At 48.6% G+C, this 283,166-nt stretch overlaps 6 protein-coding genes, 2 long non-coding RNA genes and 1 pseudogene across 24 annotated transcripts; 3 read left to right on the plus strand and 6 right to left on the minus strand.

The window, feature by feature from the left end:
* Window positions 1–2,738: 2,738 nt before the first annotated feature.
* Window positions 2,739–45,123, minus strand: C7H6orf89 (chromosome 7 C6orf89 homolog). Of its 9 annotated transcripts, none has more exons than XM_077904207.1 (10): window positions 44,964–45,027; window positions 37,953–38,048; window positions 36,855–36,956; window positions 32,426–32,633; window positions 31,540–31,753; window positions 16,130–16,284; window positions 15,672–15,811; window positions 14,184–14,313; window positions 11,276–11,399; window positions 6,990–8,172 (listed from the first exon to the last, which is right to left on the minus strand). In XM_077904207.1, exons 4-10 carry the CDS (start codon window positions 32,612–32,614, stop codon window positions 8,084–8,086), a joined length of 1,041 nt encoding a protein of 346 aa, XP_077760333.1. In that variant the 5' UTR covers window positions 32,615–32,633; window positions 36,855–36,956; window positions 37,953–38,048; window positions 44,964–45,027; the 3' UTR covers window positions 6,990–8,083. The 9 variants fall into 9 exon arrangements, with proteins under 9 accessions (XP_077760331.1, XP_077760333.1, XP_077760335.1 ...); XM_077904209.1 differs by lacking the exon at window positions 44,964–45,027 and adding an exon at window positions 44,658–44,888; XM_077904205.1 differs by lacking the exons at window positions 6,990–8,172; window positions 36,855–36,956 and adding an exon at window positions 2,739–6,858 and having other exon boundaries at window positions 44,964–45,118.
* On the plus strand, window positions 13,409–21,311 carry LOC144317601 (uncharacterized). Its single transcript, XR_013383611.1, has 2 exons — window positions 13,409–14,251; window positions 18,026–21,311. It is a non-coding gene; the product is annotated as an uncharacterized LOC144317601 (long non-coding RNA).
* Window positions 44,950–70,547, plus strand: PPIL1 (peptidylprolyl isomerase like 1). 3 transcript variants are annotated; one of them, XM_077904217.1, is made up of 6 exons: window positions 44,950–45,103; window positions 45,937–46,932; window positions 51,211–51,654; window positions 54,795–54,949; window positions 68,727–68,795; window positions 69,348–70,547. In XM_077904217.1, exons 3-6 carry the CDS (start codon window positions 51,599–51,601, stop codon window positions 69,566–69,568), a joined length of 501 nt encoding a protein of 166 aa, XP_077760343.1. In that variant the 5' UTR covers window positions 44,950–45,103; window positions 45,937–46,932; window positions 51,211–51,598; the 3' UTR covers window positions 69,569–70,547. The 3 variants fall into 3 exon arrangements, with proteins under 3 accessions (XP_077760343.1, XP_077760341.1, XP_077760342.1); XM_077904215.1 differs by lacking the exon at window positions 44,950–45,103 and adding an exon at window positions 45,192–45,464; XM_077904216.1 differs by lacking the exon at window positions 44,950–45,103 and adding an exon at window positions 45,192–45,464 and having other exon boundaries at window positions 51,407–51,654.
* A 10,583-nt stretch (window positions 70,548–81,130) lies between these two features.
* LOC144317959 (U4 spliceosomal RNA) lies at window positions 81,131–81,197 on the minus strand (annotated as a pseudogene).
* Window positions 81,198–84,336: 3,139 nt separating this feature from the next.
* Window positions 84,337–174,515, plus strand: CPNE5 (copine 5). 3 transcript variants are annotated; one of them, XM_077904219.1, is made up of 22 exons: window positions 84,337–84,782; window positions 99,731–99,771; window positions 100,554–100,600; window positions 121,650–121,753; window positions 123,164–123,203; window positions 123,392–123,468; window positions 125,709–125,768; window positions 127,795–127,845; window positions 128,141–128,204; window positions 139,659–139,762; window positions 144,392–144,496; window positions 152,058–152,099; window positions 154,121–154,196; window positions 159,561–159,614; window positions 163,548–163,609; window positions 167,651–167,697; window positions 169,173–169,354; window positions 169,797–169,924; window positions 170,154–170,256; window positions 170,865–170,922; window positions 171,322–171,395; window positions 172,820–174,515. In XM_077904219.1, exons 1-22 carry the CDS (start codon window positions 84,688–84,690, stop codon window positions 173,036–173,038), a joined length of 1,833 nt encoding a protein of 610 aa, XP_077760345.1. In that variant the 5' UTR covers window positions 84,337–84,687; the 3' UTR covers window positions 173,039–174,515. The 3 variants fall into 3 exon arrangements, with proteins under 3 accessions (XP_077760345.1, XP_077760346.1, XP_077760347.1); XM_077904220.1 differs by lacking the exon at window positions 127,795–127,845 and having other exon boundaries at window positions 84,338–84,782; XM_077904221.1 differs by lacking the exons at window positions 84,337–84,782; window positions 99,731–99,771; window positions 100,554–100,600; ... (5 more) ...; window positions 128,141–128,204; window positions 139,659–139,762 and adding an exon at window positions 140,618–140,637.
* Window positions 174,516–177,668: 3,153 nt separating this feature from the next.
* LOC144316731 (galanin receptor type 1-like) lies at window positions 177,669–178,709 on the minus strand. Its single transcript, XM_077902616.1, has one exon. It carries the CDS (start codon window positions 178,707–178,709, stop codon window positions 177,669–177,671), a length of 1,041 nt encoding a protein of 346 aa, XP_077758742.1.
* Window positions 178,710–182,030: 3,321 nt separating this feature from the next.
* On the minus strand, window positions 182,031–217,936 carry RAB44 (RAB44, member RAS oncogene family). 4 transcript variants are annotated; one of them, XM_077904224.1, is made up of 14 exons: window positions 217,793–217,936; window positions 214,255–214,472; window positions 200,653–200,764; window positions 199,468–199,642; window positions 197,111–197,257; window positions 196,599–196,689; window positions 196,173–196,268; window positions 193,839–194,026; window positions 191,921–193,323; window positions 188,482–188,563; window positions 187,296–187,410; window positions 186,071–186,172; window positions 184,274–184,350; window positions 182,031–182,562 (listed from the first exon to the last, which is right to left on the minus strand). In XM_077904224.1, the coding sequence occupies exons 2-14, from the start codon at window positions 214,459–214,461 to the stop codon at window positions 182,472–182,474; spliced, it is 2,886 nt and encodes a 961-aa protein (XP_077760350.1). In that variant the 5' UTR covers window positions 214,462–214,472; window positions 217,793–217,936; the 3' UTR covers window positions 182,031–182,471. The 4 variants fall into 4 exon arrangements, with proteins under 4 accessions (XP_077760350.1, XP_077760348.1, XP_077760349.1 ...); XM_077904222.1 differs by having other exon boundaries at window positions 193,812–194,026; XM_077904223.1 differs by lacking the exon at window positions 217,793–217,936 and adding an exon at window positions 215,149–215,983 and having other exon boundaries at window positions 193,812–194,026.
* Window positions 217,937–231,845: 13,909 nt separating this feature from the next.
* Window positions 231,846–240,130, minus strand: CDKN1A (cyclin dependent kinase inhibitor 1A). Of its 2 annotated transcripts, none has more exons than XM_077904227.1 (3): window positions 239,973–240,130; window positions 234,776–235,231; window positions 231,846–233,355 (listed from the first exon to the last, which is right to left on the minus strand). In XM_077904227.1, exons 2-3 carry the CDS (start codon window positions 235,218–235,220, stop codon window positions 233,306–233,308), a joined length of 495 nt encoding a protein of 164 aa, XP_077760353.1. In that variant the 5' UTR covers window positions 235,221–235,231; window positions 239,973–240,130; the 3' UTR covers window positions 231,846–233,305. The 2 variants fall into 2 exon arrangements, with proteins under 2 accessions (XP_077760353.1, XP_077760352.1); XM_077904226.1 differs by having other exon boundaries at window positions 234,776–235,225; window positions 239,973–240,060.
* A 6,842-nt stretch (window positions 240,131–246,972) lies between these two features.
* Window positions 246,973–249,793, minus strand: LOC144316900 (uncharacterized). Its single transcript, XR_013382730.1, has 3 exons — window positions 249,695–249,793; window positions 249,046–249,260; window positions 246,973–247,268 (listed from the first exon to the last, which is right to left on the minus strand). It is a non-coding gene; the product is annotated as an uncharacterized LOC144316900 (long non-coding RNA).
* Between the last annotated feature and the right edge of the window lie 33,373 nt (window positions 249,794–283,166).

Here is a 283,166-nt window from a genome sequence, read left to right on the forward strand (position 1 = left end):
TTACTCTTACCATATGATCTATCAATCATGCTTCTTTGGGTATTTATCCAACAGCACTGAAAACTGTGCCCATGTGAAAAGACACACACAGATGTTTACAGCAGTTTTATTCATAATTGCCAAATCTTGGAAGCAACCAAGGTATTCTTCAGAAGGTGAATGGATAAATAAACTGTGGTATATTCAAACAATGGATAATCATTCAGCACTATAAAGAAGTGAGCTATTGCGCCATGAAAAGACACAGAGAAACCTTAAATGCATATTACTAAGTGAAAGAAGCCAATTTGAAAAGGCTAACATACTCTATGAATCCAACTATCTGACATCCTGGAAAAAACTATGGAGACAGCAAAAAGATCAGTGATTGCCAGGGGTTAGCGGGGAGGGCAAAGCACAGGGGGTCTTTAGGGCAGTGAAACTATTCTGTATGATACTACAGTGGTGGATACATGTCATTATACATTTGTCCAAATCCATAAAATGTACACCAAGAGAACCCTAACGTAAACTATGGACTTTGGGTGATAATGACATGCCGATGCAGGTTCATTGATTCTAACAAATGTACCACTCTTTGACCAGTAGTGGGGAGACTGTGTTGGTGGGGTAAGGGTGAGGGGACAGAGGGTATATAGGAACTCTTTCTGCTCAATTTTGCTATGAATGTAAAAGTGCCCTAAAAAATAGTTTTTGGAAAGAAAGAAAGAGAAAAAGAAAGAAAGAAAGAAAAAAAGAAAGAAAAGCAAGAAAAGAAAGAAAGAAAGAAAGAAAGAAAGAAAGAAAGAAAGAAAGAAAGAAAGAAGGAAAGAAAGAAAGAAAGAAAGAAAAGAAAAGAAAGACCAGCCTAGATGTTTCCAAGAATTAGAGATGGTTCAGAAGAGGTAAGGCACCGTAAATGAGTGGAATGAGGCTGAAGCGGATGGCCAGGATTTATCCTGTGGGTAACGGAGAGTCACTGAGGAGTGCTGAGCAGGAAGGAGGCATGTGCTTTAGCAAGGGCACTGTTGGCCGCTCTGTGGATGGTGAATGGAGAGGGTGGAGTGTGAGAGAAATAGGCAACCACCGGCAGGGTCTAGGTAGGAGTGGAACAGCAAGGTTCTAGGGGCGTCTTGGTGGCTCAGTGGGTTAAACATTTGCCCTCAGCTCAGGTCACAATCCCAGGGTTCTGGGATCAAGCCCCACATCAGGTTCCCTACTCAGTGGGGAGCCTGCCTCTCTCTCCCTCTGCCTGCCACTCTCTCTGCTTGTGCTGTCAAAGAGGTGAGTAAAATCTTAAAAAAAAAAAAAAAATGCTACAAAGCAGACAGAAGTGAAAAAGAGAAGATTCAGGAAGTAGTGATTCTCACAGAAGCCAAAGGAGGGAGATGCTGGCCCCCTCCCCTCCCCGCCCCAGTCGGTGTCAAGTGCTATAGAGAAAGAAGGGGATGGAAAACTGGTGACTTTGTCATCTTTTCACATGGAATCAAGACCCTCCCCCTTTTTTCTTGTTGAAGTCCAGCTATCAAGCAGGTAAATGAATAGCACTGTGGAATGAGATGATTTCTAAATTTTTGAAGGATATATATTAGCTGAAACAAAGAAGGATGAATATACATTTTGTCAAAACAAGTATTTTTAAAACTAACTCTGGACTTCTTGATTTATAATCCAAATAATCATTGAGCAGGATGTGACTTAGCTTCAATCAGAGAACAGTGGAATAAATGATGGCATATCCACACCCTGGAGTATCAGTCATTAAAAAGAAAGGAGTAGAGCTATGTCAGTGGACTTGAAGAAAACTCTGGAAGGTACTGAGTAGACAAAGCAACAAATTAGTGCCTCTGTTATGATTGCACTTCTGATAAAGCAATGACAAAAAACTTGATTTATGATCATGATTAGAGAGCACAGAAGAAACCTCAGAAAGATACACAGGAAGGCAGCAAGGATTGTGGGGAAGACAGAGGTCTACAAAAAGCAACGAAGGAAAGTAAGATAGGACATTAAGCAGTATGTTAGAAACAGGTTGCTGTTGTTTTTTTTAAAGATTTATTTTAGAGAGAGAGAGAGTATGATCCAGAGGGAGAGAATCTCCAGCAGGCTCTACTCTGAGCACAGAGCCTGATGCGAGGCTCCACCCAGAGATCAAACCTGAGCTGAAAAAGAGTCGGACACTCAACCGACTGAACCACCCAGGCACCCCCAAAACCACCCAGGCATCCCAAAGGGAAGAGACTGAGTGTTAGTTCTCTTTATGCATTTATATAAAACTTGTGTGTAGATTAAAAAAAAAGAAATTACAAAAAAAAATATGAACACACCAAAATGACTTAACTCAAACCTGTACTCAGCTAACTGAATGCCAAGAGTGGCCCTGATCAGTGGCAAGCTGGCTCCCATGGGCCAGCAAGGGACCTGGCTGTCCTACTGCAAGAACAGAGGACATCTAAAGGTCAGGTGACACTGTGATGGCATCTGGACCATGTGCAGCTAGCTGGGGAGACAGAAAAAGGCATTGAGGGTCTCATTTAAATTCTGGGCAAAAGGCAGGGAGGAGGGAAAAGAGGAGTCTGGGAGAGACTGGAAGCTGGGAGAGAATGTTAGAGAGGACCATGGCCAGCAGGGACAGGTGACCGGGAGGCGCCCAGAAGGCCCCTTGGGGCTGGCTCACGAGTAGGATGTGGCCAGGGATCTCCTGAGTTATGGAAGAAGAGAAATCAGGCAATTTAAAAATGACACGGAGTATAGGAAAGTTCTTATCAACCAACATACACTTTTAATTGCAAAAGTAAAAACTTTCATTACATAAAACTTTAATTTACATACATTCTTTACATGGTGAAAGTCTTTACGAGTTTGCAGTACATTAAGTTACCATCAACATTCTGCACCGAACACATAATAGTGCACGCCATTTGGTGCATGCGCAGTTGGGACAGGTGTCTCCCTCTGCCTACTGGGACCTTCCCTGGTTCCCTGAAGATGCACAGCAGCTGTCCTGGGTCCTGTCCCTGACGAAGGCAGGGAAGAGGCCGCGTGTTAGTTCCTTGTCTACATCTGCCCCTCCAGTCTCCACTCCCCACAGGAGGGAAGGAGACTACAGCCAGCAGGTTTCTGGCAAAGTCTGGAGGAAAGTGCCAATTGCAAGACTAGGGTTCTTGGGAATACCATGTGTCTGTCTGATTCTGTCACCAATTCTTGTGGATAAGTGAGTCTGTTCCTCAAAGGGCCAAAATTGCTCTGAGGGGTTGGGGCTTGGAGGTTGGGACACTGCTGATCTTTGAGTAGAGGTGGCTTTACAAGATGACCACTCCTACTCCCTACCCCACAGAGCTGTTGTGAGGAAAGGATGTAAATGAGGCTTGGTACACAGCTGATGGCCTGACTTTCCAGTTTCTGTTTGAAACTCTAGACTGGTTTCCCTTCTCTGCTCAGGTGCCTGCAGCTGGGGCTCACTCTTGGATTTACGGCAGCCGAATGACAGACACACAAAGTGCAGGAGGAATGGTCTCTGGGTTGTCCCCAGCCCCTCCATGTCTGAACGGTTCTGGGCCTCCACGAGCAGTTACATAACATTTCTTCTCTCCACTATTCTGAAAAGCTCTGGGCATTTCCCAGTCTCCAGAGAGGAAAATGACAGATGTATTTAGCTCTAATGCTTAAATTATGCAGGGCAGGGAAACCAGACTCTAAGGGACCCAGACAACAGACAAGCTGGCTGGACGGTGTCTCGCCAAGGCCAGCATATAAAACCATACTGCGTCCAAGGGTGGACCAACTTGGGTATGATGCACAGCAGCGACAGCACCTGTCCATCTTCTTAGAGATACATTTGTGGAAGAAGCCACTAGATATCAGGAGGCTGGGGGTGAGAAGGCCGGGAGATGTATGCTGATGGCAATATTAGTGTACTCCCAGAGCCTCTCATTTCTCATGTGCTATATAAGGCTATCCCTATAAGCACCAGCACCTTCCTAGCCTCCCTCCCCCAACAACCATCAGCACTGTGCACAACAGGCGCAGCTCCAAACAGAGAATCTCAATCTAAAATGCCATCTAAACCAATTTTGCACTGTATGGCAACTAAAATTTAAATTTTAAAAAAGGAAAAATGCCATTTAAAGCACATCTCACATGGCATTCCTTTGACCAATTTTAGTGGGTAGATGGGCCACCCTCAAAGTTAATGAGTGTGAACTTAAGAACTCAGGAGAGTTTCTCTTCCATCACTAGGGAGAGCTCAAAAGCGTAAAAGACCCCTCTGATTAGTAACTGATTCTCAAAAGGTGGCCCGTATTGCCTCTCTCCATGCAATCAGCAGGCAGTTTTGGCTCTTCCCCCTACAACGTGGCCGCTTCCTGCAGGCAAGGATTAGGTGAGAAGTGAACATCTGCTTTCGGTTTTTGGATGTTCATTATGGAAGCCACTGGTTAAGGAGCAAATTCTCATCCCAGAGTGAGGATATTAAAATGAGTGAGGCTATCACCTGCAGCTAAAGACACTGAGAGTTTAAAAAAAAACAAATTGCTCCTACACAGAGGTCTATACTGGATTTGGGAAGAAGGGACAAGAAGACAGAGAGCTGAAAAACAAGTGAGGTAAACTCTAAGGGGAGTCACGACTGGAACTGGGCAGAGTCCCTCTTCTGGTCACACATCTGGAAACATGTGTGATGGGAAAATGGCTGGACACATAGTCGTGTTCCAGCTACACTCACTCTTCAAGAGTTTTCAAATGGGGAGGGAAAAAAGTGAAAGGATTTTTATAAAAGTCATCTGGTTAGATTCTCTCCTCTTCCATCTCTGTCCAAAACAATCTTGAAAACAAACCCTGAAGAGTTCCTGGCTTGCTGACCCTCTCCCGAGGTCCTCCTGTCCCAGTGGGGGCACGCCCCAGGTAATGAAACCCACAGCCTCGTCCATCCTGGGGCACCACGCTGTGCTGAAGCAGGGAAATGATATGCGGTAAAACCAACTACCTACTGACCAACAGTTAACTGCCCTAAGCCCGAGTTTCATGTAAAATGAGGATCTAACACCTACTTGACAGTACTGAGGAAAGATGAAAGGAGATTACGTCTATCAAGGCCCTCTTAGAAAGGACTGGACAAACATTACTATTCTTTCTCTCAGAAAATGACGCCAATTCTGGCCATTTTGTTTTTCACCAAATAAGTAGGGTTTTTTGTTTTGTTTTGTTTTTTAAGATTTTAAGTAATCTCTTCACCCAACATGGGGCTCGAACTTCCAACTGGAGATGAAGAGTGGCATGCTCCACTGGCTGAGCCAGCCAGGCACCCCTAGATTCTGTTTTCATAAACCATATTATTTTACTCCCTCCCTTCCCTAAAAAAATTGAGTCAGGAGAGGTTAAGTTCTGCCTCTTTTTATTTTTTTTTTCTGCCTCTTTTTATAAGCCTGAACAGGTGTAATGTCTTGTCAATACTTGACCCCTACAGATGTCAGGACACCTGGACATAAATGCTTTGACTGGTGCCAAAGCAGCCTTTCTCCCCAGAGAGCTGATCAGGGGATATAAGTCACTACCCTGGGCACCTACAAGAAAGTGGACCTAATCCATGTGTGGAGGTCACCACCATGTCACCTCTTAGTAAACACTCAACACATTTGTGAGCATTTTGTTCTTGTGTTGCAGCTTGGGGGTTGGTTAGGTAGTCCCACTATGCCCCCCCTCCCCTTCTTGATAACCCTCTTTTGCTGCCTGGGTCATGTGGAGGGACTTCTGCTGCTTCCACAGAGGAGCAGAGAGCTGGGTGAGCAGCACCCTCATACAAAGCCTCAGGCTGGCAATCGAGGTCATTCCTGAGGGAAGCCATTCCTGTATTCCACTTATCAGAATTGCCTTGAGAAGAAGGCAAATTACTTCTACATCTCCAGTAATTAAGAGTGGGAAACTCTCTTTGGAAAATTTCTTCCTTCACAGAAATCTACCCTCAATTCTGAATGGGACATATTTTAAGTTTAGAGTAGGAAATGCACGTAAGTCTCGCCTCATCTGCTGCCACGTCATTTTCTGTTGAACTGTAGACAGCTCAGGGGCTTAGGGCACTTTCCAGGGGATGCCCCAGGATGGCAACACATGCGAGGGTTTCTTAGTTATCAAAGTTTTGAGCTGAAGTGGATATTTTATGAACGTTTAAGATGTGAAGGGCAGGAGTGAAATGGGGAACTAATCCAGGGTAACTCGAAGACAAAACAGAAATCTCAATCATCCAGTTTTTCTTCTAAGAAACCCTCTCTTTTGTTAACTCAAAGGACCTAATTTAAGAAAACTCTAAAGAACTTGTTTACATATAATCCTTCTCCATGCACAGCAGGGGTAAGGACACTGCAAAGGCTCTAAAAGCTTGCGCAAAGCTGGCCTCGAAATGATCCCTCTGATTTAGAACCTCTTAAATCATAACTGCTTAGCAGCGTGACTTTTATATGTACAAAAATTTTTGTTTTTCCTGTATTAAGCCACACAAGGCACAGACTGGTTTAAGGAAAAATTCCCTCTGGTACCATTTATCCTAGTTTTATTCACGTCTGCAGAGGCTGAATATTTCCACCTTAAGTTCTGTGAACCATTCTTGTCCCGTACAAGTATACAAACAAGCCCTCCAGTGTCTTGATGATCCCCAGTGCTGCTTAGGAGATGTGCTAAGAGAGGGCCCAGGGATAAGGTACAAGGGTGCCTTCATGGATGAAAAGCACCCTGCAAGGACTCATAGGTCCCTCTCTCACCACTGTCCGCCTCTGGTCCATTAAATCTGCCATGGGTACCTGTACTCATCTGATTTCTGTAGTTCAGAACCAGGTGCGATGGTGGGTTGTCTTCAGCTTGGTGATGGCATGACTAAAGGCCAAGTATCTAGCAGCATCAATAAACGAATAAAGGAAAAAAAAAAGAGGAAGAAAAGTATGCCCTATTTATACCGTTTGATTGATACATATTAAAAGCACTTGGGGAAAACAATAAGCATAGTGAATCAGTCACCCAACTGAAAGAACATAGCTTTATGTCATTACAAATGATAAAAATACCTCACCTTGTTTCCTGATACAAAGAGAGAAATAATTTTAAGACAGAGGATCCCACAGTCGCACACCCAGTTGGCAAATATGTTGGGCCTGGAGCTCCTTCCCCAACCACATTACAACATCAGCCTGACACATCTGTAAAACATCTTCCCTGCTGAAAGTTGGACCTTAAAGATCAAACCCGGGGAGGCACACACTCCCCAGGCCAGCATTCTAACTTGTCTCCTCTGAAGACACTTGGTAAAAGCAACCCAGTTGACAGAAGCAGTGCTGCCTCAGCAGTAAGGGCTCTGGACCAGCCAGGGAAGGGGTCCAACTTCTGAGAAACCAGCCATAGTGGCAAGCAAGAAGGGAAGGGAGCTAAAGGTGGGGATCGGGTATGGTGCATAAGAACCTGATCAAATGGAAGAAAGTGCTACCCCTAGGAATTTGCGGTTCAATTATAATCAGACTCCAATCTGGCATCACTGAGACTCCCAAGAGTCAGGGACACTGGGAAAGCAGTGCATTTCTTGAGTGCAATGAGATTATTTAATCTTGTTTCACTGCTTCTAGATTCCACTCTGCTTGGGAAACTGCAAAGACTTCTTTAATCAGCCATGGCTTTCCAAAGTATAGGATGGTGTGACCAGTAGAGAGACAAGCAGGTCCACCTGGTAAGGGATGGCTCTGAAGTTGGGACCTGCTGTCTGCCCTCTCTGTGGCTAGGGAGCTAGCAGAGGGGATCATGCCATGCAAGTGAGGGAAGGCACCAATCTCGTTTCCTGCCTGAAGGGCAGCCTCAAGGCTGTGGCTCCAAAAGGTATAGAAGATAGAAGAGCCCAGTCTCTCATAGACAGGTACTGGCAAAGCCCTGGCCAGGCAGCTAGGCTGGAAGAGTCGGGAGGGCCAAGATCTGGCCAGTGCCTCCAGCATACAGCTGGCTCATTCACGCATGCATAGGGCAGGTAACTAAGTAACCTTGGCAAGTGGTTTCATCGTTTTTTGTTTTTATTTCTCCCGTTTCAATCTGGTCTTCAGCTCTCAAAGTTGTTCCTCTGTATAGTTCTTGTTTCCTATAGTTCTGAGAGGGTGGTTCCATCACAGATGACCAAAGGCTGGACCCCTCTGGCTATAACGTAGGCCTTCCTGGCACCGGCATAGCCTTGAAGGGAAACAGCAACAGGAAAGCAGGTGAATGTCAGGGATGAGGCACACCTGTGGGCACCAGCAAGGCAAGTCTGCCCAGCATAGCATTCCCAGTTATCAGTCCTCTCTGTAACCTGACATCCAACAGGAGCCACTGTGAACCAAAGTGCTTCATTCAGGAGGTTTACAAGGGCAGGATGTTCTAGATAAGGCTGGTGCCAGGCATCGATTCTCAGGCCCGCCTCATCTTTATCAGCAAGGAAGACAGGACGAATTCTGAAGGGGGAGCACAACACCCCCCTTCACCATCCAATTCTCCTAATGTAATCTGTAACACCATCTCATTATAGAACATCCAGATTAGCTCAAACCAGCATTCCCTAACTTGTGTTCTGCAAACAGCAGCATCCTGTAACATAGTCTAAGGAAAATGGGTTCCACTGTCAAGTAGGTTTAAGAAACATTAGGTTCCTCCAAGGCTTCTGGAGCCTTTTGTTTACTAATGTGCACTATGTATTGACAAGACAGACAAAACAAACAAACAAACAAACAAAAAAACCAAGATAGATAGTTCCCAGAATCCACTGACTCAAGAGCCTTACTTGCCAAGGGCCTTTCTAAGGGGTTCCTGTTCCCAATCCCAGGGTCATCAGTGATCTGACAAACTGTTTAGGAAACATTGACCTATATTATGAGTGGTGTAAACTTAAAAGCTTTAAAAACTTGAACACTTAAAAAAAAACTTGAATGCTTCAATAATCTCCCAATGGAAAATTTTCTAGAGTATGATGTACCTTACCTATCTTTAAGCTGAGAGCACTGAATAGAACTTAAGCTCTATTTGGTGACTCAAGAAAGGTCACTATGAGCAGTGACTCGTCAATCATGGCACCAGAGTGGGCTTACCCCTACATCATTCTTGAAAATGCCTCTCATCACAGGTTTCCTGGTGATCAGTGTCCCTGTCCTCTTCCTTCAAAAAACAATGCTTACTTTGTCAAAAACCACAGCGTCCAGGACACCTAGGTGGTTCAGCAGTTGAGTGTCTGCCTTTGGCTCAGGGCATGATCCCAGAGTCCCCAGATCAAGTCCCATATCAGGCTTCCTGCATGGAGCCTGCTTCTCCCTCTGCCTGTGTCTCTGCCTCTCTGTGTGTCTCATGAATAGATACATAAATTCTTAAAACAAAAACAAAAAACAAACCACAGAGCCCGCTTGTCACAGTGCCATTCTTAAGGATCCCGGGAGTGCTAGAGCTGCCATCTGTCCTATAAACAGCATTGAATTACTCCCCTTCGCTGTCAGGGTCTGTTTTTCCTGTCCTCATCTCTTTTATTTATGTGTTTATTTATTTTTAAAGGCTTTATTTTTATTTATTTATTTGAGAGAGTGTGTGTGTGTACGCGTGCACAAGCAGCGGGAGGGGCAGACATAGAGGGAGAAGCAGACTCCCCAATTGCTGACCAAGGAGCCGATGCAGGGCTCGATCCCAGGACCCTGAGATCATGACCTTACCTGAAGGCAGATGCTTAATCAACTGAGCCCCCCAGGAGTCCCTCTTATCCTTGTTTTTAACTGCGGCAGCCACAGCCATGGCTTCTATTACTGCCACTGCTTTAGAAGCCCACTATCTTCCCTATCACCCCCTACCCAGCTATTCTCTCAGACCTGCTTTCTTCCTCCTGTTCTAGTCAGCCCCCCATCCCTTCTCTATGTCCCTGGCCTGTGGCTGGCTATTCACGGACACTGCCGCCCACAGGGCTCCTCTCCTGGTCTGCAAACTGGCCAGTGACAGCACTGATAGGCTATCATGCTCGGGATCTGAAGTTTTTCTGCACTATTCCCACCAGACTTTGATGCTCAAAGCTTCTTTGATCACTGCCAGTCATCCATTTACTCCCCTTAATTCTATAATTAGCATTCTAGAGGTTTGTGGGATCCAGAAACCTAAAATTTGGATAACTGAGGTGTTTCTGTAGTTGTCTGAACTCTCAGACATTTGTAGAACATAAGACAGAAACTTTTTCAAGCATAACTACACATTCTCAACCCGAAATGCCACTCAACTTGTGTAATAGTCATGCCTCGTGGCAGGGTCACTTCACTACAGGAAAACAGCTTCAGAACCATTTCTACACAAAAATCCTCCTTTTTGCAGTAATTCCCAAGGGCCAGGCCAGCTGTGCTCCATTATCAGTTAATGCTTAATCTGTGCATTATTTTCATTTCTAAATTGAAATACATTATGTAACATGGATTAAAGCTAGTCACAGTCTGTAGTCTGTACCCTATTTCCAAATGAGGAAAAAGGTTTCCAGAGACTGGGGTCTTCTAAAAGATAAAATTAAAAGAAATCAGGTGGGAAAACCAGCCTGGGGTCTATTGGGGGCATTAGGCTTCCCCTGGGCTTCTTAAGGAAAAAACACAGAGGTGACACTTGGTATTTGCTTCTGCCAAGAAAACTTTACTGTCAGACTGATTGCTATGGACAGCAGTTGATTCAAGTCTGTTTCTTTGGACTAGGTTGTTAGAATATAATGCACAGAACAGGCCACAGTTGGGAAATCACAGAGCCAAGGGTGAGTCATGACTGTGAGGCTGGGCTTTGGCTGTGAGACCCACACAGAAGGTATTATTTCCCCATGGGCTGTTGCCCTTGCATACTGCTTGCATTGTCTTATTAGCAAAATAGGCACAGAAAGGGTTTCCTGGATCTAGAATTGTACCTCCCCTGGCCTGACTCTGTTGAAGGAGACACTTAAAGCTTTGCCTAGCTGATGGTGGGAACTTGAGATGGTCTGGGTCTCAATTTCCTCATCTGTAAAATAAAGGACTGCTATAAGTATTTTCCATAATGCCTTCTAACTTGAAATTTCTAAGATCGATGGACACATCATCCATTCTAAATGTATATACAAGGCATTTCTCTGTGCTACGTTTCCTCCTTAGCATATTGTTCTACTTAAGTATAAATATTAACTGTATCCGTAAAAGAATGCTAGTTTTGACTCTACCTAATTGAAACTTTGTGAAGACCACATTTAATTTTCACAATATTTTTTGAGTTAAAAACTACAAAGATCTTGTGACTGACCTTGCCCTCTGGGGGCTCCACCTACCAATATCCCCTGGCTCTAGTGGCATCGCCACAGACTGGCAATGTCTTCGGCACTGGACGGGAGGGATGAACTGCAACATGGCCTCACCGCTGCCAATGATAAACAGGTCATGCATCCTATGCATCTGGAGGAAAAAAAGGGAGAAGGAAAAGGAAACAAAATAAAACTCAGTGGCATGGGAGAGTAACATACAAAATTATATATATGTCTCTGACTTTTCTAGCAGCCTAAACAAAAAGGAAAACGGAACCAATGACACAATTCACAATTATGCCTGAATGACAAAAACAAAGTTTCTCCTAAGCCTGGCATCTCCTAGTACTGAGACAGGGTTAAAATCCCTTCTGTGTGTTCTCCTAAAGAGACACTGTGATTTAGTGGGAGACATCTTCAACACCAGCCCTAATACAGATCTAGCATGAGCTTCATAATTCATGGCTATTTCTAGCCACAGCTCCGAAGTAGGCCAAAGGCAAATTATCTAGGTACAATTTAACAGAAGTCTAGGAGAGGCCAACACATAGTGGTCTAAGTACACAATCTTCTGAGGGTCTGGTTGGATTCAGACTTTTCAGGGTCTGCATATCTTTGGGCATGTTCCATGGAATATTACTTCTTATTGCCAGGGTTTCGATGAGAATCGAACAGCAGGAAGTTCAGGTTCACACTTTCTGGCAAGACGTAGGTGAACAGAGATATCATACTGCTGATTAAAAACTAATGACGGTAAGACTGGGCTTAGATTTTGAGTATTAAGGAGGCAACCAGCCTGTGCACCTGCACAGGTTACCTACTGCACTTATGAGGGCAGACTACCACCACCATTGGGCATTAAGTGCAACCTGCACTTAATGTGTGGCCAGTATGGCTGCGAACCCTGGTGCCAGTAGACAGGGAGCAGGAACAAAGGGAGAGGCTAAAAACAAACAAACAAACAAACAAACAAACACAAACAAAGGGAGAGGCTAGGCTGGTCTTGCTCAGGCATTTCTTCCTACCTAGATAGTGAGAGAAAACCTCTAGGGCTTCCCCTCCCTAGGCCCTCCAGGAAGAGCCTTTCTATGTCCATATAATGAAAGGGTCTGAAGTCTGACTCCCCGGGCCACGTCCTGGTTTAGTACTGAGGCCTTCCAGAGCCTTGTTTTTGGCCCCATCTTCTCCTGTCCCCAAACCCCATTTTTCTTGCTCCTGCAGGCCCTGGCCAGGACTCCGTTTCCGTGGCAACACCAGAGCCATTCAACTGCCACTGTGGTGACAGCAGGAAGACTAAGGCAGGCTAGTGGCTTGCAATTGATGGGCAGAGGCCCTCAGTCTTAAGGAAATCCCAGGAGACCAAAACCAAATAAATGCAGTTCTTCATACAGGGCAGAGAGGGGGCAGGACCCTGTGCCTCTATACCCAGGATGGGAAGAACCAAATAACAGGATGGAGCAGGCCAACCCCCCAGGCAACACTGTGAACTGGGTGAAGTGGGCCTTGGAGCCCCTCACCTCTTATGATTGGATCCCCACTTCTTATCTTCTATCCCAAGGTTGACTCTGGGATCCGAGGCCCACAGACATATGACTTTACCAGGGTTGAGAGCTCAGGGATATGGACAACAGGGTGGAGTAACAAGGCTGTAGAGAAAGGAGAGCCTGGGCCAAGGCGGGGAGCAGATGCTCTAAGAAACAAGACTCTCAGGATTTTTGCCTATTTGGACCACTCCCCTTCCGAAAACATGCTTGAGTACCACAAGATGACTCTGATAGGCGTCTGAGTAACTTAGTATTTACCCTTTTGGCTGAGATTCTTGGTGTCCCTATTAAGCAGACTGGTGAAATTAACTTCAGATTCAAGTGGGAAAATCAAGATAAAGATAAAAGCTCTCGCCCAGAATTATGTCATAATTGTGAAGATGAAATCATACTAGGGCCCTGAGTTCTAGATGGGGACAGCAGAATAAACTTCTCTAAAATCTGAGGCAAGAGCCCAACACCTCCACCCTACTGCTGGCAGACAGAAGTTCTTACTTCTAGACAAAATGCTTGTTTTTATAGGCTTTGAAATTCCTTTAATACGATTCAGCAAGTTTGGAGCCAAAGAATAGTATTGGGAGGGTGAAAACACAACTCGGAGTTGGTAAGGGTCACAGTTTGGGAAATTTCATCCTTTTAATTCTTCCAAACCAACCTAAATTCAAAAACCTTCCTTGGGAATGAGATTTAACAAGAAAGCAATTCAGAGAAAAGTAAACAGACACAACACAGAACAGCTTTACCCAGTCCACCGGCCCCAGAGAGGTAAATGTGGGCTCTGGGTACTTGGCCATGGACTTGAGTAAGAAGTGTTGCTACCCAAACTGGTTGGCCTGCCTTGGGCATATCCTGTCAACCCTTTTATCCCCAAACCTCTCAAGCTTTTTGCTTTTCCCAGTTCTCCACTTGAGGTTTCTCATTTATTTCTGGGGAAAGTGAACCTGGGGATGGGGGCGGGGTAGAGCCTTCCTGTTAACTTGCTGTGTCCTTGGGCAAATCATTTACTTTCTCTGGGACTCAGTGTCCTTATCCACAAAATGAGTAAGTTGGGCTACTCATTTCCAGCTTGCCTGCTTTCTCCTTTGACGTAGGGAACTCAGACTAGCTACAGCTTGGGTCCCTTCAAATTTCAGGATTTTACTTCCTAATGTAGAAAAGCAGCTTGATCTTAGGTGTCAAGGGCAGGAAACAGATTTGCAAGGTAACCAGACTTTCGGTAAGCATGCCTTCATAAAAGGGTGGGCCACTGCAAGGGAGAGAACTTTAGATTATGTGGGTGTCCCTTTAATTCATCCTCTGGGTTGACATGCAAGGAAGGGAGGGATTATGACATCAGACCAGGTGCCAAAAGAGGAAAATTCTAGACCCAAGTCCTCTCAAAAATGTCCTACCTTACTACCCACAATAGGTTCCGGTTGAAGAAGGAAGCACTTTTTTAAGGAGGCATCTTTTGGAAATGGTAGGTAGGTGAAAACAGGAAAAAGCTCGCGTAAAATGTGTGATCTGTTTAGAGGTCTTCTCCTGTAAAAGTTTGAAAGAGACAAAAGTAATTCAGCTGGGCGAGCCAGCCTCTGTCTCCATGACTAACAGAGAGCTAAGCAAGGGTGGGAAAACTGTGGGTGGTAGGTAAACAGGGAAAAATATCAGGACAATATCTCAAGTATTAGGTTCGTGAAGAACAGTCATGCCAAATCAATTAATTGTGACACGCACACATACACACATAACTCCACAGCCCTAATTTGTACGTGTGGGTGGGGTGTTTATAAAATCCAGCTAAAACAACATATAGAGGAAGGAAAGAAATGGTCCATTCATTTCATCTTGGAAAAGAGACTGAAGTAAACTACACAGTAGGCCAGGCGGGAGAACAGGAGGGGGGAGTAGAAGGAGGACAAAAATCATGAACTTTCTTCTAAGGTGGTATGGCATGCAGTGGGATGCCTGACTAGCTTAACTAGAGTATTCGATCATGCATATAAATGGCAAATTTTTAAAAAGACAAGCACTGAGAAATTAGCTAACAAGAAGTCAAAAAAATCCAATTTTAATTCTCTCTTGGAAAGGTTCTAGATGGAAACTGGCTTTCCTCTTTTTTCTAGAGAGCAACTTTCACCCTAAGAAATGGACTAGGTTTTATTTCTTTTTTTTAGATTTTATTTTTTTTTTAGAGAGTGAGCACAAGCAGGGGGAGGGGCAGAGGGAGAGAAGTGGACTCTTCGCTGAGCAGGGAGCCTGATGGGAGGCTCAGTCTCAAAACCCTGAGATCATGACCTGAGCTGAAATCAAGAGTCGGACGCTTAACTGAGTCACCCAGGTGCCCCAACCATGTCTTCTACTGGACACAGAAAGGAAGAAGGAGACAGACCTGGATTTTAATCCTGGCTGGGTAACCTTAAGCAAGGTACTTAACTGATCTGAAAAATGACAATGATAATTCCTACTTCCTGGAGCTATTATGAGCATCATTAGTGAGGAACAGATACTAACGACTAAGGCACACAGCCTGGCACAAACAAGTGCCAGGAAATGAAGTTTCCCTTCTATTATTCATGCTTTCTCATTAGCCCTCAACACTCAGGAGCATTCTGTACAAACAAATGCTAAACATGTACTCAGAATAAAATTGTATTAGGCAAGCTCAATATCCACTCATGGTGACAGCCTTCTGGAGACACCTCTTTTGATTCATCCTCTTTATTCCTCATTGATGAGTTTTCAACAGTGAGCTCCTGAGTATCATTTGACTTGAAGAGTGTACTGGAGAGTGCTTACCTGGCACAAGGCATGGGAGCTCTCAGTGGTGGCTAGTACTGTTTTGATGTCTGGTCTGCCCCCTTTCTACCACATGTTGGCTAAGTGCCCTTTTCCACACTCACCATGGATAAGGAAATGGGAACCACCGTTCGGGAAAGCAGCGCCACCACTTGGTGAAAAACCCTTCATTGAAGCCTTCTGTTACTTCAGGATACCAGCACAGGAAATGCTGAAGCTCCTCTGATAACAAGAGCTGTCCGGTCTTGGCAAGGCAGAAAACAAAAGCAAGGAAAAAACAACACAGGATTACTTCTCAGCAATGTCAGAGCTTGATGCTTTCTAGCCATTTTAAACAGATAATCTTTTTTTAAGACTTTATTTATTCATGAGAGACACAGAGAGAGAGAGGCAGAGACACAGGGAGAGGGAGAAGCAGGCTCCCTGTTGGGAGCCCAATGAGCAACTCGATCCCAGGACCCAGGGATCACACCCTGAGCCGAAAGCAGACGCTCAATCACTGAGCCACTCAGGTCTCCATTAAACAGATATCTATCAGTGGACAATCAGGCTTCTTGCTCACCTTGATCACCAGAGGATGGAATCTCTCAAATTTCTTCGGGGTATCTTCCAGGAGCATTACCTTGAGGGGTAATTTCTGGGCACAGCCAGTGCAGTTGGCAGGGATGGGGTTGGACTCATTCTGCTCACAGCTGTTTGTCCACCAAGGGTCAAAGTCTAAGAGGAAGGGATATGGAGAAGCCAGATACAGAAAGAACACAGCAGGTAAATCTTCAGCCTCAGCAATTTAAGTAAAAAAGATGAAAATTTTTAAAAAATATTTTTAAATTTATTTTATTAATGAGAGACTCAGGGGGAGAGGCAGAGACACAGGCAGAGAGGGAGAAACAGGCTCCATGCAGGGAGCCTGACGCGGGACTCGATCCTGGGTGTCCAGGATCACGCCCTGGGCCCTGGGCCGAAGGCAGGCGCTAAACCGCTGAGCCACACAGGCATCCTGAATTTTTAAAAGCTAACAATGATGAGCACTGAATCACCTCTGAAAAGGTACATATGAAATAAGTAGCCTCAGGGCACCTGAGTGGCTCTGTTGGTTGAGCGTATGCCTTTGGCTCAGGTAATGATCCCAGGGTCCTGGGATCGAGCCCCAACATCAGGCTCCCAGCTCTGCGGAGAATCAGCTTCTCTCTCTCCATCTGCCTGCCACTACCTCTGCTTGTGCACTCTCTCTCTCTCTTAAATAAATCTTTTTTTTTTTTTTTTAAAGTAGCCTCTGAAGAGGGAGTAGAGGACATAGGGATGGGAGTGGGTGGAAGAGGTATGTTCTTCTGTATATTCTACATTTTGTCAAAAATATTTTTTAATATGTACATGTATCTCCTAAGTCCAATCAACAATGTCAGCCAGTTGGAGAAGATACTCAGTGACATGTGGCTGGAGATACAGCTCTCCCACTGTTTTCTTTTTTTTTTTTAAGATTTTATTTATTCATAGACACAGAGAGATAGGCAGAAACACAGGCAGAGGGAGAGGGAGAAGCAGGCTCCATACAGGGAGCCCGATGTGGGACTCGATCCCCGGTCTCCAGGATCACACCCCAGGCTGCAGGTGGTGCCAAACCGCTGCGCCACCAGAGCTGCCCATCTTCCACTGTTTTCTACCCAGTGACCCACATGTCTGAAAGTCTATAGCACATAAAGGCGGGGCAGGTAGAAAGGGTGGTCCCACCATCAGTGATGAGCCCCACTGCGTGTTTTCTTGAAGTGGAGGCCAGGATGACTCTGGGAAAGAATGAGAAAAGAGGGCAGAGAGAAAGGATGGAGAGGAAACAGGACTTCTCACAGGCCCATCTCTGGTGTAAAGTGAATTGCATGTGCCCATTAAGACAGTGCTCCGTGGGGCACCTGGGTGGCTCAGTCGGTTAAGCATGTGACTCTTGGTTTCAGCTCATAATCTCAGGGCCATGGGATCAGGCCTGGATGGGCTCTGTGTTCAGTGGGGAGTCTGCTTGAGATTCTTTCTCTGCTCCTGCCCCCCGCAAGCCCATTCTGCTCTCTCTCAAATAAATCTTAAAAAAAAAAAAAAAAAAAAAGACAGTGCTCTGTCCCAGCTCGGGTGTGGGTAGGGCCTACTGACCATGGTGTCTACTCCCAAGGACTAAGGGTTGGTGAGCAAGGGAAGAACGGCTCATCAGTCCTTGATGTGAGTGCTAGTTGCCTCTGTCTTCGTTCTCTGGCTGGTCCTCTGCTGAAGGAAGAGTTGGCTCGTCCTCTCCAGACAGCCCTTCTCAGTTTCCCTGTGTTCCTTCCTTCTGACTCTATTCTGTTTCTAATGTTATTGCATTATTTCTTGTTTGCTTTCTGTTCCACTCTGGGTTTCATCTGTGTTCTCTGAGATATGTGCTTATGATAAACTCTAATTTGGATCCAAAATTTTCACAAATGTTTTCTCATTAAAGCCCAATGGAAATCAAGTCAGGAGAAGGCCTGAATAAACGACACACAGACCACCAGATGTGGCTGAGATGAAGTCAATTCGCTGAACCAATAAACGCACTTGGAAACTGACTCTTAACCACAACACATTTGCTGTAGTCGACAGCAAGTGCTTTTTCCCTGTTTTCTTTTTTTTTTTTTTCTCCCTGTTTTCTTAAAGCAACAGTAGTGGGGTGGAGGAAATCCCCACCAGGGAAGGACTGCGTTTGTTCTCAGCTTGTCTCCTGAGCACACCCTCCAAACACCCTTCATCTCTTGCAGACAGAACCTGTGTTTCCTTGGGACAGCTGCCACCTCCCTTTCTCATGTGCCTCAGCTGTGGGCAGACTGCCACCCTTATCCTTCCAGGGGCCTCCTGGGACAGCCAGAAACCCTTCTGTGGCACCTGTTTCAGGTGGCACATCAAGGCTACAAAGTTACGCTTATTTTTTCCTTCCGGATTCTTTTTTTTTTTTTTTTTTTTTGAGAGAGAGAAAGATTGAAACGATGGGGCAGGAGCAGAGGGAGAGGGAGAGAAAGAACCTTAAGCAGGCTCTCTGCCCAGCACAGAACCTGACTCAGGCTCCATCTCACAACCCTGAGATCATGACCTGAGCCAAAACTGAGAGTTGCATGCTTAACTGACTCAGCTACCCAGGTGTACCTCTTCTGGAATATTTTCAAATGTCCTTCATTAGAGATCAAATATGAAGATTTCTTGCCCAAATATAAGCACTTTGGGTAATGGACATACAACGAGGCATAAATAATCCTAACAATATGTTATAATTGTACAGCATTTCAGTTTCCAAAGTCCTTGTGAGGGAGTTCAGAGGAAGGAAGGGGAAAGGAAATAGATGTGCTAAGTGTCAGGCCCTGTGCTGGTCATGTTCGCATGCTCTATCATTTATTTTTTACTGTATAACTATTGAGAAGGCATTGCTCTTCTCCCTTTACAGACGAGCAAGTGGAGACTGAGGGGCAATAGGAGTTATCAAGGCACCAGAGTGTGCTGGGAAGACCACAGAAGGGGTGAGGGCGAAAATGAAAAGTATCTGCCAAAGTAGCTGCTGAGGAAGGTTGAGAAGCCCCCTGCAGGGCATGAAGCAATTCTGACTCTGAGCAAAACAAGGAACCAGCAAAAGCCTTTGGGTAGGGGTTTCCAATGCTTTAGGAATGTTATTGTGGGCTGTGTATAAAGTGTTTGAGGAGAGAGAGGCTTGGAAGAGAAAGACCAGGTTGTACTTTGTTTTTGTCCTCTTGTTAGAGGGGTGGAAGTTATACTGTGATGAGAGGGGACATATAATGAGAGGTAAACTGAGGCAGCAACAGTACAATCTATAGATCTAAGCAGCGCTACAAGAATGCTTGTGTGCTGAGACTGCCCGAGCATACCTTGCCTAAGAGAGCCTGAATGCAGGACATGCTGGAGACCCACAGATTTATCATGCCATGTTCCTGCAGGCATGTGTCCTATTCCAACTAAATCAGTTAATTGCAGCGATTTTTCCAGGAGATGAGTCAAGTGTCAGGATAAAGGGGTATGTTCTCTTGGTTCACACAAAGGTGCTTCAAGGGCTGGCAGCATGTGGTTCTGAACCTAAGAGCATGGAGAGATTATTTTAACTATGACTTATTTATTTAATTTCAGTTTCATTCTGAGCTTTTCAGACACTCTTGGGATTTCTAGGTAGAAATGCCCTGAAAAGCAGGTGGAGGAAGAAAACTCTGGAAAAGAAAGATCAGGAAAGAAAAAGAAAGACTAGAGTACTACAAAGATGATTCAATAAGGTGTCAGAATGTGAGATATACACATCTAGACACACAAACATCAATTACTTCTTTCTCTCCTCACCACAGTCATTTCAAAACTGAAAAGGAAAATGGCCTCATTCCTAACTAGTAATCAGTTTCACAGGAAAGGTAAAACTATAGAATTTGACTGGAGGACATAAAATAAGACCTGAATAAATAAACATATCATACCATGATCCTGGGCAGGAAGACTAGGTATTATAGAGAGGCCAAGTTTCCCCAAATATATATTTAGTAGAACTTGGATAGCCTCCCATCAGAGTTTCTTACTGGTCAAGGTTGGGTGGAGGGTTGGGGCTGTGATAATCTCATTCTGAAGTTCATCTAGAAAAGTAAATGTGTGAGAACAGCAATGCAACAATCCATCCCCTGCCCAAATTAACTCCAGAAATAATTTCAGGGACAGAAGGCATCCTTGGTAATACAAATGACTTACAAAGTATGGTCCCTGCTTCAGAGCTATTGAGGACACCCCCCCTTGGGGACAGATACCATTAGAGAGTACAGTAAGAGCCCACGTATTAGACCCTGGGCAGATGGCAGACCTGAGGACCCTCACCCCTGACTACTCATAGGTCACTGGATGGCTCAAGCCTCTCTCCATGCTGGGCATGAAGAGGGCAGGCAGGAGGGAAAGGGCATTATTTTGCTTTCTCTCTATAGGTAAAACATTTTAAAAAAACAGATTTAGGGACGCCTGGGCGGCTCAGTGGTTGAGTGCCTGCCTTTGGTTCAGGGCGTGATCATGGAGTCCTGGGATCAGGTCCTGCATGGAGCCTGCTTCTCCATGTGGTCTCTGCCTCTCTTTGTGTCTCTCAGGAATAATAAATAATTAAAAAAAAAAAAAAACAGTTTTAGGGGCAGCCTGGGGGGCTCAGTGGTTTAGTGCCTGCCTTTGGCCCAGGGTGTGATCCTGGAGACCCAGGATCAAGTCCCATGTCGGGCTCCCCTCCCCGCATGGAGCCTGCTTCTCCCTCTGCCTGTGTCTCTGCCTCTCTCGTGAATAAATAAAATCTTTGAAAAAACAAACAAAAAAACCCCCAGTTTTATTGAGATTTAATTCCCAGACCATAAAATTAATTCACTTAAAGTACACAATTCAGCGGCACCTGAGTGGCTCAGTCAGTTAAGAGGCCAACTCTTGGCTTTAGCTCAGGTCATGATCTCAAGGTCCTGAGACTGAGCCCTAGAGTTGTGCTCTGCACTCAGTGGGGGGTATGCTTGAGATTCTCCCTCTGCCCCTCCCCCTGCTCACACTTTCAAATAAACAAATCTTAAAAAAAACAACATAAACCATATAGGGGCGCCTCAGTTGGTTAAGCATCTGCCTTCAGCTAGGGTCCTGGGATGGAGTCCCGCGTCAGGCTCCCAGCTCAGTGGGGAGCCCGCTTCTCCCTCTCCCTCTGCCCTTCTCCCCTCCTCATGCTCTCTCTTTCTCTCAAATGAATAAAGTTTTTTTTTTTTTAATTTTTTTTATTTATTTATGATAGTCACAGAGAGAGAGAGAAGCAGAGACATAGGCAGAGGGAGAAGCAGGCTCCATGCAGGGAGCCCGACGTGGGATTCGATCCCGGGTCTCCAGGATCACGCCCTGGGCCAAAGGCAGGCGCCAAACCGCTGTGCCACCCAGGGATCCCTCAAATGAATAAAGTTTAAAAAAAAAAAACTGTATAATTTAGTGGCTTTTAGTATATCCACAGAACTGTAATAACTATCACTATTACCTAATATTAAAACCATTACATAATATTAAAACATTTTCATCACCTTAAAAAGATATCCTATACCAGGATGCCTGGGTAGCTCAGCAGTTGAGCACCTGCCTTCAGCCCAGGGTGTGATCCTTAAGTCCCAGGATGGAGTCCCACATTGGGCTCCCTGCATGGAACCTGCTTCTCTCTCTGCCTATGTCTCTTCCTCTCTCCCTATGTCTCTCAAGAATTAAAAAAAAAAAAAAAAAAGAAAAAAAGATATCCTATACCTATTAAGACACTTTTCCCATTCTAACCCCTCTCCCGCCAGCCCTAAGCAACCATTAATCTTTTAGTCCCCAAGGATTTGCCTATTCTGGTATTTCAAATAAATGGAATCGTGCAATATATGGTCATTTGTGTCTGGCTTCTTTCGTTCAGCCTGTTTCCAAGGTTCATCCATCCTACGATGCATACTGGTTGCCCTTTTCTTTCTATTGCCAAGTAATATTCCATTACATGGATAAACTACATTTTTACCCTGGGGCTACTATGGACAACACTCCTGTGAATATTTGCATGCAAGTTTTTGTGGACATGTGTTTTCAATTCTTCTGTGTACATACCTAGGAGTGGAATGACTAGGTCATTTGGTAACTCTGTTTAATTTTCTGAGGAACTGCCAAACTGTTTTCCAAAGCAGCTGTACTATTTTACATTCCCATTATCTGCATATCCTTTTTGGAGAAATGTCTATTCAAATCTTTTGCCCATTTTTAATTGGGTTATTTCTCTTTCTACTATTGAACTTTAAGAAAATAAATTCTTGGAAAAGAAAAAAATAACAAGGAATTTGCTCTTCTAGATGTAAAAACAGCATTCTATAAAGCCACTGTAATTAAAAGAGTGTAGGCAAACTTCACTATTTACAGATTTCGATCTGTGAATTTGTCTATTCCCTGAAATTTATTTGTAATCCCAATCAATTCTTGTGGTGCTTTTGCAGGCATCCCCAGCCATGCAGGGCGGCAAATCTTAGCTGAGGTGGGTTAGCTGAAGTGGGTTTTCATTGCAACTCTCAAACTGTAAACAAGTGTCCTTTTTGCTATGTGCTGTTACATTCTTTGCATTTTTATTATGATTTTGCTGTTTAGAATGGTTCCCAAGGAGGCTATCATTTGTGAGGATACTGGCATATGGGAACTCCCTGTACTTTCTGCTTAATTTTGCTGTGAACCCAAAACTGCTCAACAAGTAGTTTGTTAATTAAAAAGGGGCCTCTGAGCATAGTGCAAATGAAAGTACTCTCTAGCATTCCCAAGTGTAAGCAAGCTATGTGATGTGCCTTACAGAGAAAATACACCTGTTAGATAAGCTTTTTTTAGGCATGAGTTATAGTGCTGTTGACCGTGAACTCTATGTTAATGAGCCAACAATCTATATTAAATAAAGTATCTTTAAACAAAAACATACATAAAACAAAAGTCAAGTATTCATCAATTGATGAAAATGTACCTAGACATTCTCAGGAACCTAACTCTGATTTCCCCTAAGGGCAATAAGTCAATATGCACTAATTCACTGTTTGCCAGGACTTTACAGAACATAACTACAGAAAATAATGAGAATCAACTGTATTATTTTATAAAGCAACAGACAAAAAGTTGGCAGGGACTTTATATAACATAACCATAGCAAATAATGAGAACTATGTTCTAATAAAGTAACAGACAAAAAGTTTAATAAAACCAAATGAAGATGGGATCCCTGGGTGGCTCAGCGGTTGAGTGCCTGCCTTCAGCCCAGGGCGTGATCCTGGAGACCTGGGATCGAGTCCCACATCGGGCTCTCTGCATGGAGCCTGCTTCTCCCTCTGCCTGTGTCTCTGCCTCTCTCTCTCTCTCTCTCACGAATGAATAAATAAAATCTTAAAAAAAAAAAAAAAAATGAAGAATGCAGTTAACAAATCCAGTATAGGGGTCCCTGGGTGGCTCAATGATTTAGCATCTGCCTTTGGCCCAGGGCATGATCCTGAGTCCCCGGATCAAGTCCCACATCCAGCTCCCTGCATGGAGCCTGCTTCTCCCTCTGCCTGTGTCTCTGCCTCTCTCTCTGTCTCTCATGAATAAATAAAATCTTTAAAAACAAAACAAAACATATCCAGTACACACACACACACACACACACACGAGAATATTTAATTTGTAATAAAGGTCAATTTTAATTCAGTGGAAAAAGAACAGATACAGTAAATGATGTTGGGACAAGTAGCCACCTATTTGGAAGAAAATAAAGTTTGATCCTTTTCACTATACACTGAAATAAATTCTAGATAAAGATTTAAATGGATAAAACAAATTTTTAAAAATAGAGCGAAGTATGAGATGATTCTTATAATTTTGGGAGAAATAAAGGCTTCCTAAGCAAGACACTAACAAGATGCCATGAAGAAAAAATGGGCAGATTGAGCCAATATTTGCAGATGAGGCAAAGAACATCTCTAATGTATAATGAACTATTTATTTAAATATTTTATTTATTTATTTGAGAGACAATAAGAGAGCCGGAGCAGAGGAGGGAAGCAGAAGTAAAAAGAGACTCCCTGCTGAGCAGGGGGCCCAATGTAGGGCTCCATTACAGGACTCTTGGATCACGATCCATGCTGAAGGCCGACACTTAACTGACTGAGCCACCCAGGTGCCCCAGAGCTCCTATTTAATAAAAAATATTAAAAGGGCAAAAGATATAAGTAATTCACAGAAAAACAAATATAAATGGCTTATAAAACACATGAAAAAGACACCCTACTCCAGAATAATCAAAGAAATGCAACTTAAAATAAGATATCATTCTTTAGTTTTCTAACTGGCAAAACAATGCCAATATCCAGTGCACATATGCTGTTAATGAAAGTACACATTAGTATAAGTTTATGAAGACAATTTAGGGTAGTATTTATTAAAATCTAAAATGTGCAAAAAAATTAAATAAATAAATAAAATGTGCATGCCCTTTGGCACAGTTGTTCTTTTTTTTTAACAATTTTTTTTATTTTTTTGAAATTTTTTTATTTATTTATGATAGTCACAGAGAGAGAGAGAGAGAGAGAGAGAGAGAGGCAGAGACACAGGCAGAGGGAGAAGCAGGCTCCATGCACCAGGAGCCTGATGTGGGATTCGATCCTGGGTCTCCAGGATCGCGCCCTGGGCCAAAGGCAGGCGCCAAACCGCTGCGCCACCCAGGGATCCCTGGCCCAGTTGTTCTAAGAATTTCTTACAGAAATAATAGTACAAGTATATAAAAATTATATATATGAATGTCCCAGGTGCATTTTTTTTATAATAGAAAAAAAAAAGGACAAAAAAAAACCTCTCTAGAAACTTAAATTATGGGATATTCACGAATAGAATATAAAATCCTGAAAAGTGTATATATTGCATTGAATAGATCTCCCAAAATTCAAGTCCTTCTGCAATGTCAGAATGTGACCACAATTGGAAATAGGATCTTTGCAGATGTAACTAATTAAGATGAAGTCATCCTGAAGTAAATCTAATTTAAATGGTATCCCTATAAAAAGATGAGAGGACACACAAAGACACACAGAGGAAAAAAGGCCACATAAAGATGGACACAGAGATGGGGTTATGTTACCACAGCTAGGGAACACCACAGATTACTGGCAACCACCAATAGCTGGAAGAGGCAAAAAAGAATCCTCCCTAGAGGGAGTATAGCCTTACTAACATCTTGATTTTGGACTTCACGCTTAACAGAAGTGTGAGAGAAGAATTTCTGTTGTATTAAGCCATCCAACCTGTGGTACTCACTGGAAGTATGAACATAAGTGCTTTTCCTATGTTGCATGTACCAAAATATCTTACATTTATATATGTTAAGTATACTTATCTATATAGCCATGGAAAAATTCAGGAGTATGTATATCAAATTATTACCAGCAGTTAGCTACATAAAGGAATTAGAGGGATCAAGAGGAATTTCCTTATTAAAAGTATATTTTTAAAAATAAAAATCTTAGGGGTGCCTGGATGGCTCAGTGGGTTAAGCATCTGCCTTTAGCTCAGGTCATGATCCCAGTCCTGGGATCAAACCCTGCATCAGGCTTTCTGCTCAGTGGGGAGTCTGCTGCTTCCCCTCTGATCTCTCTCACTCTTGCTCTCTCTCAAATAATAAAAAATCTTAAAAAAAAAACAATAAAAATCTTATACCTCTTCATTGTCTTTGTTTGTGTCCCATGTATTCTCCAAATAAAAATTTCTTTGAAGACCATGAAAACTTAAGCTGAGGATATCAACTACAAAATGTAGAGTTCAGTCATCTTAGAAGAAGGGAAGGCCTCTGAAGTGGTACCTGACAGGAGCAGAGACACTGGCCAAGCTGGTAGCCAGCAAAGGAAAAGGGGAAGTGATGAGGAAAAAGGATCACTGGAAGGGGGTAGCTTATGCCATCCATCTGAATTAGGGAAGCCAAACTTCACGGGGAAGAGCTACTTTTGATCTCTCTACAGCCTTGAGATCACCAAGGTAGATAAAGAATGTGCTTGTATTTTTGTGGGAAGGGATTGGGGAATGGCCAGGTAATAAATTGTCTGGGTATATGTGGGGGTGTACGGTTGGGGCTCCTTTTTCTCTTTCCCGTAAAATCCCCAACAACAAAAGGAAAAGTACCCACACTCCCAATCTGGCCTCCATCTATCTGAAAAGGCTTCATCTGATGCATTCTCTATACATCTGGCTGGAACCATCACACTGCAAAGTGAGCAAAATCTCTCCCTGGAAAATAGCCAACAGCACATAGCAGACCATCCCATGTCATTCCTGTACACAGGTCTTCTTCAGCCACCTTACATGCTGTATCTCTTCTTTCTAGTCCTCTCTTTCTACCTATTCCCTCTTTGAGTAGCACCAGACAGATAGGCCTGCAGAAGTTGGGATGGTCATCACCCAACTTTCAATGTCTAAGGTTTCTTTATTTCAAATAACTTTAAACTAGCTGTTTTATATTTTAAAAAGGTGTGACAGGGATCCCTGGGTGGCGCAGCGGTTTGGCGCCTGCCTTTGGCCCAGGGCGCGATCCTGGAGACCTGGGATCGAATCCCACGTCGGGCTCCCTGGTACATGGAGCCTGCTTCTTCCTCTGCCTCTCTCTCTCTCTGTGACTATCGTAAATAAACTAAAAAATAAAAAATAAATAAATAAATAAATAAATAAAAAGGTGTGACAGAGAAGTGAAATCCCACATATTACACACACACAGGAATATTACTCAATCATAAAAAGGATGAGAACTTGCCATTTGTGACAACACAGATGAACCTAGAGAGTAAATTATGCTAAGTGAAGTATTAAGTCAGGCAAAGACAAATACTCTAAGATTTCACTTACATGTGGAATCTAAAAAAAAAAACAAAAAAAGTAGCAACAGACCCATAAATACAGAGAACAAACTGATGGTTGCTAGAGGAAAGAGGAGTGAGGGGGGACAGGCAAAATGGGTGAAGGAGACTGGGAGACACAGACTCCCAGTTATGGAGTGAATAAGTCACGGGGATGAAAGGCACAGCTTAGGGAATCCAGTCAATGGTAATGTAACGGCACAGTATGGGGACAGATGGTAGCTACCCTTGTGGTGACCACAACATAACATACAGACTTGTTCAGTCACTGTGTTGTACACCTGAAACTAACATAATTATCATGTGTCAACTATATTTCTGTTTTTAAAAAATGGTCTCTAATTGTGAGACTTTGGTCAATCCTCTGGCACATCAGTCTCTTCATCTTTGAAAAAATGGTTAACTACTCTGTGATTGTTGTGACAACTGAGAAAATACATGGCCGCTGATATACAGTAGGTGCTTGACACAGTTGCTATTATCCCCTCAAATTTTATTTGCAAATAAACGAATAGGATATTCCCTGAGGTCTGACTTTTCATCTTCAGGCACTGGCCTAGACTCTGATTAGGTCCTTAGTTCTAAGTCCATGAATGATCTGCTATTCTCACAACTCCTTCATACTACAAGATCTACGTTCATGGATGCATGAAGTTCCAATGCAGTTCAGATACAGAGATACACTTTCTCACTGTATATGAGGTCTCCTCAGTATAAATGGGTGTCATAATTAAAAATTATAGATGCCTAGGGGTGCCTGGCTGGCCCAGTCGGCAGAGCATGTGACTCCTTATCTCAGAGTTATGGGTTTGAGCCCCATGTTAGATGTAGATATTACTTAAAAATAAAATCTTTTTCAAAAAAAATTACAGATGCCTGAAGTAAACAAAATAATTTGGGCCGAACATGCAGGAGCCTGGCTTGGCTGAGGGTGAGACAGCAGGCAGTATGGCATGATGGAAAGAATACTAGAGTTAAGAAACAAAGGTTCAAGTACCAGTTTGGTATTTTGAGTTGGGTAAGCAAGTTACCTCCCCTCTCCTGTCCTCCATTTGCTCTTTACAAAATGGGGTTATGCACTAGATCCATGCTAAAGTTCCTTTTTAGCTCTAAGACTCAGCGATTCCATGGTAGGGTGAAAAATCAAGAGGATGGCTGGTAAGATCAAAGTGGATATAAAAATATGAGCCAGAGGGGGGTAAAACAAGAACTGAGAATTTGACTGAGAAGGGAAAACTATGAGTTAATAAGATAAAGGTTTCAAACAACAAGTCAAATATTACCCATAAGGGTGCAGACCGGGAAGATGAGCTGGGTTGAATGCCTAGGAAAAGACTAGATTGGGAAAATTCTAAAGAGCCAAGAGTTTAGCTTATCTTTGGATCTGTAGTATCAGCCACAAAACCTTGTTCCAGGCACTAGGGAGCTGAAATAAAGCTTCTGGTGAGCTGAGACAGAGTGCAGAACTCCCAAATCAACCTTTTTTTCCCCCAAAATCAACCGTTTCCCCCCCCCCAAATAAAACTTAAAGCTAGATTCTTCAGGTATACTGTGTAGCTACACACTACCCCCAGCAGAAGCTAAGAGCTCAGACTCTGAGGATAGGATGCCAAATCATGGTTTCACGACTTACTAGCCTTGGGACTTTGGGCAAGTGACCTAATGTCACTGTACTTCGGTGTCTCCATCCTTAAAACGGGCATAAAACCAGAACTTACTTCACAGGGATATTGTAAAGATTAAATGAGGCAACATATGGAAAACCCTTTGAACAAGGTCTGGCATCCGGTCAATACTAAGTAAGTGTCAGCTTATTTATTTTCTGCTACAGAGTGGGAGGATGACATGAGTCACTACAGAGTCACTTCATTTTTCGCATCAAGAGGATTCAGAAGCAGGGTTTCCTATCCAAGGCTGGAACCGAGAAAAAGAACCTTACTTCTGTTGCCTTTAGTTCCCCAGGTGGAGTCAAGAGGAAAAAGTACCAGAGGTCAGGAGGAAAGCTAGTACCATTGGTGGGGGTGCCTCGGGTACATCAGCACTGCATTGCCCTCCATCATTCTCAAAAGGCCACTGCAAAAAGTGTCAGATGACCAGGGGGTGGGGGGGATGGACAGACGGACAGATGACAGGTTACACAGACAAGCCAGCCTGTAGGAAATAATATGCTTGGGGGCCTTCCTTCAGGGTGCTGGATCTGTCATGCCATTCTCTCTACATTTATTTCAAAGTTATCACTAAGCAATCTTGAATAAAAGGCAGTTGTTTTTTGGTACCAAGACATTAGGAATAATAACTTTATTTTTTTCCTTTTCTAGCCCTCTTGCAGGCCCAGTTCCTATTTCTTGTACCTAATTCTCCCCAATATGTTTCTATTTACTCCTTATAATATTATGCATTCTTTAGTTTCCTCCCAAATTATATGCAAAATACTATTAGTTTTACGTGGCCACAGCTTCCCAGAATGATTATATGCAGGAAAATATGGTGCATCAATATCCACATTTACAAGTAAAAGCAGCACTTTTAATAGAGTCAACAACATTAGAGCTAAAACCACACCCTTCCAATGCTTTCTCTTTACAACTGAGCTTCAAGGAGTCATTTTATTTCCATCTGCAAGGCAAAATATTCATTTGGAATAGACCCAACAGTTAGGCTTGCTGATGAGACGCTAAGGTTTCTTGAATTATTAGACTCTGATTTAGAGAATAAGGAATCATGGTCCAACAACTCTCACTTCTTAATTCAATAGCCTGTGGAAATTTCCCTTATAGGATGGGGAGAAAAGAAAGTAACTACCATCAGCTTGGTGCTAAACACCGCTGACTTCATCTCTGTGTGCCAAAGAGCAGAAGATACCTTGAGGGAGGCAGTGAGAGGAAGACTAGAAAGGAGGCTGATGCATGTGAGGAAGCACCATAGACTGGCCTGACAAGTTTCTCTGGATCTTTCCCTCACGTGCTCTGGACCTTCCTGATAAGGGTGTTGGAAACATCTTTTTTTTTTTAAGCTTTGTTGATGCCTTTTTTTTTTTTTTTTGGATGACATTTGAAAAACAACCCTAATTTATACCTGGAATTAAAAACTTTCTATATATGAGCTAATTAAGGAAAAAAAAAACCTCACGAGGCTTTTTGTCTTATGTTCCTTCCCTCTGATTTTAGTATAATTTTGGATATCTTTCCATAATTTCCTCCCTCGAGTATACAAAAATAGCTTTCAAAGAAGACTCAATCCAAGTGATCTTTATGACAGACTAGATCTTGGCTTAAAGAGTGGCATTATAGGGGGATCCCTGGGTGGCTCAGCGGTTTAGCGCCTGCCTTCAGCCCAGGGTGTGATCCTGGAGTCCTGGGATCGAGTCCCACATCAGGCTCCCTGCGCGGAGCCTCCTTCTCCCTCTGCCTGTGTCTCTGCCTCTCTCTCTCTCTCTCTCTCTCTGTGTCTCTCATGAATAAATAAATAAAATCTTTAAAAAAATAAATAAAATAAAGAGTGGTATTATAAAGCGTAACTTCCAATAGGAAATTTTGCTGGAAACAACACTGAAGAGGAAACATACTTCCTAAGCCTAAAGGTTTCAGAACACAGTTACACAAAAAGTTCTGAAATCCATCTGTGAAATTAATCTACATATTCCTTCATATAGGCAATAAGATTAACACAAACAAAATAATAAAATCCCCCCTTCTTTCTCAAAAAGTAAATTTCAAGTCTTATATTATGCTATTCTCAAAAGGAAAGTCTCAAATGGTGTGTCAGACTAGAAATTCCTGTGCTGCAACTGATGGCACCATTACTAAGTTTAAGTGCCTCTTAAGTCCAATTGATTGGCCAAAATGAACACTTCAGAGTATTAAATAAGCACACTGTGAAACAGAGAAAAGACTAAACTAAAAGACCATGACAAAATGGGACAAAAACCTAGTCCAACAGGCAAGGACTATTAGAGGACCTGGTTAAAAGTAAACTGGACTCAGATGCTTTCAGTAAATCAAGAGCTATTTATTAAAATGTCTATTACGGGGGATCCCTGGGTGGCGCAGTGGTTTGGCTGCCTGCCTTTGGCCCAGGGCGCGATCCTGGAGACCCGGGATCGAATCCCACGTCGGGCTCCCCGTGCATGGAGCCTGCTTCGGGCTCCCGGTGCATGGAGCCTGCTTCTCCCTCTGCCTCTCTCTCTCTCTGTGTGACTATCATAAATAAATAAAAATTAAAAAAAATATATCTATTACGGAGAGGGTACACAGGGGAGAAAAGGATGAATAAGACAGGTTCAGATCCTTCCTATAAACAAAAACACTCCTCTCTATCACATGTGCTTTGGAATCAGGGGGTTTGAATATGGCTCCCCCAGAAGTGTTTTTCTGGCAAGTTTCTTAATCTCTCTGAGCCTCAGTTTCTCAGTCTGCAAAACAGGGATAATAAAACCCATCCCACAGAGTTTTGGTGGGGACTGAATTAAATGAGACAAGATAGGGAAAGTGTCTTTCATTAGATGTCAATACATGATACTCCTTTCCCATTGTATACTGTCAAGAAAGCTGATAAGTAGTAAAATGCAGCATTCTACCTGGAAAGAGTCTGTCTTCATCACCCCCATGCAGAGGAACTCCCTTATTTTCTGGCATATACTTCTTGGTAATGGGCAAGGACATCAGCCGGATGTGATGGATGAGTGAGCGCCAGGTGTGAGCTCCAGCAAGCACCGGTTCAGGTGGTAATGGGCTGAAAGGTTGAATCACAAAGTAGGCAGTGAGCAAGATTAATCCCAGGGTTACAAGGACCTATAAGGAAAGACAGGGAAAGGATTAATGATTGTCTCCAGAAACAAAATACTTTAATGCCAAGGAAAAAACCGACCTCTTCTATTATTTCCAATGTGCCTTAGGAACTAATCCATTTTCATAAACAAGCTATTTACATTCACTTCTGAAAACATTTAAAGTTTGAGAACTATGAGGATTGCAAGGCTCCCCAAGCTTCTATCATATGACCTGGGGCTATGTCCACCATTAAAAACTACACACAAGGGATCCCTGGGTGGCGCAGCGGTTTGGCGCCTGCCTTTGGCCCAGGGCGCGATCCTGGAGACCCGGGATCGAATCCCACGTCAGGCTCCCGGTGCATGGAGCCTGCTTCTCCCTCTGCCTGTGTCTCTGCCTCTCTCTCTCTCTCTCTCTGTGACTATCATAAATAAATAAAATTAAAAAAAAAAAAAAAAAAAAAAAAAAAAAAAACTACACACAAATACAGTCTAACTATACATAGCTTTCATCTAGGATATTTAACAAAATAGTCAAGTTTCCTAGAAACACATGGTAACAAAGGCATTTGTTTATTTATTTATTCCCAGAACAATGAAGGTTCAGTGGTGGAATAGCCAACAGCAGTTTTGGGAGAGAAAGTTGAAGAGTTTGTGCTCTGTAAGGTATCTCCACATCGGAACACATTTTTACCTTATAAATCGCTATCAGAAGAGGATACTGGGGCGGCCCCCTCTGAGGTTCATTCTTTTCCAGCAGCTGTCGGATAAATTTTTCAATTGCCTTCTCTGACATGCCACACTGATGGCCTGTTTGTCTCACCAGATCAACAGTCTCTGAAAGTTTGTCATAAATGCTGAGCTCATTGGCAGCAAGATCCATGTCTTCCAATACAAAATCCCTGAGAGAAAGAAAATAAAATGTAAAAAGGAGGATGGTTTATTTCAAGTACTTCCTCCTCAAAGCTCCTTCCTTTAGAAAGGTGCTTCCTGACTACCTACGGAGCAGGACCAACTTTGTTTTTCCCAACCCACTGCAGGCCAATGATGTTTTGCTTTTTTTTTTTTTTTTTTAATATTTTATTTATTCATGAGAGACAGAGAGAAAGAGAGGCAGAGACACAGGCAGAGGGAGAAGCAGGCTCTATGCAGGGAGCCCAACGTGGGACTAGATGCCTGGTCCCCAGGATCACGCCCCAGGGTGAAGGCGGCGCTAAACCTTTGAGCCACCCGGGCTGCCCCAGGCCAATGCTTTTTAAGCATTCCTTAATTGTGAGCTAGTAACAGTTTTAAGGACCAGCACCAGTTGCCACACACTTTGAGCAGTACTAGTCTAGAGCACAATAAATCCCTAATAGCATTCTGAAACATTAGTGCCGTCCAAAATGACTGCTGAAACCAATCACAAGAGGTCCGCTACTGGTAATTTACTTGAATAAAAAGAAATGCAATATGGAGTGTTGTTGATTTTATTTCTTGGGCATTTACATAAGATATGCCTTTTAGCAACATAGAGGGAGGAACTAATCACTGAAAGCCAGATTTACTGTGGGGAACATGCTGATATGCTTTGTTACTGGCAGAGCAAGAATTCCAGGCAACACAAAAACCATGGCTCTGGGACTCTTCAGACCTTGCAGGTTGCAGTCCTCATGCTTTTCTGCAAATAGGGTTTTAGACAATAAAGAGCCTTTTATTTGTATTTCTATATACTTAAAAGACCTAAGATCTTTCATTTCAAAATTCAACTTGTTCTCATAGTTACTTCAGAGCAAAATTGTTTCACAGTGGCCATTGAGAATAAAAGGTAAAAATCAAAGTGGTAAAGTAGAATACTCACTTGTAACATCTGTAAAATGCAATTAAATAGTTCTTTTAAAAAAAGTGTTTCTTACAAAACAGTATTTTCCTTCATTTACAGAAGGAAAAATAGTACTTGGGGTTTATGCTCTCTTCTATTGGTCTTTTTCTCTCTTAAATGTAAAGGTCCTTTTATCTCACATACTTCAATCCCAAAGTACTTCTAACCCCAAACAGCACTGACATGGTACAATTCTATTTTTTTTTTAGTAAGGAGATGCTGCCCCCTGTAGAGCAGAGGACAACAGTCTTTGGAGCTCAGTGGAGAAAAGCAGGCCCGCAGTGCCACCAACCAGCAAGCCCTCAGCCTATCTCCCCCTCTGGCAGCGCCTCCTGGACTGTTTGGTTCTCTTTAGGACTATTAACTCTTTAGTTCACTAGTTTTCATTAGAATCACCTGGAGAGTTTTTTTTTTTTTTTTTTTTTTTTTTTTACCTGGAGAGTTTTTAATGAACGCTCATACCAGGGCCTCAACCCAAACCAATTAAATCAGAATCAGACTTCTAATGGTGAATTAACAGGCAGGGAATATCAACTTTGGGGAATTGGTTTGGGAGGGGAGAACACCCCACACCCAAAGAGGCTAAATCCCTTCTCCAAAGTCTTTGCTCTTGCTCAGTGTATGGTTTTTGTTTGTTTGTTTTTTAAGATTTCATTCATTGATTCATGAGACACACACACAGAGAGGCAGAGACACAGGCAGAGGGAGAAGCAGGCTCCATGCAAGGAGCCTGACGACGTGGGACTTGATCCCGGGTCTCCAGGATCACGCCCTGAGCGCCTAACCGCCAAGCCACCTGGGCTGCCCTGGTGTGTTTTTTATAGGCTTTCATTTCAAGGTTCGGATAAAAGGATGGTATAAACTCTTTTTAAAAATGTGTATTTTCAACAAATGGTGCTGAGACAACTAGTTATCTACATGCAAAAGAATGTGAAGTAGGACCCTTTCTTCTACCATACACAAAAAGTAACTCAAAATGGATCAAAGACATAAACTTAACTGAAACTATAAACTCTTAGAAGAAAACATAGGGGAAAATCTTCATGACATTGGATTAGGCAATGGTTTCTTAGGGCACCAAAAGCATAAGCAGCAAAAGAAAAAAATTACATTACATTAAATTAAATTAAAATTTAACAATTTTTGTACTGCAAATGATACCATTTAGGAAAGTGAAATGACAACCCAAAGAATGGGAGAACATATTTGCAAACCATATATCTGATAAGAGACTGGTATTCAAAGTACAAAAAGAATTATTACAACTCAATAATAGATGACCCAATTTTAAAATGGGCAAAGGAATGTGAATAGACATTTCTCGAAAGAAGATACACAAATGGCCAATAAATTCATGAAATGATGTTCAACATCATTAGCCATCAAGGAAATACAAATCAAAACCACAAAGACACCACTTCACAACCACTGGGATGGCTATAATCAAAAAGTCAGATAATAAGTTGGCAAAGATGTTGAGCACCCGGAACCCTTGTACGCTGCTGATGGGAATATGATATGGTACAGCTACTTTGGAAAACAGTTTGACAGTTTCTCAAAAATTTAAACACAAAGTTATCATATGATCCAGTAATTCCACTTGTATGAACCCAAGAGAACTTAAAACATATTTCCACATAAAAACTTGTACAAGAATATCATATCCAAGCAGCATTATTCATAATAGCTCAAAAATAAAAGCAATCTAAATATCCATGAACTACTAAATGGATGGATAAAATGTGGTATATCCATACAATGAAATACTATTGGACAATAAAAATGAATAAAGTATGGGATCCCTGGGTGGCTCAGTGGTTTAGCACCTGCTTTCGGCCCGGGGCGTGTTCCTGGGGTCCTGGGATAGAGTCACGAGTCGGGCTCCCTGCGTGGAGCCTGCTTCTCCCTCTGGCTGTGTCTCTGCCTCTCTCTCTCTCTCACATGAATGAATAAATAAAATCTTTTTAAAAAAATGAATAAAGTATTGATATATGCTACAACATAGGTGAACCTTGAAAATACTACGCTAAGTGGAAGACAGTCACAAAAGATCACATAATGCTACATCAATAAAATGCAAAAAAGTCAAGAACAGAGGCGATCTATAGAGACAGGAAGTAATAAGTGGTTATCCAGGGGAGAGACAGGAGAAGAATGGGGAGTGTTAGTAAATACAGGGTCTCTTTCTAGAGTGAGAAAAATGTTCTAAACTGAAATTGTGGTGATAGGGGCATCCCAGGTGGCTCAGCGGTTTAGCGCTGCCTTTAGCCCAGGGTGTGATCCTGGAGACCCGGGATCGAGTCCCACGTCGGGCTCCCTGCATGGAGCCTGCTTCTCCCTCTGCCTGTCTCTCTGTGTCTCTCATGAATGAATAAATAAAATCTTTAAATAAATAAATAAATAAATAAATAAATAAATAAATAAATAAATTGTGGTGGTAGTTGCACAACTGTGAGTATACTAAAAATATGCTAAAAATGTACACTGAATTATACATTTCAAATGGGTGAATTTTATGGCATATAAAGCTCCATAAAAACATTTAAAAAATGTGTATTTCTAGAATTTGAACCTAAGCTTGTTGTGGTATTTATTACACTACACTGCTATGATCTAAGTCACTTGGTCTATATCCTCATCTAAAAAATAAAAGGACTAAACTAAGGTTTTCAAAGTCTCCTCTGGCTCTAAAATTTTAAGAGTAAATGAAGACTTCAGGAAGTAGAAAAAATTCAATTCATTAGAAACTAAAGACTAGTGCTGAACTGCATTCCTATGTTACCACTTCCTGTTATGCCATCCTATATACCAGGCACAGTGAAAAATTATCTTAATAAATTATCACATCAATCCCAGAAGGTAGGTGTGATTTTTTTTAAGTTTTTAATTTTAATTCCAGTATAGTTAACATACAGTGTTCTATCAGTTTCAGGTGTACAATATGATTCAAGAATTGTATACATTACCCAGTGCTCATCATAGTTAAGTGTACTTTTAATCTCCTTCATCTTTTTACCCCACCCACCCCACCAACCTCCCCTCTGGCATGCCTCAGTTTGTTCTCTATAGTTAAGAGTCTGATTTTTGTTTTGTCTCTTTCTTTGCTTTCTTTGTTTTGCCAAAAGGTAGGTGTGATTAATCCCATTTCACAGATATTGAAACTAAGACTCAGAAAGGTTCCATAACTTGCTGGGATGTGAAGTCAGGTGTGCCTGACTTCAGGGCTGATGCTTTTAATCTTTATGTATGCTGCCTCCCTTACCAAGTATTTTCCTATTCTGAGCTGGTGCAGAAACCACACCGTGTCGCTCGATTATCAAAACTGAGTGGTTGAGAACTGGAAAAGTGACAACTACAATGATTCCTGGAAAAAGATTAAAGCAGCAACTTATTACAATATTTTCCATATCATGATTTTGTGACTAGTGATTCTAGAGACAGCATTTTTCTGTTGAAATTAACAAGGACATTCTAGGCAAGCAAGCAAAGATAATGTTCATTCAAACAAACTACAATTAATTACCCAACAATATCCAGTCAAAATCCATTAAAATTCAGTAAAAAAAGAAAAAAAAAAAACAGAAAAGAGAGCAGTGAGAATTCTAGAAAAAATTTCAGTAAAAAATTTTAAAATGTTGGAAGGTGGAGCAAATGTAGGTATCCCTCAGGCAGAAAAAAATATCATATTAGTGTGCCTTTAGGAGAACCGTGAAGGGAACAAAAGTGTAAGCGAGGAGAGCCAACTACCATCTTTTCTGATGACTATTTCACAACTTTCATAAATCTCCGCCTAATTTTAATATACATAAACATCTCACTAGACTCCCAGTCTGTATTGCAAAAACAATGGGATTTTTTTTTTTTTTGTAATTCAAGTATACAATGGCATTACGATACTGAATATATTTTTGCAAGCTGTACATCCTTCTTCCTTGACATTCTGACATATTTCCCAAGTTACTGGAAGGGGCATTACTAATAATTTCATAAAGTTTTTAAGAGCACATGGGGATCTTCATAAGAAGCCCTTCTTTCGGCTTTGGTTAGACCAGTGGTCCTCAACGGGGGTGATTCTGGACAGACGACATTTGGAAAGTCTGGAGACATTTTTGATGTTCACATTTGAGGGGTACTGGCATCTAGTAGATATGATGTTAATTAAATACACACAAATAATGTTTCTTTGGGTTGGGATTTCATACTAGCAAAGCAGCACCCTTGCTGTAATCTGAAAGTTGGCCCTCAACACAATGATTTATATTACAAAAAAAAAAAAAAAGTCAAACACCAAGTCATGACTAAGAAACAAGTATCAGGGGACTGACTGTAATCAGTTGAGCCTTGACGGCAATCCCTTTACCTCCAGAAAGAAAGAAGATCCAACTCTGGCAGGAATGAACTTTGCCACAGAGGGAAGTTCCAAAGAGTGAGCTTGACTCCCAACAGTGGCTTACACCTGCAAGGGCACAGGCAGGGTCACTAGCAGAATTATGACAATCAAGGTATCATGCACTACCCTAGACATAATGAATTGCCAGAACCTCTGAGAGTGGGACCCAGGTGCAGAAGTATTCAAGCTCTTCCCTGTTGATTAAAGGCACACCCTCAATTAGGAGACACTGCTTTAGAACAGCAGGTCTCAACTAGGGGTGATTTTATTCTCTGGGGGACATCTGGCAAAGTCTGAAGATATTTTAGATTGTCAAAACTGGAGGGGCACCCCTGGCATCTAGGCGGTAAAGACTAAACGTCCTACAGGGACAGGCCCCCATAACAAAGAACTGTCCCACTCAAACTGGTTAAGAGTGCTAAGGTTAAGAAATATTGCTTTCGGGATCCCTGGGTGGCGCTGCGGTTTAGCGCCTGCCTTTGGCCCAGGGCGCGATCCTGGAGACCCGGGATCGAATCCCACGTCGGGCTCCCGGTGCATGGAGCCTGCTTCTCCCTCTGCCTGTGTCTCTGCCTCTCTCTCTCTCTCTCTGTGTGACTATCATAAATAAATAAAAATTTAAAAAAAAAAAAAAAAAAAGAAATATTGCTTTCAAGGGAGGCCAGGGTGGAGATGAGGGGGGAGGTAAACTAGGAGGCTGTTCACTTCAGAAGGAGCATCTAAGGAATAGAAGGAAGCCACTGACAGCTCTGATGAGATGTTCTCCACAATTCCTTCTGGGTCTCAGTCTAGAAAAAAACAGGACAGAGGCACAGCTGATAGAATGACTCTGACAGAACTTACCAATAAAAATGATTTAAAGCAGAAAATAGATTAAGAGGTCAGACTGCTTTGTCCTGTTTAATACAGAATTCCTTTATAGTTATAAATACATCCTAAACACTGATTTGACATCACCCAGGAGGTTCTTAGTTTTCCAAACTAAACAGCTGTGCCAACTACGCAACTCTGAGACGCAATATTGATGTATCTAGCTAAAACATGAGAGGAGAAATGCTATAATTCAAAAAGAAAGTTTCAAAAGTCCATCTAAATAAGTCCTAATTAGGGGCGCCTGGGTGGCTCAGTTGGTTAAGCATCTACCTTCAGCTCAGGTCATGATCCTGGGGTCCTGGGATTGAGCCCTGCATCAGGTTCCCTGCTCCCTCTGCCCTACCCTTCCACTCCCCTCTGCTTGCTTTCTCTCTCTCAAATAAATAAAATCTTTAAAAAATATAAATATGTCCTAATCTTCAATAGTAGGGGCAATATCCAGAGTAATATTAAATTTTCTTTTCTAGTACTAGGTTCTTTAGTACTATGCTAGCTATGCAGTTTGATAATCCATTCCTCAGTTTTAGGAACAAATTCCATTCTATTTTATCCATTGATTCCCATCAATTGAAGATGTTCTACTAAAAGGAAAAACATGAGGCCTTTGGATTGTGATAAAAATCACTAAGAAAAAATAAACATCGGGATCCCTGGGTGGCGCAGCGGTTTAGCGCCTGCCTTTGGCCCAGGGCGCGATCCTGGAGACCCGGGATCGAGTCCCACGTCGGGCTCCCGGTGCATGGAGCCTGCTTCTCCCTCTGCCTGTGTCTCTGCCTCTCTCTCTCTCTGTGTGACTATCATAAATAATAAATAAAAATTAAAAAAGAAAGAAAAAAGAAACATCATATTAAAAGGAAAAATAGCTGATGAATATTAAAACAACAGGACTTAAAAGAGTAGGGATTTAAAAATGTAGAAAGTGCTTAAAATGTACAACTGAGGGAAATCTTTTTTGTAGTTTTATCATCACTTGACTCTTTCTGGACATCTCTGTCCAGTGAAACTTAGTGAGTCATACTTTCTTCACTCGCTGAAAATATGCCTCTTCCACTTTTTCCAATTGCTTATTTTGAAAAATTTCAAGACTCCAGAAAAGCTGAAATGGTACAATAAACACTTGTATATCCTTTACTTATTAGATTTGTCGATTGTTAACATATGACCACATTTGTTTTATCTGTCACTTCTCTTTCTGCTTTTGCCAAAACCACTTAAAAGTTAGTTGCAACACTTCATGGAATCACTTCTAAATATTTCAGCATGCATCTCCTCAGAGTAAGGACACTGTTGTACTTAATCATAAGCATAATTATCATACCTATTAAGACAACTCTCTAACATTACCTAATATCCACTCCACAGTCAAATTTCTGTTAAAAAAAAAAAAAAAAGCCATATAGTTTTTTAGAAACCCAGGATCCAATCAATTGTCATCCAATCACAACTAGCTATCATGTCTCTATGGTCTATTTAAATCTAAAACAGATCCTGGGTTTGTTTGTTGTTTTGCCCTTTATGATATGAACATATTTGAAGTAGTAACCCCCACATTTTAAAACTTATTTCTACCTGGTCCTATCCACACCTTTTCCAGTTTCTACCATTAAAACAACAACGACGACGACAACCCCTTCCTTCAGAGCCAACCTCCTTTACAAAAAAATTTAAAAAGACATAACTTCACCTTCTTCTTTCTCGGGTCTCCATTTGTTTATTAACCTCTTGAAATCATATTTTTGCCCCCCTCACACCACTGATACTACTCTCACTCAGGTCACCAGTGGTTCTCTACATGCCAAGTCCAAAGGATGTTTTCTCAACTATCACCTTACCTGACCTCTCTGCAGAAGCTGCTATTGCTATCTATGCTCTCCCTCAAGTGCTCTCAAACTCTGGCATAATTCTTTCTCTTTTCTGAAAGACTATACCCCTGAATGCTGGTATTCATCACAGTTGTCCTTGATCCTCTCACTTCCTCCATAACTTTTTTTTTTAAGATTTTATTTATTTGGGATCCCTGGGTGGTGCAGCGGTTTGGCGCCTGCCTTTGGCCCAGGGCGCGATCCTGGAGACCCGAGATCGAATCCCACGTCGGGCTCCCGGTGCATGGAGCCTGCTTCTCCCTCTGCCTGTGTCTCTGCGCCTCTCTCTCTCTGTGACTATCATAAATAAATAAAAATTTGAAAAAAAAAAAAGATTTTATTTATTTATTCATGAGAGACACAGAAAGAGGCAGAGCCATAGGCAGAGGGAGAGACGGGCTCTCCACAAAGAGCCCAACACAGGACTCAATCCCAGGACCCTGGGATCATGACCTGAGCCAAAGGGAGATGCTCAAATACTGAGACACCCAGGTTTCCCATCATTCCCTCCATGGCTTTAACCACCACCTATTACTGATTCCCAAATCTCTTCTCCAGTCTTAAACTCTCCAGAACTCCAGACCCATCCATCTATCTACCAGACACAATGGCCGAAATTTCCTGCTGTACCCCTCTATGTAATGTGTCCATAACTGACTTCTTATTGTCCCCCTGTAACTCATTTCTCCTACTATATTGTTTTGGAATTTATATCTGTTTTGGAACAGAAATACTAGTTCTCCAAATTTAAAACCCTCTTCCTTCTTCCTCACCACCAATGAACTGATCACTAAATCCTCAATTCCACCTCCTTTATGGTTCCCACATTCATCATCTCCTCTTTAGTCGTACATTAATGGCAGTGAAGGCCCTCAACATTCTCTCCATGGACCATCACAAAGATATACTTAATCTCTATACTATCCTCCTCTCCAATCCATCCTCTACTCTCCACAAATTGCTTTTCTGAAACACAAACTGGTTCATGTTACTTGTCTGTTTAAAGCAACTTCCCTGAGGGCGCCTGGGTGGCACAGCTGGTTAAGCATCTGACTTTTGATTTTGGCTTAGGTCAAGACCTCAGGTTTGTGAGATCAAGATCCAGATCAAGACCCAGCATAGAGTCTGTTTAAAATTCTCTCCAGGGACGCCTGAGCCTGAGTAGCTCAGGGGTTGAGCCTCTGTCTGCAGCACGGGGGGGGGGGGGGGGGGGGGGGGGGGAATCCCAGGTCCCAGGAATCAAGTCCCCATCTGACTCCCTGCAAGGGGCCTGCTTCTCCCTCTATTGTCTCTGTGTCTCTCATGAATAAATTAATGAAATCTTTAAAAAAAAAATCCTCTCTCTTCCTCTCTAAAAAATAAATAAAGCAACTTCCTTGAATCCCCATGCCCTGCTGCAGAACAATTTAGCACCATGGGTTAAGCAAGCAATGGAGTTGGGAAAAGCTGGATAATTCCTTGATCTTCCATCTCCTCTGTAGCCATGAGACACAACTTAATCTAACCTCAGAGTTTTCATTATTTTATGAAACGAGGATAACTCTGTTTCCAACACTGTCATTAATGGATTACAAGATGATAAATGTAAAGCATTTGTCCCGATACCCAAATTTAATATTTAATAATATAAGATGAAGTCCAGATTACTTAGCATGGCCCTTTCCAACCTGGTCACTGATTACCTGTTCAGTCTCATTTCCCATTCCTTCCACACACATTTCACTGCCATATCATTACACATCTTTTTGCTTTTGCACAAATAATTTCCTCTGCCTAAAAAGTCTAGCTCCCGTGCTTTTCCAATGAATGAACTCCTTATTTCAGCCGCGATGTTTGTCCTTGGAACCTTAAACACAACCCTTATCATTCGGTATTATACCTATTTCCATGTCTCCTCACACTAAATTGTTTCTTGTGTTAAAAAGAAAATCAAAGGCCCAAAATGGTGTCCCTTAGCTTCAGTCAGTTAACCAAGACTTACCTAACCTAACTGCACTTTCAAAATCCCCTAAAACTTTAACCAATCAACATGGAATTTCTGGTCAGCTCTAGAGAATTTACTGATAGAACTCCTCCCATTCAGAGTGACTTTGCCTTTTAAAAAAAAAAGGGTCTTGGGGATCCCTGGGTGGCTCAGCGGTTTCGCACCTGCCTTCAGCCCAGGGCCTGATCCTGGAGTCCTGGGATCGAGTCCCATGTTGGGCTCCCTGCATGGAGCCTGCTTCTCTCTCTCTCTCTCTCTATCATAAATAAATAAAAATAAATCTTAAAAAAAAAAGGGGGGTCTTTATTCTACACTCTTATTTTTTTTTAAGATTTTATTTGTTTTTAGAGAGAGAGAGTGAATGAGGGGAGGGGCAAAGGGAGAATCTCAACTGAGCACCTCCCACCCCCCACCCCCCCAACTAGGGCTCCATCTCACAACCAAGATCATGATCTAAGCTGGAATCAAGAGTTGGATGCTTAACCAATTGAGGTACTCAGGCACCCCTCCACTTTTTTTTTTTTTTTAAGATTTTATTTATTTGAGAAAGACAGAGAAAGAGAGATAGCAAGAATAGGGGGGAGAGGGAGAAGCAGGCTACCCTGACAGGAGGCTCAACCCCAGGACCCCAGGATAATAACCGTAGCTCAAGGCAGACACTTAACTAACTGAGCCACCCAAACGCCCCCCACCAACCTTTTAAAGATTGTATTCTTTATTTGAGAGAGACAGAGATAGCGATGGAGACCCTCTCTACTTTTAAAAACCTTTCCTTTCCTGTAGCCCTAGGAGCTCCCCTCTACTTGCTAGATGGAATGCTGCCGGATTCATGAATTGAATAAAGCCAACTGTATCTTTAAAACTTACTCATTTGAATTTTTGTTATTTAACACGTGAAAGCAAGAGATAAATGGAATACATAACAACAGAAAAAACTAAGAACAGACATGGAAATTCACCTCAGGGAAAGGAAACCTAATCAATGTCTACTAAACAAATGCATAGGAAGGCTCCAAAGCGATCGTTCATTCCCAAACTATTCATTTTACCTCTTATTGTTCTTATTCTTAAAAATACATCAGCCTAAGGAGGCTTTAGATGAAAACTAAATGGAAGGTTTAGGAACCTCCCATTTAGACAATCTCTATGCTGTTCTAGGGCAGCTGTAAGAGGAACAGGGATTCAAACCAGGTCTTGAAAACTGTTTTGGGGGATCCCTGGGTGGCTCAGTGGTTTGGCGCCTGCCTTCAGCCCAGGGTGTGATCCTGGAGACCCGGGGTTGACTCCCACGTCGGGCTCCCTGCATGGAGCCTGTTTGTCCCTCTGCCTGTGTCTCTGCCCCTCTCTCTGTCTCTCATGAATAAATAAATAAAATCTTTTAAGAAAAAAAAAAAAGAAAACTGTTTTGGTCAAAAGCAGAAAGGGCCTGACGGGCAACAAAGGTATGCAAGCTGGCCTATGTGAACTGCAGTCAAAACTTCGATGTAGAAAAATTGTATTTGGGTTGTTCTTTACAGAGAAATTGTGATAAACTCAAATGCACAATTTTATTAAGGGACAAATGCTCATAGAGCATTCCACCAAGGGAACAACCAAATGAGCAACCTTATTAAAAAGTCGGAGTAATATGTATCTGGAAGTAGTTCCTATTACAAAGTGATGACTGACTAATGTACTCGCAAATACCAAGGCTATGCAGGCTCTTAAGCAGGAGGTGTGCCAGCAGGGTTAATGATCTTAAAACACTATGGAACACTAGACAGGCGATTTTTCTGTACTAAAAGGTGATAACGAACCGCTCAACCGGCCAAACCAACTTTCTGGAATTCTAGATGCTACGCTATTATGTACCAAGTCCACACTTAAAATGTTTCCTCATAAAATAAAAAATAAAAGATAAATTTCCTCAATAGGAAAAGATATGGGGGGGGGGCGGGGAATCTATTCTCAGTATACCAAAAAAATTAGAGATCCGTCAGCAAGGCAGGGACACCGAGACTTGGCTGGCGCCAGTCGTGTTTCGGACACTGCTGTGACCGGCCCCGCCGAGCCAAGGAAAGCAAAGCCGTCTTGAAGGAGCCGACCCTGGCGGGGGGCTGGGGAGGAGTCGCCGGGGGGCCGTCAGTCTGCGAAACACCAGCGGCTCAGAAACGGGGCTTGCGCAGGGGCAAGCGGCTGCGCGAGGATGTCACAGACGGGCGCGGCGGTGAGGCTGTCACACGGCGGCCGCCCCCCTCCCGGCCTCGGGCCCCAGTCACTCACATGCGGGGCCCGCGCCCCCTCGGGCTCCTCCCGCCTCGGGGACTGCAGCCGCCGGGCGAGGAGGGTAAACCGACTTCCTGCTTCCGGGGGCGTAACCCGGAAGTAACTCCCGCGCCACAGCCGAGGCCGCGCGTCCTCGGGTAGGTCTTTCTTCGTGCCCCGCGCTGCCGTCCGCAGCAGAACCCGCGACAGCGGCCGGGCGAACTCCCGCGAGATCTGGAGGGCACGGGTTCTGGCTCCCCCTGGCGTCAGACTCTTCTGGTGGGGCGGGTCAGTCCGTGCCCGGCGGGGTGTGTCCTCTTCCCGTTGTGGGACGGGCGTCGCAGCCGCGCTGATGCGCTCAACAAGCGTGTGCTGAGCCCCGCACTACCTGCCGGGCCCGATGTTGGGCATTAAGGGGTGGGCGTGGGAGGGACGGTTAATGGAGGGCAGGCCCTTAAAGCCTCTGGGCGCTCTTAGTCTAACGGCAGCAAACTCAAAAGAACACACCACCGCCTACTCGTGAGTATTTATTGAGGCTTACTCTGTGCCAGATATCACCAAGCCCTTCATATTCGTGAAACCAATTCAACAACCTTATATAGAGTCCCTGTAGGGCCAAGGGCAGACCACCCCAAGATGGGGCACTTTAGCATGGGGATTATTTTGAACTAAAAGCAATCAAAACCCAGCAGTTGTAGGAAAACCTCTACCTCCCCTTCAACTGCCTGCCTGTACCAGCAAGAGAACTATTAACACAGATTACTTTTTACCTAAGAAATTTACAGGGCCACCTTTGTTTTCCAAACATCTCTCACCTTCTGCTAACAGAAGGGGGCCTTTCTCTTCTTTGTATGCCCAGACCCTGCCCCTCTGCTAGCTCAGGTTGTCTCAGATAAGCCTCCTGTTGGCTGTCTTTGGAATTGTGAGAGTGTGTGTGTGTTCCCTGTATGTATGAACCTAAATTTGATTTTCTCCTATTAATCTGTCGCAGGTCCATTTGATGCTTTGTCCAGCTGGAAGAATCTTGAAAGTGCAGAGGAAATCCTTCCTTCATACCCCACAACATTTATCTCATACCAGCCAAACTGAGGTTTATGGAAAGGTTGACTTGCTCAGGATTACACAGAGTGGTGGGGTCATGATTTGAACCCAGGCTCCTTATTTTGCCCTGTCTTTAGTGCCATGATCATAACTGCTTTTTACTAGAGATCAGCCATCAAAATGCTATGGGGTTTAGACCAACAAAGCTAACTACAAAGGCAGTGTGATACTGATGCAGGGATAAGCAAACTAATTAAGCAGAACAGAAAGACCAAAATGAGAACCACACATATATAGACACTTGCTTTATGACAAAGAGGTACAACAGAGGAGTGAGGAAAGGATAATACTTTCAATAAATAGTTCTGATAAATAAATAAAGGGTTTTGGGTCAGTTGTATATCCTTATAGGAAAAAATGAAACTTGACTCCAACTTCACACCATATACCAAAATAAATTCTATGTGCATTATTGCTCTACATGAGAAAAATAAAGTAATACAACTTTAGAGCAGCTCTTGTCCAATGCCATTGCCATGCAAGTGATTACTAAATACCTAAATGTGGCTAGTCAGAATTGAGACATTCTGTAAAAGATAAGATTGATACAGTGAACCACATTAAAATTAGCTACCACCTCTGATCACTAAAAGACACAATTAAGAGAACCAAGAAGACAACCTACAGATTGAGAGAAACCAACAAAGAGCTTGTGTCCAGGATACATAAAGAACTCTACCAATAAGAAAAGACGGACTAAACAGCCAAATAGAAGAATGGGCAGAGGATTTGAACACAAAGATAATACCACAAAAGAGCATACCTAAATGGCAAACACATGTAAAAGAGTGTTCAACTTCACTAATGATTAGTTGTTTGGGAAAGGACTACTGAGATCTTATACAGGTTCCAAAATTGCTTCAATGGAAAAGACTAGTGACACTAAGTAAGTGTGGATGAGGAAGTGGAGTAACAGCAACTCACACAGAGCTGGTAGGAAATGTAAACTGCTATAGCCATTTAGGAAAACAGTCTGGTTAACTATGAAATTATAATATACATATAACCTAATCTCATACCAGGCCCAGCAATTCTACTTCTACGAATATACTCCAAAAAATTCACCTACAAGTGCACCAAGATACAAAATATTCATAGCAGCACTATTTGTCATAGACACAATCTGGAAAAATTCCAAATGCCCATTAAGAATAGATTGTATAGGGGTGCCTGAGTGACTCAGTCCATTGACTATCTAACTCTTTTTTTTTTTTATAAATTTTTATTCATTTATGATAGTCACACACAGAGAGAGAGAGAGAGAGGCAGAGACACAGGCAGAGGGAGAAGCAGGCTCCATGCACCGGGAGCCCGACGTGGGATTCGATCTCGGGTCTCCAGGATCGCGCCCTGGGCCAAAGGCAGGCGCCAAACCGCTGCGCCACCCAGGGATCCCGACTATCTAACTCTTGATCTCATCCCAGGTGTTGATCTCAGGATCATGAATTCAGGCCCTGCATTGAGCTCCATGCTGGCATGGAGCCTCCTTTAAAAAGAAAAAAGAAAAGAAAGTCCTTGTAGTATATTCATGCAACAGAATACTACACGGCCACTGAATACAATACCATGGATATACCTTACAAACATAATGTTAAGCAAAAGAAGCCAGACGCACAAAAAGTACTATATGATTTCATTTATGTAAATTTCAAAAACAGAAGAACAATTAAGAAGTCATAAAGTGGTTTCTTTTGTGGGGAAAAGGGTCTGATTGGTAGGGAGAACTCTGGAGTTGGAAACATTTTTTTCTTGATTTAATGGTGGTTACACAGGTGGGTTTTTATTTTATAATAATTGAATTGTCATGGGATCTGTCCACCTTTCTGGATATATTCAAAATTTAAATTTTTACTTTAAAAAAGGTACTCTGGGGGTGCCTGGATGGCTGAGTTCGTTAAGCATTTGCCTTTGGCTCAGGTCATGATCCCAGGGTCCTGGGATCAAGTCCCACATTGGGATCTCTACTTAGTGGGGAGTCTGCTTCTCCCTCTACCCCTCCCCGCTGCTTGTGATCTCTCTTGTTCTCTCTCTCTCTCAAATAAATAACATCTTTAAAAAATAAGACTTGGATGAAATAGCAGGAAATCAGGCTCGAGAAATCATTGAGCCAATGGTGAAGGGCCTTCAAGCCCAGGCCAGGTGTCTGCGACTTTTTTTTTTTTAAGATTTTATTTATTTATTCATGAGAGACACGGGGGGGGGGGGGGGGCAGAGACACAGGCAGAGAGAGAAGCAGGCTCCATGCAGGGATCCCAATGGGGGACTCCATCCTGGGACTCCAGGGTGATGCCCTGGGCCAAAGGCAAGCTCTAAACGGCTAAGCCACCCAGGGATCCCAGTCTGGGACTTTAATAGGCAAAAGGAAACCATTTAACATTTCTTGGCAAAGAAATGACATACAACAAGCAACATACTATATCTCTTGAGGAAAGCTTTGGTTGCTATGTGTGCATAGGATGGATTAGTGGGGAAAAGCCAAAAGGCAGGGAACTCCACAAGAGAGTTTCTAAAATAATCCTGGTGTTAAAGGTCTGAAACAGCAGTGGAAATAGGAAGGAAAGGATACAATTTGGGTATCTTGGGGAAAAAAGAATTGACAGGTCTTGATGATGTATCACAGGGAGCAGAGAGCAAGAGGATGAACTTCAGTCCTCTAGCGCCAAAAATAAGGTTATAATTATATTCAGAAGACACATTAAACTTAACAGAATAGATGAAGTAAATACAAACTACTCTGATTAAATTAATGTGGACTATTAGTTTTAAGTTGGAAAAGAAATCTTTGTCAATTCCTCCCTGTAGTCACCCAATGTTCTCTCGGGGACAAAAGGCCAACAAACATCGAGTCTCTTGGGGAAGGACTTTGGGATGAGACAGCAAGACACTGACTTTTTCTTGTGTAAAATCCAAATGCATCCTCACTGTGCCCTAAGACTCCCCAAATATATAGTAAGGAACTACATAAGGTCCAGAGAAAGGCAATTCAAATAACAAAGCACAGAATTGGGACAACTAGGTGGCTCAGTGGTTGAGCATCTGCCTTTGGCTCAGATTGGCATTCTGGGATCTAGTCCTGCATCGGGCTCCCCACAGGGAGCCTGCTTCTAACCTCTGCCTATGTCTCTGTGTCTCTCATGAATAAATAAAATCTTTAAAAAACAAAACAAACACAGAATGGACCAATGATGACCACTTTCCTGACCAGCTCAACGGTCACAAAGAGGACATGAGCATGAGACTGCAAAAGGTGTAAAATGTATTACACCTTAACTTAGCACAGCACTCGTCAGTGTAAAATGTCACTTTCTGCCCATTTTTCATTAAACAAAACCTGAACACCCTGTTCTCAGTACTTTGAGAGGACACAGAGATGGAGGAGGAGGCCCAGCTTGCTCACTGTCTAATTTTATCTTCACAACATTGTATACCTTTATCCCTACCTGATAACTAAGGAATCTAGAATTAAGCCATGGTTAGGCACAGAGGCTCACAGCTGTGGTAAGTTACTTAATCTTTGGAAGGTTCAGTCTCCTTAAAGTAAAAAGAGAATACTAATATCTATGTCGTGGGGTTTGGAAGATGAAGCGTTGCCAAAGGTTCAGAAATAGCAGAAGCAAAACCGCTGCATCACCGACATAGCAATTAGTAAAAGTTCATGGGCAAAAAATAGTTTGCAAACTGGAAGCACTCCAACTGAACAGGGAATGTTAAATTCAGAGGTATATTGTCACGAAGCAGTTCATATGGTGAGGAGGCAGTGGCTTTTTACTCTTCAAATCGGTTATGATGTTAGTTTTCCTAGTGATAGGGATGGGGTAAAAGTAGTTACTTCATATCCATCTTGAGAACACTTTTAAGTTTCATTTTTGGTTTTCAGAGGCATTAATAAGAAACGGCCCAAGTTAAGTTTTGCTTATTTTACAGAACAAGCTAAATTCAGATTTGCTGATAGGATTAAACTGGTTTGCCTGCTCAGGAAATTTCTTTTTTTAAAGATTTTATCTATCTATCTATCTATCTATCTATCTATCTATCTATTTATGGGGGACAGAGAGAGGCAGAGACATAGGCAGAGGGAGAAGCCAACTCCCTGCGGGGAGCCTGATGCAGGGCTCCATCCCAGGACCCCAGGATCACCACCTGAGCCAAAGGCAGATGCTTAACCAAAGGCAGGTGCTCCCTGCTTAGGAAATTTTCAAGTCTGGTCTCCAACTGTGTTTGATTTTAACAATGTGAAAGTTATATAATAGTGCTTAGCTCCATGCCTGACATAAAGTAAGAATTCATTTAACCATGCTTATGAATCAGTGTGCAAAGTATCTATAACATATGTTTACTTACCCCATTTCCTTCTTATCCTCCCTCCAAACCTTTCAGGGCCTCTACTTTGCTTCTCTTTCACCCTGAACAAACCCCTCCTGACAACCTTCTATCCCATCTATCCCAGCCAGTCACTCTGAGCCTTGCTTTAACCCTCATCTCTTTGTTCTTCATTCTCCTCTCTCTTTCCTTCTTATTTTCTTCCTGGCCCTTCCCCTTCTTCTCTCTCCAGACCCTTCTCTCTTGGGAGTCTGGAGAATCGAGCTGGCTGTACTGCTTTGGACAAATGAACAAGTCACTTCACTGCTGGGTCTGTTTTCACAACTGAAAAATGGAAACAATAATACCTACTTCGCAGGACTGCTTTGTGGAGTGGATAAGAATAAAGTGTAGAGGGATGCTTGAGTGGCTCAGAGGTTGAGCATCTGCCTTTCGCTCAGGGCGTGATCCTGGGATCCAGGATGGAATCCCACATGGGCTCCAGGCATGGAGCCTGCTTCTCCTTCTGCCTATGTCTCTTGCTCTCTGTGTCTCTTGTGAATAAATAAATAAAATCTTTTTTTTTTTTTTTAATTTATGATAGTCACACACACACAGAGAGAGAGAGAGACACAGGCAGAAGGAGAAGCAGGCTCCATGCATCAGGAGCCCGACGTGGGATTCGATCCCGGGTTTCCAGGATCGCGCCCTGGGCCAAAGGCAGGCGCCAAACCGCTGCGCCACCCAGGGATCCCTAAATAAAATCTTTTTAAAAAATTATAAGAATAAAGTGTTGAGCTACGTAAACGGTACAGACCCTTACAAAGGTCAGGGACTGGCACTAACCACTTGCATTTCCTTTCAGGTCCTTGCCCTTTTGTGGGACTAAGAAATTCTTCTAATTGATAGTTAGGATGTTAACTCCAATCAGAGTGCAGCTTTGCTGGTTGTTCCCGCCTTCCACGCCTAAATGAGCCAATCAGAGCGTCCGGAGGGCGTCGCGGTCTCTCCCTGCCTGGGGACCCCGACAATGGAGCTTGCCCTTCTCTCCGCCCTTGCAGCTAGCTTGTTCTCGCCTCGCATCCCAGCTTCTCGGAGGTGGAAGGAGGGTCCTCCTCCTTCCTTGTCTCAGCCCGGCGGATCTTGGCATCGCGGAGGTTGAGCGACGAAAGCCGGAAGTGTGCGCCGCGGCGGCGGGTCCCCACGAACTGACACCGGAAGTAGCCGTGCTGCGGGATCCCGCCTGCTGCGCTATGGCGGCGATCCCCCCAGACTCCTGGCAGCCGCCCAACGTGTACTTGGAGACCAGGTGAGAGGGCTCGGGCCTCTGGGGCTGGGCTGGCGGAGGCGACGCGAAGTCCAAGCTGTGCCGCGGCTCTGGGCTCCCGGTGCGCTCCGCGCAGGGGCCCGGCCTCCTGGGGGAGAAGCCCGCCGCGGCGGCGGGGGGGGGGCCGCCTGAGGGTTGAGTGGGGAGCGCCGCCGCCCGCGTCCGAGCCCCGCATCCGCTCGCCCCGAGACCTCAGGTTCATGCCTCCGTTCCCTCAGCGAGCGTGTGTCGAGTCTACGAGCCGGCGGCGTCGGGCTGGAATCGGGCTGGAGGTGCAGAAGACGCGCACCGCCTTGCACTTAGGACCTTGCAGTGTAGTGAGGAGGGCAGGTCTGTAATACGAACGTTGTAGGTAGTTGAGTTGCATAAAATAGGATTACTGGGAAGGCACGGAAGATGCACATTTTCCCCGCTATCAGAGAGTGGTATCCTTGAGCGCCCACCAGCTAGTGCCATGCCCCTGACGTGTAGAGCATGTTATTGAGTTTGATCCACTTAGCAACTCAAATCACATAGGTATTAATACACCTTCTCTCCAGTCTTAGCGGGGGAAATGGCAGCGTTTACAGATTAAATGATTTGACCAAACCCATCTATCTAGCATGTAGGGGATCCTCATTTGGAGCCTGGACGGCCTGCCTCACGTGTGCTCTGTCCTTCAGCCCCATTCATTCCATTGCCTCTTTGGAAAAAGTCCAGATGGTCTTTCCAAATAGGACAGTAACCGTTAGGAACTTCTTACTGCTACAACAGTATCAAATGAAAACGTCACAGTCTGACATTCAAGATGGTTTTTCTCATCTAGGCCTTCTGCCTAGCTAGCTCTCCGGCTGCATCTTTTGCCATTCCCACATCAGAAGCCAAGGTCCAGTCCATGGTTTTCTGTCTCCCCAATGCTCTTGGCCATGTGTTTTTCCCCCAGAGCAGTTCTCAGACGCTGCTTTTGCTCTTTGGTCATCTTCTGTGTCTTATATTACAAAATTCTACTTCTTCAGGCCTCTGCTTGAAAGTAATTTCTGAATTCATCTATTAACATTTTTTTTAAGTTACAAAATAAAATGAAATCTAAATCTAAGCAGCATGGAAGTGTATAGACTAAATAAAAGCCGCCTCTTCCTGTAAAAACAGTTAATAGTTTGTTGGATGACTTACATCCTTGTCTGTGAACAGATAAACAAGTGTTTTTCTCTTTTATGTTCTGTTTCTTAAAAACAGGATTGTATGCTGTATGCTGTATGTTTTTTTTTCCCCCTGTAATTTGCTTTTCTTTCACTTGCTCATGTGGCTTCCCATAGTATTGATATTTTTTTGTATTTTAATCATTTCCTCTTTGAGGGGCACTTTTTTTTTTTTTTTTTTTAGAGGGGCACTTTTTTTTAATATATATATATGAGGGGCACTTAAATTGCCTCTCGATTTTTGTTAGGATAAATACTGGAATAAATATCCTTGCACATACTGTATCCACATTTGTAAGTTTTGCTGTAGAATACTTTGAAGTTGAAATTGCTGTCAACAGATATGCAGATTTGAAAATTATATGGGTATTTCCTGAATGCCATTCCAAAAAGTTATTCCCTGTATTTAAAAAACATGCACCAAAATACAAGCTCCACGAGGGGAAAAGCACCTAGAACCATGCCTTACACAGAGTAGGTGTTAATCCCCGTAGAATGTTAGTAGTACGAAAGATGATTTGCTGGTAGAAGGGCTTTTGGAAAGGTATGTTCTAGCACACACCATATATATATATATTTATAGAGTGCTTACACTGTGCTTGGCACTGGGTATCCAGGCTATACAGAGTTGCCTCATTTTTCACATTTTTGGAGCTTAAAATCTAGGTGAGTGATTGAATGTAGGGGAAGGCACCTGTCTAAGTCTTTTTCCTTTTCCTTAGCCATACTTCAGGGGAAGAAGTGCTCATCCTGTTTGGTAGGTATAGAGATTAGAAGTAGTTAGGTTTTTCACTTATTGCACCCCCTCCTAAATACACACAAACTGTACTTTTTTCCCCCATTAAAATGTTTATATTTCCATGGTTCAAAAATACAAAAGTTTAAAATAAGATTCTCATTGGGATGCCTGGGTGGCTCATCGGTTGAGCACCTGCCTTTGACTTGGGGCATGATCCCAGAGTCCCAGGATTGAGTCCCATGTCGGGCTCCCTGCATGGAGCTTGCTTCTCCCTCTGCCTGCGCCATTGCCTCTCTCTCTCTCTCTCTCTCTGTCTCATGAATCAATAAATAACATCTTTAAAAGGAAAAATAAGATTCTCGTTGAAAGCCTTGTTTCCCATTTACCCAGTTTCTACTCCCACCCAGAAACTTATGCATGTATAAATAAGTACAAATTCCTGATATGTTAATGTCCTCTTAAAAAAAATTAAGTGCAATTTTTTTCCTAGTTTAAGGGCTGATTATATTGGTTTCCCATGATCAGTGATTTTTAAAAAAAAAAATAAAGTTGGGCCACCTGGATGACCCAGCAGTTTAGCGCCACCTTCTGCCCAGAGTGTGATCCTGGAGACTCCAGATCGAGTCCCACGTCAGGCTCCCTGCATAGAGCCTGCTTCTCCCTCTGCCTGTGTCTCTGCCCCCCCCCCCCCCGTGTCTCTCATGAATAAATAAAAAATAATAAATATTTTTAAAGTAATAATTATAAAGTTCAGATTTTTAGTTGTCCAAAATTACCTCGTTTTTTATTTTTTTAAGATTTTATTTATTTATTCATGAGCAACACAGAGAGAGAGAGAGGGGCAGAGACACAGGCAGAGGGAGAAGCAGGCTCCATGCAGGGAGCCCAACGTGGGACTCCATCCTGGGTCTCCAGGATCACGCCCTGGGCGGAAGGCGGTGCTAAACCGCCAAACCACCTGGGTTGCTCAATTACTTTGTTTAAAAGCAGTATTTTAAGCTCCTGTATGTTTTACTCAAAATATGTATGTTTATGTTACTTTGTGAATGTGATGTTTTCCTTTGCCAAGCATGAAATCTGGTGTGTATTACAATTTCATTAACTATATAAGCTCGAAAATAAAGAGTCCCGGATGCGTCCCATAATATTCTTTCCTGCTGTGACCTTAATCTTGACTGGAGCTCTACTGTCCTCTCCCCATGCAGCATGGGGATCATTGTGCTGGAGTTATACTGGAAGCATGCTCCGAAGACCTGTAAGAATTTTGCTGAGTTGGCACGTCGAGGTTACTACAATGGCACCAAATTCCACAGGATCATCAAAGACTTCATGATCCAGGGAGGTGACCCAACAGGGACAGGTATAGTTAAGCCGACCTTAGCTGAATTCAGTAAAATAAGGCTGAGAGAGGAGCATGTGTGGAGGGGGGGAAATTTTTGTTGTTGGTTTTGGATATGTTGCATTTGAAATACTTGCCAGATCTTCAAATAGAGATGTTGAATAAGTAAAGGGATACTGAATGTGGAATTCATGGACAGACCTGGGATGGAAGTACAAATCTTGGAGTTACTATCATTTAGATGAAACTTATTAGTGAAATTGGTGGATGCCAGCATTAGTTTCAAGGCCCCTTTTAAGCCTGCGTTTTCTCCCTGCTGATTTCCTGCTCCTGCTTTTTTGCCTTTAAATAAGTTTGATATTCTTTGTGGCAGTCTTTTCTTAGTCCTGTTCCTCTTTGTCATTCTCAGTTGTTCTCTGTTTATCCTTTATGACCAGAGGCATTCCTTTTTTTTTAATGTATAAGGACACATGTGAAAGTACAGTATGGGGGCACCTGGGTGGCTCAGTTGGTTGAGTGTCCGAGTCTTTGATTTCAGCTCAGGTCATGATCTCGGGGTCATGAGATTGAGCCCCGAGTTGGGCTATGGGCTCCACATGGAGTCTGCTTGAGGTTCTCTCTCTCCTTTTGTCCCTCCTCTTGCTCGTGAACACATTCTCTGCCCCCTTCTCTCAAGATAAATAAAAATCTTTTAATTTTTTTTTTTTTTTTTTTTTGTTTTATGAAGTCACAGAGAGAGACAGGCAGAGAGAGAAGCAGGCTCCATGCACCGGGAGCCTGACGTGGGATTCGATCCCGGGTCTCCAGGATCGCTCCCTGGGCCAAAGGCAGGCGCTTAACCGCTGCGCCACCCAGGGATCCCAAGATAAATAAAAATCTTAAGAAAAAATACAGTATATACAGGAAACTACAAAAAAAGAACACTCTTTTTTTTTTTTTTTTTTAATTTATTTATGACAGTCACACAGAGAGAGAGAGAGAGGCAGAGACACAGGCAGAGGGAGAAGCAGGCTCCATGCACCGGGAACCCGATGTGGGATTCGATCCCGGGTCTCCAGGATCGCGCCCTGGGCCAAAGGCAGGCGCCAAACCGCTGCGCCACCCAGGGATCCCAAAAAGAACACTCTTAAGTATGCTTCCTAAAGATCTCTAACCACTATTAGTTATTAATTATTCCCACAATATTCCCAGTTCTTAGAAATGATTGATGTTAACTGTTGGTGGCCATTATTCTAGACATTTTTTTTTTAGATACCTAGTCAAAAGGATGGATGGATGGATAACTAGTTAAATGGAAATAACTGTAAGAGAATAGGCTATGTCATGCATGCTGTTGTTTTTTAAACCAAAAAAATATATTTAGTTTTTGTGTGTGTATACACACACACACACACTACAAATCTCTGACAAGTGGGTGTCTTACTATTTAACTCAGTTCCAACATCATCTAAACAGGATGTCATCAGACCCCGCAAGTTAAGGCCCAGTCCCACAAGATTGCCCCCTGCCCCCCTCGCCCTACTTCATTTGCAAGCCTAGGTTATCAGATGTTCCAGTAACCCACTTGGGTTCAATTAATTTGCCAAAGCAGCTCACAGAACTCATGGAAGTACATTTACCAGTTTATTAAAGGATATGGTAGGGACGCCTGGGTGGCTCAGTGGTTGAGTGTCTGCCTTTGGCACAGGGCATGAATGATGGGATTGAATCCTGCATCAGGTTCCCCGTGGGGAGCCTGCTTCTCTCTCTGCCTGTGTCTCTGCCTTTCTCTCTGTGTCTCTCATTAATAAATAAATAAAATATTTTAATCATGGCTTGGTCTTCAGGTGACAGTCCCCATCTAGGAGCCATCCAGGAACCCACCTACCTCTTTAGAACGAGATGATCCTGGTGCTTTTATCATTTAAGAATTTAAAAGGGTTTTAGAAGCTCCTGTTTCAGGGACAGGTCAGATACCAAAAATTAGAACAAGAGATGCTCCTAGTGTTGTTATCATCTAGGAAATTACAGGAGTTTTAGGAGCTCAGTGCCAGGAACTGGGGACAGATTATATGTAGATATATATAGTTATATCCTTATATCTTCTATTACCTCACACCTATACCCCCCTTCATCTCGCGCTGCCCCCCCCCCCCCCCCCCCCGCCCAACCTGGCTCTCAGTTTTTGTCATTAGTTGTATTTTTCCTCGTCAGAGCACATTTTGCACACCGTGCTTGATTCCCTCAGCTACAGTATGGGTTCTGCATTTCAGAGGGTTTGGTGCGCACCACTAGACTTTTCTGTTCACAAATGCTAGAAGGCAGAATTTCCTGCTGAGTGGTTTGTGCAAGGGCTGGAGGGTGTTATATTTTATAGCTCAGTCATGTTTGAGAATTTGGAAAAGACCATGACTGGGTCTACTGTTCTTGGACCACACTCATTCCCTCAGATCTTTTTAGGCAGTTCGGCTCTGTTGCTTTCTGGTTTGAAGTGTGGCTTTGGAGAACACTAAGGCCAGATTTACTCCTTCCTTCAGCTCAGGGAAAATGTGTTTGTTTGCTTTTTTTTTTGTTTTTTTTTTTTTTTTTTTGTTTTGTTTTTGTTTTTGTTTTTTTTTTGTTTGTTTGTTTGTTTGCTTTTTAAAGATTTTATTTATTTATTCATGAGAGACACAGAAAGGCAGAGACAGGCAAAGGGAGAAGCAAGCTCCTCACAGGGATCCAGATGGGGACTCAGTCCCCAGACCCGGGATCACGCCCTGAGCCAAAAACAGACGCTCAACTGCTAGCCACCTAGGCATCCTGAAAATATTTTGATTTGTATTTTTTTAATATTTTCTTGTTACTTGCTCTGATTTTATATTTCAGGAAGCCAGTTTTTCTTTGTTTCATGACCTCTGCCTTCCATATCTATAACATTTAAGTGTGTGAGAGGATGTTTTCCTATTTTTTTTTTTCTGTGTCCACTGAGATAATGTCAGACCTTTACTCTGTGCCTTACTCAACTTTTAGTTATGTCTATTCTGTTCTTTACTGCTCTAATTGGTTTATTAGCTCTGTATTGGTGTTATCAGACTCAATCTGTTTCCTTAGCTCTTCAATCTTTTCACCTTATTCTGTTGGTATATTATCTTGTTTTTGAGCTCTTGTTTTATTGGATTCTTATTTCTGTTGAAGCATCTATAGCTTAAGACAGCTGCGGATAAGCTCTTCTTGGACTGGCTTGTTTTCTCCCAGACTGAGTTCCTGAGGTGTGTTTTTGTTTTGTTTTGTTTTTTCTTACACCCTTTCTTTCTTTTTCTCCATTTGTTGTAATATGTCTGCATAGTTTCTGTGCCACTTCTTTTCATCTTTTCCATACTTGATGTCGGCACTGATGCTGTCTGTACCTTTTATTTGCTCAGATACAGTATAAGTGGATTCTCTTTGTCATTATTACCACCTTTGTGGGACCAGTTATCTTCATTCCAGATGCTAGATTACTTTGTTTCCATCTTATTCTATCTAGCCCGAAGAGGTGGGGTAGGAGAGCTAATCCTGAGTGCACCTTATGGGAGGGCTCAGCTCTGTTCTGTTTTCCAGCCTCCATTAAAGTCGTGTCCGTGGGTCACCTGCACCAATCAGTGATATCCATCTCCCCCACTCCAGGCTCTGGGTTGGCTCCTGAGAATAGCTGTACTGGAGGAGAAAGATCCTCCTACCCTTTGTCATTCATAGCTGGGTCTCTATAACAAGACAGATTAATGAGGGAAAAACATGCAAATATGTTTGCTGTAGGTGTGGATGACACCAGGCCTTGATAAAAGAAATGAAGATCCCGATTGCAGATTCCTCTTGGGGTCCTTCTGTCTTGGAGATGGGATATTCTTTTCCTCCAGGTATAGGGACAGCACGTCTCACATGAAGGTCTTGTCTTAGGACCTACTTCAAGGGAAAGTCAGAATGTCATTCTTGTACCTGACGTTTCTCAGATTCCTTCAACTTGAAATGTTCAATGTATCAAAGCGCTACATTTTGGGGTAGCTTGTCCTGAAATCCATCAGGGCCCCAGTGTTCCCCACAAGATGCCAGGTGCTGATGGGCACTGGTGGCCTGCTGCATTCCTCCTGTGATATGCACAGGCTTCTGCCTTTAGGGGCTTCTCTTTATCTTTTTCAGGACTGCTGGCCCATCCACCCACCCACCCTTCTATTGGTTTCTTGGAATTGGAGGGTATTTGTAAGAATCCTCTGGTTTATACTCTTTCTTTCCTGATTACTACCTATAGAGAGTACAGGCAGAGTCTAATCCTGCTTCACTCCACTTCTTTTTTTTTTTTTTAATTTATTTATTTTAGGAGGGAGAGAGAGCATGCGCATGGAGGGGGGCAGAAGGAGAGGGAGAGAAGCAGACCCCACGCTGAGCACAGAGCCCACAGGGCTCAATCCTACCACCGTGGGATCATGACCTGAGCTGAAATCAAGGGTCAGACACTTAACTAGCTGAAATCAAGGGTCAGACACCCAGGCACCCCTTCACTCCACTTCTTTATCTGAAAGTGTCCTGTAAACACCTTGATGTACTTCTTTCCTGTCTTCTTCCTCTTTCTTGTTATGAGATAAAATTTTAATTATAACACCAGTGAGCTGAGAGAGTCCATGATGAGTGTACAAGAATTGAGAGTGACTCCAATGTGAATTGCTTATGTCGGAGCTTCCCTATATTTCTATAATTGGTTTGCAGTCCTTCATAATGTCACATTTCCATGATGCAGTTTTAATGAGACTGAATCACTCAAAAAGGATTTTCAAGTAAATTGCACCCAGCCTCAAGTATAATGAATGATTAAGCTAGCAGGTCTGTGGTAGAAGGCAAACAAGAGTTAGACCCTCCTGGGTCATTAATGTGAACTGCTAGCTGATTAGAAACTTTTTTTTTTTTTTTTTTTTTTTTGCTAAATATCTCAGATGAGCAGCATGAGGCATCCTGGGCTCATCAGCAAGCCAGTGTACTATTTCTGTCCCCGACTGGCCCTCAGTCTGGCTACTGTGCAACCATTCTTTCCACGGTTTTTCTTAGACACCTTTGCCAGGTGTTTTTCTATTTGAATTCCCTTGACTTCCTGCTGGATTTTAAACTATCTTTCCTCATTTAAATTTCTCTTCTTTTAATGACTGTATGCTGGCTTTTTCTTTAGCTGTCTAAATATCTTTTTATCTTTTTCTACTAACTTCTTCCCTTTCTTCTTCCTATAAGACATGACATCCTGTGAAGCCCTTCCTTTTGCTCTTCATGCTCTGTACTTAGCCTCTCAGTGCTCACCAGCTGGTGTGATTGTAGTGATTAATTGCATGCTGATTATGCTGTGCATCACCCTCCCTCTGACTTCGTGTCTCCTCTTGGTAGCCCCAGGAACACCTGAAATTTAACGTGTTGAACAGCAAGCTCATCGTTAATTTTATTCATTTGATGAATATTTGGCAAGAGTCTGCTGGGTATCCTGTGCTATCCTAAGTCTTAGGTGGAGAGACTTAGGTGTTAGAAGCCAAGGCATTTTCTTTTCCTTGCAGTGTTCCTTCTCTCTCAGGAAGACAAGATAGTTCTTTTAAGAAACAACTAGGGAGTAATGATGACATAATGTGCACATTTACAGTGGTACGCTTTGGATCACATATAAGAGAGATTGGAAGAATTCATAATATGACAGTGAAGTGGGATTAGCATGGGATAGAGGCATATTTTGAGTGGGCCTTGAGGGAAAGATAGGATTTTAACTCTTGGGGGAACAGAGAAGGGCATTATAGATTTAGGAAGAAGAAAGAGTACAGAGCAGAGGCACAAATGACAGAGACACGTCAAGTGTGAAGGAGAGCCCAGCACCCCACATGTCGTGTCTCACGTGCCTGACCGGCTCTGTGACATAATCTAGCTACCTCTCCGTGTCCAGGACAAATGTGTATGATGTGATCCCTGAACTGCATAGTTAGGGGACAGTTAAGAAGCAACTGGGGACAGAGTGCACAGAGTTGTTAGAGATAGCACGATGCGTAAGATCAGACCAGTTTATGGAGACTCCCAGACAGGAATTCAGGTTTGATCTAACCTCTTCTGGAACCATTCTGGGCTCCAGAGTTTCTTGAGTCTGGGATAAGAAAAATATGTGAGGAAGTTTAATTCAGTGGTAGTATATGGCAGGGTCATGTAGCATGGGGTGAGCAGCCTGGGTTGTAGAGCCTGGTGGGTTTGGGGTTGAACCTTAGCTTCACATGAACACTTACTAAATGTAGGCAAGTTCTGTAAGCTCCCTGAGCCTTCTTACCTATAAATGCACAGTGTGGTTTGGTTGTATGCACCTCATGGAGTTGTGAGCAGTAAATGAGCTGATGTTTGTAAAATGGTGACTACAGGCTTGACACAAAATAGCATTTAAAAATGTCATTTATTATTTATTTTGGTGGTTAACTTATTTAACAAATGTCTTTTGGACTCCTGCCACATTCCAGACTTTGTTCTAAGAGCTAGTACGTAATATACTATGAGGCCATAGCAAATGATATGGAAAAAATACTCTATAAGCCAAAATGTTCAACCTTGGCACTATTGACATTTTGGGCTGGATGATTTTTTGTTGTAGAGGGCTAGCTAGCTGGACATTGTAGGATGTATAGCTGTTTCCCTGACCTTGCTGTGCTGGATGCCAGTAGAACTCCTCAATGTGACAACTACCAATGTCTCCATACATTGCCCAATGATCCTAAGGGGCAAAATCACCCCCACAAAATCACCACTGGGATGGATAGAGAGTGAGGGAGGTGCTATTTTGGATTGTGTGATTAGGGAAGACCTCTCTGATAAGGTGGCATTTGGGCAGACCTCTAAATAAAGTAAAGTAGTGAGCCTGAGAGTGTCCGAGGCAAGGACATTCCAGAGGGAATAGCAATCACAGGCCTTAGACCAGAGTGTGCTTGGCAAGAAATAGCACAGACTAGTGTCCCTGGAGCAGGTGAGTGAGGAGAAAAGGTGCATGAGGGCAAAAGTGTTAGGAGATAACTTTGGAGGGTAGCAGAGCACCAGGTCGTGGAGTCTCATAAGTTATGATGAAGACTTTGGATTTTGTCCTAAGCATGATAAAATACCACTGGAGGATTTTGAGCAGAGGACTGCCATGATGCTTGTTTTAAAAGGATCCTCCTGGCTTCCATGTGGAAAAATCAGGTGGTGTGGAAAGGAGAGACAAGGCTGGAAACAAGGAGACCAGTTGGAAGCTTGCACGGTTGTCAGAGCCAGAGCTTTTTGTATTTGGATTAGGGTGATATTGGTTCTGTTGGTTCTGGTCCTCTGGGAAACAGGTGGCAAGACAGAGTTAGACATTTAGGAGATTGATTGGAATAACACCTGTGAAAGTTAAAGGGGCAAGAAAGCAAGAGTTGGAAGGGGAGGTCTTCAGACATCAGTGTAGGTCTAACCTGTGAAAGGAGAGGGGGCAGAGAAGAAGGAGCCAGTATAGAAAAGGAGGAGCCACCAGTAAGGTGGGATTTCAAGAGGGGTGACATCAGCTGTCAGATGCTGCTCCTGGAGCAGGCAATGCTAGGCCCAAGGATTGACCATTGGATTTAATGATGTGTGGTCACTGATAACTTTGACAAGAGCCAGGTCATTGGAGTGATGAGGGCAAAAATCTAAATGGAGAGTGAACGTTCAGAGGCAGGAGAGGAAGCCAAGATATGAAGTGTTGACAGCATTTTTGAGGAGTTTTTCTGTGAGGGGATGCAGAAATGTAGGGGGATACTTGCAGATAGAGTTTTTGGTTTATTTTTTAAGACTGGAAATTTTTATTTTATTTTATTTTTATTTATTATTTTTTTTTAGGATTCCACCCATTTATTCATGAGAGACAGAGAGAAGCAGAAACATAGGCAGAGGGAGAAGCAGGCTTCCCATGGGGAACCTGATATGGGACTCTATCCCAGGATAGAGCCAAAGGCTCAATCACTAAGACACCCAGGTCCCCCAAGACAGGAAATATTAATACCATTTTTTTTTTTAATGCAGATAGGAATGATCCACTAGAAAGAAAAACTGATACAGGACAGGGAGGAATTGCAGTTGCAAAGTTCCTTAAAGGTGAATGGGATTAGATATGTGGTAGTGGGAAGGTCATATGAACAGTGTATTAATACAATGTATTAATAAGGGAAGAAGGAAGGTAAACAGGTGGATATGTAGAAAGGGAAGTGGATTTGGTGGTGAGAGCATGTGAAAGTTCTCTATGAAATTTTGTCAGTGAAATAAGCCAAAGTTAACACAGAGTGATGAGCAGAGTGTGCAGTGGTGCAGATTTGCCAAGAGAAGAATTGCAGTAAACCCAAGCAGGCTGGCCCCCAGGCTGAACTATTAATCTCTACCTACACTTTCCTCATGGAAAACGCCCAGGTTATCTCAGTGCCTGGAAACGAGTTGTGTAAACCATGAAGCAAACACAGTATTATCAATGATGATGAGTTCCCTTTAACTATCTCATGACAAGCCTGTGAGATAGAAGTACTACTACTACTATTCCTCTTTTCCAGACAAGGAAATTGAGGGGCTTAGAGAGGACAAGTACTTTGCTTAAGGCTACATTGCTGGTAAGTGATGGAGTTGGAACAAAAACCCAGATATCTCTCTGCCCCGCAGGCTGGTCAGGAAGAGAACACACCTAAGAACTGCAAAGCTGAGTTCTCAGAGAAAGGAAGCATACTTTCCCACCTTAGGTCTGGTATCTGGGCTTTGCCCTGGTAATCCATCCAGCAGCAGCTTCACTGACTCTGTTACTAACAAGCAATTGTATCAATTTGGGATGTTTTTTGCTACAAGTAACAAAATTCAAGAGCAGGAGCTTAAAGGAAGAGAGCTTTTGTTTTTCTCACTTAACAGAGTGTCTGAAGGTGTTCAGTTAGTTGCCCAGCAGAGCAGTCAGGGGCAGGGCTCACTATGTCTTTCCATTCCATTTGTTAGTGTGTTGGCTTTTTTTTTTTTTTTTTTTAAAGATTTTATTTATTTATTCATGAGAGACACAGAGAGAAAGGCAGAGGAAGAAGCAGGCTCCATGTAGGGAGCCCAATGTGGGACTTAATCCTGGGTCTCCAGGATGAGGTCCTGGGTTGAAGGTGGTGCTAAACCGCTGAGCCACCAGGGCTGCCCAGTGTGTTGGCTTTTGATCTCAAACTTGCCTTATGGTTGCAAGATGGCTGCTGCTGCTCCTGACATCACCTCTGCTTTCAAAGAAGGAAGACAGAAAAAGAGCTATGGTGAAAGACAAAAGGAGTATATTATGCCTTTTTATCAGGAAAGCTATAGCTTTCCCAGAAACTGCCCCCCACCCCCTCCGCCGACAACTGGGTTCTGTTTATATCAGGAAGTCAGAACTGGATCACCTGACCACCCCTAGCTGCAAAAGGAACTGGTTGGTACCTGCCTTTCTTGTCTCTGAAGTTGATGCAGGCCATGAAGAAGGGGTTTAGAAATGCTGGGAGGATAGCTATCCTGCAGTTAGATGCTCTCTTGCCAGAAGAAAGGTTTCAGTTGGTCAGTAGCCTTGTGGTGTCTGGTGCCCCCAGGCAGAGCTTTCACTTAGGCCTGCTAATGGGTCACTGGCCCACCTGTGGCTGTTTGGGGGCTGGATATGAATGGCATGGGAGCAGTGGGGATCAGTAGCACCAAGTATGGCCATCTTTGTGTGAGAGCATGCTACATGTCTGAGTTGCCACTCTAGTTCATTGTGAGAGGTTTCCACATTGTAAACAGGAAGAAGGGATACCAGAGGAGTCCTGGGGATAGGAAAAGATCTTAAAGCAGAAGCACCAATCATAAAAAATATTAAGGAATTTCAACTGTAAAACATTCTGTGCATCAGAAGACCCCATTAAATAATAGACTGGAAAAAAGGGGGGCACTTGATGTAATGAGCACTGGGTGTTATTTTGAACAGATGAATCATTAAACTCTACCTCTGAAACTAATAATACATTATTTGTTAATTAATTGAATTTAAACAAAGAGTGAAGAGAAGTCCACTGAGAAAAAGTATTCGCAAAAAGCATTTACTGACCAAGGATTAGTATCCAGAATACTAATCTTAATAATATGCCAAGTATGTATATATGTATGTAAAAAAAAGTAAGTGTCAAACCACTCAGTAGATAAGTGGCTGTTCCCAGAAGAGGAAAGCTAAATAGCCAGTAAACATGAAATTCTGCACACATCTTCAAGGAAATGCAGGTTAAAACACAAGAGATCTGACACCTTTCAGGCCGACGAATGTTAGAAAGTCTGGCTAAAGGACCTAGAGCAGTAAGAGTGAGCACTGTGGATGAGGGTGCACATTGGGGCCACTTCTGGCAAGATAAGTTGAGGACATCTAGTAATGAGGAAATACTCAAACCATAGCCCTGCCCATCCCCCATAATGTGTAGCCCCTGAGAGGTCCTGCACTTATGTCTCGGAGACTGTACAAGAATGGTTATTATTTGTGTGGTTTATAACAGCAAAAACATAGAATGGATGCTAAATATCCATCAGCTTGAGAAAAGAGAAGATTGGTGTTATAATCTGTAGTGGAATGAATAGCATAGAAAGCTGCATGGAACCAGATGATAAATATCACTTATAGTGGTAAACACAGAAAAGCTAATTGCCGAAGAATGCAGAGTATTCTTTCTTTCTTTCTTTTTTTAAAAAATATTTTATTTATTTATTCATGGGAGATACACACACAGATTGAGAGAGAGAGAGGGGCAGAGACACAGGCAGAGGGAGAAGCAGGCTCCATGCAGGGAGCCCGACGTGGGACTCGATCTGGGACTCCAGGATCATGCCCTGGGCCAAAGGCAAACACTCAACCACTGAGCCACCCAGGCGGCCAGCAGCCATACATGTTTTTTAAGGGATGCATACATAGGTGTAGAAAGGAAAAAATGCACGGAAGTGACAAACTAAGTGACAGACTCCTGGTCAGCATGGTGGTACCCCAAAGGCAAACTGTGATTCTTTGTTGCATTGTTAGGTAGGGAGTGCAGGGGGTACATACATGGGGGTCTCAGGCTGGATATGCTGCACTGTTTCCTGAGTTGAAGGTGCAATTCGTCATATTCTTTCTCTTTTATATGTCTGAAATATTAAGTACATTGAATAAACGTTGAAAACAAAGAGTAAAAGAACTTTCAGGGTGCAGAGTTTAGAAAGCAGATCAGTGCCTGTCGCCAATGTATGTACCCTGGACCCGGCATTCTGCAAAGTTCTGAGTGCGAAGCTTCCAAATTGTCAGCTTTGTAAGTGATCCTTGACATCTGTGTAGCCTGCTCTGTACCAGAAAACTGTTTGCTCACTTTGTCCCCCTCCCATCTCTCCCCTCTTCCACATGCCCAAAGGAATGTTTTGATTGGAATTATTTTTGTCTTTTCTGACATTTTGTTGCAAACCCTACTGGGTTGAATTAGGTTATGAAACCATAACATATTATGTATAAATGGTGCTGTAGAGAACCAGAACTAGTTGCGGCTGGCCAAACTCTGCCTAGTAAGTACAGAGGAGCCCTCCATGCTCTTCCCTCTCATCTCCTGATGACTTACAACCCCTAGCTTCATCTATGACTCTTGACTGGCCCATGCTTTAACCCACTTGTTTGCAGTGCCATTTACGTGATGGCTTTCGGTTTCTTTCTTTTTTTCAGTATTTTATTTCTTTCAGAGAGAGTGCGAACTGTGGGGAGGGACAGAGAGAGAGGGAGGAACAGACTCCACACTGAGCAGGAAACCAGTGCAGGCCAATCCCAGGACCCTGGGATCATGACCTGAGCTGAAGGCAGATGCCTAACTGAGCCACTCAGGTGTCCCAGCTTTCCATTTCTAGAGGGCAGGGGCCCTGAGGTTTCATCCTGGCAACCCCAAATTTGCAGGGATCACACTTCCAAGGCTCAGCCCACAATGGACAGCCCACTACTGAACTTCATCCTCCACTTGCTCACTCAGTCCCTTAAGATTGACCACAGTTTCCCCCCATGGCCTTCTCTTTTATTCAGCCCTAGCACTCCCACTTACCACCCCATTAGCCCCTAGCCTCAGGTGGGAACCTTGACTCGCTGGTCAGAGAAAATACAGTGGTCTTATAATTGCTGTTTAGAAGTATATTGGCAGGCTGGAATTTGGGAAATGAATTTTTACAAAATTTGGTAGTTGAGTACTTTTCCAGAAGCATAAGTAGCCTGGGTCAGACGGGAGACTTCCGTTAGTCAGGATTCACCCCTATTCCTTTTTGCATGAGAAGTGTTTTCTTCTAACTGAAACAGCCAGGCTCCCCTTAGAAGTGTTTTCTTCCAGGGGCACCTGGGTGTCTCTGTCGGTTAAGCATCTGCCTTCTGTTCAGGTCATGATCTCAGGGTCCTGGGATTCAGCCCTGTGTGGGGCTCCCTGCTCAGCGGGGAGGCTGCTTCTCCCTCTCCATCTGCCCCTCTCCCCTGCTCATGCTTTCTCTCACATGCACGTTCTCTCTCAAATAAATAAAATCTTAAAAAAGAAGTGTTTCTTTTTTAGAGCCAGGGGCTCTGACAGGCTCTCTGTGGTGGAACATCCTAAAAGGTAATGCAAGGGATTTCACTGTGGGAACACTTCAGCTGGTCCCAGGGGTCTGGGGAGGGTCTAGGGGGAAGGAGGATGTGGTGCTTTAATTTAACACCCTACTTTCATAGCAGGCTGGAGAAGGTGAGCTAGTCTGGGCTAATTTCTGGCTGCCAGGCAAACAGTAGGGTGTTAAACACAACATTCACTTGGTTCCAGGCTATTTTGTCTTAGCTGGCCAACTTGGAGAAACCAAAGTAGTTCAACAAGTCCTATTTATTTTAGTAAATAGTTGATCAGGAGAGTTGCCTCCTATTAGGACTTTTTTTTTTTTTTCCATTGGGAAAACCATATTTATTACATCACTTTCCTCTAAGAACAGAACCTGGGTTAACAGCACCATACTCTTGTGGACATAATATAAATAGCACGTGGTGGTTATGTTGCTGGCAAATCATTCCTAATCCCATGTTTCTTCACAGTATCCTTGTGATAGACTACCTCTCCTCTCAGTGGACTCTGCCTGCCGTACCTCTCCTCTCAGTGGACTCTGCCTGCTGTAATATTCCTTTCTGCCACATTGCCACTTTCCACTGTCTCTCTTCTCCTTAAGCTGGATATCTTTGACCGAAATAAATGCTGTTTTTCTTCATTGAGATCAAGGACAGCAAATAGGTTTTAATTCTTGTGCCAAATCTGATTCATTAAAAATGGCTGTCTAGAGTTCTAAGTTGGTAGGATGTAGATCAAAACTCAGCAGGGAGGAATGCTGATTGACTAGCAATATCTGATGGGCACAGTGTTAAGGCTTGGGGGCACTCCTGTCTAAAATACTCCTTTAAAAAGTTAAAAATTTAGAAATCTTTTTATGTCTCAAATTATAGATGGTAGTTATCTGTAGATGGTTAGATTCTAGGGGACTTTAATGTTCTTTTGATAATGTTCTATGCCTTCTGCATATTTGACAGCGAACGTGTATTACTTTAATACCCAAGACAAAAACACTCTTAGTGTCATTTTGAAAACAAACATCTTACCTGAATGAAACCAGTGGTTTGAATGTGCTGTGTCAGTGCTTGGTTCTGCTGCTGGACTATGGAGTTGGAATATGTTTAGCAGGGGCTAGGCATGCTTGCTGCTTTTTCCTTTCCCGTACTCTGAGAGATCTTTTGACCCTAAGCCATAATCCTTGCTGTGAAGTAGAGCAGGGGACTGACCGACTCGTTTCTTGTCTTCTAATCTGGCAGGTCGAGGTGGTGCATCTATCTATGGTAAGCAGTTCGAAGATGAACTTCATCCAGACTTGAAATTCACGGGTAAGTATATAATTTGGCTGCACTAGGTGGGAAGGGGGAGTGGATTTTAAAAGCTCACTCTTGGCTGGGATTCAGGGTGTGTGTCTGACACCATGGCGTGGTGCCACGTAACTGCCCAGCTGTGGCGCCACAGAGAGCCCTGGTGGATTAGAGAAAGTGATGCCTCTCTCTCCTGAGTAATTCAGACAGCTGATCTGAGTGTTCTAGACTCTAATTGTTGAATGTTGATGTTATAAACTATAGGAAAGCAAAAGCTTCCTCAAAGAAGCCAGATACCTTGCTGGGATTTTGAGGGGCATAAGGAACATGGTCCAGCAGTTAGTGGGGATTATCATGGTTAGAGAAGCTGGGGAGTAGGTGAAGACTAGGAAGGTGCAGTTGTTGGGGTAGGGCAGTGATGGTCTTTGTGTAAAAGCAGAGAGCCTGGCCTCAGAGGAAGAGTGTTCAGGTCACATCGTTGATGACAGAGACCAGAATAAAGTCTAGGATAGTGTAATGTGTGCCAGGCTGGAGCAACGGGAGTTATTCATACTCCTTTCTTTTTCCCACCAGGGGCTGGAATCCTCGCCATGGCCAATGCAGGGCCAGACACCAACGGCAGCCAGTTTTTTGTGACCCTAGCGCCCACCCAGTGGCTTGACGGCAAGCACACCATTTTCGGCCGCGTGTGCCAGGGTATAGGAATGGTGAATCGAGTAGGAATGGTGGAAACCAACTCTCAGGACCGCCCTGTGGACGATGTGAAGATCATTAAGGCATACCCTTCTGGGTAGGCTTGCTGCTGTCTTGGGCACACCCAGATCTTCTGAGATGGCCCAGTGAACTAGCTTCCAGATGACCTAGAAAGACACGTACTTAAACTTCATTTTGGCATTGCAAATCACAGAGCTAAAGAGACCTGGGGTCTTAAGTGAGTTAGAGATGGAAGTATATTTTAGGAGGATGCTTCTTTTCTCTTCCCGTGGTGCCTAGGTTGACAGAGCATTTGCAGACATGCTCATAAATGATCATTCACAGGGAACCGCTCATTGCAAATGAGCATACTGCTCCTCCTTGCGTGTGTCTGTTCTAATACACTTGGAACAAAATGAAGCCGACTCTGTCATTTCATAGTGCCTAACCAAACTTCTTTTCTGCAGAGATTTATATTCTACACTGCAAGTCTTCAGTGGCTGACGGCCACAGAATTCAAAACCAAGTAGTGTCTATCAGCCTTCTTAACTCTCTGCACACCCTATTTCAGTCTCCTATATTTGTTCTTCCAAGGAACGTATCCATCTCTATATATATTTTCCCTCTCAAAACCAGAACATCAACACTGCTGTTTCTGACACTTAGACATCCCACGCAAAGCCACATTGAATTTTTGCCAAATGAAAAATGCATCCAACAATCAAGTTTCTAAGAAGGTGTCAAGTGGGGAATGATAATGTGTAATAATCGAGAAAGGAGTTTATTAAAAGGAAGAAGCAGCATTGACCATTTTTTCCCCAGAAAGGAGCAGAAATCTGTAGTGAGCATAAGGACAGACTATGAACTCTCCTTAAAAAGCAGTATTGTCATAAAGGAGAGGCACCACTTAAGTTTTTTTAACCTAAGTCTAGAGAAACTAGATGAGAGATTTTATATGTTAAGTTTTTTAAGTGTTTCTGATCTTTTTTTTTTGGGGGGGGGGTGAACAGTAAGAGAAAGGAAGTTAACACCTATGTAATACATAGAAACTTCCAAATAAAATGCCACTGATGGTTGAAATTGCTGCTGTGGTCTGATTTATAAATAGAGTTGTTGTTGTTGTTGTTGTTGTTGTTCTTTAAAGATGTTATTTTTTTGAGAGAAAGAACACAAGTTAGGGGCAAAGAGAGAGGCAGAAGCAGTCTCCCCACTGAGCAGGGAGCCCAATGTGGGGCCTGATCCCAGGATCCTAGAATTATGACCTGAGCCAAAGGCAGATGCTTAATCAACTGAGCCACCCAGGCACCCCTACTGTGTGAAGTTTTAATAGCCATTTTAACCTATAAACCATCTCAAGTTGTGTTGCAGGGCTCAGCCTCAAGATTTCACATTTTAGGTTTGTGCATCTCCAGTGGACTTCTACTCAAGGACAAGTCTAACTTTAAAAAAAGTAAGTACCAGGGGTGCCAGGGTGGCACAGTCGGTTGAGCATCTGCTTTTGGTTCATGTCATGATCTCGGGGTCCTGGGATCGAGCCCCATGTTGAGCTCCTCATCCAGCAGGAAGTCTTCTCCCTCTGCCCCCTCTCTCTCTCTGCTCGTGCTCTCTCCCTCTCAAATAATAAAATCTTTATAAAAATTAAGAAAAAAGTAAAAAGGCAGTACCAAAGAGCTTAAGTGATATCAATTGGCATTTCTGAATGAGAGGGAATCATCTATACATTAGCCAGGTTGATGTGCTGAGAGACCTAAAGCATCTCTTGAATTTGTGGGAAATCTACATTTTTGTTGTTAGGGACCCAGAGGCAGTGCGTACTGTGCCTTCCTTAAATTGATAGCTCCTCGGGATCCCTGGGTGGCTCAGCAGTTGAGCATCTGCCTTTGGCTCGGGGCGTAATCCTGGAGTCCTGGTTTCGAGTCCCACATCGGGCTCCTGTGGGGAGCCTGCTTCTCCCTCTACCTATGTCTCTGCCTCTCTCTCTGTCTCTCATGAATAAATAAATAAAATCTTTAAAAAAAAATTGATAGGGATCCCTGGGTGGCGCAGTGGTTTAGTGCCTACCTTTGGCCCAGGGCGCGATCCTGGGGACCCGGGATCGAATCCCACATCGGGCTCCCAGTCATCCCAGTGCATGGAGCCTGCTTCTCCCTCTGCCTGTGTCTCTGCCTCTCTCTCTCTCTTTAATTTATTTAATTAATAAATAAATTTAAAAAAAATTGATAGCTCCTTGGTTGAAGGGATTATAGCTTTAATGTTCTGTATCAGTCTAAAATTTTGGAAATGATGATTTGCTTTATGGAATGGCCAAAAAGTTCTATTCCCCAAGCTTGCCCCATGTTCAGCCTCTTTCTCCATCCTTCTCTTCCTTTTCTCTCAACAACAAAAAAGCAAAACCTAACAACAAACTATATAAATGACTTTGTAACTTTTCAGAGGTAGTGTTGGGCAAAGTACTGTTCTAGACTCTGGGGGAAATAGAAACTTCTTCTGGCCTGGACTGGGCAGACATAATTGGATCCAACTCTAGGAGCAAAGAATAAGATGCCCATCCACTTTCTTCCCAGAGTTAAAGTCCTGAAAATGCCCAATTTCACCCAGGTCATGGAAGGGGTGGAAACGTGCCATCACTATTTTGAGAAGGACAGAAGGACCTGAGTCCAGTACTCTTGACCACACACAAGAATCACTGGGAGAGGGATCCCTGGGTGGCGCAGCGGTTTAGCGCCTGCCTTTGGCCCAGGGTGCGATCCTGGAGACCCGGGATTGAATCCCACATCAGGCTCCCAGTGCATGGAGCCTGCTTCTCCCTCTGCCTATGTCTCTGCCTCTCTCTCTCTCTGTGTGTGACTATCATAAATAAATAAATAAATAAATAAATAAATAAATAAATATCAATCAATCACTGGGAGAGCCTGCTGGAAAACAAATCAGGATTTGGCATCTGGCTAGAGATTCTGCATCTCTGTCCAGCTCCTAGGAAATGGTAACTTCTGATCCAGACACCACACTTTAGTGAGATCCCAGAGGTCGTGTTTGTTCAATATGACTTTGGAGGTGGGGGTAGGGGAGATTTTCCTCAGAGCATGGGGCAGTGAGCACCATAACTTGATCTGCCTTCCTGAGCAGTGGTGGTCTTGGAAGGATGAAGAGATTCAAAGTGCAGGGTGAGCTTCAACATTTTCTGGCTTTGGCTGCTGAGATTAAGCTTTTAGAAACAGTGTCCTAATGCCCCCCCCCCCCCGTTTTTAAATATTTTATTTATTTATTTATTTGAGAGAGAGCAAAAGCTTAAGCAGGGGTGTGGGTGGAGAGGGGAGTCATAGGGTGAGGGAGAAGCAGGTTCCCTGCTGAGCAGGGAGCCTGATGTGGGACAAGATCCCAGGACCCTGGGATCACAACCTGAGCCAAAAGCAGATGCTTGGGATGCCTGGGTGGCTCAGTGGTTGGGCGCCTGCCTTTGGCTCAGGTCGTGATCCCTGGATCCGGGATCGAGTCCCGCATCGGGCTTTACCCCATCTCCAGACCCAGGCTTTAGCTGGTGTGGCAGCAAAGCCTTTCCAACTAAGCCCTCTGGAAGTCCTCAGCTTGATTTATTTTTGGATTGTGTCTCCAGAATACGTCAAAATAGCTTTCCCCGCGGAAGGGAAATGATTCCTATTCCTACCTACAGATCCTCGAACCAATCTGAGCCATCACTGTGGCCCCTTCTGGCACCACATTCTTGCAGCTTGTGGAGGAGGAAACATTGAGAAGCACATTTGTTCGAGTGGCGGAGTTTACTGCCCACAAAGAGCTTCGTGGCCTCGGAGCCTTGTTGCCTACAGAGTAGGTTACTACTCCAGGTAAATGCCAAGATAGGGATTTTCCAGCAACATTCTTTTACAGATAAGAGAGAAGCAAAGTGCAGGGGAAGAAAACATGTTAGGGTCTCACTCTAAGGTTGGCTTGGTCTCATTTTAGAAATTGGATCCCCCTTTGTTCTTCAAAGTGGGTAAAATTCACAATTCCTTAACTGCAACTGAAACCAGAGATGGCCAGTTTGGGGCAAAGTTTGCAGACAGATGCGAGGCTTTTGTGTGAACTCTGGCAAAGCTTTCCCTCTGGAACTCGGTTTCCTCATTCGTCAAGCGAAGATTAGCACGAGGCTCCTGTTAGCCCTAAATTTCTGAATCTAGGTCATTCTGAGAAGATTCCTTCAGTCGCCAAGTTTCCACGGAGTATTTGCTGTTCTGGAAATGTGCCACTAGAGGCCGCTGTAAATATGGTTTAGCCCTGCAGCCGCTGTGGAAGGCCAGGCCTGCCATTCATTGCCATTCATGATGTTGCTAAGCCAGGCGGGCCACCCCTTAGATGTGAAAACCAGAACCTGTCCAGACTGCAAGGGGCTAGAATTGAGATGGCAGCCTCGCAGTAGATGCGTCTGTTGGTACATGCCGACCAGCCCTGTTTCCTGTCTAGATGGAGGAGAAAGCCCTCTGTGCGTGGCATGACAGGCAGAGGCCTTGGAACCGCAGGGCCTGGCTCTGTAGCATGCCCCGTTATCCAGGGCCAGTTCCCATTTAGCTGCTTAATATTCTGACTCACAGCTGAACTCACTCATTCAACAAGTACTCTTGGAGGCCCTATTTCACGCCCAGTAATAGCAAATATTTTTATAGAATCAGGCAACAGGAGGAAGCTTGAAAGGAAAAGTCATGGCCTTTATTCCATGCTCCATGGAAGCTTCTTATCTGTATTTTTCTCTTAATCCCCCAACTCAGTCTCTGAGGTGGGCATTTGTATGCCCATTTGCAGAGAAGCAAACTGGAAATCAAAGGTAAGGAGCATCAAACCTTGTACAGAGTGAATGAATGAATGAACAGAATATCCGCTCCACAGTTGTGTGGCTAGTACAAGGCTGGGCTAGGACTTGACCTTGGGAACTTCTGATCCCAATTTCAGACCTTTTATCTCCACTTCTGGCATATGGGAGAGGAAGAGGACATAGAGAAAAAGAGAATGATCTGGTGGCGGGCAGGGCTGAGAACCTGAGTCTCTTGCCTTGCAGGCTGGCCTGTCCAACCTGACTGCTGCATCCTGGAGTGCCCCCTGGCAGAGTTGGCTGGGGAGGCTCCAGACCTGGCTGTCTCTAAGCTCCTTCCCACCAGCCTGAACCAGGCCTGTGGAGGCACAGCAGGAGGGAAAGGGGGGAGGGAGCCCAAATGACCCTAATCAGTGTGTTTATTGGATCATAACTGTATTAGCCTCACAACTCAGTGAATCGCACAGAAATCACTTTCCTCTCCTTGAGGATCTTGCCGCAGCTCCATTAAAAGCTGCTGGCCCACGTGTACCTGTGAGGAAGCTCTGGTATAGCAGAAGCCGTGGGGGAGGAGGAAGAAGCAATATTTCTCCTTCCTCATTACACTGACAGGGAAAATGGCCATTTCACATTCACTGTATAAGAAAAGCCCCCAAAGGAAAGGGAATCCAAGGTTCACAATTGTCTTTTTGGCAACATTCAGCTCAGAGAAAATTCTCTTTGTGCCTCCCTTTTTGAAAGTGTTTGTGATGCTGTTTAAGATAAAACAAGAGTCGGGAAGGAACTTGCATTTGGGGAACATACCAGGTGCCAGATGCCTTGCACATATTATTCCACTGACTCTCTGAAGGCCCGTGAACAAGGCATTATGACATCTCATTCATAGATGCATCCACATCATGGGTGAAGATTCCACCCAGTTGGCAGGGCTAAGCTGGGAGATCTACTCTTTTCCCTCCACCATCCTTTAAACTCCCATGGGTTTGGTTTCTCCCTTTGCTCTCTTCTAACACTCAAAAAAAAAAAAACCCCAAAAAAACAGAAACTAGTATTCAAACCAGGTCACTGTGTGACCATGGCGGCTTCCGTCCCCAAGCCTCCATCTGTAGCCTGAAGACTAACCCCTCTCTTGTCTAAACTTCAGTGATTTTTCTTCCCTGGTGGCTCCCAGCACATCCTCAGCTAATTAGAATCTCACACCAACTCGGAGGGGAGAGCAGTATGGGTATTATTCCCATTTTTTAAGCTAGGGGAACTTGAGAAAGCAGAAATGCAATGAGGTGTTCAAGGTCACAGCATGAATGCAGAAGCAGGCATTCTGCCTCCGGCCCCCAAGCTTGCAGGCAGGCTGCCTCTGAGGCTGTCAGCAGCAGCTCTGGGAGCCTGACACCTGAGCCTCACCCTGGCTCCTGATAGAATTATCAGAGAACCAGGGAACACATACTTCCCGTAATCAGGGCAACTTTTCTTAGCCAGGGGTGGAGGAGGCAAGATGTGAAGTGTGTCTGATGAGCTCCTCTCCCAGTGCAGGGCCCCGAGTTAATAAAACCCAGGGAAATCATGGCAGACAGCTGGAGATGCAAGCAGGCGAGCTCCAGGGGCAGGGCCACTGGGACTTCAGCTTCTGCACAAAACCAATCTCATGGCATTTTGTGCATGTTTAAGTTTTCTCCAGCAGCCAGGCAAGCAAACACCAGGCAGCTTGGCATGAAAATTAATTTCGACCTTAAAAAAAAGTGTTTCATCCTCAGTGGCTCTTCAGGCCACCCCAGTACAGGTACAGCCAGAAGAAGTGCTAAGGAGCGATGGTGATAGAATCTGAGGGCTTCGGTGAAATGGTAGCCCTGCACCCATCAGCCTGAGGTAGGGAGGGGCAAAGAGTCCTGTGGCCAGGACACTCATGGCCACTGGGGCAGGGGAGAACTGAGAGGGGTTTCTGCAAATAGAATCAATCTAGGCCACTTGGGTACAAATAGAGCTGTTCTGTCCCTCACCCAGGCCTGCACATGCCACTCAGGAACGTGACAAGTGTGTCGGTGGAAGGCTGGGACTTCAGAGAGGGACACAATTTGTTTTGGAGCTTGTGAAGAAATGTGAGGACTCACTCTTCATTTCCCAAGATGCTCAAACAAGAGGAAATGGGCTTCCATCAAGTGGAGAAAGAGTTCAGGAGGCCCAGGAGCAGACTGGCTGACTGGCAGTAATGTATTCAAATGCAATTAAGTCCAGTGAAAAGAAAGGGAGGCTGAGGCCCTGGGGGAAAGGCCAGGCTGTGGAGGACCAAGGTCCAAGGCCTGCAGGGCACACTCCCTGCTAGTGGAGAGAGGAGGGGAAAAAATTACCTAAGAAGAGTTGTGAAAGGAGAAAGGTTAGGAAAATCCATTCTAACTTCTTGGAAATGGTAATACTTGAAAGATGGGGAGGATTTGGGCCTGGCAGAGAGGAAATGGCAGGAGGAAAGGCCAGTGGCACCCAGGTGCAGCTGACTCTGGTTGGGTGCAAAAGCCCAATGTGGGTGGTGGGGAGGTGGACAATCACCCTGGCTTTTCTTGTGGAAGGCCCAGAGACGGCATATTTGTGTTTATCGATCAACAGAAAGTCAAGGAGGCCCATCTCTTCTTGAAGAAGCCAAGGTGAGAGAAGATTCCCGAGACTGATTCTTTTTTTTTTTTTTTTTTTAATATTTTATTTGTTTATTCATGAGAGACACACAGGGAGAGAGAGGCAGAGATACAGGAAGAGGGAGAAGCAGGCTCCATGCAGGGAACCCGATGCGGGACTCGATCCCGGGCCTCCAGGATCAGGCCCTGGGCTGAAGGCGGCACTAAACCACTGAGCCACCCAGGCTGCCCGAGACTGATTCTAATCAGAGCTCCCATTCATTTTTATTTCTAGTTACTGCCTCTCAACAGAACAACCTTGGGCGAATTTCTTCTCCTCCCTAGGACTCACTTTCCAGGTCTGTAAAGTCTAGGCAAGTTGAATTATCTTTAAAGTCGGCAGTGCTGAGCTCTCTAAGATGGTAACTAACAATACTGAGCTGAATACTGGGTTACCTATTTGAGGGAAGGTGATGGACTGTGAGGTCTACACTGGACAAAGTGAGAAGTGTAAGGGTCATGGTCCTGAGCACAGATCAGATGGTGCAGACCAGTGAGGGGCTGGGAGCTAGAGACTCCTGGTCAGGCGCTGAAGGAGGACGGGAAAGAGGCCCGATGGTGTTGGGCCTTTGGACCCACACAGTCCTGGGTCTGCATCCTGTCATTGCTTACCTGTGTGTGCTTGGGCAGGTTAAGGTACTGAACAACTTTGGACCTCAGTTTCTTTATCTGTAAAGTGGAGCAGATAGTGCCCATTATTCTACAGATTTCTAGAACCAGTAATTCAAAGTAGGTGCTTTAACTCCACTGGACAGCTTCTGAGGAGACTGGGTCTCCCTCATTTCTACATCCCTGGTGATGAACTAGCACAGCTAGTTTGTACAGCTGGTTTGGCACAGGGGAGTATTTGCCAAATGGGACAGTAAGTAGCATCATGGGGTTAACGTGAGGATTAAATATGTGACATGTTAAATTCCCCCTGCTATGCCTAGTATATGGCAGCTTCTTGGTAAAAAAGAGATACATAAAAATCCCTCCTCTTCTCTGTGGTCCTGGCCTAGGGGCCCAGAGATTCGCCATCTGACAGTTGTCAAACTGAATTCATTATAGATGTTCACTAAATGTTTGCTGGACAGAAGGCTAGATGAGATGTGTGTGGTGGGGAAGACAGGCTCTGTTTGGGACCAGTAGGAGGAAGCCGAAGGTCCTCCTGAATGAGTTGATGTTTCAGAGGGAAAGGGTGGACTTTTATTTAGTCTTTAAAAAAAAAAAAAAGATTTTATTTATTTATTTATTTTTTTTATTTTTTTAAGATTTTATTTATTTATTTGAGAGAGTGAATGAGAGAGAGCACAAACTGGGGAGAGAGGCAGAGAGAGAGGGAGGAGACTCCCCACTGAGCAGGGAGCCTGAGGTGGGGCTCGATCTCAGGACCTTGGGATCATGACCTGAGCCAAAGGCAGATGCTTAATTGACTGAGCCACCCAGGTGCTCCTCATTTAGTCTTTTGACAAGCTGAGCACTCACAATGTACCGTGCACTGTCTCAGGGACGGGAGTGCACCACTGAACAAGACCAAGTCCTTGCCTGCATAAAACTTAAATCCTAGTGAGAAACTGACGAGATTAATGCTATAAGGGAAAATAAAGAAGGTCAGGGGATGAGAGTAATGAGGCACTGTGTTAGCTAGGATGGCCAGGAAAGCTTCCATGCAGAGGGGGCATCTGGACAGAGACCTGAGGGACTTGGCTGAGGGAACAGCAGGACACAAAGGTCCTGAGAAAGGAGTTACAGGGCCAACAAGGAGGTCAGTGTGGCTGGCACGCAGTCAGTGAGGTGAAGAGAAAGATGAGATGAAGTCAGAGAAATCACAGGGAAGGGAGGGGACAGAGCCCATAGCCCAGTAAGTCCTCTTACCACAGAGTAAAATGGGAGCCAGGGGAGGATCTCCAGCAGAGGAACATCACAACCTCACTTTGGTCTCACGGTCTAGACTTTGGTCTAGACTTTAGATGACTTTGGTCCATCTAAAGTGGATCCCATGCTGCTGTGAAGATTCCAGTAGCTAGACTGTACTGGGTGGGAGGTGCCCTTCACTTGGAAAAGCATGAGTGGGTGGAGGGAAGAAGAGAGCAAGAGACATGAGAGCAAGCTAGTGCCCACTGGGCTGCCATAGATGCCAGGGCAGGGTGGGTGGTGGGAGGGGTGGATCCTAGGGCAAGAAGGCTGCTGGGCTGGCAGAGAAGGGCCCTGGGGCTTCTCTTTGCCCCAGTGAATCATGGACCCAGTTAGCTGGCCCTATGATCTGGGGAGAAGTAGGAGGGAGGGCTAGTGTGCAGTTCAGGTTGGGATGGTAGGGCATCTGGCTGGAAGACCGCTGCCACCCTCTGGGAAGAATGGGTACTGGAGGTGTGGCGAGCTCTGTGGCTGGCTTTTGCTTCTTTCACCCTGACAGAACAGGGCTTCTCTCCACACCTCAGGCGGGTCCTCACTGTTTTGGGTCCCTGACCTTGCTGCTATTGGTGGAGTTTCTTATTGGGAGGAAAGAGTTCAGGCGAACTTGAGTGCATCATTCTCCCTCTCTAAGCTTCTTAGTCAATGAAGGGGTTTAGCTAGATGGTCTCCAAGCCCCTTCTAGCATTTCTATTAATGGATGGAATCAGACACTACATCTTTCCACCTCTGTACTGCCGTGGAGGTTTCAGGTTTCTGTTGTGCCCTCTATTTTTCCTTTTGTCTTCAGGGCTGCCATGTATGGAGGTGGAGGGTATTCACTGCACAAGGACACCCAACCAAGGGAGTAAGTGGAGGCTCAAAGCCAGCCCACACTCTGCTCAACAAGCCATGTGCCCTGTCTGGCCCAGAGTTTCATGTCCCTAGAGTAAAGAACACATTTTTCTAGTTTATTCTAAGGTGTGGTATGGGCAGCCCCCACTGCCCTGTCGCATGCATAGTCCTTCTGCTCTTCTGTGTCCCTTTTCTCCTACCATCACAAGTCTGAAACAGGGCAGATCTGAGGGCAGCATTTACACGAAGTGTCTTGAGAGGGTGGGCAGCAGCTGTCTTCGCTGTGAGGATCTCTGCCTCATATACCCCGCAGTGCTTTTCCTCTCCTTCTTATCAATGCTGCAAGTTGCCTCTCGAAATTGCTCTGCCATCATTAACACCGCAGATTAGGTCAGATGAGAGCGTGTTTGCAGTCTTGGATGGCAAAGGCAAAGCGCTGATGCTGATTATTCCAGATCTTCTGGGCATGGCCCATTCCGTGCTCACAGTTCCTAATCAGAGGGATGAGTACTGGTTACGTGGCCGGGTGGGCCAGGGCCGTGGTTGGTTCTGATCTGGCCACCAGGCCCAGACAACACGTCTGCAGCACCTGCTGGCCTATCGGCTGGCTTGCCTCAACATCGCAGGGGACCTCAGTAACTTGGCACTAGCGTAGCCCTCAAAGGAGAAATGACCCATCAGATGGCACATCTGCTGGCTGCTTTTGAACCACTGGCACTTCATTTAAGCAAGGACTGTGAGCATTTTGCCCTGGGCCTGATCAGCAAGCTTTGGATTCTGGGGCTCACTCTTGACCATGTAGCCGAGGAGTGTCTTGCAATCCTTCAGCGTTCCCTTCTGAAAAGCTCATGTGCCTGGAAGAGGCCAAGACCTGTGGCCTGGTGCCATGGCCCCTCACCTCTTGGCTTCCCGCTCTTACTGCTGCCACCTTTACCCGGCGGCCCAGCCACACCAAGCTCCCCCAACATGGCTCTCTGGCCCTTGGTCGTGCTGGCTGTCTGCCAGGAGCACCTGCTCAGCTTTGTGCTTCGGGCAGAGGTTCGTCACCTGTGGCGGCAGCTCTTCTGGCAATGCCCTCATCTTTACCACTTCAGTGCGCTCCAGCCCCGTAACCTGCTGGCAGCACTTGCATTCCTTTGCCCAAAGCTTTCTTGGCCTCTTGAACCTGCATTCGCCACTCTGTGCTGGCTAGGCCAGAGTGCCCAGGAGTTCCCCCTTGCCCCCACAAAACAGTGACCCTCAGCCCCTGAGCCAACCACCGACAAACGCTGGTGTATACACACCCTGCTCTCTCACCCTTCTACGGGGCTAAATTTGAGGCATGTTCTACATAATTTGCCCGAGCTCCTCTGTGGGAATGAGCCCTAGCTGCTCAGGGATAACTGGCCTGATAAACCCCCCGTAGGGCCTACTTATCTGTCTTACCCCCATCCTCCCCACATAGTGTTTCTTTAACTCCCAAATAAACTACTCACATTCAATTAGCAATAATCGCTCCTCCGATAAACCTCATTGGCTATGACACTGCCACTGTGCAAAGCTAACTATTCACATTCAAACCTTTCTCTCAGGGTCTGCTTCTGGGGGAACCAAACAGACATCATTTCCAATGTCCTTTTCAAGAGCACTTTTTTTTTTTTTTTTTGAGAGAAAGAGCACACACGTGCATGATCATGGAAGGAGGGAGGCAGAAGGAGAGGGAAAGAATGTTAAGTAGGCTCCATGCCCAGCACAAGGTCTGACGCAGGGCTCAATCTCATGCCCCGAAGATCGTGACTTGAGCTGAAATCAAGAGTTGGACGCAAATCAAGAGTTGGACGTGGAACCACCTAGGCACCCCCAGATCCTCTTTTTGCAGTTTCCCCTGATCATCCCTTCTTTCCACTCTTAAGGCAAAACTGTTGGCCACTCTTTTCTGTTCCCAGGGACTTTATACCTACCTCCAAGGCACTCCTCCTGCTGCATTGTGGCTTATCTGTCTGCATGTCCTGGGGCCCCTACTAGCCTGAGGACTCCTTGGGGACAACGTGTTATTTGTCTCTTTATTCTCGGAGCCTAGGATAGCATGTGGCACAGAACAGGTACCCAAAACAATTTTTTTTTTTTGCCAAAGACCCAGCAGTGGAAATGCAATGACTGAGAGGGAATGGAGAGAAATAGACAAGTAGAGAATCCTTCTAGAAAGGCCTGGGGGCTGCTAGCCCAGATGCTGTCACATAACAAAGTAATGGGGTAGAGTTTCAGTCTCACTATGCACCGGCTGAGCAACCTGCAATAGCTCCCTATGGTTGCCCTCCCCAACATGGCCTGATTTCATATATGGTTTTAAAGACCATCATCTGGCCCCATCCCAAGAGGCGGTCAAACTTGGGTCCCAAAGACTGGGGTTCAAATTCTTCTGTCAGTTCCCACCTGGCTGTTCAGGGACAAGTTCCTTAGCCTCTCTTGACACTAGCTTCCTTATTTATTAAATGTGGATAGTAATGCCTCACACTTATATTTTGAGAATTTAAAATCATACACAGCCCTTATGAGAGATTCTAAAACCACTGCGTTGTATACTTTAAATGGTGAATTTTATGCTATGGGAATAATATTTTTTTTAAGATTTTATTTATTTATTCACAGAGACACAGAGAGAGAGAGGCAGAGACACAGGCAGAGGGAGAAGCAGGCATCATACAGAGAGCCTGATGTGGGACTCGATCCTGAGTCTCCAGGATCACGCCTTGGGACCTGCACCACCAGGGCTGCCCCGGGAATAATATTTTTTAAAAAAGAATTAAGCATGGTTTCTAGCCTGCGGTAGGCTCTCTGAAAATAGAATGGTTGATTATCAAGAAGTTTCCCAAGTGGCCCTAGCAGTGGGCCAGACACACAGTAGGTACTCAGTAAATACCTGTGGAATGAATGGATAACATATTCCACAAGTATGTTTGGAACATTGTCAAGGACAGGTATGTGGGAGGTGGGAGGTGGGAGGGAGAGGAGGGCATAGAAATTCTGAGCCCAGTATTGGTTCCCTCAGGAAAGTTGGCCTGAATTATTCTCTTGGGAGATGGGGCCACATATCCAAACGGAGGTGGGCCTTCAGACCCAGGCGAGCCCCACTGCCATGCGAATCCCAGCCGCCTCTGCCCCTTTGGTGTGGGTCTCAGGTAGCAGAAGGAGTCCACCCTGAACCCGAGTAAAAGGAAAACACTTAACCTAGGTCAGGGAATGTGTTCTTATATTCATCTTTGACTCTGGCTGTTTCTAATGTTCTGGGAATTGACTTCAAACAATCTCAACAAGCCAGTTACCCAGCTGCCTGAGGCAGGGCCCAGAGGGCGTGGCTTTCCCCGGGTCCAGCCTCAGGCTCTAGGCCTCCCCGCACCCCCCCTCCGGGTCCCTTCCCTCCCCGGCGTCGGGCGGTGGGCGCGGAAAAGCGGGCTCCAGCTCAGCACAACTTGCACGGAGGCTGAGGAGGGGCTGCGGGGGATTTTCCGGAGCCAAGTCTATGCGTGCAGCCCCTGGGAGACGCCACAGCGTGGCGACCCCGAGTCTGGGAGGGCCAGGATGAGGCAGGGTGGGGCCGGTCGGGCCCTGAGGCCACGAAGGGCTTGGTTCTGGAGGGGGCCCCAGCTGAGGGGTGCCTCAACTGTCCCCTCGGTCCCAGGACAGGGATCAGAACCCGGCACACAGCAGCCTTCCACGCGGTGCTGGTTGGATGGGAGCCCAGGGGGCTCCAGCCACCCTCTCAGTCTGGTAGAGGAAGCTTCTAGACCCCAGGGGCTGGCTCAGCCACTAGTCACGACGGGCCGGAGATGGGGAGGGAGCTGGCGGGTGGCTTAGGTGGTTGACGCCAGGCCCGGAGGGCGCCCGAGGTGGATTGGGGGGCACCCATGCACAGGCCCTGCCTAGGCCTAACGGCCCTGCCTGGGAAACCGAGGAGGCCCCTCTGGGCCCTGGGGTGGCCCCCACACACCTGCCCAAGAGCTGGGATTCTGTTTCTAGACTCGCCCCGCCCCCCGCTCCGTGGGGCGCACCCGCAGCAAAGAGCCCCTCGAGCCTCGGGCGGGGGGCGGGGATGGTTCCTTTGCGCACGTCGCTGCCACCCCGCCCCGCGCAGGCCCTCCTCCAACACGCCCCGCGGTTCACGAGCCGCTCTCCCTCTGCCAGTAGGAAACCCCAGAGGGGGTTGGCGGTGGGCGCAGAGGGAGACGCGCGCGGCCGGGACCATCTCCGGCTGTCACCCCCCCCCCCAGGCTTCCAGCATCTGGAGCCGCGGCCCCACGCCCGCCACGCGCGCACACACGCGCACACACAGACTCACGCTCGCACCGACACCCTCACACCCGTGCGCAGACCCCGCCCGCGGCCCCGCCCCGGCCCCTGCGGGCGCCCCCTCCGGCGCTCGCGGACCCCGCACGCAGCCCGCCCCGGCTGGCGGGAGGCGGCGGCTTCGGGCACATTTGATTTTCCCGCAGCCCGGGCGCCCGGGAGCCCGCGCCCGAGCCGGGGAGGAGGCGGCGCCGCGGCCGGCTCCCCAGCCCCGCTGCCGCCCGCGCGCAGACCCCGCGAGAGGAGGCGCAGCCCCGGCGTCCCCGCTCCGCGCTGCCGGCGCCCGGCCACCCCCGCGCCCGCGCCCGCGCCCGCCCCGGCCCCCACGCCCCCTCCCGCGCCCGCACCCCCTCGTCCCCCCGAAGCTGCACGCCGCTCTCCACGACGCCGCGCGTCCCTCCCGGTGACCTCCCCCCGCGCCCCTCCGCCTCCCTCCGCCGCGCCCCGGCTCCCCCGCACCTGGCCCCCTGCGGGCCCCCGGCCTCCTCGCCGCGGCCCCCGCTCCCTCCCCTCGCCGCGGCCCCGCTCCCTCCCCTCCGCCCCCCTTCCCTCTCTCACTTCCCACGCCCCCTCTTCGCGCTCCTCTCTCCTCCCTTTGCCGCCCAGCGCCGGCTCCGGAGTTGGGGGAGAGCCCAGGGTTTCAGTCGCTTTGGAGGAGGCGTGAATCGCGCAGGGATTGACTAATCGGGGGTGGGGGGCGCGGTGGGCGATGGAGCAGCCCGAGGACATGGCGTCGCTGAGCGAGTTCGATTCCTTGGCGGGCAGCATCCCGGCCACCAAGGTGGAGATCACCGTGTCCTGCAGGTGAGCGCCCGCCGGCCGGTCCCCCCGCCCCGCCCCGCGCCGCGCCGCGCCCGGCCCTGGAGCCCCGCGGCCTCCGCCGCCCGGACCCCTCCCGTCGCGCCCCCTCCAGCTTCCAGGACCACCGCTGCCCGCCTGCGGCCGAGCCCTGCCCAGCCACGGGGGGGGGGGGGCGGCGGAATGGGAGGCCAGGCTCGGGGTCGCACCGCGGAAAGTTTGCACTCCAGGCTGTTGCCGGGAGGAGAAAGGCAGACCCGGGAGGAGGAGAGGGAGGTTGTGAAAGGCCATCCCAGGGTCTCAGCACAGGCGATTTCCGATCACCTCCTCCCCAAATGGAGAAGTGGGTGATTTGCCCCATCCTTCCCAGGCATACCCAGCCTCTGCCTTCCATGCCCTTCTCTCCTGCCGTCTCCCTGCTGCTTTGCCCCAACACCCTCCTCTCCTCTGCCCCCACCCACTGTCCCAGACCCCAGGATTTACAGCTTTTCTTCACCTCCAACAGCAAAACTGACTCGTGGAAAAGGATCAGATTGATTCATTCATACTGAGCTGTGGATAACTGATAACAACTTCTTCAAGTGGCGCCATTAAAAACAAAACAAAAACAAAAAAAACCAATAACTTAGGTACAAAAATCTTAAGCCAAAGGACTAGAACACTGAGGATGGAATTTTAGAGTCCAGCAGGGGAGGGGAGGTGTGTTTTTGTGGGCTACCACCCCCAAATCCTCAGTCATGGCACACGGAGTCTGGGGATAACTTCTCCATCTAAGAGCCAGGTCTCCTCCTGTTTCTCCTATCTGGGGAGAAGGCTGCCCCAAGCAGTAAAGGGGCGCCGGTGGAGGAGGAGGATTTTTCTCTAGTGCAGTGGTGGCTTAGGGCTGGCCTGGGGTCCCTGCGGGGCTGAGGCTGTGAGGGGTGCTATGGGCCAGGCGGAGACCACCTTTGACATAACCCCAGAGATGCCATTCCTCCTGCCCCAATGACCAACAGCATTTCCAGAGTCCTGGCTGTGCCCTTGTAACAAATCACCCACCCCATTTTTATCCAGGTCCCTCTCTGGTCAGAGCCTTCACTCGCCCTCATGGCCTCCCAACCTTCTTTTCCAAAGTTGTGGCACTGATGTTGGTGTGTGTGTGTGCGCGCGTGTGTAGACAGAGCCTGAGGAGCAACTGGGGATTTGAGGGCGAGTGGGAGCGAGGGCTAGTGCGGTGGAACACAGCCCCCTTCCCCCTGCCAGACCCTTCCTGGGTCTCCTGTGGTAGCTTCCACATGTCTCCGCCATGGTCGCACACATCACTATCAGAATTATGTCCTGACACCATTTGCATCTTGCCATGGCTCTGCTGGGAGATTCCTGATGGCCCATTAGCTCCCATCTCACCTCCTCAGCCATCAACAGTTGCCACAGCCTGCCTTCCCTCCCCTGTGGAGCACACATCCCTGCGCCTGATGCTCCCTCCCAGCTTGTCAGGCTTGTGTCAGAGCTGTCTCCAGATTCTTGTCACCGCTGAGCTCCGAGCAGCCAACTCCCCATCCTGATTTCACCCCTCCTTCATCTCTGCTGGCTCATGTCCCCCCATCCTGAAAAGTCCAGCCTCATGCCCCCCCCCCCCACCTCCAGCTGTCCTTCTCACCCATGAGACACCCAGCCAGCATCACACAGGCTTCTGTGTCCTCTAGGTCCTGAGTACTCAGCCAGGGCCAAGGGTTCACTCACACACTGAGCACTGAATCTCTGAAGACACCTCAGGTACGGAGACTTCATCCCTCTTCCCCCAAAGCAACCGTAGAAGCAGTGGAGGACAGGGATCCCCACCCTGGCTCTGACCCGTGACCCCTCTACTGCAGTGGAGTTGGAGGAGGCAGAGGGCATGTGGTCATGTAGCTTTGGAGTCCAACACCTTGAAATGGATTTTGCTCCACCCTTTGAGGCAAACTTTTAGCCTCCATTGCCCCTGTTTGTCAAATGCACACGATGAACCTGTATTTGAGAAATCTTTGCTGAGGTAGCTCACATGCTTCAAAAAGTGGTTGGCATGAAGTGGGATATTCAACAAATATTGTTGGAAGAACTAACTTAAGGAACAGAGGATCATGAAGCCCCCAGCACACTACTTTGCACTTGCTGGGCATGTAACAGATGCTCCGTGAGTAGCCATGATGATTACCGTAAGGCAGTAGTATTTGGCCCCTCCTGTTTGCTCTCTGAAAGTGGAGGTGTCCAAAGGACTCAAACCTTTTGCCTAAGAAGTACCTTGGGGTGCACCCGAGTTCCTGAGGAATGTAGTTTGGGATCAACCCTCCCAAAGGATAGGTATCTCTTCCCTCTCAAAGGACATGATCCATCAGACTGAGGAAGGCCTGACTCAGGCCCTGCTCCTGGTTTCCTGAAAGCTAGAGTGTGGAAAGTGGAAGGGTTTTGGTAGGAAGAATGAGGAGGCAGGAGGCCCCTGGAACAGAGGAGGCCAGAAAACAGTCCAGATGGGCTTGAAATTGTAAATCCATCTCTTTGCCTCAGCCAGGTCCAACTGTTTAGGTTCTACAAGAGACAGAATGAGAGAGAGAGAGAGAGAGAGAGAGAGAGAGAGAAGGCAAAGGGGGAGGGGTTTAAGAAGAAGCTTAGGGAGGAGGGAGAGCTGCACAGATTGGCTTTCTCCAGCATATCTTACATTCCGTGGTCATAAGTCTTCCTCCACTATATCCCATGGTCAGCACTGACTGGGTCCCAGGAGAAGAGGCCTAGGGATGCCCTGCTCTGAGTCTCCCAAGTGACCCCTTCTGGTAGGCATGGAGCAGTAAGCAGGCAGGGGGGTTGGGGGGGTGAGAACTCCAGTGGGCTTTAGAATAGGCAGCTGGGGTTGAGGAGGCCATATTTCAGGGAACTGGAAACCAGCCTTTCTCAGTGCCAGTTACCTTCCCTCTCTGCTCTGCTCCTCAGAAAGATCCCTGCTACCCCCTGCACCCCCAGGAACTCTCTGCAGTTGCCTAGGAGAAGACCCAGCCCCTTGCCATGCCTATCCTAGGAAACTCCTAGTTGAGAAAAGCTGCCTGGTAAAGGTGCATGTCTGAGCCCCAGCACAGAACCACCTGGAGGCCTAGCCACACCTCCCCTAAAGCCACCTGACAGTGTGGGATGGACATATTTGGGTCCCTGCTTTGGGTAGAGTGGCTCTTGGGCTAATCTAAAGTCCACCCCCAAACAGTTGTTTTTGCCAACTTTGGTGAATTCAAGGTTGAATATTGTAAAGCTTCTGGTTGTTTGGCTCAGTGGTTAGGAACATGAGCTGTGGGGTATATCTACCTGGGTTCAAATCCCAGCCCTGTCCTCATGATACTGCATAAACTACTTAATCTGTGCCTCAGTTTCCTTATCTGTAAGAGATGTGTAGTAATTCTTATCACAGCTCTGAGGATAAAATAGATTAATCCATGAGTAGTAATTTATTTGCCTTTATTTGATACCTGGGAGTAAATAAAAATCTTTCTAGTTGGGTCCCGGGGTTTGTGTGGGTCCTGGAGATCTGAACCATCTAGAGATTCTTTTTCACTTCTCTTCCCCTCAGCTTTATTGAGATATATTTGACATACTGTATACATTTAAATATTCTGAGGGGTTGTTTTGGGGGTGAGTAGGGTAGATGGGTTTGTGGAACCAGATACCAGCAGACATTGTAGAAAATGTGAGCCACAAGCTTCTCTTTCCTCTGATGGTCTTGTTCGACCTTTCCTAACTATTAGCCTCCCTGCAGACCAGGTCAAAACTCAGCTATCCAGTGTTCCATTCCCCAAAGTCCTCACTATTTTTCAGGTCTCTCCATGCAGGGATCCAGATTGGCAGCGTGTTGCTTAGAAAGAGTGATTTGCATTTTTTATGTAACAGGAAACCTTTGCACTTCCAGAGGATCTGCTGGAAGAAGGGATGCACGGTTTCACATGGTGGGGCTCCTGAGACCCATCTGGAAGACGAGGAGGGGAGAGTCCAGAGGCAGGGAGTTTCTTGGCCGTGCTGGAATCTCTCAAGCAGCTGCCCTGTCCTTGCCAGCGGGCGGGGCTGGTAGGCAGCCGTTGCCTCTGCCCCCAAGATATTTTCTGCTTGTCTGTTCAGGTTGGCGGTTTGCTGCCCTGGGGCCTGAGAGGCAGCCTAGCTCAGGAGCTGTGCCCTGGGCCTCTCAGGAGTGTGAATGGGCTCTGAATGCTTTCTTCTGACAGGCATGGGGAGGGCAGCTTTGGGGAAGGAGGAGCCTGGGGACAGTGTGGCAGCTGTCAAAGCCAGAGCTAGGAGAAAGAGGTCCATCCAGCCACCAGAATACTCCAGGGCACTTGTTAGTGGAGCCAGGGGAATGAGAACAGTGGGATTTACTGAGTGCTCACTACATGCTAGGCGCTTTACATCAGTATGAGGCTCAACCATATGCAGTTGCCTATATTCAATGGTTTTTGACCTACTGGAGTAGCAATTTGATTCAAATTGAGATTATGGATTATGATGTTCATTTTCAATTGCCTAGTAACAAATTGCCCCAAAGCTAGCGGTTTCTCATCTTACAGTTTCTGTAGGTCAGAAGCATGGGCACAGCATATTTGGCGTCTCTGCTACCGCCTCCCCAGGCTGACATCAAGGCGTCTGCAGGGGTTCTGATCCTCATCTGAGGCTCCTGGCCCAGGCCACGCCCATTTAGATGGTTGGGAGGATTTGATTCCTCGCAGCAGCGATGAGATTGAAGTCCTGTTTTCCTGCTGGCTGTTGGATTGGGATGGTTCCCAGCTCCTAGAGGCCACCCTCAAGGCCTAGGCATGTGGGCATGGCAGCTTCCTCCTTCCCAGTCTGCCATGACGGAGTGCTATATAAGTAACAGTAATCACAGGAGTGAGTATCCATCACATTCCCAGGTCTCACCCACACTCAAGGGGAGGGGATCATGCAGGCTTGTACACGGAGGTGAGGGGGGTTAGGACTCTTGGGGACCATCTTAGATTGCTGCCTTCCACAGTGACTATATCTTTTTAACCTTTCAATAGTCCTATAAAGTAGGGAGTAGTATTTTCCCTTTTTTTTTTAAATTTTTATTTACTTTATGATAGTCACAGAGAGAGAGAGAGAGAGAGGCAGAGACACAGGAGGAGGGAGAAGCAGGCTCCATGCACCGGGAGCCCGATGTGGGATTCGATCCCGGGTCTCCAGGATCACGCCCTGGGCCAAAGGCAGGCGCCAAACCGCTGCGCCACCCAGGGATCCCTAGTATTTTCCCTTTTTGATTAGGAAACCAGAGCTCAGAGAGATTAAGGGACCTACCCGAGGTTACAGTTAGCACATTTTGGAGAAGGGGCTCCAAATCCAGTTTCCTCAGACTTCAAAGCCTTGAGGCCTTCTTGAGGTTGGGGGTTGAGTTCTCCATGAGGGTCATGGTAGGGGCCTGGGTACCAGTGATAGTAGATGGTACCAAGGAGCTGCTGCACTCTCTCTAGGGATGGAAGAGGCCTTCCTTACTCAGAGATGCCTCTGGCTCTGGGAGGCAAACCCAGAACTGGAGAAATCTCTAGGAAGCAGAGGCCAGAGAGTCAAGGGATGGCAGCCAGCTTTCCATGGCATCCAGATCTCATGGTGGTAGCTTACCATCCCTCCTCTCTCAGCTCACAGTTCTCCCTGCTTCAACCCAAGGGCATTGCTGGAGATGCCCTACCACTTGGAGGAGAAGGTAGGAAGGAGGTAAGGGGAATAAGGTTGGAAAGCTTGGGGGCACTGAGTATCAGGTTCAGCTAGAAATGCTTTGTCTATGGATAACAGAAAATCTGTTAGTGGCTCAAACACAAAATATATTTATTTTTCTCAGATCACAGTGAGTCTGGAGGTAGGTTATCCCAGTGTGGGTTTATCAGCTCACTTTACTATCGAAGACCCAGCAATCTTTCTCCTCTTCCATCACCCAAATGGTGGGCCTCATTGTTGCAAAATGGCAGCCTCTGTTCCAGGCATCACAACCACATCCAAAGATAGGAAGCAAGGCATAGGGCCAAAGGCTTCTCTTTGACAAGTTCTTTTTATCTGAAAAGCGCAGTCCCTCCCAAAACCTCTCACCAGACTTCCCCTTCTATTTTAATGGGTAAAGCCAGGTCTCATGTCCACCCCTAGACTAACATGTTAATTAGCATGGGCTGCAGTAACCAAATACCATAGACTGGGTGGCTTAAACAATAGAAATTTATTTTCTACTGTTCTTGAGGATGGGAGTCTGAGATCAAGGGGTCAGCATAGTTGGGTTTTAGGGAGGACCCTCTTCCTGGCTTCAGATAGCCACCTTCTCACTGTGTTCTCATATGACAGAGAAAGAGAGATCAAGCTCTCTGGGGTCTTATACAGGCACTAATCTCATCATGGGCCTCACCCTCATGACCTCAGATAACCCTAATTGCCTTCCAAAGGCCATGTCTCCAAATACTGTCACATTGGGATTAGTGTTTCTTTCAATATATAAATTTTAGGAGGTACACAATTCAGTTAATAGCAACAAGGGACAGGAACGTGCCTTCTAAGACTTTGGATGTTTCCATCAGATACCTGAACCAATGTGGGTTCTGTTAGCAGGAAGAGAGTGAGGAATGCTTGCTAGGTGGACAGCCATGGACTCTGCCACACGAGGCTTTCCAAGTGATCCATAGCAACCCGAGCTCCCTGGGGGTGCCAGGGGCCTAGAGTTTGGCATCTCTGAGGACTAGCTCCTCAGATTTTCCTGCAGTCAGTAGACAGCCTGTGTTAGGTGACTGGGGACTGATTTTCCAAGCACGGCTTGGCCAGATCCCTGACTACCTCTCTTCTTGTTTTCTGCACAAGGCGAAAAAACCCAAAACAGTATGATAAATTGACAAACATTCCTGACAAAACACAAGGCAAGGTGCCTCTGTCCTCTCTTATCACCTGCCTCCGATGGGCTAGGGTAGTGCCTGAAGGTCGCTATGGGAGAGCTGTATGCCTTTAGACCTTGAAGAATCCTCGGCAGGACACTGAAAGTCAAGGTGATTCCCAGCTTACCCTCTCCAAAATCTTGGCAGGTTGTTCAAGTTCTCCATCAAGTTTCTCAGTCTCTCCATCTGTAAAATAGGGGGAAATATTGGTCCTGTCCACATTCTATAAGGTTGCTATGAAGACAAAAGAGGTTGTATTTTATGAGGTTCTATGTAAACTGGAATGTGCTAAATAAAATTAATGGTGCTAATAGGCACCAGTAACTGATCACTACTGATACATTCATTCCTTCGATAATTGATACTGATCCTCATTTGCTATTGAGCCTTTACAGTTTGAAGTGCCGAGGATACAGTGGTGAACAAGAATGACTGTCCCATAGAACTCACGATGGTGTGTGTGTAGGGGATATAACAAATGTGTTCATTTTTTTTATTAAGCCAATAATGTCTGTTAAGATAGGTGCTCTGCAGGTAAGTTTGGTGTCGTAGGGGACACTTTATTTTTTAAGATTTTATTTATTTATTCATGAGAGACAGACAGAGAGGCCGAGATACAGGCAGAGGGAGAAGCAGGCTCCCTGCGGGGAGCCCGATGCAGGACTCGATCCCAGGACCCCAGGATCATGACCTGAGCCAAAAGCAAACGTTCAACCACTGAACCATCCAGGTGCCCTGGTTGGGGCACTTTAGACAGGATAAGCAGGTGACTTTGAGGTGAGATCCAAAGGATGAGAAAGCCAGCTGGGGGAGGATCTGGGGAAGGTAATTCAGTTAGGGAGAACAGGAAGTGTAAAGGCCCTGTGGCAGGAAAGACTTAGGTATGCTTGCAAAACTGCAGGGAGGCTGGTGTGGCTGGAGCAGTGTGAGGTAGAGAGTGAAGGGGGAATGAGGTTCGAGAGGAGATGGGGGACGTGGGGGTGGAGGGAGTGTGCGAGTCATGGCCTTGTGACCCACGCTAAGGAGTTTGGTACTCTAAGAGCATTTGGAAGTTTAAGGTGGTTAAACAGGAGTAATATGATCTGATGCGTTTTTTTTTTTTTTTCCTTTTAAAGGTTTATTTATTTATTTTAGAAAGAGAGAGTGGTGAGGAGGGGCAGAGGGAGAGGGAGAGAGAGAGTCCCAAGCAGACTCCATGCTGAGCACAGAGCCAACATGGAGCTCGATCCCAGGACCCCGAGATCATGACCTGAGCTGAAACCAAGAGTTGGATGCCTAACTGACTGTACCACCCAGGTGCCCTGATCTGATTTGTTTTCTAAAAAAACTTTGGTTACTGTGAAGAGAAGGGGCTGGGGCAGAGTGGGGTAGGACAGGGGGAGTGGGGTAGGACGGGGAGAGGCAGGAGTTGAAGTACGTTGCCAGGCAGGAGGCTACTGCAGCACCCAGGGGAGACAGTGGTGACAGTGGTGTGGGGAAGAGCAGACAGATTTGGAATGTGTTTTTGAAGGAGAAGCCTTTAAGACTTGATGAATAGGACGAGAGGGGGCATAAAGGAGAAAGTAATCGAACATGTTTCCTGCATTTCTGTTTTTAAGCTATTGGTTTCGTGATGGCAGAGGGCAGGGACATGACTCCATAAGACAGATGAAGAAACTGAGGTTAAGTAGCTTGTCCAGGGTCACAGCACTACCCAGTGGCCATGTGGGGATCCCAGTGTGGATGCACATGAGGCCAGAGCTCTTGCTGTCTTCCTTCGGCCATGTAGCATGGGAGAGATAATTATTCCAATAAATAATAATAATAATAATAATGCAAAAAAGCCTCAGGAAGGAGAGCTCTTTAAGCCATGTGCAAATTACTTTTTAGACCTTGATGAGGTGGCTTGGCAGGGAGACAATGCTTCCGGGTGAGGAGCGGGATCTGAAAGGGGAGATGGGTGAGTGCCAGGGGCTGGGGCTGGGTGCCAATGTCCCTTTCCTCCTCAGCTCCTTCCTCTTCCTTTCGAGGATTGCTTCTGTGAGGATTGCTTCTGCGTGTTTGGGCAGAGAGCAGGGCAGAAGGAGACGGACAAGCCCCCCAGTTCTTCTCTTCAGCCCTGATGAGGCCAGGGGCAGGAGAGGGGAGAGTGAGAATGGGAGGAGGCACTGCTGGCCAGGATGGGGTTTGGGGAGACCCTGGGTCTGGAAATGCAGACACTCTCCATGGGCACCTCTAGATGGGTTTGGGCTTCAGAGGTCAAACTTGGTGTGTTCCCTGGGAATTTGGGTGACATGGGGCACACCTTTCAGCCCCAGCTCCCTAGCCTCTAGAATGAGGGATGTCTACCTCCTGGCATTGATGCATAGGGTGGTGGGGTGTCAGATTAACTACCCAACAAAGGACGTGGTGCAGACTGTATCTGTGATTAACTTCCCCTCTCTCCTGCATTCTCTGCCTGCCTGGGGTGTTGGCCAGATGAGCTTGAATTGCTCCATGGAAAAAGGAGGTGTTATTGGCAGGCTCTCTGGGTCCGGGGATCTCTGTGGGCCTGCTCGAAATTCCTGTTTCTGCCCAATGGTGGCTCACCTGTCCCCAGTCTGCTCTCTTTAAGGAAGGCTGGACAGCCATGGTGGCCAGTGGTGGGTATGCAGCTGCTTAAGGTCCTGCTCCAGCCCATTTAGGGGGCAGGGAGGGGAGAACATGGGCATCCCTAGAGACCCTACTTCATTCTCCACAGGCCATCAGTGAGTGCTGGATTGCAGCTTACTACATGCTCGACACTTTTCTGTTTTGCCCCTGTGAGCTCTATCAATTCTCAGAAAACCCCTAGGAGAGAGGGATTTTATTATCCCCACTTTACAGATGGAGATACTGAGGCACAGAGAGGTTAAGTGAGGTCATTCACCTGGGCAAGAGCAGAGCTGACTTTTTGACTGAGCATGAGTCTCCAAATCTGCATTCAGTGCCCCCCACCTTTTGCCAGATGTTGAAGGGATGCTTAGGGAGGGTTGTTGGGAAAAAGATGAACCATCTTTCCTTAACTTTTTAACCTCACAAACCTCTTTGGGAATCTGATGACCAGCTCTCCAAAAAGAATGCATCCGTATGTACCCATATGCCACATTTTGCTTACAGTTCCAGGGAGTCCGTGGGGGGACCCCTGACCCAGGGAAAGCTGAGGGTGAGTGCTCTGAATGTGTTTCCTCCTATGCTGAGCTGGAGTCATTGCTCAGAGCTGCTGTGCAGCATTTATGGACTTTGCTTCGAGACAACCAGAGATGTGTGATGGTCAGTTTATCCAGCAGCTCAGCTCAAGAGTGAGCATATCTTGGCCTCAGACTGGGGCTCCCTGAGGGCAGGGCCATATCTCCTCCTCTCTCTGACTAGAGAGTCCCCGCCTCTACTTCCCACTCATTTAAGCCTCCCAGATGGGAGAGTGAGACCCTCAGGCTCCCTCCTTTAGCACCAGCAAAGGGGTCTTATTGTAACCTTTCCAGTGCTTTCTTCCTTTGCTGGGGGCCTGAGGACTTCTGACCTCACCAGCCAGTGCATGGTCATTTTCTTGCTGCCACTGAATTGAAAATGATTCCTTGGGGGAAAGCAGGATGGAAGGGAGCCCTGGGTTCTGTTACTGGGCCTTGGTTTAAGGAACAAAAGAAGCCAAGCTCCAGGCTGCTGAGCGGACAGCTGAAGGGTTTTATGTTCTTTTGGGGAAAAAATACATTTGCCTGTTGGAAAAAAAATTCTCTTTGAGCTCTCCAAAGACAGAAAAATGGAGAAAAAGCACTTACGGTCTGGTGTGTCAGTGCCTTCCTGGTTGGGGCCCTGCTTTGGGGCAGAAGACCTGGTTTCCCCCCTCAGCTTCTGGCTGGCTGTGTGCCTGTGGACAAGTCACTCACTGTCTGTCAGCCCGGGGAGTCCTCAGTGCTTTGGGGTGAGGGTCACAGAGGAGCTTTCAAGTGCTGCGTGGGGGTACTTTGTTCCAGTGGGGAAAGCTGAGGCCCCAGTGTCCTAACACAGAGTATTAGGATCACAGCCATCAGAAACATGATGACGGCGTGGGTGTGGGTGTGTGTAGGTGGGTGTGTATGGTGGGGAAGTTAATTGAAAGATGACTTCAAGGGCCTCATCCAGACCTGCAAAACTGGGCTCTGGGCAGGGGGCCCAGGAATCTGCCTTTTTACAAGGTGGACCCGGGCAAGTCCCAGGAAGTGAGAGGCCCATTGCTCCTGGCGGTGAAGCCATCATCTCAAGGCTATGAGAGTAGGCTCAGTGGGTCCTGAGGCTTCTGCTTGGGGTGAGACACATAGAGGGCCAAGTGTGGATGGAGTAAGGGACCAGAGAGGGTATAGGGTGCAGGGACTTAGGCAAAGGGGCAGAAGCCTCAGAGCTGAATTGGGGGAAGGACAGGGGGCCAAGGAGGAGCCTGAGGCTGGGGTGGGCGGAGCATACTCACAGTGGGGTGCTGGGAGTGTATGTGTTGGAGGTGGACTTCTTCGGACAGGCGAAGGTGGAGGTAGCTTGTGTTGCCCATCCTGTGTGTCCTTTTTCACCCAGTAGACCTGAGCACCCACCAGGAAGGTGACTGCTCTGCTCAGCAGCGGGCCAATGATGACTAACCCTCTGACCAGCCTCACTATGACCTAAAGCTCCAGAGCGGTTCCGATGGAGGATATGTGTTAGCCCTACTTTCCAGATGGGGAAACTGAGGCCTAAGGAAGACAAATAATTTGTCCAGAGCTGGGATGTGAACCCATGGACTTAACCCTGAGACTATACAGCTAAGGGAAAGTATAGGAGCCGGCCCTGAACATGACCAGACACCATGCAGGCGGAGAGACAAGAGCCTCACTCAGCCATGTGGCCATTCGTTTTGGTCTTCCTTCATCCATCTGATGTGCCAGCCCCCTGCTCTGAGTCAGGTGCTGGGCTGGCCTGCTGCAGAGGTGGGGTCCCTAGCATAGAGGGGCACACAGCCGGTGAGAGATAGATGCGCCCCTCCTTTTGCAGCCCAGGGTGTTCTGAGTGTGGACCTGGGGTCCTACAAGAAAGAGTTGCACACTGTAGACCAAAGGAGCTCAGGGGAGGGGGAGAAGAAATGGGTTGTTGATCAGAGCCTATTAGGGAATGCAGAATCCAAGAGGATAGATAGGAATGTGTCTGGAAGGGTGACAAGGACAATCTCAGCAGGGCAGAGGGAAGCCCCAGGACTCAGAGTCCAGAGGTCACTGGGCAGGGAGCTGCTGAAGCTAGACGGCTGGTTCTACTTCCTGGTGCAGGGTTGTGTCTCTGCCCGGGGAGGGTGGTGGAGCCAGGACAATCTGCTTCTCCCTGCCTGCTTCTCTTTGAAAACAAGACCCACCCCATCCCTCCCTCTGTCTCTCCTGTTTCTCCTCTCTCTCTCTCTCTCTCTCTCTCTCACACACACACACACACACACACACACACACACATACACACATTGAAATCCAGGGTCTCACTAGCCTAGACATGATGAAACCTGAATTCTAGAACACAGACCTTGGAGAGGTCAGATGCCCTCTCTCTGAGTCGCATCTTCCTGATTTGTAAAAGAATTGGAAAACGTGACCTCTGAGGTCCCTTCCAGCTTGAATGTTCTAAGGTTTTGTGCAATTACAGAATTTCATTATAGAATTCAAAGATAAACCCCAGCACTCTCTTTAATAAAGTCTTGTCCTTGGGGCCCCCTCCCCACTTCTTTATTACTTCCAGCAGCTCACCGTGCCTCAGGTTCCACCATCACAGTCTCATCTTGGTATGAAGGCATTTTGTCCTTTATTGAAATTAAGATAGACACCTCTGCCTCCAAACCTAGGATGCTGCAGGACGAGGTGGCCAACCCAGGTACCAGTCCGCCCACTTTGGGGTGGGTGAGCATACATAAAAGTGGTATCTTACCTGTCCCCTCCCTGGGGGTTCCTGCCCCCTTCAGAGCCACCTTGCATGTCATTTCATCTGTTGCTCACTGCAGTGGGCTGGGAGGTTTATCAGATGGTCTCCAAAGTGACAGCTGGCCTGGAACAGGTCTGGTGCAGGAGTGTGGAGACCAGCAGAGGGGGTGTGGGTCTTGGGGCCATGGAGGACTAACTGGGGTGGCTGCCTTCTGGGAAGAGGGCCCTGAGTGAAGAGAGTGGAACGAGGGTGGGGACCTGGGGATCCCCTTCTTGGAGACATCTCTGGGAATCTTGGGGACCAGAGCTGGGGTGACTCGTGAACACAATCTGGCACCTCCCCGGCAGCAGGGGATGCCACGTGCCGGCACCCCCACCAGGTTGCTATGGATCTGACTACCTGTGTCAGCTGGACTTTGGCCCCCTCCTCAGGATGGTGAGCACTGACTGTAGGGTCAAATTGCCCCTACAGGCTGCACTCCTGATGGCTTTGGTGGCAGTGATCCAGGATAAGGCCTCCCTATAGATCTTCCTGGCTTTACCACTGCTTGTTCCATGCCACTCCCTGAGCTTCAGTCTCCCCCCTCCTCTGGGAGAAGATGGAACAGATGATCCAGAGGGTTCCATCCAGCTCTGACAGCTGGAGTTGGCTGTCAGGAAGCCACACAGACGAGTGTGGATCACCTCTCTGTTCTGGCTCTTGTGGAGTGGAGGGAGGTGGGAGGAGGGGGAAGACCCCTGGGGACATCTGGAAGGGTGGTGGGACAAGGCTGAGATGGCTGGCAAGGGCAGAGCTTCCTTTAGGGCAATGTAGGAAGGAGCCAGTAGCTCACACAGCTGGAGGGCTCACAGGAAGTCCTTCAGGGCTGGGGTGTTTGTGGTCCTTGCACGAGTCAACAAGGGTCTTTGATGAGCAGGTCTCTCACTGGGCCTCTGGGTCTCAGTCCTTCTAGAAGACTGCCTGGGAGCTGCCAGGGTTGGGGTTGGGAAAAGGGTTGAAGAACTGGATTTTTATCCCCCAAATCCTGCTCATCATTGGTTGAAGGCTGCCCTGAGGAGCATAAACATCCTGGTATTTGCAGCTGGCTTGCCAGAGAAAGCCCCCTGGAGAGAAGCAGGCACCGGAGGAAACCCTGGCTGCATAAGGGAACTAGAAGGGCTGACAAGAGAGGGTAGGGCATCAACAATCTTCAGGGCTGGCTCTGCTGTCTCCATTGTACAGATAAAGAAACAGGCTCGAAGTTGTGTCATTTTCCAGCTAGACACTGAGTTTCCAGTGGCTGTGTTGCTTCGTGACAGCAGCAGGTCACGTGGAATGGTGAACACCAGAGGCACAGGCCCTCCCCTTGTCTGATCCCTCTATGCCCCCCTTCCACATCTGTAAGATGGGGTGATGCCTGCCCAGTACTGACCTTGCGGGGCAGGGTGAGAATTGGGAGTTAATATTTGTAGAACACTTAGCTCAGTGCCTGACCCGTCCGTGGGGTTCAAGAGTGAATGGAAGCGGGGAGGAGCGGCTTGCCCCCCGTTCTAGACCTCTCCATCCTCAGACGTGTCCATTATCCTGCTACAGTGCCTTCCAGTCTGATGATCAGGGTCACGTGTTAGCTTCTGGCCTTGACCACAGAAGGACCCTGTAAAAAATGAGTCTGCATCCTGTGGGAGGTGTCACTGGTTAATCTCTCAGCATAGATGAGCTGACCCAATAAACTGGCTATGACTCAGTTTCCCACTCAGAGAATGGGACCCTAGGTGGCTGAGTTTTGTTTGGTTGATTTTACTTTATTATTATTGTTATTTTTTCTTGAGAGGTAGAGATGTGATAAGAGGAGAATTTCTAGAACAGGCTAAGCCATTGGGCTGATGGAGATTTGACTCGAGAGTGAGCTCCTTCGGGCTGCTGGGTACCCAGGGCATGTTTGGCACTGGTAGGGGTGGGAGGTGGGTAGTCACATTCCTCCGGAAGCAGAGCCCAGGGCCCTCCCTGGGCTGGCTTTAATGAGCATTTAATAGATGTCTCCCCCAGGAGCCTCCTCTTCATGTTTTGCCTGCGGCAAGGCCTGAAGCAGTCTCCGGGTCTCACCTCAGGCTTGACTCCCTTGAGACCATCCTTTCCTCTGGCTGTGCTGACTCTTCCTCTCTCCCCCTCTTTCAGGAACCTTTTGGACAAAGACATGTTTTCCAAGTCCGATCCACGTAAGTCCTGCTCTGACACTAATAAGAACAACAGCAATGACGTTATGACCCACTGCAGTGACACACTTGAGCCCTTCCTGAGCGCCAACTATGTGCCAGGCCCCATTCCGGGTGCATTCGGGCTGTGACTGTTTTACTGATACTGTCTGGAGAAGGAGGGCTGGCGTGTCTGACCCTCCCCAGCCCCCAGGAACTTGTGAAGGACTCAACCCAACCAAGGGGGTTGGCAGGGTCAGGGTGTCTGGGACCGGAAGTTCCTAATCCCAGGGAAACCAGTACATTTCAGAGCCAGCCCCAACTGGCTGTGGTCCTGGGGGGATGAGCACTGATTTTCAAGTCCAGGGATCTAGGCCTGAGCAATGCCATTCAACTCTATCACCTTAGGCAGGTCATTGGCCTCTTGACCTCAGTTGGCTTATCAGTGGAGTGCAACTGATGCTAGTAATAGGCCTCATGAGACTGCCTTGGGCTCTAAAAGGATGACTGAATCAGGTGTCAGATGCTCTCTCCTGCCACATATCTGCAACTCAGTGCTCCACATGCCCTCTATCATGTTCTGGCCTAGATGCGAACAGCCCCTGACCCCCTCCACAAGGAGCCTCTCCCAGACATGCTTATGTTCTAGGCCCCCTTCTCCAAGCAGACCCTGCTCACTCCAGACCCAACAGTGCTACCAGGCCAAAGTCTCCTGAGGGGCCTCCCCATCCAGAGCCCTCCCCATCTGGGGCCCCCACTTTCCTTTTGGCCTGGGTCTTAACCCTGTCTTTCTCTTCTCTCCACAGTATGTGTCATGTATACTCAAGGGATGGAGAACAAGCAGTGGCGGGAGGTAGGTGGCCCCTCCCCCCCGAAACATCATCGGCCCCTCACTATCTGTCTCTTTGTCTGACTCTGGAGACATCCCACCTGATATGTTTTGAAGTGTAGCATCTAAACCCCTAGGGAAAAAAAAAAAAAATAAACCCCTAGGGAGGATAATAAGGAGTTTTGTCCCTGTTGTCGGAGGAAGAACCATAGTGAAGAGGAAACTTCCTGCCCTCTAGAAGGCAGTCGGAGGGAGAGATATGCCATGGTCTCAGGGAGCCTAAGTCTGAGGGGAGACACAGCCCTGCCCTCAGGGAGTCCCAGTCTGAGGGGAGACACAACCCCGGCCTCAGGGAGCCCCAGTCTGCACCTCAGGGAGCAGGAGACAAAGGGAGCCTAGACCCAACAAAAGGGATCTCCTTGTCTGGTGACCTAAGACATGGATATAGCAGCTAGCGCCATGTCTCCTCTAGAACAGCCTTCCCTTGTTTCTGACCAACCTGAGCAGTCAGCTAGGTGATTCCCTCCCCAGGAAACCTTCAGTGACTCCTCTCTGCTTTGGATCAAGTCCTAACTCTTTAGTCTGGCTTCCTAGCTCTGCCAAGAGCCTGGGGAGATCCCCCCCCCTCCATGACGCGACAAGAATGAGAAAGCTTCGGTAACTTAGACTTTATTAACAAACCTCCTCTTCCTTGTTGGCAGATTGGTCTGAGCATCACCTGCCCTGCTCCCCACCTCTTGTCCCTAGATGTGGCAGGAGGAAGTGGCTGAAAGGGGTGAATTTTATCCATAAAATGTATGGGAAATATTTCCATAGGGGCTGGGCTAAAGTTTACTTTTTCGCTCTCTCCAAGACTCTAAGCCAATTAAAGTGGGAATCAGATTGCTGGGGAAATGTTTAGCCTACTTAAGTGAACTAATTACTTTTGAGGCCTTTTGGCCAAGCTTCATAGACAGCACCAATGTGCTAATGTTGTGGTGATTCATTCAGGCAAGTCTGGAAGGGCTTCTTCAGAAGACACTGCTGGTCTCGCCATCAATGACCTTCAGTAATTGAGATTTGTCTCCATTTGGGTCAGGGGCCCCGACTTGCCACGTGGCATCATTACCACCCACGCCCTCAGGGTGGAGCAAGCAAAAGGCGGGAGGAGTTGGTGTCAGTTAACACTTGTGCTTCACTGCTGGCTCCAGCCCTTCTGGAAGTGGGATCTGGAGCAAGTTCCTTACCCTCTCTGTGCCTCAGTTTCTGCATATGTAATATGAGGCTAAGACCTCCCTGGTAGGCCCGTGGCGAAGGGAAAACAAGTGATGATTGTAGGGTTGCTGGTGTGTAGTCATTGCTCGGTAAATACCATTGCATAGCATCATTTAGAATGTTCAGAGCCTCCCGGTCACTCCCCCATTGTCAATATTGGCAAGAATAAGCATTGTGGTGTCCCATGCAACATCCCAGGTGCAGTGGGGAAAGAGGGAGACAGCCAAAAGAACAGTTTCACCAAAAGCATGAGCTGGATTGGAGTTTGCCGTCTGGAAGGGGAGATTCACAATCCTAACAGGAAACGGGGAGCAGAAGAGTATCAGTGAGAATAAAATGGGAATTCAGAGGAGAGAAAGTTCCGGCCAGCATGCCATGTTTAGCCAAAGCACTTTGATAGCTCATTGGACTTTTAAAAATCAAACATGACGAGACACAAGGCAGCTGGCTACGGGGTGCATGAAGTGGAGCCGTGGAGAATGTGGGTCACAAGGAACTGCAGGGATCGTTGGGCCCCACCTCCCATTCTATAGAGAGAGGCCAGAACAGGGCTCAGGTGGTGGAAGCAGGGCCCTAGACCCCCGTGCAGTGAGGGCATCCAGTTGGAGGAGCTGGGTCTCAGTGAAGCTGGGGGCCATGGCACAAGGGCCCAGCCACACAGGTGGCGACAGAAGCGAAGGCATGGGGGAGGCCAAAATGAGCAAGTCAGTCCAGGTCCGGAGTAGCTGGGCAAAGTTATAATAATAAAGGGCTATTTATAAAGGAGTGCTCGGGGTTTAGATAAAACAATGAGGGGTATGAATCACCTGGCTGGCAGGAGTAGGAAGTCATTACTACTCCAGGCCTGAGAAGGCCAGGGAGGCAGGAGGTTCCCAGAACCCCAGCAGGACTTCCCAAGAGGAGCAGGGGCCCCAGGCGATGTCACTCTCTTTCCACCCTCTACTCTCCTGTCGGTGGCCCCCCCTGGTGTAACCCCACTGGAAGCCCTGGGGTGGAGGACTGTTGATGCAGTCTACATGGGGTTGCCTCCCCCGCACTGGGCAGGGTGGACTGGGGAATGGATCCAGAGGGGCATAGAGAGACAGTCCAGGGTGGACAGTAGGCAATGAGTGAGGCAGGGCAAAATACAGCAAGAGGCCACTAAGGGAGCTCATGGCTGAGGACGGCTGGGGTCGTGTCCCTAGAGATGGAAGGGCCTGCCCTGTGGATAGTCAACACCACATGCAGCTTTCAGGGGTGACGGTGGTAGAGCTCAGCCTCATGGGTACCCCTAGGACACAGGCTTCGAGCTGTTTCTGGAGACGGGAAGACACCTTCCCTATTCCTTTGAGGCCTTATTTTTTTGCCTGATTTCTCTATGACCCACAGAGGACATTTAAAGAAAAATCCAGATCTGCCTCTGGAACTGCCTCTGGGATGGAAGAAGGCTTTTGCTCGTAAACAGGAATCAGTTCCCACCTGTTAGTTCATTGCCAAACATCTGTTAGCAGAACCTTGGCCGGGAGGGGATCATCCTGTTACTAGGAGGCGTGAAGTGCAGGCACAGCAGTTTCTCCAGGCAAGGGCCGGGTCCCGGGTTTGCACAAGGCTGTGGAGGGACGAGAGCTGTTCTCTCAGCCCCTGGCTGCCGGGTTTCAGCTGATTTTAACTGTTTGGGTCATTTTAAATGCCTTCTGAGAAAGCTCTGTCTTCCAGCACCTAAATCTGTCAATGCATTTTATGAAAATTGACTCAAGATGTAATTTTAGCCTAGCAAATTGAGCACTATTTGCATCAAGGGTTGCCTGCCTTTCTGCATGTCCCAGGGAAGGCAGGATGGCCCGGTAGGCAGGGTCCCAGAAATATTCTCACCAGGAGCACCTCTCCATTCCCCATTTGCAAAGTGTGTGGGCGGGTAATCCCTGTTCCTCGCTTGCCAGGCAGATGTCCTGGCCCAGGGCCCCTTGGAAAGGAGGAGATGGGTGTTACGGAATTGTAGGGCGTCCGAGTGCTGGACCCACACCTCCTGCAGGGCATTGGCCCCCGCGACCACACCCACACAGCCCTGCCAGGGTGCTATTTTTGAGCAGCCTCAGTTCCTAGAACATTTAACACCAGCTGGGAATGCCAGTTCATCTCTAAATGTCAACAAGAACGTGTGGATACCTACTGTGTGCCAGGGTCCTCCCGCAAAAGGGGACCAGACACTGTTTACAACCAGAGGAACTCCCTCTGGCCTCAAGAAGGTAACGATAATGACAACAGCAGTGAGAATGCTAAAAGCAGGGGTGTCTGGCTTCGGCTCAGGTCATGATCGCAGGGTCCTGGGATGGAGGCCCTGGTCAAACCCTTGTTTGTTGGCCCTTCCTCAGTAGGAAGCCTGCTTCTTCCTCTCCTTCTGTCCCCTCATCCCCCATGTTCTCTCTATCAAATAAATAAATAAATAAATAAATAAATAAATAAATAAAATCTTAAAAATTAAAAAGGAATGCTAATAGCTGACACTTCTGAAACAGTGATGTGCCGAGCACGGTTCTAAGTATTTACATGTAGTAACTAATTTAATCCTCACAACCACTCCATGCAGAAGATATTATTATTATTATTGGCCCCGTTTCACAGAGGAGGAAATCGAAGTACAGAGAAGTCAAATGTGAAAGCCACATCTGGAACATGATGTCATAAGAACGATAGTTATATATAAAGGGCAAAATTCCACTCATCCCAAATTCGACCCTCCTTAGACACACAGGACAAGTTGATTTTCTCTTCCAAATACTCTTTTCCTCAATATCTGAGGACAGCTCACACTCCTGTTATTCCACTTTGGGGCAGATTTTTTTTTTTTTTTTTAAGGATTTTATTTATTTGACAGAGAGTCAGTGGGTGAGAGAGAGCATGAGCAGGGAGCGGGGGCAGAGGGAGAAGGAGAAATAGGTTCCCTCCTGAGCAGGGAACCTGACACCAGGCTCCACCCCAGGACCCTGGGATCAGGACCTGAACTGACTGAGCCACCCAGGTGCCCCTACTTTTGGGCAGATTGAGAACATGACCATTTCTGTCAGTGCTTCCTCTATATCACGGTCTCTTGTCCCTTTACCAATCCGGTCACTCCCCGCTGGAACACCAGTCCACACAGAAGTGTTCGCCCCCCCAGAGTGAGTGTCCTGCACCGCCCACTTATTTGTCTACCATAGGTTGGCCCCCTCTGCACAGGGGCTTGAACCAGATGATCCTGCTCCTGCCTCGGGTCTCTGATTCTGTGTGTTTCTGAGGGTCGTATATCGGTTGTACTCTCTAGTATTCCCCTGGCCTTCCTGGCAAGCGTCTCTGACTTATTTCATCTTGAATGTGGGGCTTCTGGGTCTTTCTTGCACGAACTGCTATCCAAACAGGATTCCCGCAGCTCAGACTTTGCGATTGAATTTTTGGCCTTCAGTGGGAGATTTTACATTTATCTTTGTTATTTAGTAGATTTGTCATTTGGTAGATTGAGCCTGTTTGGCCGTGAAGATCATGTTGAATTATGATCGTGCATTTGGCATCTGAGTTCTGCCTCCTGGTCCTGCGTTAGCAACAGTCACTGTCTACAAGAATGATAAGGGGTTTGGAGCGACTTGGGTGGCTCAGTAGGTTAAGCATCTGCCTTCCAGGCAGGTCGTGGTCCCAGGGTCCTGGGATTGAGGCCCGAATCTGGCTCCCTGCTCAGTGGGGAGCCTGCTTCTCCCTCTCCCTAATGCTACTCCCCCTGCTTGTGCTCTCTTTCTCTCTGCCAAATAAATAAATAAAATCTTTTTTTTAAAAAAAGAGAGGTTGAACAGGATGGAGTGTTATGGTCCCGCACTGGAGATCTTTTCCCAGGTTGACCTAATTTCTCTAGTTGGTCTTTGAGGTATGCCATTCAGCCACCAAGGAGCTACATAATCTGGTTATAATCCATCCCATGTTTCTTGATCTGTTCTCCAAGTGCTTCATGAATAACCATCCTTTGCCTTGTCACATGAAGCCCTGAACTTGACATCTAGCCCTGCATTCCCAACCAGCTCTGAGATTTACTGACAACGGGACGTGGGCAAAGTCTTCTCTGAGTCTTAATTTACTCATCAATAAAATGGAGCTAGGAGTCCTTCTTAGGAGGACCAGCTAAGATAACACTGGTGGAAATGCCTGGAAATACCACTGCGATGTGCTCTTGCCCAGCTTGAGTACCCGGGTGCTCTGTCACAGTGGGAGCAGCCATACTTGGACCAAACCAAACCTGAGTTCCATTCTCTGCTTAGGACTCCAGGGTCCAATTGGCTCTAAGGAATGAGGGCTTCCAGGAGAAAGGCTTAAAGGGAAACATCTCAGCCTTGTGTGGAAGGGTCCTTCATCAGGAGGGGCTCTTCTAGGAAAATACTGGACCCAGAGGTGCCTTTATCATCATGCTGTGCCCAAACAGCATTGCAGTGTAGCACACTGGCACAGCGTGGGACCCCTACTCCCTGCCCCTCTGGTGACTCTGTTCCACCCTGCTGTTTGTCCTGGGGTATCTCCTCAGCATGCCCCCAAAACCCTGCTTCTCTGAGTGGTGGCCTATCTGGCTCCTGCCCCCTTCCAAACCCTGATCATCCTCCCTGGCTCTGACCTTGAAGTTCACTCCCATGCTCACCCCCAGCAGCCAGTGTTTTTTTTCTTCCCTTTAGCTCCTCCTGACCAGAAGAGGGCCTTTTCCTGGTTCCAGTGGCTCTCAAAATCACACCTCAGGAATTCACCTGTTTCCTGAGCCTCTGAGAGAAACCATCAACTTCTTAGCCTGGTCTTTGAGCCTCTCCCACTTGGACTGCCCTAAAATTGGCTCTGAGGGAGGAACTGGCCCTGAGTGAGCCCCTGCAGGTGCTCTGGGGCTCATCCCTAATGTTGCAGCCACCTGTGAAGAAAGATGAAGTGGTTTGTCCAAGGCCTCACTGTTAGTTGACAAAGGATTGGCATTCAAATCTGTTAGGAAGCCACCTAACCCTGGATGGCTGTCCAGAGCTGTCAGGCCTTTGGGGCAGATGCCAACAGCCTCCTACAGAAGTGGGTGTGGGCACAGCTCTGCTTCCACTGAACCTCGACACCAGAGCCTATGTGACCAGGAAAGCAGGACTTGGGCCAATTTCTGCCACACGCATCAGCACGCTAAGCTGAACCATATGGATTTGCAGTTTGCAAATTTGAAAAAAGTAGCCATTTAACATAGTCTAATGGTTAGGTTAGACTCTAATCTCATATTAGCAGTTGTCCCTAGTTACCTGCTTGTCCTTACCAGTTCAGTGAGGTCCCAGGGTCTTGCCTAAAGCTCCCTGGAAGTAGGCCGCAACAGATGATGTTCCAGCACACATGAGAATAGCGCAGCCTCCGCTGGCAGGAGAGCCCAGGGGTATCAGAAACCCAGGCCCCCTCCCAAGGCATGAGGTCTCTGCAGGTTCTCACTCCCTGCTCGAGCAAGTGCTTGAGCGCTTGTGTGGCCCTGCCAGCCATACGCGTGTCTCTCCACACCTTCCTGTTGGCTGTGAAAATCATTGCCAACCTCCCTCTGTTAAAAGGGTTCTCCAGTGCCTGCAAGATAATGTATCTGAGGTAGCGTCTCCTAGTTAGGGTTTTTCTTTTTTTTTTTTTTTATTTTTTATTTATGATAGTCACACAGTGAGAGAGAGAGAGGCAGAGACACAGGCAGAGGGAGAAGCAGGCTCCATGCACCGCGAGCCCGACGTAGGATTCGATCCTGGGTCTCCAGGATCGCGCCCTGGGCCAAAGGCAGGCGCCAAACTGCTGCGCCACCCAGGGATCCCCTAGTTAGGGTTTTTCAAATGTAACATCCACCCCTAGGGTGGATGAAACTCACTTACAAAACAATTTTAAAGATCTTATTTATTTATATTATTTATATTTATATTTTTATTTATTTATTTGACAGAGAGAGAAAGAGTGCAAGCAAGAGAGCACAAGCAGGGGGCATGGCGGGCAAAGGAAGAGGGAGAAGCAGGCTCCCCCACTGAGGAGAGAGCCTGACACAGGGCTCAATCCCAGGGCCCTGGGATCAGGACCTGAGCCAGAGGCAGATGCTTAACCAACTGAGTCACCCAGGAGCCAGTGGATCATTATTATTGCTAAACCTCGAAGCAGGAGACAAGCCTCTCTAGGAGATAGACACCAAGGCAAGCATGGGGTTGGCTTTTTAGACTGTTTTTTGCAGAGAAGAGTCCACCTCTTCAAGGCTTTCCCAAAGACCTTTGTCTCACTTGAGTCTCAGGGCCCGTGGACAGCCTCTGGTGGCCTTTGCTCTTGTCATGCAGCCGAATTTTCAGGGCCCTCATTTGCCATCAGCAGGAGCAGGCAGTCTGGGACGGACACCTGCCTTTGGGGATCAGGTAGGTCATGGGTGCCTGCTCACAGTCTTAGGGTTAGGGCTTTATCTTTTTTTTAAGATTTTGTTTATTTATCCATGAGAGACACAGAGAGAGAGTGAGAGAGAGAGAGAGAGAAAGAGGCAGAGACACAGGCAGAAGGAGAAGCAGGCTCCATGCAGAAAGCCCGATGTGGGACTCAATCCCAGGTCTCCAGGATCAGGCCCTGAGCTGAAGGCAGACGCTCAACCACTGAGCCACCCAGGTGTCCCTGGGTTAGGGCTTTAGAACCTGCTTTGGTACCTCTGACAGTGAGGTACTGTCAGAGTCCCCTGAAATTCTGACTCTGTCCCTTCCCTTCAACTCTCTGAGCTTTAGTTTTTTCCCTCAGTGGATGGGATCCTGATGTCTGCTCACTGGGCTGTGGTGGGGACTTTATGACAGAGTTGCTCAGCACAGTGCCTGGCTGTGCTCAACACTTGTCGATATTATTATGCAGTCGTGTCAGATGAAGCTGTGAAGAGGCTCTGTCCCTGCCCTACTGTTCCCTCAGGAGGAGGCTGCATGGCATTCCTGTTGCAGGTGTGGCTCCTCGTTAGCCGTTAGCCACACCTCATTACCCCCATTGGCCCTCAGCACACCCCAGATGAGGAAGCAGAGGCACAGAGAGGTCCCTGTTTCCCCAAGAGCCTCAGCTAGAGAGTGTGGAGCTGGGGCATGATATGGTCTCCTGAGTCCTCCCATCTGGCCAGGCTGCTAGCTCCAGGGTTTGATGTGGTGTCAAGGGCCAACTGTGAACTTGTGTGTGGCTTCTGCCTCCCCTTCCCCCACTCAGCCAGAGACGTTTTGTTAGTCCTGTGTCATACATTCAGCAGGAGCCTGAGATATCTCTGAAGAGAGGAGTTTGCTTTTCTGCGAAAAGCCAAGGTTCTGGTCTAGGTCGTTTGGCGGCTCATATGTACATCTCTTTACTCTTCAGTGTTAGAGTCCAGGTGCACTTCACGGTTGTGGCTGAGCTGTGGAAAGCATGGGCTCCAGAGTCAAGGTGACTGGGTCCTAACCTGGGCCACCACCTTCCCAGCTGGAGCTCTTGGGCAAGCGCCGTGGCTCCCAGGCCCGCTGTGAGGGGTGAAGGCGCTAATTCAGGGAAAGCGCTTGGCAAGAGAAAATAAAATGCTCAACAGTGACTCCTTGGAAGAAGCCCCAAAGTGAGAAACCAGAGCTTCACCTGGAGGAAACCACCGTGGGTGGTGTTACTTCAGACACCCTGATGCCACTTGGCAGGAGCTTTGGGCATTTTGGGGTGCTCTGGAGAACAGGTGCCTGTAGGGCAGGACTTGCTCAGGGCCCTCCCCACGCAGGCTGCGCCAGACCCAAGGCTCAGCCTCCTGGCAAGATCAGGGCCTGTCTGGTGCAGAGTGTTTGGCCAGGGACTTGGCAGCGAGGCTTATTGGTAAAACGGCCATTCCCCCAGGAGCTGGGACTTTTTAACAGATTATCTGCAACAATGGCTAATTGGGAACCAAGCCTTTTGTCAGGAAGTCTTTCATTATAAACTTGGCCCTTGCTGCTGCTCTCTGGGGCCAGGGAGGGAAAATTCTCCATCCAGGCCTGAGCAGGGGGGAAGGCCTTCGGAGCCTCCATTCTCCTCACTCACCTCTGCCCTTCCTCACCTAGAGGCCTTAACACAACAGGAAATGGTCTGGAAAGTACCAGGCCACAGAAGTCATGGTTCACCCTGCTGGGCTTAGCCCCTTCCTCTCTCTGGGCCTGGCTTTCCTCACTCTCTGAGGAGGAGAGGGTGGCAGCAGAATCCTGGACCCCTCCAGTGAGGGAAGCGCAGAGAACTTCCCAGACCAAGACAGTGCGGCTCTGGTACGGAACCAGGTCCTCTGTGCTCCCCCTCGAAACCTAGGCCCTAGTGCCCAGACCTCGGGCCATTCTCCAGCCTCGGGCACCTGCTGGACCCCTGTTCCCAGCACCAAGCACACCGCCTTTTCCAATTTCTATTTGAGTCAGATAGCTTTCTGGCCTCCTCTAATTTTAATCCCGGTGAACATGATTCATGAGGGGCCAGGGCTGGGCTCTGCAGCAGGGCTTTTAGAATCACCAATTAAGGAGCCTTCAATTATATATGAAAATTATAGGGGAGCTTGGGCTGGGGAAGGGGGGCAGCTTCGACGTGGAGAGCAGTCTGTCAGCTCCGGCCTCCTTCTGTCCCAGGCAGCACAGCCACTGGGGGTTTGCAGCTGGAGGGAGGTCTCTGGAGCTTCATCCAGCTGTAATTTGTAAAAAGGCCAGAGCTACTTAAATCTGGGGCCGTGAACATTGTTCAGGCTTGCAGAGCCACCCACTCATTATTGAGGCAGGGGACTGTGGTGAACACCATTGGACGCGGTGGCTCCGTCACTCCTGGAAGCCCTGGTCCTCCCTCCCCACTGCTGGGTGCCTCCGGGAGGTCCTTCTGGCCTCCCCAAGCTCCATTCTCTCATCCCATAAAATGGGAGAACAATAATAACGTCTCCAGGGGTCATTGAGGGCATTAAATGAGATCATGGATGTCGAAGTGTTTTGAAGATGGGAGTCACTATACTAAGCAGAAGAAGAAAGAGAATTTGATGGAAGGAAGACCTGAGAGAAACCTGACAGAGGGGGTGACAGGCTTTTAGGAGAACAAGGGTGCTGCTCAGGGCTAGGGCTGACCTGGCCTGGGTTCCCATCACAGCCCTTTTCCTAATGAGCTGTGTGACCGGTGTCACAGCATGAACCCTTCTTCTCTGACTCTCTTTTCTCATTGGTTGAGAGGATTTTGTTCTTTCCAGCTCCAGAATCTTTAGGTTCTAGGTCAAGTTGTTAATCAACAAATGTTTATGGAAATCACAGGAGGGGCCAGGAGGGTATGCGTGTGTGTGTATGTGTGTGTGTGTGTGTGTGTGTGGCGGGGGGGGGGGTCTGTAGGGATTGGAAGTGTTGGTGGGGGGCACCTGGGTGGCTCAGTGGTTGAGTGTCTGCCTTTGGCTCAGGTCATGATCCCAGGGTCTCAGGATCGAGTCCCATGTCAGGCTCCCTGCATGGGGCTTGCTTCTCCCTCTGCCTGTGTCTCTGCTTCTCTCTCTCTCTCTCTCTGTCTCTCATGAATAAATAAATAAAATGTTTAAAAATAAAAAGGAAATGTTGGTGGGGGGTGAGCAGAGGAATAGGTCAGGCTCACTCTTCTGTGCCATGTGACCTGGGGCTACCCCGACCCTCAGGAAGAGCCAGCAAGGTGGAAGAGAGAGCAAGCATTGAAGAAGTTCAGAGGTTTGGCTGTATGTAGGAAAACAGGAATAAGGACTGGATAGGATATAGTCCAAGCTTCACTCACAATATTAATCTCTTATTGGCTAGTGACTACATCAACCCATACTGATTTGGAACCAGGCCAGGTAGCCTGGGTTCGAATCCTGTTTCTCCCGCCCTCCCCAGCTGTATGACCTCAGGCAAGTCACTGCCTCTCTCCGAGCCTTATCCTAGTTAATTTATCTGTAAAATGGGGGTAACCGTAGTGCTTCGTAAAGTTGTTATGAAGATTAAATGAGACAAAATGTGCCCCTTTAGGGCTATGTGAGGGTTATTCTCAGCTCTGCAGCAAACATTCCAGGTCACACTTCATGCACATTCCCTTCTGTCCTTCCCCTGGAGAAACAATGATTTGCTTTGTCTTAGCAGTGGGGAAATGCATCCCTGAGGGGCTAATCTAGGTGGCCTCCACTAAATAAATAATAGCAACAGAACTCTGGCTGGTAGGGGTCCTAGCTACCCCTCTCTACACCACCCTGGCTCTGGGCATGGCCATGGGCATTTGCGGGGAGTTGCAGATGGGTTGTGAGGAAGGAGGGAACCAGACTTTAGAAATCTAGAAGGAACAGAGAAAGCCTCTTTCCAGGCTGCCCTGCTTTGCACCTTCTCATGAGTAATCTGTGTGTCTGAGCCGGGTCCTCCCCTCCCCACCCTCACTAAGCAGCCTTCTTGGCGAAGGGTCCTTCTGCTTTACCTCTCCTGCTAGTGGCAGGAGATTGAATTTTCTTCTCCAGGTCTGGGTCTCTAAGCAAACTTTACACATTCTACTGCTTTTTTAAATGTTTATTTTTTTAATATTTTATTTATTTATTCATGAGAGAGAGAGAGAGAGAGAGAGAGAGAGGCAGAGACACAGGCAGAGGGAGAAGCAGGCTCCCTCCATGGAGCCCAATGTGCGACCCCCCCAGGACCCTGGGATCACATCCTGAGCCAAAGGCAGATGCTCAACCACTGAGCCACCCAGGTGTCCCAAGCTTTTTTTCTCTCTCTAACAAAGGCCTTAGGCATTATTGGACCCAACTTTGTGGAATGCCCACCAGGAGTGCAGAGCCTAGATCTTAAAGGAGTAGCTGCTTGTGTAAGAGCAAAGGGACAGTCCTGCATTTCCCCCTCTGTCTTGCCTGTGTGTGGATGTCTGGAGAGAAGCCACTTGGAGCTGGGGCCTCTTGGGCATGGAAGGTGAGCAGGAAGTGTTAGCAGTTACAGGCTGGGAGCATCTTAGACATAAGGCTGAGGTCAGAGACCTAGGAGAGCCACACTTCCTGGACGGACTGGGCCAGGGTTCAGGATTTGGGAAGGACCAGAGTGTAGAATCACTAATTTACAGAGTTTTTTTTTGTTTTTTTTTTATGTCCCAGGCTGCCTTCTAAGCACATTCCATAAATCAAATCATATAAGCCTCCCATAACCCGACAAAGTGTGTATAAATAAATTGGCGATCCTATTTTACAGAAGAGCAAACCGAAACATGGGGTGGGGGGGCAGTAAAAGGGATTTCTCCTAGGTCATACAGCCAATGGAGTAGCGAAGCTAGATTTGAACCCAGGAAGCCTGACCCCAGACTCTGTTCTATTCACTTCACTATTCACTGCTTCTCTGTACTTTTTTTATGTGGAAAACCATAACGATCTGTCTTTAAAGGTAGAATCGGTGGTTCTTTAATTTTTTGGAAGGCATGCTTTCCCTTTGAGAAACTGACGAAAACCATAGCTCCTCCACCCAGAAAATGCAGACATGTACAGACAGACATTTGCATTCGATTTCAGGGTGCCACACACCCACTTAGAGCTGATTGAAAGCCTCGGACTCTGACTCTAATCTGGTAGGTGTTCTCCACTAACTGGGCCTCATGCTGGCAGCTGTTTGGATGGGGCCGGGATGGCCGCTCTACAAAGTGGAGGAGGCTGGGGTGGGACCCCTGGTCCCTGGGAGTTTCCACGGGGCCCTTAGGTGGGACATCTGTGCTGAGACCCTGCATCCTAGAAGGCAGTCACAGGACATTGCGTATCTTGGCTGCATGAGCAGGGGTCATTGGTGTTAGGAACGTGACACGGTGTTCCAGCGGAAGGGAGTGGGGTGGGGACTGTTCTTGGTTTTATGTTCACTTGAGTTGGCAACTGTATGTGTATGAACATGTTTGCAAGAGAGAAAATAGATCAGTCATGGCCCCAGCAGGAGAGAGAGTTTACTTGGTTTAACTGAAGAGTTTCAAGGGAGTTCTTTCAAAAGTGTGGGTGAGGTTGAGGAAATCCACAGGCAAAAGTGGAGCACCAGGGCCCAGCAACAGCAGGGAGCTGCTCTCATGGGTGGTGGGAGGTGACAGTGCTACCGTCTGTGAGTGAGAGCCAGAGCATGGTCCTGGGAAAGGCAGCCCCTGCCTGAGCCATGGTGCCAAGGCTGGGCCAGCGTGGGAAGAAATACCCCAACCTCTCTCTCCACCCATCTTCCATCTGCTCGTGCCTCCCATTGGCCAACCCAACTGGAGGCCACAGGGAAGGGAACCAGGGTGATGGTATTCAAAGGGAGAAAGGCTCCCCCGGAGTGTACAGCAGCACAGAGAAGGAGCTGGGTGGGGTGGGGGCAGCAGCAGGAGACTCTCTGGCACAGAGAATTAGCCTCTGAATGGGTACAGGCCTAATTGCCAGCCCGTTACCCCGCTGCAGGTCAGGAGGCCCATGTCTTGGCAGAGGACGCCCCTCCTCTCTGGGCCTCACAGCTGGATGTAGAATGGGAAGACCTTACCTGCCTAACCTGGGTTCTCAATCCCAGCCCAGCAACGGCCCTTGTCTCAGGGCAGTTTGGCAGGACATTGCCCAGCCGCTCCCATAAATCTCAACATTCTATGTGTAGCAGAGCCCCTGGGAGCCATTTAATTTTGTCCTCAAAGAAGTTTCAAGTCTGCTTTCCCTTTGAGGGTCTCACTGGAACTGATGATATGTAATTAATGCCGCTTAATTGATATTCTTGGGGCTTAGTCATGGAGGTTTTAGGAGCCCTCGGGAGCATCTTTTGTGGCATGTCAGGAGCTTTTCCCATTGGTTTTTGTTGCCAGGGACGAGACGTGAGCTTTTGAGAGGGTGAATACCTAATTTCCAGGCTCATTTGTACTTTTTCTTTCTCTCTCCCCTACTGAGAAGCTGTGCCAGGCCTTGAGGTCAGGGAGGTCCCCCTTACCTTTCTGAGTACTCAGCCCCTTCCCCAATTTCACCTCATGCCCTAGCTAGTCTATGCTGGCCCCTCTAAGCCCCCCTGAGGCTGTCTGTATCAGGATTGCTTGGTAAAACAAAGATTTCGGGGTTTCTCTTCACCTTTGGTAATCAGAGAATTCCTGTGCCCACTGGTGTTGGGTGGCCTGTAGCCCCAGACCGTGAGCAACGTGAGGCACCACCTGCCATGCTCAGAGCCTGGAGTGTGGACAGAGGGGTTCAGAATGGACCGGAGGGAGGGACAGGCACTTTTGGGGAGCTGGAAGAGGGTTCGGGGCTGGTTCAGCTCCGATTATGGGTGGCAAAGGGTTAACCCACTCTCCCCTGCTTCGCTCCAAGCAGGATTTGCCATACAGCATTCAGGCTGTATGCTTTCCTGCACTTCCCACTGCTCTGCACTAATACCTCATCTGTCCAAGTCCCTTCAGGCTTGGAAACTGTAATTCTATGTGGAACGAAATGCAGCCAAATTGTTTGTTTTTTTTTTAAACATCAGTAAGGTTGTTTCCTGTGGTCATTAATAGGAGTATAAATTGGGCCTGACAAAGACCTGGTGGCTTCTTGAGTTTTCAAAATCCAAGATTTTTTTTTCGCCTTTGTTATCAGCCCAAGTAATGAAGGCTAGAAAACATCTCTAGTAAGTCCCTCGGTTGTAGATTTCACAGTTGCTCGTGCCAGGCGTGTGGTAATTACCCCTGCGTGCTGGAAATTCATCACTGCCCAGCCTGGCACGCCTGCCCCCTTCGCTCGCTAGATCTTGGGGGCCCGTGGAGTCCCTCTCCAAGTCCTGTTTCCAGGGGAACTCCATTTTCTCCTCTGGCAGAGATCAATCCCTAGGGAATTCCCCTCGATTGAAGCTTCAAGTGCCATTTTAAAAGCAGCGCTGTCATCTTCCCTAATGGGTGTTTTCCTTAAAGTCTGTGCCGAGAGAAGAGAGTCAGAGAAGAGAGACGGATGAGGAGGGAGGTGGCACAAATGCTGTTCTCCTTCTGGACCGGCGTCTATCTAAAATTCAGCCAGAGGGGTTTTTTTCAACCAGTTTTGGGGGAGCAGTACATTGAAGAGGAGATAGAGCCCTTTCGGAAAGGAGGACTCTCTCACAGGTACCTGGGTGTTTACCCAGAATAATTCTGCAAGAAAGCCATTAGGAGAAATTTTCTTTTTGTCTGAAGACTAGAGGTGTTAAGAATTAGAAAGAGCAGGGGCAGCCCGGGTGGCTCAGCTGTTTAGCGCCGCCTTCACCCGAGGGGTGTGATCCTGGGGACCCGGGATCGAGACCCGCGTAGGGCTCCCTTCATGGAGCCTGCTTCTCCCTCTGCCTGTGTCTCTGCCTCTCTCTGTGACTCTCAGGAATAAATAAATAAAATCTTAAAAAAAAAAAAAAAGAATTAGAAAGAGCAGAAGAGGAAAATGCAGGAATTCTCCTGGAACAAGGATGGATTATACATTGTAAGACTGTTATTGGATTTAGGGGATGTGATAGGAACCCAGTCTTGTTTAACTCAATGTATTCCACTATTGCCTTGTACACAGTAAGGCTTTTATAAATGCTTGTGAAGTAAATGTCGTCTTTGTTTCATTTTCATAGTACTTGATGAAGTGAGATGAAGTAAAAGTATAATGGGCTTGGATTACACCTGCCTGCATATAGGTCCCAGCTCTGCCTACCTGTGTGACCTTGGGCAAGTTACTTAACCTTTCTGATTCTCAGTGTCCTCACTTGGAAAATAGGTAGTGACTCACAGGGGTTTTTTGAGAATCGAATGAGATAATGAGCTGATCTAGTGAGCATTCAGCGGGGCTCAGTTAATGTTAGTTTTCTTTCTTCCTCTGTCAGCAGTTCTCAACTCCAACTGCATGTTAGGATCACTTAGGAAACAGAGAAAACAATTTTTCAGGCCCCACCCATTGAGATGGGGTTTCATTGGTCTGTGATGGGGCTTTGAGCATGGGTATTTTTAAATAGCTCCTGTTAAGGATACATTTTTTTAAGGTAAAATCATGATTCCCATGCAAATATAAAATGAACGCATGGTAAAGATTTATTTAACTCGTTTATTAAATGAGGGAACCAGTAAGATGTTACAGTTGGTTCAGATGACTCAACACATACTGTTGACCCTTGAGCAACACAGGTTTGAACTGTGCAGGTCCACTTATATGCAGATTTTTTCAATAAATACAGTGCAATACTGCAAATGTATTTTCTTTATGACTTTCTGAATAACATTTTCTTTTTCCTAGCTTACTTTATTATAAGAATACAGTATGTAATACATATACCATACAAAATCTTTGTTGACTTTTTGTTACTGGTAGGGCTTCCGGTCAACAGTAGGCTTATTAGTTAAGTTTTGGGGGAGTCAAAAGTTATACATGGATTTTGGACAGTGTGTAGAGGTCAGCTCCCCTAACCCTGGCATTGTTCACCAAGGGTCAGCTGTATACAGGCAATCAGGAATGCTGAAATTAATTTATAAATAGATGCAAAATTGGTCAGTATCGACAGGGATAATAATCAAATAATTGCACAGTGTTGAACAAAATGTATTTACATTTCTACAGTTAAGAATCATTTGCATGGATCCCTGGGTGGCGCAGCGGTTTAGCGCCTGCCTTTGGCCCAGGGCGCGATCCTGGAGACCCGGGATCGAGTCCCACGTCGGGCTCCCGGTGCATGGAGCCTGCTTCTCCCTCTGCCTGTGTCTCTGCCTCTCTCTCTCTCTCTCTCTCCCTATGTCTATCATAAATAAATAAATAAATACATCTTTAAAAAAAAAAAAAGAATCATTTGCATTACTCTGTGCTTCCTGAAATTCACAGTTGTAAAGTAGCTCAACAATAATGAAAGATGCAGATCAGGGCAGCCCAGGTGGGCCAGTGGTTTAGCGCTGCCTTCAGCTCAGGGCGTGATCCTGGAGACCTGGGAGGGATCGGGATCGAGTCCCACATTGGGCTCCCCGCATGGAGCCTGCTTTTCCCTCTGCCTGTGTCTGCCTCTCTCTCTGTGTGTCTCTCAAGAATAAATAAATAAAATCTCTAAAAAAAAAAAAAAAAAAAAAAAAAAGGTGCAGATCTCTAAGCAGTCAGATACCTGGACCAGTACCTGAAACAGGACACCCAGTAATCTGCTTTTGTGTTGATCTCAGTATCTTTCACACTTCCCAGTGCTTCTGGCATGCAGCCAGGGGACACCTTGCTGTGGAGGTTTGTCTATAGCTCTGTTAGTCCTGCTGTCACACTGTATGGTAGTTATTGTTTATGAATTGTCCCACCAATGACAAGTCCAAGTCCTTAGGTAAAGGATTCATGTTTTTTTTTAATATAAAGATTTTATTTATTTATTCAGGAAAGACACAGAGAGAGGCAGAGACACGGGCAGAGGGAGAAGCAGGCTTCCTGTGGGGAGCCCGATGTGGGACTTGATCCCAGGACTCCGGGATCACGCCCTGAGCCAAGGCAGACGCTCAGCCACTGAGCCAGCCAGGGGTCCCAAGGGTTCATGTTCTGTTTACATTTGTAGCTCAGCACCCAGCACGTGCTATAATATAGCCTATATTTTAGCTATAATAAGGGCTGAAAAACTGTCGAATCAGTAATTGAGTTGGATGCTACCTCTAAGAAGTAAGTAGGATACATAGTAGTATCTTCCTGTCTTTTGATGAGGAACCTAAAGCTTTCTCCAATCAAGTCTCACAATTAGCTTTTGATAAGCTTGGGACTCAAACTTGCTCATCCATTTCCTCATTCCACCTTGCTTCATTCAACAGTTCCTGAGTAACTACTGTGGACCTGTCACTGGGAGCAGTGACCAGCCTTTGTCCTCACTAGGGACCTCACATATAGCACAACGTGGCTTAGAAAGCATGGCCCAGGATGCCTAGATTGTGACTTGCACTCAGCAATTATTAGTTGTGTAACCCCAGACAGATGACTTAGCTTTTCTGTTCCTTTATTTTCCCATCTGTAAAATGGAGAAGCCTACCATAAAAGGACTAAAGATAAATATGGTGCAAAATGCATCACACAGTTCCTGGTGCTATATAATCATTTGTGACCATGAGCCTGTGACTCTATTAAATAGTGGAGGGTCCTGGGCTGCAAAGATGGGGAGACCTCAGATCCTCTGCTGTTTGAGAAGCTCTATCTAGAGGGGTGGGAAGAGCTTTGGTATATCATTATTAGGGGACATGGTAAGTGGACCACAGGGCTGCCAGGCGGATTAAGGAGGCACAGGGGAGGGGCCAGGAGTCCGAGAGCAGGACTTCTGGGGAGCTGAGTCTTCAAGTATTAGCGATGTTCCCACTGAGCAGACTCACAAAGAAGCTGCTGCAGGGGTTAAGGTCAGAAAATGGTGAGCTCTGACTGAGGCCACAGTAGAGGAAGCAGGGTTAGGGGAATAGAAGACAGATTCAGTTGGTGGAATTGATAGGGAATGAGAGCAAGAAGGTGCTAAAACTTTTTTTTTTTTTTAAGATTTTTAAACATTTATTCATGAGAGATACAGAGAGAGGCAGAGACATAGGCTGAGGGAGAAGCAGGCTCCCTTTGAGGAGCCTGATGTGGGACTCGATCCCAGGACCCTGGGATCACGCCCTGAACAAAAGGACCCTGGGATCACGCCCTGAATAACCACTGAGCCACCCAGCGTCCCAAGAAGGTGCCAAATCTGTTGTTCTCAGATGACCTTACACTGGCTTGGGTGGAAGGTTCTCTCTGCAGCTTTCTAACTTAATTCAAGGTACCAGTGAGTGCTGAGCTAAGTCCCAGATAACTGGGCCTTGCTCACCACACAGGAGAGGGGCCCATGCATTTTTCTGGGCTGCAGAGCCCCATTAAGGAAGACTAGTACTCAGGATCAATTTTTTATTTTGGCAATTACTGCCCAAGTTGAAAAAACGTGTTTTTGTATTCAGAAATATTCAGTTTGTTTAAAATATTTATCATTCACCTGTCTATCTTGCTCACTTTGTAGAGTATCACGCCTTCTCTTCATGGAGCATATAAGTGCAGTGCTTTTACACTTTATCTTTTAATAAAAGTCTCTTGTCCCTTCTTTGAAATAAAATCTCACCAAAAATGTCCAGTGTGTTGAACAGATATAAGAAAAATAAACCAGATAAGAGAGAGCTGTTTTAATGGAACTGATGGCCAGGAACCATGTCCCACTGCCCTCCTCCACAGCGTGGGGAGATCCCGAGGAGCTCAGAGCCACGTGTACCACAATCGAGCACCTTGGTTTGAGGGAGGTCCCTACACCAGTAGCACATTTTGAGAGATGCAGATTCTCAGACTTCACCCTAAATCTGTTGAATCAGAACAATTGGGAGTGAGGCCTATAATCTGTCATTTTTGTTTTAATTGTATTTATTTATTAATGAGAGGCACACAGAGAGAGGCAGAGACATAGCAGAGGGAGAAACAGGCTCCCTGTGGGGAGCCTGATGTGGGACTTGATCCCAGGATCCTGGGATCATGACCTGAACCGAAGGCAGATGCTCAACCACTGAGCCACTCAGACGCCTCACACAATCTATCTTTTAACAAACCCTCCAAGTGATCCTGATGCCCACACATAGGAGTGACTTGCCTTAAGTCATTTAGGGAGTTTAACGGGACTCAACTATCAAGTGTCTAACGTTTGTAAAATTCTAGAGGATATGCTGCAGGGGATACCAAGAGAGTTAAGTCAATGTATTAGCTATCTGTTGCTGTGTAACAAATTAGCCCAGAGCTGAGCAACTTAAATAACAGATAATGTATCATGAATCTGAGTGCAGCTTTGTGGGGTCCTCTACCTCGGGGTCTCCCAGGCTGTAGTCAAAGTGCTGGCCAGGGCCTCAGTCATCTCATCTCTAGCTTCTGCTTGGCCGGGCCCCTTCTGATTTCACTCAGTAGTTGTTGATAAGATTCAGATTCTTATAGGCCAGTTGCCTGACAGCCTGCTTCCTCACTGGCTGTTGGCCCAAGGCTGCCCTCAGTCCCTAGTTACACAGTCCTCTCCAAAGGGCAGCTGGCTTCCTCGAAGTGAGCAAGCAAAAGAGAGTGAGAAAGGGTCCCCACGACCAAAGTCATAGTAGTTTATAACATAATTCGAGGAGTAGCTTGTGCTCTGTTCTATTCATTAGTAGTGAGCCATGAAGTCTAGCCTGCCTTCAAGGGGAAGGGATTGCATAAGGGCAGGAAATGGACCTATTAAAAGATCCCACAATCCCTTCTTCTGCCCTTTCATTTACAATTGTGACGTCAGATAAGTACCTGCCTAACTGTGGAATTGGTCAGAGAAGGACAGTGGTCAACCACCATAAGTTCAATGGTGGTTCAGAGAGGGGAAGAATCAGGAAGGCTTCTTGGAGGAGGCAGCATTAACAAAGGATTTTGAAGAAATGGAGGACATGCCACTGGCAGAAAAGGGAAGGCCAAGTGGAGGACAGAGCATAGGCAAAGATAGCTGAGATGGGAAAGTGAAGGTATCCAGGTATCAAAGCCTTCCGACCTGGGGGTGTCTGGGTAGCTCAGTGGGTTCAGTGTCTGCCTTCAGCTCAGGTCATGATCCTGGGGTCCTGGGATCGAGCCCTGCATCCTCAGATTCCCTGTTCAGTGGGGAACCTGTTTCTCCCTCTCTCTCTCTCTGTCCCTCCCCCTGCTTGTGCTCTTTCTCTCTCTCTCTCTCAAATAAAAAAGTAAAATATTTAAAAATAAACAAGTACAACCTTATGACTTGGTTGGAGCCTAGACAGATGTAGGGAGAATAAAGCTGATGCCCGAGTTTTGGAGCCACAGCATGGATGGTTTCCATTATTAGATGGAGGAGGGACCAGAAGGCACACTAGTTACCAGGGCCAAGACAGAGGGACTCCAAGCTCTGTGCTCTTCCCTCGCCCCACCAGCCTGGCCCTGAGGTCCACACCCCATTTTCTCTTGTAGTTCGGACGCACTGAAGTCATCGACAACACACTCAATCCTGACTTTGTGCGCAAGTTCATCGTGGATTACTTCTTTGAGGAGAAGCAGAACCTCCGTTTCGACCTGTAAGTGGAAGCTGATGCTGAGGATGGGGCTGTAGGAGGATCCACCAATGGGAGGAGGACTGTAGGACCTGAGGGTGGCAGTAGTTCCTTTTACCAGGGAAGGAGGGGGGCATGTGACATGAGAGGGAGCTCAGGATTGGCCTGGGATAAAAATGAAAATTAGCTGAAGTCCAGGCCTACCCTCATCAGGAGTTGGAAAAGAGGTGGGGAGAGAGAAGAGAGGCTCCCCACCATTTGTCTCAGTGAAGTAAGTGTGCGAGGGTGCTGAGCGGGCCTCCTGATTCAGGGGACTAGCTGAGGACTGATCTTGGGGGCAGCTCTAACTGTACCTCTGGGGAGCCTTTTTCTGCCCAGGTGATGGGGAGGTCCCCACTGACCTCTCCCTCTGTCCGAGCTTATTCTGGGAGAGGGTGCCCTCCAGTCTCCCTTCCTGCAGAGATAGCCTGACTGATGGGGCTCAGGGCATGTGCGTGTCTCACAAAGGTACAGCGTGCCCCTCTGTTCAGGTTAAAGATGATGATGGGATTTCAGTCTGGTGAGCAGGTGGGGGAGCATTGCTTTGTTGTTTTTCCAAGGCATGGGGTAGTTAGAAGGGACCGTATCCCAGAGAGTTGTGGACAGAGTGGGCCACACGGGGCTTTGCGGCTTGCAGGAGCAGAGGGAAAAATGCAGTGGAAGGAAATGACTTTGGAGGGACCGATGGATGGAGGACTTGCAGCCCACCGTAGAGAAGTTACCATTTGGGGACATTTTGGAGAGTGAAAGTGCTAGAGCAGGGGTCATGCAAGACTGCCTGCCCCTCAGCAGGAGGCATCTGGGCCTGGGTGGCCAGTTGTTGGGGGGCGGGGTGCTGCTGGAAACAGGGCTGTAAGTGTGGCTCCAGGTGAGCAGCTCCCGGGTAAAGGGAGGTGCCCAGCTGCAGGTGGAAGAGGTGAAGGTGTGAATGCCTCCCTCGTTCTTGAGTGGCGGGGCCCAAGGTCAGGCTGAGCAGGCCTGGGCCAGGTGAAACAATCTGGGAAGGTCAGAGGCAAGGTACTGAGCTCCAGGGGCACCTAGCCTTAGCTGGGCAGATAGGAGAACAGGCAGTGAAGGGCCAGGTGGCTCAGCCGCCTGAGAACCAGCCAGGGTTGCAGAGCAAGTTTATTTTACTTTTTGTCTTTGATGGGGTATAGCATATACATGGTGAAGTACACACATCTTAAGAGTCCATCCTGAGATGCATTTTTGTATCTGTTTACACTCATGTAACCATTACCCAGATCAAGAGATAGAATATGTCCAGCAGCCTGCAAGGTGCCCGCGTGTGCCTCCCAGCCATCACTCCCAGAAATATCCACTGTGTCAGAGCCTGTATTTTGGGGTGTAGGGGTCCTGATCCAGCTGTCTTTACCATCTCTGTATTCCATGCAGATACGACGTTGACTCGAAGAGCCCTGATTTATCCAAACACGTGAGTCCTGCCAGATTCTGCAGTGCTCTTCAGTGTCAGAGTCCGGCTCAGCACCGCGCTGTGACATGGACCGTGTGTCTGATGCTGCTTCTGGTTGTTTCGGAGCCCACTCACTTCTAGGCGTGGGGTGATGGGGAAGTGGAGTGGCTGTGAGCAGAGCAGGTGGTGACACGGGCTTTTTTCTGCAGGATTTCCTGGGCCAGGCCTTCTGCACCCTTGGAGAGATCGTGGGGTCCCCTGGGAGCCGCCTGGAGAAGCCCCTCACGTAAGTGTAGGGGGGAGTGGGGCCTGTCTGGGTCACTTCCGCAGGGATGGGCCAACCTCCTGCCCACCCTTAGCTCAGGGCAGGGCCACAGCCACCAGCCAGTCATACAGGATGATTAGGAGGAGACCCTGGGCCTTTAACCCAGTTAACTTGGAAGGACCCAAGTTTAGTTATCTGAGCCCCATGTTCCTGGGATGGCCTGAGACACTATCCACGCATCTACTCTTACCTCTCACCCTTGCCAAAGTATAGGGGAAGAAATCGAAGCCCAGAGAGGGGAAAGTGACTTGTCCAAGGCCACACAGCTAGGCAGTAGGAGTGCTGGGATTTGAATTCGGGGTTCTCCTCACATAGCATATGCCTCCAGTTGTTCGCCCCTTATTGTAGGCCCGAAGTGGGTATGGTGAGGTCCTCCTCATCTCACCCTCAACTCCCACCCCCTCTGGACCCAACAACCTGCATTATAGGGCTGCAAGTGCTTTTTGGGGAAAGCTATTACTCTGGGCAGGCTCTGGGATGAGGAATCCCCAGGGTTCTTATGGTGGAACCTGCGGGCAGCTGCAGGGACTGGCCAGGGCTGGCTGGGTAGCAGGGATGCCCTCTCTTGTCCCTCTTTCTCAGGAAGCCCTAGGGGCAGAACCCAGACAAGAGGAGCCTACGGACTGGGACAAGCATCCTGGCCACATGGCAGGGTGGGCAGGAAGGGGGGGAATGTCAGGCTGGGCTGGGCATCAGCCCCCTGCTTGCTTCTGCCAAATTTGCGCTGGATGCTGCCCCCTCACGGTGATCAATAAGTGCAGAATGTGTTACTGTGGGGCAGGGGCATCTCTCTCCCAGGCCCTTGTCTCTGACCCCAACTAACTGTATGGCAACCCCAGAAAGGCCTCTCTGTTCCTAAAAAGATCTCCTCTGGCTTCACAGAGAATGATATTACTATCATTTATTCAGAATAAGAAACAGGGGCACCTGAGTGGCTCAGTGGTTGAGCTTCTGCCTTTGACTCAGGTCATGATCCTGGGGTCCTGGGATTGAGTCCCACATCAGGCTCCTCAAAGGGAGACTGCTTCTTCCTCTGCCTATGTCTCTGACTGACTCTGCATCTCTCATGAATAAATAAATAAACTATTTAAAAATAAATAAATAAATAAATAAATAAATAGGAAACAAACCCAGGTTTGGAAGGCTCTGAAGTTTGTTTTTTAGGGCTCTGAAGTTTTTTTTTTTTTAATTTTTATTTATTTATGATAGTCACAGAGAGAGAGAGAGAGAGAGAGAGAGAGGCAGAGACGCAGGCAGAGGGAGAAGCAGGCTCCATGCACCGGGAGCCCGACGTGGGATTCGATCCCAGGTCTCCAGGATCGCGCCCTGGGCCAAAGGCAGGCGCCAAACCGCTGCGCCACCCAGGGATCCCCGGCTCTGAAGTTTATAATAATTTGGGGTCCCCAGAGTGAGTGTGTGTCTGTCCCTCTCAGCAACTACCTGCCTGGGTCAGAAGCCCAGTTGTCATTTGCATCTGTTTCCTCCCTGCTGTCACCTGGCCCATCTCTGGTGGACAGGCATACGTTCTGGGGGAGACTGAGGAAGACTTCCACGGGAGGCAGCTGGGGAGGCGAACCTTGGGGGGCAAGCAGGATCTTGGAGATGACGGGCTGGTGAAGGAGGGGGACTTGTTTCCCCCACTAAAAATGTCATGTGTCTCAGTCTCATCGTCTCCCTGGCTAGACCCTTGCACAACAGCACCCTCTTTCACTGGGCATCTGTTCTGGGCCAAACTGCCATCAGCTTCTCTGATCTCCTGTTATTCTCTCAGCAGCCTCTCCATTTCACAGTCTAGCCAGTGAGGCTCGAAGAGGTAGAGCAATGGTTCTCAAACTGTAGCAGCCTTCAGCATCATCTGGAGGGCTTGTTAAAGCACAGATTGCTACCCCCACCCCATGTCTGATCCAGTAAGTCTGGGGTGGGACCTGAGAATTTATGTTTCTAACACATTCCCAGAGGATGCCGACAGGTGGGGGTCCTAGACCACACTTTGAGAACCCCTGAGGTACAGTCACCCAGTGCTTGACAACAAGGTTTGGGAGGAAGATCTCTCCTTTCTCTGGCCTGTGGCTTTTGGTCCTGGTTTGATGTTTGATCCAGAATAGATACCTGTCTCCAAGAATTCCGAGGCCAAGGACTGTGGCCTCTCGGGGCGGGGATGCTTAGCTCAAGGCATGCTCTCTCTTCGTCTCTCTCTACAGGATAGGAGCATTCAGCCTGAACTCCAGGACAGGCAAGCCCATGCCAGCTGTGTCCAACGGGTAGGTCAGCAGACGTCTCTGGCTCTGGAGTCCTCAGACATCCAGCCAGCTCTGCAGAGGGGGCCTCAGAGTTCAGGCCTGCTCCCTGCTCCCACCCTGTGCGTTCAGCCCGGGTCATGGGGGGGCACAAGGGGCCACTCTGCAGCCGGCCCCTCCCCCACCCGGCCCGAGCTCCAGCATCCCCAGCCCCTGTGGCTCATGGGACTTTGGGGAACAGGGTGGGCATCTGCCTCCAGTGGTCAGCAGGGGCTGGACACTCCTTCCTCCCTCCCTGGCCTAGTTTCTTCTGCCTCCCACCTCTCGCCTTCTCCCCTCCCCCCCTTCTGTTTATCTCCTTACCCTACTTCCCCTCCATTGCTTCCACGGCTGGATGTCAGCTTCCTCATGGAGGAGATTCTGCTAAATCCTCACTTTTTGTGTTTGCTCACCGGCTGTGGTGAGCCAGCCTCACTCCCCTGGCTTCCACCCTGACCATCTGCTTGTGGCTGGCCTCCAGCAACTCTGTGCCACAAAGATCCTCCTTCCCTCCTACCCCCCTTTGCTGGTTGGAGGGAGTGTCCTCCCCTGAGAGGGGTGTGGGGTGGGGCAGAATAGGGAATATCTGCCCTGGTCGGGGGCAGCCCCAGGGGCCTCACATTAAGAAGCATTTTGGCTGAATAAGCAAAGCTCTTCTGGCCTTGCTGAGAACTCCTAGGAGCCCGGGTCCCAGCAGCTGGACTGGCCCCCAGGGCTCCTGAATATGGGAAAGGGGCCTCTGGGGACCCGGGTGCTCACAGCCCAGGAAGGGTGTGGATGCTCATTTACTAGGGGAGTAAGGAAGCAGCAGTTGGAGAGGGAGCTGGAGTCCGGGAGAGAGGCAGAGAGAGAGGGCAGAAAGGTGGAGAGAGAAAAAGGAGGGCCAAGTGAGCGGGTGGGAGTGGGTTGGTCTAGAGGGGAAGGAAGGGAAGAGGGGCCCTAGGCAGAGGGGGAACAGATGGAGAAATACTGGCGGAGGAGGCTGGTGTGAGGATTCTTCTCTCTGGTCAAACAAATCATATCTCTATGCCCAAGGAGAGCTGGACCAGGGCTGGGGCCCCTGTGCTCAGCTGCCATGGCTAGGGGGACAAGCCGCAGGCCCTGCCACCTGGCTGTGGCAGGGGAACCTCTAAGTGTGGCCCCCGCTCTACTCACCTGATCCGGAGAGATCTGGGCTGGCTCAGCCTCTGGGGCCAGCTCCCCTGCCTCCTGTACTTGAGAGCCTCTCCCTCCAAAAGCTGGCACTGGGGAGAGCTCCATCAGTGGTTCTCAAAGTGTGTTCTGCAAACAGCATGCTGGGAGCCTCAAGGCTGCCTAGGTGTGGGGCTGGATTTTATCCACTTTGTGAACTTATGAAGGAAAGGAGGCAGGGAGGAAACTATGCTCCTTGGGGACCTTTTCTGTGCCTCGAACGTGTGTATGCACATCGTTAATAATGGAGCCTGTACACACACTCACTTTATGGGCAAGGAAGCTGGGGCTCAGAGAGATACAATCATGAGTCCAAAGTTATGCAGTTGCATAACTTTGTCATGTTGGGCAACATGACATTTCTTCTTCCCAGTGGCCCTGGCCGTGCTGGGACCCCCAACCCCGAGTTCCTCCAAACACTGGAGCTGGGATGGGCTGGTTGGTGCCTGGGGGAGGGGTCCCTCCTGACCCAGGGAAGAGGTGGGACAGGTGCCCTTGGGAGGTTCCCCACCTTGAGAACTTGCCCCCCTGGAGAGGATTCTCTGCCTGGGCTGACTTCATATGCCCACCTCATGGAGAAGCTGAACGAATGGCCTAGATCTCTTCCCTGGAGAGATCCCAGCCAGGGAGTTCGAGGGGAGGCAGCCGTGGGAAGGAGCCTGGACAAACTGCCACCAGGAGTTACCAGCCCTTCTGCTTAACTCCCTCCTTCTGCTTGCCCCCCCCCGCCACTTGTGATAAATCAAAGTGACTCAGAGGACTCTGGGGGTCAGCTGGGTGCAGGGTGGGGTGGCTGGCCCACGAGGTCTTTTGCCCACAGAAGTGGTCTTTGGATGGAAAGTTTGAGAACCACTGGTCTGGAAGCCTCCGGGTGAGTCTGGATGCTTTTCCACTTCTAGGACTTTCATTGCAGACACTACCCTTCCTGGTGGGCTCTTGGGGAGCAGGGGGTGGGGCAGCTCCAGGCCTGGGGGGCCTGGCCCAGGAAGGAGTGCACTAGGCCACACTGCCACAAGTATTTCAGGAGACTCTGTCTTCTCAGGGGCTCTGGGCAGATCTGCTGGATGGGGAGAGGGGAGGATGAGGAGGGCCGACTCACGGAGAGCTCAGACTTTGTGTGTCTGTCTTTGTCTGGCTCTCCATTGTTTCATCTTCTCCTCTCCCAGTGGTGTCCCAGGGAAGAAATGTGGCACCATCATCCTGTCCGCTGAGGAGCTGAGCAACTGTAGGGTGAGTGGCAGAGGGACTCCAGGACAGGACCTGGTGGGGATGGGGGTGGAGCAGCGACAGAGGGCAGGCTGCTGTCCCTGTGACCCTACAGCCACGTGTGTGTCTTTGGAGGGAATCTGGGGAAGACGGGGCTCCCCAGTTTAACCTGGCTGTCCTAGAATTCTGTAACATCAGAATTAGAACGTGTCTTCTCCTTTTATAGCTGAGTGGACTGAGGTCCAGAAGGGATGGACACCCCACCCACACACACACAATTAGTGGCAGGAGCAGGCTAGGCCCTGGTCCCCTGCTGTGCACACTAGGGCTCTCCATTCCCCATCATGGTCCCCCTTACATGTCTGTGAACTAAGACTGCTTTGGCTGCATCACTGGCAGCAGAGGGGCTTTTTAGTCATGAAGCCTGGGTGCTTGGCAGTTAGTTGTCATATGTCACTTTTAGCTCTGGAGTAGGGTGACACCCTGCATGGGATTGAGGGAGTGAGGGTGTGTGGTTGGGGTGTGCGTATTGCGAAGCCAGAGACTGCAATCCCACGCAGCCCTTGGTTTTGCTTCTTCTGTGGAGAAGCAGGAGATGGGGACAGCTGAGGGAGTAGCTGAGCAGATGGAGAAGGGGCTCAGGGGGCTTGAGGGCTAATAAAGAATAATGATGAAACATAGTAATGATGATAGTTATTATTTGTCAAGGGATGGGCATTTTATGTAACTTGTCACTACTCCCGTCAACAATCCAAAGAGATAGATACTATTGTTATTCTCATTTTATGAATAAGGAAATTGAGGCTCAGAGAAGCTAAGACATCTCTTCAAAGACAATAAGTGGTAGAATCATGGTTCTAATCCAGATCAAACCTATTCTAAAACCTCTAAAACTGGGGCTCATTCCCGGCCTTGCATGCCTCTTAGGTTAATTAGGAGCCACAGGTGGGAGTGGGGTGGGTCCTGGGGAGAGAAGCAAGAGGTAGCCATGGAGTATGAACATAGGGCCAAGCCTAGGGTGACCTGGGAACCCACACTCACGTGGGGCTCAGGTAAGAGAGCCTGGGAAACACGATTTTGTGACTTCCTGGGAAGTCAGTGCAACTATGGTATTTGTTAGCTATGAATATTTGCCATATTAGAAAATAAAATTAAGAAATTCAAAATATGTATACGAATTCATTTAAAAATGACAATGGTTTAACCCATTACAGGATAACATAAATGACGACTCTAGTGAAAAACAACTGTTTTCCAAAACAAAAGTCATTTAGTGCAAAGAGTGGCCTTGTTTTGCATTTTTGTAAATCTCTTTAATGTCAGGCTGAACCGAGGAGTACTGGAGTCTCATATCTGCTTCTGCAGTCAATCTGTTGTGATAGCACTGTTGGGTAATGTCTAGAAAACTCCATGTCTTATTAACATTATTACGAAAATAGCTTTGGCCTCATGGGCCACCCCTTGAGGGTCCCTGGTCCATACTTGGAGAACTGCTGCTCTGGGGGGATAAATTGTTAGCCAAGATTAACTGAACAATTTTTTTTTGGTAAGATTTGGTTTATTTATTCAAGAGAGGCAGAGACACAGGCAGAGGGAGAAGCAGGCTCCCTGCAAGGAGCCTGATGCGGAACTCGATCCTAGGACCCCAAGATCATGACCTGAGCCAAAGGCAGACACTCAACTGCCGAGGCACCCAAGCGTACCTTAACTGAACAATTTTGCTGAGCCATACACTGCTAAGTGGTTTACACACATCAACTTATTTTTCTGTATTATTATATGATATAAGACTGTGGTAGTGTGAGGTATTATAATATCTGATATATTATGGTTTTTATTTTACAGAGAGGTGGAATGACCTGCCCAAGGCCACATAGCCACTGGGTTGAAGAGATTTGAACCCAGGCAGTGTGGTTCTTGAGCCAGGGTCTTTAACCACCAGGTTGTGGGGTCCCAAATCCTGCTTTCAGGGGCTTCCAGTTGGAGAGTAAGCCACAGAGCTGACAGGACAGGGCAGTATGGCCATGACCATGCTAACTTAGGCACTCACAGAGGATCTCTCAGGAATCTGTGATTAACTGAATGAATAGGAAGCACAGATCAAATGTTTAGCCTCTCCTGCTGATGGAAACTCTTAGAAGGGTGTATACGGACTATCCAGAAGTTACTGGGATTCAGACAAGGGAGAGAGAACCCAGCCAATGTTCCAGTAGAGCTATTTAAGCTCCCTGAGCCTCAGTTTCTCCACTTGTATGTTGGGGCTGATAGGGGTGCTATGAGGATTGGATAAGTTCATGGGGGCAGCTGGGCCTCACAGGTGCCTGGGGAAAGATGGAATCTGAATTCCTTGAAGCCTGACTTTGGTTTGCCCCCCCAGCTTCTAGCTCAGCTGGTGATTTAGTTTATAATTAAATCAGGTAATAGAAGGGAAAGTGCTTTGGAAATGCTAAAGCTCTAGACAATGCCGGGACTGCCGTAGAGCTAGTTTTTCCGCGATTGTCAAACAGTCTGCATTTAGTATTTATTGGGAGCCTCCCCTTTCCTCCTCCTTCCCCATCCCCCTCCCCTCCTTCATCCAGGGATGGCAGCAGTTTCCTTGATCTAAGCTATTCCCAGGCAAGGAGGTGGGGGGTGGGCTCCCTTCCTTCCTCTTGAGATTGTCAGCTCCTTTTCTTTCCGGGCATCTTTGGCTGAGTCCTGTCTTTCCCTAGAATACTTGCAAGGAAAAGAGACTAATTCCCAGCATCTGGCTGAATGAAAATAATTACATCTGAACTGCTTTGCTTCTGTGTTCCAGCTCGGCATTCAGTGGGAGGATCAAAAGAAGAGAGTGGAGTCTGAGGGGTGGGTTTTTTTTTCCCCCTCTTACCAGTGCAGGGCTTTCTGCTCAAGTGAATGCATTCTGCCTAAGTAGACAAACCCTTCCTCCATCCACAGGGATGGTGTGGGTGGTTGGGGACTCTCAAAGGACTGGAGTGGACTCCAGTGGGGGCACCGCATGCTTCAATAGGTTCTAGAAAAGCCTTGATCATCTAGAATTTAAATACCAAGAAAGTTGCAACAATCAGAATTTGATCCAAAATACTATTCAGTAATACTTGATGTTGACAATGATGAGCTCAAGCTCCTGAAGGGCCTCTGAGTCACCAAAGATTTAATTGCGCTCAGCAGGAAAACTGTCATTATTCCCTGTAATACTGACCAACATTGGCATAGTGTCCACACAGTTGACCAAGACCCTTGTTTTTGCAGTCTATTTGATCCTCACCACAGGGCTGGGAGGTGGGGAGGGGTGAAAGCTCCTGATCCACAGATGCAGAGAGGTTGCCAGCCTAAGATTGCTGAGCTGTGGACTCCTTTTTTTTTTTTTTTTTAAGATTTTATTTTTTACAGTGTCATGAGAGACACTGCGAGAGAGAGCCAGAGACACAGGCAGAGGGAGAAGCAAGCTCCCAGCAGGGAGCCAGATGTGGGACTTGATCCCAGGAACCTGGGATCACGACCTGAGCCAAAGGTAGATGCTCACTCACTGAGCCACGAAGTTGCCCCTGAGCTGTGGACTCCTAATCCTCAGGGAGAACTTCCTTTACCCACAGTGAAGCCATAAGCTTGACCATACATGGGATACTGGTGGGCTTTGTGATCTTCGTGGGTTCAGGAGCCTTCAGCAGGTGTGGTGAGTGGCTGGGCTTCTAGAGAGAGGCAGGGGGTGTTGCAGATGCAGGGGTTGGGCAGCTCCTTGCCCTCCCTTCCCCTTCCCTTAGCTACCCTTAGGCCTCCCAGGTCCCCAGACCTGCCTTGCCAAGAGCCAGGAGTCCCTGGCCAGATAGCACATCTTCACTGCCTCCCAATCAGGTCCCTGTACACACTTCAAGAGTGCAGCTCAGTTCTGACAAGCCAGGGGAGTCAAAGCTTCTTACCTGTAGCTGCCTCTGGGGGTCCCCACCCCTTAGATATCACCACCCTTATGTTCATATGTTCATATGTTCATTCAGAGCTTTTTTTTTTTTTTTTTTTTTTTTTAGGCAAATATGCCTTGGCTCAGTCCTTGCCCCCACCCTGCACCACAGTTTCCGATTTAGCATGAGAGACAGAAATGCCAACCAGCAATCATAGTATAGCAGTGGTCCTTAACTTCGTCAGACCTATTGCCTCTTTTTTTAATAGCAAGTATTTTATAGCAGTCTTTACTGCTAGTCTTTACTATCCTGAAGGAAAAATCCATGGATGATACCATGTAATATGCCTAAAAACATACAGATGAAGGAATAAGCCCTTGCAGCTACCTGGAAGAAGATGGGTCCAGGCAAAGAAAACAGCTTGTGCAAAGGCCCTGGGGCAGGAAGATAGTAATGAATGATGCCAGAGAGGTGAGGGAGTCAATGGGAGTAGGAGCTAGATGGTGCAGGACCTTGTAGCGAGACTGCTTAGTAGTTTTGAATCTTGATAAAGTTAGAACTCTCACTGTTCTAAGGACAGACATCAGGGAGTGCCCAGTGTTTCCATGTGGGAGCCTAGGGAAGAGTCCTGGGAGAAGGGGAGAAAGATAAGAAGAAAGAGGTAAGGTGAAATAAGGGGAAGTGATGAAGCTTTTTTGAGACTCAGAAGTATGCAGGTTGATCTTTGGGAAAGATGTGTGCTGTGGCTAGCACAGACGTAAGTGTCCTGCATAATCCATGACCAGCAGTCACACACCACCCTTCTACATGTTAGTTTGTAATTTTTTGCTCTTAGAAATCATCCCTCCAGTTAAAAAAAAAAGGAAAGAAAACAAAACAGAACCATTTTTTCCTGATGCTAAAAAAATAACATGTTCATAGTGGATATGATACAAAATACAAAGAGACAAAGAGATAAGTCATTGTTGACATTTTGGTGCTTTTGGCGTATTTCGTCCTTCTAGGTGTACACATGTATAGTTTTTTTCTTCTGATTCGTAGAGTATGGTTTCCAGATTTATTTTCCCAGGTCATTAGATATTCTTTGAGAACATGTCTTTAGTAGCTATATATTATCTCTCTAATATGTGGATGGCCATAATTTATTAAATCTATTCTCTTATAGGAATACACAGTATGTATTATACTGTTTCCTGTGAACGTCCTCCTAGCCGAATGGTTCGATTTTTCTTTTGAACTTTAGTTGATAGATTTTGGTTAGTATCCCAGACACATACATTCCACGAATGTGAGGGGAAAATGGTCAATCTGGGGTTTTCAGCATCTGAATGACCAAATCAACAGATGTACAGCTGATGAGATTGTTTGAGGAGTCAGTCATTAAGACGGCAGAAAAAACCCAGCTCCCACCCCCACGTGGTCATTACAGTCAATGTGTAGCCACATGCCCCATCTCCTAGACCAACTCCTCCGCCCACCATCTGTGTTCCAATCAACCCTGGCCTATGGGGTCTTCATGGACACCCCGAAACGCCTGCACCCCAGATGCCCTGCTTTTGCAGTCTTCCCCGGGCAAGCTGGGGCTCTAGGCCTTTCTGTGCCTGAAGAAGCCCTCCCAAAGGTCACAGTTCACAGAATCACTCTTGACTCTGTGCTGTGCTGCCTCCGGCTGGACTGCTGAATTTCAGAATAGTGGCTAATGATTCTTTTTCTTTTTAATCGATTTTTTTTTTCTGGACTAAAAAAGACCATGTACTAGTGCCAGGAAATTTGGAAAACCCAGCAAACTTTGAAGAGCAGACCATAGATGTCACCATGGTTACATCATCTATTTCAAAGTTCTTTTTAGGGCGTAGGGTGGGAGCAGGAGGACAAAGCAGTTAAGAACTTGGGCCCTGGATCCAGACCAGATGCCACTGCTTGCTAGCTAGGTGACTCTGGCCAAGTTACTCGACTTTTCTGTGCCTCAGTTTCTTCATTTGTAAAATGGCTTTATTCAAATTGTCTATGTTTTGTTTGTCATGGATTTTTGCATTGATTTTGATTTTTCAAGGTGTCGTATTAAAATCTTGATTTTGATGACTGAGATTTTGGGCACCTTTTAAATTTTTGCACTTCCCTTACTCTTGTTCTGATCCTGGAGCATGCCAACAAGACCCAGCTTCCCTCTGCCCCTCCTGGGTGTTGCTACCCTCTCCTGGCCCTGGGCCTGAAATCTGACCTGCAGGGCCCTCTCTGGGTCAGGGAGGGCTAGCATGCAAGCAGGCATAGGTCAGGCCACCCTGGAGTGAAAGTCTGTTTGCTGTAGTCTCCCCAGCAGCCTGATTAACAGTGGAAAGATGCAAATTGAGGCAATCCTGCTGTTTTGGAAGAACTTAATATGTTTTTTTAAAAAGATAGGGCGAAAAGGCAGAAATTGCAGGAAATTATATATTGCAGGAGTTGTTTATCTCCTCCACAGTTGATTCCAGAGATGCTTCTGGTCTGGGAACAGCATTTCATGTGCTCAGAGAGTCCCCGCCCTCCAGCTGAGCCTTCAGACAGCAGGACCTCTGACCTCAGCCAGAATTGGCTGCTTCCTTATTTCTGCTGGCCCAGTCCATCTATCGCCACTTCCCAGACTCTTCCTGGGGTTCATTCACTAACCTGCATTTAAGGGGAGTGGTCAAGGCCTTGTCCATGTAATATGATTATTCGCATAACTCAGAGCCACCTTCAAAAGCACAGTCCCCCAGAGGTGGGTGAGGGGATGGGGCAACTGGGTGATTGGCATTAAGGAGGGCATGTGATGAGATGGATGGGCACTGGGTGTTAGTTACTATGCAACTGAACCACTGAACTCTACCTCTGAAACTAATAACTATACTATATGTTAAGTAATTGAATTTAAATAAAGTAAAATTTAAAAACACCACCATCCCAGACAGCTACAGTTCCTTGTCTCAAGGCACCACCCCCCCGACCCCCACCCCCCTCCCCGCCATGGGATATGCATCCATGAGGGAAGAAGCTTGCCTTGGTCACAGCCTAGAAGTCTCACTGAAGGTCTGTTTTATCCTCATGGATTCGACAGTGGCACGATAGTACTGATTATCATAATGGGCTTTTGGTGAATGTTTCCGGGTCTAGATTGTGTTACGGAGGGCAGATCAGGTTAAGCGGCAAGATAAACTGCCAGCAACACCTCATATGTTTCCCATCACCAGGAATGAGGGGTGGCTCACTGGAGGATTTTTCCAGTTAGCTGAATTTCAGAGCCAGTCTTTTTTTTTTTTCTTTAATTTTAACTAGTTTGCACGGAGGAGGCCTTTCTAAAATGGATTTCACACTTCTCTGACTTCTCAAACTGAGGCTACAGAACATAATTAAACTTATCTGGATGCTTTGGGGTCATCATTCGGAATCTCAGTTATTAAGCTCTAAAGCCAGACTGGCTTGTTCCAAATCCCAGCTTCTCCTAACAGCTGTGTGGTTTCAAGGGTGTTAACCTCTCTGGGCCTCACTTTCCCTATCCTTAAAATGGGAATAATAATAGTTCCTACCTCGTGAGGTAGTTTAGGGGATTAAATGAATTAATAGCCATAACTATAGTGCTTGGCGCAGATTGGGTAGATCCATTCCACTGCCATTTTCATAGGTAGACACCGGTTAAACTTTGGCAGTTCCATAGGGTTGAGCGCAGGAGTAGATGGCGCTCCACAGTGATTGGCTCCCGTTCTTATAGATGCTCCACGCTCCATGCACTGTGGACTGGTGTTTAACATAGGTCCATTGCTTTACTCGTCCCAACAGGTCACCGGGGGCGGGGGGGGGGGGGACATTATTTCTCCATTTTTCCAGAGCCAAACACCGAGGCTTAGGTGAAGTTGCTTGCCACGGGCTGCTCTGCGGATAGCTGGCAGAGATGGGGTTCCAAACAGGTGGACTTGGCTCCTGTGTACTAACCTGTGTGTTAGGTGCTATGCTGGGAAAGTGGCCCTCCCAGGGGAGCACTGAATGGTTCTGGAAGTGATGCTCTATTACGGTCTGCATTAATTTTTTCCTAATATTCCTCCTTCCCTTCCTGATCTTGTAGGGCCTTGAGGGCTTCTCCTAGGAAGCAAAATAAGAGCTTTTGCCCCTGGATTTTGTGGCATCTGTCTGGGTTGTTTCAACATATGTATGTATTTTATAGTCAAACTGGTGCACGTTGTCGCATGTGGCCTGCCTCTGTTCATTCAGGTGACCTCCAAATGTGTGTGGTCACATCTTAAGTTATAGCCAAGCTGTATCCTGAGGAAGCTGGAGGGGCTGTGCATTCCAGGACTGTCCTCGGAGTGCCAGCCTTCCCCTCTGCTGCCCTACCCTGGTATGCTCCCCGGGGCATCAGCACTGAAGCCTGAATTGCCTGGCCTTAAAGGACATGTCATCGTCCTGTCCAGCAGAGCATTTTATGGATAAGGAAACCAAGGCTGAGAGCCCAGAACTCTGGGTGCCTTGCTGGGCTGTCCCCCCTGCTGTCCTCAGCAGAGTCTGAGAGTTTTCTGGTGCCAAGGTCTGTTGCCCCCATGGGGAGGAGCAAGGGCCAGCTTCGTGGGCCTAAGAACTGTGCAGTCCTGCAGGGCTTATGCTCACGTTAATGCCCTGCTGTCACATTTCCCCTTTGCCCTGGGCCTCACCAGTTACAGAGCCAGCATTGGGAGGAGCCCACCTAGACCAAGGCCTCCTCTTTTTTTTCTAGGCCATGGGATAGAGCTCCCCAGGGAGGCATTTAAAATGCTCCCTCTGGCCAAAATGGAACTTTCTACTACAGAGATACAGTGACTACAGGGGGCAAGTTTAGGAGGCTAGAAATCTTTCTGGGAGGCTGAGAGGGAAAGCTCTGCCTGGGTGAACTTCTATGTGACCTTGAGAATAGGACAGGATTTAAAAGCCTCAGTTTCCTTATCTGTAAAATGTGGAGAGTAGTGGAGTTACTTCATGTGGTTGTTAGGAGGATTCAGTGAAATAATATATGTAAAGAGAAGGCTTAACACAGTGACTTGCATGTAGTAAGTGCTCAATGAATCAGCCCATCTTATTCCAGACCTGATGTCCTGGAGTTCTCTGGAGGTTCTAGGATTCCTGGTGTTCCCAGGCCTTGCAAGCCCCCAGTCCAGCTCCTTCTTCTTCTCTGGTGGTCTATGAAGAGGGAGGTGATGAAAGCTGTCATTACCTGGGCTCCTCTGTGTGTGTGGCTGTGCCTCCACACTGCCCCTCCTTGGGGCCTCCCTTTAGTGGGTAATTCCTGCCCAGGTTAACCAGAGGCCAGCCCCTCCCTCCCTGCATACCCACCTCAGAGTCTGGAGTTTGAAGGAACCAGGGAAGCAGGCCTCATGAACTGGAATGCGCTCTCTCTCTCTCTCTCTGTGGGAGTGGAGTGGTGTTCCCGAAGAGACATGACTTTGAAATCAGTTCATACATGTTGAATTGCCACTCTACCAGTTACCAGCCAGTGATCTTGGGCAGGTCAGTTGCTTCCACCCCTAGATTTCTCATTTATAAAAAAGTGACAAAGGATTACTTTGAGGGCTAAAGGTAATAAGGAGCTCAGTGACTTGGCCATATATACTGTATCTAATACGTGTTTGTTGAATGAATGAATGAATGAATGAATGAATGAATGAATGAATGAAGGGATGCTCTGTGTTTGCTATTGTCAGCTGTCCTTGAGGGAAGGCACCAAAGGGGGTAAGGGAGGAGAGGAGCAGGGACAGAGGCCACACACATTGTGTGTACAGGATGGGGCAAGTGTACTGTAATTGTTTGCACGTTCAAGGCACCTGGTATGCTCCATACACTGTTTTCAGCACTATGGTCATGTTAACTTATTTCAACCTCACAACAAGCCTATGACATAGGCTGTCACTATCCAATGTTACAGAAGGAGAAAACTGAGGCCAGAGAAGGTGAATAATTTGCTCTGGTCACATAGCTAGAAAGGGATGGAGCTGAAGCAGGCAGCCTGGCTCCAGAAACCATATTCTTGTTTGTATTTTAAGATTTTATTTACTTTTTCATGAGACACACAGAGAGAAAGGCAGAGACGTAGGCAGAAGGAGAAGCAAGCTCCCTATGGGAGCCCGATGCTGGACTTGATCCCAAGACCCGGGATCATGACCTGAGCCAAAGGCAGATGCTCAACCATTGAGCCACCCAGGTGCCCCCCAGCAATCATATTCTTAACCATTATACCATACTCATCCCCAAACCTTTGATGATGTCCTTCAAACTTGTGGACGTGGTTGCCTTTTAATCTCTGCCACCATTTTGGTCCTCACTGGGCTGTAGGACACTGATCTCAAGAGACCTTTTCCCCAGCGAGAGGAAGGGGGCAGCATGAGAGGTAGGTGACTTCCTGACAGGCGCTGGCCCTTAAGAGCAGGCCAGGCCCCAGGGACTATAAGACAAAGCTTTGAGCTCCGGCCACTTGGCAGCTGGTTTGTCAGGATGCAGATCTTTCAGGTTGAAGAGGCCACACAGGGATTGATGAAGAGGAGGATATGGGGGCATTTCTGCCCAGTGCCCTGTCAGCCACGGCAAACCCAGGTGAGGGGTCCAGAGATCCTCACCAGGGCCTGGATACCTTCTTTGTGCTCTTGGACTGAGTGTGGCATCAGCAGAGGCCATGAATTGGTCAGGGCAGTCAGATATCCAGGGCTCTTCCTGTTGAACCTGGGGGAGTGGCTCCCTGCTTTAAGCCTTAGGCTTCTCAGAGAGTTGGGTGAGCCTCTCATGGGTTAGCGGGTATGAAAGTGACACCTCATCTTATTTTTTTTTAAAGATTTATGTATTTATTTTAGAGGGGAGGGGCAGAGGAAGAGCAAATCTCAAGCCGACTGACTCCCTGCTGAGCATGGAGCCCAACACAACAAGGGGCTCTATCCCAGGACCCTGAGATCATGACCCAAGCCAAAATCAAGAGTTGGGTGCTCACCCCACTGAGCCACCCTGGCACCCCAGCGATGGCTCATCTTGACTGTCCTTTAGGGGTCACACAGTGTGCGAAGGAATGAGGTGGTGTGGACAGAGCGAGGGCTTTGAGGTTGGCAGACCAAGCTCAGAGTAGCCTTGCATGAGTGTCTTCACCTCTCTGAGCCACTGGGTAAAACAGTAACAGACTTGAGTACATCAACACTGACATGCCTACACTCTGCCTATGGTCCTCGAAACAGCCTTGTGAGGTGTGTGCCCCATGTTACAGAGGGGAAACTGAAGCTCCAAGGGGTTGCCTCCATTGTCTGAGGTCACACAGCTAGAAAGTGGCAGAGTCAGAATTCAGACTGGAGCAGCCAGCTCCAGAATCCACCTGCTTCACCCCTGCCCCCTGCCCCTCAACGGCTCTATCAGACCTGCCCAGTGGGGTTGAGATGCAATGAAACCCTTCCCTCCACAGGTATTAGCCCAGAGCCTGGCCCTTGGTTGGTGTAGGGTGAACATAACATGCTGTCCTTTCTAACCAGCTTGGAATCCTCCTGTTTTCTTGGGGCTGTGTTTCCACAGGTTTTGGGGCACCCCCCTCCTTTTGCCTCACGCCCCTGTTCTCCCTCCTTCCCACCAGGATGTAGCCACAATGCAGTTCTGCGCCAACAAGCTGGACAAGAAGGATTTCTTTGGGAAGTCCGACCCCTTCTTGGTATTCTACAGAAGCAATGAGGATGGAACGTAAGTTCTCTGATAACACGTCACCCCTTTCTGGAATCAGGGGTGGAGGGGTGTGGTGACTTACCAGGCAGTGCTGCCTGGGATTCTTTCCTGCTCCAGGTAGAAGCTGGGGGCATCACGGTAGTGCCTGACACGCGGTTGGGACCGCTGTGGGCTGGAGGGTGAGGTGGGTGGGACGGGTAGGGGCAGGTCCCAAGCCAGCAGTGCCATTCTGAGAGGCTCAGCAATGGTGGGTGCTACGAATGTTGGAGGTGAGGGGAGTGGCAAAAGCAGGGCTAGGGTGGGAACAAGGGGCTCCTCTGATAGCATCTTCCTCCTTCCCCACAGATCAATGCATATCTCCAGCCCACCCCTCCTCCGCCTGCAGCCCTCTGAACATCCCACTACCATATGTGCCCCCCACCCAACTACCACACGCCCGGCCTGGCAAATCTGGACCCTTTTACCCACCCAGCCCCACACCTTGCCATAGGCTTCATTCAAAACCGCACACGTCTTTAGAGCCCCATTTCCTCCTCTCCTCTCCCTAATCTAGAAGCCACCCACGGTATGACGGAAACACACACGACACGTCGGCAAATGTAGGTCAGCCATGCACACAGATGCACAGATTGTAGATTGAGGGTCTGGGGACCTTGGTCCACCCCACCGATTTGCCATGTGACCTGGGGCAAGCTATAATGCCCCCTCTCTGGGTCTATTTTCTCATCAGGCCAATGAACAGGTTGGATTAGGCGGTCTCCACAGTCTCCTTAGGCAGCGCAGCTCTGGGAGGCTGTGGCCACTTACGGCTGGGATTCTGCAGAACCAGGAGGCGATGGGGCCAGGGAGGTTAATTAGAGAAACACTGCTGGAGCAGGGGAACTTGGAAGCAGGTTTGGAAGGAGAGGGAGAAAATGGGTCCATGGGGGAGGAGCAGAGGAGAATAATAGGATAGAGAAAAGGCGAGTGCAAGGGAGGTGTGCCCTGAGCAGAGGCAGCCCAGAATGGGCTCCGCCAAGGTCCCCTGGATTCTAGAACTCTGGGTGTGTGTGCGGCGTGTGTGTGTGTGTGTGTGTGTGTGTGTGTGTGTTGGGGGGAAGGGCGGAGCAGGGAAGATGTGTTTCAGTTCCAGGGAAAACTGATTTTAAAAACCTGAAAGAGCAAAACAAGGGAAATTAGGTACGATCATTTGCATAACAAAAGGAGTCTTTGTCTCACTAAAGGACTCCCAGCAGGATTTCTTTAAATAATTCTTGTTGACGTTGACTTGACTGAGGGAGGGAGGAAGAGGGGCCGAGGGACGTTGCAGGCGGACGCCCACGGAAACGTCCACAGCGGTCCCCTCCAGAGAGGCGATGCCTGGTTGGGCCAGGCTTGTCTCTGAGGTGAAGGCCGGCTGGCCAGCATAGAGGGATGCGGGTTTGGGAGCAGCAGAGGGGTGTGTTGCAAAGTGTGTGCCAGTGATTGTTCTAGCAGAGCCTGTGTAGGATGGGTGGGGAGGGGGCAGGGAAGAGGGAGAGACTCGTGACTGACACCGTGAACAGGTGGGAGGTGCTGAACGCAGGCGAGCCTCGCTGGGAAGATGCGGGGAGAACGTGGGAAGGGGAGGGATGGGGGCAAAAGGACAGGGAGCAGAGCTCGCCAGGCTGGACTTGGGTGGCCACGGCAGTTGGAGCCCCCCTCCCTGTAATGGAGCTGTGGGAAACCCAGAGCATGAAAATGACAAAGGAGCTGGTCAGATGGGGGAGTCTCTTTGGGGGCGAGTTTCCCTTGAAGCATGGGCTGGATCTCTCTGGGAATGGACACCAAGGCGGCTGGAGAACCCACCCGGAGGCCCCCAAGGGGCTGGGCCAGGCTGTGGGCACAGGTCAGAGGCTGAACTGGTGGAAGCAGGGTGGTCACCCAGGGTTTGAGGAGAGAAGAGTAGAAGGTTCGGGAGACACACTCGCAGTTAGGAAGAGGTCAGGAGGAAGGTTGGTGAGGGAACCCAGGGAGTGAAAGGTCCTGGAGGGAGCGGGAAGGAAGCCTGCACAGAGCACCCACAGTGCTGCTGGCACTGCACCTACCTTATTCAGTAGCAATCACTCCTCTGGGATTAATAACGGGCTGGAGAGCAGGGCTCTGCGGGCTACCGGCCGTGCATACCTTCAGGCAAGTCTCTTAACCCAGTGGAACTTTCTGGGACTATGGAAATATTCTGTGTCTCGCCGCCCAGTACAGTCACCATTAGCTACATGTAGCTGTTGAGTGTGTGACACGGGGCTTGTGTGCCTGAGGAACTGAATTTTTAATTTAATTTAGATTGGTTTAAAGAGAAATAGCCCCATGTGGCTGATGGCCACCATATTGGACTGGGCACGTATAACCTCCCCAACCTGAGTTTCTTGGTACGTGCAGTCCAGATAATCCTACCATCTCCCTCACAGGGTTGCTGTGAGGACCAAAGGAGTTACTACGTGTCACGAGAACAGGGCCTGGTGGTGTTAGCTACTGGTGTGTTTCCCCATTTTACAGCAAAGAGGAAGCTCAGAGAGAGAAAGGCACATGGCCAGGGCTGCACAACTGGTAGGAGTGGCCCTGGGACCTGAGCCCTCCCTTTCCCACCCTGCTGGTGCCTGCTCTGTCCCACACCAGGCTCCGGAGCAGATGTCAGAGTGAAGGGAGTTGAGCCAGGAGATGTCTGCAGGGACCATTTCCATGCCAGGGCCAGGCCCCCACGGCAAGGACAGCAGGGAGTTGAGAGGTCTGTGGATTTGGTGATGAGGGGCTTGGGGAAGCAGTTTCAGAACAGAGGCTGAAAGCCGAAACAGGACCATAGCAGGGCTCAGGGAGAAGCACAGAGAGAGGAAATCAGGCTAAAAGCTCAGAAGAGGGAGGCCTGGGTGGCTCAGTGGTTGAGGTCTGCCTTCGGCCCAGGTCGTGATCCCAGGGTCCTGGGATCGAGTTCTGCATCGGGCTCCCAGCAGAGAGCCTGCTTCTCCCTCTGCCTGTGTCCCTGCCTCTCTGTGTGTCTCTCACGAATAAATCAATAAAATTTAAAAAGAAAAATAAATAAATAAAAGCTCAAGACCCAGTCAAGAAAATTGGTTGGCAAGGAAGAAGAGACAGAAGTCAGAAGTCAGTGGGTCCCAAGAGATGGAGGGGCTGGGAGGGGCTGGGGCAGGTGGATGTGACTGTTCTGGGTAGGAGGTATCTGGAGCCCAGCCGGGGCCTCTGCACAGGCCATCGTCCCTCCCTTGCTGCTGCTCCTGCTCCTGATTCTCCCTCCCGAGCCCCCTCCCCAACTGGGGCAGCCACGGGGCCCCTCCTGTCCCTGTCCCCACTCCTGTCCTCGTCACCAGCTCCGGGGTGTGTGGGGAGGTCTCCCACATGTATCTCCACACTCCAGTGGGCGGGCGAGAAGGAGCAGAGAAGAGAAACGCTGAGCCGCGGTGACAGGAATGACATTTTGACTTGAAAATTGCCAGAGAAGAAATGGCACAGGCTGTGTGGGCACGGGCGGGGCCCAGGCACTTTCCGGGGTGACCTTTCCAGGCTGGGAGGTGGCTGGGGCAGATGCTGGGACATCTCAGGGGGGACAGCCTCTGCCCCCCAGCTCCGCTCTGGCTCCTGGCTGCCCTTCTGTGTGGCAGGGCTGGCCTCCAGGATGCGGCCGGCAGGCCTGGCATGGGGAGTGGGCAGGGACGCTGGATGGGAGCCCAGCGGGGAAAGCCAGCTCTACACTTCTAGTTTGCAGAGCAGGCTCAAGGATTCAGACTGGAAGAGCTGGAAGTGTCTTAGAGATTGTCGAATCCAGGGGCTCGATTTGCACTGCCTTTCATGCCAGTGAAAGCTGTGGAAACTCTCCTCTTGAGAAATACATCTATTCATTAGTTGGTTCCAAAAAAATAGTGAACACTGAGTGCCAGGCACCGGTCCGGGCACTAGATACATTACCAGTGATCAAAGAAGACAAAACTCTTGTCTTTCCAGAGCTCACATTTTAGTGACAAGCCGTGAAATAAGTAAGGAGAAACACAGACTATGTCAAATGTCAAATGATAACAGGTAAAGAGAAGCATGAAGAGGACTAGGGGACGTCAGGGTCAGGGGACCAGGGGTTCTAAATTTTGTCTCGGAGCAGGTGCTTATATCAGAGGGGTAATACTTGAGTAAAGACCTGATGGATGAGAGGAGTGAGCCATGACCATGGAAATTTGGGGAGATAGCGCTCCGGACAGGGGAACAGCAAGCATATGAAAATCACCGACCCAATTTCACCCTGATTTCAGGGGTTCACAAACCCCTAAATCCCATGCACAGATCCTTCCATGGATCTCAGATGAAGAATGACAGCAGCTAACTCCCTGAGGTTACAGGGGAGGGATTGGCTTGCTCAAGGTCACAGAGAGTGAGGGGGAGGGGGAGCAGAGTCAGTATCTCCAGACACTCCCCACCTGCTGCAGGAATTGCCTCTCAAGCATCAGCAAGAAATGGCCATCTAGTTTCCAGCTGGATACTGCTAGTGCCATGCAGCTTATGACCTCAGGAAGCTCTGGCTTCCACTATCCGGCAACTGCAGAGGTTAATCGGTTGGCCCCTCCGTTGACCTTGATTCTTCTGCCTCCCTTGGTTGGGGCCTGACATCTTCCCTCTCTTCTTCACCAGGTTCACCATCTGCCACAAGACCGAGGTCATGAAGAACACCCTAAACCCAGTCTGGCAAACCTTTTCCATTCCTGTGAGAGCGCTGTGCAATGGGGACTATGACCGGTGAGATGGGAACCTGTCCCTCCCAGATGGAGGGTGGAGGGTCAGGCTGTCCCAGGCTGGGCAGTATGTGCAGAGCCCCCTGGAGCTGTGCTGTCCCTGCCCTCACCTCTCTGGGCAGTGTCTGCCTTCACCTCCTCACAGACTTCCCTCTGCACTCTGCCCTGCTGTTGTCCCCCTGGTCTGGCAGCCCTCCACTGGTGGGGACCTCCCCAAGCTGGGGGGATGGGATCCAGGGAGCCCTGCTAGGTGTTGGGTGTCCTGGCCTGGAGCTATACAGCCTATCTCTTCACAATTTCCGGTGGAGGAGCAGGCAGGGACAGGATGGGGGGGCTCTAGATGCAGCGTGGGGGGGCCACCCCAACCCCAACTCCTAGCAGATGGACTCTGGGGAGTCAGGATCCCAAATGGGGGATGAGGGGTGGAGTACAGAGAACTTGTGAAACTTTTTTGATAGGACGCAGCCTACTCTGATTACATGTCCTCTCACACCATCATTGTTTGAGTGTAGGTTGTTGGGTGTAGATGCTGGAGACCTGGTTTCTAATCCTGACTCTGTGACTAAAAAGTACTGTCAACCTGGGCAAGTTTTGACCTGTCTGAGCCTCAGTTTCCTTATCTGTAAAGTGGGTCTTAAACATCCACCTACCTGAAAGGGCTGCTTAGAAGCTCACATGACACAGCCTACACAGAAGGCTCTGGTGTGCATAAAATACCAAACCCTGCATTGTGTCCACAAACATTTATTGACTTCCTGCCATGTGCCTGGCACTGAGCGAGATGCTGGGAAATCAGCAGGGAGCAAAACACACAGTCTTCACCCTTCGCCCAACCTCGGGGAGTTTACATTCTCGTGGGGGAGCCAGACATTAATCCGATAATCACACAAAGAAACGTATAATTACAAGTTGTGCTAAGTGCTGGGGAGTGGAGGGCATGTGAGATGGGTGCTGCAAGGTGGTATTGGTCTGTGTGAAGTTTCGTGAACCCGGCCTTGCTTCCTGGTGATCACTGTTGCCAGTGGATGAGCTAGCAGAGGGTACACAGGCAGGGCCACCCAGGCTGCCTTGAGGAAGCTGGGCCTCTGTTGGCCACTCCAAAGGGAGCACTGGGGTATCACAACGACCCCTCAGGGCATCCTGGCTGATGGCATTGGCAGGGGCTCCCTGGGACTGGGTATGTGTGGTGGGGGTGGAGTGGGAATGACAGTGCAGATGGCCTTCAGACACCCCCTGCCTCCCCCCCCGCCCCCGAAACCCTGAGGCTACCCTATTAGGCTGCGGATCTAGGAGATGAGGTGGCTCCTTTTCCTGCCTCTTGGCTGGGACTGAGCAGCCACCATGTATTCCACAGGCAGTCACCGAGCACCTACTATGTGCCCCACACGACACCTGCAGCTGTGTGGCATTCAAGGGAATGTAGTTCCATCTCTAGGGAGCCTCTCGTCTGACCCCAGGGAGCTCAGATGTGCACACATCTGCATTTTAGATAGCTAAATAATTGTGCAAAATGAGACTGAAGACAAAAATAGGCATTCTGGCCAAATGAACCCTGGCTACGTGTCTGGCCGGGTCCTGGGGCTTCTGGGGTACTGCGGTGTGGGAGGACAGTCTGGTTGGAGCAGTAGGGTGTAAAGGAGGCTTGGGGAAGGCTGGAAGGTGCTGGGGGGTATTGGTTCTTGGAAGAATGAATCTGATAGGGAGAGATGACAGGAAGGGAGGAGAAATTCAAGGTTGGGGGATGGGAGAGCCTAGCAATTCACATCTCACTGGGTGGGAGGAAAGGGGATCTTTGGCCCCACTGCTTGGAGATTATTGGAGGTCCAGCTGGCCGCCACTTACACAGGACCCTGCACCCCAGCCTTGTCAGGGACAGTGAGGAGGGCAGCCAGCCTCAAAGACCTGGGCTTACTGTTCAGGCACCAGAGGAGCTAAGGGTGCAGGTGGTGGGGAACACCTCTGTAGGCCCCCATTTCCCCCCTCTCAGGCTGAGAGCCCCAGACTGGTCGCCCTCCAGGATGGCCAGGCAGCTCAGGCCCTTCTCTACAGCTGGGAACAGATTGGCCGTGATGTGCCTGACAGTGGTGTTAATGGAGGGGGCCGGGCCCATTACGTGGGCCTGGTAAGCCAACAGGCCCGTCTGCCACTGAGTACTACTGTGACCTCAGTACCCAGCAGCCTCTTGGGAGGCACGAGTGTCCAGAGGCCCTCTCAGGGTGGGAGAGGGAGGGGTTTGTGCAGGAAAATGAAGCCACTTTTCCGCTCCCTCCGAGGTGCCTCTTGTTCACAAGAGCACATTCAGAACCCAGCAGCCATGTCTTCCAAGCCAGCCAGGCACCGGGTACCATGTTGGGTGCTATGGGCATAGTGAACCTCAGACCTAAGCCTCCCTGTTAGGGAGACAGGCAGGTCATAATATTAATAATTAATAATAATAGTAAAGGCTCCTGTAGTACTCCTGTGGTAATTTATGTACATGCACTAAGTTAATTCTCCTAACCATGAGTGGTTCCCCTGAAAAAGGCACAAATACTACCCACATTTTACAGGTAAAGAAACTGAGTGCCAATGAGGTTAAGTAGCTCACCTGGGATCTTACTGCCAGTCAGTGGTAGAACCAGGACTTGGAGCCAAGCAGGCTGGCTAGAGAATCTATTCTTGACCCTCACGCTCTGTTGCCAAAGGGTTAAGACGGGTGTGAGGGGGGTATGTTTGGAGGAGGTTTGCCCAGGGGCTCGGCGCAGGTCTGCTTTGAGCCTGGAGGTGAAGACTCAAAGGCCTTACCATCTGCCTAGATCTGGGGGTGAAAGGGATGTATAGGTCATTAGTGTTTGGAGCTGGGGTTGAGAGACAGAAATGGAAAGGTGACAGGGAGCCGGGGTGGGGGGCGGCTGTGGGACAGGCAGGCGGTGCTCTGCCAAGGGGAGAAGAGGACAGGATGCTGGCAGAGGTGAGGTGCCCAAGGCCCTGCACAGATCGGGAGCAGGAGAGAGTCGTGGGGGATGGTCAGGGAGCTATGAGGGGGTACCTGGAGAAGGCGGTTGGAGGCAGGAGCCAAGGGGGAAGAATCCAAATAGAAGTATCAGCTCCCACCATCAAGAAGATGGCCGGGAGGGTGAGAACCAGGGCAATTTACTTGGAATGATGGCAGTGGAAACCAGTTACAATTACCGAGTCTTTTGGACATGGGCCAAATTGTGTTCTACTTGGTTTAAATAATGATCTTATTGTGTGAATTTAAATTCCACAGTAGCCCTAGCAGTTGGGTACTAGTGACATGCCCATTTCACAGAGAGGGAAACAGAGGCCTGGAGCTTATGTATCTTGGCAAAGTGAGGAGAAGGTACATTTCCCTTCTATGGAAGCTGCCTTCTCCAGAAGCAAAGGTCCCCCTACCTCTGCTGTGTCTCCAGTCCAAACCCAAGCGAGCCAGCTGAGCAGAGCTGGAGTCAGAGCCAGTCCAGCCCTCCTCCATGGGGTGAAGTAGGTGACGACAAGAAATACTCCCCCTGCCTTTCCTGAAAGCCCCTCTACTGTCTCCTTGAACACTGACTGTGTAACTTGAGGATTTATCCCCCTTGAGCCAGATTCTCCTGGTTGGGCTGCTGCCACACACTCATACCTCACTGTTGAATGAGTGGATGTTAAGAGGGTAAGTTGTACTGGGTCCTTACCTGGCGAGGGGAGAGGATTCCCCAGGATGGGGGGTGTCCCATCACGGAAGCTTCACACCTCTGTGGGCCTGCTGGAGAAGCCTTCTTCTCCTTTGAACCCCCACCGCACACTGAATATGTGGAGGCCCCAGCCAGTGTATCTGACCTGGATTCGGAGTGTTTTAGCCTCACCAGCTTACACATGCAGAAAAAGCTGAATGCAGGCAGAGGAGGCAAAGCCCCTTCGCTATGGCTGCGTGTGCACCAAGCCCCGCCATCCAGAGGGGTGTCGTAGCATGCTGCAGTGAGCCCCGGCACCCCTCTTCTTCCCTGAAGCCTCTAGACTGTTGGGCTCAGTCAGTTTAGGGCTGAGCCCTGGGGACCTGTCAGCCCAGTACCTCTTCCTGCCCTGGTGAGGCTCATTAGGAGGCCGGCCTGCAGCTCTGCTCGGAGGAGTCTATAGATAGAGCTGTCGGTGCCGAGAGGGAAGCCTGCGGTCTTTGCCAGTGTCCCTCAGTCCTGCTGGCCTGTCGACGCTCACAGAGACCCAGCTTTGTCACTGCAGCCCCAGGCACCCAGAGACCCACAGGACCCTGGCTCCCAGCCCCAGGCCTGGCCTCACGGCTGAGCAGCTGTGTAATTTGGGGAAAGCCACGTACTCCGGGCTTCCCCATGTGATTTCATGGAAGGAGGGAATCATTACTGCACAGTAACTTCACGAAGTTGTGAGGTCTCAGTCAGGCAACAGATTTTTTTTATTTAAGATTTTATTTTTTTATTCAAAGAGACACAGGCAGATGGAGAAGCAGGCTCCCAGCAAGGAGCCTGATGCGGGAGTCGATCTCAGGACCCTGGGATCACGACCTGAGCCAAAGGCAGATGCCCAACCGCTGAGCCACCCAAATGTCCCAGGCAACAGATATTTAAATAATATTTATATTACCTACTACATGCTAGGCATGCTAGAACTGTCCCAGAGCCTGCAGCCTTCTCTGGCCACCTCCCTGCCTCCCAGATTAGGAGCTCTGTGTTGTTCTGAGCCTTTAATGCCAAAGATGTTCGTATTTTGGACAGCAGAGGCCCATTTCCTTGTGCCACACCCAGCAGCCCCTCCTCTAGGGCCCTGCCCCAGAAGTCACAGTTGGTCTATTGTGAGCCTTCGTTAGGCCTGGTTGTGCCTACAGCCCACAAGTGGCACATGGGGTGACCTGGGCACCCCAGCTGGGGCTGGAGAGTGACAGAGCTGCCTATAGAGGATTTGGAGCTGTGTTTGGCCTCTGCTGCTGCCTGGCCTTGTCTCTGGGCACTGTTTCTCTCACCTCTTGCCCTGGTGCTGGAGGCTGCAGCCTCGGAGCTAATCTGAGCCCCAAACTCTAGCCTTCCCTAGAGCCTCCACTGTGGCTGGGCTGAGTTTACACAGGAATCTCACACCCAGGGGGGTTTCAACCTCAGCTGCAAGTTAAAATTCCCCAAGGAACTTTTAATAGTCCCCCCTGCCCCCAGCCCAGGCTGTACCCCTGACCAACTGATTTTGAACCTCTGGGGTAGGGCGCTGGCCTCAGAATTGCTAAATTGTGCCAGGGAATCCCGTGTGCAAACAGGGTGGAAAGCAGTGCTCTCCCCTAGAGAAGGTCAGTGGCTCTGGCCACGCATTCCAACCAGCCAGGGGACTTTCCAAAACTACCTGTGCCTGTTACCCCAACCAATTAAATCAAGCCCTCTGGCCCTGGGATTAAAAAAAAAAAAAAAAAAAAATCTCTCCAGTGATTATTTTGGGTCTCCAAGGCTGTGGCTGTAACCAGGGTCCTCCTACAGCCTCTGAACACGTGGCTGTCACTGATCTAGTCACCTAAAGGCTGGTGTCCATGGTCTGAGAAGAAGCAATCCTTGCTGGGTCCCGGAAAGTCCCCCGCAGAGGTGCCCGGCTCTGCGAAGGACTGGGGGACCTTGGCATTGTGGGGCAGGGTCCCAGCCCCCACCCTCACCAGCTCTGTGACCTGGACACGTCACTGGCAGCCGTTCAGGCTCAGCTTCCCCATCTGAAAATGAGGGGGGCTGGAGGTTATCACTCCAGAACATGCACAGCAGAGCTGCTTGGGAACCCTTTGTTGTTTTTTTTAAGATTTTATTTTTTATTCATGAGAGACACACAGAGAGAGGCAGAGACGCAGGCAGAGGGAGAAGCAGGCTCCCTGCAGGGAGCCCGATGTGGGACTGGATCCCGGGTCTCCAGGATCACGCCCTGAGCTGAAGGCGGCCACTCGACCGCTGAGCCCCCCAGGTGCCCCTTGGGAAGCCTTTAAACCAGATCCCGGGGCCCTGGCCAGAGCTGCCAAGTACAGGACTTGGAGCCCGTGTGTGTCTGAAAAGCTCCCCCGTGATCTGCCAGGCAGCCAGGCTTGGATGCCACTGAGGTCACTTCCAGCCTTGTCATTCTAGGGAGTGAAGTTGCAGAGCCCAGGTACCCAGGCACCGGTGTCCCGGATTTAAGCAAATTTCCCCCGAAAAGCTCTCCAACTGTGGCCGAAGGGCAAAGTGGAGAGGAAGAGGCCCTTTTCCAGGGGCCCACCTGCGCGGCGGGTGCCCAGTTCTGCAAAGTCGCTGTCATCCCTCCTCGAGGGTGGTCCGCGCTCGGGCCCTCCAGGTCGCGCAGCGCCCGCCCGCGGCCTCGTTCCCCTTTCCAGCTCACCAGCAGACCTTCGGGGGCCTTTGGGTCTTTCCACCCAGTTCACTTCAGAGAGACACAGTTTTTTGGGTTTCACTAGAATTCAGAGGATTCCTTTACATGACGGGCTGCCGTGCCTGCCCCCTTTAACAGTACAGGTCACCGAAAGCCCCGGCTGGTGGTTGGTGCACGACCTACCACACGCCCCTTCTTTGGGAACAGTCGGCGCCCCGCGGCCGGCAGGTCCGCACCCCCGCCCTCCAGCCCCGGGGAGGCGCATCCGCGGGGTGACAGCGCCTCCTGCTGGGCGCGGCGCAAGCTCGAGGCCGACGCCTCGCCGACCCGGGCAGTGGGCAGCGCCCCGGGGCCGACGCCGGTCTCGGGGCGCCGGGCGCCGGGCGCCGTGTGAGTGGAAGACAGGCCCAGGCAGCGGCCTGCGGAGCCCCGCTTAGGACTGGGGGCTGGACACCCCGGCTGCCCACGCTCCGGCCGCTCCCCGGGACCCTGGCAGCGCCCCCTTCCCTGGGCATCCCTGGAGGACCACCTTCACCAAGGGTTAACCCGCAGCCCTCCACCTCCCTCCTCCCTCCCACCTCTGGTCTGCTAGCCTGTTGCCATGGAAACGAGCTAAAAATAAAATGGGCTCCCAAAGCCCAGCCCCATGCACAGGAGTCAAAACAAACTAATTAAAGCAGCCAGGCTAAAATGTGAAGATAATTACACCCTCACTCAGGAGCCAGTCGTGGCAATGGAAAAGCTCAGCAGGCTGTCCTTGACGCAGGGGCCCTGAGCCCCTCCCTGCGGTGTGAGACTCAGCACTCAGGCTCCCACCTGCACCAAGTCTTGTTACCCCTCGGGGGGAGACCCCCTCCTGCTTAGGCCTGAGATCCCGAGAGTGCCACACTCCCACTGCGATGCCCCCACCCTTGATAAAGTCACCATGTGGCCTCATCCTGGGACCTGTGCCCCATCTGGGGTGGCAAGGAGAAGGTGGGGTGAACTGAAGCTAGAGGCCGTTTCTCCACATCCTGCCTGAAACTTGGGGGGGGCCTCTGTCCCAAGACCTTTGCCAAAAGGTCTCAAGATAGTTCCTTTGTCTCTTGGGCTCCCGCGCCTCCACTGAGGGCCCTGGAGCCTGGTGGGTGTCCCTGTGTGCCCTTCTGGCCCAGGAGCACAGGAGGGGCCTTGTCTTCAGGCTACATCGGTCTGGGTCAAGCCTGTCCCACCACAGGCCCTTTGCCTTGCAGGACCATCAAGGTGGAAGTGTACGACTGGGATCGGGATGGCAGGTAAGCAGGCAGAAGGACAAAAGGTGAGCAGGAATGAGGACAGCCCCTTAGGGTGATTGGGCCCTGCCCTCACATGGGGAGAACTACTATGCCTGTGGTAGCTCTGGGGGCGCTGGGGCCTGGGTTCTCCGGTGGGAGGTCCGCTGCCCCTGCCCGGCTCTGCTGAGGCACCAGAGGATCTCTGTCCTGTGTAACATGGTGCCAGGGGCCTAAGAGGTCTCTTCCTCAAATAGCTGCCTAGCAGCCAGCCGGTGCCTAAAGCTCACCCCATTTGGGAGAATAAGGATTTTTCTGAAATGTGCCTATTCTAATGCAAAGATACTAGTGATCCCCTGAGCATCCGTGTTTTCTGTGTGAGGCCAAGCATCGTGGGGTGACCAAGGTGCAGAAGACAAGCTCAGCCCTCAGAGACTCCTCTTTGTCTAGTGGAGGGCCCTTGGCATATTAAAGGAAGCGTTTGCAGGGAGCAGGCCCTGAGAGTGGGCTATGGGAAGGGTACACTTTGATGCACCCTAATGGTCTCTGGAGCCATGAGGCAGTTTCTGAGTAGGGCCAAGCCTGGCCAGGAGGAGGGCACATCCTACCTGGGTTTTGGGAGGCCAGTACCCTCCCTGTGTGCGAATGTAAGCGCCCCCCAAGGAGCAGTGTCACTGGGAATTCATAGATGAGGACAAGAACGGGCCTCTCATGAGTGGCCTCTCATGGCCCCTCTAGTCCAGAAACCTCACTGGCTCCCACTTGCCTGTTGAACCAAACCTAATGTGTCATTCTGACTTCTGTGACTCCACTACTAGAGGTGTCGTGAGGGGGCTTTAAGCCCCATCATCTCCATCCGTACCTCTCCAGTCTGTGATGTGGATAGGGGGTCCTGTAAAGGGCTGTGCAGATATAACTCTAAGTTAGGCCCTGGCCATTCCTGGTTGCTCACCTTCCTGTGAGTCATTCCGAGACAGGACTCCAGGGCCACAGCATCTCTGTGAACTTGCTTTGTTAACCACATAACAGGCAAGTCAGCTACATGTTTATCTTACCCTGGAGGTCCCCCATACTTCTTCTTCACCAGGGAAAACTGGGGACAGCCACCAGGTGTCATAGGGTCCTGCCATCAAGGAGCTCATAGTCTGAGTGCCAAGAGCTATAAATGTGTAGTGAAAATACAGAGCGGGTACAAGGCAGGGCCAGGCCCCAGGGACTTCTCCCGGGCATCACTCTCCAGCACCTCTGGGGGGTACTCCAGGCTCCCTCTGTCAGGGCGGGGACAGTGAAAGACAGCCAGCCGCAGAGGAGACAGGAGTTGTCCTGCACCTGCTTTTTGCTGCACTTAACACACACATACAACACACTTGTGGGGGCCAGAGTGCCAGAAGGCGTGGCCACTGCAGAAAACACCTCCAGCTGCCTCGATGGACATGACGCAAATTGTCTTTTCAAAAACTGTTATTGGAAAAATGGCAAATACACAGAAAAAGAGAAGACTTTAATGAATGCTTTTAAGCCTATCATCTGAATTTAACAAGTGTTACATGTTGCCACATTTCCTTTAGCTGTGTTTTGCTGATGTAGTTTAAATTACAGACATCAAGGCATTTTTTACCTCTAAATATCTCATTGAGAATGTCTAAAAAATAAGGACATTTTCCTACAGAACCACGAATGCCATTATTACACCTGACACATTGAACAATAAATAATTCTTGAATACCACCTAATATTCATCTCATATTTAAATTTCTCCAGTTGTCCCCAGAATACCTTGCACAGCTGGCTTGTTCCAACAAGAATCCAAGTAGAAGTGGTCCCCTTCTCCGGGGCCCTGCTCTTGGCTAGGTGACCACTGGGTCTCCTGCTCCGTGGTGACACTGACTCTTGCCAGGGACCCAGGCTCTCTGCTGGCATGCACCCCTGCAGCAGAGGTCCTGGGCAGGATGGGGAGCCAGAAGAAGGGATGTGAGAGGCGGGCAGTTGGCTAGAAGCAGTGTGCAGCCTGGGCCACGCCGTCTCACAGTAGCCTTCTCTTGCAGCCACGACTTCATTGGCGAGTTCACCACCAGCTACCGGGAGCTGGCCCGCGGGCAGAGCCAGTTCAACATCTATGAGGTGAGGTGGATACCCCAAGTCTGGGGTTTGCTCTCCTTATACGTACCTCCCAGCCATTGAGGACTGCAGTGTGCCATGAGCTGGGCGGGGGTTTTTGCATGTTCTCCTGTGAGGTGGGAGTTACTGTCCCAGTCTAGAGCTAAGAAGCCTGAGTCTCAGAGGAGTTCAGGAATTTGCCCAAAGACATGTGGTTCTGTAGGTTGCAGAACCAAGAGGCAAACAATGTTGAGTTATAGTGACCCCACAAAAAGCAGTTCTGACAGGATGGCGGAGGAGGGGTGCTGATGGGGCAGACTGTGGGGGACATTATCAGAAGGCTGCGAGGTCTGACACCCAAGGTCCTGAGTTGGAAATGGCCCTCTGCCTTCAATCAGAACCGTTTCAGGGCCTGCTGAGTATCTTACTGTTTCTGGAAGGAGAGTCAGAGGAACAGAGGTCAGGACAGCTCCATCTGGATGTGGAGAACCTGGACAGGGCCCCCAGTCCTTCTGGAGATAATAGTGTTTGCCCTCAAAGGACAGTTCCTGCTGCTGAGCCTTTGCTCGTGTGTGCTCACCATCCTGGGGTGCCCTCCCAGCTTGAGTCCCAGCTCCCCTATTGGCGTTCCCAACCACTCTGGCCTCGTGCTTTCTCCCTCACATCAGCTTCATGGACAGCATGTCATGCTGGACCCACTGAAGTGGAGAAACTTCTAGCCCTAATAACTTCTTGGGTTCATACTCTGACTCTAACCACGTCCCAGCCTTGTGACGTGGGCTAAGTCCCTGAACCATTCTGTGCCAGGCACGCTGAGCATTAAAGAAGTCACTAGAACAGTGCCTGCCCCTTGTGAGCGTTCCATCAAGGCTGTCTTCTAGCGTCATCTGTTGCGCGCCTGTGTGCCAGGAGATTTAGATTTCACGGCAGCCCTGGAAATGGGCTCCCTCCTCACAGGAGCAGCCACTCAGCTAGTAACGTTGAAGAGCAGGCTTTGGCTCCCATCACCGAGTCTGAACCACTCCACACTTGCACTCCTTCACTCTGTGTCTCTGTTCTTTTTTTTTTAGATTTATTTATTTTTAATTTTTAAAGATTTTATTTATTCATGAGAGACACACAGGGAGAGAGAGGCAGAGACACAGGCAGAGGGAGAAGCAGGCTCCATGCAGGGAGCCCAGTGCAGGACTCGATCCCAGGACCTCGGGATCACGGCCTGAGCCGAAGGCAGACGGCCAACCACTGAGCCAGCCAGGCGTCTCTGTTCTGAGTGGGCAGCTCTTGTGTTCCATTTAGACAGAAGCTCCGTAAGGGCAGGCTAGGCGACAGCCCTTCCCGTGGCCTCCCTTCACGTCGGCCTGTGCAGCGCCAGGCACCCAGTAGGTGCTTGTGATCCGAGCACATACTGAATTCAGTTGAACGAGGCCACTGTGAAGATAGAGCGTGGGTGAATTTCTTTGAAAGGGCTCTGATCCTCGCAGTTAATTACTTTGTTTTCTGCATCGGCAAAGGGGAGGGCTCTCTTTGTTCCCCCACCCAGGCAGAGAGAAGCAGGATCCATCCTTTTCTGGCTTCCTCTAAAGAGGTTTTTTAGAGCAGGGAATGGAAGGGATTATGTCTCTCGGAGTTTAGCTTTTAAGTGTGCTTGACAGGCTCAGAAGAGGCCATGATCTCTCAAGCTAAAAGCAGAAAAGGCTGGATTGATTCGTTTTCTCCATTGGAAATATCATCAGTTAGAAAAGGAATTACACTCCGGCAGTCCCAGGGGAGCAGGCCTTGCACTGTGGGCCGTGTCCCCGGAAGGCCTCTCTAAAGGTCCAAACTGCCTGAGGAGAGAACAGGCTTCTGCAGGAAAGACTCATCGTGGGCGCTGGCCTCAGCCTGAGTGTCTGGCTCACATGTCCAGCTACTGCCTGGTCAGGGTTCACACTGAGGGGTGGGTGGGGAGGAGATTCAGAATGACTCCCCTGCCGCAGCTGAGATCCTAAAGGGCCCTTTACCTACAAGGTAGAGTCCAAGCTCCTCCACATGGGCACCATGTCCCAGCAACCTAGAATCTGCGAGCAACCAGTAGGGGTTTCTAAGTAGACTCATACCACCCACCCCTAGGAGGCCCCAGGGCTTTTGCCCTGGCCCCTCCCCTCTGCCCACTACCGGTGGTAGCCCCATTATGCTCTCTGAACCTCCCTGCTGGCTGGGCCTCTGGGCCTCACTCCATAGTGCTCCCCTGGGGCTCCCTTTGTTCTTCTTCACTTGGTTGGGCCTATGGATCCTTGGGGACTCCCTTTGGGTATATTCCTCCTCTAGGAATCTTCTCCACCTGCACACTCACTCCGCCCCCAAAGTCTGAGGTAAATAAATACCTCTCCTCCATGCTCCCATGCCTCCCTCACCAACCCCCTTCCCAGGGGTGTTAAACTGTTTGCCATACTTCCCACCCCGTCAAAGACCATGGGGTCCTCAAGGGTGGGGTGGTGTCTCAATCACTACAGTATTTATTCCCAAAACCTGCACAGCTCCTGGCCCCTGGGAGCCACCGGGTGGCCTGCTTGCTTGCCCAGGAGGGCAGAACCCAGACCTGCCCAGGGGTGTGAGCAGAGAGGACAAGGCTGAGAATTCCAGCCAGTGAGTTGGGAAGTTCCCAGCCTGGCCCTCAGGGGGCGACGGTGCCCCACACAGAGCTTGAGGGCACCGCCCACGCGGGCTGGAGAGGCTGGTCCCTGGGGTGGAGGTGTGTGCTGGAGTGCATGAAACCTCAGAATAAACAGGGCGTTTCTTCAGTACCCACTTCACATGAGGATCTGAGAACAAAACATTGCTTTAATATTAAAACAGTTATAATTAGAGAGTGGAAATGTGGACTACAGGCTAATTTAAAGGTAACGTAGAAGACTTCAAAGAAATGTGCTTGTGGCCAGGTCTTTGGGTGACACCCAGACCCCCAGGAATCCATGTTTATTCTCCTCAGCTGGGAGGGCTACTTGGGAATAAAAGTTGGAGATGTGTTCGGTTCTCAAATTCCACACCCTCCTGGGACCAGACTGGGAAAATGAGGCACCACAGCACTGGAGCTTGCCTAGAGCATGGTGTTCCACAAATGTGTCTGTGAATGCCGTATCATCTGGATGGCCTCTGTGCCCATGGGGGCTCTGAAGTCGTTCTGGGCTTCTTTCCCCATGTTCACAGTTTCCACCTGTAGAGCTTGCCAGCTTTCCCACCTGGGCCCCAAATCCAGCTCTTCCTTCCTTCTGTGTCTTCCTGGTCACCCCTGCCCCTTTCCTTCCTGCCCCCGCAGCCATGCCCTGGCCCCAAGGTCTGTGGTCACTTCTTGACAGTGGAGTTTTGTCATAGCTAGGTACCTGTTCCAACAACCCCCAGGCCCTCATTACCTCTCACCTGGACTAGCGGGGGTGGTAGTTGTGGTAGTAATAAAAATTAATAGCAGCTAGCGCTTATATAGTATTTACTTCATTCCGGACCGTGTCCTAAACACTTTCCTTGTATTGACCTATTTCATCCCCATACCTTTCTATAAAGTAGGTACTTTTCACTCCTATTTTAGAGACGAGGAAACTGAGGCACAAGAAGGTCAGGTAACTTGCCTGCGGTCACACAGCCATTACGTGGCAAAACTGGGCAGGTAAACATGCCCCTGGTGTCTCTCCTTCTCCCCTCATACTCATTTCCACCAGGTCCTGGCATCCTAGAGTCTGCTGTGATCGTGCCCCCCTATCAGCTTAGAGGTCATCAGAGTTCCGTGCTGGCTGCTAGGTGATGTTCAGACATTTAACTTGGTGCTCTAGGCTCTCTTCCAGCTAGCCCAGTTTACTCTTCCACCCTGTGGTTCTGGAGTCCAGTTCTATGGCCCCTCCCCCAAACTATCTCCTCTGACTGGAAAGCCCTCCCTCCATCACCCCATGCCCAAACCCTCCTGCCCCCAATACCTGCCTTCAACACTACCTGTTCCCGGCAAGCCTCGCTGATGCTCAGCCTGGAATGGTCCTCCCTTCCTCCAACTCCTTTCACATTCCTGGCTTCCCTTTTTTGGTTCCTCTTGTCCTCTATCTCCTGAAGACAAATCTTTCCCCAACCCCATAAATATTTGCATTTGTATTTGTTATCAGGGCGACACCCAGGTGGGCAGCTCTATCTGCCTGCGAGCTGGGACCTGGTTTCTAATTTTGTCACCATGCAGAGCACTAGGCAACCTTGGGCAAATTGTTTCTGTCCCTGTGTCTTGTCTCCTGATCCCCAGAAATGGGTATCAGCACTCATTCAGGCAGAAGAGTCCTCTGCTAAAGACAAAGCCTGCTGCCTCTGCCTGCAGAAGAACGGGAGATGGGGGGAGGGCCAGTGAGTTCACCAGAAACCTGTGGAGGACAGAACTAGTATGAAAATCAACCCTCCTTGCCTCCTTTGGTGGGAGATTAGGGAAAAGTGGGGCCTGAACTCCACCCCCCCAAGCAGAACAGCCAGTGGGGCTGAAGGCCAGTATAGATGCAGCCCATGTGGAAGCCCCCTGGAGGCCTCACAAGGCAAGGTGCTCCCCTCACTGGGCCTCCAGCTTCTCAGCCTCCATGCTACTCAATGTTGGACTTGATGATTCTTGGGGCAGGGTGGGGGTGGGTGGCTGGGGCTGCCCTGTGCATGGCATGATGTTCAGCAGCGTCCCTGGCATCTATCTTCTCCCTGAGTCATGACATCCAAAGTGTCTCCAAACAAGGCCAAATATTGAGGGCGTGGGCATTTGAGACCACTGAGTTAAGCCCACCAATAAGTGATTTTTTTTTTTAGCATCTACTAAATATGTGCCTAGGCCTGTCCTATATTCTCTGATGACAGGTCTGGTTTGGGATGAAAGCTTTCACGAGAGGAACAGTTAAGAAAGTTCTCACTGTCCTGTTAGGTGGGTGGGGGTGGGGGTGGAGAGGGGAGCCTCAAAGGCCCTAGGGCTGGATCTCCAAGGAGGAGCAGGGAGGGTGGGAATTGGTGGAGGGAGGAGGGAAAGGCATTTGGGGTGAGGGGAGCAGTCTGAGCCAACACACAAGAGCAGGCATAGAGGGCATCCTTTGGCCACATTGGGTGGAGGCTGTGTCTGGGGGAGCAATGGGGAAAAAAGGTTAAATAAATATTATTCCTGGTGTGTTTGGTCGTGCAACACCGGGTCTAATCAGGAAGCCCGCTTGCGTAAATCTAAATGCCAGTATCTCACAAAACCTTCCCAGGACCCTCCTCCCCTGGACCTCCCGTACCCCCCTCCCCAGTCTTCATGCCCCACAGTCTGCTTGTTGGGGCTGAGGCCATACCTGAGGGTGGCTACAAGCTCTATGAGCCTGGCCCTGACTGCTTGGAAACACTCCTTACCCGCCAACTGTTTTTTTTATGCAGGTGGTAAACCCAAAAAAGAAAATGAAGAAAAAGAAATACGTGAATTCTGGCACAGTGAGTAGCCAACCCCCCAGCCCCACCCCACCCCCGCAGCCGGGTGCAGGCATCCTGAGGCCTGAGCTATGTCTGGTGTCAGGACTCCTGCGTGTCCATGTGGGTTCTTTCAGAGTGTGAGAACCAGACCTGAAGAGTTGGGGGTGGGGAGAGGTGGGGCCGATGGAGCAACAGGTTGGGGGGTAGCCGGTGGATGGTAGACGGTGTATAGATGGTGCAGGCCACACATAGGCACTGTGGTAAAGAATAAGAAATCCCAGAGAGAAACTCCCGTGGGGACTTCCTGCTGAAAGAGAGAGGAAAAGGAGTAGTGAGCATGGGGCCCTTAATTCTGGGAAATTCCCCATTGCGGTGCTTTTCACAGGTTGTTTCCTTGAGAGGCAGACATCTCATCAGAAGAGAGGAAACCAAGGCTGCCAGCAGGGAAGTGACTCACCCAAGGTCACAGAGCTAGAGATGGCAGGCAGCACAGTTCAGTTGAGAGCTGGTAGCTGGCACTGCCCCTGTTTGTCATGACGATCCTAGGATTACACTAGTGTGTGGCTTCCAGGGGCCAGTCTCCAGAACATTCATGCATTTGTCCAAGAAAGAAGATTTCCTGAGTGCTACCATGTTCTCGGCATGAAGGATACAGCTGGGAAGCAGACAGACCTAAATATCTGGTTCTTGGTACTTATATTTTAGTGAGGGAGTTAGAAGACATATATATGTATATACACACACACATATGTGTATTTGTCACATGTGAGTGCTGTGGGAAAAAAGCATAAGAAGGTAAAGGGTTAGGCAATGCCAGAGACAAAACTACTATTTTATATCAAGTAGTCAAGGAAAGATTTTCTCTAAGAAGGTGATGTTTGAGCAGAGATTTGAAGAAGGTGAGCAAACAAGTATTCAGGATATTGAGGAAAGGGAATAATAGCTGTAGGGATGAGCATGTGTAAAGGTCCTGAGGTACAGCCCACAGTGCATTTCTTGTACAAGCCAATGTCTTTGCCCTGCAAATATATTCAGAGCTGCTTCCTTCCTGCCCTCCCAACTGTAGAGGTCCATAGCCCCATCAGCTAATGTAGCCACATTTAGTCATTAGATTTAAGTAAACTGCAACTCCAGACCCAGAAGAGGTCCTCATTAGGGAGCTCTGAGGTTCCTCTGAGGACCCTTATTTTCTCCATTTGTAAAATGGGGCTAATAAATCATCCCTACCCTGCTTTTTGCACTGGGTGGCTCTGACAGAGAGCTGGAGACGAGAACTTGTAAACTGCAAAGTACTCTGCTCATTCAAAGGGGAATGATTCTGTTTCCCAGTCAGGCTTGGAAAAGCTGCAGTATTTCTCAGTGGGAATGCTGTCAGCATGTTGGACAGGATCATTCTTCATCTCCCAGGACTTCCCTGTGCATTGTGGGGTGCTTAGCACTCCTGGCCTCGGCCCATGGCTATTGGTAGTGCCACAGTCACTGGGAGACCCCTGAAATTTTCCCACACATTCTCATGCCCCTAGGGGACGCAGCACCTTCCCCAGCTGAGAAATCTTGGATGTACAGCTAACACACACACACACACACACACACACACAAAGTTTGAAAACCACTGATCTTTTTTTTTTTTTTTAAGATTTTTATTTATTTATTCATAGAGTCAGAGAGAGAAAGGCAGAGACACAGGCAGAGGGAGAAGCAGGCATCATACAGAGAGCCCGATGTGGGACTCGATCCAGGGTCTCCAGGATCACCCCCTGTGCCACCAGGGCTGCCCAAAAACCACTGATCTTCAGTTTTCTTAGAGATAAGGAAACTGACACCCAGAGAGGGGACATTATTTGTCTTGGGTCAGTCTTCACCATAAAAATATCAGTCAGGGCCCAGGATGCTTTTTTTTTTTTTTTTTAAAGATTTATTTATTTATTTGAGAGAGAGAGAAAGAGACAGTACATATGATCTGGAGGGGCAGAGGGAGAGGGAGAGAAAATCTCCAGCAGACACCCTTCTGAGCCCAGAGCCCAACGTAGGTCTCGATCTCATGCCCCTGAGATCATGACCTGAGCTGAAATCGAGTCAGATGCTTAACCGACTGCACCACCCAGGCGTCCCAGTTCGGGATGCTTATTAAACGCACATGCCCAGGACACCTGGGTGGTGCAGTTCGTTAAACATCTGCTTTTGGCTCAGGTCATGATCCCAGGGTCCTGGGATAGAGTCCTGCATTGAGCTCTCCGCTCAGCAGAGAGTCTGCTTCTCCCTCTTCCCCTCTCCCCTTCTTGCAATCTCTCTCTCTCTTTCAAATAAATCAATAAAATCTTTTTTAAAAAAACAAATGCCGGGATCCCTGGGTGGCGCAGCGGTTTGGCGCCTGCCTTTGGCCCAGGGCGCGATCCTGGAGACCCGGGATCGAATCCCACGTCAGGCTCCTGGTGCATGGAGCCTGCTTCTCCCTCTGCCTGTGTCTCTGCCTCTCTCTCTCTCTCTCTCTGTATGTGACTATCATAAATAAATAAAAATTAAAAAAAAAAAAAAAAAAAAACAAAAAAAACAAATGCCTAGTCTATTCCCTGGGCTTCCATTTTAGGAGGCCTAGGCTGGGGCCTAGGAACCCATATTTACAGCTTCTCTCATACCTTACTTACTATGTGCAGAATCTTCTGGGGATCTTGGTAAAATGCCAAGAATCTGCATGTCCACCTTTCTAATCAGCATCAGGGTGATACTGCTGCTGCTGGCCCAGGGACCACACTTTGAGCAGCAAGGCCCTGGGTATCCATATGGTCAGGCAGGTTAGGGAACTACTTCATCCCAGGGCCTTTGGGGGATGGGAGTGGGGAGTGGGGTTCAACCCCCAGCTGCAGAGTAGACTCATGTGAGGAGCTAAGAAAAGATCCAGGGCCAGAGCCCTACTCCCTAAACTGATATAATTGGTTTGGGGTCCTCAGCCAGGCTGCAGGAGGTTTTAAAAGCTCCCCAGGGAGGCTGGTGGTCATCAGTCAGGGTGGAGGCCGCTGCCATAGTCCACTCCTATGGAAGGGAGGCTTTGTCCATCCAGGCGCCTAACACTGTAATCACAGCAGGTGGGGTCTCCAAGGCCCAGCGCAGCGCCCACACACCCTCCCCTTATTTGGGCTAATATCAAGCAGAGGCCCTCCCTGGCCTATCCAGAGAGTTGATAAAGATAGCAGAGTCTGCACCAGTAGAGGGTTCCCCAAATTCTAGGGTCAAGTTCTCTGACACAAGTAAAAGTTCCCCTGCTTCCAAATCTTGCCTCATTTAATTGATTTTGGCAGCCAGGCTTTCACTTACTTGTCTCCACGATCCTAAATCATTATCGTAATAAGCTGCCAGGTAGCTGCCTGTCTAGGCAAAGCCAATGCCAAAGCCGACAGGGGGCAGAGGTTGAACGGCAGCGTGTGCTCTGGAGGGAGCCCCAGGTCAGTTACCTCCCAAGAGAGAACAGGCTGCTTTATGAGGGTCTTGGGGCTGAGAAGGTAAAGATTTGGGATCGATCGTTAGCACGGCAAGGGCCTTGTCAGCAGTGGCAGGTTGTTAGGCCTGTTTCAGGAAGACCCCCTGTCTTCTACACTCCACGCACAGACCCACTTAGGGGAAACTTGTGCTCTTGGCTTGAGCCCCGGTGCTCCAGTGACAGAGAACGTGCCCTGCTGGGATGCAGCTGAGCATCATGGTCAAGGAGGCAGGCTCTGGAGTCAGACACCCGGGTTTGGGCTCACTCGACCAGGCTCCGGTGGTGTCCTTGGGCATGCTGCATTGCCTCTTTGAACCTGTTTCCTTGTCTATAAGATGAGATAATAGTTGTACTTTGTAGGGTCCTTGTGGGTACCGTATGTGACAGAGTCTGCAAACTTGGTGCATACTCCCTGCTCCTTCACTTTCCGCAAACCAGCCCTGAGCTCCCTGCTGACCAAACTCTGTTTTGTTTTCAAGGTCACGCTGCTTTCCTTTGCTGTGGAATCAGAGTGCACATTTCTTGACTACATCAAAGGAGGGTGAGAAGAGATCCAGCTCAGTTTCTTTGGCTTCAGAGAGTGGGAAGGGGCCCCACCCTGGCCCCTCTGAGGCCCTGGACATAGCCTGTGAGCTGTGAGCAAACTCCCATCTCTGGCCTCAGACAACTTGCCCAGAGCCCCGCGTGCCCCTGGATCCTGAGTGGCTGCAGAGGCTGCTCTTGAGCCACGGAGGCCAGCCTGGGACCTGTGGGGGTGGGACCCAGGCATGGTAGGGACTCCCTGACAAAGAGAGCCAAGGGCTTAGGGAGGTGGAAAGAGCTCTGGACTAGGAATTAGGACACCCAGGTTCTAGGCCCTGCCTCGCCATGAATTTGCTAGGTTACTTTGGCCAGATCACTTTCCCTCCCTGAGTATTAGTTTCCACCTCTATAAACAGAGACTGGAGTTAAGTGAATTCTAATGGCCCTTCCTTCTCTGAGCTTCTGATGTCTGGTCTGTCAGGGGGTGGGGGGGCCATGATTAACCTGCCCAGTGTCATCAGGGACCTCTAAGGGGCAGGAGGCTCTGGGGGGGGCGGTGAGCCATCAGATGATCCCAAGGCCAACAGGTGGTCAAACACGAGTTTAAGGAGCAAAAAGAACCAGAGGGGTTGGCATCCAGGCCAAGGCAGGCAGGAAGGCCTGCAGGCTCCAGCCAACAGCTCACAGAAAGAGAGTATGCTCCCTGCCAGAACAGGTGCCAGGTTAGGGTGTGGGTAGCCGAGAGCCCACAGGTGCAGGCAGGTGAGTGACTACACCTGTCTGGAAAGACGAGAGGCAGGGTAGCTGCCAAAGGCTCATCCCAGCCAAGCAGGCACTTGGCTACCAGGTTCTCTAGGGCAGAGGGAAAAGTCAGGCCCTGGGAAGCCACACTTACTCTCCCATGACACCACGCCCTGCTGCCTTGAAGCTGGTTTCAAGGTTGCAAGCTCTCCTTCTACCTACTGAGCACACGCCTCGCTGTAGTCACCCAGAGGCCCCTGCTGCCCCTCCCTGTCCCTCCTCTGAACCCACTCCAGACCCTGCCCTTGGTCCCTTCCCCCATCGAAACTGCCCTGTTCCCTAGCCCATGGAGCAACCCGCACTTACATTCTATAGCACCTGCTCATTTTCAAAAAATCCACATCCTATTTATCCTCCTTTGCATAGTGCCCCTAATTTACAGAACACAGTGGGCAGGGGGAGGATGATTATCTGCATTTTCTGTAACTTGCTGGTGGCCACATGCCTAGCCAGTGGCAGGGTTCCTTCTGTTCACACATGCTGCATTTCTTCCATAGTAATGAATAATCCCGGCCCTACCTGCCTCATAGCTACCAGGTGGGGTGTAATGCAGGCAGAGACAGTAGAGTGAAAGGGCTGGGTGCGCTGTGATGTCTCATCGAGAAGGAGCCCTCAGAGGCCAGCCTTCTGCGCAAAGCTGGCGCCGCCAGTACCCGGCAAGTTAGCATGCTGGCGCCAGCCCTCGCCCTCCCTCACACCTCTTCGTCCTCTCCAGAGACCTGAGTGAGAGAGCTGACTCCAGGGAGTGAGAGCCCAGCCTGCGTGTCCAGGCAGGCAGCTGATGGAGGCATTAGTCTCAGGATCTTCCCTTCCCCAGCCTCCCTCCCCTGTCCACCTGGCCCGAGAGAAAGGGAATAGCCACCTCGGCCCGTGTCAGAGATGGTTGCTCAGCAGCCTGCGTCTGTCCTGCTCTGCCCTTAGGCAGGAGGGGCGAGCCTGCAGGGAGTAGCTATCCCACAAAAGTACCTGCTTTCCAGCTCCTTCCCTCCCTGAGTCATTTCAGAACCCAGAGCAGGGGAAGACCAATTAAGGAGTAAGGCTTGCCTCTTCCCTCACCCTTATTTGGATGCGCCTGGCTGGAGGTGTCCTTCTGCTCTCGTCCCATAGTCCAGAACCACCCTCTGGATGGTGGCCCTAGGAGTAGAGCTCTTTCCTTCCAAGTGTCTCCCTTCCTCTAACACAGACACACAATCTCTCTATTCCCCAGTGAGAACTGACAACAAACAGCAGATGAATAGTACAGGCCAACTGCTTTCACAAATAATCCTGTGACCTTAAGCCTTAATATAAACAAAGGCTTATTTTTCATTCATGGGGTGGCAGGGATGGGTGGGGAGATGCTCAACACACAGTCAGTTGGGAACCTAGGCTCTTGACATCTTGTGGTTCCGTGTCCCTCAGAGGTTGGAATCCTCTGGATGCTCGGTCCCCAGACAGTAGACAAAGGGAAAGAGCATGGACCATCTCTGGACCATCTCTGGCCAGCAGACCCTGCCTTGGGTCTCCTGCTAACCATGTCCTTCACCCTTCCTGGGGGACGATGGTTCCATGAGCATCAGCTCCTCTGTGGTCAGGTGGAGAGAGGGCTGTGGCTGATCTTATATCAGCCCATCTTGGAACCACCAGAACGGTGTCCCTAAAGGTGATCCCAGAACCCCCTTCCCAGGATCCATCCCTGGATGAGGTCAGGGAATGTCTGTTGAAGAAGTAGATTCTGGAACCCCCTCTCAGATGGACTGATGTGGCATCCTTGCAAGTGGGGCCCTGGGATCCTCCTTTCAAACAAGCTCCCTTGGTGACTCTGTGGTCACTGCAGAATAAAAACCACAAGACTAGACTTTATCAGGGACTCCTATCTTGTTGGCTTTGTTCTATCAGCATCTAGTACAGAACCTAGAACAAACAAACCCTCAGAAAGCTTCAACCCTGAATCTGCATCCTCAAAACCAAATTTTTAATTATGGAAAAATTCTAAAATACATGCAAAAGTAGAGAGAAGGTATAACAAACCCCAAGAATCTTTCACCCAGATTCACCAGTTACCAACTCCTGGCCAGTCGTGTTCCATGCATGCTCCCTTTTGTCCAGTTGTTTTGAATCAAATCACAGACATCATATTTTCTCCCCGCCCCCAGTACTTCAGGATGTAGCTCTAAAATGTAAGGGCTTTCTCTTTGTAAAATAGAAACACAATGCCATAATTATACCTAAAAATCAAATAGCCCCTTAACACCAAATATCTAGTCAGTGTTCAAATTCTCCCAGTTGTCTTATAAAGTTGTTTAATTGGTTTATTTGAATCAGAAATCCAGGCAAGGTCCACATATTGTGATTGGTTGATTCATCCCTTAATTCTCTTTTCATCTGTTGATTCCCCCAAGCACCTGAGGATTTGCCAAAACAGATTCCTGCTCCCCACCGAGGGATTCTGATTCACAAGGTCTTGGGGGGCCTGGACTCCTCACAGGGTTCCCCCAGACTGGCTTTTACTGGCTGCATCCCCCTGCTATCATTTATTGTTACATTTACAAATTTTTTTGTATTTATTTGACAGAGAGATAGAGAGAGCCAGAGAGTGCAAGTAGGGGGAGCAGCAGAGGCAGAGGGAGAAGCAGGCTCCCCCCTGAGCAGGGAGCCCAAGTGGGGCTCCATCCCAGGACCTTGGGATTATGACCCGGGCTGAAGGCAGATGCTTACCTGACTGAGCCACCTAGGCACTCTCCACCATTTAACGTCATTTAACATGTTCCTCTGTCTCCTGTATTTCCTGTAAACTGGGAGATAGCTCTGGAAGCTCACTCAGGTTCAGTTTCAAGTTTTGGGCAAGACAGCATTATGGGTGGTGTCTTGTTCTTGCCTCAGAGATGCACAATATCTCTTTGGCTCTTTTTTTGTCAAATAAGTGTTAACCCTGAATATGACTGTGAATTTGAGCCAGAAACAGTGAGACCCTACTTCACTGGACTCAGGTGGGCCTCTAGGGGCAGGGTTTGGGGAGGAAACAAGTAATCATCACCATGTGCCCACACAGAGCGTAATCCCTTCAGAGAGCTTTCACACTGACTACTTCTTATGCTCACAACAATTCTGGAGGGCAGGGATGTGCAGTGTGTGGCTGGCATTTCCTATCCCCATTTTCCAGAACTAGAAGAAAATGAGTAACTTCTCCAAGGCTACATATATGGCAAGCTGTGGGGCTGGGGTGGAAGCCAGATTTTTCCCTGTCCAGGTAACTCCTCTGCTTCTCTTCCTCTTCCAGGACCCAGATCAACTTCACAGTGGCCATCGATTTCACAGCCTCCAATGGTGAGTGGGGAGATGGGCAGAGGAGCCAGAGGGAGACTGAGGGCAAGAAAGGGGAGGACTTTTCAGAGCTGTGATAGTTGGCCCTCACAGGGAGCCCGCTCTCCCATATTCTCTGGCCTCACCAAGAAGGAGGTACTTAGGCCAGGAGAGCCAAAGGTATAACCAAGATGGCGGAAGTATCCCCAGCTTGGACTGTAGTCACTAACAAATCTGGGCTCTGGGTCCATGGGAGAGTGCTGGAGAAAAGGTGTTTCCTTACAGGATCAAATCTCACATCCTCTGCACAGCCCAACCCACAGGCTGGAGGGGAGCTCTGTGGTCCTCAGCGAGGGCAGGAACCCCAGTTCCCAGCCCCGGCTCCCTTCCCACCTCTGACCTCCTCTAGGGTGGGGCTCTGAGTGAGTCACCAAGAGCAATCAGTGCCCAGCTTCACATGGTTAGAAACATCACAACTTTCCTTGGAGTCTGGACCCCTGTTAGCAGTGCCCAGTGCTCATTTCCATGCTTCTCAGAAGCAGCCCAGGTCTTTGATGGGCCCCAGCATCCGAGAGTGGCAGGATGTCTGAGCTGGGAGGAACTGTAATACTAACAACGAGGGGAATTCTAAGAATCACACCTGCTCCATCCTTACAACAATCCCAGGAGGTGGGACTGTTATCCCCACGCTGTACATGAGGAGGTGAGGCTGAGAGGTTAAGGAGCCATCGAACAGTCACAGCTGTAGCAGGATCTGTTCCTTGGCAGTCTGTGCCGCTGAACCCCTGATTCATAAGCAAAATATGGGCAGTTATTGGTGGTGATGAGGGCTATGGGAAAAACTGAAGCCGGCAAGAGGGATAGGGAGTGTTGGGTGGAGGCTGTAATTTTCAGGAGGCCACTAAGGGACCACAATGTGAAGGGGGCACTTGCATAGAGGGAGTGAGCCATGTGTACATCTGTGCTTCCCCAAAGCAGAAGGACACGCTATGGCAGAGCCCTGAGGTGGGGATGGCAGGGGGCCACGCCTGAGTGAGTGAGGAGAGGGGATGGTGGGAGGCAAGGAGGGAGATAACTGGAGGCTGGACCCTGTGGGACCTGTGCACCGCCCCCCATAAGGATTGTAGGTCTCCTTCTGGGTGAAATGAGAGCCTTTGAAGCAGGGAAGAGGCATGGCCTAGCTGCCTGGGGTTTGACAGCTCCTCTGGCTGGACTGCAGGCATGAGGGTGGAAGCTGGGAATTGGTCTGGGCCTCTGGGTTCCTGCCGGCAAGGGGATGGGGGGGGTCTCAGAGGGGGGAGAAGTAGGTGAGGTGCTGCATATATTTTGAAGGTTTAGCAACCAGGATTTACTGAAGCGTTGAAAATGTGGCAGGAGAAAAAGAAGGGAGTCAAGAATAAAGAAAATTAGGGGTCCCATTGGACACCCCCTTGTGCATTTGGAGCCCACGGTGCATGGAGTGTTGAGACTAGCACGTGTCCCTGTGTCCCGTGTCCCAGGGAACCCATCGCAGTCCACGTCCCTGCACTACATGAGCCCCTACCAGCTGAACGCCTATGCGCTGGCGCTAACCGCCGTCGGGGAGATCATTCAACACTACGACAGTGACAAGATGTTCCCTGCACTTGGCTTCGGGGCCAAGCTGCCTCCTGACGGGAGGGTGTCCCACGAGTTCCCGCTGGTAGGAGGTCCTGGGTGGACGAGCTGAGGGCTGACTGGGCTCGGGTGTGGTGGCAAGCCTGGGCAGGGGGTATCTCCCATCCTCCCCGCCTAGACATATGGCCTGCTATCTGTAGGGGGGCTTGGAGCAGGGCCTCCAGAAGCCCACGGTGCACCTTGCTCACCAGCACCTCCCCTCCATGTCTGATGCCACCCACAGTGGGCTCTGGCCTCCTTTTCCTGACCAGACACAGGGGAGGTGCAGTGGAGACATGGTGCAGTTGGGACATGGGATGCCAACGGGGCTCTCTCCCCTGCTCCCACCAGAGAAGAGGCTAGGAGATCGCAGACGGGATGGGCTGGCCTTCCCCACCCTGGCTGTACCCCCACCCCCCAGAAACCCCGCTGCCCTCCTACTCCGCCCTCCTTCCTGGGCTCAGCCTCCCTATCCCCGGTGCTCCCAGAATGGCAACCAGGAGAACCCCTCATGCTGCGGCATCGACGGCATCCTGGAGGCGTACCACCACAGCCTGCGCACGGTGCAGCTCTACGGCCCCACCAACTTCGCCCCCGTGGTCACCCACGTGGCCAGGTGAGTGGTGCGGCCACTGGACTCCCACCCCGGCGGCTCAGCCGTGAGGGCGTCCCTGCCTGTCCTCTCAGGAAGGTGGGAGGGGGTGGTTCTTCCACTGACTCGCCTTTCAGGGAGCCCTGACCCTAAAGAGACTCCCCTCCTGCCAAAGAGTTGCCCCCACCAAAGTGTCGTGGGGGCAGGGAGGGGCGCAGAGCAGGCCAGACAGACTGCGGCCCCCGCCCCCCAGGACGGCGGCCGCGGTGCAGGACGGCTCCCAGTACTCGGTGCTGCTCATCATCACGGACGGGGTCATCTCCGACATGGCACAGACCAAGGAGGCTATCGTCAATGTGAGCTGGGGGCGGGCGGCGGGCCTTCCCACTTCTTTGGAGAAACCCTTGGGGCGAGGCTTCCTGGGCAGGGCAGTTTGAGGGGTGGCGGGGGTGCTGGCCTGTGAGGGGTCCCCCCACCCTGAGGAGCTCTGTACGCACCCCAGATGGTCCATTTCCTCTCAACGCCTCCGGCTCCCTCTTAACCCACCTCTAGCACCACTGCCCCAGACCCCAGCCCAGCCTGGCCAGTCCAAGTGGGAGCCTAGCAACGGGGGAGGGGGGGGTAAGGACCATGGCTCCCCCTCCTGGGTGGTCTCCCTGTATGAGGGGCTCCGGCCCCAGCAGGCACAGCTCGATGCCCACATCAAACATGTCCACTTGATGGAGGCCCAGGGACAGAAGAGTGGGGGGGGGGGTTCTCAGAGAAGCAGACCTGTGACCCCTATTCCCCTCTTGACCCTCCCTTCCTCTCTGAAACCCCCCACCTTTTCCCCATGTTCTGTGTCCCTGCCCCTCGCCCCTTTCCGATCTTTCTCTGTGTGTGTCTCTGTCCTTCTATCTCTCATTTCTTCTGTCCTTCTGTCTTCCGTTGCCCCACCCCTCTGGACCCTATTCGGATACCCCAGGCTGCCAAACTGCCCATGTCCATCATCATCATTGGCGTGGGCCAGGCGGAGTTCGACGGTGAGTGCTCGTCCCCCAGATGCTTCCCGGCAGGCTCCAGGCCCTTGGGAACGGCCTTGGCCTTCCCGCAGACGGAGAGCTGCTGGCTGGGTGTGGCCATCTGGGTCTGGGTGTGTCTGTTTGCACAGGGAAGGGTGTGTCACGGTGTGCACCTACGCCCACGTCCCAGGGCTGTGGGGAGGAGGGCCGGTCACTCCTGCCTCCTCCAACCCCGAGGATGGTGAAGCTAGAGCGCTGGGCTGGAAGTCACTTACCTGCGGGCTGCCCCCGTCTCCTGGCCTCAGCCTCCTCCTCTCCAACCTGGGAGTCTGGTCTGACAGCCTCTGTCCGGGATGGGCCCTGCAGGGCCCAGGTGCCCACCCTGGATTCACCCCACAGCCACTGCCTCTCCTCCCACAGCCATGGTGGAGCTGGATGGCGACGATGTGCGGATCTCCTCTCGGGGGAAGCTGGCGGAGCGGGACATCGTGCAGGTGAAGCCCAAAGCCTGCCTGCCCCAGGAAGATGCCAGAACCCCTCTAGCCAGGCGGACCTCATATCCCATTTTATTTATTTATTTTATTTTATTTTATTTTATTTTATTTTATTTTATTTTATTTTATTTTGTTTTGTTTTGTTTTGTTTTGTTTATTTTAGTTTAGTTTAATTTTATTTTTAATTACTTTGACAGGGAGGGAGAGAGCGCACAAGCAGGGGGAGTGACAGGGGGAGGGAGAAGCAGGCTCCCTCAATGTGGGACTCGAACCCAGGACCCTGAGATCATGACCTGAGCCAAAGGCAGACACTTAACTGACTGAGTCCTCCCCCACGCCCCCTGTACCCCCTTTTAGAGACTTCTCTGGAAAGGGCCCCTGGAGGGAGCCGCAGAGTAGCCTGGCCACCGTAGAAGGGAACAGGAAGCAGTCTTTGGGTCACCCCTCCTCCCCGGCTGGACCCTTTTCTACCACTCTGAGACACACTGCTAAGGCTGCTGCCCTGACCACAATGCTCCGCCCAGGCCTCCCTGGGCCCCCAGGCCTCCCTAGTCCCTGCAGAGCACTGACACCTTACTTGCACTTCCCAGTGTCTTCCGCGGGGCTGCCTTCCCAGTTAGAACGCTCGAAGGTGGAGGTGTCTTTAGCGTTGCTCTAGCCCTCTCCAGGAGCCGGCATTGCTTGGCTAACTGGACCCGTGTCTTAACGTGTCGTGTGGGATGGCACACATAGCGGGCACACGCATCTTTGTCTCCAGGGTGTCCCTGCCCAGTCAAGCCTCAGAATGCACCTTAGTAAGCACTTCTGTTTGTGACTGTCCTGCAGTGTGTAGGAGATTGGGAATATAGAGGCTCCACCTTCTCCAGACGCCCTGGATTAAAAAAATGGGGGTGGGGAGGGGCATTCCAATGTTGGAGACCAGTTAGGAGGCTGGGCACCAGAGCAGGGGCAGTCTGAGAGGGGGGTCGCACGCATGGAAAGGCCGGGAGGCAGGAGTGAGCTGAGGCACTCTGGGGGTGGGGGATGGGGGGTGGGGGCCACCCCCTGGGAGGAAGCCAGAGGGGCCTGACTTTAGGTGTGGGGCCCAGAGACCGAAGAGGAAGAGAGACAGAGAGGTTGGGGGAGATGGGGAGCCAGGGGGTTCATTCAGCATTTCCGGAGTGCTGGCTAAGTCCCTGTGCTGGGTGCCCAGGCTTCAAGGACGAAGGGCTCCTTTTGGGGTGTACCCTGGCCTGGGATAGGCGCTCAGGAGGCATCTGCTGGGCGCACAGACTAGCCCTTCAGAACTCACCAGCAGGAGGAGGTGTTGAGAGGGGAGAGAAGAGGCTGGGGTGGAGTGGGGCGGGGTCCCAGGCCTGGAGACTGGGGGGCCCCCCTCCTCGGCTCCCGCCGGAGACCCTGCCTGACCTGCCTTCCTCTGGCAGTTCGTGCCCTTCAGGGACTACGTGGACCGCACTGGCAACCACGTGCTGAGCATGGCGCGCCTGGCCCGCGATGTGCTGGCCGAGATTCCTGACCAGCTGGTGTCCTACATGAAGTCACAGGGCATCCGCCCGCGCCCCCCGCCCGCGGCCCCAGAGCCCTCGCCCCCACAGTCCCCAGCCCACACGCCCCCGGCCTCCCCCCTGCACACACACATCTGAGCGCTCTTCCCGAGGCCCCCTGACCTGTGGCAGGCGCTGGGGCCTGGGGAGGCCCGTGGCAGCATAGGCGGGGCCCCCAGACCCCTCACACTATGCCATGCCTAGCCTTTGTAACGTGTGTGCCTGGGAGGCCGGCGGGGGACGGGGCCTCTGAAGACTCCTCTCTGCTTTCCTGGCCTCATGGCCCGTACCCAGGGAATTGGAGGGTACAGGTGGTGGAGGTGAGGTTCCGGGCCCCTGCCTTTCTCGTTTCCCCTGGACACCTGGTTCTAGCCCAGCCAGGAAGGTGTTAACAGTCTGGAGGATTGGGGTCCTCCCCCCAGCCCAACTGGGCAATCTCATCTGTTCCTAGACAGCCCTGAAGCCTGAGCTGGGCCTCTCTCCTCCAGGGCTCTAGTCTCTCCCCTCCTCCTGTGGTGTCTACTCCTACACCTGGCCCCTGACCTCCCACCCCAGTATCTACCCCGTCCCTGTTTCCAGTGAACCCTGCGGGGCTGATGGGCTTGCAGGGACGCCTGAACGTGTGACCCCTCCCAGGGATACTTGCATGCCATGGGAGCCCTGCAGACTTGTGAAGAGGAGGCTGTGATGGTAGGCCACAGGCCGCATGATGGGTGAGGAATGGAGGCTTTACGGGCACAGAGTCCTTTCTGGAATGACGCTGGTTTTAGATACATAGATCCACAAGTGTCTCCTGGGTGTGGGCCCACAGGCACCTCTATAGTTGACTCCTGGCTCCAGGGATCCCCTCCTTCTGCCATGGCTGCCCAGGGCCCTCCGAGCCCCGTCCTCTGCTGCCGCCCTGGATGCCTTGGAAGGAGCAGTCCTGCCCCAGCACTCTCACACTGCCCCTAGGGATCGGAGCTAAGAGTCCTGGGTTTGAGCCCTGCATCTAGCCCCTGCCTGGGGGAGCCCAGGCAAGGCCCTTCTGCCTTCTGGGACTCAGAAGTAGGGCAAGAGGATTGACCAGATAGTCCCAGGTTTACCTTCCGCTCTGGTGTCCCTAGGGTCCATTCATGCCACGCCCAGCTTCCCGCATCCCACTCCCCAGCAGTGTGACCCCTCACCCCAGGCCGTCTTGGCCCTTAGGGTCACCCTGTTCCATCCTGTCACCTCAGATCCACCCTGGTCCTTCAGCCTTGGTTTCTGGTGTCTGAGCCGGAGCCCCTGCCCCTGCTGTGGGGAAGGTGAGAAGGGTGATGGCACCCCTGGGCCTGCAGAGCTGCCCAGCCCTCACCCCCACAGGGAGCAAGTCATGCATGCCAGCCCCTCCTGCAGCATGGGGCTCTTCAGCCCACCACACATCCCATGCCTGGGTGGAGACCAGGCCCCCGCCCTGTCTGCTGCCCGACACCGCTTCCCTTCCTGTCATGCATGATGGTGGTGTTTCTACACTGTCTGGTCCTGTACCCGTCTCTGAGACAGTCTCTGTGTGGAATTTGCCTTAAACTGAAGTAAATTTGGTTCTTTTAGTAAAGTTCCTTGTTTTCTTTTCTGCTGTGAAAAATAGAAATATATTGCTGTTTGACAGGGTCCAGGTTCTCCTCTCTCTCTCTCTCTCCCTCTCCCATTGTTTTGTACAATAAGGATTTCCTGAGCAACTACAATGTGCCAGGATCTGTGCTGGGCGCTCAGGATGCAGCAATGAACAAAACGCAGGCCTGTCTCCACATGAAGCTTACAACAAACACAAATAAGACAGGGAAACACCCAGTAAGCATATAAACAAATAGGTAGATAACCTAATTTCAGGCGGTGATAAGAGTTACAAAGACAAAAAAAAAAAGTTACAAAGACAACAGAGAATAAGGGACTGGAGATGGACAGGGTGATTTAAAAAAAAATTTTTTTTTTTTTATTTGACAGCATGCACAAGCAGGAGGAGGAGCAAAGGGAGCAGGAGAAGCAGGCTCTCCACTGAGCAGGGAGCCTTGTGCAGGGCTCAATCCCAGGACCCTGGGATCATGACCTGAGTTAAAGGCAGACACTTAACCAACTGAGCTCCACCAGGCACAAGATCAGGGAGGGCCTCTCTGAGGAAGTGAAAGTTGATATGAGCTCTAAGGAAATGGCAGGAGGCACACTGGTATCCAAGGCAGGAGGGCTCCAAGTAGAAGGGAAAGACAAGTGCAAAGACCCTGAGGTAGGAGCATACTTCGTGTAAAGGACAGTAGGGAGGCTTATGTGTTTGGAACTGTGTTAAGTGGGGGGATAGTTCAGGAGATGAGAGTAGGGGGACACCTGGGTGGCTCAGCGGTTTAGCACCTGACTTAGGCCCAGGGCATGATCCTGGAGTCCCAGGATCGAGTCCCACATCGGGCTCCCTGCATGGAGCCTGCTTCTGCCTCTGCCTGTGTCTCTGCCTCTCCTCTCTCTCTGTGTGTCTCTCATGAATAAATAAATAAAATCCTTAAAAAAAAAAAAAAAAGGAGATGAGAGTCAGGAGGTGTGAAGAATCCAGAATGCATGGGGCCTTGTAGGCCATGGTAAGGGCTTCAGCATTACTCTGAGTGAAACAGAGCCAGCTGGAGATGAAAGAGGTGAGTAACATGATCAGATTACTCTCGAAAACAAGTGGGTCACTTTATTGCATTTGATCACTCATTGACTCATCCCTCAACAAGTATTTACTGAGCACTTGCGCCAGGCCCTGCTCCGTTTGGAGACACTGATTCACGCACGGTTGCACCCTCAGAGGGTGACCCCTGCTCTGGAGCAGTGAGCAAGGAAATCTTTCAACCCTGGGCTACTGCTGCTAAGCCCATGGGAGGAGCCAGGGTCTTTGGGCACCAAAGGGGCGCTTCTGGAACAGCCTGGACGACTCACAGGCCATCTGCCCAGGGTAAGTTACTGCTCCTGTGTGGGATGGAACCACTGCCCTTCCCTTGCAGGACTGTTGTGTGGACGAACTGTGGGACCTATAGATAAGCCCACACGAGTTATGTGACACGCACAGGGTGCACTTGAGGAGCACGACAACACCATGTTTCTCCTCCTTGTCCCTCTCCATATATAAATCCCTGTGGCCGGCAGAGTCCAGGATCACAGGGAAAGGGGACTTCTCCCTCTAGGCCACCTTACTGTCAGATTAGCCTTCCAGCCAGCCAGTCCCAATCTGCACATCACAAGAAATCTGAGACTAATTATACCAAAGTTTGAGACTTATTTACTTCTTATTATTTTATAGTAAATTAGAGCTGATTCATGGCTGTCCCTATAATTAGATACCCCTCTGACTCGCATTCCGATACGCTTTGAGTGAGAACCGGGTGGGGTCATAGCTTGGGAAGAAGGAAATTCCCATAACCAGTGACCCATTTTGCCTCTCCCTGGGCGCCTTGGGGAATGTGTCGAGGGGAGATGCCCACCTGGCAGGGGAATCAAGTCTCCAGAGCTTCTGCCTCAGGGGGCTGGGTGCATCTTCACTGTGCTTAACACTAGTTTCTCTCCTGGGTTATTTCTGAAGGTGTGTTCCACAGAACACTGGTTCTCTAGTGTGGATTTTGGGAAACTGCCTACTCCGAGCTCCTCTCAGAGAAATCCCAGTGGTCTTTGGTGTATTCAAGGCTCTGATAAGTCCTGCAGCAGAGACCAATTTAATTTTGTTCAATACAGTGTTTCCAAAACTTTTTGACCATGGAGACTGTGTGTGTGTGTGTGTGTGTGTGTGTGTGTGTGTAGCTGTAACACTGTTACCAAGCAGAACAGGTTATCTTGGGACTTAAGACAATCTCCTGGGCTCCCCAGCTAACACAGAAGTCTGAGGCCTGCTCCCAGGAGGCCAGGGGGAGGGCTTGGAGTTTGGGAGCTTCTCAGAGAAGATGGAGTAGGAGAGGTGGAGACCTTCAGTTTCTCTGGAAAGAAGGAAGGGGCCCACCACATTGAGAAGAGAAACCACAGAGAAAAAAGGAGGGCATTCAGAACGTCACAGCTCCAAGGGTGGCTTTGTGTTCCCTTCTTGGGCAGAGAGGTGTGTGTGACTGAGCTAGGGGAGGGCAGGCAAAGAAGGGAGAGGTTCCTGAAAGACTCTCCTGGCCTCTGGGCCTCCACCCTGGCTGCAGTTGTCTCCTTCCCTCTACACCCCCCACTCACTCCCCAGGCCTTCAGGACTAAAGACCCCAGGCTGTCATTCTCCGGATTGTTCCTCTACCCACTTCTCTGCCTTTGGAAGTCCCTTGACTGACCTCACGTCCACTCACCTGAAATGCTCCTGAATTAATAAAACGATGATAATAGTAATAATAATGACCAACACTCATATGCACTTAGGAAGCACCAGGCATTCCTCTAATCATGTTATATGTGTTACATGTGTTGAGTTTCTCTTTACAACAACCCCATGAACATGGTATAATCATTACCCATTTTCTAAATGAGAGAACAGAGTCAGAGAGAGGGTAAGAGACTTTTTCAAGGCCATATAACAAGAAAATGGTAAATGGTAAAGCCTATAGTATCTGAGTCCCAAAGTGGAATGGGAACATCAACCTAGTGTCACCTTTGCTGGGCCACCTGCCTGCTCTGGATCTCAGTCTCCCCACTGGAGAAATGGAGGGGACATGCTCTAATGTCACTAAAGGGCTTCCCACTTCTCTTGACTCTCAGCCCTGTCTCCCATCAGCCTATCTTCTCAGACCCCAGCCAGACCCCATAGGCCTCCTGGGGCCCTGTCCCGGATGCTCTCCAGCAGCACACTGGCCCCACCCACACGCCCAGGGCGCCTGGCTGCCCTTGGCCTGCGGAAGAGATCCCTGAGCCCCGCCTGGAAGGGGCGGGACAGGTAGAAGCAGAGGACAGGGCTGACGGCACAATTGGAGTAGGCCAGGATGGTGCAGAGGCTGGATGCCACGAAAGCCACTGGCGTGGCAGGCAGGCCACCCACAGCTGCCACATAGCCCAGCACGGAGCAGGGCCCCCACATCAGCACGAAGACCACCAGCACCACAAGGATGAACCCTGTGTTCTCCTGGTGCTCCAGGATGCTCTCCCCAATGGGGCCACGAGGCTGTGTCCACAGGAGCCAGCCCACGTGGCTGAAAGAGCAGCCGAGCCCCAACATACAAGGCAGGAAGGCCAGGGCTCCCAGCAGGGTGAAGTAGCAGGAGGTCTGGGCCGGGCTCAGGAGCAAGAGGCAGGCCCGGGCCCCTGCGGCCCCCTCCTCCACAACCACCCTTTGGAACAGCCAGTTGGGCAATGACACAGTGAGGCCCAGGACCCACATGGCCCCACAGAGCAGCAGGCGGGCGCCCCTGCCAGAGGGGAGGGCCACATCAGGCCGGGCCACGGCCACATGGCGCAGCAAAGCCGTGGCCACCATGCTGTAGAAGGTACAGAACATGGTGGCATTGTTGGTGGCCTGGCTGGTGGTGCAGACGACAGGGCCCAGCCACCAGTCAGGCCGCAGGAAGCTCAGCAGCAGCACGGGCACCACGCAGGCCAGGAAGAGCAGGTCAGACAGCGTGATGTTCACCATGAGGCTGTTGGTCAGGACGAGGAGCGGCCGGGAGGCGCCCGGGCCGCGGCCCACCACCAGCAGCATGAGCCCGTTGGCCAGCAGCCCCACCAGCAGGACGAGGCCACAGGCCCCGGCGAGGACGAGTCGCAACAGTGGCTCGGGTGTGGCCGCGAGCCCCGCGGCGGACGTGGCATTGGGCTCCAGCCCGGGCTGCATCCTCCTGCCCCAGACACACAAGGACACGTGTCCAAACCAGCTTCCTTTTTCCCCGTAGAGCCCCCCACCTTTCTCAGCCCCCCGCGTCCAGTGGGTGCCCCTTGGCGGGCGGTAATCACTTGAGACCGCACAACAGCTTGGCGGGACAGGCCGGGTCAGCACCCCGGGTTCGAATCCTGACTCTGCTACTTTGTAGCCCCGTGACTTTGGGAAAGTTACCCAGGTTCCCTACCTCAGTTTCCTGAACTTTGAAGAAGGAAGGAAATACAATAAAAATAGATGTCATCAGTAACTGCTACAAAAGGGTGAGGTTCAGGTCATTTTCATTTTCCTCTTTATAATTTCTTTATTTCTACGATTTCTGCAGGGAGTGCTTGGGGGCGGTGTGTACACACCACATGCACTTTTTAGATTTTACTTATTTATTTGGAGGGTTGAGGGAGGGGCAGAAGGGGAGGGAGAGAAGCAGACTCCCTGCTGAGTGCAGAGCCCAGTGCAGGCTTGATCTCATGGTCCCGAGATCAAGATCTGAGCCGAAATCCAGAGCTGGATGCTCAACTGACTGAGCTACCCAGGCACCTATATATATATATATTTATATATTTATATATTTTTTAACAAAAACCTTGCCTGCCTATGAAACAGGCAGATATTAATTTGAGGTTCAAGTAAGGAAGTGGATATGCAGGGGCTTTGAGAAGGCATGAAGCCCCTGCCAGGGGTTCCCAAATTTTTCTGCACAGTGGGATCACCTGGGGAGTTGCAAAAATACTAATCCATGGGTCCCATCCCAGGGACGGGATTTAGTTGGGCTGGGCTTTGGTGTTTTTTGAAAGATCCCAGAGGACTCTGCAGGGCACACCAGCTTGGGAATGACTGCCGTCTATGGCTGTGTGCTGGTTACCTGGCAGGGTCAGGGGCAGCGCTGCACCCCAGCTTCCTCCTCACCCCCACACCATCCTACATGTTGAAGACATGGAGAGTCCCCGATTGCTAGGAGTCAGGCTGGGAAATGGGGTCTAGACATCCCAGAGTTAGCTCAGGGGCCAGTGTCTCCACCTGCCACCCTACAGACCAGGCCAGCATCCCTAGCTTTCTTGGGGAGAGACTTGCCCATTAACTCAATAAATAAATATTTCCTGAGTATTTACCCTGAGCCAACAGCAAACACAACAGCCTGTGGGGTCCTAATCCTAGTCATTCTCTCAGCATCTGTAAATCTTTTTTTCCCCCTTCTACCTGGCCCAGGCCTGCCTGCAGATGACATGAGTGGAGGGGAGGGGAGGAAAAGAAAGGGTCCAGGGACCTGGGCCCTGTTCCATCTAAGCGTCCATACCCTCCTCTAACTACCATGATTTTGTGGTGAAGCTTGTGGCTGCCGGAGCCTGGGTTCAAAATTCCACTGCACCACTTGCTAGCTGTGTTGACTGTGGTCCAGCTACTCTGTGCCTCATTTTCCTCATCTGTAAAGTGGGGATAATCACAAGCCCCATCTCACAGGGCAGATGTGGGGATTAAATGGGGCAGTACAAGTTAAGTGCCGGAATAGTGCCTGGCACGAAGTAGGTACTTTGTACACCATGGCTGTCTTGCTTCTGCCCACCCCCAGTTCTGAACAGCTCTCTTCCCGAACATCTCTGTCCAGGCTCCATTGTCTCCCCCTGCCCTCCCCTTCTCTCTCTGCATCCTGAGTCCCATCAGCCCAGTCCTGCCTCTTCTTAATCAGTCTCAAGCTAAGGTGTGACCCGAGCCCCCTTAGCAGACATGCCCTGAGAACTCACCACTTGCCTGCAAGTTCACTCTGAAATCTACCTTGAGTCCCTCCTGCTGCTCTCCACATGTGCCTTGTGCTGCTCTGAGGTTCCTGGGCTCTGCTTGCTGACTTGGAGCCCTCTGACACCAGGAAAGGCTCCTCCGCAGCTAGATCTTGCCAGAGAAAGCCAAGAGATAGTCCTGGGCAGGTGTGCGGTCCTTTCTAGCATCCCACCTCTAGGGACCCTGAGCTGGCCGCCTGCAGCTGGGGGAGAGCTGAGATGGGAGGGGCAGGCCCCAAGGCCACTTCTATACCAGGTCCCCCAAAGGACAGGGCCTCTCTCTGCTGTGCTGGCTCCCCCAGGAATCACACCCTGCTTACCTGCCTCATTAACCGGCTGGCCTACAGGACAGAGTTGTCCATGCCTGCCGGGTCCCCAGGTCCCAGAGAGAGCCATTAGCAACAGTAGGACCTGCCCCCCCACCCTCACCCGTGGCCACCTCTCCTTGTCTGTCTTTCCTGAACCTACTATAGCCTAATAACTGTTCAGAGCAGGAAGAGGCTTGTGAGTTGAGAAAGAGGATGGCAGCAGGGAGAAGACATTGGAGGTAAGAATCAGTGAGAACTGGCTGTATCACAAAATCATCCTGCATAATATCCAGAGGCTGGATGAGGTCCGTTAGGGCAGCTGAGGCAAACTTTGGTGGCTTCTGATGCCGGAATCTTTTCCACCTTGCCTCTTGTCAAGTGTCACCCGACATGCACTTATATGCCTCGAACGACAAACAGCTCACTGCTGCAGAGGCATCCCAGGCATCCCTTCCGGAACTGAGCAGAGGGACAGAGCCAAGATTGGAGACTGGTTAAGCCTGTAGGAAGGCTCTGTCTTCTACCTCCCACCCTCTCTGGTTCACCAGTACTGAACGATTACAAAGTAATCATTACAAGCTCAGCGTCCCGCACACACTGGATTGCGGGATGTGGCGAGCATCATTGCGATGTACGATGACAAGGACAGCAGTTGCAGCAAACTGACATGACAGATTGTCCAACACTGAGGGGTCAACTCCCCAAGACTTTCCAAGCAGACTCCTCAATGGCACTGAAGACCCCGGCCTGGTTTATAATCTGCAGCCACTTTGGAACTTCAACAAAAGCTCCAAAGAGGAGCCTCTGAGTGATCTGAATCCAGCTTCTCCACTGCTCCCCAGACCCCGCCAGCCCCACCTCAGGGCAGAAGGCTGCACCAGGGGACGCTGTGGCATTGGAGCAAGGGGTGGGATCCCCGAATATGACCCCTGCGAGACAGGTCTTGGGGAAACGGAATGGGGTTGGGGCTCAGGGACACACGGGGAGTAGGGCCTGCCAGGGAGCATCAGAACATTGCTCTTCCCTGGGAATCGGATTCTGCTCGGAAGAAACTTGATGCTCGCACACAGATGGAGAGTGAGACAAGGTTCACCGGTTTTGGCAGGCATGCAACAGGGGGACTGCTTAATAAAGAGTATTTTGTAATTAACAGGTTGTATCAATTAGTCATCAGCCCCCAAAGCAAGCTCCTCGGAAAGTTTCTTTCCCTCCTCTCTGCATTTATTTTTATTTTTGACTATATAAGGAATACCCAAGCTTTGCCAAAGATAGAGAAATACAAATACTTATAAAAAAGGAAATGACTCCCCCACATATTCACCCTATAATTTTACCACACAGAGATGTGTGGCCAATGATATGGTATGTTTTCCTTAATTCATTTTTCTAGACTTTTCCTTTCTTGAGAGGGTTTTCACCATGAACAACCAACCCCCACCCCCGTCAAATCCTTCTTCAGAGTGCAAGAGCAGCAGTGTCCATGCAGCCCCTGCCCTGGGATCCAAGTCTTGACCTGAGAGAGATCTTCCTGAACTTTCAAGCTGGCCATCTGTGTCACTGCTGCATCTGGGCAGGTGGGACAGGAGCTGAGGAACAGGAAGCCCAAGGGGTGGGCGTCCTACCCTGGCTGGGCCAGATGGTCAGAAGCAACAGCCAGCTCTCTTCTGTGACCTCTTAGGGGCCACCTCCACCAGCGAGTCCTTCAGGCGGTCCTCCTGCATCTTGAGTGACCTGTATGACAACAGGAGACATCAGCCCTCTGTCTCACCTTCGGGGGGCAGCACGGAGGGGCCTGTGGGTGCCTCTGTGGGGCTGGGGGATTGTGCCCCCCGAAGCCCCCTCTCCCATCTGCTCTGCCCTGCACTGCATTCCACGTGGCACCAGGAAAATGGGGCCACGGAGACTCTGGCCTTCTGTGGCCTTCCTAGCTTTCTTTCCAGCCTACTGTGTGCCTCTCCACTGTGCAAGGGACACTGAACGAGACCACGAAGCCAGCATGTCCTCGCCTTGAGAAGTGAGGAAACGGACAGGAGAAGAGGCCGTCAGAACCAGGAATAAGGAAGGACATGGAGGGACCACACGCCGGGTCCCCGAAGGGTTTAGGGAGGAAGGAGGCAGTGTCAGAGCCGAGGCTGCGTCAGAGCTGAGGCTGAGCAGAGGACAAGGGACCCTAGCAGAAAAGGGGGGTTTGTTTCCGGCTGAGGGCAAAGGCTCAGTGTCAAGAGAGAGCTTAGGGAAATCAAAGAAGTTCATTCATTCGTTCATTCATTCACTCACGATATATTTACTGTGTGCGGACCACTGCGCTGAATGATGCGAAGCCCAAAGACCAAATTGGCCATAAATGAGCCTTAGAGGCAATAGGGGTTCAGAGCCCTGGGGGCCTGGAAGCCACATTCAGGAACTCGGGCTTTTGAAGGAGGGAAGCTGAGGGAAGCTGTTGAGCAGGTGTCTAACCCAGGGCATCACCTGATCCTCTGTGGGGCTGGGGGATTGTGCCCCCCGAAGCCCCCTCTCTCCCATCTGCTCTGCCTTGCACTGCATTCCACGTGGCACCTGGGCTACTTTGTCAGATAAGGGGCTTCCAGATGATCGGGCCGGGGACCCCTTCTGCCTTACTCATTTCCTTCATTTTGGGGGCACCTAGTAGGTGCCAGGCCCTGGGTGTAGAGGGAGGGGAGCTGGACCCAACAGACATGGCCCCACCTTCCTGGAGCTACCGCCTAGGGCAGGAGGCTCACAGCAACCAGGGAACAGAGAAACAGACAAATGCCTGTGTCCTTACAATATGTCGAGAAGGGCTTTGAAGGACACGAATAGGGGACAGGGATCCAGAATAGTGGTGGGACAGAGAGTGGTCAGGGAGGGCCCCTCTGAGTGACAGAGGCTGAGTGAGTAAATGTGCATGTGTGTGCTTGCACGTGTGCACACGGGGACGGGGGAGGCCCCAGAGACGACAAAGGCCGTTTGGAGGCATTTGGATTTTATTCTAAATCTAGCGGAAGTTGGAGCACCTGGCTGGCTCAGTAGGAAGCACATGCAACTTGCGATCTCAGGGGTCATGAGTGTGAGCCCCACATTGGGTGTAGAGATTACTTAAGTAAACAAATAAAAATAAAAACTGTCAAAAATAAATAAGTCAATCTAGTGGAAGTTACTGGAAGGTTGAGAGCAGGAAGGTGACCCTCTCAGGCCCACTGCACTGGGTAAGCGAGAAAGTAAGCTAAAGCTCGAAAGGGTGCAGGAGACTTTGAGAAGGTGAGCAGAGCAATGGAACTAGTAGAGCTGGACTCAGACTCTCCACAGAGTGCTCTCTCCCCTTCCCCAGAGGGTGAGCTTTACAGTTTCATGATGCTTCCTCAGAGTGGGTCTTCCCTTCCCACAGGCGGGATCTGGAGGCTGCCCAGGGGACTCAGGGGGTGAGCATCGGGGTGGAACTCACCGAGCCAGATTCACCACGGGCTCCAGGATGTTGTGACCTAGGGCAGCACTGCACTCTCCAAAGGAGACCCCCAGCTCCTGCAGACAGACCCCCGGGAGAGCCCACTGAGCATCCTGGCAGAAATGCCCATGGCCTGGCCATCAAAGAATCCCACCCAGGGTGTCCCTAGGCCACCCTCGATGGGTGAGGCAGCCTGGCCCCCGGCCCTCGGCTCCTTGCCCCCTGCACCTCCACCCTGGCTGGCCACCGTGTCAAAGATGCCACCCCAGAGACATTCCACAGCCCACACCCTGAGTGACGATGGAAAGCCTGTGTCCCAAATTGGAGAAATGTCCTTGGGGACATTTTAAACTATTAGTTATGTGGTTTTTTAAAAAAAGATTTTATTTATTTATTCATGAGAGACACACAGAGAGAGAGGCAGAGACACAGGCAGAGGGAGAAGCAGGCTCCCTGTAGGGAGCCCAATGTGGGACTCGATCCCAGGACCCCAGGATCACTGTCTGAGCCAAAGGCAGGTGCTCAACCGCTGAGTCCTCTAGTTATGTTTTTTGATTTCAAAAATATTCAGCTGAGGGCAGGGAACTATTGGAAAATACAGCCTTCAAAAAGTGCAAAAGCAAAATATAAACCACTCGTGTTAGGTAGTGTTTGATATATATTTCTATTCCGTTTTATATGACCCCCTGGGGGTGAGTGGGCTAAATGCCATCGTGCTGGTGGAGTCAATCCTATGAACTGGCTGCTCCGGCAGGACCCAGTCGAATGTCAGCAACCTCCCAGGGTTCAACTCAACCTAAGCTGGGACTTGCAGCTGCTCTTCTGACTTCACATTACATTGTAGGCACTTCCTCCACGCCCTCAAATATTTTTCTGGGACAGGATTCTTAATGGCAAATGGTGGCCTCTCACATGAACCTCCACAACTTAACCACCAACTCCTGCCAAATGTTTGTTCTTATAAATAATACTGTAAAGAACATCCTCATATAAACACGCTTGATTATACATTATATGTGGGTATCCATTATGCTATTCTCGTAGGGATTATTATTTCTGATTCTTTCCTTAGGATAAATTGCTAGAGGAGGAATTACTATGTCAAAGAGATGAGCCACTACATTTAAGGGGGGCGATTCCTGCGCCAACCAGGAGCCATGGTGATGAGCTCATGATTCTGAGAAAGGAGGGGAGAAGGGGAAAGAAATACAATATGGAAATGCCAAGGGGGGTTGTGGTGGGGGGCGGGCAGGGGCTGGGAGCTTTTTCCCTTCTTTATTATTCTCTGGAGTTTCTGGAATGTGGTCAACTTCTGTTCATAAATAAATAGTATCCACTGTCTGGTGGTGGGACTTTTGATGCAATCTTGCCAGGGAAGAATTGGAGTCTTAAGATAGAATAAATTAGAAGGAATGTTATGTTAATTAGAGACCAGAGGGAAAATTAAGATTTGATTGGGAATTTTAAGTGAAGCTCTTAAAACTTTTTTTTTTTTTTTTTTACTCTGAAGATATTTTTATATAGGTCAGAATGTTGTGTAGGGATCTGCTAAGTCCATCTGAGAGCCAAAGTCAGACCCGCTGGTTGCATGTTTCAGTCTAAGAACAGGGTGGGTGGGAGGCAGAGGAGACCGGGCTGCTGTCCACTCTGACCCGGCCTCGGGCAGGGCAGGGGTAGGGGCAGGGATGGGCAATGGGTCCTTCTCAGTGGCCCAGGCCAGGGTGACCTCTTCATGTCCCTCCAGGGAGGGTTCTGTCCAGGCCAGGCTGGGTGGGGGACTGATGGCCAGGTGCTCACCTGGGCCAGTTGCTGGCCGGCCTCTATGGGCACCTGCCGCTCCTCCTCACGGTCCGTCTTGTTTCCCAGAAGAAGGATGGCCACCCCGTTGGGCCCTGATTCCTGCACATAGAATACATTCCCTTAGCCACACATGTTGGGTTTCTGCTGTGGTGTGCCAGGCCCTGGGAGGATTTGGCCCTGCCCTCCAGGAAGCTGACAGTGTGCACACCCAACCCTGCCCCCGGCCCCTGCCCCGGCCTTTCCCTGTAACACTCACTCCACACCTTTACCCCACCCACGACATCTTCCCTTCAGTCTAGAGTGAACATGCCCCTTCTTGCTGCCTGCAAACATTCACCCATTTCCCAAGGCCAGCCCCCAAGGTACCTCCCCCAGGAAGCCTTCCAGGATTGTTCCTGCCCACAACCCTCTCTTCTTGCCTGTGCCAAACAGCCCAGCACTTGATTACATGGGCTGGCTTGGCTCACTTCCTGATTGTTTCATGAGTACTACTACCACTAGCTTCTGCTTCCTGAGCACTTACAATATACCCGGTGTTGTTCTAACGGCAACTGTACCTATTAATCCTAACAACTGTATGAGAAAAGTGGGAAGATGGAAGTTCAGAGAAGTTATTTGTCCAAGATGATAGAGTCGGGGCAGGGTAGCTGGGATTCAAACCGAGGTCCTGTCAGACCCAGAGCCTGGCCACCCCGGTATAGTACCTTATCCTACTTCTTTTGCCGGACTAGACCTTATCCTACTTCTCTTCAGCTGGACTAGAAACTTCCAGAGAGAAGACACATGTCTTTCATCATACCCCTCTGCAGTGCTAGTACATACTGCAGAATTTCAGTATATATGGAACAATTAAGTACATGGGGGAGAGAACTAGACATGTGTGGACAGAGGAATTATCACCTAGAGTAGTACTAGCCTTGCATTATCCCCAGGTGTTAAGAAGACATTGCAGAGCTGCTATATATAGGAAAGGAATGTTCAAGAGATAAAGGAAGTAGTTTGTTTTGGAGGCTGTACTACGTGGTTGTGGTTTCTTCATATGACTATGCTCCCAGCTCATCCAGCCCCATGTCCTCAGTGGGTCACATCACCCACATGTCCGTGGTATCATTCGTAATCCTGGGAGAAAAGAGGGCGTGGGCAGGGTACAAGTTCCCTCTTGACTCCCAAAGCTGGGGCCAAGCCCAACAGCCATCTGCAGGTGGCTAAGGTGGCTGCTTACCTGGAGACAGTTCAGCCAGTAGCGCACGTGGGCGAAGCTCTCCTGGGAGGTGATGTCGTACATGAGGACCACGCCGTCGGCTTTGCGGAGCAGCTGCCGAGTCATGCTGTGGTACCTGCCCAGACAGTCTGCATGAGGCCAGGCCTGGTGGGCCGCCCCCTCACCCTGGCCCCTCTGGGCCTTAGCTACTTCAGCTGCAAGGTGGGAGAATGAAGCTTTCCTGCTCCTAACTGCTTCCCGAAGACAGTGTGCAGACGTTTTCCTTCTTGCAGCGTAGTGATTGTTGAAAAGGTAGCAGTTCTCATGGTTCAAGTTTCAAAAGGTACGGAAGGGTACCCAGGGAAAAGTCTGTCCCCACGTCCCCCGGCCCCCACCACTCAGTCTCCCTCCCCAGAGGCAGCCAGGGTTACCAGTTTCCAGAGGTATTTTATGAATATATACAAATATATGTATGCGTACATGCACGCCGTGTACATACGCACCTTCACATACGTACACCTCTCTTCCCTGTTAAACACAAATAGGGGGCAAAACACTCATCTGCTTTGCTTTTTCCAGTTAATATAACATCTTGCAGGTGTTTCCCCGCTGGCACACAGACAGAGTCCTCAGTCTTTTTTTTTTTTTTTCGGTGGCTTCATAATATTCTATGGACTGTGTAGCCAGACCCTGACTTATTCTCTGGCCCACCAGTCCTCATGTTTAGGCTGTTCCTGGTGCTCCCAGCACAGACGATGTTGCGATGGACATGCTGGTATTACAGTCATGTGTGAGTTCACCAGCACAATGAATTTCTGGAAGCAGAACTGCTGGGTTAAGGGTGTGCCTTTTGCACGTTGATCACTCCTGCCTCACTGGAAAGTGGCAGGCCAGCATTTTCAGAAGGCCTGGAGATCGGCCAAGCTGTCCCCCGAGGGCCACGTTGGAATGGCCTTCACAGCTGTCCTGCGAGGCCAAGGGCGGGGGGGGGGGCCTCTGGGTCTGCTGCCCCCTCTGTGAGCCCACAGAAGCTTGACTCATCTCTGCTTTCCCAACCTCCTAAATGCTTAGGAGCTGGATGGCTTTTTTTATACTTGATCACCTCTTGCCTGAGTTGGAGTTGTCAAGGTCAGGCTGCCCTCCACCCCTCTTCACCTTGGGTTCAGCGCAGGGCCCCGACGCCACTAACGGAGACAGGGCCCCTTACCTCTCCTGACCAGCTGTGTCCCAAAGCTGCAGCACGAAGCACTTGTTGTCCACCAGCAGAGTTTTGACCCGAAAATCCACTCCTAGGACACACACAGGGGGGTTGGGCCTGCTGCCAAGTTACCATCCAGGGCTTCCAGCCCAAACCTGCCCCAGGATACACCTGTCCCCAACACCAGCTCCTCTGGCTGCTGAGCTTCCCCTCAGCTCTCCAAATCCCATCCATACTCAAGAGCCTGAATCCTCCAAGAAACCCTTCCTGACTGCCTCGCCCACTGCACTCCCACACCCGGATGGTCGGTGCCAATTTGAGGCACCTTGCATTGTCTTGGCTTCTATGAACATATCTGTCTTCCCAACCGTACAGCAACGTTTATTCTTCAGGTCCCTCAGGAAAATCAGTTTCACTGTTTTATTTTTATAATACTCTCTGTTTCATTCCTAAGTATAGCATGGATCTTCCCCCAACAACCACACAGTGGGGTAGAAACAGGCAGCCTCAGAGGGAAGAAGGAGCACTGGTTTCAGGGATGACCGATGGGGCTGTGAGCTGCCCATCCTCTGCTGCTCTATTGGCTGCGTGACCTCAGGTAAGTCACTTTACCTCTTTGAGCCTCCCTTCCCTCTTTGCCAGGTGACAATTAAAAAAGACCCACATTGGGGTACCTGGCTGGCTCAGTCAGTTGAGCACGTGACTCTTGACCTCAGAGCCATGAGTTCAAGTCCTACCTTGGGTATAGAGCTTATTTTAAAATAAATAAAATAAATTAAAAAACTACCTGTAAAAAAGAATATCACAATAATAAAGAAAATAAAAGCTCCACATTGCAGAAAGATTGGGAGGATTGAATGATCACGTTTGAGGTTTGGCCCAGGGGTGCTTGGGAGGTGATCATTTTCAGTCTTATTCTCATCTCCCTGAGCCACAGCCCTTCCAATTTCACAGCCCCACCCCTCGCTGTGGTCATGCTTCTGGACCCTTCCTGTCTCTGCAAATATAAAGGGATTAGTGAAATCCCAGGAAGGTTTAGAAACTTTTGGGGTACACCTTTCTGCCGACCCCCAAGGAATTCAGGCAGAGTAGGGAGTGATGGAGAGGGACTTCTTTCCCATCCCCACTCCTTTTCCTAAGGGAGCCCTGAAGCTATGGAGCCCACTGCACGCCCTGTGCCAGCTCTGGAAAGGCGTGCCTCCTCATACCAGCCCTGAGCTGGTGGAGACTTTTCTCAAAGTCTCTGCAGCTGTCCCTGGTGGGAGCTGAAACCTTGTTCCCCCGCCCATGCTCTCCGCAGGAAGTGGCAGCCTGGGGAACCTGACTCAGCAAAATGGCAAAGCAGAAGTCTGTAGCATCCGCTTCTCTTTACTGCTCTTTTACCTTAGGAATCCTTGTCCTAGGAAGCCCAGGGTCTGCAGGAACCTCTGAGATTATCTAACCCAACCCCTGGTGATGATATCCAGCCTGGCTTGAATGCCCACCATGTAATCTATGAACGTCTTTAACAAGTATTCCTTGCATTTCCTAACTCCGCCATTACTCCCACCAACCTGCCCATCCCCTCCTCAATCCACCCACGTGGCTCCCATATGTCCCCAAAACGTGTTATAACTTAACCACATAAATCGCTAAGAATATAACAGTTATCTCCTTCCCAAGGAATCTGCTATTTTACATGAGCGGCCCCAGGGGCAGAGTCACGCTGAACCCAGAACACAGCAGAATTTCTAGGGTGGGGCATGTGCTCTGAAAGCAGGAGACCATGGGTATGAACTTTGGGCCCCAGCGAGGGCAGGAAACGTGACCAGGTCTTCTATGATCTGTTTCCCTCATCTGTAAAATGGGGATATGGAAAAGCCTGGCAAAAATGCACATTCTGATATAACTCCATTGGCTCTGGCTCTGGTGCTCCACCCAGCCCTGTTCTCAAATGCCAGCAGGCTAGAGTTCTCATCTTCTGAGAGAAGGGGAGGAAACAGAGGAGGTGACGCTGGGTGTGGAAATGTTCATGACCGAGGAAGCCAGAATTGTCCCCATTGATGGTGAAGCCAGATGGATGACAGCCACCAGGAGGCACCAAACTGCAGCTGGCACTGGGACGGGCACAGGTCACTCCCCTGGATCTCGGGTACTCCCAGCCGACTAGCGGTGAGTGCAGGCTTGCCCTGTCTTTTTACAATTATGCAACCTGTGTTTTTCTTGATTGAATTTTGTGGAACCTTCTTATCACATAATAATGGGGGCAGATCAGTTATATAGGGAGGGCTTTTGTAAAGGAAGGAGGCACGGAAGATGCTTGGCGCATTGTAGGTGGTCAGTAACCAGGACCTCAGATGATTCAGAACAGTGGGCTCGCAGACCCTGTGACCCTCCCCAACAGCAGGCCAGGCCTGCTGCAAGTTCTCTAGTCCCCAAGACACTGAATTTTTAACTGGTTCCCCCAGGTGAGGATTCTTAAAGAAAAATTTGAGAACCCATCTTGAAGCCTCTTTTGCATGAAGTCTGTCATCTACCCATTGGTCTGGCGCTGGTCCCCAGTTAGCATGCACTTTGCCTGGCACAAACACATGGGTCCCCCCATCTCTGTGCCTAAGCGGGTGTCCTCTTCATTCTTGAGCTTGCATTTCCGTGGCTCTGTACAATGCCAAGCGATCACAGATCCCAACATTTGTAGGTAGAGGAGTCTTTGTGTTTGGGGATATTTCATTTGCAGGGGCCACTGCATTAGACATGATCAAATATTTGCTTATGATAATAGTAATAAAAATAATATTGAGCACTTACCACATGCCAGATATTCTAAGACATGTACAAACTGAACTCATCCTTACACCTATTTTAGGGAGCCTGTACACTTGCCTGCATTATGCAGTCTGCATGATGCAGATGAGGGTTTGAGAGTTCAGAGGGGTTAAATAATTTCTCCCAGTCCTTACTGCTAGTGGGTGGCAGAGATGGGATTTGAACTCAGGTATCTGAGCTCCTAAATGACCTTACTCTAGAAACACATTCTGTGTAAAGTACTCAACTTGCCCCGGGCAACTCTCTGCCAGAGCTTGGCCCATTGGCCTGGGGCTAATTGTGAGCAAAGGCAAGCGGCACCCACCCTGCAGTGGCCTGCCCCCAGGGCCATGTGGGTGGAGACTTGCTTGTTTTCACTGGCAACCAGCTCTGGCCCCTAAATTGCAGGGTGCTTTGTTGGTGCGGCACATTATAAGCTAATCAGATCAATGCAGCAAAGCAAATTACCTATAATTAGAGATAATTAGTAAAATAGTAAGATTGTGCCCATATAAAATAAAGTCTAATGCAGGGCCTGTGGCCAGGACAGAACCTGCAGCTTCCCAGGGAGATGGATCTGTCTGGCTTGCCTCCAGCTCATTGGCCCTGGGTCTCCCCGGGCATCCCCTCCCTCTGCAGCCTCCCTCCCCAGGTCAGCCCTTACCCACAGTAGCTGTCAGCCCGGTGGCAAAGGAATTCTGGTGCAGCAGGTGTAGGAAGGATGTTTTGCCCACGTTGGAGTCTCCCAGGAAGATGACATGGAAGAGGTAATCGGGGTCGGCTAGAGGCTCGCTGGCCGCGGGGGACTCCGGGGACCGGTTCAGCGCAGCCTCCCCGGGCTCACTTCCTGGGTCTTCTTCGAGTCTGTTCTCTGCCATTGGCTCCCTGGATCGAAGGGAGCCTTGTTCTTCTGTATGAGCAGTTGGAGGTGAGGGCATGGGCTGAGCTTCTAGCTCCACTGTGGTGGGGGAGCTGCGCCGGTGCTCCTGAGGCTCTGCTCCATCCCCAGGCTGAGCCCCCTCCAGGGGAGACTCCAGGGGAGGTGACCCCGTTCTAGGAGGGGGGGCTTCTGAATGCCCAGTTTTCAGGCTGTGAGCCCCAGCTGACTGCTCTGAACTGAGGTCTTGTCCTCCTCGGCCTACCTGGTTCCTTCCCTCCACCCTGGGCTCTTCCAGACGCTCAAGGGAGAGGCCAGACAGCCCATCTGGCCCAAAGACCTGGCCCTGAGCTTCTGTTGGCCCCCCGGGCTGGCTTCCCTGCACACCAGGGCTGCACCAGGCCCGCTCCAGCCCCTCTGAGGGAGCCTGACCCACAGGTCCCGGATCCTGGGAGGGCCCAGCCAGCCCTGGTATAAGGACTTCGGCTCCTGGGGACCCCAGTCCTGGCTCAGAGCCAGGATCCTGCCGGTCCCAATGGAGGGCCTCTGTCTGCCTAGGCGGCTTGTCTGGGATAGGCCCGGGCCCCGGGCTCTTGTCACCTGGGTATGAGGCCTGCAGCTGTTCACTGGGCCCAGCTGGGGCCTGGGGAGGAGGACAGGTCACCAGAGGAGGAGGTGCATCCTCCAAAGGAATGAGCACTTTGAGTGCAGCTGCCACCAGGCTCCCTGACTCCCCAGTGGTGGCCCCTTGGAAACTCCGGAGGGAGAGGGCCTCAGGGCCAGACCCTGACTCCTCCTGAGGTTCCAGGCTGCGAGACTGGACGGGCTGCTCTGGACTGTCATCCTGCCCATCTGCGCCCACTCCTTTCACTTCCTTGGCTCCAGAGGGCGCCCCAGCAGGGCCCCTTGGAGCCCCTTCCAGATCTGAAGGTGGCTCCTGACCAAACGGCAAAGCACGTGGCTCTGAGATGGAGATCTGCCTGACAACTCGGGGTGTCTGGGGGCCCAAGGGGGTCCTTGGGGTGGGAGGTGGGCTCCAGGAGAGCTGCAGAGCTCTGCGCGAGGAGGTGTTGAAGCTGCTCAGGAGCTGGTCCCAGTCATCCTCCTCCCCAAACAGTCCGGGCAGGGGAGCCTCCTCAGAGGGGACTGCCTGGGCATCTGAAGCCTTCTCCTCACCTGCTCGGGGGACACTAGGAAGGGTTTAGGAAGCTAAGGTCAGGGGAACCTCTCCCCATCGGTAACACCTCACAGCTGACCCCAACCCCCAGTCTCTCCTCAGGTGGTCCCCACCCTGCATGCGCCCCATGCCTCCCCCTTGTCCAATCCTGCCCATCTCTCAGGGCCTATATGAAGCCTCACCTTCTCCAGGAAGTCTTCCCTGACCATTCTGGCCCATCCCACTCCTCTGAGCTCTAACAGGTAGAGTGAGTGGCTTTCTGGGATCCATTACTATACTAGCAGTGTGTGTGTGTGTATCCAAGTTGTGTGAACTTGGGCACATGACTTTCCCTTCTTGGTGCCTTAGTTTCCCTGTCTGAGAAATGGGCAGGAGAAGGTGGCCTTGCAGGATTGTCGTGAGGTTTAAGAAGGGAAACTCTGCATGTGTTCTGGGTGCTGAACCAGGGCTTCAGAGAACCCAGAGCTTCCCTCCCTACCTTTAGGAAGCCCTGGTACCCACCTTAGCCCACGGATGGCAGCTACTTGCCTTGGTTCCTCCTCCATCTGCCAGGACACGCGGCCCCTAGCGGCGTTCAGATGCCCCCTGGTCACCTGCAGCTGCCCCTGCACCTCCTCCAGCCGACCAGCCAGGTCATGCTCGGTCTCCCGCAGCTGCTGGTTCTCAGAGCAGGCCTCCTGGTGTGTGCTGCTGAGGCGGTGGAGCTGGGCCTCCAGCTGCGGGAGGTGGAGGGTGAGGAGGAGAGAAGCCCCGGGGCCCTCCAGGGCGACAAGCAGCCTCCCAAAGCCACTGTGGAGCACAGACTCCAGGCTCCTGGAGACCCAGCTTAAACAAAGGGTTGAGGGTTGGTGGGGGCGGGGCGTGGTTACCCCTTGTTGGCCTGATTAGCTCCGTGACCTCCCGTCCAGGAGAGACACTTGAAATGCTGGACAGGGAGGACAGAGGGACTGTGTAAGAAACACAAACGGCCAGCACCACAAGGACCCGAAACGTAGATTGGATCACACTCTCCTCTGCTCAGAGCTCCGCAATGGTTGCTTGTCTCTGAACCCCAAGTGGTCCACAGGGAGCTCCTGAGCCACAGCAAGTCACATACTCAGAGATGGGGAGCTGCTTGAGCACTCAGAAGGGAAAGTGAAGCCTTCACAGTGGCATCCAGTGCCTGCACAGTCCCTCACGCCCTGTGAGGTCTCTGCCCTCCTCTCCCACTCCTCTCCCCTCCCCCTGTCTGCTCCAGCACACCGGTCTCCTTGCTGTTCCCTGGATATTCATGGCACGCACCTACCTCAGGGCCTTTGAACTCACTATTCTCACCGCCTGGACTGCCCTTCCCCAGGTATCACACGGCTCATGCCTCATCTCCTTCAGGCCTTTACTCCAATGCCATCAACTCAGGGAGGCCTTCCTGGACCCTCTTGTCAAAACCCTTCTACTCTCCTTCCTTGCTTCCCTTCATTCTCCTTAGCACTTTCACTCTCCAGCCTCCAGGATGTTATAGATTTTATTTGCTTATTTTGCTTATCATCCATCTTCCTGACTAAGGCTATCACTCTGTGGGCGGGGGGTTGTGTCTATCATGTTCCTCAGGACCCTAGAGCAGTGCCAGGCACTAGTAGGCATGCCGTAAGAATTGTCAGGTGAAGGAATGAATGACTTCAGAGGAGAGGCTTCACATCTACGGGGGACAGGACAAACTGGCCCCATTTTGGAAAGTCCAAACTCTTCCCTTGGCTGAAGGGGCCTGCCTCAATTTCTAAGGAGCAGCTGCTGCAGAGGCATCTGGAAATCAGCCCATGTTGGGAAGGTGAGACCAGATAACAGAGCCAGGCGAGGCGACAGTGGAAAATGCTCTGGGAACCTCGCCCAGCGCTGAAGGAAAGGTGGTTGTCCTGGTTCCATCAGAAGGTGATTTTACTAAGGTCAGTGGTCTGGGAGTTGAGAAAGGAAGAGATGGTGGGGGGAGCAGGATCTCAGACCCAAACACCTAGCTGCGATGCCAACTGGAAGTGACTATGGGCTACGAGATCTGGGGTGTCAGGGTAGCAGGGAGCTAGGTCAGATTCAGAGTCAGTAACAATTGTGATGTGAAAAGCACCTCCTGTGTGCCAGGAACCATGCTAGGCCCTCAGATATGGTATCTTTAGTCATCCCAGCAGCCCTCTAGGGCAAGAGTTCTGATCTCCATTTTTCTGATTTGGAAACCAAGGCTCAGAGAGGTTACAAACCTACCCCAGGTGACTCAGCTGTCAGCGGACATAAGAGTTGAATGCCACCCTATCACTCAGCCTCTCTAACACTGTGACCTCATGTTAGCCCAGTGCCTTTCTGTTTCAGAGTGCTTTCCTATTTATCACCTCATTTGACACAACTGGCCTAGGAGATGCAGTAGATGTGGTTAGTCCCATTTTATAGATGGAGAAACTCAGGCCAAAGTTATTGCTTCAGGGGACCGATCCCTGGGTGGCTCAGCGGTTTGGCACCTGCCTTCGGCCCAGGGTGTGGTCCTGGAGTCCTGGGATCCAGTCCCGCGTTGGGCTCCCTGCATGGAGCCTGCTTCTCCCTCTGCCTGTGTCTCTGCCTGCCCCCACCCCCCCACCCTGTGTCTCTCATGAATAAATAAATAAAATCTTTAAAAAAAAAAAAAAAAGGAACAAAGTCATTGCCTCAGATTTGCCTGGCTCCTAATGGGAACAGCAGGGATTTGAACCTGGACCTTTCCAGTGGCCCCTCTGCACTACCTGACCTCATCTCGGCAAAGGGAGCCACTCTCGGGCCTAGCCACCCCCTTGAAGTCTGAGAAGCGGGGTGTCAGAATGTGTGACTCCTCAGAATCTGGGCTCCCGGGGAGGCGCTGGCACTCACCTCCCTCTGGCCGTCAGTGAGCCGTTGACATTCACGCTCCTTGGCCTCCAGGGCCTCCTGCATCTGGGAGCTGAAGGCCAGGCCGCGGGAGTCGCTCTGGGAGCAGACAGGTCTCAGCCCCCGCGGCCTGCTGACGCCCAGCCCTCCCCACACTCCACCCGCACCCGCACCCGCACCCGCACCCGGCCCGGGGTACGGGGACGCCTCTCACGACCACTTCTCTGGCTCCGGCCGAGATTGTGGCAACAAGATTGAGGCGCAGAGAGTGAGACCTGGTGGGCAGGGCCGGGAGGGCCGGGCGAGGCCCAGCACTCCCAGCACATCTCCCTGAGAGGAGCTGCCCCCCCCCCCCCCACTGGCCAGCATCAGCCCGGAGGAGCCCAGGATGGGGCGAGGGGCGGGCTGCCAGCTGCCAGGGGAGGTCACCTCAGCCTGCAGCTGCCGCTGCTCCCGGCGGATCTGCTGCTCCATCTCCTCATAGAGCTGCTGGACCTCCCGATGGTGGTCGGAGTGCCGCCTGGAAGGGGTGCGAGGGGGAGCCGGGCAGCCCGTGAGCACCCGGGGACCCTGCTGCGGGCAGGGCCGCTCTGGGCCTGGGTGTGGAGTCCATCTCGCTGCTCGCCTCGCTCCGCCAGTGATCACTGACCCCTGTCACCCTGAGGACAGTCATCCCGACAATGGCCCCTGACCCGTACACCCTTGACATTGGTCTCCTTGATCCCGACACGCCGACTCCTGTAACCATCATCAAGATACTCGTTCCCCGGCCCTGTCACATGGTCCCACTCGCCCCATCACTCTGCCCCACTTCCTGCTGTCACCATATCCCACCCCTAAGCCCAGAGCTGAGGGAATTCAATTCCCGTTTAGCTAAAATGTAAAGAGCACATACTCTGTGCCAGACACCAGGTGGGTGAGGCCCCCCGAGCCCCACTCACTTCCTCAGCGTCAGCTCCAGGACCTCTTTGTCAGCCCGGGCCTCCTGCAGGCGGCTGGTCATCCTGGCCAGAAAGCCCTCCAGGTTGCCTGCCAGCTGGGGCTCCTCCTGCCTCAGCTTCCCCCACAGCTCCCAGATCTCTGCCTGCCTGGGGAAGGGGGACAGCCAGAGAGGAGATATGACGTGGGGCCAGTAAGCAGAGGGCCCATTTCTCCATTTTATTGTATTGTATTGTATTTTTTATTTTCACTTTTTAAAAGATTTTATTTATTTACTCATGAGAGACAGAGAAAGAGAGAGAGGCAGAGGGAGAAGCCGGCACCCCATGGAGCAGGGAGCCCAATGCGGGGCTTGATCTCAGGATTTTGGGACCATGACCCAAGCTGAAAGCAGGCACTTAACCCACTGAGCCCCCCAGGCACCCCCCACTTCTCTATTTTGATGGCAACATTCGAAGAAACTTGGGCACCTGGGCCACAAAAATCTGTTCATACCCTGCAAGGTACAATTCGAGTTACTACCTCCTCCAGGAACCCTTCCCAGATGTGCCCTCTCCTTCTTGAACCCCCACGGTACTTTGTGGCTCCATGATTTGGCAATGGGGCAGGGGAGGAGCTGGGAGCCTGATGGCCCCAGGCTGCCATCTGCCTTCCCTCTTCTCTCACCCTGTAGCTGTGTGACCTTTGGCAACTCCCTTGCCCTCTCTGGGCTTATTTGTACAAAGGGGAGCCTGATACCTGCCCAGTAGGGTCACCGGAGAATGAGCCGTGCCCAGTGAAAGTGCCAGCTTGGGGCCGGGCACATGGCTGGCACTCAGTTAATGCTGCTTTCCCAAGGATTTTTTAAAAATATTTTATTTATTTATTAATGAGAGACAGAGAGAGAGAGGCAGAGACACAGGCAGAGGGAGAAGCAGGCTCCATGCAGGGAACCCGATGTGGGACTTGATCCCGGGACTCCAGGATCATGCCCTGGGCCCAAGGCAGGTACCAAACTGCTGAGCCACCCAGGGATCCCCCCCTAAGGATTTAATTAAGTTACGAAGATAAATGCCAGAGGGCTTGGCCCAGGCCAAGCTGCCAAGTAGGTAAATGGCTCCCCATCCACCACACCTGCCCTGCCTGCCTGTACCCTGAGTCCCACCCTCTGAGAGTTTGTCCTTACAGAGCCCCGTGAGGCAGGTAAACAGGCAGGGTGATTCCCCTGATGGTTCTAAGAGACCCAGGAGGACCTGGGAGGTGTGAGAGGGGTATTTACAGGCAGAAGTCCCCCTTCTCTGAGCATGAGTGAACCCCGTAAGCCCAGAGCCTGAGACAGTCTGGAGGAAATGCCCTCCCCGTCTCCAAACCTGCCCAACCCAGGGCATCACTGTACATGAATCACTCCATTGAGGGGACCCTCTTTTCTTTTCTTTTCTTTTCTTTTCTTTTCTTTTCTTTTCTTTTCTTTTCTTTTCTTTTCTTTTCTTTTCTTTCTTTTCTTTTCTTTTTCTTTTCCTTTCTTTTTTTCTTTCTTTTCTTTTCTTTTTTTTTTTTTGATTTATTTATTTATGATAGACATAGAGAGGGGAGAGAGAGGCAGAGACACAGGCAGAGGGAAAAGCAGGCTCCATGCTGGGATGGGACTCGATCCCGGGACTCCAGGATCGCGCCCTGGGCCAAAGGTAGGCGCTAAAACCGCTAAGCCACCCAGGGATCCTCGGGACCCTCTTTTCTAGTTAAGAAAGGCCCCCTCAGGGACATCTGGGTGGCTCAGTGGTTAAGCATCTGCCTTTGGTTCAGGCCATGATCCTGGGGTCCTGGTATCAAGTCCCACAGCAGGCTCCCTGCTTATTCCTCTGCCTATGTCTCCACCTCTCTCTGTGTGTCACTTATGAATAAATAAATAAATAATCTTAAAAAAAAAAGGGCCCCCTCAGGTAGTCATGTTTTTTTTTGTTTTGTTTTGTTTTTTGTTTTTTGTTTTTTTTAGGTAGTCATGTTTTTAAGATTGTGACTACACCTGGGAGGTTGATACCCCAGGCCGCTAATCCTGGGGAGCAATCACATAGGGCAGGATGGAGAGGGAGAGGAGGAGGGGGCGTGGGAGGGACTCCCCAAGAACAGACATTCTCCACGGGCGGGCTTCATTTCATCCCACAACTGTCCTTACACTCACACTGCAGCTGGAGAACAGATGTCAAAGGTTAGGCTACCGGCCCACGGTCACACAGCTAACCCAAGTGGCCAAACCCAGATTTGCACCCAGCTCTACTTGGTGGCCTCCCACCTGTGCCCAGGCCAGTCCTGCCCCGCACTGATGGGCAGTGCCTGCCCCTGCCTCCTACCCCCACCCCTCCACACTCAGTGCTGGCCTTACTCTGGGAGGACGTCACCTGCCCCCAGCTGCTGGATAAAGGCAAAGAACGCCTCCTTCTCCTCATGGTCAGCCTCCTCCAGTGCCAGGAAACTGGCAGCTGCAGGTTCTCTCTTGGAAGACAGTGGCCTCTTCCTGTGGAGCCTGTGGGTGCCCAGGCTGGAGCTGAAGATGTTCTCTGTGGGACAGAGGGGACAAAAGGCAGCAGAGTGGGGTTGGGTCCACTGATCTCCCATCTTGTCCTGCTCCGGCCCTTGGGGAAGTAATTCTCTCTGTGTGATCACATTTATACAGGGCCACGTTCATACATTCGCCCTGTCATCCATGGGAATCTGTTCAAGGTAGACATTCTGACCATTTTATGACCTGTAAATGCAGATTCCTGGCCTTCTTCCTCCTTGTCCCCCAAACTTGCAGAGACTCATCAGACCTGAGAACTCTGAACGGCTTTGCAGGCATTTAAGCCTGAGCTCTGCTCTGCAGGGTCTCGGCAAGGACATTACACCTTCCATTGCTCTGGCGGGAAAGTTTACCCGCATCGAGATCAGTGGGAGTATTGTGCTCTGCTGACCTTGGCCTTTTTAGGTCCTTTTGGGCCTGTCCTGAGAAGCAGGCATTGGAGCAGCCCTGCCCAAAGGGGGACAAAGAAAGCCTGGGAAGCTCCCAACTGCTAAATATCACCCTCTGTTGCTCCCTGGGGCCTGGAATTCCCAAAGCCAGAATGTGACCTTCCTCAGGCAGAAACAAAGCCTGTGGTCTCAAGACAGGGAATTGCTTAACCTCTTGCTCAAGGGAACCTTTTGCTGGGGAGAAGACAAGTGAGGCATCAGAAAGTAAGCAAGCCTGGAGGCCTCCCTGGAGGAGGAGGATGCTAAGAGGAGCACCTCCATCCCCAGCCAAAGAACTGCTCTTGCTGATAGGAAAGGAAGTGAGTAGGTCTCCTGGGCTAGAGCCTTAAGGCCTAGCCTTGTCTTAAACCAACTGCTTGCCCACATGGACTTAGTATCCTCATCTCCAGAGTAATTCATATCATCATCCATGCCATGAACTGCTCTCGGGGTGCTGTGGAGGTTCCCTGTTGCCTTTTATGTTGCCTTTTATGTCAGCCTAGCCTCCCTGTACTGGGCACACTGCATGGGATGCCTGGCTATGCAGCAAGTCACTAGAGTTCTCCCAGGACAGACATACTGAGCCCAGAGCTGAATTCTTCCAGAGAGAGGCGTCCCTTCTGCTCCACATCCACCCAGTCAAAGATCATCTCCAGCTCCTCTTCGCTGCCCACGAAGCTGAACTTGGCCACCTGCAAGGAAGAGGTAAGTTGGCGCTCTTCGCCCTGGGGAAGACTCTGGGCTATCCTCAAAAAAAAAGAGAAATGTTTGTCTTTAGCGACCCCCATCCCTTCCCTCCCCAACTTTGGAGTCCCAGACCCAAGCTGATCCAGGGCCTACCTTGGAGGCTCCAGGACCCCACTCAAGACGGCCCTCTCGGCAGAGCCTTCAACTCCCTACACATCTTTTCCCTTCCTCCATCCGACATCAATAAAAACTTACCCCTTCTGAGTCTCATCCCTAAGGACGGTGGCTAATCCTCCCCAGAACGTGTTTATCGAGATCCAAAAAAGTTATCTGGAATTTGAAAATAAGTCCCAAAGGTGGACAGCACACTCTTTCAGCATTCCACAAGGGCAGAGGCCACCCAAGCATCTTCTGGACTGTAAGAATGTACTTCATTTCATCTCCTGGGACAGACTGGAGATCTCAGATGACCTCAAAGATTTATGGCCTGTTGTACATTAACCAGCTTTGAAAAATCTAACTCAGCAATCTCGTTCTAACACTTCTTTGTTATCCAGCTTTTTAAATGCTCTGTCAACTACTCATGGCATCTCTCATTAACTAATGAGCTAAATAAAACCTTTAAGAGGGATTTATTTTCTTTTTCCCAAGGGTCATGATTTTACCTTTTTGGAACTCGTACTGTAAGAGTTTTGGAGGTTCCATGGAGATGCCCCCGTAAACTCACTTGTCAGAACCAAGAATGTGTGGTGCTGGAGATGTGCCCCTCATGGGCTTTGAGAAACTCAAACATTTCCTCCCTTGGCTCTTGGACAGAATCCCATGTGTGACAGAACTTTAGGTTTGCTGTTTCTCTTGCTATTGTGGTTTGTCTTTTTTTTCTTGCTGATTCTGTGTTTTCATTTTTGGTGATAGCAATGATGGGGAATTCAGCTCTATGGACTGGCCATTGGCGATCCCTGTGGGATGCATGATGGAGACAGAGTATCTGTTGGTTGAGAGGCAACAGAAAATCTGATCTGCTGATCTTTGTTGTTGGTGGTGGTTTTTCTACGTATGCTCCAAATTGAAGCATTTTGTACCTGCTAGGAAGGAGACCAGCTCTTTGAGTTCTGGACTGTTTAGTTTTGTGTGTCTGTGTTTACTTTTGATCTGTGCCCTGGAGTTGTACGTATGAAGCCCCTGGGTCTCTGTATCTGGGTGTCTACATGGCTGCAATTCAGAAAGACCTTTAGCTCTTCTGTGAGTATGAAATAGTTTTCTACATCTGGAGGGTATTAATGACTTAGAGTACTATGTGTCTTACAGGGTTTCTGTGTTGATTGGTTTGTAGAAACAAATAAGCACTAATATAAATCTAATGTTCTCCGAAATCATGAATAAAGAGACTGAATTTCTAGTGCTTTAAATGTGCTAAACTTTATTTATTTAAAGATTTTGGGGATCCCTGGGTGGCGCAGCGGTTTAGCGCCTGCCTTTGGCCCAGGACATGATCCTGGAGTCCCGGGATCGAGTCCCACGTTGGGCTCCCGCATGGAGCCTGGAGCCTGCTTCTCCCTCCTCCCGTGTCTCTGCCTCTCTCTCTCTCTCTCTCTCTCTCTCTCTCTCTCTCTCTCTCTATGTCTATCATAAATAAATAAAATAAATAAATATTTTTAAAAAAGATTTTATTAACAGAGAGAGAGAGAGAGCACGAGCAGAGGGAAGGGCAGAGGGAGAAGCAGACTCCTTGCTGAGTGCAGAGCCCAACAACAAGGGGCTCAATCCCAGAACCCTGAGATCATGACCTGGGCCAAAGGCAGACGCTTAACCGACTGAGCCACCCAGGAACCCCTAAATGTGCTAGACTTAAAAAAAAAAATCCCTCTTACAAGAAATTGCTAGCTCAGAAAGCTTTTAAGGAGCCAGGTTAACGTAATTAATGTAAATCTTTGGGTAAATTAGACTGGTTTAGTAATTTTGTTTATAAAATGCAAATAATGGCTATCAGTGTTTGCTTTATATTAAGTATAATACAATTAAACATTCTACTTTTTATAAAATCTAGATTTGTTTTATGTGAAGAAACTAGTTAATATTAATTTCTTATACTTCTGATTTTGTCTTACTGACCAAATAAGTCAACATTATCCTTACATAATGTTTAAATTTTTTAAATAATTTTTTAAAATTTATTTATTTATGATAGTCACACAGAGAGAGAGAGAGAGAGAGAGAGAGGCAGAGACATAGGCAGAGGGAGAAGCAGGCTCCATGCACCGGGAGCCCGACGTGGGACTCGATCCCAGGTCTCCAGGATTGCGCCCTGGGCCAAAGGCAGGCGCTAAACCGCTGTGCCACCCAGGGATCCCTTACATAATGTTTAAGATAAGAAAAATGTAAAAAAAAAAAAAAAAAGTAAATTTGTGTTCAACTAAGTTGACTCATTACACAGTCCCAAGATCCTTAGGTAACTTCAAAAATGTGAATTAATAATAATTAATAAATAATTTTTGGCTACGGGGACAGTTTCTGAGAAAAACTGAAATATTGATTGCTAAGCATAATTTTAAGTTTATGTCCTTTTACTTTTTATTTTTACATGCAAGAGGGCAGCTATAACTTTGGGTTATGTTAATGAGTGAATTCATTTTTGCCACTTTACTTTTTTTTTAAGATTTATTTTTTTATTTGAGAGAGAGAGAAAGAGCAGGTGGGGGTGGGGGCAGAGGGAGAAAAAGAATCCCAAGCAGACTCCTCACTGAACACAGAGCCTGACCTGGGGCTCAATTTCACAACCCTGAGATCATGACCAGAGTCCAATGCTTAACCTTCTGAGCCACTCATGTGCCCCCATTCTTGCCACTTTAAATAGTTGTGCAAGGCCAAGCAGAAACTCAAGACTCAAGTAGATATTTTTACACCCAAGTTCATAGCAGTGCTATTCACAATAGCCACAGGATGGAAGCAACTCAAATATCCACTGAGGGATGAACAGAAAGACAAAATGTGGTCTATGCATACAGTGGAATATTGGTCAGCCTTAAAAGGGAAGGAAATTCTGACACCTGCTATGGCATGAATGAGCATTAGGGACATCATGCTGAGTGAAAGAGGTGGGTCACAAAAGACAAATACTATATTTTCTCACTTATATGAGGGACCTAGAGTGGTCAAATTCATAGAAAGGAGAGTGGGGGATTCCAAGGGATGAAGAGAAAGGAGAATGGGAAGGAACTCTGGGACACAGTTTCAGTTGGGGAAGGTCTGGAAATGGGTGGTGGTGATGGTTGCACCAATTGTGAAATGCACCCAATGCCACTGCACTCTAAACATAAAAATGCTTAAAGTAGCAGATTTCATGTTATGTATATTTTTTTACAATTTTCTGAAGATTTTTTATTTATTTGTTTGAGAGAGAGAGAACAGGAACAGGGGGAGGGGCAGAGGGAGAAGGAAAAGCAGACTCCCTGCTGAGCAGGGATCCCGATGCAGGGCTTGATGCAGGGCTGGATGCAGGGCTCGATGCAGGGCTTGATCCTAGGACCCTGGGATCATGACCAGAGCGAAGGCAGACGCTTAACCAACTGAGCCACCCAGGCCCCCCTTTCATGACAATTTTTTAAAAACTTGTGCAAGAGATATGTGTGACTGTAAAATGTGTCGTGTCTGTTTGTGAACTTTGCTAAATCTACTAAAATGCTTAAATAACACAGATAGTGCTCCATTATTTGCATCCCAGCTCTTTCTGTGAAATAGAAGTTAGTTATTTTGGTTAAAAGTTATAATCACTACGGATGTTTGAGCCTCTACTAGGACCAACGGTGGCAGAGATACAGCTGTGTCTGCAAGGAAAACAGGATACGTTTTGATTTTCTAAGGAATAAGGGAGTGGTTTTGTCTTAAGTGTCTGATTGTTTCAGAACATGAAAAGAGATGAAAATACAAACGTGAAGAATTTGCTGAAAGGGAATTTTAGTTGCCTTGATTTATAATAAATAAGCTATGAAATGTGTTTTTGCCAAGTGACAAATTTGTCTCTGTTTTGATGGGTTTAAAATAAATAATTTTTAAAAATTGTTATATGTTATATGCCACATGTTATATTAATGCAAAAACTAGAATTCAGCTCTATCTCCATTAAAATGATGAACTGGTTGTAGAGCTCTTAGCAGGAGTTAAAAAGTAGCTACTATTTATCTTCTGTGTAAATTGTCAAGATAAATTATTCCATATGTCAACAGAATAAACTTCTCTGTTTTGACTTGATCATATTTTCATTTATAAAACATCTAAGGCATCTCTTTTATGAAAGAGCTAAGTATCCTTGTAGTCATATTACCTTCTTCTATGTTTATCTCAAAATATTTTATTTTATTGTCACTTTGATTAAATAGGTAACGAAGTACTATTTCTCAGGCTCCTATGATCCTATCTTAATCCAGTGGCCAAAATCTTCTCCGATAGTTCTTCTGACTTTGCCCTCCCAATATAAGATCCTAAATTTAGGGGAAAAAATTTTAGGATATCGTTCTCTGTCTTTATTAAATACTTCACCACTATCATAAGAGCAGGATAGGCAAGAAATAACAAGCGTTGGCAAGAATGTAGAGAAAAGGGAACCCTCGTGCACTGTTGGTGAGAATGTAAATTGATGCAGTCCCTGTGGAAAACAGTATGGTGGTTGCTAAAAAAAATTCAAAATAAAACTACCCTAGGATCCAGCAATCCTACTTCTAGCTATTTACCTGAAGATAGCACAAAGCAGTAATATGAAAAGATGTCTGTACTCCCACATTCATTGCAGCATTAGTTACAGTAGCTAAGGCAAAAACAACCTAAATGCTCATGGATGGAAGAACAAATAAATACATGGGATATATATACAATGGAACATTATTCAGCCATATAAAAGAATGAAATCTTGCAATTTGCAACAACAGGGATGGAACTTGAGGGGCACTATGCTAAATGAATTATGTCAGACAGAAAAAGATAAATACTGAATGAGTTCACTTATATGTGGAATCTAAAACCAACCAACTAACCAACAGACCTAAAAACTGAGCTCATGAATACAGAGAACAGATTGGTGGTTGCCTGAGGCAGGGGTTGCAGGAGGAAGGGTCAAAGAAAGTACAACTTCCAGTTATAAAATGAATAAATCATGGGGATATAATATTGTCACATCATGGTGACAATAGTTAATAATACTGAACTGCATCTTTGAAAGTAGCTAGGAGAGTAGATCTTGAAAGTTCTCATCACAAGAAAAAAAATGTTGTAATGTATGGTGATGGCTGTTAACTAGACTTATTGTGGTGATCATTTTGTAACATATATAGATATCAAATCATCACATTATATACCTGAAACTAATATAATGTCAGTTATGACTCAATTTAAAAATACCTGAAAAAATAATTTTCAAAAATCATAAAGAAATTCTTGCTTCAAATCCTTGATACTGAAATATTTCTAATGTCCTTTTGGACAATACGAATAACTTATGAAGTATTTTTAAAGTTCATTAAGGTGGGATCCCTGGGTGGCTCAGTGGTTTAGCGCCTGCCTTTGGCCGGGGCGTGATCCTGGAGTTCTGGGATCGAGTGCCGCATGGGGCTCCCTGCATGGAGCCTGCTTCTCCCTCTGCCTGTGTTTCTGTGTGTGTGTGTGTCTCTCTCTCTGTGTCTATCATAAATAAATAAATAAAATCTTTAAAAAAATAAAGTTCATTAAGGTTAATTAATACAAATAAAACAGTTATGTTTAACACTTGCTCCTAAAAGATAGTGAGCTGATTATATCAATAAAGAGAAATCTTAACAATATCTGTTTCATGTAGATGAAAATAAAAACTGAGGGTTTAACCTGTAAAAAAAAAAAATCTGATATTACATATGGCTTGGGTTAGGAGGATGGAGGTTAAACTTTTGAAAAAGTATCCATGTGTATGATATATATATATCATATATATATGATTTATATATATATATATATATATATATATATTTCATATATATATATATATGAAAACAGAGCTTTTCCCCTAAGGTCAGGAACACAGCAGAAATGTCCACTTTCACCCCTGTTGTTCAACATAGTATTGGAAGTCCTAGCCTCAGCAATCAGACAACAAAAAGAAACAAAAGGCATCTGGATGGGCAAAGAAGAAGTCAAACTGGGATCCCTGGGTGGCGCAGCGGTTTGGCGCCTGCCTTTGGCCCAGGGCGCGATCCTGGAGATCAGGGATCGAATCCCACGTCAGGCTCCCGGTGCATGGAGCCTGCTTCTCCCTCTGCCTGTGTCTCTGCCTCTCTCTCACTCACTGTGTGCCTATCATGAATAAATAAAAATTAAAAAAAAAAAGAAGAAGTCAAACTCTCATTCTGTGTAGATGACGTGATACTTTATATGGAATACCCAAAAGACTCCACCTCAAAATTTCTAGAACTCATACGGGAATTCAGCAAAGTGGCAGGATATAAAATCAATGTACAGAAATCAGTTGCATTCCTATACATTAACAATGAGACCAAAGAAAGAGAAATTAAGGAGTCGATTCCATTTATATTTGCACCCCAAACTATAAGATATCTAGGAATAAACTTCACCAAAGAGGTAAGGGATCTATACTCAGAAAACTAGAGAACACTCATGAAAGAAACCGAGGAAGACACAAAGAAAGGGAAAAATGTTCCATGCTTATAGATTGGAAAAATAAATATTGTTAAAATGTCTATGCTACCTAGAGCAATTTATACATTCAATGCAATCTCTATCAAAATACCATCAATTTGGGCAGCCCAGGTGGCGCAGCGGTTTAGCGCCGTCTGCAGCCCAGGGTAACCCCCGGGATCAAGTCCCACGTCCAGCTCCCTGCATGGAGCCTGCTTCTCTCTCTGCCTGTGTTGTGTCTCTGCCTCTCTCTCCTCTCTGTGTATTCTCATGAATAAATAAATAAAATCTTAAAAAAAAATACCATCAACTTATTTCTTAGAGTTGGAACAAATAATCCTAAAACTTGAATGGAACCAGTAAAGACCCCGAATAGCCAAAGGAATGTTGAAAAAAAAAAAAAAAAAAAAAAGGAATGTTGAAAAAGAAAACTCAAACTGGTGGCATCACAATTCCAGGCTTCAAGCTCGATTACAAAGCTGTAATCATCAAGACAGCATGGTATTGGCACAAAACAGACACATAGATCAATGGAACAGAATAGAGAACCTAGAAATGGACCCTCAACTCTGTGGTCAACCAGTCTTCAACAAAGCAGGAAAGAATATCCAATGGAAAAAAGACAGTCTTTTCAACAAATGGTGTTGGGAAAATTGGACAACCACATGCAGGAGAGTGAAACTGGACCATTTCCTTACATCAAACACAAAAATAGACTCAAAATGGATGAAAGACATTGATGTGAGACAAGAATCCATCAAAATCCTAGAGGACAACACAGGTAGCAACCTTTTGGGGCATCGGCCACAGCAGCTTCTTACTAGACATATCTCCAAAGGCAAGGGAAACAAAGGCAAAAATGAACTACTGGGACTTCATCAAGATAAAAAGCTTTTGCACAACAAAGGAAACAGTCGACAAAACCAAAAGACAACTGATAGAACGGGAGAAGATGTTTGCAAAGGACATATCAGATAAAGGATAGTATCCAGAATCTATACAGAACTTATCAAAACTCAACACCCAAAGAACAAATAATCCAATCAAGAAATGAACAGAAGACACAAATAGATATTTCTCTAAAGAAGACGTACAAATAGCCAACAGACATGAGAAAATGCTCAATATCACTTGGCATCAGGGAAATACAAATTAAAACCGCAGTGAGATACCAACTCACACCAGGAACAATGGCTAAAATGAACAAGTCAGGAAATGACAGATGTTGTCAATGATGCGGAGAAAGGGGAGCCCTCTTACATTCCCTCCTTTGTGGGAACACAAGCTGGTGTAGCCTCTCTATGAGGTCCCCCACAAAGTTGAAAATAGAGCTACCCTACCACTCAGCAATTGCACTACTGGGTATTTACCCCAAAGATACAAATGAAGTGACCTGAAGGGGCACCTGCACCCCAATGTTTATAGCAGCAATGCCCACAATAGCCAAACTATGGAAAGAGCCCAGATGTCCATTGACAGACAGATGAATGGATAAAGAAGATGTGGTATATATATATATGTATACAGTGGGATACTACTCAGCCATCAAAACACCCCAAATCTTGCCATTTGCAATGATACAGATGGAACCAGAGGATATTACGCTGAGCAAAATAAGTCAATCAGAGAAAGACAATTATATGATCTCACTCATATGTAGAATCAAAGAAACAAAACAGAGGATCATAAGGGAAGAGAGGAAAAAATAAAAGACAAAATCAGAGAGGGAGACAAACCATAAGGGACTCATTGTTTTTTTGGTGGGGGACTCTTAATCATAGGAAACAAAATGAGGGTCTCTGGAGGGGAAGGGGGTGGTGTAATGGGGTAGCTGGGTAACGGGCATTAAGGAGGGCATGTGATGGGATGAGCACTGGGTATTATATGAGACTGATGAATCACTGGTCTCTACCTCTGAAACCAATAATGCTTTATATGTTAATGAAATGAATTTAAATAAAATTTAAAAATAAAAATAAAATGTATATGTATATATATGGTTTGGGTTGAAAAAAAAGAACATCATGGGAAGAACCATCAAATCAGAAGAGATGTTCAGGCTTTCCTAGGCTAAGTTTATGTAGGTAGAATGCAATTCATATAAAGACTTCAGAAATTGCATGCTTTATAGGAAGGCCCTGGAGATTTCTCAGTGCCTTTGCCGATCTTTGATAAGTGCTTATCTTCAGAGGAAACACTGATCAAACCCTACAAAATAGTTACGTGCTGTATCCCAACAGAGAATTTTAGCATCTTCCACTCCGATATTAATAGTTACTGTAATAAGTAACCACAGATTTTCAGTCTCATTACCAAAAATGTTTCTGTTTTCCTACCCTGGCCTGAAACCTCAGTTAAAAGCCATGAGCCACAAAGTACAGACCCGAAGCCTCATGGAAAAGGATTGTACCAGGTTCTCTGAACTACTGATGCTTCACATGGATACAAAGATTCTGAGCTGACATTAGCGAGCCAAGCTGGCAGCCTGATAATTTCTAAGACTCTTGAGTCCAGAAGCAGCCAGCTCACTCAAGATCCAGCAGATCAGGAATTAATGATGTAGAACTGAATGAATGGTTCAAGGGAATGGAGGTGTGGTTATTTGTTGGGAATATAGTTGGTATTATTTTTTATTCTATCTTTATGGATTTATGAGGAAGATTTTTGTCTTCTTGAGCCATGTCTAACTTTCAGTTTAGTAGATTGCAGCTTCTGTAAACTGAAATTAAACTTTCCTTTTTAAGATTTTATTTATTTATTTATTTATTTATTTATTTATTTATTTATTTATTTCTCTCTGTGTCATGAGAGACACAGAGAGAAAGGCAGAGACACAGGCAGAGGGAGAAGCAGGCTCCCTGTGGGGATCCTGGTGCAGGACTCGATCCCAGGACTCTGGGATCACGACCTGGGCCAAAGGCAGACACTCAACCACAGAGCCACCCAGGTGCCCCCAAAATTAAACATTTTAAATATTATTTGAATCTCATTGACCCCCCTCCTGATTCAGAAACTGATACTTTTACTGAACCTCCTTACTTTCCATGGCAATATAGTTATTTACATGGATTCAATAAGAATTTGTCCTCCTTTTTTGCTGGGATGTAGTTGGATAAATCAATTGTGTAATGAGCGTGTCATGTTGGGGGCACATGGGTGACTCAGTCAGTTAAGCATCTGCCTTCGGCTCAGGTCAGGGTCCTGGGATTGAGCCCCACATTGGGCTCTCTGCTCTGTGGGGAGTCTGCTTCTCCCTCTGCCTGCTATTACTCATGGCTGTGTTGTGTCTCTCTGTGTCTGTCAAATAAACAAATTAAATCTTTTTTTTAAGAAATCTTTTTTTTTTAAGATTTTATTTATTTACTCATGAAAGACGCAGAGAGAGAGAGAGAGAGAAAGAGGCAGAGACACAGGCAGAGGAAGAAACAGGCCCCACGCAGGGAGCCCAACATGGGATTCGATCCGGGGTCTCCAGGATCATGCCCTGGGCTGAGGTAGCACTAAACTGCTGAGCCACCGGGGCTGCCCAACAAATTAAATCTTAAAAAAAAAAAAAAAAAAAAAAAAAAAAAAAGATTGTCATGTTGGAGACTAATTCTCAATCATATGTGACAAGTCTACTGTAAGGAACAGCCATGGAATCATATTTGCAAAATCCTCCCAGCAACCTGGCCTGGAACCAGTTGATAAGGAAAGCCACTTCTGGGCTGGAGAGGGACCTTAGAAAAATTGGGAATTTCAAGAAAGGAAACTCCTTGCACTTATAGGGGCTGCGGGTGACAGCTGGTAAAAAAAGTCCTGGGTTTAGTTTCCTGGCCTGAGCATAGAAATTGGGTGGCCAGCTTGACCCAGGCTGCGCCAGACATTCCCAGTTTTGACACTGGAAGTCCCACATCCCAGGCATCCTTCCAGCCCCTGGCAAACTGGGACAGAGATTCACTCTAGGTAGAAGAGCAAATAAGAGGTTTTAAATCTCAGGTTCTGTGTGAAAACATCTGGACAGAAGCGAAAATGGCTTAATATTTTCAAAGTGTATATTTGCAGAGCAAACCCATGCCCATGTGTCATTAATACCCTGGCTGCATGGATGGGAATAGGTGGCAACCTAATGAGAGTTTTTTTTATATTGGGAATAGACTTGGGAGATTATTTATCATCACAGAAAATTATCTGAATAACTGGAAACTTGGAAACCAGGCCAAAAGGTAGAGAACACGTCCCTTCAAGCATTGTCTAGACTAGAGGAATGTACTCAGTCCATCTCATTGTTTATCTTTAATTAAAAAGTCCCAGACTTGCTGCAGTTACTTGTTAACTTGCAGATTTTTGCCCGGGAGAGATGAAAATAATTTTTGTCTTGTAGAACAACTAACCCCAAAGATTTACAGCCTGTTGGACATCAGCCATTTTAAAAATTGAACTCAGCAATCTTATCCTAACACTCTCCTGTCAAATTGCCTTTAAATACTGTATACTGGCTTCTCATGTGCTTTTGAGCCAATCATAACATCTTAGTGGTTCCTTCATTAATTAGTAATAATAATTAACTAGATAAGAACTTTGATGAGTGCTGTTTTTTATTTGCTTGATTTTTTAAAAGATTTTATTTATTTAGGGATCCCTGGGTGGTACAGCGGTTTAGCGCCTGCCTTTGGCCCAGGGCGTGATCCTGGAGACCCGGGATCGAATCCCACGTCGGGCTCCCAGTGCATGGAGCCTGCTTCTCCCTCTGCCTATGTCTCTGCCTCTCTCTCTCTCTGTGTGTGTGACTATCATAAATAAATAAAAATTTTAAAAAAAGACTTTATTTATTTATTCATGACAGAGAGAGAGAGAGAGAGAGAGAGAAACTGACTTATTTGAGGGAGTTGGTAAAGGCTACCCTGAGAAAGTTTTTCTTCTTTCTTTCTTTCTTTCTTTCTTTCTTTCTTTCTTTCTTTCTTTCTTTCTCTTTCTTTCTTTCTTTCTTTCTTCTTTCTTTCTTTCTTTCTCTTTCTTTTTCTTTCTTTCTTTCTTTCTTTCTTTCTTTCTTTCTTTCTTTCTTTCTTTCTTTCTTTCTTTCTTTCTTTCAGTAATCTCTATGCCCAATGTTGGACTTGAACTCATGACCCCTGAGATCAAGAGTCACATGCTCTACTGACTGAGCCAGTCAAGCGCCCCTGAAAATTCAATTTCAGTATCAGCCGTTTGCATGTACTTTGTTATGGCCCTGAGGATAGAACACAGGCAAAGTCAGTTTTGACAGGGGCAGGAAAAGGTCTGGAGCATGGAAAAGTATCCAGAGGAGACAGTAGGCCCAGTGAGATTCCAGCAAGCCACATAGGCCGCTCTGCAGAGAATGAGGAAAAACCAAATATCAGTCAACATTGGTCTAGGCCAGAGCCTAAGACTCCTTCCTGGGTGGGACACACAACCATGGCCAATCTCATGTGTCACTGACATTTATAGTCATTGACATGGTTTGTAGGACTCTGCTCCCCGGGATAAACTTCTCTGCTCAATGGGCCTAAAATTATGTCACTTGCAAGTTCCTTCTTTGGTGTGAGGTCCTTTCCTTTGTTAAGTGCAAATCTTTCTGAAAGATGGGAATGCATAATGCCTGATCATCCATTTACATATTAATATAAACAAATTCCTCACCTTTTCTGAGCACAAATTTTATCATATTTATTTATTTGCTTCAGAAAATACATGTGCTTGTCAACTAGCACAGAGAACATTTCTTTGCATACAAACCATGCTTTTTGCCCACTGATCTTTGTATTTTGTTTAACTAATTAATTAATTAATTGGAGTTTTTTAGGGAGGGGAAGAGAGTGGGGGAGCAGAGAGAGAGAGGGAGAGAGAGACTTATGCAGGCTGCATGGTCAGCACAGAGCCTGACATGGAACTCGATCTCATGACCAAGAGATCATGACCTGAGCTGAAAGCAAGAGTTGGAGGCTTAACCAACTGAGCCACCCAGGCACCCCTAATTAATTAATTTTTAATTGAAGTATAGTTGGCACATAATGTTACATTAGTTCCAGATGTACAACATATGATTGGACAAGGCTATATATTACACTGTGTTTGGCACAAGTGTAGCCACCACCATACAGCACTATTACAATACCCTTGACTATATTCGTCATGCTGTACCTTTCATCCCCGTGACTCATTCATTCCATAGCCAGAAGCCTGTATCCCCCTCTTCCCTTCACCCATTTCACCTGTCCTTCCACTTGCCTCCCCTCTGGCAACCACCAGTTTGTTCTCTGCATTTATGGGTCTGTTTCTGCTTTTTGTTTGTTCATTTGTTTTGTTTTTTGATTCTCCATCTAAGTGAAATCATAGAGTATTGTCTTTCTCTGTCTGACTTATTTCGTGTAGCATGATACCCTCTAGGTCCATCCATGTTGTTACATATAAGAAGATCTCATTCTTTTTGTGGCTGAGTAATATTCCAGTGTGGTGTGTGTGTGTGTGACTTCTTCCTTATTCATTCATTTATCAAGGGACACTAGGCTGCTTCCATATCTTGGCTACTATAAGTAACGAACATAGGGATGCAGATATCTTTTTGAATTAGTATTTTATTTGGGTAAATACCCAATAGAGAAATTATTGGATTGTAGGCTATTTCTATTTCAAAATTTTTGAGAAACTTCTATACCATCTGCCACTGTGGCTGCACCAATTCACATTCCCACCAACAGTGCATGAGAGTTCCTCTTTGAAAGCAAATTTTAGATGAGAGAAAGGGGAAAGAGCAGGCCTGCCCTGCTTTCCTGGGATAGGAAGTCTCAGGAGGCTACAGAAAAGGGATTCAGAGGGTGAGCTAGGGATGTGGACTCACCGCCAGGTCCTCGCGGGTGACAAAGCCCCTCTCCTTGGCACCACAGTCCTGAAAGAAACGCTGCAGCTCCATGGCCACCTCTGAGGACAAGGGCTCTGGCTCTGAAGCCACGGGGGCATCCTGGCCATCAGCTGGTTCTCGCATCTGCCGCCGGCGGCTGGAGCCCAGCTTGCGGCCTTTTCGGGGCACTCTCTGTCCACTCTCCATGCTGCTTTGGCCTGGGGACCGAAGAATGGAGAGGTGGCATCAGGCTGCTGAGCAGTCACTGTGCTGAAAACCCTCCCACGGCTCTTGGAGAAAACACACCACAGCTGATGAAGCTAACTGGACCCCAGCTGGCTTCTCCAACCTCGGGAGCCTCCCCGACCTCCTGGCTTCCAGCATGAGGCCTTTGCCCTTTCTGTTCCTTCTGCTTGGAATGCTTTTCCCCCAAGCTATCCATGTGTCCTCATCTCTGTTAGATCTTTTGGCCATTATAGAAAAGAGCCCCACGCAGGATAGGTTCTGTTTTGAGTCGAGGGTGCGGACACACGGTTGTCCAGGATCTAGCTGTCTCATCTGTCTCTCCTGATAGTTCTCCAGCTCATTTCCTCATATCTCACCTTGGAGGTTGCTTCCTCCCTCTATCTCACCTGACCTCCAACAATCTTTTTTTTTTTTTTTTTAATTTCTAAACACCATTTCCCTGCTCCTTGGACACATGCACCAGGGAATCAGTAGCTCTTACAGACTTGCACCCTGCTTCATCCCACTCTCTCCCACACCCTCATGGTCTGTCAAGTCTGCTGAACCACCTCCATTCCTAGAATATCAGATTCTTTCTCATTTTGCTCCCTTTGCCCAGCTTCCCCAACTCTCTTATCCTCCACCTAATGATGCCTCTTCCTCCCTCACCTTAGAGACTGCCTCCTCCGAGAAGCCTTCCCTGCAGCCATCTCCACACTTCAAGCAGTGTTCAATGCCCCCTGGACTGTGGCCCCGTGATGCTCTGGGCTCCCCCTATGGATGTCACTGTGCACTTTGGTCCACAGTGTTCCCAGCTCCTTAGCACACAGTAGGTGCTCATGTACGGGTTGTCCAATTCATTAATTGGAGTCTTCCCAACTATCACTGAAAGTCTTGGGTCAGTCAATTGATTAGGATTTTGATGGATGAAGATTTGTCTAGGTGAGACCCCAAGGAGTCTGGAAGATATCCAGTCTGGGCCTGCCCTGGGGGAATAAGCAAGGGGTACATAAAATTCCATTGGGTGCGAGGGCCTTGCTGGGCCCACGGGCAGGCAGCTTCCTGCAGGGCGTGGGACTGGAGCCAAGCTCTAAAGAAGGCAGGTGGGATTTAGAAGCAGTGAACGGCACGCACAAAGAAACATGAGCAGTGTGAGCCAGCAGGAACAAGATTCTTCTGGGCTTTCTCTGCTGTGGTGGAAGGTCACAGACAGGCTGAACGGAGGGACGGTGGGCTCCTTCTAGGGTCCTGGCACCACTGGTCCAGCCTCCCTTCGGGCAAGTTCTCTGACACAGGCTGCATAGGACTTGAATAAGGCCATTCCTCAGCCTGCAGAGTTCCCCAGACTTTAAAGAGAAGTCAAGTGTCTCCTCTCTCTCTCTCCGCCAGCCTTTCTCTCTCTTTCTTCTTGTGTGGTTTATCTCTGCATTTGTTTCTCTCTGTCTTGCTGTCCCCATGGCTCTCTCTCGGGCCTGTCAAGTCTGTTTCAGATGCAGTTTAAAGCTCATAGGTGAAAACTGCAAAGCTGGGTCTGAGGGGCTTGCAGAAGCCAATTGTGCACATTTCTTCCAGTGGCATGGGATCAGCCACCAGGGGAGTATTTACACACGTGAACCAGCAAAGGCTACAAATGGGGGGGGGGGGATTCCATTTGAGCCTCATAAAAGCTGAGTACTGTACAGATACAATTTATTCCTAGTTGACCTGTGAGCAGGCCAAGAAAAGCTCTGAGATGCTGAGGCCTGCCCAAGCCATGACGCTTAGTAGAATAGGATCCCCCCAGGATCCCCCAGACCACTTCCTGGAGAGGTACCTCCTTGGTGGCCGAAGGCCCCTGTGTGGACCATAGATGCCACCATCTCTGTGTGGACCTGACAGAGAGTGTGTGGGACAAGGGCTTCGGGAGCAGGGCAGAGTGGGCCAGCTTTGCCTGTAGGTGTAACACTTGGAAACTCAAGGTGCACATGTACTTCCGTTGGAGACAACATACAGGAGGCAGCAAGATAAGATTCTCAGGGCAGAAGCTTCCAGAACTGAAACACTAAGCGAAGAGTTTACAATGATATGGGTGCCACATCACTGAGTCTGCTGGACTCCCACAAGTAAAGGAAACTAGAATCCTAAAATAAATTCTGGGGGCACCTGACTGGCTAAGTCGGTTAAGCATCTGCCTCCAGCTTGGGTCATGATCCCAGGGTTCTAGGATCGAGCCCCATATCAGGCTCCCTGCTCAGTGGGGAGCCTGCTTCTTTCTCTCCCTCTGGCCCTCCCCTCCCCCTCATGGCCTTACAGCACACCCTAAAAACAGTCTGCACCCCTTTCACAGCCAAGCATGACCACCCAAAGATAGTAGGGGACATTCTCTGTCACTCCTTACCTGTGCGTACATGGGTGCTCACACACACACACACACACACACACACTCCCTCCTCAGCCAGCTCCCACCACTGACCACTCCCTCACGGGTCTGATAGGACATTCTTCACAGGTTGTTGGCATGTACGAAGGTTCCTGCCCATTCGGAGTCACTCAGAACAACACCCCTCACAGTCAGCCTGCAGGGGCACTCCTCCATCCTCTGCTACATTCCCCTCTCTGGAACATCCCTACTTCATACCCTAAACCATTAGAAGCCCCTGGTGACCAGGAACACACATTGGCACCCTCAGCCCTCCCCTCTCTTCCCCACATTCCTCACCTGAGAAACCAGACAAAGTTGGAAGCCAAAGTTGAGAACAAATCGATCTTGCTCCCAGGAAACTACAGGAATCAGCTCCCCACTGTGCCATTGGGTTAGGGGAACAGACACTATAGGCTTTGGGTCAGGGTGTGGAGAGCCTTATAAGAAAAACAGGGTAGGGAACGGCTACCCTAGGGCTTCCCCCAATTCCTTCATTCTTTCTCCAAACGGGCAAAGAACTGGGTCTTCTCCTCACTCCATTCACGTCATTCAATAACTACCAGTAATAGTGATGGTCACAGAACCCAAATTGTAAGTTGGTGGGTCTGAGAGACTACCTAGTGCCTTGCTCTAGTCTACTTACCTCTCTCTTCCTCTCACAGACTCGAAGAGAGAAACCAGGCACCTGAGAAAACAGGTGACTTGCCCAAAATCACACGGCCACTTATGGTAGGCAATCTATCCCAGCCCCCTGCCCCAGCATCCTCACTGGACCATGCAGAGAGCTCCAAATTCTTGAGAAAAAAGGGCTCAGATCTTTGCGTCCTTGGAGCCAAATGGGGACCACTGCTCCTTCTCCCAACCCCAACCCCTCCAAAGAAAAAGAGCATTGTGACTCCAGGTGGCTCCCACCTCTCAAAGGCTCCCAGTCGTGCACACAGTCCTGGCCTCCTGGACTTGGCGCTGAGGCAACCGCTGCCCCCAGGAGCCCACGAGTTCTGGCACTGTTAACAGTCTTGTCTCTTGCTTAATCGCTCTTTCCGTTCCCCAGCGAGCCAATCTCCTGTGTTATCTATGGGACTTCCTGTAGAAGCAAGCACTGGTTGTCCTTTCATAATCTTGCCTGGTCCTCCTCAGGTCTCTCACCCTAAAATCGTAGAATTAGAGAGTGCTGGGAATGAGAGGGAGGTCTTTCTAAGCAGAAGCTCTGAAGGGGAAGACAGGTTGCTCAAGGTCACCCAGCTCTCAGTGGCAAGGCCAGAACCTGGAACTGAGTCTTCGGTTGCCAGCATGTTGCTATGCCTTGTCCCAACCAGAGTGTTGATGGGCACAGTTGTGGCTAAAGCTGGGTGTATGAACCATCCTGGAGTAACTGCACACCGTGCCTTCCCTCAGGTTCTCACCCTCAGGTGGTAAGGAATATCAGGGGAGGCCTTCATCCAAATTTTCTTTTAGATAAATAGTCTAACTTAATACCAAAATATACTGTAGGGCTACAACCAAAAAGAGTGTGATACCAGTGCATGAATATACAGGGATGAATGAATGGAACAGAATTGACAGGAACAGACTCAAGTACATATGGGAATTTAATGTATATTAAAAGTGGCATTTTACAGTGCAGTCCGGGTGGCTCAGCAGTTTAGCGCTGCCTTCAGCCCAGGGCCTGATCCTGGATACATGGGATCGAGTCCCATGTTGGGCTCCCTGCACGGAGCCTGCTTCTCCCTCCGCCTGTGTCTCTGCCTCTCTCGCTCTCTCTCTCTGTCTCTCATGAATAAATAAAATATTAAATAAATAAATAAAAGTGGCATTTTAAATCAGTGGATAAAAGATGGCTTATTCAATAAACGATTTGAAAAATGAGCTAGCTATCTGCAAAAGTGAAGCTGGAGATCTAACTCTAAAATAATTCCAGATGAGGGCGCCTCGCTGGCTCAGTCAGAAGAGAATGCAACTCTTGATCTTGGGGTTGTGATTTCGAGTCCCACATTGGGTGTAGAGATTGCTTAAAAATAAATAAAATCCCGGGTGCTTGGGTGGCTCAGTCAGTTTAGTGTCCAGCTCTTGATTTTGGCTCAGGTCATGATCTCAGGGGTTGTGAGATCCAGCCTCTTATCGGGCTCTGTGCTGAGCATGGAACCTGCTTGAGATTCTTTCTCTCCCTCTCCCTCTGCACTCCCCACTCATGTGCATGCTCTCTCTCTAAAATAAATAAATAAATAATAAATAAATAAATAAATAAATAAATAAATAAATAAATAAATAAATAAAATTTTTAGGAAATGTATTTTTAAATTAAATAAATGAAGTCTTTTTTAAAATAATAAAATAAAATAATTCCAGATGGATCAGAAGTTTCAACATTAAAAGATCATAAAGTTATAAGTTTAGGATTTGTTTCACAATAATGGAAGGGTGGGGGAACAGGTGGAGCATGTGAAATAAAGTCCTGGCCCTGTTCTGCTTACTGTTGAAGTTAATGAAGTTACTGTCCGCTCATTCTAGTCTCTCTACACTTTTGTGTATGTTAGAACAAATGCTGTAAGAAATCATGGGATGGGGTGCCTGGGTGGCTCAGCAGGATACTTGGGACTCTTGATTTCTGCTCATTCAACTAAGCCCCGCATCCCAGCTCCTCGCTCAGCAGAGAATCTGCTTTTCTCCTCCTCCTCCTCTCTTCTCTTCCTCCCCTGCTTATGTGCATGCTCTTTCTCTCTCTCTCTAAAAAACCAACCAACCAATCAATTAATCTTAAAAAAAGAAAATGAAAGGCAGAAAGAAATCATGGGATAGAAGTACCTGGGTGGCTCAGTCAGCTCAATATCTGACTCATAGTTTTAGGGCAGATCACGATCTCAGGGTGGTGAGATCAAGTCCTGAATCCTGCTCCACACTCAGTGGGGAGTCAGCTGGAGATCTCTCTTTCTCCATCTGGTCCTTCCTCTCTCTTCTCTCTCTCCAAGTAAGTAAATAAATCTTTTTTTTTTTTTTAAGAAATCATGGGATAGTTTTTTATTTTAATTAAAAAATTTTTTAAAGATTTTATTTATGGGACACCTGAGTGGCTCAGCAGTTGAGTGTTTGTCTGCCTTTGGCTCAAGGCATGATCCTGGGAACCGGAATCGAGTCCCACATCGGGCTCCCTGCAGGGAGCCTGCTTCTCCTTCTGCCTGTGCCTCTGTCTCTCTCTGTGTGTCTCTCATGAATAAATCAATAAAATCTTTTTGATTTATTCGTGAGAGACACACACAGAGAGAGAGGCAGAGGGAGAAGCAGGCTCCATGCAGGGAGCCTGACATGGGACTCGATCCTGGGTCTCCAGGATCATGCCCCAGCCAAAGTAGTGCTAAACTGCTGAGCCATGCAGGCTTCCCAAATAAAATCTCTTTAAAAAAGATTTTATTTATTTATTTGACAGAGAGAAAGCACAAGTAAGTGGACAGGCAGGCAGAAGCAGGCTCTTTCTTCTCTGCTAATCAGAATGCCCAATGCCAGGCTCGATCCCAAGACCCTGGGATCATGACCTGAGCCGAAAGCAGCCGCTTAACCAACTGAGCCACCTAAGTGCCCCAGGAGAGTTTTTAAAATAATCTTGGAGCAAGTAAGCCATTTCAGGCTTATTACAAATCATTAGAAGCCATAAAAAAAAAAATTTTGACACATTCAACTATATAGAAGTTTCCAAATAAAAAATAAATGACTGAAGATCCTCCCAGGTGGCACAGTCGGTTAAGCATCAACTCTTGGTTTCAGGGCAGCCCTGGTGGATCAGTGGTTTGGCACCACCTTCAGCCCAGGGCGTGACCCTGGAAACCCAGGATCGAGTCCCACATCAGGCTCCCTGCATGGAGCCTGCTTCTCGCTCTGCCTGTGTCTATGCCCCTCTCTCTCTTTGTGTGTGTGTCTCTCATGGATAAATAAATAAAATCTTTAAAAAAAAATCTTGGTTTCAGCTCAGGTCATGATCTCATGGTGGTGGAATCAAGCCTCACATCTAACTCTGTGCTCAGTGTAGAATCTGCTTGAGAGTCTCTCCTTCTGTTATGCCCCTCCCACTCGTGCTCTCTCTCTCAAATAAATAAATCTTTAAAAATAAATAAAAAATAAATAACTGAGTGACAAAAATAAAGGTCACCAGTGACAAGCCAAAAGGCAAACAAACAGTGAAAAATATTCTCATATCACAGAAAACAAGTTCATTTCCTCCATAGATCATGAGTTCCTCATAGATCAATGAAAAAGCAACAATGCATTAGAAAAATTGGCACTATATAAATAGGTGGCTCATGGGAAAAAAGCATCAATGGCTTTTCAACATGTGAAAAAGTTTTATCCTCATTTATAATAAAAGCAATAAAAAAAACTACAATGTGATATTTTTAAGTTTTCCAACTGTTAGAACAAAAAATTATTGATGGTGTGGTGTGTTGTAAAGGATGTAGGAAAACATTTTCACATGTTGTGAGTAAGAACGTGAATTGGTACAGTTTTCCTGAAAAGCAATGTGGTGATATCTGTCAACATTAAAAAGGAAAGAGCTTTTTACTCAGCAATTTCACTGCTAGTCATTTGTCCTGTAGGTGATGCCCCAAATGTCGATACGACAGTATTTCATTACAGCATTGTTGATAGAAGCAAAAGACTGGAAACAATTGAAATTTCCATCAACGGGGACCTGGTTAAAGAAGCTCAAATATGCCCATATAGGACCCACCCTGTGGTTGTGAAGAAAATGAGGAGAAAGATACAGGTGGACGGGTGTGAAGATCTTCAAAATATATTGTTGAATTTAAAAAGCAAGGTTCAGGGGCGCCTGGCTGGCTTGCTCAGTCAAGCATCAGGTTCTTGGTTTCGGTTTAGGTCATGATCTCATGGGCCACAGAATAGGGTACAACGGGCCCCGCGCTTGGTGGGGAATCTGCTTGAGATTCTTTCCCTCTGCCTCTCCTCCCACTCATTCTCTCTCTTAAACAAATAAATAAAATCTTAAAAAAAAAAAAAAAAGCTAGGTACAAAACAGTGAGTCCAGTATGTTTTGCATGAAGAAAAAAGTGTGTGGATAAAATTTATGCTCTATAAATACATGTGCTTTCATATATGGCTGTAAATGCACCAAATATTTCTGACAGGACATATGGGAAACTGGTAGCAGTTGGCTGGAGAGAAGGAGGGAAATTTATATTCCACTGCTTTTTTTGTACCATTTTTATACATTATCTGCTCAAAAATAAATTTATTATTCAGAGAGAGAATGATACGGGAAATGTGCTAAAATGGTCACATACAGAGACTATTGGTGAAGGGTATATGGGAATTACCTTACTATTTTTGCAACTTTTCTGTGTGTCTGAAACTATTTCAAAACCAAAAGTTTTGAAATTGGGGATTCCTGGGTGGCTCAGTGGTTGAGCATCTGCCTTTGGCTCAGGTCATGGTCCCGGGGCCCTGAGATCGAGTCCTACATTGGGCTCCCTGCGGGGAGCCTGCTTCTGCCCATGTCTCTGCCTCTTTCTCTGTGTCTCTCTTGAATAAAAAAATAAAATCTTTGAAAAAAAGTTTTGAGGGTAGCCCGGGTGGCTCAGAGGTTTAGCGCTGCTTTTGGCCCAGGGCGTGATCCTGGAGACCCGGGATCGAGTCCCACGTCGGGCTCCCTGCATGAAGCCTGCTTCTCCCTCTGCCTGTGTCTCTGTCTCTGTCTCTGTCTCTGTGTGTCTCTCATGAATAAATAAATAAATAAATAAAATATTTTTTTAAATAAATAAAGTTTTGAAATTGAATTATTTAATTTCTAAATAAACATATATTCTCCCAACAAACCATCCCTTTTTATCCCATTTTCACAACTGAGGAAATTGATACTCAGAGTTTCTATAGCTTTATTGAACTAAATAAGGCATTCGTTGTTTTTATCCCAAAATATTTTTTGAGCACCTAATATGCACCAAACACTGTGCTAGGCACTAAGAATACAAAGCTAAGGGATCCCTGGGTGGCGCAGCGGTTTAGCGCCTGCCTTTGGCCCAGGGCGCGATCCTGGAGACCCGGGATCGAATCCCACGTCGGGCTCCCGGTGCATGGAGCCTGCTTCTCCCTCTGCCTGTGTCTCTGCCTCTCTCTCTCTCTGTGTGACTATCATAAATAAATAAAAATTTTAAAAAAAGAATACAAAACTAAGAGAAAAAAACATATGCCATATAATGTTTGGTAACAATAAGTGCTATGAAGAAAAGTAAAGCGGAGCGAATGGATAAAATGGTGAGAAGCATACTTTATATGAGGTGTTTGGGGGAGGCCTGTCTGAGGTGGTATTGGAAGAGACCTTATGAGGAAGAAGATTTAGAAGAAGAATGTGAAGAGGGGGAACAGTGAATGCAAAGGCCCTGAGGTAGGAACACATTTTGTGTACACAAGGAACAGTGAGGAAACCTGTGTGGCTAGACCTGTGTGGAGGGAAGAGTAGAGAAGATAAGGTCGGGAATAACAGAAAGGAGAACTTATAGGCCACGTAAGGATCTGGGTTCTTAGTGTAAGTGAGGTGGAAGCCATTTGGAGGGTGACATGATCCTTCATTGTGGATAGCAGACTGTACAAGGCAAACACAGAAACAAGGAGACCAGGAAGGGGGCTGTTAGGATAATTCAGACAAGAAGAGATAGTTTGGACCAGGAAAACAGTGGTGGAGGTGATGGTGAGAGAACTCTGGATATATATCGTTGGGGGGTAGGGGGGTTAGATTTTTTTTTTTTTTAATTTGAGAGAGAGACCAGAGAGAGGAAGAGAGAGAACATGAGCTGGGAAGAGGGGCAGAGGGAGAGGAAGAAGCAGACACCTCCCACCACTACCACCAATGAGCAAGGGGCCAGACTTGGGGCTTGATCACAGAACCCTGGGATCATGACCTGAGCCAAAGGCAGTTGGTTAACCGACTGAGCCACCCAGGTGCCCCCCATTTTTTCTTTTTAAGCAGGTGCCACACCCAGCATGTAGCCCAACACAGGACTTGAACTCACAACCCTGAAATCAAGACCTGAGCTGAGATCAAGAGTCAGACGCTTAACCAACTTAACCAACTGAGCCACCCAGACACCTCTGGATATATTTTGAAAGCAGGGTCAACCCAATTCGCTGCTGGATGGGGCAACTGCCACAAATCCAAGGCCTTTTTCTCTGCAGTGAGGGAATCTCTCCATTTCCCTGGGAAGCAGAGTGAAGTTGGAACTTTCAGACCCAGCCCCCAGGATCTCAAAGCATCCTCAGTCCATTTGCCCCACATCCCCATGACCCACCTCCCAGTCATGGAGATAAAAGGGGCACGGAGAAGGCCTGGCTGGTCCCAGGACCCCCTGCCAGAGCCCAAGTGGTCAGAACCCAGCCTGTCAGGCCTGGCCGCCCCGTGCAGCAGCCCCAGGAGGGAACCTGCCTGCAAGCCAGCTGGCCAGAGGCTGGAGCCAAGTGCTGAGATAAAAGTTAGAGCCAGGCCTTTTTGGAAACAGCAGAGCTTATTTTAAAATACGGCGTCACTGGACTTAAAAACACTGAGCTCAGAAACTACATTTTCCAAAAACTGAGTGGATGAACGGAGATCCAAGATGGTGAGACTGTTTTATGAATGGGAAAGTTTCACATTCACTGTTTTTCAATCCCCCAAAGATGCTTGAATTCAGTTCAAGGTTTAGTAAATCCTGAAGCAAAATACTCTCCGTCCTGAGGTGCAGTGTCGAGAGCTGGGCTCCCAGCCTCCAGCTGTTGCCTCCCAACTATCTCTGGAAAGAACATGTAGGCAGCCGGCTATTCCCTGCAGGGAACCCCGGCCAGGGAGCTTGGTGCAAATTCGCATTTATACAGCACACTTTACATATGATTGAGAAAACCCCAAAATTACTTCAGAGACAGAGGAGGGGCACAGGGGAGACTGCTGGCAGGCCTCCCCAGAATTGTCACGATGGTAGAGGTCCAGGGTTCAAGGAGCAGGCCACATGACCTGAGGTATCCGCGTGAATATCCTGGCTCCCCACCTGAGTGCTCTCAGGCGAGTGACTTAAGGGCTTATTGCCTCAGTTTATCTCCTGTAAAACACAGGCAAAGGCAATGCCCAACTCCTAGGTCTGTTATTAGGATTAAATGCTATAAACCCGCATAAAGCATTTGGAACTGTGTTAGGCAGATGATCATCAGTGTTAGCTGTTGTTATTTTTGCGGCTGTTAAAAGAAGGGGACTGAGAGAGTCTCTAACTTGTCCATCCTGCCAATTCGCAGATAGCCCTGTTCACATGCCAAACTGATTGTCAAGCCATGAGGGGCAGCAACCCGGGACCAGAAGCAGGGATGGGTGGGGTGGGGTTTGAAAGATGAATACTGGGGTCAGGAAGGAAATACAAGCCATAGGGAATAATTCATTCATTCAACAAATATTATTGACCACCTACTAGGTGTTGGGTACTTTTTTTTTAAGATTTTATTTATTCATGAGAGACACACACAGAGAGAGGCAGAGACTCAGGCAGAGGGAGAAGCAGGCTCCACTCAGGGAACCTACGTGGGACTCGATCCTGGGTCTCCAGGATCACGCCTTAGGCTGAAGGCGGTGCTAAACCCTTAGCCACCCGGGCTGCCCTGTGTTGGGTACTTTTTTAGGTCCTGGGACACAGCCGCAAACAAAACAGGCAAAGACTTCCCCTCATGGAGCTCACATTTCTGTGGGCTGGTGGGAGAGGGTAAAGCCACAGTGATTTTTTTTTTTTAAGATTTAATTTATTTATTCATGAGAGATACAGAGAGAGACAGAGACACAGGCAGAGGGAGAAGGAGACTCCCTGCTGAGAGCCCCATGTGGGACTCCATCCCACGACCCCAGGATCATGCCCTGAGCCAAAGGCAGACGCTCAACCATTGAGCTACCCGTGCATCCCAGAATACAAAATATTTTTAAAGTGTATTGGTTGATCTAGAGATAGCTCTTTCCCAAATATTTACCACATTGGTAAAATAGTAAAAATAAGTAAAATAAATTTTTCAAGTAGAAAAAAGTTCAATTCTTTCCGTTTAGTTGCCAATATTTTTTAAAAATTTTTATTTATTTATTCATGAGAAACAGAGACACAGGCAGAGGAAGAAGCTGGCTCCTCGCAGGGAGCCTGATACGGGACTTGATTCCCAGACCTGGTACCAAAAATGACAGAAAGCAGTATGGGCTTCTGAAAATGGATCCCTTGCCAATGTGATGACAAGGGGGACCGGACTGCTGGCAATGAACAAGGTATTGACAGCCCGTGACAGGCTGTGACTACACAAGGACCAACACTCAGCTGTGCGGAGGTGGATTGGGGTGAGGAACAGGTGGGATTCCAGGGCAACACGGACTTATACCATAGATCTAACGCTGGAAAGACGGGGGTGGGGGGGGTGGGGGGGGTGGGGGGGTGGCGGTGAGGAGTGTGACCTTGGCTTGCTTTGGTTAACTGCCCTAGAGGTCTCGAAGAAAACGAATGACAGGCTTGACTTAGAGCATGTTGTGGGAGACAGGAGAACCCCATAAGAGCATTCTAAATGGCCCTCATCTGGGTTGATAATCAGCCCCAGGATTTCATCATAAAGGTGGTGGTGCTACGGGGGGGCTCAGTGCATGGCCCCAGCCAGCAGGAAAAGTTGGGAGAGGGGTGCTGAGATATGTGGATGGATGCCCTCAGGAACCTGTACCCCATGTCCCCTAAGCTCCCCAGGCCTGCAGAAGCACCCTCTAGAGGAGGTTTTCTATCACTACCTGAAGCCCACACGAAGGATTCACCTGAGGTGAATGTTTACCTTCCCCAAGATCCATTCCACCTCCCCTCATGGCTTCTAGACCAGAGGCAGCAAACATCTTCTTCAAGGACATGAGAGTAAATAGTTTAGGTCTGTGGGCCACATGGTCTGTGTCACAACTACTCAATTCGGACTTTGCACTCCTTAATATAATAGAGCAAAACCAGCCATAGACAATAGGTAAACAAATGGGCATGTCTGCTTTCCCATAAAACTTTATACAAAACAAGTAGCTAGGCCACAGAGTTTTGGTTTGCTGGCCCCTTCTCTAGATGAATCATTGGGGTCAAGTCTCAACATTGCCCAACCAGGAAAGTACAGGTTACCAAAAAAGCTACAGTCTGGCTAATAAGTATGGGTATGACTAGGGAAACACCCATGGGAGATCTCAAGGACCAGTGCTGGGAGAGATGAGGAATACAGACTAGATAAAGAGAGTTTGTATGGAAGTCTCTCTCTTAACTCAGGACTGAACATCCTAGTGAGGCCCCCCACCCTGGACCTGTCATCCCCAGGAGGGCCCAGAAGGCCCTCCCTTCTCAAAGCAATAAAGGATGTACCAGTGAGAGGAGCTCAGAGCTGGCTGGGAGATACTATCATGAAATGACATGGCCACTGTCAACGCAAGGGACACACTATGATCCAAGAGGAGCAGAGGCCTCAGACAGCCACTTAATCATCAGAGGCAAGGTAGACACAAAGCCTGACCGGGTCAGCAGAGCCCTTTGACAGTGGCATTTCTAAAGCTAAGAGAGAGGAGCATTGAATAGGACATGGCTTGACTGAACCACTGCCGGTCAAGGGGGGTGAGCAAAAGCTGATGCCAGCTGCCACCATAGAAAAATCACAATTTCTCACCCAGCTGCCAAATTTGAGCCAGTTCTCAGACTCAGACTCACTGATTGAAGAAAAAACCCCATAATGTCACTGTAAGTATACTAAATAAATACTTCCTCAACTCTTCCCTTCAAAGTGCCCTCTGGCTATTTAGCAGAAGAGCTGTGCAGTGTGGAACAGATCTGTTGAGGTCTATTTGATACAGAGTCTGAGCTTACCCCAGTACCAGCCGACCCAAAATACCATTATAGGCTCCTTTTAGAGGAGGAGGACATGCAAGGCTGGGTGATAATGGAGTCCTGGCCAGGTTCATCTCAGAGTCCAGTGGGCCTATGGACCTACTCTGTGGTTATCTCCCAGCCCCTGAGTGCAAATTGGGATGGATATATTTAGCTGTTGCCAGAACCCTCACTGATCGGTTTCCTTATCTGTGGAATAAGAGCCATTATGGAAAGAAGGATGAAGTGGAAGTCTCTGCTATCATCCTACTAGTCAAGCAGTAAATCAGAAGCACTACCACAAGCCAGGTGGATATGCAGACATTAGTGTTACACTCAAGACCTAGAGTATGCAAAGTAGTCCCCATCAGATCCCCATTCCATCCACCTCAAATGAAACATGGCAATTGATGGCTATCTACACAGTAGCTCTAATTGCAGCCATTACATCAGATATGGTGCCTTTGCTATAGAATAGTCTACGTGGGTTCTGACTGTAAGACACTAATAATATGGCCAGTGCATTCTTCCCAATTCATTTCAGGAAAGGGGATTTTAAAAAAAGGGGTCATGTTCACATTCCTTTTTTTTTTTTTTTTGTAAATGTGGCATTCCCTCTTTTTTTTTATATAAATTTTTATTTATTTATGATAGTCACACACAGATAGAGAGAGGCAGAGACACAGGCAGAGGGAGAAGCAGGCTCCATGCACCGGGAGCCCGACGTGGGATTCGATCCCAGGTCTCCAGGATCGCGCCCTGGGCCAAAGGCAGGCACCAAACCGCTGCGCCACCCAGAGATCACATGTTCACATTCCTTACAAAAATTCAGAGACCTGTCATGTTACAGTTTAAGTGGTCAAATGAACAGAGACATGCTGGGCCATTCCCTCTTGAAGAAAAGACAAGCCATTGTAATGTGGACATGCTCCCCCTATAGAGAGGCACAGGATGGGTGAGCTTATTTGGACTTTGGAGGCCTATATTAACTCTCCAGCAAATTTACTAGATGATGTGGGGAGCTGCCATGTTTGAGTGGAGTCTAGGACAAAAGACAAATCTGTGACAGGTCCATGCTATAGAACAAGCACTCAGGACATATGAGTCAGTGTATCCCATGGTACTAGAAATATCCATAGGATATTACTCACATATTATATGTGAAGTCTCTGAAAAGCCCCAGTGCGGGCTGAGCTCCAACTGGGAGCCCTAGGGTTCTAGAGCAAAGCCACGCCCCTGTACAGCAGACAATTATCCAACATTTGAAAAGTAGTTCTTGGGGATCCCTGGGTGGCGCAGTGGTTTAGCGCCTGCCTTTGGCCCCAGGCGCGGCCCTGGAGACCTGGGATCAAATCCCACATCGGGCTCCCGGTTCATGGAGCCTGCTTCTCCCTCTGCCTATGTCTCTGCCTCTCTCTCTCTCTCTCTGTGACTATCATAAAAAAATAAAATAATAAAATAAAATTAAAAAAAAAAAAAGAAAAGTAGTTCTTGGTCAAACTGCAGTCAGAAGCAAATAAATGATTATTGTTTTAAGCCACTAAAGTCTTGGAGTGGTTAATTATAAACAGATAATCAGAAGATACATGTAAAGTACTCTGTTATTTTATTTTTTCAAATTTTTATTTAAATTCTAATTAGTTAACATATAGTGTAAAATTGGCTTCAGGAGTAGAATTTAGTGATTCATCACTTAACATATAATACCCAGTGCTGGGACACCTGGGTGTCTCAGCTGTTGAACATCTGCCTTCGGCTCGGGGCATGATCTCGGGGTTCCAGGATTGAGTCCCACATCGGGCTCCCCCACAGGGAGCCTGCTTCTCCCTCTGCCTATGTCTCTGCCTCTCTCTCTGTGTGTCTCATGAATAAATGAATAAAATCTTAAAAAAAAAAAAAACACAACTCCCAGGGCTCATCATGACAAATGCCTTCTTTAATACCCATCATCCAATTTACCCATCCCCCTACCCTCCTCACTCCAGCAACCCAAAGTTTATTCTCTCTCTTTTTTAAGACCTATTTATTTATTAGAGAGAGAGAGAAAAAGCGTGCACTAGCACCCATGACTGAGGGGAGGGGTGGGGGAGAGGGAGAGATTCTCCACTACTGGAGTGCACTCCTGAGTGCAGAGTGATGCTGGGCTTGGTCTCACAACTCTGAGATCATGACCTGAGCCGAAATCAAGACACTTAACCTAAGACTGACCCACCCAGGTGCTCCTCAGTTTGTTCTCTTAATTGTAGAGTCTTTTATAGTTTGCCTGCCTCTCTGTTTTTATCTTATTTTATTTTTCCTTCCTTTCCCCTATGTTCATTTTTATTTCTTAAATTCCATATATGAGTGAAATCATATGGTATTTGTCCTTCTTTGACTTATTTTGCTTAGCATAATACCCTCTAGTTCTATTCACATTGTTGCAAATGGCAAGATTTCATTCTTTTTCATTAGCTGAGTAATATTCCATTACATATATATATATGTACATAAACATATATACACCACATATTCTTTATCCATTCATCTGTTGATGGACATTTGGGCTCTCTCCATAGTTTGGCTATTGTTGATAAGGCTACTATAAACATTGGATTGTATGTATCCCTTCAAATCTGTATTTTTGTATCCTTTGGATAAATACTTAGTAGTGCAACTGCTGGATCATAGGGTAGCTCTATTTTTAACTTTTAAGGAGCCTCCACACTGTTTTCCACAGTAGCTGTACCAGTTTGCATTCCCACCAACAGTGTAGGAGGGTCCCCCTTTCTCCACATCACCAACAGCGTGATGTTTCTTGTGTTGTTAATTTTTAGCCATTCTGACAGGTGTGAGGTGACATCTCATCATGGTTTAAATTCGTATTTCCCTGATGATGAGTGGTGTTGAGCATCTTTTTTGTGTGTCTGTTGGCCATCTGGATGTCTTCTTTGAAAAAAATGTCTTCTGCCTCTTTCTTAACTGGATTATCTGGTTTTTGGGAGTTGAGTTTGATAAGTTCCTTATGGGTTTTGGATACTATACCTTTGTCAGATATGTCATTTGCAAATATCTTCTCCCATCCCATAGGCTGCCTTTTGGTTTTGTTGATTGTTTCCTTCACTCTGCAGAAGCTTTTTATTTTAATAAAGTCCCAATAGTTCATTTTTGCTTTTGTTTCTCTTGCCTCTGGAGACATGTCTAGCAAGAAGTTGCCATGGTCAAGGTCAGAGGTTGCTGCCTGTGTTCTCCTCTGGGATTTTAATGGTTTCCTATCTCACATTTAGGTCTTTCATTCATTTTGAGTTTATTTTTCTATTGGTGTAAGAAAATGGCCCAGTTTCATTCTTCTGCATGTAGTTGTCCAGTTTTCCCAACACCATTTGTTGAAGAGACGGTCTCTTCTTTTTTTCCTTTGAATATGCTTTCCTGCTTTGTCGCAGAGGAGTTGACCATAGAGCTGTGGGTCACTTTGTTCTACAGTACTCTACTATAGAAAGCTACCACAATTTACATATATATCCTTGTTATGGGCTTTGGGTTGTTTCCAGTTTGGGTCTGTCAAGACTGCTATGAACATGGTTTCTGGTGGAAATATGTACTGATTTCTCTTGAGAACAAACTTAGGAATGGAATTCCTGTGTCACGGGGCAGGCATGAGGCGAGCCATCTTTGGAAGGTATCATCAAACAGTTTTCTAAAGTAGTTGAGATATTTTATACTTCTGCCTGCAAGGTGTAAGAGTTCCGGTTGTTCCCTATGCTTGCCCACACTTGGCAAGGTCAGCTTTTTTCCTTATAGTCACTCTATTATAAGGGTGCAGTTTATCTTATTGTGGTTTTAACGTGCATTTCCCCAATGAGTAATGATTTGCATGTCCCTGGTGACTAACAACATATTCTTTACTAAAAAGAGGCCACACAATGAACCAAAATATTGATCCTGGTGGGCAATCTTTGCAGAGGTGTGATGTTTATTGTTTTGGGTTTTGTCGTCTTTTGCCTCATTGTCTTTGTTAAGCTCTCGGCATTTTTTAACTTTAAATGCCTAATTGCTAAAATTGTAAAAACGACCCACATAATCTTCCACCTACTTGTGCTTACAAATGGTGAGGCATATTGATCACAATACAAGTTACTAAGAAATATTTATTGAGCACCTGCTGTGTACCCAGCACTGTGGGAGGGGCTGTGAGAGACCCAGGGCAGTACAGGACTTGTTCTTGCCCTTCAGAGGCTTATAGTCTAGGTGGAAACAGGAGAACCAGGACACATGAGGAGCCAGGAGAAAACAGTACAGGCCAGGATGTTACAGGAGCTTACAGTGTTTGGGGTCAGACCCACTAAGTGCTTCAGTACCTCTGGGGGCTCAATGTTCAGGGCCAGAAGAGACAATAACTCACAACTAGCCCATGTAGCATGCCCTATCCACAGCGTCTACCTCTGCTATCTTAAAACATCTGACTCCTTGTTCAGCTGCTATTCAAAGTGCAATGAAATGGGGGAAGGGTAGGGCAGTGGGGAAAGTCCTTGGATGAGTTCCAGGGGCTGGTGTTGCCCTCTCTCTCCTAGAAAAATCTGCTCCCCCCCAATACGCCCCTGACAGATTCCCCACTCAAGTAGGCCTATCTCACCCTCTCAGGACCTCTGCCCCAGGAGGTGAGAGGAGGAGGTGGTCGCTGCTTGAGCTGCCTGAGGTAGAACTGGGGACCCCCACTTCTAGTATACCCCTAGGAAACCCTCTCAGTCCACTAAGCTGGGGGAACAGGCATCCCAGAGCTGCCACCCAGGACTGAGAGGGTCCTAGTGGGAAAGAGAATGGGGGAGGGGCGGGGGACAGAGAGAGACTTGAAAGCCCAGCTGGAAAACAGGGGGCATCCAGAGCTCCTAGAAGACCTCATGGGAGGCCAAACATGGAGACTGTCTCCCTTGTGGTGGCAGAGGGGGTGAGGGGAGGTGGGGTGGTTTGCTACAGGACCCTACCTTCCCCCATGCCTTCACAGGACAGAGTGTTCTAGGCTGTGCCCACTTTAGGGTCACCCTGCCCAACCTTAGAGAAGGTGAGAGGACCCCAAAGTTTTGATGCTGCCCCCACCCTGCTGGGCCCCCCTTCAAAGTGCTGTTTACTTCTCAAATGATAAAGAATCCAGGTTTGGGAAGGCAGGAAGGGGGCGAAATTTCAGAACACCTACCAGGCGGTGAGCAGAGGGAGCCAGGCCCCTCCAGAGAACACCACCCAGCAGGTGAGGGTCATGCCAGCCCCACCTTACCTCTGGGAGAGTGGAAATGAGGAGCACAGGGGGAAGATGTATTTAAATAACAGTTTGCATAATAAAAATACCTAGCACTCTAATAAGCCTATCATTCTGCTATCTAATGGTTTTTTAAATAATCCTAAATGCCAAAGGCTGGGGAGGGGTGGGGGGGGAGGGTGGTGGCAAGCAGGGTATGTACATGAGGAGAAGTTTAAATTAAAACACAAATAATAATTAAGACGTACAAACTGAAGGAGTAAAGGCAAAAGGTGTAGAAGGGGCCTGGGATGTGGGGGGGCTCTCATTTCTAGGAGCTTGAGGCTTCCGGTGAGCAGATTAGGGCTTCCTCTTGGAGAAGATCAGCCGGCGTTTGGAGTGATAGAAATCTGGGAAGAAAAAACAGAAGTCAGCTGACCAGGAGGAAGAGGGCCCAGCAGAGCTATATCCGTCTAGAGCACACGCAGAGGGGGCAGGGATGTCTCCTAGGGCCGAAGGGACACATTGCCAAGTCCGGGGGTGGGGGTGGGGGGCAACTTCCACTCTGCCTCCCCGGGGAGCATTACAGAGAGCATCCCACCACGCTTCACAGCTGTGACCAACAATAACCAGACCTACATCCGTGGGCCGGCTCCAAGCCAAGCTGCCCACTACAGTAGCCAGCTATGTCTGTCGTTAAATGAAGTAGAATCAAATAAAATGAAAAATTCAGTTTCTCAGTCACACCAGCCACACGTCAGATGCTCAGTGGCTATTTGGAGCTAGCGGCACTGGACATCTGCATCACTGCAGAATTCCATTGAACAGCACTGCTCCAAGAATGCCACTAGATACTCTGCGAGAAGTGTTCCGTACAATGACTGGGCCATATAAATAGGAACTATTATTATCCGTATTGTTAGTTCTGACTCAGCTGCAAATTTGCCATGGGATTCTTTTTTTTTTTTTTTTTTTTTTTTTAAGGTGAGCTCCAAACCCAGCAGGGAACCCAACACAGGGCTTGAACTCACAGCCCTGAGATCAGGACCTGAGCTGAGACCAAGAGTCAGACACTCAACTGACTGAGCCACCCAGGTGCCCCTGCCATGGGATTCAGGACTGCACCTCTCTAAGCCTGTTTCCTCATGTATAAAATGAAGCTGCCACTGGTACAATGCTCCAAGAATTGGATGAAATGCCCTCTCTAAAGGCTTTGATCTGGAGCCAGGCACAGTATGTGCTTGAAGGTCAGCCTTGCTCATTGATTTTTTTTTTTTTTTATCAAGCACCTACTATATGCCAGACACTGTCCTAGGTGCTGGGGATTCAGCAATGAACAAGAAAGATGCAGATCCCTTTCTCGTGGAGATAATCACTTCATGAGGGACATAGACAATCTTAAGATAAGGAAGTAGCTGTTGATAGTAAAATCAAGCAAGCAAACAAACCATATGCCAAAGAAAAAAATAAGGAAGATGGATGGGAGTCTGCTTCTCCCTCTCCCTCTGCCACTCCACCCCTCAACCCCCCCACCCCCGTTCGCATTCTTTGACTCTCTCAAATAAATAAATCTTTAAAAAAAAAAAAAAAAAAAGGAAGGAAGCAAAAAGAAACCGTCTTATAAATTCACCTTAGCAAGGGGCTTGGCCTATAATAAATGTTCCCAATAAATGTTAGCTAGCTGGTCTTGGCTGTAGACCTGCCGAGGGACTTCCTCTCTCTGGCCTGTTTCCCTCTGGGCCTGATGAGCCAGCTGAACCCGACAGGCCAGCCCCTGCACCACGGATTCTGAGAGTCCCCTGCAGTGTCCTTCCCCGCACCCATCCTCACCTGTCATGCTGGTCTGCCGCCGTTTTCGGCCCTGAGAGGTGCCAGGCACACCCGGGGATGCCTCAGGCCGCTCAGGGGAGTGAGGCAGGAGGGTGCAGGTCAGCGACAGGTCCAGGTGGTCCTCCTGAGCTGTCCCCTGCAGCAGGGCAGGCGAGGTGCCGGGCCGCTTGCCCCCTCCCAGGTCATCCCGGCCCCCCCGGGGCCCCGCAGGCAGGGAGACCTTGGACAGGCCCAGGCCCCGCACGCGCTCCCAGGCAAAGTCGCCTTCCAGCGGCGTCTCGGTGACGAAGTCAAAGTTCCATCGCTCCCGGGCCTCTTGCACACAGCTGGCCATCAGCGCGTCACAGTCCCGGCGCAGCTGCTCGCTGTCCACGGGGCCGAAGAGGCGGCGGCAAGCCTTGCTGCCATGAGGGATGGGCAGGGCGTCCCTGGACGGCTCCGACATGGCACCTGCAGCTGAGACACAAGGCCCCCGGTCACTTGGGGAATGGCACCCTGCCCTAGCAGGCCGGGCTTCCCTGTGCAAGCTCAGAGGGGAGCTTCCTACTAGAACACGAGGTCTCTGAGTCCTTCCAGCTGATTCTCCACCATCTCCTCCCCACAGGCCACTCCCAGCCCCCAGTCCACAGCCCCCGGATGGGGCCAGAACTCAGCCATCCTGGCACCCCAAGGTCACTGGGGGAGTGGGCAGCTGAAGGACAGGTTCTGTCAACAAAGACAAGTTTATTGCATTAGCAGGATCGGAGTCCTGTTTACCACCAGTATTATCAACTAAAATCAATGAGTTTCCCCCTCGAGGTGTCCTTCATGGGTGTGAATTACCAGAGTCCAGTAGTTTCCCAACCCCAGCCCGGACCAAAAGGTCAGGTCCCAAATGAAAGGGCAGGCTGACAGCAACTCTGGCCTCCTGAATCCCTCTACCAAGATACCCATGTGGGATAATTCTGTTCTGAAATTCAAAAGTACCCCCAGGGTTTTGGGATAAAAAGAAAAAAAAAAAAAAAAAAAACCCCACCTAGGATCTATTCCTAGCTCTGCTGCGTATTACATAAACTTTAAAGTCACTTAAAGGGGTGCCTGGGTGGCTCAGTTGTTTAAGTGTCTGACTTTGGCTCAGGTCATGATCCTGAGGGATGGAGCCCTGCATTGGGCTCCCTCCTCCACGGGGAGTCTGCTTCTCCCCCTCTCTCTGCCTCTTCCTCGGCTTGTGCACAACTCTCTCTCTCTCTAATAAATAAATAAAATCTGTTAAAAATAAGTCACTTAAAAATGTTAAAGATTAAAAAAATAAAGTCACTTAATGTCTCTGGGCCTCAATTTTCTCATCTATAAAAAAATGGGGCTGTGCAAGCATGCTCAAGCAATTGGTCAGGGAGTCCCTTCTAGCAAGGCAATAGAACAGAGGTGGAGGCTCTATCCTGTGGTTAAGAGTGAGGGCTCTGGAGCAGGACTGCCTAGGTTGGAATCCAGGCTCCGCTGGGTGACCCTGCACAAATAGCTTAACTTCTCTCAACTCTATTTGCCTCATCTGTAAAATGGAGACAGTAATAGTGAATGTCTCAGAGGACAGATGTGAGGATTAACTGAGTTAACGTAGGTAACAGGCAGAGAAGCAGCTGGTATATAGAAGCTGGTATATAGAAGTGTTATTATTTCTCTGTGTTCAGTTCTGGCTGAGTCTTCCCCCCCTTCCCCCACCACCACCTCCTTCAGACAGCAGCTGACAGGTGCTGTGTGCTGGGGGCCTTTCCCAAGGATGTCATCAGGCGGGAGGCCTGGAGGTGAGGAGGGGCTGGGCAGGGCAGGCCAGGGTGATGATTTCTCCCAGGCTGAGCCACATCCTGCCAGGCACATCAGGTGATCTGAAGTCTAGACAGCCTGGAAGCCTCTGCCTGTGTTAGCTGCATCTGAGGAACCCGTTTTGCGGAAAGAAAATTAGAGTTGACCGGTCTACCTGGTTCCTCTCCTTTCACTTCAGAAGAGGGAAAACCGAGGGTGAGTTTGCTCATGACGAAGTGCTGGCACCTACCTGCCCTGCTCTGGCCTGACTCCAGGGCTGAGCGGCTGTGCAACCTTGGCAGGGACTGGCTTTTCCCCCGAGGACAAGTCCTGCTTTGCAGGCTCTGAGGGTGAAAGCTCTGCTGAGTGACCTCCTGGGGCAGGAAGCCCTGGACCCTTGCCACAGCTCCCCCTCCCCACCCCACCTCCCACAGCTTATAGGAGAGAGGACACATTAGGTGACCTCAGACCAAGTTTAAAGGGCAAGCGTTTAGAGAGATACGAGGCTTGCCCCCAAATCAGAAAACTAAAAAGGCCAAGGGCCACTGCCCCATAGAGGGGTTACACAGCACAGTGGGCGGAGCCCTCAAATAACCTTCACCCACTCTCTTTAGGGCAAGCATCAGGATTTATTTATATATTTTTATGTGCCAGGGGCTGTTCTAAGTTAATAAATATTAATTTTCCTAAAGAGTGGGTATATTGGTCTTTTTTTATTTTTTTAACAGAAGAAGTAACTAAGACCTCAGAGAAGTAAAGTAACTTGCCCGAGGTCACATGGCTCACAAGTGGCACAGCCAGGATTTGAACCCAGGCCTGTTTATCCTGGGTTCCGTGCTCTGGTGTTCATCCTTACTCCCTCTCTAGTTTTGTGTTCCTAACCAGAGGCCCAGCAGAATCACTTAGGGAGCTTTTTAAAAAATACAGGTTGATAGGTCCCTCTCTTCCCAGAATAACTCAAACTAAAGGGGATTTAAGCCCCTGGTTGGCTCAGCAGTTGAGCATCTGCCTTCGGTGCAGGGCCTGATACCCTACTCTCAAGGGTAGAGTCCCACAGCCGGTTTCCCGCAGGGAGCCTGCTTCTCCCTCTGCCTGTGTCTCTGCCTCCTCTGTGTGTCTCTCATGAATAAATAAATAAATAATCTTAAAAAATAATAAAATAAAGGGGATTTAAGCAGGTGTTTGGCAGTTCCCCATATGGGCACTCTTGGGGTGCCTTTCAAGAGAGGATACACAGGACGGCCTCACTGGCACAAGGAGGAGGAGCCTGCCTTGGCTTTTCACCAGGAGGCTGAGTATTCCCAGGCTTCTAGGCGCTCAAGATGGGACCAGAATCCAGGCAAGGATCCTCTCTCCTACCACCCTATGGCCCTCATAGGCTCCTCATCAAAATCTGATCTCATTCCCATTATCGTAACTCCCAGTTCAGAGAGAAGTCAAATATAAACCCTTATTTCACAAACAACCGAGAATAGCATCCTTGGTTGGCCTTCGTGTCTTAGACTTCAGCCAGTTTTAATTCCGAAGTAACCAGTAAGCACGGAGCACCCCGCGATGAGCCAACGGGGCATGCTTTTTCAGGGGCGTTCGCAGCTGCGGCTCAGGCTCAGCCGCGGCGCAGCGCGGCGGGAAGGGAAGGCGGGCGAAGCCGCGTTCCGCGGGAAGGCGCGCTTGCTACTCGCGTCGGGGCCGGACGGGGGCGCCGGTCTCCAGGAAATCACGCGCAGGGTCGGCGTGTGGGCAGAGCCGCGAGCCGCCGCCGCGAGCAGCGATGAGTCAGTTTCCTGCGGAGCGCTCCCCGCCCGCCACAACTCTGCGTGCGCTCGGGCTGCAGCGTCACCCTCGGGTGGGGAGGGGAGGCGGGGGGCGGACCGGGGGGCGGACCGGGGGCCGCGAACACGTCACGCTGAGCCAGCCAGGCTTCCGAAAGCCCCGCCACTGTTGGAAAAACGCGCGCGCCTCCGTGACACACACACACACACACACACACACACACACACACACTCCGCACGCAGAGGCGCGCAGAGGTTTGGTCCCTCCACCTTATCTCCACGCCCAAAGCACGGGATGAGTCAGATCCCTGGAAAATAAAAATAGACGAAAGCAAGGAAAACAGAACCGCTCGACAGTCCTCGAACCGCGACGTGGAGGCAGGGAAGGGGGGGCAGGGAGGGAGCCGCCCGGGCACCCCAAAGCGCCAAACCCAATTCCAAGATTCTTTTCCGCAAGAGGCGGGCGCCCGTGTCCCCCGAGGGCCCCCGACGGGGGGGGGGGTGCACGGTGGCCCGCGCTGGGCGGCGGCGCCCAAAGGACGGCTCGTCCTCTCGCTGCGCGCTGAGCAGTCGCCCTCGGACAGGGCAGTTTGGCGAGGGGCGCCGGGAGCCCCCGGATGTGGCCGTCAGGGTGGGACCAGCCTCCAGATGGGACCTCTCCGCGTCCCTCGCCCCGCGCGTGGGCTGCACGCCCCGCGGCCCCGCGGCGCAGGTCTCCCCTCCCGCTGCGGAATGCGGCGCCCCGACCCCAGGGCAGGCGGGGCGCGAAGGAGGACAGGTGTGTCCGACCCCTGTTCTTCTCCCACGGGCCGGCTGGAGCGAGCCCAGCCCGCGCAGGGCCACCGCTCCGGGTCCCCGAGGGCGCGCTGCGAGGCGGGGACCGGACACCCAGTCCTGGACCTCCCGATGTCCCGGCTTCCCTGAGAACACTCTGTGCCAGCCAAACAGTCACTGTGCCGATCGGGGCACAGACACCCGGGGCGGGGAGGAAGCCGACTTCTGGGGCGCCACTGTCCCCCAGCCCGGGCGGGGCTCTGACCGCACCCGTCCCATTTCCCGGGGTCTCCTTGTCACCGTGAGTCACCTCCTCGATTGCCCTGAAAGGATGTGTCCCAACACGTTCCCAAGGACCGGGGGGGTACGCCGCCCGCGCTGACCTCAGCGCCCAGCCGGTGGCGGACGCGGAGGCGTCGGGGACCCCGGCCGCAGGGGTCTGGGCGGAGACGGCGCGGATTGGAGGATTGGATCGCAGCCGCCGGGAGCGGAGGGCGGTGAACCTGCCGGGCTCGGCGTTCCCCGCCCCTCCGGGGGCTCCGCGCCCGGGGGCTCCCTCCGCGCGCCGCCGGGGGCCTGGGGCGCGCGAGTCCACGCCTCCCCTGGCTCCAGGGCGGGGGGCGCGGCAGGGGATCCCCCGCTCTGCTGCGCTCCCGCCGCCCCGGGCTTCCGACACAGCCCGACCTCCGGCACAAGCGCACCTTCCGGAGACACCCGTGGGAGCCGACCCACGCACGTCATTCACCTGTGAAGACGGCACGCGCACGCACACACTCACCCGCTGGGACACGAACACACACACACGAGGCGGACACCTCGGCCGGGCTCCGAGCCGCCGGCCCAGGCCCCCTCGCCGGCCACAAGGCCCTCACCTCCTCCGAGGGTCTCCGGCTCCGCGAATCCGCGCCCGCCTCCGCTCTCCAAGCCACCGTCTCCCGCAGCAGCTCGCGAGCTGGCACCGCCCGGTGCCGCCTTATATAGGGACCGGCCGCCCCGCCCCCAGGCCTGGCACCGCCCCTTCTGCCGCCGTCCGCCGCCGCAGCTCGCAACTCGCCGGCGGCTGGAGACCTCCGAAGTCAGACGCCTACACCGCGGGCTGCAGGGGGGCGCTTCCCTCCCCGCCCCGCGCCCCGCGCCCCGCGCCTAGGTCCCTGTGCTTGACATGTTTCCCCACTAACTGAGCCACAGACCGGGGTTGTTTTCGCTGGGTTGGGAGTTGGCACTCCCCACGAAGGGATGGCATTCTTAGGATGAGCCCTTCTTCTGGCCCCGAGAAGATCACGAGGGGTGACATTCATAGATAACACTCCATAAATAAAAGCATAAAGGATGTGCCTCGCTCGGCGATTTCCAGAAAAGCCCACTATACCGCCAGTCTTCCCACAGACCCCTCACTAGACCGCCTCTTCCCAAGCACCCAGACACGCCAACAAAGCATCTTGGAGACCAGAACCGGATTCGATCCCCCTTCTTTCACAGATGAAGAAATTAAGGACCTCAGGACTAAACGGATGCAAAGTTGTTGCTCGCCCAATGCCCCCGGGGAAGGAGGGAATGGGGAATACTCAGAAAAGGTCAACCAGGTCTCCAGGGGAAAGCAGGAAATGGGGGAAATTGGACATTGAACCAACCTCCCTACCCCTCCTCCTCGTGCCCACATCCACCTCCTTCTCACCTCAACAATAGAGATCTCTATGATTGCAACAGATTTTTTTTATTTTTTTATTTATTTATGATAGTCACACACACAGGGAGAGAGAGGCAGAGACACAGGCAGAGGGAGAAGCAGGCTCCATGCACCGGGAGCCCGACGTGGGATTCGATCCCGGGTCACCAGGATCGCGCCCTGGGCCAAAGGCAGGCGCCAAACCGCTGCACCACCCAGGGATCCCGCAACATATTTTTTTTTTTTAAGATTTTATTTATTTATTTATTTATTTATTTATTTATTTATTTATGAATGAGACAGAGAGAGAGCAGGAGCAGAGGAAGGGGGAGAAGTAGGGAGAGAGGTAGAAGCAGACTACCTGCTGAGCAAAGAGCCCAACTCCAGGCTGGATACCAAGACCCCAAAATCATAAAGCAAAGACAGATGCTAAACCAACTGAACTACCCAGGCTCCTCTGATTGCAACAGATTTGATAGCTAGGAAGGGGGAAGGACTTGGTTAGCAAATTATCTCCTGGATATTCCCCCGCACAATCCGCTTACGCTGCTGGGAACACTGAGGCTCAGAGAAGTTCAGTGACCTGACTCAGGTCACACAGCAAATAAACAGCTATAATTGGAGCATAGGCCCAGTGCCTCTCAGAGCTCTCTGCTCATTGCCCTCTCTATTTAAGTGGCTCTAGAAAGAGGGAAACCCCCAGCACTCCTCATTTTCAGGCAGTGTACTGAGGTGGCATTGATGAAAGACAATTCTGGAAATGTCCACTGGTGCTTGCCGCTGGTACAAAAGCAAGCGAGGTACCCATTTACTCCCACCCACTTGCCACCACTAGCCCCTCTTGTACTTCTTTTTTGCCTCCTTCTTTCACTTAATATAGTTGTAGTTTTGCTTTTAAAAAATTGCGGGGAACAGAGGAGGGTGCCTGGCTGGCTCAGTCAGGAGAGAATGTGACTCTTGATTTCAGGGTCTGACTTCAAGCCCCTTGTTGGGCATAGAGCTTACTTTTAAAAAATAAAAGAAATATAGGGAGCCTGGGTGGCTCAGGGGCTGCGCATCTGTTTTGGCTTGGGTCGAGATCCTGGGGTCCTGGGATCAAGGCCCACATCAGGCTCCCCACAGGGAGCCTGCTTCTCCCTCTGCTTATGTCTCTGCCACCTCTCTGTGCCTCTCACGAATAAATACATTTAAAAATGTTAAAAAAAAATAAAAGAAATAGAATAAAATAAATTTTTAAATCTTTAAAAATACATTTCAAAGAATAGAATGCTACTTTGAACAGAAATCCCACTAAGAAATAGATCCCAGGCTTGGAGCAGCTACAATTACTGACATCTAGGACTGTTCAGTGTCTGGAAATCTCTGCCCAGACATGCCCCGTTTTCTTCCTCTAACACAGCTGACCTCAGGGAGGACAGGTCTTCTCCTCTACTGCTGGCATAGGAGCCCAGGTAGGGGTGCAAGGGCACAGCACCAGACTCCCTTGCCTGCCTGATGGTGGATTCAAGCCAGGACTGCAGCTGGATCTCAGGGGGGTGCTACACAAAGGCCAAGACCCCAGGACCAATCCCCTCCTCCCTAGCTCCTTTCTTCATACCGCACCTCCCTCCATCCCCAACATACACATACCCAAAGGCTGCACTGTCAAATGTTCAGCAGAGGACAGGCATATCCTCCTACTGCCTTGAATCCCTTTGTCTCTCAAGCATCTCAAATAGACTTGACATTTTCTGTCTGTTTACTTTGGGGAAAAAAAAAATTTTTTTTTAAAGAGGCTTGTATTGAATTATTTAAAATTTTGTGGTACTGAACTTCACAATGAAATAATTCTTTTTGTTGTTGTTGGGAAGTGAGTTTTGTGGGGTTTTTTTATTTTTTTATTTTTTGGGTTTTTTTTTTTTTTTTAATGAAACTTTTAGCTCACCACCACCACCACCACAACAACAACAACAGAATTCAACAAATATTTATTAGGCACAGTACTAAGTGTCTGATACTGTTCAGTACTTAAAAAAAATTTCCAACCATACACTTGAGTGTATACCCAGGCATGCCCTTAACAAGGGACTTCTGCTATGAAGGGGGCAAAAGAACAGATTGTTAGAAGTCACACAGGAGAGCTGATGCAAAAAAAAAGTGTGCAAAAAACACACACACAGACACACACCCTGGATCCCAGGCCAATCCCAAGGGATCTGCAGCAAAACACATATTTCTGTTCAGAGAAATTCAAACCAAGTCTCCTTGGGGTCTTTGGGGGGTCTCCTGTGTCCTGCCATCCCCCTCTTTACCCCAAAGCAGGCAGCCCGAAGGACAAAACAGCAACCAGCCCCTTCTACCCCAGTGCTCAACATGTTGGGACATGTTCCTGAGGTCTGAAGGACTAGTCGGGGCTACAGTCTGCTGCCCGGGCATGCTCCCTGGGAAGGACGTGGCTCGGGGATGGAGGGAGGCTCTGTCTGGGGACAAGAGGTTTCAGGTCAGCCCCCACCAGGAGGGAGGTGATGACAGAAAGGAAAGCTGGGAAGCTCAAGTCTGAAGGAGGATGTAAGGGTGGCTACTGGAGCTGCCCAGGAAGGGAGAGGAAGTAGTAGGAACAAGGTCGCCATTTCTCAGAAAATGTTTGGGGAGTCCCAAACCGGGGTACTCGGCTTACAGAGGAATTTACCTCCACACAGGCTCCCAAGAAGGGAGACCCCAGAAAAAAGACAGAACAGAAATATTTATTGCACTACTGAGCAGAAGTCCTGCTTCTTCTTCTTCTTCTTCTTCTTTTTTTTTTTTTTTAAGAATGATTTTGAGAGCCCCAACTCTGACTTGCTGGAGGGTTGGCCCAGCCAGTCAGCCAGTACAAAAGATCAGGACTACTGAACAGCGAGAAAGAGAAATCTGTGGCTGAATATGTGTCACACAAACACTTCCAGTCTCCCTAAGCTGATAATTTCACCTTCCCTAAGTCTGAAATTCTACCATTAGAAATTCATTCCTTTGGCATGAGTTCCTTCTGTTCGTTTTTAAATAAGCTCACATAGGCAGAGTGCTTAGTATAGTGCCTAGCACATGGAAATCACTCTGTGAACATTAGTTATTATTGCTATACACACACCCCAGGAAAGGCATCCCTTGAAATTGAGTAATCATTTACACCTTAGTGAGTATCTTAGGCAGGTTTCCTAGAAAACACTCTGAAGTGGAGATACTCTTGAAGGAGGTTTCTTGGGGAGTGCATCCCCACTCAACCCCTGTGGGAGTATAAAAGAAATAGGATCCGACAGAGAGATGAGTTGGGCTATGATGGAGACTGGAGGCTCTAGAGAGGCCCCAGCTAATCCCACACGAGCTCTGGAGCTGGGATGTTCCACAGAGTTCCCTGAATTAAAGCAAGGGGCCTGGGCCTGTATATTCATCCTTTGACCAGTCATTTGGATATGGCTGCCCTTGGAGTAGAGGTGTGTACACAGCCTTGGCCAAGAGAATTCCCTTATCTGAGGCTGATTCCTGAAGAAGGACTTAGTTGTAAGCATCAGCAACCAATGCTCCAAACAGCCAGTAGGGAGAATGAGTGCCTGGCTGGTCCTGCAGAAGGTTCTAGGTGGCATAGCACATGGTGAATGACTTGATCAGATCATTTAGGGAGATGCGTGAACACAGGCCACCTAAGGAATGAAGTTCTCACTGTGCCTTGCACATAGCATTCCCGTTTCTAGAATGAGTCTTCCTGACCAACCTACCCCACCTCTACTCATTTCTCTACCTGTTGAACTCCTACTCATCCTGCATTACCCAACCTACATGACCCCTTTGGAGGGAGACCTTCTCAGGGCTCCCTCTGGCTCCCAGAGCTCCTGGTGAGTAATCCATTCCACTGTGCCTTGCTGGCTTGCCTGGTTTGTGTACCTACTGCATTCCCTGAGCTGAGAACCTGAGGGGGTTGAGCCCATATTTTATTCATCTTTGTACTTTTGAGGCCTAGCAGCCTCAGCCAGAGCTCATTGAATATTTATGAAAGAGCCATTTTTGGCCTGCAACCTGAGATTAGGCTTAAGTGTCACTGCTTCTGAGTCCTTTCTTTTATTTATTTATTCATCTATTCACTCATTCATTCATTTATATATGTATATAATCATATATGTGTGTGTATATACATATAATTAACACACACACAATTAACACTCATTGCTCAACCCCAGAGCTAGAACATTACAAATCACTGACACCTTCCTGTGAGTTGCCCCACACCCCACGTCCTGTGCTAAACACTATCTTGAGTTTTATGTTGAACTTTCCTTTGTTTTCAATAGTTTTAGCACCTGTGGCCAAGAGAGTAATGCTGGGCCACCGCTCTATGTGCTCTCAACCCCTCCTTGCACTTTAGGCAGGGTCTTGTGACTAGGTCTGGCCAATGAAAATGTGCGTATTCATGACATTGGTCTCTTTAGGGCCGAGGCCAAGTGAAACTCTCCAGGCTCTCTGCCCTCCCTGGCTGGGGTGAAAGTGAGGTTTCATGTTCCCAGATGATGCTACCTCAACATGGTGGAGGCTCCCCCAGCCTGGGCTCCTGACTTGGAGTTGGAGGCTTTAATTGACAAAGCCATCCAAGCACCCCTGTTATGGCTATTCTTTCTTTCTTTTAAGATTTTATTTATCTGAGAGAGAGAGAGAGAATGAGCAGTGGAGAGGGTCAGAGGGAGAGAGATAGAGGTAGACTCTGCACTGAGCAGAAAGCCCGAGGCCAGGCTCCATCCTAGGACCCGGAGATCATGACCTGAGCCAAAGGCAGACACTTAACCCACTGAGCCACCCAGTGGCATAGCTACCTGCTATGACTATTCTTAACCATTTCTCTGAGGTACGTGTGCAAGAGTTTCTCTTGGATGTACACCTAGGAGTAGAATTGCTCACTATCATCCTGTCAGGAGAAGTGATTGAGAAACACTGCACCCAGCGTTGGAGCCTGTCTGTCTTTTCGGGATTATTGGAATAAGTCCAAAACACTGAACAAATGTTAGGGATTATCGTTGCTTGCGTTTTTGTGGAGGAACAAATGGATATGCAAAGTAATGAAGCACTAATGCTAGAATTTCAGATGCTAGACGCCTGAGAGTACACATTTGATAGCAAAGGGAATTGAGCTCAGTCCTCTGAGCTGGCCTTCAAAGCCCCAAGACACTCATCTCCCAGGCCCTTTAGCTTAGAATAGCCTTCTGGATGATCCCCCCAAAGAGAAGGAATTATGTGATCTTTCATTGTTTTCTTCCCTAACAAATTATCTTTAAGCGCCTCCCAAGGAAGGTGCATAGTTTATCCCCTGCATAAACTAAAGTTCTAGGAGTCTTGGGTTTGGATCTTTTGATTGCACAGCAGTGTGGAGTCTTAAAAGTGATTTTAGGATTTCAGATTTATTACCTGACTCCTTACCATCCCCACTTCACTCTCACTCCACATCCATGACTCATACTACAGATGGGAAAAATGGAGGTGCCAGGAGGTACTGGCTTCTAGTGAGGTGACACAGGCAGAGAGTCAGGGCAGACCCAAGGCTCTGGCTGTGGCCTCACCCTCCCATCAGCTGTTTTTCCTTGTCTTTGCTTCCCTAGGAGTTCCTCCGAGTGTCACACATGGTCCTAACCCCGCCAGAGCCATTGCAGAATGCCAACAGCTGCAACCCCCAGGCCCTGAATGCTGGTGGCCCCAATCTCAGACCTAAGGAGGAGACAAAATCTCCATTCCCCACATTCCGTCATTTCAAACAACCCGGCATTTGCTGTGAGAAATAATTATCCATGTCCCCTTCTGGGAACAGGTAAGCAGCTTAGGCCTAGACTCAGGAAGAAAAGTGGGGGTGTGTATTAGGATGACACAAGCCATTATAACAAATCAACTCTCAAATTGATTTTCGAGACACCCAAAGATGTTTATTTCTCACACACACATGAGCACAACTAAGGTGTTCTGGTTGGCAAGTAGCCGATGTCCGTGTGGTGATTCAGGGATTCAGGCTCTTTTTTTTTTTTTTTTTTTTTTTTTAAATTTTTATTTATTTATGATAGTTACACACACAGAGAGAGAGAGGCGCAGAGACACAGGCAGAGGGAGAAGCAGGCTCCATGCACCGGGAGCCTGACGTGGGATTCGATCCCGGGTCTCCAGGATCGCGCCCTGGGCCAAAGGCAGGCGCTAAACCGCTGCGCCACCCAGGGATCCCGGGATTCAGGCTCTTGACTGGCTCCACCATTCCCTGGAACAACAGGATCTCTGCTTCCAGCTGGAGGAAGGAGAAAAACCAAGAAGAAGGCATGTGCATTTCTTCACATCTGGCTGAGAAGTGACATGCATCAGGCCTGCCTGGGTGGCTCAGTCAGTTAAGTGCCTGCCTTTGGCTCAGATCATGATCTTGGGGTCCTGGGATCAAGCCCTGAATCCGGCTTCTTGCTCAGTGGAGAACCTGCTTCTCCCTCTCCTTCTTCTGCTCCCCCTGTTTGTGCTTGCGCGCTCTCTCTCTCTGGCAAATAAATAAATAAAATCTTAAAAAAAAAAAAAAAGTAACATGCACCATTTCCCACCCACATTTTATTGGTGAGAACCTGTCATGTGTCCCCACCTAGATGCAAGGGTCAATGCTGTCCCTAGATAGCACAGATTTGTGATGACCTGCTAGCCATCTCTGTCACAGCAGGGGACAGAGGCACATCAGAGCCCCTCACTCTGCCCCCCATCTTCCCACAAGAGGGTATTTTCCAGGACACCCAGGTAGCTCAGCGGTTGGGCGCCTGCCTTCAGCCCAGGGCGTGATCCTGGAGTGCCAAGATCGAGTCCCACATCGGGCTCCCTGCATGGAACCCGCTTCTCCCTCTGCCTGTGTCTCTGCGTCGCTCTCTGTGTCTCTCATGAATAAATAAATAAAATCTTTTTTTTTAAATAAAATCTTAAAAAAAAAAAAGAGGGTCTTTTCCTGCCAAGTTTCTGGACCTTACAAGAAGAACAGTGACACCTCTGCGCTGCACGAACTTGGACCTCAGTATCTTCATCTATAAAATGGGTGTTTTCCTATATGTAACTTTACAGTCTCCCTGAGATTATTGAAAAACATGAGGCAGGCCTGATGTTTTAGTAAATGTATCTACTACCTAGATGTATCTTAGTTCCCAAAGGAAGAAACCGGGACACAAAGAGACAGTGTGACTTGTCTTAAAACCACACAGCAGGACCCAGTTTCCCCTCTCTGGTACACAGGTTTGTTTTGTTTTGTTTTGTTTTCACTAGCCAACATCAAAGTCTGTGAGAACATTGAAATGCAGGAAAACCCCTTACTCAGCAAATCCATCTGAAAAAGGCCCACTGGCCTAGGAGGATTACTAAGAAAAGGTCTTTTAGGGACGCCTGGGTGGCTAAGAGGTTGAGCGCCTGCCTCACGCCCAGGGTGTCATCCTGGAAACCCAGGATCGAGTCCCACTTCAGGCTCCCTGCATGGAGCCTGCTTCTCCCTCTGCCTGGGTCTCTGCCTCTCTCTGTGTGTCTCTCATGAATAAATGAATAAAATCTTGTAAAAAAAGAAGGAAGGAAGGAAGGAAGGAAGGAAGGAAGGAAGGAAGGAAGGAAGGAAGGAAGGAAGGAAGGAAGAAAAGGCCTTTTATTGCCTGAAATAGAGGTACAGAGACACTGAAAGGTTCTTGATGGGGTTTGTGGGACCCGGCTTGGACCTGACCCGGTGGGACATTGGGGGGATGCCGTGGTGGGGGGGCTTTCTGGGGGGACCCAATCCTCCTTTATCACCGAGTAGATGCCTGATCCCAGCCCCCCATTAGCCTTCGCTTCCTCCAGCTCAACCAGCTCCTCCTACTCAACCTATAGAGTGGGAGGAAAGGGAACTCTCTTTTGAAAAATATTCAGGGCACCTGGGTTGCTCAGTGGTGGTTGAGCCTCTGCCTTTGGCTCAGGATGTGATCCTGGGGTCCTGGGATTGAGTACCCGCAGGGAGCCTGCTTCTCCCTTGGCCTATGTCTCTCTACCTCTCTCTCTCTATGTCTCTCATGAATAAATAAAAATCTTTAAAAAAAAAGAAAAGAAAAGAAAACCCACAAGCACATGGGTTTTCCCTGGTTGTGTCACTGCATCCAGGGGCTGGAGCTGCGGTGTGTACCGCCTGCTTGCCGCCGCCCGCCCACCCCACGTGTGTGTGCAAGGTAGGCTTATTCCTCGTAATGTATCTTTGTAAGGGTTAATATCATTTTAAATAGTAACCAATACAACGAAAACCATATTCCAATTTCTGGCCCTACCTGAACCTACTGAATTAGAATTTGGGCAGCGGGCAGCCAGGCACACAGGTTCCCAGGGATTCTGCAAAATCTCCCCCGCTGACTGAGCCATTCGCATCCTCCACCCTCACAGCTTTGGGAGCCCGGATGTAGTCTAGCCATGCTCAGGAACCCCTTCCTCAGCTCCAGAAGCTCTCAGCAGAAGGAGGGGTGGGGGGCAAGAGGGGTGCTCAAGCCTGGGTGAACAGAAGGCCACCTTTTCCTCCGGGGCAGTCAGCCTCCCCAAGCCCACCCCACCCCACCCCCACACCACCTTGCAGCCCTGACCCTCCCCTCCCCCCATCATTCCTTCCTCCCTCCCCTCCCCCTACCATTCTCTCCCCCCACCATTTTCTCTCCCCCTCCCCTTCCCTTCCCCTCTCCATCCCCCCATTCTCTCCCCCTCCCCTTCCCTTCCCCTCTCCAACCCCCATTCTCTCCCCTCCCCCTCCCCCTCCCCTCTCCATCCCCCATTCTCTCCCCCCTCCCCCTCCCCTCTCCTTCCCCCATTCTCTCCCCCCTCCCCCTCCCCTCTCCATCCCCCATTCTCTCCCCTCCCCCCCTCCCCTCTCCAACCCCCATTCTCTCCCCTCCCCCTCCCCCTCCCCCCCCCATCCCGCTCCCGCCGCACAGCGTCGCGTCAGCATCTCCGGAGGCCCGCTCAGGCTCGGCCTTGCCCGGGCTAGCCCTCGGTTACATCATCCCCCGGCCTTGCCGGTGCTCGGGAGCGAGCCGCCCACTCACCGCTGGATACAACCGGCTAATTATATCAACCAGAGACCCAGGGCGGGAGCGTGTGGGCACTTTTCAGCTGACCCAGCCTGTTTCTACTTGCTTTGCATGATTGTTCTTGATTTTTCAAAATAATAATAACAACTACTAACCAGGAAAAAAAAAATCGCCCGGGGGGCCGTGGAGCAGGCTCCCGATGCCAGAGCCCTGGGCCACCTGCTGCTCCCCGAGATACCTACTCAGCATTCTTAGTTTACAAAACCGAGAGCAAGTCTCTCCCCAAATCGGGGCTCCGGAGCCCAAGCGGCTCTGAGGACGGAATATGCTGGAATCAGCAGAATCAGAAAGACAAATATTGTCTTGACGGCATCCATAACCGTAGCACAGTGATTTCAGTTTTTTGAAATCTTTAAAATTCTATTTGTAGTTTACTCAGAAGTGCAGTTTCGCCTTTCCATAATTTCCTGTATTTATTTTTTTAGGAGACAATGCATTCACATGGTTCATAGTCAAAAGTTGCAAAATAATATGCAGGGAAAATGTTCCATCCTATCTCTGCCTCGCAGCCACCCATTTCCTTCCCAGGCGCTGCAGCTGAGAGCTGTGTCTCTTGCCAGAGTTAGACCATGAACATTCAGGTCCACAGGCCTTCATCCAAAATCCTTAGGGACAGATTGGTTTCAGAATCCAGAACTTTTCAGGTGTCAGACAGGTACCGAGGTGCATATACATGTATTTAGTAACACCTCCTCCCCGACCCCCTGTAGGTTCTGTGTAGGATGACTCATCGCCCGGATCTGAGCCCTGGAAGTTCCATCCAGACTCAAGGAACCCTGTCAATCCCAGGCAGACAGGCTGCAGGTCACCTGTAAGTCAGTATAAGGTATTCACACTAATAAGGATAAGTACCAACTGCAAGTGTCTTCACACCTTTTTATCTCTTGTTTTGCTACCACATAAGTTTGCCACAAACCAAAAGAAAGATTGGTTTTCAGATGTTTTTTTGGATTTGGGGATTATGGACAAGGGACTGGAGACCTGTAAGCAAATGTGCATATATTCCTATCACCGGCCCAAATGGAAGCACAGTGTGGGGCACCTTGCTTTTTACCACTCAGTTTATCTCCAATTCCATGACCACTACATGGTACTCCATCATATGGATGAACATTTTGGCTGTCTCCAGTCTTTTGTTATTACAAGTGCATGTAGTTTTGTTTATTTTTATTTTTTTAAAGATTTATTTGAGAGAAAGAACACAGAGGGAAAGGAAGAGGCAGTCTCCCCGCTGAGCAGGGAGCCCTATGCGGGGCTCAATCCCAGGACCTTGGGATCATGACCTGAGCCAAAGGCAGGTGCTTAACCTACTGAGCCACCCAGGCACCCTACAAATGCACATAATTTTAGATGTAGCTAACATGGTAGATAGCAGAGGAAGAATTGATCTTCACTTATTTTTTTATTAAAGATTTTTATTTATTTATTTGAGAGAGAAAGAGAGAGAGAACAGCGGGGGGGGGGGGCAGAGGGAGAGAGAGAATCCCAAGCAGACCCCTTGCTGAGCAGGAAGCCTGATGATTCAGGGCTCAATCCCAGGACCTAGAGACCTGGAGATCATGACCTGAGCAGAAGGCAGACACTTAACAAACTGAGCCACCCAGTTGCCCCTTGGTTTTCATTTCGAATGATTCTTTGTGACCAAAAGTTTAAGTACAAGTCTGCTCAAGAATGAGGTGAGAGACCAGACCTGCTGAGGTCTCTCAGACCTCCTGCACCTGTCCAACCACTTAATGTCATGAAAAGGCATTAAGAATGATTTTGTTCCAAGCAAGGAAAGAAAATACATTACTACTGTACTAGGGTTCTCTGAGAAACAGAACCAAATTTCATATACATATATATTATATATGTATATGAAATTTGTATATATGTATATACATATTTGTGTGTATATATATATACAGGTACCCCTTGCTTTTCAAAAGCTTGTGCTACCACGCTTTGTTTTTATGAAAGACCTACATTCGTGCCTGTTTTTGCTAACTAAAGGAAATCTGAAGAGGACTGTCACTTTTACAGAAAAGAGGCTAAAAGTGAAAATAGCCTTCTGGTGTTTGATCTGTAACCAGCTGTTATAGAGGTGGCCAAACGGAGCAGTGAGAGTGGCGCCACCAAGCTCCGTCTCTGGGAACTACACTCAGCATCTCAGCATCAAGCCGCCATAGCTTTGAACCGTGAACATCCAGGCTTTGTCTCGGTTTATTTGGTGCATCCATTAGCAAGATGTGTCCTAACATATCTGAAAAGCCTAAGAGAGGTTTATTTGGGGCCTGGGAACACTAAAAAGCATTTCCATATAAGTTAATGGCAAGTGCTTCTTCACTTTACACCATTTCAACTTTTAAGTTTTCATAGGAACACTCTAATTTCTGTGTATATATGTACAGACACAGGCAGACAGAGATAGAGAGGTTTATTGTAAGGTATTGGGGTTTTGTGCTTTTAGAGGGGGTGGGGCCGACAAGTCCATAATGTAGGGCAGGCTGGCAATTTCAGCAAGAGTTGTAGTCTTGAGTTGGAAGGTCCTCCAGAGGCCGAATTCCTTTCTTTCTTGGAGTGGGGGTGGGAGCCTCAATCTTTTCTCTTAAGCCTTCAGCTGACTGGATGAGGCCCAACAACATTAAGGCAGGTAATCATTTTTACTCAAAGTCTCTTGATTTATATGTGAATCACATCTGAAGATTTTATTTGTTTGAGAGAGAGAGAGAGAGACTAAGCAGGGGGAGGGGCACAGGCAGAGGGAAAGAGACTCTTAAGCAGAGTCCCCACTGAGCCCAGAGCCATGGGGCTCCATCTCACAGCCCTGAGATCATGACCTGAGCTGAAGTCAAGAGTCAGACGCTTTACCCACTGAGCCCCCCAGGTGCCCCAGATGTTAATCACATCTAAAAGATACCTACTTAGCAACTCTAGACTGATGTTTGACCAAACTACATATTGAGTTGAAAAAAAATAAATATCATACCCAATACCCCAACTCTTTAGCTTTGAGTGTCTGTCAGGGATGGGATGTGAAACTTCCCAGAGTTAATAGTCCCAGAGAAGACAAAACTGGGGAACATGAAACAATCACAAAGAGTATGAAGCATCTAGCGTGGGATAAATTGCAAGGTTCTGAGCACAGCCTGATAAAGTACCCTCAAAAACAGTTGAGAAAGCCAGAGATACACTGGAAGGTCATGCCTAACTCTGAAACAAGCAAGCTTGCTCTCCTGTTAATTTTGCTCATTTTTAAATAAGAACATAAATCTTTAATAAAGTGGACCAGCAGAGCAGCATTAATAAAGCCTACATATAAGGAGAGCACAGCTCTCAATAAAGAACACAGGTATGATAGGAATCCTCTCTCCCTGATCTGTGACTATTCATCAGTTTCAGCTTCTGGAAGTCTCCAGACTTAACACATTTTCCCAACTAGTCCTATAGTCAAGTTCCTAAGCTGCCAACCACTCTGGGATTTCAGAAGCTTGTTGTTCCACATAGATTCAAAAGGCCTTCCAGTTTCTGTCTGCCAAGGGCTTTGCTCCAAGAACTAAGCCATTTTTCTGCTGGTTTACCTTGAGAACAAAGCAGATCCAGAGTGTAGTCATTCACTCATTCATTGATTCATTCATTGATTCATTCATTCATGACATTACCACAGGTAGAGACTTTGGCTGCAAGAAGAGATAAGTACTGGGATCCCTGGGTGGCGCAGCGGTTTGGCGCCTGCCTTTGGCCCAGGGCGCGATCCTGGAGACCCAGGATCGAATCCCACATCGGGCTCCCGGTGCATGGAGCCTACTTCTCCCTCTGCCTGTGTCTCTGCCTCTCTCTCTCTCTGTGACTATCATAAATAAATAAATTAAAAAAAAAATTAAAAAAAAAAGACTTCATTAAAAAAAAAAAAAAAAAAAGAAGAGATAAGTACTATGCACAGGAACAAAGGAAAACAGGTTCACATGGTCAAAAATCCCACCTGGATAGATCTCAGTGACCAGACTGAGTTAGAGAAAGGGGCTAGATTTTATCAGAAGTCTCAATTAGGAGCCCCCCTTCCTAAAATTAAGGGAGGACCCAGGTGGGGCTGAAATTTATGGAATGATAGAAAGAAAAGAACACACAATTATAAAGATAATATGGCCAGGCACTTCCCATGCAAATAAGTCCTGGAAGGCTCCTTCCATTAGTTTCAGAAATCTACAGTGTTTATAGCTAAATAAAGATCAAGGAAGTAGTGGTGTAGGTGCAAGGACTGAAACCTCGGGAGCTACAGTTTTAAAATTTAAACAACCAAGGTGGGATGCCTAGGGTGGCTCAGTGGTTGGGTTGAGTGTCTGCCTTTCTGCCTTCAGCTCAGGGTGTGATCTCAGAGTTTCAAGATCAAGTCCCACATCGGGCTCCTGTGTGGGAGCCTGCTTCTCCCTCTGCCTATGTCTCTGCCTCTTTCTCTGTGTCTCTCATGAATAAATAAATACATAAATCTTTTATAAATAAATAAATAAATAAATAAATAAATAAATAAATAAATAAATAACCAAGGTGCCTGGGTGGCTTAGTCAGTTAAGCATCTGCCTTTGGCCTTTGGCTCAGGTCATGATCCCAGGGTCCTGGGATCAAGTCCTGGATCGGGCTCCCTGCTCAGCGAGGACCCTGCTTCTCCCTCTGCCCCTCCGCCTGCTCAGACTCGAGCATCTGCCCTTCCCCCAGCCCCTCCTCACAAAAATAAATAAATAATATCTTTAAAAAATAAGAAATAAAACTTAAAGGACCAGAAGAATGTGGGCTAGAGGAGAATGCAAGAGAAGCCAGACAGAGTGCGTGGGGCCATCCTGCAGTGCTCAGCTCAGCCCATCTCATTCTGGACCCCCCAGTGGGCTCTACCTGGGGCGCTCTGGTGGGTGGTGCCCCAATCCCTGCCTCACCCAGTGGTAATAAGAATACCACCAACAACAACAATTAGTACTCTAACAGCTGACAATGGGCACTTTCTATGTGCCTGGCACTATTTTAAGTACTTTATCCATAGCTACTCTAATTTTCCTAACAACTCTATGAAGCACCATTAGTTTCATCCCCACTTTCAAGATTAGAAAACTGAAGTAGAAACAGATGAAATCATCTGCCCAAGGCAAACAGAAAGAGAACAAGGATCTGAACCCAGACAGGCTGGCCCCAGAGGCAAAGCTCTTACCCACTAATAGCAGTAAAGCCAACAGTTACATGGTGATGACTTCTAAGTGTTCAGCTGTATCAGCTCAACTAATTCTTACAGGTATTATTATTACTCCATTTTATAGATAAGGCAACCAATGCACAGAAAGGTCAAGGCACTCACCCAGGTCACACAGCTAGGAAGCTGCAAAAGAGGAATTTGAACCCAGGTGTTTCAATTCCAGAGCCACATTGTTGTGCACAGAGTGGAACCCCTGTGGCATGACTGGATTTAAGGGTAATCTTAGAGCAGCAGTTATGGCTTACATTTCTCTGCATTATGTGTAGTGCCAACACTGTAGAATTTGATGGGCACTCTGGAAGTGTTCAATGAGTCTTTATCTAAAATAACTCTTTCTGGGATCCCTGGGTGGCGCAGCGGTTTAGCGCCTGCCTTTGGCCCAGGGCGCGATCCTGGAGACTCGGGATCAAATCCCACGTCGGGCTCCCGGTGCATGGAGCCTGCTTCTCCCTCTGCCTATGTCTCTGCCTCTCCCTCTCTCTCTGTGTGACTATCATAAAAAAATAAAATTAAAAAAATAAAAATAAAATAAAATAACTCTTTCTGATAGGTATGACAATCATGCTCCAACCAAGTTCATTATAGAAAATATGGGGGCAGCCCCGGTGGCACAGCGGTTTAGCGCCGCCTGCAGCCCAAGGTGTGATCCTGGAGACCCGGGATCAAGTCCCACATCGGGTTCCTTGCATGGAGCCTGCTTCTCCCTCTGCCTGTGTCTCTGCCTGTGTATCTCTCTCTGTGTGTCTTTCATGAATAAATAAATAAAATCTTAAAAAAAAAAAAAAGAAAATCTGGAAAATACAGAAAGGCTCCAAAAGGAAATGCAAAGTCATCCTCCGTACAGCAAGGATAACCACGGCTAACATTTTGATATCTTTCCAGCCAGCATTACAAAATAGGGATCCCATTCTATGTTCTGTTTTGAAACCTTTTTTCCCACTTATCAATACATCGCTAACACTTTCCCACGACCTTACATTTTCTTCGGCAACTTCCAGAGAGAAATAATCTGTGATTGCTCAAGTGTCCTGATCGGGATGCTGCCAGCAAGGAGCCAGAATGTCCCCCACAAACAGCTCTCTCCCACCAACCCCCCCACCACCACCACCACATAAGCCCACCATATACATTTGATCCTCTGTACCTCCCTGCCTCTCTGGAAAGTTCATGGCATTCTCTCTTGGACTCAGGGTCTCCTCCACCTCTACCCAGGGTGTATCCCCATCGTTCTCAATCCTGTTCGCATGATCCTGCTTCCCCCTCTCCGGGTCACTCTACACGTTTTTCATATCTTCCCTCAGCCACGATCAAACTTCCCCATCCTGTGCCCCATTCCCACAGAACTTGCTATAACAATCCAACTCCACCAGCAAGCTGGCATTAGGCAATGTCTGTTGCAATGCACAGAGTGACAGGAAAGACAACAGCTGGAAGCTGCAGCGTGGGAGTCTGTCTCAGGGACACAGGTGCATTTTGAGCAGAGGCCTTCCGAGCCCAATGCCTTTACCTAAAAGAGATCTCTGGTGGTGTGATTTCAAGCTACCAGACAGGGCCTGTGAGAGCTCTTTTGGTGCAGGGAGCTCTTTTGATGTATTTTAAACTCCAACAGGGAACAGGGAGGCGGAGGCCTAATCCACCCTAAGGGTGGGGCGGCCTGGGCGCCTTGCCCCATTAGGACGGAATGAAAGGCTTTTGAAGGTGGTGGCTCAAGACAGGTGGCTTCTTGATTGTAGCCACAGTGTCTCAGCCAGGATGGGGGAAGAAGGGGGGCTGTGCAGACAGCTGGCAGGAGGGGGAAGCCTGGGTGGGGTGATCCAGGAGATGGGACTGCTTCCAGACCTGCTTGGCCTGACCTATGCTCTGTGACTTCAGGCAGGTGCCTGTGCTTCTCCAGCAATGATTCTAGTGTCATAATAGTACGTACGCTACCTACCTCACAGGTTTTGTGAGATGAGATAACTCCAGTAAAAGTGTTTTGCCAAGGGTAAAACCCCAGAGTCAGGTGTAGTTAGGCTTCTCTCTTTTTTTCTTCAAGGCGCAGACAGCAACTTCATTTTTTAAAAAGATTTTATTTATTTATTCATGAGAGACACACAGAGAGAGGCAGAGACATAGGCAGAGAGAGAAGCAGGCTCCGGATGCAGGACTCAATGCCAGGACCCCCGGATCACCACCTGAGCCAAAGGCAGACGCTCGACCACTGAGCCACCCAGGTGTCCCAGCAACTTCATTTTTTAGGCATTTTCTCCCTAGCTGCATTTCCTCCTACAGACGAGTCAGAGGATGGAACTTAGTGCTCAGAAAGCCACACCCGAGTCCCCTTAGCTCTGGGTTTCTGCAGCCCCCTATTTCTCTGCCCCCAGAGAGTGTGTGTGATTATTCATGTTTGTGCAGTGGGTGTTAGTGGGGGACTCACTGGTACATTTGGGTGTTGTGTGTGGGGTCATGTTGCTGAGCGTGTGAAGATGTGCTATGGGTGTGTGTAGGGCTTGCATAATGTGTTGTATTTAGTGTGGTGTGGGTAACGCATGCGTGTCGTTTGTGTGTAATGTGGCTTTTCCTTTTTCGTCAGAGGCTTAAGCGCACGCTCTGTGTCCGGTGTAGTGTGGAACACTGTGTCACGCGTGTCATCTGTGTGAGGAGCGACTGCGCGTTGTGGATGTGAGCGATTGGAGTAATCGCTACAAAATACATGGGGTTTGCAGCGGCGGCGGCGCAGGCGGTGCACCAAGGTGTGTGCTGCACGTGCCGCGTCGCGGGCCTAGGTCCTGGGCGAGCGGGGCGCACGCTGCGAGCGCCGAGCTCCCGAGCTCCGAGCTCCGGGGCCGAGATGCCCGAAGCTGCGGTCTGCGCATGCCCCGAGGGCCGCGAGTCTGCGCATGCCCCGAGGGCCGCGAGCCGCGGACTTGGCTCGGCGTGGGGGAGGTGCGTCTTTTGCGGGCGGGAAGCAGAGCGTGGGGTCGCGCGCGGAGGGGTGGGCCGGCGCTAGCTGTGCCGGGAGTACGCGCAGCTCGGGTGGGGTGCGTGGTAGGAAACGGGGACCTCGGCGGAGGGGCCGGGGGCGGGGCCGGGCTCCCACGGCCGGGACGCTCCGGGCCGACTTCACGCCGCCGCGGCCGCGCTCCGGGGACGCCCGCAGGGGATTCTGGGAGGCGGGGCCGCGCCCGCCGCAGGGGCCGCCGGGACGCGGCGGGGGCGGGGCGGGGGAGCTGCGAGTGCGCGCGGCTGGGCGCTCGTCTCGGCACCTGCCGGGCGTGGGCGTGGGCGCGGGCGCAGCCGCAGCCCCGGGGTGTTTAACGTCCCCCCGCGCGGGCACGCTTGATGACGGCTGGCGGTCGGGCGCCGTGCCCCCGCGTGCGTGTCCCGGGTTAGTTCTCAGGCCCCCTACCGAGGGGAGCAGCCCCCACCGCACAGGTGAATGACCTGAAGCTCCGAGAGGTGAGGGACCCCGGCGCACTCGAGTCCCTCCCGCCCCAGCTCGCTGCGAGTGATCTTAAAGCGAGAAGAACGCCATAGGGAAGTGGGACTCTCTGGACAGCGAGCGTGACCCTGAGTGTCTCCAAAAACCTGTCGCGAGGTGCTGGCCAAAATCTCTAAGACCTTCCAGAATTTCTAGTCCAGGATGGAAAGGGAGTCTGGGTTTAGGACCATCAAGCAAAGCGGGAAGCATGAAGATGTTGGATAAGCTCGTAGGGTAAAATATGATACTTCCCAGAGTGGATGTAGTCCAGGAATAAGGAAGCTGATTGTCCAGAATTAGGTTTGCAACCCATTGTGGAGTGAAGAATCAACATCTCTTCTTCAACTCCGCATGGTCAGGGCACTGGGTGGATCAGCGGCTGAGCCTCTGCCTTCCGCTCAGGTCGTGATCCTGGGGTCCGGGGATCAAGTCCCACATCGGGCTCCCCGCAGGGAGCCTGCTTCTCCCTCTGCGTGTGTCTCATGAATAAATAATTAAATAACAAAAAAATCTTAAACTCCACATGGTTATAGCTCACATCTGCTTTTGGTGGACCTACTTCCTCCTCCACCTTCTCCTCCCCGCCCCCCCCCCCCATCGTTCCTCATTCCTTGCTCTTCTTCCATAGTATCCTGTGTATTTGGTCTATTAAGTTGAATCATATGAAATTGCTCCTTATGGAGATCAAAACTTGCAATTTTGTATGTTCGACCTAATGATGTATTTTGGAAAGTTCTTTTCTATTTTACAACATGCAGGGGAATTGTTCGCATTTGATTAGAGTTGCAGGAATCCTGAGATTCTCACAGATTGCAGCAGCTTGAATTTAGGTATTAGGACTAGAAACGTGGCCTCCAATGGACTGGAGCCAGCTGGTACTGGCTCCTCAGGTGACTGTTAAATATTCAGGAATTCTGCAAGCCAATTGTTAAACCATTGGTAGCTTGAAATTCGTCGTGTAGAGAGTGTGTACACCATGGAAATTGCCTTCCCTCCCCATCCTTCTGGGATCCAGTTTACCAACACACTATTGGCTGTCTGGCTTATCTTGGGCCAAGTGAAGTCACAGTGAAATCCGCTTCCCCAGGACCAGATAGATCCTCCAATTGAAATCAAGACTGTGGGAAGAGTGGAATGGATGCTGGGGAGACAGCCAATAAACTCAGTGGTTGTGGGAGAAAACAGAAAACTTGAGGATGAGCTATCACAGTTCCTAATTATAGTTCACTTTAGTTAATATTTATCAAGCATTTATCATGTGCCAAGCACTGTCTGACACACTTTATATGTGTTAACTCATTTGATCCCCACAATGACTTTATGAAGTGGATATCATTAATATCTCTATTTTACAAACTGAGGTTCACAGAGGCTAAGCAACTTGGCCAAGGTTATATAGATAGCAGTAGAGCTTGGCTTTGACCCTAGGCTGTTTAGGACATATCCTCTGTGTTATATCTGCTAAATTATGCTGCAGTAAAACTTCCCAAATCTCATTGTCTTCTAATAATAAAGGTTTATTCTTGCTCATGTTCCATGTTGGCTGTGTGTCAGCTCTGGTTCTAGGACCCAGGCTGAAGGAGCAGCCCTATTCTGGCCCTTCCCCAAAGAAAAGAACAATTCTAGTAAGTGATGATTCTTAAGGTTCAAATAACATGTAGCATACATTACTTCTTGTCACATTCCATTGGTCAGGACACATCATATGGCCAAGCCTGGCTCAATGGGGGAAGAAAAATAGATTTCCCTCCCTCTCACGCATTGCAAGTCACATGGCAGCATTCTCAGCAGTGAATAATTGGGAGCTATTTTAGGTTAGGTTCCCCAGAAGTAGACTCTGAGTCAAGGATTTGTGGATAAGTGATTTACTAAGGAAGTGTTCCTGGGAGAATCCAGAAAAGGAGTAGGTGAACAGAACAGGGAATGAGACAAAGCTAAGTAAGGGTATAATATCAAGCAGAGTCCTGGGCTGAGCCTCACCCTGTAGGGGATTCTGGAGTGTTAATTATACCTCAGAGTCTACCCAGCTCAAGGCAAGGGAGCTAGGCTTTCTTATTTCCACAGCTGTCAGTCATTGGCTAAGGGCTGCTCCAGGAGAGCGTAAGCAGTGGAACAGCTTTGGCTTTCCAAACCTGGGTGAAGCAACTCCAGTAGCCCTGGAGCAGTCCTTAAAAAGAAGCATACATGTGTGGATCTTAGAAACAAGATCACACAGAAATTAGGAGGAAGACCAGAACCCGAAAAGAGATCTGAGAAGATCTGGGCAGAGCACCAGTAATGTCTGCTAAAGAAACATTAATGCCAAAAAATAAAATAAATTAATTAAATAAATTAAAAAAAAGAAACATTAATGCCACCTGCCACACTGCCTCTACTTTACACTGTTTTATTTTTACATCAAAGGCACGACATTGTTTCTCCTATGTTTAGTGGCATTCCTTTGACCCCAGGCAGAGAGGGTCCACAGTTTGCTTTGATTGGAACAATAGGCAATGGATAGTCATTACTGATTTTTCATAAGCCAGTGATTTTTCATAAGCCAGAAACTACAGGTTTCTAACACTGAAATCTTTCTAGAGTGAAGAAAAATGTGTGCAGTACTACAAAGCTATTCTGGTAGTAATCACTCAGAGTTAGCACAGCCATAGGTTAAGAGCTCAGTGTCCAAATAAGATTGCCCTACTCAGACCCCAGCTGCCCTTTCAAAGGGTCCCCAGGCCATCCTCACTTCTGACCAGTTGGCTACAAAATCAGAGGTTCTCATGACCTTCCCTCAGGTTCCATAATTTGCTGTAATGATTTATAGAACTCAAAAAAGGGCTATACTTAATAACAGTTTTTTTTTTTATAAAGTATGTAAATCAGAACCAGCAAATAGACACATAGGTGAGGTCTGGGAGGGTCCCAAAACATAGACTATCCATGCCCCATCCCTGTAGAATCAAGATGTGCCACTTTCCCAGCACATTGATGCATTTACCAGCTAGGTGGCTCACCCAAGTTTAGGGTGTCCACAGTTTTTGTTGGGATTTCATTATATGCACATCACTGATTGAACTGAGTCTCCAGTCCCCTCCCCGCTGAGAGGGAGTTGGGCTGATACCATGTGGCTCAAAAACCCAACCCTCTAATCACATGGTTAGTCTTTCTGGTGTGACCAGCCCCCATCCTGAGTCACTCATTAACATAAACTCAGATGTGGTCTAAGGACCCCACCATGATTAGCAAAGATGCTCTGCTGGGAAAATTAGGAAGTGTTTAGAAGCTCCCTTCCAGGAACCTAGGACAAAGACAAATTTTTTTTTATTATATAACATGTGTCATCAGTTTAAAGATTCCTATTAAACCCCAAACAGGGCAGCCTGGGTGGCTCAACGGTTTAGCACCACCTTCAGCCCAGGGCATGATCCTGGAGACCCAGGATCGAGTTCTGCATCGGGCTCCTGGCATGGAGCCTGCTTCTCTCTCTGCTCCCTCCCTCTCTCTCATTAATAAATAAATAAAATCTTTTAAAACAAAATAAATAAACCCCAAACAGAATTTTTTTTTACACTTATTTTTTAGTAATCTCCACAGACAAGGTGGGGCTTGAACTCACGACTCCAAGATCAAGAGTTGCATGCTCTTCCAGTTGAGCCAGCCAGGTGTCCCAAATAGAGTTTTTTTAAATTCCACAGGTAGGCATAGATGTAAGAGCAAATGCAGTACACCAAAGACAAAGAAAAAATCTTAAATGCAGCCGGGGAGATAAGACAGATAACTTACAAAGGTACTAAAATAGATTGTCAGCAGACTTATCTTCAGCAGCAATGGAGGCGGGAAGATAATGGAATGATATCTCCAAGAGAATTTTTTTTTTAAGATTTTTATTTATTCATGAGAGACACACACACAGAGAGGTAGAGACACAGGCATAGGAAGAAGCAGGCTCCCTTCAGGGAGCCCAATGTGGGACTCGATCCCAGGACCCCAGGATCATGCTCTGAGCCAAAGGCTGATGCCCAACCACTGAGCCACCCAGACGTCCCTGCAAGGGAATTCTAAGGCAGGTTGCTCCTAAAATGATTACAGGATACTATAGTAATACTTATGTCATCATGAGGGAAAGTTAATGTGTTATTGAATGTTATCATCCATTTAAAAACTAAAACGTCACCTGGGTGGCTCAGTCAGTTGAGCATCTGACTCTTGGTTTTGGCTCAAGTCATGACCTCATGGGTTGTGAGATCATGCCCCATTGGGGTCCATGCTCAGCAGGGAGTCTGCTTAAAGATTCTGTCCCTCTGCCTCTCCCCCACCATCGCACATGAGCTGCCTTTCTCTCTAAAATAAATAAATCTTAAAAAATTTCAGACAGAACTCATTCCAAAGTATTTCACCCCATCCTTCACTTCTTAACAGAAGGTTCACATTCAACATTAGTGTGCTGTTAGACTCCTAGGAGTTACTGAGGTCTGCTAGTTTGTGCCTGCACTAAACGGCCCTACACAGCTGTGCTTTATACTTCTCTACGCTTTTTATAAGTCTGTGTCACTACAACAGTTTTGTTGAGCCTTTCAGTTGCTGCACTGAATATGCATTTGTTTGAATACGGGTCAGGGGCTTTCTCTATCTTCTTAATGTCTATAGCTCACTCTATGGCACTGTGTGACAAAGCATTCCAGAAATGGGCACCACAACATAGCACATGTGACATGTTCTCCTTAAAACGTAATGTTGTCATTCCACCCATTGTGTATGCTCTCGTCCCTTGAATCTGAGTGCGTCTATGATGCAGGGTGACTTACAAGGTCGTAAAAGATGATACCGCTGCCACTCAGTCGTCTTAGAGTGCTGGTCCTTGTACCCTAACCACCATGCCGCAAGGAAGGGGCAAACACACAGGGAGGCCACGTATGGGTGTGTGGCAGGCAGCTGAGCCCCATTCAACAGCCAGCACCAATCTCCACCTGAATGAGCGAGTGAGCCCTCAGGTGATCCCAGTCCCAGCTGATGCCAAGGGGAGCGGAAACAAGTCGTCCCTGCCGAACCCTGGCCCAATTATGGATTCACGAGCAAGATAAATAATGGTTGTTTTAAGCCTCTCAGTTTGGACTGGTGGTCACAGCAATAGATAACTGTGATTACTTTTTATTCACTGCTTAAGAGCTGCTCCAAGCGTTGGTTGGAGCTCTCTGGGAGCCTTACCCCAAAGGCGTCCTTTCCGATTGTCAGGAAGTTCAGACGTTAGAAGTTATTTCCTCCTGCTCTAGACAAAGCTTCTTTGGTTTCAAGAAAGAAGGAACCCATTCAGTTTACCTCAGGAAAAGGGGGTTTTAATGAAAGGATACAGCAAGCTTATGGGAATCCAAGAACAGGAACTGCACAGCTCGGCCTTGTGGAAACTGCGACTGCCATATATAGGTATCTGTGGTTTCTCCACCACCCTGCACACATACTCTACTCTTTTCTCATTCCGTAGGCTTGGTTTATTTACTCATCAGTTCAGAAATGTTTCATCACCTCTTCCCACTTCCTAGTCCCTATCTACACCACGAGCTTTGTAATTCAGGTGCTGTGACTGATTCAGTGGCCATTCTTGGAATTCTCAGTTCCCAGTTCTTGAAAAGGCGTCTGATTGAAGTAGCTCCCTTTACTCAGCAAGGTCCCACAAAGTATAAGCAGCTGGGCTCATCGCCGCTGAGCTGACCTTGGTCGGGTGTGTGTCTTGGAGCAATCAGCTGGGATCCTGGAGGGCAGGTTTTCAGGGAAGTCCCACCCTCCCAAGGCTGTGGGTCATGCGGTGCATGACGTCTCTAGAACACCTCCTCAGTAAGGCTGTTCACTCATTCCGGCCGGAAGATGAAGGCTGAGACTGGGCACAAGCATAAGCTCCAGACGAGAGCAGCACATAATCAGGAGCTGCCTGCCCAGACATCCCCCCCGTTGACAGAGCTCTCCTGCTCCAATGATTACCTTGGAGTAATGGGGTGGTGGCCTTCGTGTCACTGATCGCATCTCCCCGCTTCAATTCCACTGGCCTCTCCAGCGTCACCTCCACCTGCCTGCCCTGCCTTTCTCTTATGTCATTCCTTCTCAACACAGGCATTTTTGAGTTTCTGTTTTATTTTATTTTATTTATTTATTCATGAGAGACACACACAGAGAGAGGCAGAGACACAGGCAGAGGGAGAAGCAGGCTCCATGCAGGGAGCCCGAAGTGGGTCTTGATCCCGGATCTCCAGGACCACGCCCTGGGCTGAAGGCAGGTGCTAAACCGCTAAGCCACCCAGGGATCCCCATTTTTTAGTTTCTAAAGCCAACTTCAGCATCTCCCCAGCTTTTGCCCTTGTGATATCTATCTTTTACACAGTGAGGCCCCCAACACTCCACCCTGTTATCTGCAGCCTGCGGAATGAGGCCAAGAGGGGAGCTTTAGGAACATTTCCATTGGGTGGAGGGTCCACCAGGAAAAGAATACTTTTGTCCTGTTGTTGATAGCTGTCCAGTGCTACACTCAGGAGCTTTAAAGATGAGAATTCCTACAATATTTAACATTGAGGAAAAGCAGTAACAGGATTTTTTCCTGTAGATAAACAATGTGATATAACCGTTGGCATATAGGAACGCTTCATGAGATTTCTTAACCTATTTGTCATTTATTTATTCTTCAAATAAAGAAAAAAAAACAATTATAACTGTTGACCAAAAAAAAAAAAAAAAGGAACTGCCAGCCCAGGGGAGGATCAGGAACGAGGGAAGGAGGAAGAGGAACTGTGTCTGGGAGCAGATGATGGGAGCTGCCAGCTTTGGTAAAGTCTGCAAGTGGCATTTCCCCCCTTGAAGGCTCTGTGGCCTCCTATATACAAAGTCTCTGGAGTCGAGGAGACTTCGTTCAAATCCCATGTCAGCTCATTTAAAACCTGTCAGACTTCAGGCAAATTACCCTTATCCTCTCTAAGCCTTGATTTCTTCATCTGTAAAATGGGGATAATCGTACCAGCCTTGCAGGGCAACGGTGGGGATTAAATTACATCTGTTAAGTATTTAACACAGGGTCTGGCTTATCACAGCTGCTCACTAAACGTGTTCTTCCTTTCTTCCTCCCTGTTGGAGTTGGAGTTCCCCTTCCAGTTTGTGAAATGTGCTGGGACAAAGATCCTGTGACTGGCGGTCAAAAGGCTTCTCACCTCCATTACTCACCTCCCTCAAAGGAGTTCCCTGCCTCAGGGCTTAACACCTTGCAAAAGTGAAACAAGCCTGCATGGGTCTGGAGATGCCCCCTACCCCCTATCAGGCTACCAGCCTCACTGTTTTTTTGATGCCTAAAAGTCTGCAGAACAATTAGGCTGCAAATGCTTTGGAGTCATAACCAAAAACCATGCAGGGTAGAAATCAATGAATAGAAATTTATGATGCACAACACTGAAGCAGGGCTTTTGGGTGAGCCCCTCTCATTTTCAGCACTCAGTGAAATTATGAAACCATTGGGCAGATCTCCGTCCCCTGAAGACCCGTGGTCCTCAGGAAGTGCAGCAGCATCTCTATACAGCAGCTGAATGTCGAACATCGCACATCAAATGCTGGCACTGAGTGGTGGGGAGCAGCCCCGGATCGGGAGTCCCAGGCCTGGGGTCCATTCCCAGCCCCACTGATGAGCTGTGTGACCTTAGACAAGTCATTCACTCTCCAAGCCTCCGTCTCCACACCTACCAGATAGAACATTGGACTAGGTGATTTCCAAGAAGCCTCAAACTCAAGGAGGGAAGGGGTATCTTAGCCATTAAAAAAACCCTTACAGGGGCACTTGGGTGGCTCAGTGGTGGAGTATCTGCCTTTGGCTCAGGGCGTGATCCCAGGGTCCTGGGATTGAGTCCCGCATCAGGTTCCCCACAGGGAGCCTGCCTCTCCTCTGCCTATGTCTCTGTCTCTCTCTGTGTGTCTCATGAATAAATAAATAAAATCTTTAAAAATTAAAAATAAGGGATGACTGGGTGGCTCCGCAGTTGCGTGTCTGCCTTGGGCTCAGGGTGTGATCCCCGGGTCCTGGGATCGAGCCCCACACCAGGCTCCCTGCTCAGCAGGGAGTCTGCTTCTCCTTATCCCTCTTCACCTCCTCCCTGTTTGTGTTCTCTCTCTCTCTCCCTCAAATAAATAAAATATTAAATAAAGAAGAAGCACAGTTCCATTAATCATGTTGACCTCTGGGGTTCTCCAGGTCAGAATCCACGGATTTCTGGACTGGCAAAAGAGGAGCAGATACCAGTTTGTATGGCAAAGGCACATTTGCTTTCTTTCAACTAACAAGTTCCCTTTATCAATGGATTTGGAAAGGGCAAGGGGGCTCCTTGCAAGACAATAATCTTGAAAGCAAGGCTTGGGAGACTTTTTTCCTTTTTTTTTTTTTAATTTTTATTTATTTATGATAGTCACAGAGAGAGAGAGGCGCAGAGACACAGGCAGAGGGAGAAGCAGGCTCCATGCACCAGGAGCCCGATGTGGGATTCGATCCCGGGTCTCCAGGATAGCGCCCTGGGCCAAAGGCAGGCGCCAAACCGCTGCGCCACCCAGGGATCCCCAGAATGGGCATTTAAAACCAGTACCCAAGTACCGGTTCTTGTCAGAGAAACTCGGGAACCCCTGGCAGAGAGAGTGTGTCTGCCCCTGGAACTCCAGTGCATTGTGGGGGGAGGAGAAGCAAAGGGGTGGGAGAAGCAGTGGGTTTCCTGTGTGCCTGCTGACCCTTTCCCAAGGTGGCATGGGGCAGGGTGGGGGGGGGGGTGGAAGGAGAGCAGAAGTGCCCCTGTTAATGAGGAGACTGAATATATATCTGTTAGGTGCTGTTTAAATGGAAACAGACCAAGGTGCCTAACTGGCAAGGTGTCCCCTCCCTTGCTGGCTGCCCCCCATTCCCTGAGGTGGGGCTTCTGAGGCCGATTAAATCAGTAACAACAAAAAAAGAAACACATCTGAGTGTTTGCACATCTGAGTGTCCCATCAGTGAATCGTTGTGCTTGTTAACAACACATCACATCGTCAAAGTGTCACATCGATGTCATCAAGAAGTCTTCTCCGGACAGTCTCTCAGGCTTTCAGCCTGCGGATCTGGGGTCCCTTGGGCACTAAGCCAGGTTTGGGCCCCTTTACCTCCGGGAAGCTGCCCTTGGTCCTCAGAGCAGGAACCAGAATGCACTCTTCCAGTCTGGCTGGGAAACAGTTTGGGGTGCAGGAGGCTGGGATAAATCTTTCCTCAGTGACAGCACAGCCACCAAATTAAAGGCTGAGCCCACGCAGATGGATTTTGAAATTCCCAGATCATTGTGCTCCTCTGGCCTTGGCATTCTGGGTTTCCCCGCTGGTCATACCACTCCTGGACTGAATGGTTCATGTCCCTGAGGCTCTGCACAATGCGAAGGGGGTTTCCTTTTTTTCTTTTTGTTTTTTCTAGTCGCTTCTCACCCTACTCTGGTTCAGATGCAAAACTCTGAAATTCGGGACATCAAATCTGTTTGATTACTAATTATGAAAATAATAACTATGATAAATTCAGATTTGAATCGTTTATACAGCTTTTAAGGGTTTTATAAAGATATTTATTTATTTATTCATGAGAGAAACACAGAGAGAGAGGCAGAGACATAGGCAGAGGGAGAAGCAAGGGGGATCCCTGGGTGGCGCAGCGGTTTGGCGCCTGCCTTTGGCCCAGGGCGCGATCCTGGAGACCCGGGATCGAATCCCACGTCGGGCTCCCGGTGCATGAAGCCTGCTTCTCGCTCTGCCTGTGTCTCTGCCTCTCTCTCTCTCTCTCTCTCTCTCTGTGACTATCATAAATAAATACAAATTAAAAAAAAAAAAAAAAAGGAGAAGCAGGCTCCTTGCAGGAGCCCAATGCGGGACCAATGCGGGACTCGATCCTGAGACTCCAGGATCATGTTCCGGGCATGAAGGCAGATGCTCAACCTCTGAGCCACCCAGGTGCCCCCCCCCCATTTTTAAGTTTTAAAAAACTGTGGTAAAATAATTGTAACATAAAATTTACTGTTTGAGGCACTTAAGTGTATGATTCAGTGGCATTTAGTACATTCACGGTGTTGTGCAACCATCACCTCTACCTAGTTCCAGAACATTTTCATCTTTTCAGAAGGACACCCTGTACCCATTAAGTAGGCACTCTTGGGACACCTGAGTGGCTCAGTGATTGAGTGTCTGCCTTTGGCTCAGGGCATGATCCTGAGGACCTGGGATCAAATCCCGCATCGGGTTCTCTGCATGGAGCCTGCTTCTCCCTCTGCCTGTGTCTCTGCCTCCCTCTGTGTCTCTCCTGAATAAATAAATAAAATCTTAAAAAAAAAAAAAAAAACAAGCAGACACTCTACACCACTCCCTCCCCCAGCCACTGGCAACCATTAATCTTTCTCTCTCTGTGTATTTGCTTATTGTGGATATTTCACATAAGTGGAATTATATAATATGTGGCCTTTAGTGTCTGGCTTCTTTCACTGAGCATGATATGTGGGGTTTTTTTTTCCCAAGATTTTTGTATTTATTTGAGAGAGAGAGAGATCAGGAGTGCACATGCTTGTGTGTCATGAGTGGGGGGCAAGGCAGAAGGAGAGAATCTTCAAGCAGACTCCCTGCTGAGCACATACCCTGAGATCATAAACTGAGCCAAACCAAGAGTCAGACACTCAACTGACTGAGCTACTCAGGTGCCTCAGAGCATAGTGTTTTTGAGGTTCATCCATGTTGTCATGTATCAGTACTTTGGTAATTTTTAAGATTGAATAGTATTCTGTTGTATCGCTATTCCATATTTTGTGTATCCATTCATCAGTGGACATCCTTTATACTTTATTTTTTTTTAAAGACTTTACTTATTTGAGAGGGACACAGAGAGAGAAAACACAGGCAGGGGGAGGGGCAGAGGAAGAAGAAGAAGCAGACTCCCCGCTGAGCAGGAAGCCTGACATGGGGCTTGATCCCCAGACCCCAGGAACCTGACCCAAGCTGAAGGCAGACACTCAACTAACTGAGCCACCCAGGCACCCCCAACCTTTATACTTTTAAAGTGCTTTTTAAAAAAAAATTTATTTATTTATTCATGAGAGACACAGAGAGAGAGGCAGAGACACAGGCAGAGGGAGAAGCAGGCTCCATGCAGGGAGCCCGACGTGGGACTCGATCCCAGGACTCCAGGATCATGCCCTGGGCCGAAGGCAGCGCAAAACCACTGAGCTACCCGGGCTGCCCTTAAGTGCTTTTATATACATTATGTCACTTGATCCTCACAAGAACTCTGGGAGGTAGTCAGGGCAGGTACTATTCATTATTATTATGATTCTCCCCATTTTGCAGATAAGGACACTGAGGCTCATAAAGTGAAATTACCCACCCAAGATCCCATAGCTGGTTGACAGCAGACCCAGAATCAGAATCCAGGTCTCTCCAGTTTGGATTACCACAATCTTTGCTGGGCAGTTTGCTTTATCATGTCTAGTAGATTATAAGATTCTGCGAAGACAAGTGTCTCACTGTGGCAAGGCAGTTCAGGACTAGTGAGGGTCCAACCCTTGATCAGGACTAATTGTAGGCCTAATTTTGTCCATTGTCCAAGTCTGATACTGCCTACAAGGCCTGGTAAGATCAGAGGAGGTTCTTCTTGAGGACCCCTGTTCTATCTGCCTGAAACATCCTGGATGCCATAAAGAGCCTAGAGCCCAGGAAGGGCAAGGGACTGGGTGTTGGTACCCTATACTCCCAGCACCAAGCCTAGCAGTCAGAGTTCCTTAAATGTTTGCCAACTAAGATATTTAAAGGACCCAAAGGTGCAAGGTGCTCTGATTCTCTCTCTCTCTTTCTCTCTCTCTTCCCCCCCCCCCCACCCTCCAGCAACATGTCCACCGGTAGCAATCTCCCACCATCCAGAGCAAACCCTTGCTTTGTGACTTGGGGTGAATAGCAAGCAATTAGAAAACTCTAGCCCCTTAGCACAAGTCAGCAGGACCTTGGGGAGGAAAATCCCACTCTACAGCAATGAGGGTTCCGTTCCTGCTAAAATAACAACAAAACCACATAATGAAAAGTTTGGAAAACTGAACAAAACAACAAAAATGACTCATAATCTTACTACCCTAACACAACTGTTATTTTGAAGAACTCTCTTCCACTAGATACCCTTCCTCTCTCCCTCCCTCCCTCACTTCCTTCCTAAATTCCTTTCGTCATGAAAATAATACAAAAATATTATCATGTTTAAAAATTACCTAATATCTCATGACAACCACTGTGAACATTTTGCATATTTCCTTCCAGTTTCTTTCAACCTTGTTTCCATAATTGAGATTATACAGAATTCACAATTCTCTTAGCAAATATCTATTTTCTTTTGTCACAGGTTTTTCTTCTTTTTTTTCAGTTTTTTTTCTAATAATAAAACAAGATATGTTTATTATAGAAATTTGTGAGGAAAATTCCAAAAAAAAAAAAAAGGAAGGAAATAAAAATTACCCAGACTGTTTCTTCTATGGATGGAAAAATTTTTTTAAGATTTTATTAATTTATTCACGAGAGATACACAGAGAGAGGCAGAGACACAGGCAGAGGGAGAAGGCTCCTTGCAAGGAGCCCGATGCAGGACTCGATCCCAGGACCGGGGATCACGCCCTGAGCCAAAGGCATCCCTACAGATGGGAATTTTAACCTGCATTTATTTTACCACCCATTTATAACCCTACTGAATATAGGGCTTGGGAGTTTTCTTTAGCTTTTTTCCCACCTGTCCTACAAACTTTTTTTCCATGTTACCTTATAGTCTTTATAATGTATTTTAATTTTTAGCAGGTCACATATTTAGATAGTACAATATTCAAAAGATTCAAAGGCAGGGGTGCCTGGTTGGCTCAGTGGGTTGAGTGTCCAGCTCTTGGTTTCAGCTCAGGTCATGACCTCAAGGTGATTAGATCAGGCCCTACTACAGGGGCTCAGCAGAGAGCCTATTTGAGATTCTCTCCTTCTCCTTCCCTCTCTCCATCTGCCCCTCTTCTTCTGCCCCTCCCCCCAGTAGTGCATGTATGCATGCTTTCTCTCAAATAAATTAATAAAATCTTTATAAAAAAGGATTTGAAGACTAATCAGTGGAAAGATCTCTTCCCATCTTGTTCCCCACTTGCCTATTTTCCCTGCCATGGTGCTCGCTGTTACCTGTTTCCTATGACTCCTGCCTGAGGACCCTTCGATGTATATTGAAAAAATATGTGTATATATATATGTGTATATATATATATATATATATATATATATATATATATATATATATTAAAGATTTTACTTATTTAATCATGAGAGACACAGAGAGGCAGAGACATAGGCAGAGGGAGAAGGAGGCTCCCTGTGGGGAGCCCGATGTGGGACTCCAACCCAGGACCCCGGGATCACACCCTGAGCCAAAGGCAGACCCTCAACCACTGAGCCACCCAGGTGCCTCCCAAAATATGTATATTTAAATGCATTCCTTCCCCATCACTCCAGCTTTTACACTAAATAAACTACTAAACTCTTTCTCAGCTTTCTACACCTTTCTCAGGTCTTCCTATTTATATCCAGAGAAAGCTCTTCAGAGCACCTGGCTGGCTCAGTCAGTAGAGCATGCAACCCTTGATTTCAGGGCTGTGAATTCGAGACCCACTCTGGGTGTAGAGCTTATTTAAAAATTAAATAAGAAAATAGAGTCAGCCTCTTTATTCTTTTTTTTTTTCTTTTTTCCCACACTGCATAGGATTGTGCTCCATATGGGCTTAGCACAATGTATCAAGCAGGTGATGAACATTTAAGTTGTGGCCAATCTGTTGCAAACAATACTTCAGGGGCAGACACTGTATCTGTATGATTTCTCATGTGTGAGCATCCATCTGTCCAATAAGCTCGGTGCAGTGGAACTGCTGAGCCCAAAAGTAGATGCATTTTCTAGTTTTGATAGCTGTAGCCAAACTGCACCCTCTGGGCAGCAGGCAACATATGATTTAACCCAGTGTCTAGTCTTAATTACTTTCCCTATCCTCTGTTATCCCTAAATAACAGAGTCAGGACCAACTTCAGGGACAAACCAATCTCCCTTCAGGGTACTCAAATGTAATCTGCAATATACAGAAGGCCTGTTAGATGTTGGGCACTTGCTGGGTGCTGAGCTACAGAGATGTGTGAGACAGGGTGCTGTCCTGGGGAGCTGGGCTGGGGCTACAGGCAGGGCTGGGGCGGGGCAAGAGAAGGAATATGTAAGAAGAGCCCTTGCCCATGCCCAGTGGCCCCTAAACCCCCACAGAGGGGGAGCTGGGTCTGGTTTTGCTCTCCTCATCCCCAGCACCCAGCAGAGCACCAGGGAGGTAGCTGGCACTCAATGCACTTGAATGGGTAAATGATTAAGTAATTGAATGTCTGCTGTTGGAGGAAGTGGGGAGAGGCATGGGAACCGGGGCAGTGGGCAGGACAGGTTTCACAGAGGAGGAAGAACATTTGAGGGCAACTCTTTTGAGAATTTTTTTTTTTAAGATTTTGTTTATTTATTTATTTATTTATTTATTTATTTATTTATTTATTTATTTACGAGGGACACAGAGAGAGAGGCAGAAACACAGGCAGAGGGAGAAGCAGGCTCCCTGCAGGGAGCCCAACGTGGACTCTATCCCAGGACTCCAGGATCAGGCCCTGGGCCACCCCGGTGTCCCGCGGATTAATTTTACCAAATGAAATTCCAAGCCACAGGGCCTGAATATCTGTTGGTCTCCTGACTCACAAAGGACAGCTGGCCAGGTGGGTGACAGGCTGTGGGGGGCGGGGGGAGTGGGAGTGGCGGGTGACAGCAACTTTCTGGGGACAGATCTGAGTGGGTAAAGGTTGGGGGTCCCTCCGATCAGCCCAGGACAGTGGACATCCCCAGCACAAGGGAGGGGTGTCTGCACGGAGGCGGAGGAGGAGAAAGGAGTATAGCCAGGGAGGACAGCCCGAGGCAGAAGTTCCCTCCTCTGGGCCCTGGCCTTGAGCACACCCTGTGCAGCCCGGAGCCCGCGCCCTGCTGGTGGGGGCGCAGGGGGATGCCTGCCTCCTGTCCCACCGAAGATTCCCAGCCCCGGAAGCTGGTCTGACAGTTCAGAAGCTCCCGCTCTATCCCCAGGAACACAGGGGCTCATCTCTGTTTAGGGAGAAAACCAGCACGGTCTCCGTTTCCTAGAATTTTAGACAGACAACAGGGGAAGGTCTGACTCTTCCCGAACAGTCTAGCAGTAACCCGCCTCTGATTAGCCTGTCTGTTTTACGGTGAGAAAGCCGGGGTCTGGAGAGGGGAGGTGGACTGTCCGCGGTCGCACAGAGAGTTTGAGGCAGAGCTGCGGAGGGAGGAAGTGCATCCAGCACTGTCTGCTCTGAACCGGGGGATGCAGGCCAGGTGACCGACATGGGGCTCTGGGGCCAGAGAAGGGAGCCGGCTGCCAGAGCTGGAGGCAGGGTCAGAGCTGGGGAAGGGCTGGGGTCAACTACCCACACGTGTCCCAGTTGCTGGGCTATAAATCCTCCAGGAATTCCAGATATTCCACTCACGTCCAAGTTTTCTGCTTGGAAGTAGGTTTGCCAACATGCATTTCAGAAAGGTATTGGCCCAGAGAAGAGAGGTGTGCTGCGCAGAGAAGGGGCCTGGCTGAGGGACGGGACTGCCTGGCGGGGAGGGGAGTTCTGTCCCAGCCCACGCTCCTGGGGGCCCAGGATGGCCACTAGCAGTGACTCAGGACTTGCAGGCCATGTTCCCGGGAACCCAGCCAGAGTAGGGAGGGCCAGACCCCTCTGTCAGGCTACTCCTCCTGACCTCTGGGGACACTGACTCACCTTTGGAAACTCTTAAGAGTTTACCAGAATTTGGCTTTATCTGCATAAAATCCTGAAGAGAGGCTCTCCTTGGGATTTAGCTTCTGAAATGTCTTTCTGGATGCCCCCCACCCCCAGCCCCTGGCCCACCCCCAGCCAGGGATTCCCGCGGGCTGAGGGGCACGGGCATTCCTCATTCCTTTCTCCTGACGTACAGCAGACAAAGAAACAATCTGCCTACTCCGGCAGACAGACCCGAATGAAATGATAAAGTAAGAAACTGCCTCTTACCTCAGTGGGTGTGTACCTGCAGGTTCTTTGGTTCCCTGGTAATCTCCGCAGCACCTGTGAGTTTGGTTAGTTGGGGAAACAGAGGCCCCGCGCAGTCATGTCACTTGTTCCAGGACGCAGACAGGAAAGAACCCAAGGGAGCCAAAGGCCATTGGCCTGGCAAAGGGACTCTGCTCACTCAGGTCCTCCCCTGAGGGCCCAGTCCCCACCCCCGCCCCTCTCTAAGCTGCCCTGGCTTTTCTCTTTCTTTCTTTTCTTCTTCTTTTTTTTTTAAAAGATTTTATTTATTCACGAGAGACACAGAGAAAGAGAGAGAGAGGCAGAGACACAGGCAGAGGGAGAAGCAGGCTCCATGCAGGGAGCCCGACGTGGGACTCGATCTCGAGTCTCCAGGATCACGCCCTGGGCCAAAGGCAGGCGCTAAACCACTGAGCCACCCAGGCGCCCCTTGTACTGTGTTAAAAACAGGGAGCTGGTGTTGAGACAGGGGTCTGCCAGATGACAAGTAATGGCAGAGCATTGAGTTCCCAGGCCACCTTCTCATGTGTGGCCTTTCTTCCAAGAAGCAGATGGAGCCAGGCTGAGCATTCTAAGGCTGCCTGCATCAGAAGGGAGATGAAGGAGGCTGGAGGGTGACAAGAGGCAGTGCCTGGGCGGGAGGGACCTAGCAGCCTTGTCCAGAAGGAGGGAGAGGAGACGGCTTTCCAGGCTGAGGCGCTGAGCTGGAAGGCCCTCCTGAGAACTCAGGCTGTTCTCCTGTTTCATGGCGAGGGCACTCAGAGGGGACGGGAGTGAAGCTTGCACCGTGTGCGTCTGTGTCTGAATGTCCCGTGTCCTCCCTGTCCTCAGACCAGGCCGCACTATGGCTTTCTCGGTGCTCCCCTTGGAGCCAAGATTCAATTCAGGTATTTACAGAATACTCTAGACTGGACATGGGGAGGAGATGGGACAGTGGGGGGGGGGGGGGGAAGCTCAGGGTTATGCCCCTGACCTCTAACAGGGGGTCAAGGTGTGCACCACACCTGAGGTAGAAGCAAGCAATTGCTAATCACAAACACTCCTGGAGCTTGAGGGTGTGGATTACACACACATTTCCTCCCTTTTAGACTTTTCACCCAGACATACCCTGCAGCCACTATGGAGTTAGCATCAGAGGTTTGTTTCCGTCTTCGGGCTTCTCTCCCCCTTCTCCTGGCATCCACTAAATTCTCCAGGTCCTCCCATGATTCTTCAAGTGAGGTTTTTCTAGATAAACTGATCTTTCTTAGACTAAAAACGATCACCTCTCTGGGGCACCTGGGTGGCTCAGTGACTGAGCTTCTGCCTTCAGCTCAGGTTGTGATCCCGGGGTCCTGGGATCAAGCCCCACATCAGGCTTCTTGAAGGGAGCCTGCTTCTCCCTCTGCCTATGTCTCTGTGTCTCTCATGAATAAATAAATATAATCTTAAAAAATTAAAATCGATCACCTCTCGAAGTGTTTGTTATTTTGCTAAAAGACCTGCCTGGTGGTTTGCTGGTAAATGTTGAGCAACCAGCTTTCCAGGAAAAAAAAAAAAAAAGATATATCAATAACTTTGAGAGAATCAAAAATTTAAAAATTATAGTAAAATAACTAGGAAGTGATGAGTTTTGAGTATATATTACTTTTGTTTTTAATATGAATTTTTTTTTTTAATTTTTTTTATTTATTTATGATAGTCACACAGAGAGAGAGAGAGAGGCAGAGGCACAGGCAGAGGGAGAAGCAGGCTCCATGCACCGGGAGCCCGACGTGGGATTCGATCCCGGGTCTCCAGGATCGCGCCCTGGGCCAAAGGCAGGCGCCAAACCGCTGCGCTACCGAGGGATCCCTAATATGAATTTTTTAATTGTGAGTTTATATCCTGCATTCACAACAGGGTTGAAAATGGGTTCTTGGTGGAGGCCAGAAACAATCTTACTCTTTTTATGTATAAAGTATAGATAGGGGCATCTGGGTGGCTCAGTCGGTGAGCGTCTGCCTTTGGCTCAGGTCATGATCCCAGGATCCTGGGGTCGAGCCTGCTTCTCCCTCTCCCCACTGCTCATGCTTTCTTTCACTCTCTCTCTCTTAAATGGATAAATAAAAATCTTTAAAAATAAATAAATAAAATAAAAGTACAGTTATACATTCAGTGCATAAACAGCTTGTCTGTGACATTAAATTTTTATGGGTAGGGTGGTAGGATATTAAGGGGGGAAATGCCTGGAAAGGCTGTTTAGTAGGCAATAATGAGCAAACGGTTGAGAAACACTGGTTTACATAATTTAATTTTCAGTAATGGCTCTGCTTAACAATCAGCTCACAGAATTCCTGAATATTTAACAACGGACTCTTGCTAGTTGGTGGGAGCAAAGTAGAGGAGGGAGAAAGAAGCCGCCTCTGCCACCTAAGCAATACATCAGGCTGGTAGGAAAGATGATGTCAGGTGTTCAGGGGACCCTCACAAATGAATGAGGGCTGCTCCTCTGTTAGCAAATGAGCATCTGCCCAAGACCCTAGGCCCTGGCCCTTGTCATGCTGTCAGGTGGTTCCCCTGTCTTCCAGTAGCCTCAGGGCCTAGTCTGTAGGGCAGATGGGTGGTGCCATCCCGTAGGGCCCCCCAACCCAACAAGGCACAGCAGGGATTCCAGCATATGCCCTCACCCTTGCCCTGAAGGGAGGCTCAGAGAATTCAAATTGTCTTTGTTCAGGGCCTCTGGTCAGATGGTTCTGCTGAAAGACCTACCTCAGGCAGGCAAGGGGAGTCAGGAAGGGAGGGGCTTGCTTTCCTATTGGGAACCAGAGGAGCCCATTCAATGATGTGCCTTCCCATCAGATATTCCCAGAGATGAGGATGACACAGCCTTCAGTTAGTCTCTATTAGGTTGGGCCCATGGAAACTTGGACGGCTTTAGGCAACATTCAGTGCTGCCTGGGGTGGGGGTGGAGGATTGTGGGGGCCCCAGGCCTGCAGATCCCAACAGATGCCAGCATGGGGCCCCCAGTTGGGCTGACAGCCGCTCCCTCAGATGGCACAGGAGGGGGAGGAGGACCAGGAACAGTGGTTGCTCTAATTGCTTCAGGGAAACCAGTCCAGAGTCAGCCAAAGGCACTTTGTTTTCTGTAAACAGGGCAGAGAGGGCCCTGGGGACAGGAAGTGTGTCTCCCTCTGCTCTCGTCTGTCTGGCCCCCTTTCTGACCCATTAGGGAGCTAAAGTCTTGCCTGCTTATCCCAGAGCCTCTGGATCTCACCTGAAACCTCTGCATGGCTTCTCAGAATCTCATTCTTAAAGGCCCAGCTCCCTCCCGAAAGGGTCAGGCTGAGAAGCAGCCCCAAGCTCAAGCTTTCCTTCCTCTCTAGCCTTGCCTTTTCTTACGCTGCCCTATAAAATGGGCTTAATCATTGCCTCCCCACCTAGTCAAGGAGTAGGAGTTAAGTGGTATGAGCTGAGTGCTCCAAGACCCCCAGTAGAGACTCTGGTGGCTGTGGGAGGGAGCCATCACCTTTCATTCGAGCCTCCAGCTGCCCAGGCTTCTTTTTACAGAGGTCATTTATATGGATGGCGCCCCCATTCACTCACTCTTCACAGACTCCCTGGGGATGTGCCCCCTCCCTATCCAACAGGACTGTCCCTGTTGGTTTCTTTCTTTTTTTTTTTTTTTTTAAAGATTTTTATTTATTTATTCATGATAGTCACAGAGAGAGAGAGAGAGGCAGAGACACAGGCAGAGGGAGAAGCAGGCTCCATGCACCGGGGGCCCGACGTGGGACTCGACCCCGGGTCTCCAGGATCGCGCCCTGGGCCAAAGGCAGGCGCCAAACCGCTGCGCCACCCAGGGATCCCTCCCTGTTGGTTTCTTGACCGACTTCCAGCTTTGGTGCTTTTTCAGACCTCCCTCCAGAGGCCCCTGAGGCTAGCCTGTTACTTGAAGTGGACAGAGGCTGGTACCCACACAACTGGGCGATGGCCAGCCTTCAGCGTGATGCAGGAAGGGTTGGCCATAGGACCCCAAACTGGAGTGGTGGGGGTCCCAGCAGGTGGGCTCCATGCCTGGGAGCGCTGGCCATGGTCGGCTGGTCAGAGTTCAAGGGCCTGACTTACAGTTCTCATTGTCTTTGTATTCCTCCCTGCCCCCATGTCTCAGAGGCTTTGCACATGCTGTTCCCTCTGCCTGGACCGCCCTTCTTTCTGTTCTTTATCTGATTAACTCCCATTCATCTTTTCTGCCCCAGCCCCATCATCACATTCTCCATGAAGTGGCCCTCTCATTTTTACATTTGCAACAAATCTCTGATTACAATTTTTATAGCAAAGGGAACCTGTGTTTGGGAGCTAACTTTTTGGGGTGTGAAAATCTGATTAACATCTGTGTGTTCACTAAAAGCTTCCCAACAGCAGGTAGAATGTTTTTGCTCATCATTACACCCCAATCTACAGATTTATTTGAATGAATGGGTGAAATGAGTTCCCACCTCTGGGAGGCCCCCCATGTGGCATTCTGTACCTGTGCTGCAGTCAGCTGACTGCACATGTCTAGCTCTCTAGGACTTGAGGTGATGAGGTGACTTGGTGAAGAATGCGGGTAGTGGAATCCCACTGACTGGATTCATATTCAGGCTCTGCCACTCACAAGCTAAATAATCACCTTAGGCAAGTTACCAAGTGGCTCTGTGCCTCAGTTTCCCCATCTGTAAGATGAGGGCACTAGAAATGAGTTACTGTATGGGAGGGAGATGCTTAGAGCAGGGCCAGGCAGGTAAGCACTCCGGTGAATGTGGGTGCTATTACTATTACTAAATATTGCTACATCTCAGGCATCCAGTCCACAGATCCGGGGCCATAATAGCTGTTCAGTAAATGTTCATTGTTTGAATCAGCAACGTTTGGGATTGGTCCTGAAAAGAAGTAAACTGAGAGATGAGAGAGTGAGCCTGAGGTGAAGAGGGAGGGTCCACAGAGGTAGAGAGAAGTTAGGCAACCAGAAACCCAGCTGCCCCAACATCTGACCCGAGCAAGGCTTTTTCCACCTGATGACAGCAGTTCATTCCAAGAAGAGCGATGAGCCCAATTCCAGCTTTGCTTTTTCTCTAACACTTGTGGAACCAGCCTCATGGTTTCCCAGCTTGCATCTCCTCCCCAGACATCTGACTTTCAGCTCTGGAAAAGGTCCTCCATGCTGCTAAAGTTTGCAAACTTTTCTCTTTGTTCCTCAGGCCCCAAGGAAACCCTACTGCTTCTTGTGCTTGGGACCCTGGGACCCTCCAGCATTCTCTCTCTGTCTTTTCAATCCCTCAGAACCTAATTAATAATTTTTCATATTAGGTTCTCTCTGGGAAAAGCACTGGTGTGTTTTCTGTCTCCTGGATGGACCCTGACTGATAAACTCTTGCATCCTTGAACCTGAGGCTCAGAGTCATATAGTTAGAAGCAGGAGACTGCTCCCCAGACCCCACCTTGCTTGGGCTCTAAGGGGAAACTGCCACTCTGGCCCCTTTTCGGGAATCCTGTGGACCCCCAGAGTGGTTATACTGCTCACAGGGATATCTAATCAGCCCTGGAAAAACTGGGCCAACAGTTAAACCACACAAACAAAAGAGCTGCAGCTCCACACAGAACCGCCTGCTTGGGCAAAGGCCAAGACAAACAGTTGCGGCGCTCTGGGCCCCAGCAGGGCTGCAGGCTTCCTGGGCCTGCATGGAGTCATCTGAAGGAGGTGCTGAGCCCCCAAAGTCTCTCCTTCCTGGACTCCAAGTCTTCCTTCATTCCCTCCAGGATTTTCTGGAACAGGCTGCCCTGTTAACTCTACTCTAGAACCTTCTGGTAAAATGTGGAGCCTCCCAGGGCCCACCTACCCCGGCACATATCAAAGGCTGAGGAGTGCACATGGGGAGCTTCTAATAATACTCATGCCGGAGCCCCACCCCAGAGATTCTGGTCTGGCACAGCATTGGTATTTATTAAAGTTCCCAAGTGATTCTACTGTGCAGTCAGGGTTGAAATGCACTGAGTTAAAAGAATGTATTAGGACGGCAATTCTCAAATATGAGAGTGCATCAGAATTACCTGGAGGGCATGTTAAACCCAAGCCTGCCAGGCTCCGGCCCAGGATCCAGAACATAGGTCTGGGATGGGGCCTGAGAATGCGCATGTCTTACAAGATCCTGGTCTGGGGACCACACTTTGAGAAGCCCTGGCTCTGGAGTTGGACATCGCAGGTTCAAATCCCAGCTCTGCCAGAGGCAGGTGACTACTCACCTGAGAGAGTTTTGTGAAGACCGGAAAACAACCTTCCTAAGGCAAAGAGCCTCACACAGTACCTGCGTGTGATAATTTTGAATGGACATTGTCATCACTACTATTTTGTGACCATTAGTCGGTGAGGCGACAGAAATCTTGAGCGATAGCGTACTACTTTGAACCATCATTTTAATCGGAGCCTCAGCTTCCCCATCTGTAAAATGGGGATAATTTTAAGGTAGTGGAAGGATCAAAGGAGTTCCCTGATGTGAACGTGTTTGGGATACTATAAAGCCCAGTAGGAGAGTTTTATTGGAAAGAGGTCAGGCAGGCACAGCCCGAAACTAGAGCCAAGCGAGGACATCTGAACCGTGTTCACACGCTGGGGAGGGAGGGATTCCTGTGTCTCCCTCCAGCTGCCTGCATGCCTGCCTGCCACCCTCAGGCATTTGGCATGCCTAGGTTGGGGAGTGGCTGGTTGGCTCTTCAAACATCTAAGGGGATGAGATGGGGGCTGGGGTACTGCCACCCTCCGCTCACCAGTATTTCTGTTAAGAAAAGGAATGTTCTGGAGGAGTCCAAGGCTGTGCAATCAAAGACTCCCTCCCCAGGGGCCCTTCCCTCCTCGATCCTTCCCTCTTCTTCCTGTATGCCCACCCGCACACCTCCGCCCACCGGCTCTAGGCTCCAGGGCGGGGAGATGGGCATAACCTGCCCTCCCAGGAAAGCTGAGGGGCAGGCAGGAAGCGACTCTTCTGCTTGGGTCAGGAACTTGGCTCCATCCCTTTTCAGTTCAACTCACAGACACATGCTGCCTGTCTGTGAGCATAAGGCTAACAGGCTTGTTAATATTAATGCTTTCTAGGGGCACCTGGGTGGCTGAGTCAGTGAAGCCATAGACTCTTGATTCTGGCTCAGGTCATCGTCTTGGGATTGTGAGATCGAGCCCCACATGGGGCTCCCCGAAGTACGTGGAACCTGCTTAAGAGTCTCTCTCCCTCTCCCTCCGCCCCTCCCCCCGCCTCTCTCTTACTCTCTCTCCCACTCTTAAAAAACTTAATCCTTCTGAATTAAAAAAAAAAAAAAAAGTCAAATGTGGGAGGAATGCCCTCACAGGAGCTGGGTTGGAAAGACTCGGGAGCCCTTGGCAGTGAGGACATGAGAAGTGAGGGATCCCCACACTGCTGGTTGAGAGGAGCACTTGGACTTGACTTTAGTCAGAGGCAGTTTGGCAAAACAGGTCAAAAGCCTGAAAATGTGCACTCTCTGACCGATGATTCTGGTTGAGGAACCCATCCCAAGGAAATAAGCACAAAATGATTGGCCTGGGGTGCCTAGGTGGCTCAGTCAGTTAAGCTCCAGCCTTCAGTTCAGGTCATGATCTCAGGGTCCTGGGATCGAGTCCACACTGGGCTCCTTACTCAGCAGGGAGTCTGCTTCTCCCTCTCCCTCTGCTCCTCCCCTGGTTCCTTCTGTCTCTCAAGTAAATAAATAAAATCTTAAAAAGAAAAAAAAAGATCAGCCTGTTTTGAGTCTTGGCCCCAACGGTCAGTGACCCTGGGCAAGTTATGACTTCATCCCTAAAATCGGGCTTAACCATTGAATCCCATCACTTAGGGTTGAGGAGGAAATGAGAGAATGCCTCACATGCAGTAAGCACTCAAAAATTTAGTATTCTGGCTGGGGTCCCTGCAGATGCAGACCCCAAAACAAGGACTTGGAAGGGGAGCTCAGGAGACTCGTGGGACCATGGGGACGTGAGACAGGGAGGGAAGGAAGCCCACACTGGGTGCATCAATCAAGCTCCAAGTGGAATGAGCTGCCTGCTTGGGAAAATGCCTAGAAGTAGAGTCAGGAAGATGACGGGTACCTGGCTATCTATTCCTTTAGTCTTGCTTTTAAAATGCTCAGGATCATCTGCCTCCACAGTTCCATTGCATGACAGGAAAAGAAAGCTTCTCTTATTTAAGCCACTTGGTTCAATCTTCTGTTACACGCAGCTGAGTTTCATCCTTATCTGAAGCGGGAGGCCTGTCCCATCAGGAAGTTGCCCGGTGGACCCATGGAGATCCAATGACACGGGCAGGTACTGCGATGTGCTGCCAACATCACACCAGGGAAATGAGCTCGCCAAGGGACCCTAGTCACCCGATCCCACCCTCTTAGAGTCTAATCATGCAGTGGGGAAAAAAAAAGTCCTCCTAGGCAGGGGTACACGGCTATTGCCCGAATCCCTGGCTGCCTGGCACCTCCTTGCTGCTCAGAGGTGCCAAGGC

The sequence above is a fragment of the Canis aureus genome, chromosome 7, assembly GCF_053574225.1.
Source record: "Canis aureus isolate CA01 chromosome 7, VMU_Caureus_v.1.0, whole genome shotgun sequence".
Taxonomy (NCBI): Eukaryota; Metazoa; Chordata; class Mammalia; order Carnivora; family Canidae; genus Canis; species Canis aureus.

Coding starts and splice junctions, on each gene's coding strand:
- C7H6orf89 (XM_077904213.1), bottom strand. Junction 32,634..37,952: donor GATCTTCTTTCTTTCTGGAG/GTAAAGGGATTG, acceptor TCTTTCTCTCAG/GGATTTTGTATTGGAAGACA. Junction 15,812..16,129: donor TCCATCCTCTGGTGATCAAG/GTGAGCAAGAAG, acceptor TGCCTTGCCAAG/ACCGGACAGCTCTTGTTATC.
- PPIL1 (XM_077904217.1), top strand. CDS start 51,599: ATGGCGGCGATCCCCCCAGACTCCTGGCAGCCGCCCAACGTGTACTTG. Junction 51,655..54,794: donor AACGTGTACTTGGAGACCAG/GTGAGAGGGCTC, acceptor CTCCCCATGCAG/CATGGGGATCATTGTGCTGG. Junction 68,796..69,347: donor TCCAGACTTGAAATTCACGG/GTAAGTATATAA, acceptor TTTTCCCACCAG/GGGCTGGAATCCTCGCCATG.
- LOC144316731 (XM_077902616.1), bottom strand. CDS start 178,709: ATGCAGCCCGGGCTGGAGCCCAATGCCACGTCCGCCGCGGGGCTCGCG.
- CPNE5 (XM_077904219.1), top strand. CDS start 84,688: ATGGAGCAGCCCGAGGACATGGCGTCGCTGAGCGAGTTCGATTCCTTG. Junction 121,754..123,163: donor CAGAACCTCCGTTTCGACCT/GTAAGTGGAAGC, acceptor TATTCCATGCAG/ATACGACGTTGACTCGAAGA. Junction 170,257..170,864: donor CCAAGGAGGCTATCGTCAAT/GTGAGCTGGGGG, acceptor CGGATACCCCAG/GCTGCCAAACTGCCCATGTC.
- CDKN1A (XM_077904227.1), bottom strand. CDS start 235,220: ATGTCGGAGCCGTCCAGGGACGCCCTGCCCATCCCTCATGGCAGCAAG. Junction 233,356..234,775: donor GCGGCAGACCAGCATGACAG/GTGAGGATGGGT, acceptor TTTTCTTCCCAG/ATTTCTATCACTCCAAACGC.
- RAB44 (XM_077904222.1), bottom strand. CDS start 214,461: ATGGAGAGTGGACAGAGAGTGCCCCGAAAAGGCCGCAAGCTGGGCTCC. Junction 199,643..200,652: donor AGAATTCAGCTCTGGGCTCA/GTATGTCTGTCC, acceptor TCTGTCCCACAG/AGAACATCTTCAGCTCCAGC. Junction 186,173..187,295: donor ACTGGCTGAACTGTCTCCAG/GTAAGCAGCCAC, acceptor TTCTATGTGCAG/GAATCAGGGCCCAACGGGGT.